Raw genomic sequence first — 246602 nt, forward strand, 5'->3', positions numbered from 1 at the left:
ACCGGTATTTTTATAACAATATTTTTTGGTTATGTTACTAGATATCGATAAAAAAAATACCGTTATCTGGCGTGTATCTGGCTACCATTATGAAAATACCGGTACGTAACGATATTTTTGCGGGTATTCGATAACGTTATGAAGCCCTGATTGAGATAGACCATAAAGTTAATATACCTTTTATGAGATAGACTCAATCAAGTCTCACCGTGACTATAAAGTGAGCACTTGTGTAATGAGTAATGACTAAAGCCACCAATCCACCGCAGTCCGCAGCGCACGGAGAGACTACAAGGCAAGCTTCGCTTTATAAGAAAATATATATTGTAACTGTGTCCACTGCAACCCACGGACACGCTACGCACGAATTGACTCACGTAGCTTGCTCGAATATGGTGCACGCGTAGCTCAACGCCGCGCTGGCCACGCTACGCATGCTGTGCACGGGATACACGGAAGCGTGTACAGTTCGACAGACGACAATGCTTTATTTGAACGTGACGAAAAAAGGAACTAAACGCTTCTATCATAGTAAAACGTCATTTTTGACATGTGTTTGACAGTTCTCCTTTACCAGCAGCGCTTCTGTCAATGTCACCCACGTTCAAATAAAGCCTCGTCGAACTGTACATAGTATTCAAAATACATGCAGCCGAACGTATTACCTCCTCCTTTTTGGAAGTCGGTCAAAAACTGTGCTGCGCTACAGTTGTACATAGTCGTGGCCGTGTGCATAGCGTGTGCTGCAGTGGAAACGTTGACACTTGACCCACCGCCCACAGCACGTTGTAAAACTAACAACTCCGTGCGCCGCGTGGCCGTGCACAGGGTACGCCGCTGTGGAATGACGGCTTAATGAGTAGTGACTAGTCACCACCATTGATGGTGACCACATGTAGTGACTAGTAGTGACTACTGACACAGAATATATATTAGTAGTACCAACTACTGACTAGTGACTAGTGACTGAGTACTTAGAAAAAAAAGTAATGTCAAAACAAATCTCAAATCTGCCGCCCGTGTGAACATTTGATTGCCGCCCAGAAAGTTATTATTTCAAAATAAATACCTACAAAAGATATAACACATAAACAAATTTCGATTAATTCAGACTTCAGAGACGTGCTAATAATTGGTATACCAAGTGTTAACAAGGTAAGCAAAGCATAAATTTCGGTAGGGATTTAAAAATATATTTATAACGATCACCTCAGTAATATTTTTAAGAAACAGTACCTAATATAATTATCCTTAAGATTTATGAAATTTCTAAGCCCCACATACTTACTTCAATTGTTTTCTACGTGTTGATGCTGAATCCCCACATTTATCTTTATTTTCTTTAATCTAACGTTATTATTAGCAAATGTAATAAAATGATGTCATGTCACCCTTCTACCTTTTCAATTGTTATCAAAAATATGTGTATAGTTGTAATATAATCAGTAATTACTTTTAACAAGTAGATCAAGATGTTGCTTGCAGCTTTGTTCATGCAGAAATTTGTTTTTTGAGTGTAAACCATATATTATATATATTTACCCGAATAACAATAATCTTATTATGTTTTTCCCAAAAGCCAACTTATTTTCATACAAAATTGCATCCATATCATTTCAGCACTTGAATCCTAGCCTATCAAAGCATTTTCTCAGCATATTGTAATTTTTCAAGGTCTTATCAAAATGGAGGCATGGGAAAATATATTAGAACACTTTCAACCTTTCTCTGACTCTAAAGAGTGTTTGCGGATATTAAAGGTTGCTGAATTCACCCTGGATAAAGATTTAGCTAGATTTGAACAAGGTAATATTATATTTAATATTTTATTACTTGCCTTATGCAGGTTCTTCTCGGTGGGTTAGTTCCCGAACTGGTGGTAGGCATAAGGCAACATGTACAATCTGAAAAATGAAAACACTCAACTGAAGCAATTATTATTATTTTGAATCGCCTTTTTTTTGCAGACTATGTTTTTAAAACTTTGTTTAAAGAACCAATCTTGCTTATTAAGCTATTAAAAGAGAAAAATTCTGATCCATCCTGGAGTAAAGTAATCTCTGATTGGTTGAAACTATTGGCTAATGTGGTTACTAAGTGTAACCTGGATGATGTGTACTTGAAAATGTTGTCTGAAGTAAGTTTTTATTATTTTAGTAGTTTAAGAAATGTTTAAATAATGTTTTGAGATAAGTAATATTAAATTGAATGTATAAAGAATTATTGAGAAAAAAAAATGTTTCTATGAAAATGTTCCTTTTGTTAATTATTTTAAAACACTATTAATGCTACGAAAAAATATTATTTTATGCTGCATAAGCAGTTGACATAAGTACATTTTGTATTGTTACTTCAAGTCAAGCAAATATCCCAAATAACATTGACTTAACATAAGCCAACCAAATAATGTAGGTTTTCATCTGCATATTAATTATTTCTTTAGCTCTGCACTCTACCATATGATGCACACACTAACCAACAGGCATTGAACTGCTTGACCTCAATAGTAAAACATTCAAACTATGGTGTGGACAATATCACTAAACACTTATATGCTCTAGAACTTGGGACGTCGTGTAAAGCGCAGCTTGCTGTACTTGTAGGTCTGTATTAGCAATATAATTAAACTAAAACTTATCTATACTACGTGATTTTGATACATATAACAAAACGGTTATCTATAAAATTTACAAGTTTAAAAAAAAATGGAAATCATTTGGCATTACCAGTTACCACTATTTTTGAAATAATTATACATGATGTTATGATTCTAGGCACAATATGTAAACATCATCCAGAAAGAGTAGCAGATAACATAAATACAATATGGAGAGTGTTCCTCAATTTGTTTGATATTGAAAAATATTCTGTGAGTATAAAGCCGATCGCACATTTGTCAGCATAGTACACGAAATGCGATGCGTACATTGCTGAAGAATTTGGGTTCTTGCATTTTAGCCTTTTTTATCATTCTGAAAAAATCTTTTAAAATTGGGTTTCAGACACCAGTTATTAAGGCAGTGCTCCAAAGCATTGAAAATATGTTGGAACATTTTGGCACTGAGCTACCTATTATAGAATTGAACATATTTTACGAAAAGCTGATTCAGTGTTTCGATATAGAACGATGTGCTGATGGTAAGTGTGTTTTATGTAATTTGATTGAAAAAATAATTCAGACAAAACATCCACAGACGCACGCACACACTATGCATGCACACGCGCTCTCACACACACATGCACTCACTCACACACGTACGCATGCAGACACACGCACGTACGTACGCACGCATACTCACACGCACGCACGCATACACACACGCACGCACACAAACACGCACGCACGCACACAAACACGCATAATTAGGTACGCACACACGCCCGCTTAAAAATACAAGCTAAATTGCTGTTTACGTTTGTAGTTTGCGTGTCGATACTGGGCAAATATGCAAGTCTGTTCCGAGAGCGACTAAACGATCACAGAGTCCACGCCCAACTGTGGTCAAGAATTGACAATTTCACGGCGTGGGACACGCTCAAAGTCGTATACCGAAATATGGAGATAAAGAAACCTGAGGTATATTATTACTAGTGTACTAGGTGTAAACTATACCCCCATGCTATTTGCCAATGCAGGAGCAATGTTCGTTTAAACTTTATCGGCCCCGAAACTACTATTAGTTTACTTAATAAAAACACTTATTAGCTTCCACACTGTTTTTTGTGTCGGTAAACGATTTCATTGAAACCAAGCCAGCTATGCAGCAACGATTTTTGTAGAGCTCAAGTCTTGCTTTACTTTTATAATCCATGCTATAACTCTGTTGGTCATTTGACCATCCGATCCGACCAATGAAGCCCACTGACGTCATTTCAGAATATATTATCTTGTCGTTCCCGAAACTTTGATAGCGCGATGCAGGATTGTCAGGCTAATAGGCATGATGACTATTTTTTTTTCTTATCGGTAATTGAAAGACACTTAAAAAATAGAAACATGACAATTCAAATATCTCATAAAAAGACCTGCCCAAAATGCTCCATACAAAGTGCTACGAAAGTATGACGTCAGTCATTCGTAGTTTGTACGCATCGGGAGACAACTTTGTACGCATCGGGAGACAACTTTGTTCGACAGGTATATTAAATATTGCGTTTATGAAAGTTGTTTCATAACAAAAGTTGCTTTTAATTGCATATGTTATCGAATTGTAAACAAATATTAAGAAATTTAATTGAAAAAAAATTCGACTTGAATATCCAACTTTGAAGGCGCATAACAAAAAAAAATACAAATGCTATCAAGCTGAACTTTTAGGAACACTTATTTTTTCCGTGTTTTTTTTATTTTATTAACAAAATTCGCTAATCTTTGACCTTGTCATCATCCCTATTGTGGGTACCGCCACACCAGCTTAAACTAATATCATACCGATGATCCATAATAAACTCATTATAGTAATCAAAAAAAATGTTATATATTTTTTTTATAAAATTCTAGGAAACAATAAAACAGGTGAAGTTTTACGCGTCATCAGACAACATGAAACAGAAGTTGACAGCGCTCTCTTTACTACAAACTCTGCAAGATCGAGAACTGCACGAAGGTCTAGAAGTAGGAGAATACTTGGACGTAGCGGTGCTCGAGTTCAGAATGCGCAATGGCACTCTTACTCACGACTGCTGTGACGCTGTAAGTATTTTGTGAACGAAGATATTCCGTTTTTGTTATGTTATATCCAATATGAAAAGTTTCACAAATGATGTAGCTACCGTACCCGTAGGTGTTAGCCTACCTCACTAAACCAAAACTATCCTATGTCTTTTCCTAGGCCGGTATAAATAGTCAGTACTTAAGATGCGACCCGGTCTCAAGACGCGGTTCGGCTCTGTGATTGGTCCAAATTTTGACAGCCAACCAATCACAGAGCCTGAACCGTGTCTTGAGACCGAGATGCATCTTGAGTACTGACTATTTATACCGGCCCTAGAACTCAAAGTATTTCCATACCTAATAAATTCCGTTTTGTATACAAGTGAAGATAAGAGGTGATAGACATACTTTTGCATTCATAATATGTAATTGTTAATATGGATAAACTTTTTAATAATTACATGTACATAATAAATTAACTCTAAAAGATGATACAAAACTAAGTAATAATACTTTAGGCTGTATATGGGTCCTTTACATAGAGTTCTCTGTGAAAGTAGCAGCGCTGAAAGAGTAACTTTACCTTCGTATAGGAAAATTCATGATACTCGGGCGCTTGCCCATACAAATCTCGAAAAAAACATTGCTCTTTCAGCGCTGCTACTAACACAGTGAACATATTGTACGGGACAGATACACACCCTTAAAGCATTATCACTAAGCCCAGGCGCGCACTAGCAGCCAGGTCGCGGCGGCATTCGAAAGTATGGTGTGGCTGCTGGCCGTCGTGCGGCCAGGTGCGCGTGGTCTATGGCGGTTTCATACTAAGGTATCTATCTCGATGGCCGTCGCGACCTGCCCCCTTAGCAGATATCTCACTCTCGAGCGTAGTGATATTGTCGATATCGATATATATCTCTTTTTCGCTAACATGCATACGTCGAGACTCGAGAGATAAATAAAAACTCGTATAGTTTAGTATATAGACAAAAATAGCACATATAAAAAAAAAAACAAAATTATCTCTAATTTTGACGACAGACGTACGAGAAAAAATGTATGTCATGTTAGGGTCAATAGGATGGAAGAGATAAACCAGTTAACATCGAGAAAACGTGTAGAGTGAGATATCTCGTTGGCGTATGCTAGCACGGCTGGCCGCTGCGCATGGGCGTGTATAAGAGGGGTGTCCTGGGGGTCCGGACCCCCCCCCCATTACTATCCATCTTACTTGTCTAATTTCGACAATAATATATTATGTACCTCGCCGATTAAAATCGGCTGCCGCCCGTGCCGCTGCGGTTTGGTAGCTAGTGCCCGCCCGGGCTAAATTTTGTTACACCTTGTATAATAGCGTAATTCGGCGAAGCCGGTGTGGGAGTTATTATTAATGTTTTGTAGATATCGTGGTGTATAGAATCGCACGCGTACCACAGCGAGCGGCTCGCGCGCGTGGCGCTGGTGACGTATGACGTCATACCTGTCGGGAGGAAGCGACAGGTTGTACAGAGCATACTTCAGTGCGCGCCGCATATGAGACAGGTAAACAGTCGCTTACGGTCAGAAATGGATTCCTAGGCAGTTGAACTATGTCGTTTGGTAGGCTTATGTCAATTCAATGTTAGCTGCGAATTGTGATCGGTTGGAGGGGTTTGAATGCGACCAAATTACTAATAGGTCCGCCATCTGCATAGGAAATAGGAATCAACTTCTCTGATAGTAAAATCTTCTACAAAATCGATAATTAAAGTAATTTTGTCGTCAGGATATCATCGAGTTTCTGCTATCGGAGACTTGTAACAACCCCGAAAAGTTCACGCCGGTTTGGGACGACATTTTGAACAAGGATGCGACTGAACTCCGTTCTAACTTTCACGTACAAGCATTTATGGTCGGTGTTGTGAAAGCCATAGGTGTGATGCTGGAGAAAATTGAAAATTGGACGGACGTAAGTGACATTTAAATAGTAAGTTTTATATACATATAATTATAGACAACGCAAAACTTTAAGGGCACATGCTCAATTGAAAGTTGATACATGCGACTTTTTGCTCAATTTTAATTGCACAATTGACAATTTATAAAACAGATTATTATGCAAATATTCGGTATTATATACTTAAGACGTTCCCGGTTTTTCTGGGAATAAAAATCTCCATTGATTTGCCCATGATTTCTTAATAATTATGGTAATAGATATATAGAAGCTATTGCATAGTTTCTATCGCGGACTTTGAGTGCGGCGAATCAATCAAGAAATCCCGTAACGAAAATAAACCTAACACGTCGTCGTCTAACGTCGTTTTCGTTTGGCAGACTTCAGTGTTGGTGTGCGTGTCTAGACGTATGCGTGTAGACAAGATGCAATAGCTTTACCGCGACAGTCCCCGAGTGCCACACTTTATTTTTAACGGGCGTTGGCCCACCACACATTCCCATCACTGTCGCCAGGCTCGACAGCGGTATCCAACCACGAAAACTCTTCGATATGATATCAGGGAGCCTGAAGGACATACTAAAACTGTCTTGGCAACGAAATTAATCAGAAGAAAGTAGGAGGATTAAGAAGAATTCCAATTGAGTGCCACGGCCACATAATAAAAACTAAGGAAGAGTAACTCCGTCAAAAAATGCAGTGACCCGAAAACATGCACATTTCATGCATGTATTCGGTACACAATTTTGTTTATTTATAGAAGTGACTATTAATGTCAACGGCTTTATTTCGTAAATTTGAATGTTATAGTTTGTACGTTCTAAGATGATATGGGTGACAGTTTTTATGTTCCTTGCTACGGTTTTTTTTTACAAGAAAACAAAAAAAATCAAAATGTAATAAATTATATTCCATCTACAAAAACAAATGTTTCCTATAATTGTAAATGAATAAAAATGAAAAGATGCTAAATGCTAACTTATTAATAAAAATTATAAATATTAACTGTGAAATAGGCTACGAATAATAAAAACTAAGGAAACGTAATTCCCATACTTCAACCGTTTTAAATTTGGCTCCTTTTCGAACACTAAAATATGACAATTCAGATTTTCGCCAAGGTCGTATCATAATATTGCGCGCAGGACGACAGCCTGCGCGGTTATTGTCATTGTCATAGTTATGAAAAATATTTGAGAATATTTGTCAAAAGCGGATAGTATTATGCAGTATACACCAAGCACATCTACTATCACGAAGAAACGAGCACATCATTATTATTTTAAAATCAAACATTTTCCTCTGATCCTTAAGACAACGATAATAATAATATACATGTAATAATTATGAACAAACCTTGTACGACTCGGGCGAATCTAAAATTGTCCGAGCATCTGGAGAAGACGTTTTCAGATTACAAAAATCTATGTGCTAAATTATTATAGAATTGAAATTAAAAACTTACGTAAATTTTGTACTTATAACTCACAATTAATATATTATAATATTTTAAAAACAGTTAGCAGTTTTTTATTTTTGTTCATTTACAATATTAAAGGAAATAAGTACTTATTTGTTTTTGTCGATTGAACGTAATTTACTACATTATGTTTTTTTTTGTTTTGTTGTAAAAAAATTCGTAGCAAGAAATATGAGAATACCCATATAATCTTATAACTCATTTAGTATAATGTCAGCCAGGCCCTAAAATTTCGTTTATGATTAAATTGTTACATCTTGCGTAACACTGTCCATGGCGACTTTGTAAAAATTTTGTAATTAAATTATTTTTGAATTATTGCACTTTTAGAATAACATGTTTAATTTAATAAGACAAACACAAAGAGACCAGCTTAATTTTACGCAAATACCGTAGCATCCAACTTAAATAAACCATCTTTTTTGGGTCGACAAAAATACAAGAAATTTAAGCATAATTTTAAACAATTCACTTACAGATGAAAGGTTATTCCTGCATTAAAAGTCGTATCTGTATGACTTCTACACCATTTCACAGGGCATTTAGGCATTTTAACAACAAAAATATTGTAAAAAGCTACGTAAAAAGTAAGTAAACAAACCTATGTAAACAAATTGTAAAATGAATTTGACAAAATTGTCATGTCAACCTGGTTGAATGTCACCTGAGTATATATACACGAATAATGTGTACCGAACACATGCATAAATATGCATGTATTCGGGTCACATTTTGTAGCCTTTTGGTGCACTTTTTTTGACGGAGTTACTATTCCTTAGTTTTTATTATTCGTAGGAAATAGGAGTATAAAATTATTGTTACGAAAACATTTGAAAAATGTCATATGCATGAAACGGAACTTATGTCAATAGAGAATGACTCTGTTGAATCGAAATCAAATCGATAAAAAAGGGCGGCCATCTTAAATCGCCGGCACCACTGAAATGTCAGAACGAAATCGATAATTTCGATTGCAATTCCTTTATGAAGTGATTCGATATTTTAAACTATCGATTAATTTTTGTTAGGTAACTTCCCTAATATTGTCAATTATAATGTGTCACGCATATCATCATAAAACGCACAAACTATAGTGTTTCGTAGCTATTGTCTTATTTTAGTGTGCACAAAGGAAACTTTAAAACGGTTGAAGTATGGGAGTCACGTTTCCTTAGATTTTATTATTCATAGTTTATAATTATATGGCTTGTTCATAGCCGCTCCCCGAGCACATCTCGCTGCTGCGTTTAACCTGGTCTGTGCTGAGGGCGGAGCCCCGGGGCGGAGGGCGGAGTTTCGGCAGGGTGCTGCGGCGCTGCGCCCGCGCACAGTGCGAGGCGGTGCCCGCGGCGCTGCTAGCTATGTACGCCGAGAGGGACCCATTAGTAGGTTTTGAACACTTTTATTGTGAATGAGGGACGGACAAACCGTAGGGTCTATCGTGTCAAACTGCTGTCATATGTCACGATATAGCTGTCATATGACTGTGAGTCCTGAGACGGCATTTGATACGAGAGACCGTCCCTCTGGTGGCAACGATATTTCGGAAACCGTCATTGCAATGTACTGTGTATGTCCTTTATAGGCATAATGTTTTTTATTGTTGTATCGGCAAATTCATGACGTTGTTGGGACATTTCTCATAGAAATATAGTGCTCGTGCGTGCGTGCTTGCGTGCGTGCGTGCGTGCGTGCGTGCGTGCGTGCGTGCGTGCGTGTGTGTGTGTGTGTGTGTGTGTGCGTGCGTGTGTGTGTGTGTGTGTGCGCGAGCTATGTATTAGTATGTTATGTTACAATTTGTATAGTGTGTAATACCATGTAATTTCTCAGGACATCAGCGTGGATCGCTTCACGAGCGATGCAGCGCTGATCAACTGCTGGATATCGCTAATGCAAGTCTGGGACATTGAAATATTTGACACGCACGATATATTAAAATATTTACAGGTGACAACTGTTTATTTTAATCTTTTCATAACTAGATTACACCCGCAACGGACGCTAAAATTCGTTTATCGTGCGGGCGAACCGTACGTTTTTCCGGATAAAAGTTTTATGCGTCCTTTCCCGGAACTCAAAGTGTCTCGATACCAAATTTCAGCAAAATCGGTTCAATGGTTTAAGCGTGAAGAGGTAACAGGACTGTATAATAGTAATGCCTCCCACACCGGTTTTGGTGACGGACACTTTGATTAAAACCTGGCCAGTTGCATGCAATTCTTAAAGTGCCTGAGTGTGTAAGTGGTACACAGAAACAAGCTCTTTATTAATTCACTCTTATAACCTAGTAGAATGGATCAAGCGCAGGTCCGACTTTTTTTACATTCAACTTTAAACATCTAAACCACTGGACTGGAGAATGTATTCTAATTTTGAATACATTCTCCTGAGTCCGGTAAAAAAATGAATATTCGTATGTTTTTCCTAAAAATTCTTTATTTGTTACAGATAATTTTAAGCCACAAAAGTGTCGACGCAGCTACTGTAAATCGGGCAATCGATTTCCTTCAGGATTTCATACTCCGTGGAAAGGAATTTATCTTAGATGAAAATATCATAGATGATGTATGTTTTTATCTTAAGTACCTATCAACGTGGGTAGTTCGTTGTTAGAAACTTGATAGTGGCATTCATCTTCATTACCGTTCGTAACCGTACGTTTTTGCGAGATAAATCAAAGTTTCATAAAGATATAGGTAATAGGTATACTTTGATTTACCTTGATAAGTTTTATATGAACAAAATATTAAAATTGATTTAGTAATATTACTAAATCAATTTTAATATTTTGTTCATACAAAACTTATCAAGGTTGTTAACTTAAGTGTTCTTGATCTGTTTCATCTTTATGCTTATATAAGCATAAAGATGAAACAGATCAACAGACACACTTTTGCATCTTTAATCTTAGTATGGACTGTAATTTTAATTTTAAATATAAAAGTGTATATTTTATATGTATCACAAAATCCTAATATCCTATTTCCTACTAATATTATAAAGGCGAAAGTTTATTTGGATGTATGGATGTGTGGATATATGTTTGTTACTCTTTCACGCAAAAACTACTGAACGGATTTTAATGAAACTTTACAATAATATAGCTTATACATCAGAATAACACATAGGCTACAATTTTACCCGACTTTCAAAATGGGGGAGGTGTTATGTTCGTTTTCTTATGTTCAACGATTACTCCGCCGTTTCTTAACCGATTTTCAAAATTTTTCTTTTGGTATGTAGGGTATCATCCCAATTTGGTATTATATTCACAAAAGTGGTGATCTGATGAAGGATCCATAAGTAATCGAGGGAACTCCTCAAAATTTATAGGGAAACATGTGGTGACTTCGGTTTCGTGAGAAGTATTCTAAGCATATGCTACCAACAAGTAAGATTTTGCACCAAGGTTTACCTACCTGGTATACCGTGGTTTTTTTTTTTATTATGAAAATAAGGGGGCAAACGAACAAACGGGTCACCTGATGGAAAGCAACTTCCGTCGCCCATGGACACTCGCAGCATCAGAAGAGCTGCAGGTGCGTTGCCGGCCTTTTAATAGAGAATAGGGTAATAGGGGAGGGTAGGGAAGGGAACGGAATAGGGGAGGGTAGGGAAAGGAATAGGATTGGGCCTCCGGTAAACTCACTCACTCGGCGAAACACAGCGCAAGCGCTGCTTCACGCCGGTTTTCTGTGAGAACGTGGTATTTCTCCGGTCGAGCCGACCCATTCGTGCCGAAGCATGGCTCTCCCACGTGGTTCGGAAGGTGCTGAGAGAACTCCTGATTCCTTATAGATACAGGTTTGGGAGTTTCGGCGTTTTTTTAAGAACGGAAAGCATATGCTACTATGCAAATTACATTCATCATCATCATCACTACCATAATATTATACCATGCATCGTCCCATGATTATGAGCCTTTTCATAGTCTTTTAGATCGAGGCTCGAGTTTGTCAAGCGATAATTAAAAAAATCTATACTTAATATTATAAACCTGAAGAGTATGTTTGCTTGAATGCGCTAATCTCAGAAACTACAGGTCCGATTTAAAAACTTATTTCAGTGTTAGATATCTCATTTGTCGATTAAGGCTATAGGCTATATTATATTATCACGCTAAGACTAATACGACCGAAGAAACTCAGGAAAATGTGGTAAAAACGGGGAAAATATTAGAAAGGGTTTATCTCACGAACTACTGGAGCAATTTTTATAGCAATATCTGGCACTTATATAGAGTAGACCACGTGAAAGGAGTATTTATAGCTATTTTTATTTTGAAAATGTACGGTTTCTGTGAAATTCCTAATTTATGCGGGCGAAGCCGCGCGGGACATCTAGTATAATATATATTTTTCAGATTTACAGAAGAATCCATACGATAGCTAGAAACAAGGTGGAGGACAAAGAGGGTAGGATTCTGCGCAAACGTGCAATCGAATTTTTAGGTAAATTTTACATTTCTAAACTTTGTATAAAACACTATTTAAATATATTATTACAAAACCTCTCACTTACAATATTTTAAATAGATTTTATACTAATACGCCCATGGTAAGCATAATAAAAAAATAATTAGTATTTTATTATATTGTAAGTCGATTTCTTTTTTCAGCAAAATATCGAAGGGTCACCGCCGACGGTATAAGTCCGGATGTGGTTTTGATGACGTCCTTGAAGGAGAGCCTTTTTATTAACGTGCCGGAAAACAATGTGCATACTAAGGTACTGTCACAGTATGCATATATTATACACATAGCTGGGCACCGTTAATCAAATAGTTAACTTCGTTAATCGTTAATCCGTTAAAAAAAATGTTAGCTTCGTTAAACGTTAAATCGTTACATTTCGGACGAATTAACGCAAGTTAACGTTAATCGTTAATCCGTTAATATGTAATATGGCCTTGTTGTAACTAATATCATTGCGTTAGTTTACATACAAAACCTGTTGGCTAAAGGTTTTGGAAGTTAAAATGTTAGGGACAAAACAAAATACTTCTAAAATTATTGTATTCTATCTAACTAAATTATACTGCACTCTTCTTTATCAACATGCAAATGATTTATAATAACAATAAACAAATCACGCCTCCGTGGTCTAGTGGTATAGAGCGCGGCTCTTGACTCGGAGGTCGTGGGTTCGATTCCCGCGTTGGAAACATGTTATTTCCAAGTTTGGTTAGGACAATGCAGGCTGATCACCTGATTGTCTGACAAGTAAGATGATCCATGCGTCGGATGGGCATGTAAAAAGTCGGTTCTGCGCCTGATCTCTCGCCGGTCGTGTCGGTCTTCCGTCCCACTGGGTTATGAGAGTAAAGGAATAGAGAGTGCCCTTGTGTACTGCGCACACACTTGGGCACTATAAAATTACTCCTGCGTAGCTGGCCTGGTTTCAATGAAACCGGCCACCGTCACCGAAACCGGTGTGGGAGCTATTATTATTAAACAAATCACTCTCTCTATAAGCACCGGCGCTGAGTAATGAAATGATAACACGAAACAAATCTCTTCACACTCGCACGCGCCTGAAAATGTATCTAGTATTGTTTTTGTTTCACTCGCTGCTGCCGTGCCACGGCGCCGCGCTGCCCGCCCGCCCGGCACTTGTCGTTTCATACTAACTGTGTGAACCTGTTTTCGCGCCGCGCCGCTGTGAGGTCCGGTAAATAGTAGGCATTGGATTAACGATTAACGGACTTCTGCATATTAACGGAAGTTAACGATTCCGTTAATATTTTTAAAAGTTAACTTAAAAGTTAATCCGTTAATCAAAATGTTAACTTCGTTAATTAACGATTAACGGATTAAAGAGTTTATGCCCAGCTATGATTATACAGTAGTGTAACCAATCCAAGCTAACTTTATAAAAACCAGCCAAGTTCTTGAAATTAAATGAAATTACTAATATACAGCACCTATACAAATGTTTTGGTAAAAAATGCTTAAGGTTGTGACATGTTCATTGTTAAACTTTTTAATCGGGACTTAACGCGACTTATTTAAGTAGTAATGCTACTACGAGTACATACTTTTTCTCGACGTTTCGGCCGTGTTGCAACGGCCGTGGTCACGAGGGGACTGCAGGAGCGCGACGTCTTCGTTTGAAGAAAAAGTATGTACTCGTAGTAGCATTACTACTCAAATAAGTCGCGTTAAGTCCCGATTAAAAAGTTTAATTATAATGCAACGCGAAAGTTTAAAAAGTTATGTTCATTGTTCATACCAATATGAGAACCAAATAGTCATTCAATAGTTCGAATGTACGAAAAATAGGTATATGTCTATCTGGATGGAAGCCGGTGATGTGCACTTACATAGTTATACTTTCCATGATTTAGTATGTGTCTAAGCAGACTAGACCGAAATTACGCGGCCGAAGTTTGGCATGATTACGCTTGCGATGCGCTACGCATACAATATAACGCGCCGTTAATTCGGCATGGTGTGTCATCAGCAATTTAAAATACATTTCAGGGGTAATTATTATGCCGAAATTCTGCCGCGTTTTTTCGGCCTAATGTGTTTAGACACTATTAAATAATTGAATGATACATGTAAATTTTTCAAATCCTATCAAACGTGATTGGTCCTTTGATAGGCATTTTGAAATATTCTAAAAAAATGAAAATTGTCATCCTATTTTAGATGGATCTCAACAAAATTCTATACAAAGCACTTGTGGACGATAACGAGAATGCTCTTAAAGTTCTTATGGATGTAATATGCCAAAACTGTGAGTATATGCTTATTGACTGTTTTTTTACATAATAAAGAATTAAATATCAATATATCATAAATAATATGAGGGCATACAAGCAAACGGGTCACCTGATGCAAAGCACCTACCGTCGCCCATGTACACTCGCAACATTAAAAGAGTTGCAGGTGCGTTGCCGGCCTTTTAATAGGGAAGGGCCTTTGATATAAAATAATTGACTTAAACTCCATACACTTTCTGTCAAACCCTTTTATAAAATTAAAGATAAGTATCCATAACAATCTGAGTGCCGCCGTCAGTGGTTGAATTATAGAAATTCCTTTTTAACACGCTTCTTTAAGCTTGGGCTCAAAGATACATGAGCACGATTTTTACCTTTCTCCAGTAGTCCAATTAATTCGAATCTTTGCATAAGTAACTATGAGCCAATGACAATGAAATAATTAAGAGCGACAAAATTTTTGGATTTTATAAAAAAAAAAAAAAAAAAAGTCACCAGCAGTATTTTCGGACCTATACGACCTGCAAACCTTCAAGAAGAGAGCGTATACCCTCTTAAGGCCGGAAACGCACCTGCAGCTTCACCTTTTGATGTTGCGAGTGTCCATGGGCGACGGTAGTTGCTTTCCATCAGCCTGCCTAGCATACGCCGACGAGATATCTCACTCTACATGATTTCTCGATGTTTGATGGTTTGTATCTAAATCTCTATTGACCCTAGCATGACAAACATTTTTTTTCGCGTAGATCGAAATAACACATTTTTATAGAGTTTGGTCTGGTAATGTCGAGATTTGGTAATGTCGAGATTATGACATTATGATTATGTATTATGAGATGCGTAGTTTTTAATTATCTCGAGAGTGAGATATCTCGTTGGCGTATGCTAGGCAGGCTAGTGATCCGTTTGCTCGTTTGCCCTCTTTTTTCATAAAAAAAAGTAATATGAAAATAAATAAAGCGTGTTTTTTAACTACTATTATTTCGTCTATAGTCTATACTGTGATTTTTATCAAGTATACAATAATTATACCTTCTTTTTTTTGACAACTTTTAGTGACGATACGCAAGGAATCGTTGCTACAGTCTGCGTTGTACAGGGTGCTATCTGCTCTTTCGAGTTTTTCTATGAATTGGGACACCTTAAAGTACTACATGTCTCATTGTGAACCAAACAGCGCCTTTGAGCTTGTAAAGGTATTACAACATCTTACTTCCCTAACTATTTTCCCCAGCGTTTCGGATTCCGGAACTTACAATAATTCTAAAAGTTTCAGTTCTAAACTCTATTGAGGCATTTCCTGTACAAACATAGAAGTCAAAATTACTTTTTTACAGTGCTGCTACTTTCACAGTGACCTCTATGTAAGGGACACATACACACCCTAAAGTATTATTAAGTTCTATAAAAATCCTGTCAATCTTCATTCGAAATTTTTCTTAGACAATAACATCTAAAAGCATTTTACCATTTCAGTACATATTACAAGAAAAGTTCCCAGACAGCAGAGAAAAGCTCCTCCATGGCCTAGAAATATTGTTGAGTGGGGATGTGGAGGAAGATGTTTTTGGAGAGTTATTGGAGCAAGTATTATTAAGTGAAACTTGTAAGTACTCTTTCGTAACTTAACATAAATTATGCCACGGCTAGATGACCCGCTGAACTATATAGTTCAGCGGGTCATCTACCTATATAGGTATCACTTCCCTCAGAATATAAACCTGCCATGGACTTACGAACATTTCAAAACTAAAATTAGCCAAATCAGTTCTGCCGTTCTCGAGTTACAGCGAGACTAACAATTTTATTTATTTAGATAGGTTTTAATTATTATATTCATACGATGAGCGTAAGTTCATACATGTTGCTACCTCGTGTGATACGTTTGAGAAAACTGTAATTATTCAAACTGTACAAAATATTCACGTAAACCTTAGAAAATCTTTATGTTGGAAGAGCTTATGATAACAGTATGATTAGCGTAATTCTGGAGCTAATATTTTATTAAGTAGGCCCTTAGATTCTATAACTGCAATAGTGTAGTACCACAGGGCAATGTTTTTGGACCCATTCTTCATGATATTTTTTTTTCAGTGAATAACATCGAAGCTGATGTTCTGATGGTAATACTCAGAGCTATAACAGACAATAATATACTAATACAAAAGTATATTATACAAGTTATCTCTAAAGCCACAAATTGTAATGATTTAACAAAGATGGCGACAGAAATATTTGTAAATAGAATCGGATTATTCGAAAAAGAAGCGATCGAAAAATTAATCGTTGATTTGTTTAAAGTGTTGCATAATTTTAAGTCCAACGACAATAATAATGCGGTGGTAGTTTTGACTTTCATTAACGTTTTAATGAAACAGATAGATTGTGATCAATTTAAGATTATAAGTTGTTTCATTGACATGGATCCACCCAACTTGCACGTGTTGTCGTGTATGAGGAGAGAATTTAATATGACCGAAGAAGATTGTGAGATTGTATACACGCAAAATAAGGATAGGATTACGAGACGCTTGTTTGAAGACGATATACTCGATGATATTAACGATAAATTGGAGTTTTTGACGGAATTCTCCGACACTTCGCTTCTAAATGACGTAAGTATGTTTTAATTAGCACAAACTCTGAAGTGTGTCCGTAGTCTAGTAGTTTAGAGATTGGCATTCGACTCGAAGGGTTCAAACTTCAAATCCCGAGTTTGAGTCACATTCTTTTTAATTTTGCTTAGGTTAATCCGGGCATCACCTGACAGATTTACTGTTAAGAAAGATGATCCATGCGTCGGATGGGCGTGTATAAACAGGGTCCTGAAGTAATCTCTCGCTGGTCGTCTCGATTTATACTAACAGGGTTATGAAAGTTTAAGTTAAATTACGAACACACTTGGGTATTATAAAAATGACTCCTACGGTACTACTAGCTGGCTTGGTTTTAATAAAACCGGCCACTGATACCTAAATCGCTTTCATATTTCTGTTTTCAGGATGCAATCGATTTTATCGTAAAAGTTATTGACAACGTTTCACAAAACTCAACAGTGAATATTCACGACAATCTAGAAAAATGCCTCAAACGTATAAAAAGTAATCTCACATCGATATCTTTAGAGACGATATCTAACAGCATAAACGGCTGGGTGAAGAAACATTTGAGTATTCTTGAAGGCATTGGAAAACGATATATAGAAAACAAAGAAAAGAAAACTATGTCCATCATGAAAGTCTTTTGTGAAGTATTTGAAGTCGAAAGTGTGTTGGAGCGAAAACAAATATTGATAGATACTTTACTCTTTATAATAAATGAACGACAGTCACTAAGTTTCTTTATGGTGGAACAAAATTTGAAGGATCACGTGGATTGCATAGACATCATGATGAAGGTCGTTGATGATGATCAGACGAAAGCGATTTTGAAAGGTAAGATCCATAATAAAATTAAAAATCCGAAAGTGTGTCTGTCTGTTACGTCTTCAAAGGTGAAAGGTGAAAATGTACGGTTCCCGCGCAATAAACGAATCTTGGCGCAACGGAGTTGCGGGCGTCATATAGTTTCCTAATAAGTCAAAGATTTTAAAATAGTAGTATAATAGTAATAGGTCGCACACAACTTTAAGATCAGTTAGCAAAAATGAAGGTTACTTTTTCGTTGCGCATCGGAAAGTATGTTAAAATAGACAAGTACAAAACAAAGTACGGTATATAATATATATAACATAATATCCATTATCCATTGTGACTATTTTTATTAGTAAGTAATTGCAACATTTAGGTCTTGTAACAGTTTTTCTAACTTAATAGAATAACGATCAGTATGGATTTTTCAACAGCATCTATGATAGTGTATAGCATAAACTCAATCCTGCAGATCATTCAAGGCAAAACAGTCCCTTAAAATGAGTTCACTGTGAAAATTGTAGCATGGTCAGTGGTCACCATAGAAACGGTTTCTTTCTACAGAAGAATAGGCAAAATGAGAATTATACAAGACAAAGTGACAGTTAGACAATGGAAATCCGCAATTTTGTCGATAAAATCTGTCAGTATGTCGATTATTTTCCATGTCAACTGTTATGTTAATTGTTAGCCCTGCTGAAAGAGTTACTAAGAATTCTATGTTTATATGAGAAATGTCCCAAGGTAATTAATTTTCCCTTTTTTTAATGTAATGAGGGGGCAAACGAGCAAGCGGGTCACCTGATGGAAAGCAACTTCCGTCGCCCATGGACACTCGCAGCATCAGAAGAGCTGCAGGTGCGTTGCCGGCCTTTTAAGAGGGAATAGGGTTATAGGGGAGGGAGGGGAATAGGGGAGGGTAGGGAAGGAAATAGGGGAGGATAGGGAAGGGAATAGAAAAAAAAAAGCGCTTAGCTTTCAGCACTGTATATCAAACTTACTTTTTGTCTCTAATTAAAAAATAAGGTTTACTTTTTACATTTCTAGGGGAAGGCTCTGATTGCCCTCTTAAAAAAGTTGGGATACAGTTCTGTAAAGATTTCATATCGTTGACGTACAGACATCTCACACGCAAGCCGTACGTATTGCTCGACCCTCAGTTGAAGGATGCCGCGACCCTGTTGATAGACATCGTCAAAGAATCCCTAAAGAATGGTGACCTAGAAAATATATTGGAATTAGTGGATGAGGTAAGTTATAATACTATTATAGTTTGTGACGGTGATGATCCCTGTCCATGTAAAGTGTGTGCTGTGGCCACACAAGACAGAACATTTATACTTAATATTATAAATGAGAAAGTGTGTCTGTCTGTTACCTCTTCACACCTAAACGGCTGAACCAATTTTGGAGAAATTTGGTATAGAGATACTTTGAGCCCGGGGAAAGGACATAGGATAGGTACTTTTTATCTCGGAAAAGTGTACGGTTTTCGCGCGATTAATTAATTTTGACTAACATAATAACTATTCTTTATTTTTAGCTCTGGCCAACCTACCTCGGAGTGTCAACGTTTGAAGACAGACACTTCATTCTTCTCCACCTGTCCCGCTCTGTCGTCCGACTGTCTCCGAAGTCCAAACCCATGCAGTGGCTGTTGCAGACCCTGGACAGTCCAGACACCAAGACACGGGAGAGGATAATGCTTATAGACGTGATTCCCGAGGGCGAGGAATATAAGTAAGTATATTTTTAAAAGTTATTTCCCGCTAGTCAGTCCCAGGTTTATAAATATGTATGCCGCGGTCTAGAAGCGGCAGCGTCCTAGGTGCCCGGCAGATTTCGTACATGGGGCGGCAGAAATAAAGTGGCCTGCACTAATAAAAAATAAAATTTCGGGACTGGGTCTAGTAGTTACCGATGCTCCATGACTATTAATCTGTTTTAATTAGTTAGAATAAAATAAATCAAATGCTATAAACATACACTGTGTATTTTTACACCATTTGATTTAAAAAAATGTCATCAAGGAAGGTTTTATACAAATTATCTCAAAACTCTTTTCAATATTTTATTCCTATAGTTTCGGATTTCACGTAACATGCCTATGCCATTTTTTATCCTATATAATTTGTATTGATCGAGTTATAGATATTAAACTTAACTTTTTTTTTCAGTTCGGCATATTTCAGCATCGCCTCCCGACTGCCCACGAGATTGGATGAAATCAAAGGAACCCTGTCTTCGTACTTCAGGGGGATCCTCGAGTCCTTTGCCAGGACTCGCAACACAAAACTACTAGAGATCATCATGAATTTTGCTTCGAGTGAGTATTGAGGTTTATCAATTTCTGAATATAGCATAGTGAAGTTATTTGATAATAAAATGAGTAAAGATAATATATTCATAAAAGATTAATCCAATAACAGTTTGACACGACACTATGAAAATTCTGCAATGAATTTTTATAGTTGCAAAAAAATTCTGCAATGAATTTTCATAGTTGCAAAAAAATTCTGCAATGAATTTTCGACCGGCACTTTCTCGTTAGATCCATATTCTAAGGCCCGTATAAATAGTCAGTACTCAAGATGCATCCCGGTCTCAAGACACGGTTTAGGCTCTGTGATTGGTTGCCTGTCAAAATTTGGACCAATCACAAAGCCGAACCGCGTCTTGAGACCGGGTCGCATCTTAAGTACTGACTATTGATACGGGCCTAATACATTGAATGTGCGTCGTAGATCGGGCGTGCGATTGAGTTGGCGAACGAAAGGACATTCGAAGCAGGGCTGAATTTATATTTTTATGAGTATAGGCTACTATCGTTTTGCCGCACCTATGTAGGAACAATGCCGCCATCCTAGGACGCTGCCGCCCAAAGGCCGTCCATACTGCATATACATAAATCCAGAGCTGACTCGAAGCATAAGAATCGAGTGTGGTCTTAATTCTAGGTGCGGACGCTCGCGGCTGGTGGGACGACGCGATGACGGTTACGGTGTACGCGCTGTCCGTCCACGAGGACATGTCCCTGTGCGAGGACATGTACAGACGCTCCGAGTGCGCGCTCGGCGGCGTCACCAGACTACTCGTGCCGCTGCTGAGGTACCATCGAATAAATTGATTCCTAGGCAGTTGACAAACCTACGTCGTTTGGTTGGCTTATGTCAATTCAATGTTAGCTGTGATCGGTCCGATGGGTTTGACTTAACGCGACCAAATTACTTAGGTCCACCATCTGCCTAGGAATCAACTTCTCTGATAGTACGTAATCTTGTTTTCGGGTTCCCTAGCCACTTGTATCTAGAATTTTTAAGTATTTTTAGACGAATACTGTTACAAGTCACAAGAATATTCAAGAATATTAGGTAACGTAGTCAATAATGGAATAGGCATGCACAGTTTGCGATTTGTGATTTGAAGCACGTAGGCAAATACGCTTTAGGTAGATTGTAATCAGACGAGTCGTTGTTGGTAAATCTCTATGTAAAAAATCCGCGAACTGCTCTAGACTTGGCTGGGGCACTATCGTGCCCTAGATCTGACTACAGTACACATGCGCCGATTACATACAGTTTAGCTGAAAGAATTTAACGTTGTTCGCAATTTATAATTAGTAATTACATTGAAAATCATCACTAGGTTCTCAAAGGCATCATTTTGCGAGGAGTTCTTCTCGTCGTGTCTCCCGCTGCTGCTACCTCTATTGGAGAAGAAACCCCGTGCTGCTTCCATGCACTATACCTACCAGAAATACGTTCAAGATACCATCAGAGCCTTCACTGTACTAGAGGTTTTGTTCCAAAAGGTATGTAGTTTCATTTTTTAACCGACTTCCAAAAAGGAGTAGGTTATACGGTCGGCTGTGGATATTTTTTTTATGTATGTTCAATGATTACTCCGCCGTTTGTGAACCGATTTTCAAAATTTTTCTTTTGTTGGTACCAACTCGGAACAATAGCCTATGTATTGTTCCGAGTTTGTACCATGTTCATAAAAGTGGTGGTCTTTTCTCATTCCTCATGGGGAACCATGAGGAATGAGGAAAGAGGGGACTCCTTGAAAATCAAATGGGAACATATGGTTATTTTTGTTTTATGTGATGTATCTTGATCAAATGCTACCAAAAAGTAAGATTTTGCACCATGGTATACCACGATTCGGCAGATGCTGAACAGAACTCCTGATTCTATGACAGAATTTAACTGCAACTTGTAGGACTGGTACCAACTTCAAAATAATGAAGATTGAGAACAGAAATACTTAGTACAGACTACAGAATAAGAATTATTGAATGCTTTTTAGTTCATTTTAGAAAATTACTATTGTTTTTACCTTGGAAGTCGGTTTTAATTTTTCGTTTGAATATGTCAATTTATGAATATGTGCCAGTAAAAGCGCTGTCCGTCTATTAAATTTTTAGATTTTGTAAAAAATCGGCAAATATGTGTGTCTGTTAAAACTTTCACATAACGTTTAACGTTAGGTGATTGTTTACGCTTAATTTAACTTCGTTCTGGATAGAGTTATGAAACTTTTAATATTTTTGTTTGCAGGTACCCCGGCAAAGTATCGAGTCGCCAAAGTCTCGTTTGTACCACAAAATCACGGACAAAGTCGGGGACTCTCCGTTTTGGATCGTGAAGACGGCTTGTAAGTTGGGACTTACGCTCAAAGCCAGCGTCAAATGTCCAACCGACGCCGATGACAAGATGAAAAATAGTTACAGGTACGCTGATATGATTTTTGAGCCATAATGCAAAAACATTAGGTCGAAAACACACTGGTTCTGACAGAAATTTTAATATTTACCTACATAAAAACTTAAAATTAAAAAGTTATTAATTGTTTGTTGCATTTTTATACTATAGTTTGTGCGTTTTATGATGATATGCGTGACACATTATAATTGACAATACCTAATAAAAATTAATCGATAATTTAAAAATATTGAATTACTTCGTAAAGGAATTGCAATCGAAATTATCGATTCCGTTATCCGTACTGATATTTCAGTGGTGCCGGCGATTTAAGATGGCCGCCCTTTTTTATCGATTTGATTTTGATTCAACAGAGTCAATCTCTATTGACATAAGTTCCGTTTCATGCATCTGACATTTTTCAAATGTTTTCGTAACAATAATTTTATACTCCTATTTCACAGTTAATATTTATAATTTATATTTAATAAGTTAGCATTTAGCAACTTTTCATTTTTATTCATTTAAGTACAATAATTATAGGAAACATTTGTTTTTGTAGGTGGAATATAATTTATTACATTTAGATTTATTTTGTTTTCTTGTAAAAAACAACCCGTAGAATATGAAAACTGTCACCCATATCATCTTAAAACGCACAAACTATAGTAGTAGTATTGTAGTTTTTATAAGTGTCAGATGATATACTAAGATACTTTTTATGATATAGTATATACTTTTTATAGAGAAGTATGAATCGTATGGGTATAAGAATTAAGAAGCCTGAATCTTCTGAATTATAATATATTCAGGAGATTCGTAAGAGATACATATATACATACATAATAGATACAGAAGAACTCATAAGAGTTTGAAATAACAACAACAAATTTTCATTTAAAACCACACAATACGATTTAATGACATATAATTTTGTAATGTGATGAATAATTATTAATAATTGTTCTATACAGGGTGTAACAAAACTTAGTGATAATACTTTAGGGTGCGTATGGATCCCATGTATAGAGTTCACTGTGAAAGTTGCGGCGCTGAAAGAGGAATTTTTTTGAACACATACACACCCCAAAGTGTTATCACTTTTGTTACGTCCTGTATGTTTTATTGATTACAGACTTTTCCACTGCGCGATCTACAACTGCGTGGTGTCGGCGCTGTGCTGCCGCGACCCGAGCATCGATGTGTACGCCACAGTGTTCGACAAGAGGACCTGGCCCGAGCTCATCGGCACGGACCATTTGAGCCTACCCATAAGATATCAATGGGTGAGTGGTTGGACAAAATGTATGCGGAAATGTGTACCATGGCTATGCTGTCTTCGAGTGGCGAGTCATATAATATGGACACGCCAATGGTTTTTTGGAAGTCGTGGTTTTTTATATTACATCATTCGTCGTCAAAGAAAACTGAAGTTTTATTAATAAAACTTGGTGCGAACAGAAAACGTTATTGTAATGGTGTAAAAGCTGTAAAGCATTTTTTTATATACGCAGAACCGCAACAGCGCGCATTACACGCCGTCACAGCGAACGCGCACGTCTGGGACGCTCACGCGTACGCTCACACGCACGCAAACGCATACGCGCACGGAACTCACAAGGGACTTTACGCATACACTATCCGAAAATCCATTGCAGTACGACCTACATGAAACTGAGGTATATATTTTTCGAAATGTGTTAAACTTATCTTTACTTTCTTCAGAAAAATGTTACTTAATTCAACTATTTTAATCTCAATAAATTCTAACTATCAATACACAAGTTATCGTCCTAGGAAAAAATATTGTTATTGTCTGCTTTCCTCGCGCACTAAAACACTAATTTTTCCATTGGTCCACTAAAACAGTGCCAATAATTTCGAGTGCGACTGAAAGAGACAAGCAGCATAAGATTTTTCAAAAGAATTTTATAGATATTGTAGTTATATCTATACTAATATTATAATTCTGCAGAGTTTGTTAGTTTGTTTGTTTGTTTGTTTGAACGCGCTAATCTCAGGAACTACTGGTCCGATTTGAAAAATTCTTTCAGTGTTAGATAGCCCATTTATCGAGGAAGGCTATAGGCTATATTTTATCACGCTAAGACTAATAGAAACGAAGAAATAGAGGAAAATGTGGAAAAAACGGGGGGAAATTATTTGAAAGGGCTTATTTGAACGCGCTAATCTCAGGAACTACTGGTCCGATTTGAAAAATTCTTTCAGTATTAGATAGCCTATTGATCGAGGAAGGCTATAGGCTATATTTTATCACGCTAAGACTATTAGGAGCGAAGAAATAGTGGAAAATGTGGAAAAAACGGGGGAAATTATATGAAAGGGCTTATTTGAACGCGCTAATTTCAGGAACTACTGGTCCGATTTGAAAAATTCTTTCAGTATTAGATAGCCTATTTATCGTGGAAGGCCATAGGCTATATTTTATTATTCTACGACTAATAGGAGCGAAGAAATAGAGGAATATGTGGAAAAAACGGGGGCAATTATATTTTTATGTTATTTGGCAAACATGAAGAATAGACCACGTTAAGGGACATAGGCTATTTTTTGCGGAAAAATGTACGGTCGCGTGAAATTCCTAAATTACGCAAGCCAAGCTGCGCGGAGCATCTATATATAATAAAAGCGTAGAAAATTCAATGCTGTACATTGAATATTTTTGTACAATAAATAATACTTGGGACGTGATCTATAACTATACTAACGCGGACGAAGTCGCGGGCAACAGCTAGTTATTCATAGTACCGTAGACGGAAATTTACGTTAACATCAATAAATAGTCGTGTAATTAGAAAATACAGTAAAAATAGTGTAAGAAATATGTTTTTATTAATGTCAGATGTAAAACTACTTAAACCAGGTTCAAGCACAAGAGGTGCCAGTTGGTGACAGTGCGTTGAACCGTCACGAGTGTTCCGCCGCCCTCATGATGGTAGTCCGGAAGGTCGCACCTCATGAACCTAACCGACCCATGCAGCTGATAGCGGCAGCTTTAGCTGATGAGCTCCACTGTAACGCCAAGTGGCTGCTAGCGCAGGTAAGCACCATGAAAGAAATTGTTTTAAAGGGGTACATAATTTAGCGGAGTCACAATAGACATAACTACCAGTAGTTCGACTGCAAAGAAACGGACAGGTTTCAATATCTGTCAAATTCGTCGGGTTTCACTAGGATTATAAACGGAATGTGCCTCGCGCTGGCTGATATAATTTATTTTTAAATAAGGTAAAAGCACTAATGGTAGACTCGGAACTAATAGATGACACTTGCGACAAAAATACCATAAAAATAAGAATTAGTCTAATTTTTTCTCAACACTATAAATTTTATAAGCTTCTCAAGCTATCTGTTGACGTGAAAAAATATATTAGGGACGCCTTCGGGAACAAAATTTTAAAATGGGATCAGTTTTCGTAAAAAATGGGACCGCGTCAACACGCGCTCGGCAGTTTCTTAGCAAATAGGTTAAGGAAGGCGAAATTTTGCACGTAAGTTTTGAATACATTTATTTGATTTTTTGTAATTTCTATTGATTTCATTGGATTAATGGTCATGTTGTATACACTAATTAATGTTTATTTATGATTTTTATCAATTTTCCCTAACAATATAAAGGGTGTCTACTATTAGTTCTTGAAAATGTAAAAAACCTAATAGATGACATGGAACTCATATCATCATTTTGCAATACATACTAAAGTTATTTTGTAGTTTATTCTACTGCAAATATCATCACTCTTTTTTTCATTCATTCTCTGAAAATATAATTCCATAAACAAACTAACAAATTAGAACTAATGTACCTAAAAATTGACATATTAGACCTTGTCTGATCTAAAAATCGATTGCTTTAGTTTTTTAGCAGTAAAAAGAAGAAAAAGGAGAGCTGAGAAAAGAAATTAAAAAAAAGAAGAGACAAGAGAAGCATGGAGACTAAAGACTGAAAATAAATTTGCTAGGAAAAAATGTATGAATAATAAAAATAAAAGGAAAGATAGTTTTAGCATGGAAGAAGAATGGATAGAATCTGGAGACAACGTGGATAATATTTCATATGCATGTAGTTACTATGATGAAGTAAATGAAATCTTTTGAAAAAACGGCAAATAAAGACCTAATAATAGGAAAAATGTTAAATGTGATGTAATGTTCTATGTCAACTATTAGTTTATATTGGTGTCTACTATTAGTGATGTTCGTTTTCTGTGGTGTCATCTATTAGTTGTTATGACTAAGTTTACAAAAATACCAATAATTTATTTTTTAATTGATTTGTCAGTGAATAATCATAATAGTTTTATTTTGTAAGAGTTACTGAAGACATGGAAGAAGTTGTCAATGCATTATTTTAATAAATATATATTTTACAACATTCAAATGTTCCCTGTTTCCTTAAAGCGTCTGCCATTAGTGCTTTTACCTTATTTAAAATAAAGATTTCAAAATTGGATTGTGACAATTTTAATCGCATGTGCCAAAACACAAACAACAATACGACCAAAGAGGAACACGTCTAGCGAATATGTCATAGTTTTAAATTCGTAGGTAACAAGTTAACAACCCTAGCGACGATTTTCGTCATAATACGTCAAATTTAAAAATTTCAACATCAGTTCTAAGTCGGCATACTCTATACAGGGTGCAATTTAACCTTCCTGCCAAATTTGGATATATTGATCCTTGTTAAAAATAAAAATACACGTATTTCTTCTTTTATAATCACTCAGTACTAAAATTTTGAGAAATAGCCTCCGAAAGTTATCCTACCAAACATCACAAAATATGGACACATGCGCGGCCCGGCCCTGCCCCGCCCTTCCATTGACATTCTTGCAGTGACGGATTGCGACTACTTGATGCCCTAAGCAATCCATGCCTGTGGGCCCCCCTATCCGTATCTCAACTAGAATCGGTCTTTGAACCTTTACTCTTCTGGTGCCCCCTCAGACGTGATGCCCTAGGCAATTGCTTAATTTGATTAAGGGCTAATCCGTCACTGCATTCTTGTTATTATCATAAGTTGCGAATTTTCCCTTCACACCACAGAATAGATAATACATACAAGTACTTCATACTTTGACGAACTTAGGACCGTCAAATGTAAAGGACGTAAACAGGTATGTTTAGAATAAAATTAATTGATACACATCAAAAGTATCGAAAATTACAACTTTTTAATTACGAAAAATAAGCACTTCAGAAATTTATAATAAATCTAAACCACATCCTTTGCATTTAGGCGTATTTAAAAATTCAATTAACTTATGTACACAGTACAACTAATTAAAAAATAAAAATCAAAACAACCCACCTCTTAATCTTATTTACTTCCATCTTGTCTACACTTAGCATAGTTTAAACGAGTTCAAACTGCAATCCGTTTTGCTCTAAGCAAAGTCTAGCGCTTTTTGCACATTGTCTTTAAAAGTTTGTTACTTTAAAAGTTTGTTAAGCACAACTTTGTCACTTTTAACCTCGTCAGAGGCATGTCTTCGAGGCTGGCTAGGCGTGTGCAGGTGTTGCGAAGTGCGAACTGTCCATAATCCGAGTCTTTGATTGTCTCGCAATTCAGATTCAGGGTACAGCTGCTGCATTCGCAAACACAATTTTTTGTCTACTTTTGCTAAGATAAAAAAAAGATATAAACACTGAAATTTTTTGAAATCTCTATTTGGGGTCCTGAAGATGATAGCGGAGCGAATTGACTCTCCACTCCTTCGCAGACTCACTGAACTACATGTCAGGGTAGCAAGATGAGCTGATGAGCTGCATTGTGATTATTTGTTTAGTTCATAATTATTTTATTATCAAAAATTATTTATAATATGGGCTTCTTTGTCTGAAAATAAATTTTATTTATTTATTTATTTATTAACAATATTATTAACTATTGTATATAGAATTTAAAAAAATATATTTCTTTGACATTATTTATTTTTTTAATATATTTTTCATCGGTCGAAAGTACCCAAATTTGAGGTTTTTCGAACCTTTAAAAATTCATATCTTTAAAAATATTAACTTTATCGTAAAAAGTCATAGGACCTTTTTTATTCGTATTTCAATAAAGAATATAACAAAAATTTGTTCGGTTGAAAAATAACAATTCCTTGCAATTGTTTAAACAATGTTTGTTTAAACAATATGGCACCGGGTTGCGCCCTGGCAACATGCATTTATATCATCAGGAGGGCAATTTGAAGAGGATCGCATAAAAAATTGAGGTGGAATAGTTTTCGGTACTCATGCGCCGACTCGTCCTAGTCTAATAATTCTGTCTACTCTGGCGGAGTTATGTCAAGCAAAGGACGTGGTGTAAACTGAGTAAGTAACGCAAGTTCGCCACCTGCCTATAAATAAATTGATGTCATAAATTATTAAATATATAACATAGAACAAATTTAAATAGAACAATTTACTGCCCTAACGTGTGGCATTATGACAATTAGTGCAAAACAACTTTGCAGGCCATCTGCAACTGTAAGCAGGAGCTAAAGTCGCACGCCAGCGTCTTGCGGCCGGCGCTGCTCGATATCACCGCTAACACAACGACCAACATGTTTAACTCCGTACATTTTGATATTGTAAGTGAACTGAGACTTGTACATCTGTGCTTGTACATAAGGCCCGTGGCGGTCGGCAAATCTTTGGCTGGCAAGGGCCCAAAATTTAATTTAAACGACTTCATTTCAATTTTTTACTCTAAAGTATAATATTTAACATTTAATACGTAAAACGTTATGTAAGTCAAAAGTAGTATTTGTTTATACGAATTTCAATTTGCAGCTTGAAACTATAATATCTTGGCATAGCGAAGAAGAACTACCTTCGTCTTGTATAGAAAACCTCAATTCCACTATAAAGCATTTGATCACTACCACCCTGGAATATAGGAGTTTTGCAGTAGTGAGGAGTCTACTAGAGAAGCTGGAGAAACTGTTAGACATGTATCCCAATGTAGTCACTATAAGCGGACAGTTCTTTGAAGACAAGATTGTTGGTGAGTTAATTTTTATCCGACAGTTCCAGACGAAGGGTTGTGTGAGAAGTTGCTGTGTATGTGTTGTATTGAATTCGTTTGGCATGTTCGAGAGCCTAAACGGCTTGGTGGATTTAAACTTAAGAAATAAAAGGTATCATTTTGAAATCACACAATGTATGACAATTGTATTGTAGGTATTGGAGAAATTAATGCTAAGCACTTCTGTATTATTGTTTGATTTACACAATGATATATTACAAAAAAAAAACTCAAAGCAGATATGTTACTACCGCGCGCGTTGTGAAGCTTCAAATACGACCCAATTGGGTTGTCTTTTATTTAGTCTGTCTCTTTTATGTAAATGGCATTTCGTATCTTTTGTTTCACTTATTTGTCAAATTTGTCAATGTTGTTCGGAAGAGATTTAAACCGGAAAATAGTATGAACGTAACAAATCTGTATAAGTAGAATATCATTGGATTTACATGTGTTGTGTGGTGACAAAATAAAAATATTCTTATTCTTATTCATTATAGTCGTCTTGGTCGTGAGAAGGCGTACGCAGTTTGGCTTTTGCTTAGAAAAAACAGTTAAAAATATTTTAGTACCCTGCTGGCAATTACTTAGGGAATAAAAAACTAGGCCTTGGCATCCGTTGTGGATGATTTATACAGTATTTTCAGAGCGAAGTAACCATTCCTCAAAAGTCAAATACTGTAGTGGGACAAGATTTAAATGTCCGTATGGTTACACAAGCACATAGGGAATAAACCTATATTAAAACTACTAAATAAAAAAAAACTATAAGTACTAACAAAATTATTCATATTCACCTTCAGATTTCCAATCAGAAACGACGAAGCGGTGTATTCAAATTTTGAAACGGATTACCAAAGCGAAAATTGACATACCAGAACTTCTACCTACTGTCATCCAAGCCATAGAAGGGAAACGGGTATCTCCAGACGTCACCGAGTTGTTCGGTCTAGCGTTAGCTATTTCCCCTAGTACGGAAGTCCAAAAGAAATTTCGATCGATGCTCGAAAAGACGAGGCGAAGTGATGTGGCCGAGTATATCAAGCTGCTATACTACACACAGAAGGGCTACCCGAAATGCTGCGATGAAGCTAATTTTAGGTAAGATATTGATTGTTATATTTAAAACAATAAGGGCCTGTTTCACCACTTCCTGATAAAGTGCCGGATAGGCTATCCACAACTTTTTTGACAGATTCTCCATTCTTTATCTGACAAGTTAAGTGGTGGATAGCCAATCCATCACTTATCAGGAATGGGTGAAACAGGCCCTAAGTATTGTTTATACCATCGAAGAAATTGATTCATAGGCAGTTGACCTACGCCATTTTATTGGTTTATGTCAATTCAATATTAGCCGGCGAATGGTGATCTGTCGGCTGGGTTTGACATGACGCGACCAATCTGCATATGAATTAACTTCTCTGACAGTACAGGCCAATTTACTAGCAGTTTTTCTCGCTTTGCCATAGTCGGGTGAAGCCATTTTAATCACATAAATATTTTAAAACTATTATGTCCAGAATAAGTATTAAAACACTAAATTACGAAAGAACAGCTTTATTGAGCTAGGTAGCAAAATACACTGAAAATATTTATGTACCCACTTATTATGTCAATAAGAAAAACAAGAATGTACCCACATCAACCAACCTACAAAGTTCATACAAAATATTAGATGTGTATTCTACAAAAACTTTGTTAAAATTTAGAAAATATTTACCTACTTTGTTCTCAGAGTGGTGTCAGATCTGTTACCAAAGATAGTTGGTCGCGAGAAAGTAAAGTGCGTTCAAATCATTGTGAAATGCATCAGCGAGGGAATAGGTAAAGTTGACAATCTGCCGCTACAAGAAGTTTTGGCTGAAGAAACTGGACTCGAATTGGTAATATTTTTATTACGTCTTCGATTATTATTACGACTGATTATTATTATTATTAGGCAAATTTAAAAGAAGAAAAAAAGGGGTATGAATTTGACACGTACGCATTTTACGTACTCGCATGCGTATATGCTAATGTGCCCGAATCAATCATGCATGTCGTGCGTACTTGTAGAATATTTATTGTCAAGCGTAAAAATATTTTGCGTGATGCGCTACATGGACGTGCTAAATATTTTAAAAATAAGTATTAACAATTATTTTGACTGCCTATTTTTTGCGCTCATATTATATTAAACTGCTTGCAGCTTACACATAGTCTGCCTCAAATTAGCGACAATGATAGAAGACAGCTAGTCCTACAAGTTGCGAATCTAAGCGATAATCCCAAACAGAAGGAAACCGTTTTCAAGGTCATCCTTAAAGCATTTCAATGTGAGTAAAATTATTTTTAAACCTAGTATAAATCGTACCTCGATTCGAATTTTTCAATTTTCTTGCGCCTAATCAAGAAACCAACAATCGCGTTGTACCTTTTGATATCCGAGGACCGAGTCGAACAGGAAATTTCAATAGCTCTTATAATATAATAACCCATTACCCAAGATTGCTTGGCAAATACGCCTGCATTTAATAGTTGATGACTTGTGATTGATGATTTTCAGGAATTTTATATACAAACTTGACTCATTAAAATACAGCAAGGCAATTTTTTTTATTTTTTTATATTTTTTTTATACATAAAATACCTGTTTAGGTATTTCATAATTATTACAATCTAGCCTAACTAAGACTAATAGGTAATTTTACGTTCACTTAATCTGCTAAGTAGAGTTAACTAAGATTGTGTCCATCAACACTTTCTTAAAGTCTCTATAAAGGAGAATACACACTATTGTTTGTGTTCGTCACAGTCACTTTAGGTCTTTTACACTGATTTTAACACTTAATACACTAACTCAAAAGGTTTTGTCCTTTTCAGTCTTCTAACTAAGTCCGTATTATCGAGGAGCTGGATGGCCTCGATATTCACGTGATGGTGAAGTCTCTTTTCGTGGGCAAATATCATACGTTATTTTATGCGGCCGTAAGTTTTCATGTAGTAATAATATTTTGTGCCTTTTTTCAGTGTTAATATCTGAACCGCCGGAACCTGCCTCCAAAAAACTAGCGGAGTCATCTAAAATATGCAGTCTGGTACGATCTGCAGATGATTATGCTGCAGCCATTTTACCGCTAGTCGGGAAAGCGTTGATGAGTGAGACGGAAGAGGTTAGAGTAGTGCAAGAATACCTGTCCACTGATTCGAACGTTAGGTAAAGTATCAAAAATCGAGTCATATTTTTACCTATCTCCTCTAAATAATTCCAAACTTTGCATATGTAATAAAAGTGACAATGCAATAATTTGTTAGAATTAAAAAATAGCGTGTTTTTTAGTTTCTATAACTTACAGTGTGTAACAAAAATAAGTGATAATACTTTAGGGTGTGTACGTGTTCCTTGTAGAGAGTTCACTGTGAAAGTAGCAGCGCTGAAAGACGAATTTTTTTTTCACTTTTGTATGGGCAAGGGCCCGAGCGTCACGAGTTTCCCCATACAAAAGTGAAAAAAATGTTGGTCTTTCAGCTCTGCTACTTTCACAGTGAACTCTCTACAAGGAACACGTACACACCCTAAAGTATTATCACTTATTTTTGTTACACGCTGTATATTATTCTGTATTTTTATCCTCTAACTAACAGTGATACGCGTACAACAATTCAAGGCCCGTCTTTGTCTATCATTTGTGACGTTCCAATATGTCATGCAAAGCAATCAGATTTTGTATAGTTATTCGCTGTGGAAATACTTTTATTAGTAAAGGGCAAAATGTTTTCATGTTAGTAGTAATGACAATAAATACTTACCTCATATCTTAATTTAAAAGAAGCCAAGAAGCTGTTAAGATTCAAAGCATACATATCGTTCAAAATCTAGGATTAAAAAACACAATACTTTTATTTTTACAGGTTCTGTGAGTGTATAGCTATAGCTGTATACTTTCCTCTCATATATGGAGGAAGTACCAACATGAGAAGAGCACTGGGCACTGCCCTGCTACTTTACTTCAATCAAGATAGACAACAGACCAAACAATCCACTATCAATGACAAAAATTCAAGGTAAAATTACATATTAATGTTATGAATTCGAAAATCTCTTTTTTGATTTACGGCTGAACCGATTTTATTGACGTTTGCGCTAACGCACGCTCATATTTTTGCGTATTTTTGCTCTAGTTGTAAGTTACACATAGTGACACTTTTGTGTCGTTACGTTACAACTTTTTCCGTCTAGCGCCTTTTCGCAACGCGCGATAAGGAACTTCGTTCCAATAATAGAAGCCATTATCAACAGAAAATATTACATTATCAAAAAATTAAAACAATTTCTGATTTTTAGATACAACATAAAGTTTTCGTCTAGTCTTTCCACAATGAACGTACGCGATGTAGAGACGCAAGGTAATTCTCCACATTATAATATATTATCATCAAATGTATTTGGTCATTTAAAACGTGTTTACAACATTTTGATTCTCGTTTTAGTCAGCAACACGCAAATACGTGAACCTAAGTCGCCGGAAGAGGTATTGGATGAACTGCTTAAGTATGCTTTGGTAAGTTACCAAGTTTTGAAAGACTTAAGTAAAAGATCATGTGACGAAATATTAATCTAGACCGACTTAAAAAAATAAGGTTTCTCAATTCGATTGGATATTATATATATTTTTTTTTATATTTGTAGGCAGATAGCTTCGTCGTTTATGCACCGATTTTGATAACGACAAGCGGCCTCATAATAAAGAAATACTGTTCGAAGACGGTTTTATTTGGTTTTAATTGATTTTACCAAATTTGTTTATACAGGAGGACCCCTCAGTCGCGGTAACAATATGTACGCAGCTGATACAGGCACATCGTGGTACGAAGCGGCCGGGGTTCGACTTCGACGACACCCTGTACGACATGCTCAGTCAGATGTTACAGCACGTCTGTGAAGTCACGCCGCATATCATGGAGATGATGATGATGCTGCGACATTGGGAGCCGAGGTAATGATATTACTGATATAATGATTAACTTTAAATAAGTGCCATGACACTCAGACTTCAGTCAGGCAGCGGGGCGGGAGCGGTGGCGGTGCGGGAGCGACGAGTTCTAATTTATATGGACCGGTTCTCCAAAACAGCGGTGCGGCGAGCGGCTCGCTGCGTACTAGAACACGCCGCCACCGCACCCGCCCCGCTGTCCGCTAATGTCGACACTGAATCCTCAGCGATCATGGCGCTTGCGATATGGTATGTCAAATCCCACAAATTTTTGACATCGCTATCGAAACTGGCAAATGCATTTAGACTAGGATACTGGGCCACCTCATCTAGTGGAGACCCTTGGACCATCTAAAGTCTTGAGGAGGTACTCACAATTAGCGCCACAGGCCTGCATCGCGCTATAGAAATTTCTGATCACGGCAAGATAATATATACAACGTCTGAAATGACGTCAGTGGGCTTCGGCTTGACAGCATGCTATCTCACTCGGTCGGAAGATCTTCCTTTTTGGCCACTACCACAGAATAGATAATAGTACAAGTACAGAAGTCTCACTGCTTTGATGTTCACAAATGCCGCCGTTTTATGTGCCTACATAAGTATTATTAACAACGGACCGCACGCGAGCAGCCGACATTGAGCTCTCTGGCGCCGCGCGATGGCCGATGGTCGACTTTATTCCACACCAATTCCACACCTTGTCAGATATTCCGAAAATAGGGTTGTCAAAATCAAATAAGTATAAATACCACGCAAGGTATATACGGAAACTGTTATACCTACCTAGTACCTATTAGGTAAATGAATACAGACACTTTTGATGTAATTAGGTAAGTAATTAGGTATGGATTATATTATTATGTGTAATGTATATGCAGCTACCACCTATTTTAAATAAGTATATTTATTATAATTATAAAACATTTGTGTGTATATTTATAATATTAAATTATTATCATAGATTTAGGTACCATGACAGTAGATATTATATAAATTTGCTATTTTATTCATTGTCCCAACAATCGGCTGCAATGCAGTATTTATTTTTGATAAATTTTGCCAATTAAAATATGATACTGCGTAAGAGGCGCGCGCGTGCGCCACGAGTCAGTTCGCGGCAACCATTGAATCGCCCCGACGTCGGGGAGTCTCGTATGTACTTGTAGCTCGGCGGCGGAACGGCGGAGTGACACCCCCCTGCCACTACGCATATTCCTAAAGGCCTAGCTACTATTGAGGCTATATTATTTGGTTAAGTAGCAGCGTGCCTTTTTTGCATAAGTAAATAGTTAATAATATAGTTATTCTGTTTCAGTCTGAAACGAACAGTCGACAAACTGAGCAAACTGACCATAGACTCGGAAGCTCAAGATCTATGTAAGCTGTTCAAAGAGGACTTTCAAATACATACGCTCGGTCCGGAGCATCTTGTTAGAGGGTAATTTCTTTGTTTTGTTTGAACGAGGGTTGCATGGCGCTATGTAGCCGTCAGGTCTAATGTGTCAAATATCGTGTCAGGCAGACATAAGATGGCTATATCGTGACATTTAGAAGCTATTTCGTGACATATGAGAGCTGTTTGACACGACAAACCTGACGGCTACATAGCGCCATACATGATACAAGTTACAACCCTCATTAGCTTTGTCCACACTGTGCCTTTTTCCTTGTACTTTGTTCATCATCATCGTACGTGAGGCATTCGATTTCTTCGATTTCTCAATAATCGAGTTGATCATCTTTAAATTATGCGTATATTAACACAAAAGACATGTTTTGTGTTTTAGGTTTCCCTACGATGGTGACGTCGCGATGTTACAAGTTGATGATGACATCTCAAGATTCTCTATAGACGGTAGGTACTTACAAAAACTTTCTTTCGTAGTGAACTACACGAACAATGGACATACGTCATTTTGTTGGGTTATGTAAATTAAATTTTATTCGTGATCTGTCTTCTGGATTTGACATAACGCGACCAAGTTACATAGGCCATTTTCTTATGAACCAACTTCTGTGCCAACTATGCTTCTATCTACTTCTTTCAGATCTCGTCTCTACATTTGAGAAGCTGTCAGATTGGGACAACATTCCGATACAAGAGAAGAACGAAGTCCGAGCCAATCTGCCACCCTTATGGACTAACGTAGCCAAGATTAAAGAGCAGTTACAATTGTTTGATGGTAAAAAAAAACTTGAGACCTTTCTGCTGAAATACCCTCTTATAACTTGCATATACGACGCATAAAAACCAGTTCTAGTATTTGCTTGTCAAAACTGTGTCTTAACTATCCGCACTCACGGCCACACTCAGAAACGTTTAAGGATGATTAAACTTCAATTTAATGAAGAGTTTGACAAATAATGTATGGAGCTTATGTCAATCTTTTTATTTAATTACAGTTAAGTAATCAAAAGTTTTTATTAGATGCCTCCGAGTATGACCATAAAGTTTAAATTACAGGTTGCGCGGACGGTCCCACGTGGTTTGACAAAATGGTGGACGTTTACAAGGGGGGAGACGTCGATTACATGTGCTTCAGGCGGTACGACGAGTGGCCGAGGAAGATGTTCGAATTGTCCTCCGTAAGCATCATACAATATACATCTCCATTATACAAGTACGCTAGATCTATGATACCCACTTTTTTTTGTGCCATTTGAAGCGGAATCAGCGCCCCCATTATTAGGGTAGAGAACTAAATTTGACATAACCATTGGTAACCATGTATGTATTTTAATTCTCTATGGCTTAATCGTTCGAATTGTTTTCGTGTTTTTAAAGTGTTTTAAAAGGTTTGATGCGATTAAGTAATATATAAATAAGTGGTGGTAGTTCATAGTTAAACTATGAAAGGGTGTATGTTATGTAAAACACGGTACAAAAAGGGATGTCGGGTTACATTTCACAAGTAAGTGATTTTAACAGCTCATTTCTACGATATTAAACTTTTATTGATAATATAGGCACTTAAAAATGTGGCACTAATCTTTTTATACCGTATTCACCACATATTTACGTTTGTTTTACCGATTTTTGATAAACAACTAAATTCAATAGTGCTGAAGTTTTCTGTCGATAAAACTTATCGATATTTATAATAATTGTATTGAAATCTCCGATAACCGATTTTTATTATCAAATACATATTATGCTCTTAAAATAATTGACAGGTTTCCGTCTGACGAAGGAAGTAGAAGGAAGAATAAGTGGCCATATTTTGTGAGCAATTTTTCCGGACCTCTTATGCAAAAAAAAAAGTCATTTTCATTATGAACCTTTAAAAAATGTTACTTAACCACCCATATCTTCAATAATTGTTAATCATTGACCAAAGTGGGTAAACATCGTCAACGCCGCCTTTTATGTCCAAAACAATATTCATACTGATATGCTGTCTCTTTTTAAATGCCCCAAAACTAGGACGATAGATCTAGGAAAGTTACTTAAAATTACATTTTTTTTCTATAACGTTTTAATTTCTTTAATTGGTCTACTTAGTTAGTTTGCAGTTTGACTGTAGTAACTACTCACTAACGCAGCCAATACCAAGTAGAATTGCCTGGATAGCATCAAAGACAAGTATATCGGTATTTTATTGACAGATGGTGGAATTATTGGATTGGGAAATACTAAGGACGAAAAGGGAATGGGAAAGAAAGTCCGAGCTGCCAGTGTTCGTCCATCCGACGGAGTGCGTCGCCAAGCAGGCCGCTAGACTGTTGATACGGTATGGAATATAAAGTTTTAAAATATTCTTATACTATCCTTAAAAAATATTTAGGCAATGAATAAATAAACGTTTATTCAGTAATCTGGTCATTACACAAAGTTCTGTACATTTAAAATTAAAAACACCACACAATACAAGTTAAACAAGTAAACAAGCACAAAAAACAACAATGCAAGAAAAAAACAATAATAATAATAATAAAACAAAACATAATAATGCATCCATGCTTATTACTTCCATACTATACTTATATACTTAATACTATAAATGCGAAACTGTGTCTGTCTGTCTGTTACCTCTTCACGCCCAAACAGCTGAACCGATTTGGCTGAAATTTGGTATAATAATAATAGCTTCCACACCGGTTTCGGTGACGGTGGCCGGTTTTATTGAAACCAGGCAAGCTACGCAGGAGTAATTTTAAAGTACCCAAGTGTGTGCCAATTCCTTTACTCTCATAACCCAGTGGGACGGAAGACTGACACGACCGGCGAGAGATCAGGCGCAGGACCGACTTTCTACATGCCCATCCGACGCATGGATCATCTTACTTGTCAGACAATCACGTAATCAGCCTGCATTGTCCTAACCAAACTTGGAAATAACATGTTTAGAACGTCAAAAGCTGCGCTCTATACCACTAGACCACAGAGGCGTTTTTTTGGCTGAAATTTGGGATGGATATACTGGAGTCCCGGGAAAGGACATAGGATATTTTTGAACCCGGAAAAATTTACGGTTCCCGCGTGATAAACGAATTTTGGCGAAACGGAGTTGCGGGCGTCATTTAGTACCATATAAAAAGTTGTGTCCTTCTCTGTTACATTAGAAAACACGCTCGATAGACGAGGACAAAACATTGTATGTCCATTGTAGAACATACAATGTTTCAAGCGTGCAGATCTATCTACAGCGTTCCGCCGCGATCGCCGCATTAGAATTATTTTTAAGTAATAAACAGTTTTATGCTTTATTCATTGTTATACGAATATCGTACACCGCGCTGCAGCAATAATTTCAGCCGCATTAATGAAAACTAGGTCTGTATTCACCTTTAAATACATTCATGGAAGAAAAAGCCATAAAAGATAAAATATTGACGACGCGACGTAGAGAGTAAAGGTAAGACCGCACTAGGCGTAACTGAACTGCAGCGGCACTGCGCGACACAACGCGTCAAAATATTCTTTGTATGAAATTATTTGAGACAACACGCACTACGCGGCAACTGAACTGCACTGCAACTGAACTGCGCGGCAAAGTTGATCAGCTGACCAAAAGTGTCGCGACTTGTCGCGACGTGTAGTTCCGTTGCCGCGCAGTGCGGTTTGACAAACTTCATTTTCATAGTCAGTCAGCTGGTTGGAAGCGCTATAATCAGTTAAAATGTCCATGGACGAGGAAAAATTAATTGTAATAGGCTACTTGACCTATATTCAATTTCATTGAACAAATACATATTTCTAGTAGAACTTGGCCTAGGAAACCGTATTTCACCCTTATCATGAAATAAAAGCTTATGATTGATAAATAAAGTCGATTTGAAAATATGATTTTATGAAAATAGGATTTGTACTGACGAAAACGTTTTTGCGTTACTTCCGATTTGGATGTGACGTCATCGTACTCGTAATTTAATATCTTTTATTTATCGCGCTCGTTGTATGTAAGTTTATTTGTACATAAATAATAAGAATAAGCCTAGAAAGATTTGTAAAATATATTTTCTTGAATAATTAAAATAAAACATCAGTTTTGTATATTATCTCCATTTATTATAGACGGGAAATGAAATGGCCAAAACCTTTCTCCAAAAATTTTTCAACATTACAAATGATATCTAATTTCTCAGATTGCTCAGAGCAGAGGTTGCCTAGATACTGAATAATTTTTTGTAGGGCCGCTGCAGCTCAAGTGCGGTATACCCAAAAATGACGCGTCGTGTCGCGCAGTTCCGCTGCAGTTCAGTTACGCCTAGTGCGGTCTTACCTTAAAGACGACAGACGTTGCTTGGACGTTGCCATGGCAACGTTACTAGCTACGTCGCGATGGCGCGCGTCTCGGTGAGTTGTGGCACTAAGAATAAATTAAGAACAGTAATAAAAATCGGAATACGCAATCCCGATGTGTTATTTCAGTTCGCTGAATGCAGGTAGCGTGGCCGAGCGGTCTAAGGCGCTGGTTTAAGGCACCAGTCTCTTCGGAGGCGTGGGTTCGAATCCCACCGCTGCCATCATATTTTTGTTTTGTACTCTACTCAAATCTTTTTTAATACTAGATGACCCGGTGAACTTTGTATCACTTCCCACCTAATTGCTTTTAACATAGCGCCATCTATTGAAAATTTACTCAATCTGTTAGAATTGTTCGACGTTTGGAGCGAACAGATTACTATCAAATATTTGATAATAATTAGCGATTTGTAATAATAATAATAATCGATGTGACTATAAATTGAGATGTAAGCTATCCTATCTTTCGAGTTGAATCAAATTGCACACGATATGTACAAAACAAATTTTAAGTCGGTTCAGTAATTTAGGAGTTTCTCGCGAACAAACAACGTGACATGTCATTTTTATACAAGGTGTAACCAAACTAAGTTATAATACTTTGTCTTGTTTATTGTATTTGTGTTATTTTCCATACTAAGGTGAAAAAAGTGACTCTTTCAGTGCTGCTACTTTCACAGCGAACTCTATATATGGGTTACTGTTTTCTTTGTTTAATTCACTCAAAACTTCGCAATTTAGCAATACACTTTTGGTATCCAACGCCATTGTTGTTGTTATGTCACAGGCAGCGCCAAGAGTATTAAGAATCGGAACTAAAAACTGTCAAACAGGCGACTATCGCTTTATTACATTTAACGAGCTTATGCCCGCGGCTTCGCTCGCGTTAAGAAGTATTATTATGTACAAACTTTCATCCCCTATTTTTAACCCCTTGGGGTTGGAATTTATCAAAATCCTTTCTTAGCGGATGCCTTCGTCATAACATCTACCTGCATGCAAAATTTCAAGCCGATCCGTCCAGTGGTTTGGGCTGTGCGTTGATAGATCACCATGTCAGTCAGTCAACTTTGAGTTTTATATATAGATGGCTAGCCGTTTTGAATAACGTATAGCGCCGAATACATTCCGGCGATTTTTCATTCAGCCGCATTCAATCTGGCTAAACAATAAATCGCCGCATTACAAAACGGCCCTGTTTTTTAAACAGCTAGCCGTAATGTAAAACGGCGTATTATACAATCCGCTGCGACATATACACAGATAATAATTATACAAGGTTTAATTGTCTTGGTCTGACACATAGGAAAAGTTACAGGACAGACAAAGACTACGCTACGTAAAAACCTGTTGTGTCGTCTTTCTTCTGTGTATATTTCATGTAAAAATTTGTGTGTGCAATAAACAGTTAAATAAAATAAATAAAGACTTTCTAATGATTATCTTCAAGACTAATGTTTTGAATAAAATAAATGTGTTTCTTCAACAGACAAGGATTCCTCAGTGAAATGAAGATGAAGGGACATAATATAAATGGGCACTTGATGGCGCTGTGTGAGGTAACCAATAGGAGCGGCTTGTTCCACGTGACTCGATCCTGTATTAAGTATGCACAGTAAGTGCCCTACAGAACACTATCCGCTGTACTCAGAGACATTTAATTATTATGGTTAACCTTGAATTTAATGAAGAATTTGACAGATAATGTATGGCGCTTATGTTATGTCAAAATTTTAAATAATAATAATAATATCTATGTACGCTTCACACCACGTCAGTCTGGCCCCGTGCTAAGTACCTGAAGGACTTGTGTTACGGGTATCAGACAACGGAAATATATTTAATACTTTATATATTTAATATTTTTATTATATGATACACATGTTTAATACACATCCATGACCCAGGAACATTGAAAACTTTTTTCCGTTGGCGGGATTCGAACCCGCGACCGCCGGCATGAGCGTTGCTAACACGCCCAACCACTGAGCCACGGAGGTCGTCAAAAAATTTAATTACATTTTATAATTAATGTTGAATTCTGAGTGCGGCAGTTAGGTTCATTTAAGGTTAGATTTATATGCGGTGGCGCAAACGCGCGGTGTGCCCACTACTACAGCTACACACTGGGATTTTAAGACTATATAATATATATATAGGCTTGATGACAATTTTTTTTCGTACTGGTAATTGAAAGACCCTTAAAAAATAGAAACATCGCTGAAAGAATGACTCTGATAGCTTAAAAATTCACCAAGATATGATAATTCAAACATCTCATAAAATAGACCTGCCCGAAACGCTCCATACAAAGTGCTACGAAAGACTGACGTCACTCGTTCGTAGTTTATACGCATCGGGAGAGAACTTTGTTCGACAGGTATATTAAATATTGCGTTTATAAAAGTGGTTTCATAACAAAAATTGCTTTAATTGCATAAAGTTATCGATTGGTATACAAATATTAAGAAATTTAATTGAAAAAAAAAATCGACTTGATCATCTAACTTTGAAGGCTATATCGAGCTGTAATTTTGGGAACACTTATTTTTCACCGTGATTTCTTTATTTAATTAACAAAATTCGCTAATCTTTGACCTTGTCATCATCCCTATTGCGCACGCTTTGAAAATGCGTGCCACGCCCTTTAGAATGAAACTGCTATTTTTAAGTAGATTGTTATGTAGGTTGGCTTCAAGTGGAAATGTGAGCAGCCAAAAATGGCTTATATTTCTATAAATCAAAAATCAAAATCAAAATTGTTTTATTTCTGAATAAATTTAAAATAAATGTTTTCAGAATTGAATATTGATTGAATATTACCTGCCATGTTGTTTTGATTTTATTTTTAGAGTTTTTAATTTTATTTTTTATATATAGGGCTTTAGCAGCTTTACAAACTTTTCTGAAGGTTTTTGAGTAGTTTTTAACATATGCTTTAAATACTTCACTATTGTTAATACGCCTTTCATCATATAAGTCATATTTATTTATTTATTTATTTATTTAAACACTTCATGCAAATATTTACATAGGCGGGCTTAATGCCTAGTGGCATTCTCTACCAGCCAACCTTAGGGTGATGATGAGAATGTTGAATAGGCGCATTCTAAAACAATATTACTTAGTTAAAATATGATGTGATAAATAGTTTTATCTCATAAATATTTATCTCATATAATCTTTTCCTACTTATTTTTATTCCTTTTGTTGCCCAATTAATAAATTTAGTTTTTTTTTACTGTTTCTAACCGTTTTAGAAGTAAATATTGAATTAAATTGAGTTCTTATCACCTTGAATAATTTATTAAAAGCTTCATCAGAGCTGTGTGTGCCGCTGCGCAGGGTATTTCAAAGAAATACATACAAAGCAGTAGTGTCGCGACGACACGTCGTCTGCGGTTGCTTCATGTCGTCCGCTGCCAACCGGCACCTTTATGCAACACGAGCTTTTGCCCGCGGCTTCGCTCGCGTTAAGAAGTATTATTATATACTAACTTTCATCCCCTATTTGAACCCCTTGGGGTTGGAATTTATCAAAATCCTTTCTTAGCGTATGCCAAATTTCAGCCCGATCCGTCCAGTGGTTTGGGCTGTGCGTTGATAGATCACTATGCCAATCAGTCAGTCACCTTTGAGTTTTATATACATATAGATATATAGATGTTGGATTATTATTTACTGCATGTGCTATTAACGCCCTCTGCTCCGACTTTTGCCTTATATCCCTTATTGTAGAGGATCTTTGAAGACGCTCGAGTTGGAAATCGAGGCTTTGAGGGGACTGGCCGAGCAGACGAATAATCGACAACTTTTAGAGGAAGCTTACATTGAACCCGGTAAGTCTGTTGTATTTTTTGTAGAAGCTGACCCGGCAACGTGTTTTACATAACATAAATTATTCTCTAGAATCGATGTCTATTAAAAATTCGCATCAAAATAAGTCCCGTAGTTTTTAAAATCTAAGCATTTATAAGGACGGCCTTTGATTTATATGTGATGGGCGGGAGTCAAAGACGTCTATTTACCATAACAGAGCCACATTATAATTAAATATGACACATAAAATACCATTAAATTGTAATATTCCTAAGTAACTTTATTTGCAGAAAATCTAACGCTCAAGTTGGAAAATGTGGAAAATCCGGACTTCATATTCAAAACACATAACATCTATTTACTAGTGAGCAGAGATTTGAAACGTGAGTTCATTTAAGAAAAATAAATTAATCAGTGTATGTGATTTATCCTTATATAAATAATAATATATATGTAAGTATATTATTATATACATAAATATCATATCATCACTACACTAACACATACATACATACAAACAGACATGACACTGTCTTGAGCGCACCGCGTCAGGGCACGAGAGTCAATAGACGAGAGTGGACGTGTGATTAGTAATAGTAAATTGCTAAGTGCGTGATCAAGCCTGTGATACACACAAACCCCGGGTCTTACAAGTGGGTAAAAAGAACTTTTATATATTTTCATCTCTCTTCCTTTATGGCGACCTTTGTGGCTCAGTTGGTGGGCTATTCGTAGCTTAAGCAGGGGGTCGCGGGTTCGAATCCCGCCGACGGAACAAAAAGTTTTTAAAGTTCCTGTGTATTAAATGTGTATTATATAATAAAAATCTTAAATATATTATGTATAGTATATTTAATATATTTGCGTTGTCTGGTACCCGTCCTTCAGGCACTTAGCACGGGGCCAGACTGACGTGGTGTGAAGCGTCCAAATATATTATTATATTATATAGAAAATCAGAGACAAGAGGCGGGAAAATATGGAGACAATCGAAATCCTGAGACAACTTTTTATTTTTTTCTTGACTCTAAAATGATGCTATGACGTGGAAACAAATAGAGGTGAAACTACAGTGTAAAAAGGTATACTAATATCGAGGACAAACCCCCGAAGTATAATTATATGGAAGTCATTAATTTTCGTAGTTATTTTCTAGCGTTTTGCACAGGGCACTAACCAAATAGGTTAGAGGCCTCAGTAGAACCGTATAATTTATATCTTTAGTTTTACTACAATAGGCAGAACGAACCGGTAGGCTGACTTGAAACAAACTGAGGAATCTGCGCGGGTACCGCTGTAAGCATGCTACGAACGGCTGACCAACGCAGTAGCCGACATGACATACTACGACAAAATCGAAAACACTTCTAAGTCAACCTGCCGGTTCGTTCTGTCTGTTGTGGTTTTACTTTAAAGGTACAAGTTGGAACCGAGCGACACACGACAACTGCAGACGACGTGTCGTCGCGACACTACTGGTCTCTATATTATATTTCTATGAAACGCCCTCCGCAGCTAACGACACTTATAGAAATACATAGAAACCAGTGGTGTCGCGACGACACGTCGTCTGCTGCCGCTTCATGTAGCCGGTTTCCTGCAACTTGTACCATTCATGAAGCCCCAAGCGGCCACATCCGGCCGCGATAACAATGGATAAGCTATTGTGTCTCTTTTTTCCGCGATCGAAAGGTTAAAGATAATTATTTCATATCAGGTCTGACTAAAGATGGTGTGGGAGCAGCGATATCCCAGTGTTTGGACATCACAACAAATAAAGAAAAAGTCAAACCAGCTTCCCAATCTTATTCCGATTTGTCGTCGATAACTACTGTAGCCGTCACATATTTTGACAGTATCTGGGATGAAACTGGTAAGTAATATCAACCTGTTGAAATTAGTACTAGGAAGGTTTCCTTAAAATTAGGTGTCTAGGCACTTATACATTCGTACTCTACAATACATGTTAGATATTATTTATAACGCGTATGTGATAATACACAACGTATAGGAATCATGATACTTTACAATGATATCATGTCCAATTATTACGCACTTTAAAAAAAGTAAAAATATACTTCATATTAACGGCTGGTGTTGATAATACTCATAATGTACTATCAGAGAAGTTGATTCCTAGGCAGATGGCGGACCTAAGTAATTTGGTCCCGTCAAACCCATCCGACCGATCACAGCTAACATTGAATTGACATAAGCCGACCAAATGACGTAGGTATGTCAACTGCCTAGGAATCAATTTCCTCGATGGTATAATGTTTTTCTAGATCCGGCAGAAAGGGATGGGCTACTGAAAACAATGTGTGACAGTCTAAACGTATACCTGAACATGAACCTAGGTGACAAGTGGAAACTTATATTAGACATGATTATATGTAGACTGGACCATTTTAGGAGCACTCCTATGAGTGAGGAAACAGCCGTGTGCTTGTTAAACCAGGTAAATAAACACAATATTATTTAGAATTATCATTAAGTATAAAGGTTTGTTAATAAAAGCGCCATTATGAGTAGGCAAACTAACGACAATCCAAACTTCCATACTAATATTATAAATGTCAAAATGTGTCTGTCTATCTATTACCTCTTCACGCCCAAACCACTGAACTGATTTTGCTGAAATTTGGTATGGATAAAATTTGAGTCCCAGGAAAGGACATAGGATACTTTTATCCTGGAAAAATGTGCGGTTCCCGCGTGATAATCGAGTTTTAGCGCAATGGAGTTGCGGGCGTCATCTAGTTCACTATAAAAAGTGCAAATAAAGGTCAAAAGAAAGTATATAAGTACTTAACATGTTTTTCTGTCTGTCTGTCACTGTTTAGTAGTGAAGAGTCACGCATAAACCTCTGGATATTTCTCTTTGATCTGGATAGTATTCTAAGGAATATTAGAATTTTAGCGCAATGAAGCTGCGACTTCTATTGTACCATCGAGATAATTGATTCCTAGGCAGTTGACGCCTGACGGTCCTACGTCGTTTGGTCGGCTTATGTCAATTCAATGTAAGCTGTGATCGGTCGGATGAGTTTGACTTAACGCGACCAAATTATTTAGGTCCGCCATCTGCATAGGAATCAACTTCTCTGATAGTACTTATCTATTCTATTTCTATATATCTAAGTGTATGTAGTGTGTACATTGCAAGACTTATCTTTGTTAGCGGGACCCCAGACAATCAATTTTATTGTGCAATATTACGTATGGTGCTGTATTATAACTACCGCCTAGGGTTGATATTGAATGCGCCCGCTTTTCAATCTTATTAGCAAATAAATTGGTCAATAATATTGTTCAATGATATTGCACAATAAAATTGATCGTCTATAGTTTGTGCGTTTTATGATGATATGCGTGACACATTATAATTGACAATAGTAGGGAAGTTAAATAACAAAAATTAATCGATAATTTAAAAATATCGAATCACTTCGTAAAGGAATTGCAATCGAAATTATCGATTTCGTACTGACATTTCAGTGGTGCCGGCGATTTAAGATGGCCGCCCTTTTTTATCGATTTGATTTCGATTCAACAGAGTCAATCTCTATTGACATAAGTTCCGTTTCATGCATCTAACTTTTTTCAAATGTTTTCGTAACAACAATTTTGTACTCCTATTTCACAGTTAATATTTATAATTTTATATTAATAAGTTAGCATTTAGCAACTTTTCATTTTTATTCATTTACAATTATATGAAACATTTGTTTTTGTAGATGAATATAATTTATTACATTTAGATTTTTTGGTTTTCTTGTAAAAAAAACCCGTAGCAAGGAATATGAAAACTGTCACCCATATCATCTTAAAACGCACAAACTATAGGGGCCCACTTAGTGTTCGTATTGTCGATCTCATCTGATACTTTCATGGTAGTTCCCGAGATGAAAACGGGATGAACTGGTTGCCAATTTCGCTGACCTTCACAACGGCAGCGTGGCCGAGTGGTCTAAGGCGCTGGTTTTAGGCACCAGTTCGAAAGAGCGTGGGTTCGAATCCCACCGCTGTCAGATTGACTTTTGCACTTTTATTAATTTTATTTTGCGTGTGATTTGAACTGCTTTTCATAATAATACCGATTTTGTAAAAAGACCTGTTATAAGAAGATAATCGTAAGGTAGTAGGTATTAGTTTCCGGCATTGTAAATGCCAACTTATGTCATAGTCTATGTATAAGAACACACTGTTCCAAATTTACTTTTTTACAAATACAGGGTGCAATTAAACGTTCCTACCAAGTTTTGATCTGTTGAAGATATGTTGATCCTTGTTAATTTTTCTTTTATAATCACTAAAATATTGAGAAATAGCTTCCGAAAGTTATCCTAAAAAACACTACAATTAATGGACATGACGCGTCGCCCGCGCGTGACGTGCCCCCGCGCGCGCGCGCCTCTCCCCGCGTCACCCCCGCTCATTCCCCTGAGACGTGAATGGCCGTTCTGCAACGATTTTAAATGGGATAAAATATTTCATTAAAAAAAAAAATAACACCTATTTTGTTTTTGGTTAAATGGACTCTCCTAAAGATACCTAAGCCCTGGAAAAAATTTGGCAGGAAGGTTTAATTGCACCCTGTATACAGTCTCATTTTCATTGATGTTATTTATATATTTCTTTCTACAGATAAAACTAGTACCGAACTTGGATGACTTTTCAAAGGATCAAATACTATCTAACATAGATGCGTTCCCATCGCATCTGCGCGGTGAGCTTTCCGAGCTACAGGGCGACAGTGAGATGATGATAAAGTTAAAGAAGTGCTTCCAACTGGTCGCTGATGTTGAGCACCTGTTGAAGGACTATTGCAGGTGGCTGGGAGACGCTTTGCGGAATAACGGTAAAGTACAATAGGCGTAGCGGGCCGCATTATGCTTTGTTCAAACCTACGCGACTAGGCGACTGCGAAGCGGGAGCGTCAAGTTGCGTCAAGCTGTCAAATGTGTGTTTTGAACCAAAACACACATTTGACAACTTGACGCTACCGCTTCGCAGTCGCCTGGTCACGTAGTTTTGAACAAAGCATTATTGTACACGGTCATAGAACATTTAAGGTAAATGCGGCACTCCGTCATAATATGCGAACCTTAATTCATAATATAATTATTTAAGGTTTTCGTATATTATAACATGCCCAATAATGCAGAAGCTTTTTAAGGGTTCCGTACCCATGTTATAAACGGTATTACTGCGACTTAATCTCTATTTAGACGACGTGATATACACTGCCTAGTTTATACTATTGTATATTATTATATGTGCTCAATAAAGAATTTGAATTTCAATTCTTGACTTCTTACAGACGAGGCGCTCTGGTGCCAAACTTTCAGTAACATGAAGGAGAAAATATTTGAGAACCCGTACGCCGGTGCCGACTACCAGGTTCTGTACAGATACAAGAAGACGCTTTATGATATGGAGAAATTTGGTAAGATTATTATAATTGGTATTATTGTTACAAAGAAAAAGTTAATGTAGAAAAATCCTTAAAAAGTTGTAGTTTAATTGGTATTGGACTTATATTTTTTTTCTACTACTTTAACTACTTTTTGTGTCATTAAGTTATTTTGTTTTAAATTATGTATAACAACATAAAATGGATAATACTTATTTTTTATAATGTGATAAAATCATGTATATTAAATACATTTTACAGATCCACAAAGCGAGGAGAATAAAACGAAGTTGTCTGCGATCGAACGCGAGCTGCGGTCAGACCGCGGCGTACTGCAGCTGCCGCAACTGTGTCCGGAGCTGTTCGCCGCGCCCGAGAGGCCGAGCGTCGCCGTACTACTGGGCCTGCGTAGAGGACTCACCGTCGTGAAGTTCGACAAGAAGGTAACTGTTGTGTGAATTTGTCTACGATCAATCGCGAGCTGCGTTTAAAAGTAGAAAAGGAGTGTGAAATTTTGTGCATTCAGCTTCGAGCACGTTCCAGCTGTATTTAACAATTATCATAGAATTAAAGTGACATAATTAAATTCTTTAATTTTTTTATCTTTCCATATAAATAGTATGAGATATTGTTGAAAACGTTAGACGTGTCAAGGATACACAATATAAAGATCGTGTGTAAACTTCTATGACATGTCTCACGGCTAATACTAAATATAAATTTTACTTACAAGCAATATTTCTAATTTTAATATCCTTCAGGTGACAATATTCCCGGGTGCAGTGCGTCGGCCGGCGTTGCTGACGGCGCGTACGCACGACGGCGGCGTGCGGCGCGTGATCGTCAAGAGCGGCGAGCGCGCGGCCGCACACGCCGCCGCCGTACGCACGCTTGCGTCTATCACCAGCTTGTATCCCACCGTTAACGTGCAGACTAACTACACGGTGAGTTTATACGAATTGTAACTTAGTATAAATAGTGTCAATAGTGCTGCTGACGGCGGCGTGCGGCTGAGAAGATTTAACACCATAGAAAAATGCTAGAGTGAGACCGAAATAAATGTAACTGCAGCGACGCGACGCGACACGTCACGATTATAATATGTAATAAGCCACACTACGCGGCATCGACGCTACGTGGCACAAAAAGTCAGTTCTAAAAAACGTGAAATATCGTGTCGCTCGGCTACAGCAAAGTGTCGCTTAGTGCTGTCTCGCCTAATACTGCTGCTGATGGCGCGTAAGCACGGTTGCTTCTCGCGATACGTACGTACGGAAATTAATAAAGCTACGGAATAATACCATAATATCTGCGAAAAAATGTAGTGTGAAACAATTATCGTATGTGTGTTTTTAACACAGAAATAAATCAAGATAGAACGGCGACGCGCGTGCGTTGCTAAGGACTCGCTCGTGTCAATTTTTGCTTTGCTTTTAGTTAAAACAAACCCGTGGCAAGAAATACCTCCTTTTGAACGATTCACTTTCGTACTTCTGTTTTTACAATTAGACACTGACAATCGAGACGTGCGCACTGACTGAATGAACTTTTCACGAATCTTGCACGACAGAGGAAGATTGAAACATGCGTACTCCACTCGCTTCGCCGTTCTATCTTGATTTATTTCTGTGGTTTTTAACCTTTAAATGTTACTTTTTAGGTAACGGCCTTGAGTGAAGACTGTGCTCTAATAGAGTATTTAGAAGACCGCGTCCGCCTTCGAGACTTGATAAAATCCATACATCCGATAGACGGTGAGTTTTTTTTTGTTTCTAATGCGGCCTCTACACGTTGAGCTATAATGGCTAATCTTCTGTCATATAAAAATCGATCCCTAAATGAGTGTGTAAGCGCTAATTTCGATTTCGCTAATTCTTTTTTGTTGTGTTTGCTTATATCAGTGAAATGTTAAGTGTAAAGTGTAAAGAGAGAAATTTAAGAAATTATCTGGAAGATTTGAAAATTTAAGAATACTTTTGACAATATAAACTTTATAGATATGACAGGATGACGTCCGTCGGGACCGCTGTTTGTTGATGCTACAGTGCGACAATGCTTTAAATGGACGTGGCCTACAGTTAAAGAGAAAACTGTAAAAAATGGCGTTTCGAAAGCGGCTTTAGTTCCTTTTTTCGTCACGTTCATTTCAAGCATTGTCATTTGTCGCACTATACGGGCAAATATGATAAAGAATAAAGAAGCATATTCGTCTATCATTGCCTATGAAATCAAATAACACAATTGAAATGGCAATAATGACATAATCTCGATATTTTGTTCATCATGGGCCATGGCCGAACGTATAGATTGACTTATATAATACTAGCTGTCCCGGCAAACGTTGCTTTGCCATAATATAAATCAAGTAGTTCGCCCATATTATTATTCTATTGAAGTGACTAAATAAACTGTATGTTACCATGACAACGTCCATCGCTATCCCGTCACACAAACAATGGTCGCCGTCAGACTCGTGTTGATAATAATTGTCAACGTCACTACTACACTTGATGCATAAACAATAATGATGACGGACAACTGTGTAGGGAGTGAGAGAAGTCTTATTGTGTGAGAGAAACGGGAGAGCGGCTTCGTTCTCATCCGTACTCCGTGCTGTTTACTGGGTCAGAAGAGACACCTGTAGAAAACTGGCGGGGATAACTAATGAAATAACGATTGATCAGTTATCGACCGGGGATGAACAATGATTAAATTACTAAAATGGCTATAAAAATAGGGGTTGCTGATAAAAAAGTTAAAATTTAGGGTTGTATGTATTTTAAATGCCACATTATAAAAAAATAAAAACAAAAAAAATCGTCCAATTAAAAAAAAAATATAGGGTGAACAACCCTTATAACTTAGGAGTATGAAAAATAGATGTTGGCCGATTCTCAGACCTACTCAATATGCTCACAAAATTTCATGAGAATCGGTTTCGGAGAGCCGTTTCGGAGGAGTACGGGAACGAACATTGTGACACGAGAATTTTATAAGATATTTGATTGACTGATGCTTCAAATCGAGTAATATTCCCTATATTACTCGATTTAAAGCATAAGTCATGTTTTTTCTTTTTTTTTCAGATATATTGCGAAACGTCCAAAGAGCTAAGAACAGTGAATTAATTCTGTCGCCACAGACTGCGCTTAATACCTACAACAAAATATGTAGTCAGATACCGCCTATGATATTAAGGTAAATTTATTAAGCCTTCTGTGCACAGGATGAAAAAAGGACATGGATAAAATGTTCTTATTTTTGCATTATATTATAGGTTTTAACTTTCAAAACTAATACGACGATAGTAGCCCATTTAAATAGAAGATAACGATATAGGGAATGGGCTTCTTTTTATGACGGTTTCCATTAAGCGGGCAACAATCTGCTTAAGTGTTATAAAATATCTCGTATATCCTACTACTGTCAAAGTGGGTACTTATATATTATCGCATAGAACTACGATCAGTTACTTTCCTACATTAATAACTTTCAACAAGTAGTAATTAGTAAAGGACTGAAATGATTTATAAGAATTTTTTGTATTTTTTGCACATGCAAAACATTATATTATCAATATGTAATGATTTTATCACTATACTCTTTGTTGTCAATCTTCCACTAGCCAAAATTAATGTTAGCTAGAGAAGGCAGCGTGGCCGAGCGGTCTAAGGCGCTGGTTTTAGGCACCAGTTCGAAAGAGCGTGGGTTCGAATCCCACCGCTGTCAAGTAGTTTTGATGTGTACAAAGTCTCTTTGCTTTTTAAAACCCAACTGTAAGCGGGCCCCTAGACGATCAATTTTTATTGTGCGTAATGTCACACAATATTAATTATTGAATAACTTATTTGACAATATTAAGATTGAAAGGCGGGCTCGTTCAATATTAACCCTAGACGGTCAATAATGTTCCACAATAGGGATGATGACAAGGTCAAAGATTAGCGAATTTTGTTAATAAAATAAAGAAATCACGGTAAAAAATAAGTGTTCCCAAAATTTCAGCTTGATAGCATTTGTATTTTTTTTGTTATGCTCCTTCAAAGTTGGATATTCAAGTCGAATTTTTTTTCAATTAAATTTCTTAATATTTGTATACAATTCGATAACTTATGCAATTAAAAGCAACTTTTGTTATGAAACCACTTTCATAAACGCAATATTTAATATACCTGTCGAACAAAGTTGTCTCCCGATGCGTACAAACTACGAAAGACTGACGTCATACTTTCGTAGCACTTTGTATGGAGCGTTTCGAGCAGGTCTTTTTTATGAGATATTTGAATTGTCATATCTTGTCATTAAAATTGATCATCTAGGGTAGCTAACAGGGTTATATTTTTGAATCTATAAACACATTTTTATTATTTAAAAAAAGTTTAGACTTTGACAACTCGTTCCATTTGAGGTCGAAAGGTCATCAAGGACAATAATAATAATTATTACGCTTCTATGATTTCAGGTGGGCAATAGAGTCTACCAGCATCAGCGTAGAAGACTTTATAATAAGAAAGAAGAATTTCTTGGAATCGGTCAGCATTATGACTATCGGAACATTTATTTTGGGTAAGTTATACAAAGTCATGTAGCCAAGTAGACTGTTTAGAAAACCTGTGCTTTTTATTGCGCGTTGGCCAGATATTAATACCACCATGATTGCGCAGCTAGACGAATATTCGCTCTCAATAAGTTGCTGTTAACGCTGTAAATACGACAGCAACTGTCGTTTTAGGATTTTATGTGAAACACCTGTTGCATTGCTGTCGCAAAATACATCTCTCTAGCGTTCTTCAACCCAGTAAACAACAATACATGTACGCGTTGCTGATTGCTAACTTCATTGTTGAAAATCTGGAATGGTACTTACTTCATCCTGGCCTTTTAAAAAAGAAATTTGTTTATCGCTTTTTATAGAATCGCCGATAAAATGTATGGAATTGACATACGCTATAATATGAAGTCGCTTTCGACTCTTCTAATAATAATATAAATGTTTTTGTAGGTGTAGGCGATCGGCACCTCGAGAACATCCTGTGGAGCGGGCGCGGGGGCGTGTGCGGCGTGGACTGGGCGGCGCTGCTGCAGTACGGCCGCGCCGAACTGCCGCCCGCCCGCCTCTCGCGCGCCGTGCTCGCCGCCGCAGACATCACAGGTACCGTCGGCGACGGCGACTCGTGCGAATACGTCGCGGATGGGCAACAGATAATAGTGATCTCTGCTTTGTAATGCGGGGTTTACACGGGTGACTATAGCCGCACGATTTACGCCGCACGGCGAAAATCGCCTGTCTAAATGGCAATTCGGCATGCGGCGTATTGCCATTTAGACAGTCGATTCTCGCCGTGCGGCTATAGTCACACGTGTAAACCCCGCATTAGGTCACGCGGTAAACACGCGATGAATAGTTTATACTCAGCCCTCTACACACTTGCCGCGTCGGGCAGCGGCGGCGGCATGACGAGTGGCAGCGCGAGGGACTATTTACATTCTCGCGCTGCCCATTTCCCTGCCTACTTTCCTGCCCACTTCCTTGCCCAATAAGGCTGAATGGAAATATAATGTTCATTATTTTTGCAGCGCTGGAGAGTCGTCTGCAGAAGCTGTTGTCGATACTCCGTGATAACTGTCAGCTGCTGCTGCCTTCCATCAGGGTCGGCTTCAATTGGCTGGGAGAGGAATTCGAGGAGAAGGTATGATAGATTTGCAATGCATTTCGAGGTATTTTACCTCTGACAAGACACGGCATTTGGGTCTCGTCTGCAGACCTTCTTATACAAGGTGTAAAAAACAATGTGATAATACCTTAGGGTGTGTCTGTGTTCCTTATACAGGGTGTAACAAAACTAAGTTATAATACTCATACATAAGTATGTGTATGAGTCGCGTGTACAGAGTTCACTGTAAAAGCAGCAGCGCTAAAAGAGCAAATTTTTTTTACGTTTCTATGGGAAAACTCGTGACGTTGAAGCTCTTGGCCATACATACAAATAAATTTTTAGTCTTTCAGCGCTGTTCACAGTGAATTCTCTATAAGGAACACATGCACACCCTAAAGTATTATTATCACTTACTTTTGTTACACCCTGTCTAGAGTTCACCGTTAAAGTACAACATAAAATTTTAAATTTTCCAGTACTCGTACATGGAGAGCCTAATACGTGGTACGGCGCTGTCCTACCACGTGACACAACAAGTCATCCAGGCGTCCGACAGACCGTACGCGGACAAGTACGTGCAGCTGCTGGACGAGGTGTTCGCTGACTTCCCGCGGAGGGAGCTGTATGGAGTCGCAGAACAGGTATGGTGACAACGCTGGCAACGATACTGCCAGTGTCATGTCCACAGAGCACAATTAGTGAAAAAAACGCATTTTTATTTACCTACTTTTTTACAGTTCTTTCAAGGAGAGATTGTCGTGAAACAGGGCATTAACCCTTTACTCATTACTGCAAAGTATTAAAATACCAGATGTAAGAAGAAGTACCGCAACTTTGTTGCGACAATATTTATTTATCGCGTGGCAGCTGTATATTTTTTCGGGACAAGAGTATCCTATATTCTTTCCCGGGACTCAAAGTGTACCAAATATCAGCAGTCGGTTCAGTGTTTTAAGCTTAAAGAGATAAGAAACAGACATACACACTTTTGCATATTGTTATACCTACTTTTTAAGTTACTTATAATTTTAGGTGAATGCTGAAATGATAAGTAAATCTTTGTCTTTTTGCAGGTGTCGAGTATTCTGCGGCAAAGCACAGATCCGCGTATACTCAGCGTGGTACGTTCGGAATGGGAGCCTTGGATTTAAACCCCGTGCCTTATGCAAGTTTATTTTATATTTTATACCTACTTGTCGTTTAACTCAAGTTGTTGTGCCATATTGTTATTATGTATATTATCATAAGGCGTGTATGCAAATTAGCTGACATTTGCGGCTGGCCGCACACACACGTTTTCCGTATTCGATTTCCTAATGTGGAATTATGATTTGGAATTCCGTGAGACTAGCGCAAAGGTTCTTTTTTTTCACGCGCGAACCCACCAGCTTGCACTTTAAAAATACGTGCGGAATTCGACGCGTTCGGAAAAAGTTCGTTTTCTACTGTACTGATTTCAATTTTCATGCATTCAGATGAAGATACGGAAAAATAATTAAGAAATAGAATACGGAAAACGTGTGTATGTAGCCTTAAACGCCGGAGTTATTTTTATTTTGACATGAAAAATGATACTTGCATGAGAACGGCAGTAACTGAAAAAGCTGTATTTAAGTAGCGTTTTAAGATATTATGACGTCATTAATTGTAATTCTGGCCGCACGCTAAAAATAATCTTGTTATCTTGTATGTAAGCAGTTGTTTTGTTTTGTATTCAAGTCTGATTTGTTTTAATCTTTTTTATAAAATGTAACTCGCACACTGTTGGTTTTATTGAGACATCCATGACATTAGATTGCAATTGTGGAGATAGGTATATTTACCATATAATATCTTAGTAACTCGGTAAAAATAATATACAGTAGATTTTTATACTAACTAGTGTTTATCAACCTGTGGGCCGCGACCCCCTGAGGAAGCTTCTGTCGCCAGATTGAAAAATATTGAGATATTAATTAGGAAAATTTTACAAAAAGATACATTCGTAAACATACATTAGTACACGATATAAGTCCATTCGCGTCTCCCAAAGTATCTCGATACCTTTGATCTAAATCGGTTCAGCCGTTCAAGGGTGAAAGTTAATAGACAGAAACACATTCGCGCCTATAATATTAGTAAGGATAGTCTTATTCAGTTCATGTACGAAATCTGCCTGCCTCTAAACCCCGCTAAACCCCCTAAACCCCCGTAGGCTGCGACCTATACGGCCTATTTACAAATCCGGGGCTAATGTTTCTCACCACATTTCTACACAAATAAAACACAATATATCCTCACAAAGTATATTCATCTCACTTCCACACGACCTCCTCTATCCACGGCACGTAGTTGGCGACGCGCGTGTAGATGCCCGGCTCGCCCTTGACGCCGCACGCGCGCCCGAACGACGTCACGCCCACCACCACGTACATGCAGTCTATCTCCTTGCTCTTGAGTTGCAGCGGCCCGCCGCTGTCGCCCTGAAAAATAGATTTTTTTAAATAAGGGGGCAAACGAAATGAGTCACCTGATGGAAAGCAACCGCCGTCGCCCAGAATCATTCAAGGACTAGTACGATGTTTTTAGGCTTCTTCGGTACGCTGTTATAATTTTTATTCTTTACTAATTTATTTTATAAGGGGACGTCGGCCCGTCATATCATCTATGAATTTTTTTAATTTAAAATTAAATTGTGTTACAAATTGAATTGACATAATATTTGCAAGACGACTCACGCAAGTGAAGTCTGTCAAATCCATACAAATTTAAAAACAAAGTTAATATACCTTTTTTTTTTTTTTTCACGCAGAGAAATGCATTAACGCATTCGACGCAGGGAATGGGGACTCCCGCTGCGGATATGTGGGGCTCGTCGCGGCGAAGATGGTATGTGCCGCGACCCTACCCACTAAAACTCTGCGACGCTCCTCTCGCCACCCAAGACGAAGCCACGGGCACGACACACCCACCGCAACTCCGTCAGTGGCCGTCCGACCTTTGTCAGACCACACTCATTTGGGGGCGCTTCTCGCCCGGCAGGCCGACAGAGGCCCCACTTGGGGCTTGCTTGGGCTCTGGTGTCACGATGCACGGAGCGTTTTGTGCATCGTGACCCACTCTGGGAAAAAAGTTAATATACCTAGCGGAATAGAGAAACAAAGGCCTGAGCAAGAGAGATGTCACTATCAGTAACACTGCGTGGTAAAAATAGACGTGTGATACATGACAGGAGCACTCTTTTTTTGACGTCCGGTCGGCACGTGCCGCACGTAGACAATTTAATCTCATAGAAATCATGTTCAATCATGCTTGTGTAAGTGTATACGTACACATATTTTTACACATATGAAACCAATTTCGGTTACGTTTGACAGCTCGAGATTGTTGGTTTATTCCGCTAGGTATTATTAACTTTATTTAAAAATGCATCTACGCGTCGCGTTGCTGTCTGAATTAACCCGCCCTCTTGCCTAGAATGCAAGAGGGCAATGCCTACTATATAAGGTTGTTGAGGAAGTGATTGAGAGGAACCCAAAATATTGCGGAACTTCCGCATTATGAGGAAGCGGAAGAGGAATCCTCAGCAACCCTACTATATCTCAAAATGGAACTCGTACCTGACAGGTGTCTTTGGATTGATCTTTGTCGCCGTAGCAGATCTGAGTGTTGGGGTCGAAGCCCTGTTTCATCAGACGGTGCGGCGGGAAGCTGATGACGCACTCCAGTGTTGAAAACTTGTTGATTATGACCTGAAAATGGCAACAAATTACATTATATACCTTGCGGTAGCACCCGAATCGGTGTTAGGCGTCACTACCGGTTGGACCTTTAACACGTTGGCTACCATGAGCATCACTGGTGGGATCACAATATTTTCTTCTCTGTGTGGCCATGAGCATCAACGGTGGGTTCAAAGGCCCATTAAATTGTATCGGCCATGGAAGCAATAACTAAAGGTGAAAGAGGGGATAATTTATAGTGCCCAAGAGCAATTATCTCTTCCTTTACACTCATAACCTTGTGGGACGGCCAACCGACACGACTGGCGATAGACAGGACCGACTTTTTAACATGCTCATCCGAGGAATGGATCATCTTACTTTTCAATCATCGTCAGACAATAAGGTGATTAGCTTGCACTGTTCTAACTAAACTTAGAAATAACATGTTTCTAACGCTAACCCAACATCTCTCCTTTATGTATAGGTACGCACTACTTTGCGTGCAAATGTACAAGTGTGCGTACACGCATGCGTTTAATATCATTACCTTCTGCAAGTGGTCAGCAGTGGAGCCCCTGTTGAGGGTGGCGCCCCAGCCCGTGGCCAGCGCCCGGCTGTAGTCGTTAGGAGTGTTCACGTCCAGACATGCTGGTAGCACCTGGTCACTCAGCGCTATTCTGAAATAGCAGTACATAGTTCTTATGAGATAACAACTAGATTAATTTTCTAACCGCACACTTTTTGACAACAGGTAGCGTACTATGCTCTTCTGTTTTTTTTCGTATTTCTCCCTTAAGAAAAAATATATTAATAAATATACAGGTTGTATCAAAACAAAGTGATAATACTTTAGAGTTTGTATGTGTTCCTTTTATATAGAGTTCACTGTGAAAGCAGCAGCTCTAAAAGAGCAATTTTTTTGTGATTTGCAGTGCGAAAAGGGACACATACACACCCTAAAGTTTAATTACTTAGGGCCTGTTCCACCACATCCTGATAAAGTGCCGAATAGGCAATCAACAACTTATTTGAGTCTATCCGGCACTTATCAGGAAGTGGTGAAACAGGCCCTTAGTTTTGTAACTTAAAAAAATCTTTCCTTTAAAAGGTTAGGTAACACGCTTTTTGTATTGCCGGATGTTATAATGTGGCCACATTTCGGCGGCTTTATCTCATAAAAATACTTGTGTTAGACAGGGACAGCTATACTCACTCTCGCTCTGTCTCGAGCAGCGCGATGTCGTGGTATCTGTTGGGGGAATTGTACTGCGGGTGTTTGATGATGTTCTTGATCTTGTACACCTTGCCCTGATCGGGATCGGAGCGTCGTAGTATGCCCACTTTGGCGTATTTCACTTCCTTCCTGTAAATAACAAATATGGCAATTGGCATCGAATTAGTTATCATTGTTTGCCACTAGAGGGCGTGCTTGCCATGCAACTTGCAACTTCTTCACAGCCCCTGTTTTCCAACTGCAGGACTAGAGCGCATTGCTCCCCGAGTAGCGGGGTGGTGTCGGGTCTGCATAATGTAGATGATCGCTGGTAGAGTTGCGATACGTTCTATCGTACCCGCAACTCTGCCTTAAGCGAGGAGTGGAACACCATGGGGGTCCCATACCCCGGCCGATATCCCCAATTTGCCGGGGATGCGTAAAGCATTTCCCCATGTTAAAAAAATTAGAGCGCATTATGCGGCATAATTCTCATCGTTATATTATGTTTCAATAGGGATGATGACAAGGTCAAAGATTAGCGAATTTTGTTAATAAAATAAAGAAATCACGGTGAAAAATCAGTGTTCCCAAAATTTTAGCTTGATAGCATTTGTATTTTTTTTATTAGGCGCCTTCAAAGTTGGATATTCAAGTCGAATTTTTTTTCAATTAAATTTCTTAATATTTGTATACAATTCGATAACTTATGCAATTAAAACAACTTTTGTTATGAAACCACTTTCATAAACGCAATATTTAATATACCTGTCAAACAAAGTTGTCTCCCGATGCGTACAAACTACGAAAGACTGACGTCATACTTTCGTAGCACTTTGTATGGAGCGTTTCGGGCAGGTCTTTTTTATGGGATATTTGAATTGTCATATCTTGGCGAATTTTTAACCTATCAGAGTCATTCTTTCAACGACGTTTCTATTTTTTAAGTGTCTTTCAATTACCGATAAGAAAAAAAATAGTCATCATGCCTATTATAGCAACGCTTCGCACAATCAAGCACTCTTAGCATCGTGCGGAACTCGGTAGCATTATGCTCTGAAGTGGGAAATATTTTAATGACTCGAGAGTCGAGAGCGTTACTTATATTATGATTTACATACACGTCAAAAAACGAATCACGATAAGCAAAGCGCATTATAGTAAACGCGACACCGGGATTATTTGCCAAAAATCTTCCCCATTGGAAAACATGGTGCAGTTTTGGCACAGAATATATATTATTTGACAAAAATCTACCAAGTTTTTGGTAGATTTTTGTCAAATAATCCCGCTAGGTGGCGACTCTCATTCAGCACTTACAAGCGACTGGCGTATGTACAGTGTCCGGCGGTGAGGATGAATTTCTCGCTGATGATGGTGCCGGCGCACAGCCACTGCGTGTCGTTTATGCTCTCACCGAAACCGAGCAGCGCCTGAAATTACAACAGAAACGTTTGTATAAAACAGGGGTTCCCAAACTTATTTTGCCTACTGCCCACCTTGAGCACAAATTATGATTTAGCGCCCCCCATTGCTTCAATTTAAAATGCATCCGGATGAAAATACAAATAACCTCCCCAAGCCTCTACACAATGCCCCCATTTTTTTCTGGGTCCCACACCGCCCCCTTTTAGACCTTCAGCGCCCACAAGGGGGCGTTATCGCCCACTTTGGGAAAGGCTGGTATAAAACACAATGTCTCCAAACGTGTTAGTAGCTCAAGGCGGGGGTCGCGGGTTCGAATCCCGCCGACGGTACCCGTAGACCGTAACAGGAGTACCAGGTACTTAGAACAGGGCCAGACTGCCGTGGTGTGAACAGACCATAGATATTATATTATTAGTAGCCGTCCCGGCAAACGCTGTTTTGCCATATAAAGTTTTTGCCCATAATATTAATTTATTGAATTAGTGACTAAATAAGTATGGCACCATGGCAACGTCCATCGCTATCCCGTTGCACAAACAATGGTCGCCGTCAGTCTCGAGTTGTAATAATTTACTATTATTTATTCAACAAATGCACTTATCAATGTAATAAGTACTTACCCAGTAGCCGATTCTCAGACCCACTGAATATGCATATAAAATTTGGTTAAAATCAGTAAAGCCGTTTCGGAGGAGTACGCGGCCTAACATTGTGACACGTGAATTTTATATATTATAAGATACTAGCTGTTGCCCGCGACTTCGTCCGCGTCAGAAAAATGTGATAAAAAAGAAAATGAAAAAGAGAGAAATTTTCCCCTTCCTTACCCAAATAGTAAAAATGGGATCTTGTTAAGTAATCGATCTGATCACTTTTCATGAACCTAAAGTTGTAGATAAAAATGCAAATATTGTATAGAAAATCTTAAGGATAACGAATAAAAGTAAAATTATTATTTTTAAACAAAAATTGAAAGCGACTTCCAAGTAATTTTCTTATATTTATATTCTGAGGTACTCAGTATTTCTCTTCTCAATCTTCATAATTTGAAGTCGGTACCAAGGTTAGCTGGTAGTTGGTACCGACTTCAAAATAATGAAGACTGAGAACAGAAATACTGTGTACAGAATATGAATTATTTAATACCTACTTTTTAGTTCATTTAATCTAGTGCTACAAAAAAGCGGTAAACTGCACATAAAAATTGCGCTAAAGTTAGCTGCTACGGAGTAAAAAATTATGAAGATTGAATACAGAAATAGTTGACGCGTCTATGTGTGTCCCAAAAAATATCCAGGAGTTCCCTCTATATCTCACGAATTTCAGTATCAGATCACCACTTTCGTAAGCATTGTACCAAATTCGGGTTATTGTACCTCTATAAACAGTAAACACTAAATAGCAACAAATGAGTTTTGAAAATCAGTCAACAAACGGTGGAACAATAATATTATAATCAAAGGCAAGATTTTTGATAATAATGTGATGATTTATGGCATAATTATAGTGATGATGATGATTAGTATTATTGACACATTGACATAATAATATGCTTTTAGTTATTGAAACAACGCCAAAATTGCCGAACATTTATCTATAAGGATTCAAGAGTTCTGTACAGCATCTTCGGAACCAGGGTGTACTTCGGCGCAAATTCTTATTTTTTGGTAGCTTGAAATCCTTCAAAAAACCGTAAAATCACTATATGTTTCCATATAAATTTTAAGGAGTCCTGTCGATTTCTCATTGATTGCATCATCAGATCATCACTTTTGTGATCATGTTACCAAATTCGGTACATCTCATACAACAACAAAAAGAATTTTGGAAATAGGTCTACAAACGACGTAATTGTCCGCGAACCAATATAAAAAAAGTTAAATTTATCCTCCTCCTTTTCGGAAGTCGGTTAAAAAGTAGCCTAAGTTATGCCTTACTACATCAACTATGTGCCAAAAAAAAGTCCCGTCAAAATCGATCAAGCCATTTCAGAGATTAGCCGGAACAAACAGACAGACAGACAGACAGACATACAGACAAAAATTGTAAAAAATGTTGTTTTGGTGTATGTACCCTACTCGTATATACATTCATATGCATCTAGTAAAAAACGGTTCTTTCAATATTACAAACAGACACTCCAATTTTATTTATATGTATAGATGTATAGATATATAAAACTCAAAGGTGACTGACTGACATGGTGATCTATCAACGCACATCCCAAACCACTGGACCGATCGGGCTGAAATTTGGCATGCAGGTAGATATTATGACGTAGCCATCCGCTAAGAAAGGATTTTGATCAATTCCACCTCCAAGGGGTTAAAATAGGGGATGAAAGTTTGTATATAATAATACTTCTTAACGCGAGCGAAGCCGCGGGCAAAAGCTGGTAAGATTATAAACTTAATTTAACTGCGAAAACGAAGACGCAGCTAAAGGCAAATAAAAGGGGGGTTATCTCGCCCAGGGCGCTGGTAGTGCTAACACCGTCCCTGGCCATGGCCTACAGGGCCGTCAGTCATGGTAGGCAGTATACTGCCTATACATAAATCCAGAGCTAGTAGCGGTACCATGTGCGGGAACTCCGCCTCCGAGGCGTCGACGCCGCCGACGACGAGGTCGTTCGCGTGGTGGTGGCACTTGTTCTTTCGGCCGTAGTCGCCCGCTAGCGACTCAGTCGGCTCGCACGGGTATATGTACTTCAGTTGGTACTCTATGCACTCTGAAATTTAAAAAATCACTCTACAATAGTCGTAATCTCATTTGAAAAGATATAAAACATCTCTTACCTTCACTGACTAGTGGCTTTATTGTTATTTAATATTTACATTTACCATGCCTTCTATGAAGAACTAGAGAAATAACATGCGATTTTCTGCCACAGTTTACAGTGAAAAACTTAAGTTTCTTAAGTATCTCATGACTCATCAAAAAACCCACTAGAGATGAAAAGCGGTAATTAATTGGACCTTAGCCAAAAAGCTAAATAACCAAGATAAGCTTTTTTTTTTATTTATTTATTTATATCAGGCTACATAGGCCCATACAATATATACCTTAATGACTAACATACATATAAATTATATACACAGCTTTATAACGATCTCCTGTGAAGCTAGGATTTTGCACAAGTTATTCTGTTTTATGCATGGACCTACCATTTAAAGAAGGAAACTCTACCAACCGTAAGAAGATATTGTGTAAGTACCTTCCTTTATAGAAGAACCAAATTCTACCGCATCATTACGCTTAAATAATGTCTAAGGGTAAGAGTTAATCTGAGACAGTTAATAGAATAAAAAGAAGCTTTATAATCATCTGCTTTTATTGTAAGTTAAGTACAATAAATACTAAAAGATACCATAAACGTCGCCTATCTACTTTAACTGCGCGTCCACCGTGTCGGAATCGGAGCGTACGGTGCGGACGGAGCGTCGTCATATACAATAATTTGTCAGGCGCAGAAATGACGTTCCAGTGCACGCAACACCATACAAATCAATACAAATCCGTCTGCTGCGTACGGTCCAATTCTGATCCGGGGGACGCGCACCTTAAAAATCACCTGCTTTTATTACACGAAGAATACACACAGTACTAAGAGATACCATAACGGTTGCTTACTGTTCCAGGACTTGCTGCTGGTTCTGGGGGGGGTGAGGTCCGCCGGCAGAGACTCGCACCCGTCCTCCTCCGTGGAAATGTCGTTGGTGTCCGACCATGGCAGGGGAGCTTGCGTTCTGAAGGCGGAAGGTATGTTTAGTTATGATTGTAAAAAATATAATATGGGCAGTGACGGATTAACGGCCGTTCCCAATATTTGATCTATCTCTGGTTTTGCCCTACTAGAGATAGTAATAGCTCACAATTGACATAAAATATATGTCTCTAATGTCTAATATGAGCTATTCCTATCTCCGCCGTTAGACTACTTGATGCCGTGAACAATCCATGCCTGTGGGCTTCCCTATCCGTATGTCAACTAGAATTAGTCTTTAAACCTTTACCGCCAAATAACATTAGTTTATTCCTAGAAGCTTTTTTTGGTGTGGTGACGTAAGCGTGAGACGTGATGAGGGATAAGGACAGATTTTTGGTGCTTCTTCTGGTACCCCCTAAGACGTGATGCCCTAGGCAATTGCTTAGGGGTTAATCCGTCACTGAATATGGAACGATGTCGGCAAGAGGTCAGACAAGTTTAGAAAGCCTTTTTTCAACCCCGACAAAAGAGGGGTGTTTTAAATTTGACGTGTCTGTCTGTCTGTGTGCGTCTGTCCGTGGTATTGTAGCATCCAAACGGGTGGGCCGATTTTGATCTAGTTAGAATCTAAACAGTGTTTTGTGACTACTGCTAACTGTATAGCAGCTCCAAAAACTATATTCGCGGTTACAAGTGAATCAGTGCTAACATTAAAGTTTATCGCTGTATTTGTTAACCAGTAGACACGGGACTTTATAATAGAGCGCACCTTCTCAAACTCAAAACTCTACAGTACCTATTTCGTTTGTATAAAAATTCTTGTGCAGTTGTTGCGTTAAAGAAAACTACATGTAGCCCGCTACTCCGTTGCGCCAAATTAGTTTATCGCGCGGGAAACGTACATTTTTCCGAGATAAAAAGTCACCTGATGGAAAGCAACTTCCGTCGCCCATGGACACTCGCAGCATCAGAAGAGCTGCAGGTGCGTTGCCGGCCTTTTAAGAGGGAATAGGGTAATAGGGGAGGGTAGGGAAGGGAATAGGGGAGGGTAGGGAAGGAAATAGGAGAAGGTAGGGAAGGGAAAAGGGTAGAGGATTGGGCCTCCGGTAAACTCACACACGGTAAAAACACAGCGCAAGCGCTGTTTCACGCCGGTTTTCTGTGAGCCCGTGGTATTTTTCCTTTCCCGGGACTCACCATATTAAATTAACGCCTCCGTGGTCTAGTGGTTAAAAGTGTGGCTCTTGACTCGGAGGTCGTGGGTTCGATTCCCGCGTTGGAAACATGTTATTTCCAAGTTTGGTTAGGACAATGCAGGCATGATCACCTGATTGTCTGACAAGTAAGATGATCCATGTGTCGGATGGTCATGTAAAAAGTCGGTCCTGCGCCTGTCTCTCGCCAGTAGTGTCGGTTTTCCGTCCTTCTGGGTTATCAGAGTAAAGGAACAGAGAGTGCTCGTGTACTGCGCACATACTTGGGCACTATACAATTACTCCTGCGTATCTGGCCTGGTTTCAATGAAACCGGTGTGGGGGGTATTATATAATATATTCATCAAAATCGGTTTCAGCGGTTTGGGCGTGAAGAGATAACAGACAGACGGACAGATAGACAGACAAACAGACACACTTCCGCATTTACAATATTAGTATTGATAATCTACGGTTAATGATGTTTGACGGAGCAGGACTGCCTGGAGCGACTGGTACTTACGTGGTAGTGGTAGTAGTGGTGGTGGTGGTGGTGGTGGGTGCCGACTGGCCCGGGATCTCGCAGCACACCACAGGGTCCGTGCCTTGATACGAACATATCTGGAATGTGTTAAGGCAACGCCTTGATAATTTGGCTGTAGCGATATCGATTTTTCTCAACAATGACTAAAGCTAAGAAATTAAAGTTCATTGTCAGTATTCATCATGTCTTTGTCTTTGAATTACCCATAGCATAACACGATTGGTCAACTTTTATATCACAGAATAATCAATCAAAAAGACCTCTGTAAAAAAGGGATTCCTATTTTATAACATATCCAACACGGTTTTTTACTTTAACGCGGCGTCACCTTAAATACTAACTAAAAGCCGAGCTTTGTGAAGGCTCGCGTCGTCACACCTTGAGTCTTGACTGACTGATGATAACACATATCTACATGTCTATACTAATATTATAAAGCGGAAGAGTTTGTTAGTTTGTTTGTTTGAACGCGCTAATCTCAGGAACTACTGGTCCGATTTGAAAAAATCTTTCAGTGTTAGATAGCCCATTTATCGAGGAAGGCTAAAGGCTATATTTTATTACGCTAAGACTAAAAGGAGCGAAGAAATAGTGGAAAATGTGGAAAAAACGGGGGAAAATTATTTGAAAGGGCTTATTTGAACGCGCTAATCTCAGGAACTACTGGTCCGATTTGAAAAATTCTTTCAGTATTAAATAGACTATTTACCGAGGAAGGCTATAAGCTATATTTTATCACGCTGAGACTAATAAGAGCGAAGAAATAGAGGAAAATGTGAAAAAAACGGGGAAAATTATTTGAAAGGGCTTATTTCAACGCGCTAATCTCAGGAACTACTGGTCCGATTTGAAAAATTATTTCAGAGTTGGATAGCCCATTTATTGAGGAGGGCTATAGGCTATATTTTATTACACTGAAACTAATATTGAGCGAATAAATAGAGGAAAATGTGGAAAAAAACGGGGGAAATTATATGAAAGGGCTTATTTGAACGCGCTAATCTCAGGAACTACTGGTCCGATTTGAAAAATTATTTCAGTGTTAGATAGCCCTTTTATTGAGGAAGGCTACAGGCTATATTTTATCACGCTAAGACTAATAGGAGCGAATAAATAGATGAAAATGTGGAAAAAACGGGGAGAAATTAATTGAAAGGGCTTATTTGAACGCGCTACTCTCAGAAACTACTGGTTCGATTTGAAAAATTCTTTCAGTGTTAGATCTGGACGTGATCTACAATGCTAACGCTGACGAAGTCGCGGGCAACAGCTAGTAAGTAAATAAAAAATTCTATGTTAAATCACAAATCAATAGTCGTGATAGTTTTTCCGTAAATTGTAGGTAGGTACTACAAAATGTACAGATTGTGGAATATACTTGGGCTCGCTTCGCTCGCCCTGATGATTACGTATTTCTAAACTGCTAATAGCCCTCAGAAACCATATAAAATATCTGTGATGAGTCCACGAAGATCAACATGAAACAAGTTAATAAAGGTGGAAAACCCGCATTTAAACAAAGTTAAATAAGTACCTACTTAATAAATAATAAGTTAAAATTGATGCCCCCAACTTTGTTGTCGTATCGTAATATCCCGAGAACCGTTTAGCTTGCGGCAAAAGAATATTATTTAGGTTGAGTTTAATCTGGGCCGGTTTTGGCACTACCAGCGCCCTGGGCGAAATTTTTTTGGCGCCCAGGGTCCTTGTTAGTGCTGAAAAAATCGGCGCTCCTTTTTATCCTGCGCCCTAGGTGGTTGCCCAGCGTAAAAAAAACGCCGCTACTGAGTTTACAACAGTCTATACGTATCCGTAATACCGGAAAATACGTCGCACGCTACCACATGGGTCATGTATAATAATTATTATTATCTGTGTTTTTCCTGTAATATCTGTCCGCTCACCGCATAGCAGGGAAACGTATAATAACATCGTTGCAATGCCAATGTTGTAAAAGGCATCCATACTTTAAGTTTAATATTATTATAAATGAGAAGTGTGACTGAACCGATTTTGCTGAAATTTTGTATAGACATAAGGACCCTGGACCAAGTAAGGCCACTCTAACGGAAAAATACTTTTTATTCGTTAACTAACTAAATAAATTCAGGAAACAAATTGTCAAGTAATGCTCTGTTTTATCTGGTATCATGATATAAATCACTTTTTAACCTAGCTTGAATGGCCATTTAATAAACTTAAGTTTTGTTAAGCTCTTTCAAATGGCCTTGCAAGGAACACAGCTCCAAACAAGGCCAATATTACACATCAGTCGTTTAACCTGAAAATAGAGTTACAAGCAGGGGCGGATCTACTTAAAGGCTTTTTGGGCTGCAGCCCAGGGCCCCGCGAATACAGAGGGCCCCCAACCGAACTGAAAAAAAAAATAAACGATATTGTCAATAATAAAAATTATCTAGAATTAAAAAAAATCCGATCTTAAGGTTGGCAATATTGGTTCCGATCAATCAACCCGTGTGCGCATGTATCAAACAGAACTTAATTATCAAAATGGCAATTAGTTGAGTAATTAGGTAGGGCCCCTAAGAAGTATTAGCCCAGGGTAACAAATTCAAGATCCGCCTCTGGTTACAAGTAATTATTTACTTATCTGCTTTTACTAAAACGATACTATAATCTCTTTCAATTACTTAAGCAACACGTGAAATGCTCAATATATTTACTTATATCATCTAAAAAAAATTAACGAACATTGCTTGAACATCATCTTATAACTAAGAATATAATAATGGAAATTCAGAGGTATAATAATGGAAGACAGCTTATAACTAATTGCCCTTTGTAATTGCCCACACGTTTTATAATGCAATCATATTTTTTTTAATCTTCATCATTTTTCTAGCTATATTCTGACGGAAATCTAGCCTGGATTCACATGACATGCCAATAAAATATTAACAAAAGAAAATTTAATTCGTATTAATGTGCTTTAAGCGGGCGGGCCCGTAGACGAGCAATTTTATTGCGAAATATCACGAATATCGCGTAATATTATTGACCGTCTAGGGTTGATTGATATAGAACATCGCGCGCCTTCAATCTAATTATTGTCAAATAAACTGTTCAAAAAAATTGAAGCGTGATATTGCACAAAAGAATAATTGATCGTCTAGGGGCCGGCTTAGACGCAGCAGGAGCTCTAGCATCGCTGCTCCCCAACCTAGGGGGCCCGAGCCTGAGCTGTCGGCGCCTGTACATGGGCGTTGTACGCTCCATGGCCATGTACGGTGCGCCGATCTGGGCCGAAAATTTTTCAGCCAGAAACAAGCTCAACCTTGGTCGGCTACAAAGAACGATGGCAACGCGAGCAGTGCGCGGGTATCGCACCATCTCCCGGGATGCTGCGTGCCTGCTCGCCGGAAGCGTCCCATGGGACCTGGACGCAAGAGCCCTCGCCGATGTGTACTGGCGTAGCGCAGAAGTCCGCGCGGGGAGCAGCAACCCCCTGCGAAAAGAACGAAGCCAGAGACAGGGTCCTGGAGTTGTGGGAGGAGCGTTTTTTGGAGCCGCGTGTAAGCGTGGACCTCATAGGGGCTATTCGCCCAGTATTCAGAGAGTGGGTGGACCGAAAGAAAGGCGCCCTCTCGTTTCGCCTCACACAGGTGCTGACCGGGCACGGCTGCTTCGGTCGGTACCTGTGCGAGATCGTCGGAAGGGAGGAGACGACGCGGTGCCACCACTGCGACGACGAAAGGGACACGGCCGCGCACACCTTAACGGCCTGTCCCTCTTGAACACGACAACGTGCGGCATTAACGGCTGCCATCGGACTTATCACTGCCAGCGTTGGTAAGTGCTATGCTGAGCAGTGAGCAAAACTGGAGTGACGTGGAGAAGTTCGCCGAAGAGGTGATCTTCAACAAAGAAGAGGCAGAGCGCGATAGAGAAAGGCGGGCGCTGGACCCTCTTCGACGAAGACGACCAAGGCGACAACGTGTTATCCGGAATGATAACTTGCCGCCGTAAATGGGGAGCTCAGGGTGGCGGTATGGGGATGCCGTCACTCATTGCACCGAGTCCCCGAGAGGGTCGCGATGCGCAGTGTACTCTTCGCGCATCGCGACGACAGAGAGAGTCGCCCATGCAAGCCCCGGAAGGGCCTCTGTTCGGTGACAGGAGCGTAGCGACAGTGCTTCAAAGAGGACGGGCCCGCCATTGACACGCGGGCGGTCGATTGTCGAGCCATGGAGTAGAGCTCACGCGTTCTCGGGACTCGGCAACGGGAAGACGAAGAGTACCGACGGGTTTTAGTGGGTAGGGCTGCGGTCACTTACCATCCTTACGGCCGCAGCGAGCCCCACATACTCGTGGGGGAGTCCCCAATTCCCTCGGGATGCGTCAATGCATTTCCCGTCGAAAAAAAAAAGGGCCGGCTTAGACAGTAGCTGCAACACGGGAGATGCCCATAAATGCCCAAAATATTCAGGTGTTCTCACCCATTTACAAAGTGTAACAAGGCAAAGTGATAAGTTAATAACACTTTAGGGTGTGTACCTATAATATGGTGTCCTGTAGCACCTCCATCGTGGGTATCGCATATTACGAGACAATTTTATTGTTAATTTAAACGAAAATGATTGTAGGTGGAAATGTCTTCAGTTCATGTGACAAAGTGACTATGCAATGTGCGGCTTAGGGGAGACTGATTAAAAGAGATGTTTTAGTCGCGACTGATCCTTAATAACTAACTTAATAATTAATTAACCTAACTTATATAGGAGAGAGGTGTGACATACACTACAACTACGCGACGCCCTCAGATACATTTAATGCGATGTATGGTTATTGGTTATATAGCTAGCTGACGGTTTTCCCATCGTCATAATACCGACTGACGGTTTTTTTTATTATTTACAAAGTAGAAACATTCACCTGTAGAAATTTTATACGGTAAAAAATGACTGATAACTGGAAAGTAACGCGACTGATGTTGAATCCCCCGTCTGCAATACGGCTGACGGTGATTTTTCGGTTATACAATGACCTCAATAATCACCCATCAAAGGCCTATGGGGGATTTTGTATGGACCCCATCCCCACCCTTCAACAGTCATGGGATGCGTCTCGATTTGTCCACTGGGACCCAGAAAAGTCTTAAGTACCAGTGTCAGTTTCAAAATGAATTGGGTTTATTAAAAAAATAAACTTTTCTCCAAAAAAAGATGTTTATTTTTTAACAAAAAAATCACTTTTTTCTACAAACAAAAAGCATATCAGGGTTCCGTAGTCAACAAGGAACCCTTACAGTTTCGGTCTGTCCGTCCGTCTGTGGGTCTGTCTATCTGTCCGCGGTTTTTCTCAGAGACTACAAAGCTGTAATTCGGCATGTATGCATATTATCTTAATGATGGCGACAAAATGGTATATAAAATCTTTTTTTTTATGGTACCTCCCCATACACATCAAGCGGGGGTGATTTTTTTCCGTGTCCATCCTATCGTGTGGGGTGTCGTTGGGTACGTTTTTAAAAAATATTATTCAGAGTATTCAAAGATCATTTTCCGATTTAGGGATCCACTTGTGAAATATGAAGTTTTAAAGTGGAAAAATCGTTCCAGTGTCCCCCCTTCCACTAGCTTAAATTGTTTTCGCTCAGGTTTCAGGCTCAGGTTTAGCTGTTTAGCTTAGGTTGCTTCTGGAAATGTGGAAAAATTTGCGAGAGTAAGAGATATTATGCTGACTTTAAAGGAAAACTATCACGGCTAAGAAAACTTCATAAATAAGTAATTGAGTAATAGTCGATCAACTAAAAAAATGTATTCGAAGAAGTATAAAGAAACTTTTCGTACAAATTCTTTTGAACGTAACTGAGATGGTATTGTTGGTAGTGAAAAACACGTTACAAATGTACATTCATTGACGATACAAAAATTATCAAAAACTAGCGGTATTACAGAGCCCTATATTGCGAGTGACCCGATACGCACTGTGCTGGTTTTTAATTTCATGTACAAACAAATGACGATTTAATTGAAGACAATAATAATAATATGATCTCCATATTTTAACACTATTTATTTGCACATTAAGGAAATACGTATGTAAAAGAGAAAAAATAAAATAAAAACAATATATTATTAAACCTAAGGACGCGTCACCATCAAACACGGTGCGGCATCGTCACCGTGCCACGATACGACGCCGCCACCGTGACACGTGACGCGTGTTCCGACTTCCGGTGCCACGAATAGTGCGCCGCCCCGTGATTTAATTGAAATCTGACAATATTTCCACTACGCGACTTTGTTTAATAAGGAATTTCACATGCCTCGTTTAAGTTTGGAATGCCGTTTTTTTCACCCTGAATAGGAGCGCACGGTGCACCGTTCGCGTCACCGGGACACTGTGCGGCGTCGCACCGTGTCACGGTGGCGGCGTCGTGTCATGGCACGATGACGACACCGCGCCAAGTTTGATGGAATTGCACTGTAACCTGTATTTGACAGATGTCGCCATAGTAAAAAAAATCATTATTCTAGTACATCTTTCGAATGACACCGGTTTCTGCTCTGTTGGTAGGTGGGGACGTTTCTTCCCATTGTCCTTTTCATACAGTATAAAATTACTTTTTGAAAAATTTTTTTCGACAACTTTGATATACTTACTCTAAATTTTTATTCCATCTTTTCTGAAGCAGCTGACGATCAAAACTGTTATGTATGGGTGGAATACTTTTATTGTTACGATTTTCGCTCGGAACCCTTCGTGCGCGAGTCCGCCTCGTACTTGGCCGATTTTTAGTATGAGTTTTGTCGCAGATTTTTGCGATGCGATGCGAATTGGCAGTTTTGTGTGGGGCCCTTACTTACCGGAGGGAAAACCTTGTACTTTTGTATGGAGAGCAGCGCGGAGGTGCAGTCCTTCATGTTCTTACACACTCCCTGCGCGCCCGTCTTGAACGTGCACCTGTCCCCTGAAAATACAAAACATATAAAATAGCCTTTATTATATATAACTTTCGCCATTATAATATTAGTAGGACTACCAATTTACATGCACTTTAAAATTTTAAAATGTAAATTGATTTTAATTTTCAACAATTTATTATCTTATACCATACTAGACGTTTCCCGCGGGTCCGCCCTCGCAAAAAAATAATTTTTTACGGGAACCGTACATTTTCCCTCGAAAAAAGCAGCCTATGTCCTTCTCCGTGGGCCTATGTCCTTCGTCTACTCTATAGAGTATAGTCTAGAATCTAGATATCTGATTTTGTGCCGAAACGCATTAAAAATAGATAGAAAATAGAAAAATAGATTTGATAATAAGCCAATAATATTTATTGAACCTCTAAGGTACAGAGTACAGACAGTTAAGTTTGCACCAGAGGCGTGGTTAAAGTTAAAGTTATGGTTATAGTTTAGACTGGGTTGCACCAGAGGCGTGGGTAAAGTTAAAGTTAAATATGGCGTCCAAACACCCCATATTGTCATACGACATCTGTCAATTTTTCCGGTTATAGTTAAGGTTAAAGTTAAAGTTAGTTGGTGCAACCCAGTCTAAGGCTAAATTTAACGCTAAATTTAACTTTAACTGTAACCTTAACTTTGACCGGAGAAATTTACAGATGACAGCTGGTTCAACAAGGATATATAAGTGAACGTGGGCGTGGGCACTGCTGGTAAAGGAGAACTGTCAAAAATGGCGTTTTTGTATGATGACAGCGTTAGTTCCTTTTTTCGCCACGTGCATTTAAAACCTTGTCGAGCTCTATGGTTATGGTTAAATATGGCGTCTTGATTGCGTCCATTTTTAACTTTAACCAAAGATTTGACATTTTGCATTGTAGTTAAAGTTACAGTTATAGTTAAAGTTACTTGGTGCAACCCAACCATAGTCTGTGAGCAATCTTACTTATTTTGACCTCGATCGTACGTGCCAGGGATTTCCCAAAGCATTATAATGTTCCGACTTGTACACGTATGACTGTGTTGTTTATACCCAGAAGTCAGAACTGATACAATAACCTGTATTTAAGTAGGTACAAATCAATTACAAAACAAGTTATTTACTGCATAATGACATTCTGGCAAAGATAATACTAAAAAATCATATTATAAAAGGCAAAAACACGAATTAATCGAAAATACCATGTGCACAAAAACAACTGAACGGATTCTGATCAAATTGACCATGGTGATAGCAAAAGCTCTAAATTAACGCAATTAACATTATGTCGAGAAAAAGTACAGAGTTTCCTGGGCGTATTATAAACAACAGTTTCGAATTTTGTCAAAACCAAATTAAAAATAAATTACAATAGGAGTAGTTATATCTTGTTTACGTGAGTTACATAGTTAAAAAGTAATAAAATAAACGAAATAATATAAAACTAACAACAGTAAATGTGCACTAGTCGTTTCTAAATTCAGTAAAACAGCATCATCATTCATCAGGTTTGTTACAAAAAAAATAAGTAGGAAATAAATCGCCTAACTCAAAAAAGCCTAAAGTTATTTTAATAAATCATATTATTATATTAAATTACTTTAAGTTGGCGATTAAAATAAGCAAAACTTAGTTATTTACTTATGTTTATATTTAGATAAGTAATGACTACTTAGATAAAACATAAAACTTAACTAAAATGTCTACGTATAATATTTAATAAAGGTAAAAACTTTTATTTAATCATGAATTCTATTTCTAAACGTACCCTCATACAGAGTCTGAGATTTCACGCCACTTAACAGTAATATAACACTAAACAAAAATAACATTTTGATTTTTCCTTGTGTATCCATGTATCTGGGTTCGCTTACAACGACGGACTGAGTACGACACTTAAAAATGTGACGTCATTTTCCCAGCCTGTTTTTCATCTTTATTATTATGATACTTGAACGATGTTCTGATCGATAAAAAAAAATCACACCGACTAATCCAGTAAACAGCTTACGTTGGGTATTAGGATTGTCGAATATTCTTCCTTCTTCTCGGAACCCAAACGGTTTTAATATTAGCTTTGAAAAGAGTGCAGCTTGGCTTGAATGTAATTTGCGTTAATTAGGACATTATAATACTAAAACCTCACCCAAGGAGAGAACAAAAATTAAACGATCAAAGGTAACTTAGGTATAATATCTTCAAAGCAAATTACTTAAAAATCGGTTCAGCGACTTATCACAAAATGACGACGATGAGAATATAGACAATATTATATCAATTTTAGTCAAAGGAAATCTAAATATCTAACATTATAATTTATAATATTTTTATACGTGGGAGAGCCATGCTTCGGCACGAATGGGCCGGCTCGACCGGAGAAATACCACGTTCTCACAGAAAACCGGCGTGAAACAGCGCTTGCGCTGTGTTTCGCCGAGTGAGTGAGTTTACCGGAGGCCCAATCCCCTACCCTATTCCCTTTCCTACCCTCCCCTATTCCCTTCCCTTCCCATCCCTACCCTCCCCTATTACCCTATTCCCTCTTCAAAGGCCGGCAACGCACCTGCAGCTCTTCTGATGCTGCGAGTGTCCATGGGCGACGGAAGTTGCTTTCCATCAGGTGACCCGTTTGCTCGTTTGCCCCCTTATATCATAAAAAAAAAAAAAACTAAGTTATCTGAGTAGACACCCTAAAGGATTAATGCACTGAAGACGTTTACGCGAAATAAAGATAGCTAGTTAATAAAAAGCGTCGGAACAAGATAGACGCGTTTTGCTTACTCATTGAAAGGTTATTTACTAAACTGTGTACCAATGATAACATAATAGTTATATTTAAGTGTAAATTGTATATATATGTAAGTAAATACATAGAAAACAATACATTTTCCTTATTATAGTATGTGTTCTCCACGGGTAATGTGTTATAGTGGTATCTCTATCTAACCCTCTGCGGATAAGCGAGAAAGAGTCTTTGCAGTTTTGTCCCAGAGTGTAAAAATAAACGTGCATAATAATCTTCAACTATTAACGTGTTTTGTGTTGGAATCCCTTAAGCTAAAAAGCCTGTAATGTTTATGTTATCTTAAATCTCTCTTTATTCTCTCCAAACGCACGACTTGTACTTTACAAAGAAACAGACATTTAAAGACAGCATAAACCAGTACAAAGTTAGGTACAATCACTTTTTACTACATGACCCGGTGAACTGCGTATCACTTCTCTCCTAATATAAACCTCCTCTGGGCTTCCCCGAATATATCTAGATTAAAATTGACCAAATCTGTTCAACTATTCTCAAGTTTTAGCGAGACAAAATTTCGAATTCTTTTTTTATTTAGATACTTGCTCCACCTATATATCTAGCCCGAGGTTCACATTTTTGGCTTTAGTCTTTACCCTAAAAAATGTTATTGCAAAAATAATTTTATCAATTGGGAAACCCATTGGAAATCCGGTAAAACATAAGAATTATTCTTTTTAATTAAATATTAAGCCATTACAGATAACTCGTTCTGAGGTCACTCGTGTTTACAAAAGATAAGGAAAAATAAAGCCAGTTTGGTCAATGCAGTTCGTCCTCAGTTGGCAAACAAGTTTTGAACTGCCAACACTATTTTTAGCATACCTTAACATAACCTTACAATTTAGTAACTAAAATATAATATCTGGGGGCACGGTAGTGCCCCCACCGAGACGAGCCAAGCGAAGCGCATGGGCACTACCTACCTTTTTCTCAAAGTGTTTCGTCGTTTTTTTGAGCCCTCATAGAGTTGGTTTCCGATGTACCCGATAGTTCATGTTCTCAGGATATGATGCCAATAATAGACTAAATAAACATACAAAGTCTCATTTGAGTAGCTCTAATACTTTAGATGTTAGTATTATACCCCAAAATAGCTTCTATATAATAATAATAATAATAACTCCCCACACCGGTTTCGGTGACGGTGGCCTGGTTTCAATGAAACCAGGCCAGTTACGCAGGAGTATTTTTTAATAGTGCTTAAGTGTTTGCGCAGTACACAAGAGGACTATCTATTCCTTTTACTCTCATAACCCAGTGGGACGGAAGACTGACACGACTGGCGAGAGATCAGGCGCAGGACCGACTTTTTACATGCCCATCCGACGCATGGATCATGTAATACTTGTCAGACAATCAGGTGATCAGCCTGCATTGTCCTAACCAAACTTGGAAATAAGTAATAACATGTTTCCAACGCGGGAATCGAACCCACGACCTCCGAGTCAAGAGCCGCGCTCTTAACCACTGGACCACGGAGGCGTTAAGCTACACCCCACTTCACCCAACACAGGTTGTTCAGGGAAGTAGCTAACGGATTACGGAGTTTTAATACAGCTGAAGCCACATGACCGGTTTGGTCGCCAGCGTCGATTCGTCTTCGGTCTTAGAGGCGGCGCGGCGGCGTAGGGCGTGGGTGGGATAAGGGTTGGTATGGGTTCCGTGTAGTGAGTGAGTTCGTTGTGATAGTAGCAGTGCTGAAAGAGAACTTTTCTTTTCACTTTTGTATGGTAAATTCATGACGCTGCACGCTGGGGCGCTTGCCAAATCACAAGAAAAATTTGCTCTTTAAGCGCTGCTACTTTTACAGTGAATTCTATATAAGGGGTACAAACACACCCTAAACTCTAAAGTATTATCAGTTTGTTTTGATACACCTTGTATACAAATTTTTAAATAGGTCTAATTTTTTCAGATGCTCCAAAATGTCACAGCAAAGCAGAATCATTTGGATGTAAGAAAAGCAACTTATATTATACTAGATGACGCCCGCAACTCCGTTGCGCCAAAACTCGTTTATCGCGCGGGAACCGTACATTTTTTCGGGATAAAAAGTATCCTATGTCCTTTCCCGGGACTCAAAATATCTCCATGCCAAATTTCAGCAAAATCGGTCCAGCGGTTTGGGCGTGAAGAGGTAACAGACAGACAGACAGACACACTTTCGCATTTATAATATTAGTATGGATTATAATACCTCTATATCTTATGCTGCGGTCGCATATGCGTAGTGCTTCGTGCTTGAGATGATACCATTGGAAGATCTGCGTGTATCGTCTAATGGTATCGTCTCACAGCACGAAGCTTCGTGACGATAGACGCATGTGCGGCCGCGGCATTACGAACGGACTTAAATTGAAGTCTACCTATAGATGATACTTCGTTGGCGCAAAAGTTAGATCACGCGGAAACGGTGCATTTTACCGGGATAAAACTCAGGGCTCATTCTAAATCGGTTCCCATAAAAAGCACCTACACACAGAATATAGACTCACATTCGCATTTATAAATGTTAAATATTAATATCCATACTAATATTATAAATGCGAAAGTGTGTCTGTCTGTCTGTTACCTCGCCCAAACTCTCTGAACTGATTTTGCTGAAAGGCATATATACAGGGTGTAACAAAAATAAGTGATAATACTTTAGGATGTGTACGTGTTCCTTGTAGAGACTCCACTGTGAAAGTAGCAGCCCTGAAAGACCAACTTTTTTTTTTCACTTTTGTATGGGGAAACTCGTGACGCTCGGGCCCTTGCCCATACAAAAGTGAAAAAAATTTTTCGTCTTTCAGCGCTGCTACTTTCACAGTGAACTCTCTACAAGGAACACGTACACACCCTAAAGTATTATCACTTATTTTTGTTACACACTGTATACCTACTTGGAGTCCCGGGAAAGGACATAGGATACTTTTTGTTCCGAAAAAATGTACGGTTCCCGCGCGATAAACGAGTTTTGGCGCAACGGAGTTGCGGGCGTCATTTAGTGCACTTGTATATTTTATAGTCTATATATAATCCTTCGAAAAACATTTTTCTTAGAGGTGATTTCGAATCGAATGAGCCATCCCTCATATCTTAGGACCTTTATCTCTATTTTTCACGTTTTTGAACTTGTCGACTCTAGTCGACAAGTTATGTATGCATAATATGCGAAATTTCTGTAATTAATAATAACTGTTTCTCGTATAGGTTTCACTGTGTTCTTAATGTAAAGAAACTATGGTGATGAATTTTAACCTCATTTTTGCAGATTCCTCATAATATCGGCGTTGGCTGCAGTGAATTGCCAGTTGGAAAAGAAGTTAGTAGAGATGTTCAACGACGACACCAGTAAGTATGGACCAGGGGATCGCAAACTTTTTTGGTGGCGGATTCCTTTTAAAAGTGACATATTTGACGGACGGACGGACGGACGGACGGACTGACCTCCATTATACAAGTGCGCTGGACTTAATATGATACCCACCTGCTTTTTGTGCCTATTTGAAGCGGAATCAGCGCCCCCAATGTGGGGCACAAAAAATCTTTTTTGTGGGGTTTAATACTATGATAGTCTTTTTCGGCCTGGATATTGTGCCAATCTCGTACTGCCTCAAAAAGTTGCAATCGTATATTATATAATCGTGTGTATCTATAATATAATAAATAGCTTACTTAATACTTGCGCTCTATCTTTCTTTTACGGCTGTTCCAGGTAACGAGGGTGACACGCCGGAGAAGAACAGGTGTCTGTCGATCCAGGCGGACATCAACGCCTGCTACAGCTGCTACCGCTGCCACGACAGCGTCATCACCAGGAGGCCCAGGGACGGGTTTGTCAAGCTCAAGTACGTGAGCTCATGCTTCGGGAGTAGCGAGGCAGCGCAGTGGGCGGCATTTTATACAATGAGTAACAAAACTAAGTGATAATACTTAAGGGTGTGTACGTGTTCCTTGTAGAGAGTTCACTGTGAAAGTAGCAGCGCTGATAGACCAAAATTTTTTGGAGTTCCTTATTTTCACTTTTGTATGGGTGAGCTCGCGACACTGGGGCGCTTGCCCATGCAAAAGTGAAAAAAAGATTTGGTCTTTCTGCGGTGCAGCTACTTTCACAGTGAACTCTCTACAAGGAACACGTACACACCCTTAGTTTTGTTACAGCCTGTATACGAGTGGATCGAGTGCGCGATGGCCAATGGGCCGATAAAACTTGTATAACAATTACGTGTGACACTCGGGGACTGCCGCGGTAAAGATATCGCATAGCATTTTTATCAACTTATGCAATAATTCGTGTCGAAGTCTGCCGAACTGAAACGGTACGGCAACGCCGCACGAGTGGAGGGTGTGAGGTTAGTTCGTTACGGAATTTCTTGATTCGGTCGCCGCATTCAAAGCCCGCGATAAAAGCTATGCAATAGCGTAAGGCATTCATTACACGCTCATGCAAGCACAGTCAATTCCGTCAATCATGAATTATTTCGTCAATCAATTTCATGCAACCGTCAGTCATGCTCTTACACGGTAGGTTATCCATCAGTTACAGCCATGACTGTGGTAAAACCGACAGCAAAACCTACCGTGTAATGGATGCCTTACAATATGCGCGCGGTTTTTCAACGTTTTAAGTGTGTTGTTGCCTATGATTTGTGAATTAACTTTTCTGATTGTACTTACAAGTTACATGTAGGTATGTATAGTAGGGGAGGTGATACTTTTTGAAAAGTAATTTCATACCGACCAAATTTTTGTCCAGCCTACCTAGCATACGCCAACGAGATATCTCACTCTACATGTTCTATTCTCGCGTAGATCTATCATCGAGATAACACATTTTTATAGAGTTTGGTCGAGATAATGTCGAGATTTTGACATTATGAGACGAGTAACTACTCGTCTCATAATGTCAAAATTTAATTATATCGAGAGACGTGAGATATCTCGTTGGCGTATGCTAGGTAGGCAGTAGTAGATTAATATTTAATCATCAATGAGCGTCAGTCGCCGCACCCGCGGTGGAATGTAAATTGAGAGTAAGTATCTCAAAGTTGTCAAAAAAAATTTGATTAAAGTAATTTTAAACCGTATGAAGATGGATGATTATTGAGGTCATGTTTAACCAAAAAATCGTCGTAAGCCGTATTGTGGACGGGGCGGGGATTCAACGTCAGTCGCGTTACTCAAATATTAAAAAAAATAATTAAATGTAAAGTCATTTTATATCGTGCAAAATTTGGTGAATGTTTCTACTTTTTAAATAATAAAGAAAACCGTCAGTCGTTATTATGACGGTGCACGGTGGGAAAACCGTCAGCTAGCGATATAACCAATAACCATACTTCGCGCTCAATGTATCTGAATTCTGAGGGCGTCACGATTTTTACTCCACCGCTACTGAAGCATCTGACGATCAAAACTCGTTAGTGGAATACTACTATTGTTACGATTTTCGCTCGGTATGAAATGACATTTCAAAATGAGCACCACCTCCCCTATACTAGTAGGGGTTGTGACTTGTGGTGCTCATTTTGAAATGTCATTTCATACCGAGCGAAATTGTATGTTTTTCCGTTCCAATCGACTCGACGCGACGCCGCGCACAGCAGCAGTATGGCTTCACTCTTACGCTGATACACTGTAGTGGAATTGACCTTGCAAAACAAATATATTATTGAAACAAATGATGGCTCTTGAATTAATTTTGTATGGGAGGCTGTGACCGAGAAATAATAAGTGGCTAAGCTGGAAGTTTTGTGTTTTGTTCGAACGAACGTAATATTTAAGAAAGACAATATTTACTAAAATATTGTCTGTTGTTTGCAGTTTGACGGACAGCAAGTGTGAATCGGAGGAGTTCTGTTGCATAGACCAGAGCTCGCAGGCCGTGAGGTACTTATATTATAATATTTATTTATTTATTTATGCCCTTTTTGCACAATGTTGGTACATGGGCGGCCCTAATGCCAGATGGCATTCTCTACCTTTAGGTGTCCAGAAACAAATTTGTGTAGGTGCGAATAGTGCGAAAGGATGAAAAAATAATCAGCCAAGTGCGAGTCGGACTCGCGCACGAAGGGTTCCGTACCGTTATAGAGGAAAAATAGGCCAAAAATTGTGATTTTGTATGGCAGCGCCCTTAAATTTTTATTATATTTAAATATTATTATTAATTATTAAATTAGACATTTAACTAAGGACTTTATAAAAATTTCAAGTGCCTAGAAGTTGCCATTATTGATTACGAGCAAAAAAGGCCAAAAAATCACGTTTGTTGTATGGAAGCTCCCTTGAATTTTTATTTTTTTTGTTTTTAAAATTTGTTGTTCTAGCGGCAACAGAAATACACACTCTGTAAAAATTTCAACTCTAGCTCTTACCATTCTTGAGTTACAGCCTGGAGACAGACAGACGGACAGATTGGCGGCATTCTCGTACGATTGTTTGAGTCTCAAAACAGTTTCTAGGTACGGCCCCTGGCAACGCCACACCGACCGGCACAGAGCACCGCTATGCCAGACGGAGTGGGCGGTATTAGGTTTATTTTCGTTAACGAATTTCTTAATTCGATCGTCGCGCTCAAAGCACGCGATAATTATTATAGAAAGCTATGCAATAGCTAAAAAAATTGCTCTTTCAGGTCTGCTACTTTCACAGTGAACCAGGGCTGTAGACAGAGTCAGATTTGAGGTAGGGTAGCATTGGTTACAGGTAGGGCGGAAGTAAAAAAAAATCATAATTGATTGATTTTCTAGGGTTTTGATATATTTAAGGCAGGGCATTGTGATTTTAAGGTAGGGCAATTCCCCCCCAATGCCCCCCTCTAGCTAAGGCCGTGCAGTAAACTCAATATAAGGTACATAATATTATACACACCCTAAACTCTAAAGTATTAAGTATCACTAAGTTTTGTTACAACCTGCATTACGTAACTCGCGTTAACATTTCAGGAGCAAGTCGAAGTGCGGCGAGTTGAACCCGGAGGGGTATCCGCGCAGCGTCCGCGACAGCCTGCGCAGCGTGCTGCCCGCCGAGTACCCATGGAGGGCCTGGCTTTACAAGTAAGACAAACCCTATCATTGGCAGCCGTCCTATTACTGGCACCAGGTTTTAGTCTGAAAATACCATGAATGCTAATAATTAGTCTGTATCTGTATAGTGAAGGATTTCCTCACGATGTTTTCCTCCACGATGATTTCACATTATGCAAAAAGGCATAAATAAATAAATAAATATTATAATATAAGTACCTCACGGCCTGCGAGCTCTGGTCTATGCAACAGAACTCCTCGGATTCACGCTTGCTGTCCGTCAAACTGCAAACAACAGACAATATTTACTAGTAGGGGAGGTGGTGCTCATTTTGAAATATCATTTCATACCGTCAATTCAGACCGCAACACGACGCATCGATGCATTTCTTTTGTACCAATAATTAACAGGCTTCAATTACGTGAGACGTCTTGCAAATCTGTCAAATCCATACAAATTCAGACGGCAACGCGACGCATATATGCGTCGCGTTGCGGTCTGAATTGACCCTAAGACTACATCGCGGCACCTGGTGGCAAATAGAATTTCAACAACCCTCATTGGGTGTTTTATCATATATATTTCAATTCCAGCTCGTCCCAGCTGCTGTGCGCGGCGACGTACATGAACGAGGACACGAAGGTGCTGGTGACGTCCGCGTCCTGCGTCAAGGACAACATGGTCGGCCCGCTCTACGTCCGCTTCACCAGGGACGGGAAACCCACTCAAGTTACGCAGAAGATAAAACGTGAGAATTGTGCTGTTTACAATAATAGCCCAGGATTTATAAATAGGCCGTATAGGCCGCGGCCTAGGGGGACGGTAGATTTCGTACAAGGCACTCATAAAAAACACAATTTCGGCACTGGATAGCTTGGCAAACGTTGTTTTATTATAACATATCCTTCCTCTTGAATCTCTCGAAGTTTCTGGCATCATATTTCTCATATTATAAACAACGTCAGACCGTAATAAAACTCGTTCGGTCGGCCCTCTGCCCTCAACTCTTAAGGGGGCGACTAAACCTAAAGCGTCGATTTTATAATTCATTTTTATACTTGAAAATAAGCCCGAATTGTTTCATTTTCTAAAATTAGATACTACATTATATTTCCGAGAATTCGATCTGAGCAAAAACACGATATCTTAAAAATTTCTCGATAGTAAAAAATCACAAAGATGCATCTAATTTTCACGAATTTTTCATTTATTGCCATAACCGTGCATTGAACTAAGTTAATATTTAACACGTTGTATAAAATTCTATCATTGAGAGATAGACCTAGCGAATTTTTAAAATGTTGTATATATTTATCGAGTTCCGCGTCGTCCTTTTTCACCTGGCATATGAAAGACGAGCGTGAGCACGGAGCTAGGGCGTGAGTGTAAAGAGAGAAGGACAATGTTTAAATTTTTGGGTTCGTCGTTCTCTTAAGCGTATTCTCACATCGTTTACCGGATGGGCTATAGTGCTATACAAAACCCAAAATACTAAATGACGCCCGCAACTCCGTTGTGCCAAAATTCGATTATCGCACGGGAACCTTACATTTTTCCGGGATGAAAAGTACCCTATGTCCTTACTCGGGAGTCGGGACTTAAAGTATCTCCATACCGAGCAAAATCGGTTCAGCGGTTTGGACTTGAAGAGGTAACAGACAGACAGACCCACTTTCTCAATTACAATGTATGGATTTATATAATCCTCGTATAAGGCTGCGTTTCCACCGGAGCTGAGCTACGCTGTGTTGCGAGGAATGTGTTTTTAAGAACCAATAGAAACGTTTCATTTGCCTGACCACGTTCAGCCCAACGATTCTATTGGTTCTTGTAAAACACATTCCTCGCAACGCATACGGTGGATACGCAGCCTAATGTGTATGAGGAAAGTTATGTGCCAAACTAGTGTAACTCCGAAGGAAGGATCTCTGGGCCTGTAGACAAGTGGCAAAGCGCTAACGCTAACGCTAGCGCTAACGCTACAAAATGTATGCTATTTGACATAAGTATTCGCTAGCGAAATTTAACGCTAACGCTAAAGCTAGCGCTACATTTTGTAGCGCTAGCGTTAGCGTTAGCGCTTTGCCACTTGTCTACGGGCCCTGTGATATGATCGCAGACCCCGAGTCGGACCTGATGATTCTGCAAGTGAGCGAGCTGCCGGGTGTGTCGTGGCTGCTACCGTGCTGCCTGCCCGACGACTCACCGCCGCTCTTCGGCACCACCTGCATCGCCATCTCTGACGATGATCACTTCGTAAGTCATCACCCCTTTGATGATGGAAGTTGCCAGAGGTGTATCATCATTTAACAAAGTGTGCCTGATAGATGGTTAGATATGTGTTAGAGGTTATATTGTAGATATGTGTGTATGTATTTAAGAACTTATTTATTTATAATTATTGTTTGCACGCTCTGAAGCCTGAACCTCCTGATGGATATTTGCTTGAGGAGTGTCGTTAGATTCGTGTTTTTATGTGACACTAGGTATGTAACGAAAAAAATGATAAAATCTTTATTTAAAAAATTGCACAAAAAGCAGTCGGGTTTTTCTTGTTTTTAGTTCATAGTTAATAGTTATACAATATACATGTATAATAACTTTTCAGATATACACAGCGATCCCTAAGCCGGAGGTGTGTGCGAGCGCGTTGAAGGGGGCGGGGGGCGGGGCCCGCGAGCTGTGTGCGGTCGCGCCCAGCACGGACTACCGCCCTGAGCCCGGCAGCGCCCTCATGTGCCCATCCCTCGTAAGATCACTCTTATTTTTAAATGTTAGACGTTTATCGAAACTATCAAAACTAGTAATGTTGAAACAAACAATAAGCTCACCGACTCCGTTGGCTGGACCACGTGGAAAAAATGAGAGGATCGCGTCGTGAAAGAGCGTATAAGGGCCGTCCAATAGGATGTCATCCTGTTAGACGCCCCTGCAGGTATCGCTGGAGAGATGCTGTTGAAGCTGACCTGCGTGACCTTTAAGTCAGTAACTGGCATAAATTTTTTTTTTTTTTATTAATTTCTATATTTTTCAGCACACCAAAACCGTGAAGTATCAGATATACGGTATAGCACTCGAGACGAACGCGGAGGGATATACTCGGTACACCAACATACACAAGGTGACGGACTGGGTGGAGGATCAAGTGGAGAACCTGCAGCCCCCGGTCAGCAACGTGTACAGACCTCCTAACCGAGGGTACAATGGATAGAACTGGCCCTTATCCAAGACAATTTACTTTACCACTTCTTTGTGGAATCGCCGATCGAAATGTATGGAATTGACATAAGCGTTCGTTAATATGACGTTGACGTTCGACTCGTCTGTCAATTCCATATATTTTGATCAGCGATTCTATAAAAAAGCGATAAAGATACGTCTAGGCTACAGGCACTGATTACCTAATATTATTATAATAATGAACAGTTTGATAGATGTATGGAATTCCGACAAAATACTCATTTAATTGAAGTCTGAGTGCGGTACCCTGCACGAACATTCCTTGCTCAAACTACAATTTAAATAACATAATAATAATGTATTTACATTTTTTCCCCTGGCAAAATATTTTATTTTTACCGCAACGAAGTAGCGCAGCTATCCGTTAATTGTGCAGGAACCATAAAATATATTACCTGTCAACTATGTCCTTTCATAGGGCTTGCATTACCTCAACTTTTATTATATTAAAATAGTTTAAACGTTAAGCGTGAAGAGAACTGACAGATAGACGAAAGATAGAGATGAATTCTGCGTGACATTCCAAGCAATAAATCTAGTAATAAATAAAAAATAAAAACACTACATAAAATTAATTATTGTTTATTTATCATTTACCTTCCTCCTCGACCGAGTCGCCGGCCTCTCCTCCAGTTTGCCCGGACTGGTGGCTCGAATCAACGCTTTCTTATCTGGTTTTGTCAACTTCTCTGATTTCGTCGCCAATTTTCCAGATTTAGTGTCTAATTTTTCTGTTTTAGTTACCGATTTAAGAGATTTAGTCGCCAATTTTTTTGATAGAGTCTCCAATTTATCTGCTTTAATCAACTCCTCGGATTTAGTCACTAACTTCTCCGGCTTGGTCGCCAACTGCTCCGACTTAGTCACCAATTTTTCTGACTTAGTCGCAGACTTCTCCGTTCTAGTCGCCAATGGTGTTTCCACCGCAGATCGTTTTCTGGCCGTCTCCCGCATGTAGTTCTGTGTCATCTGAGCTGCTTTCGGTGTTAGGAACTCACTCTCTAAATTCTTAACTATTCTCCTGGAATAAGTCTTTATGGACGTCATCGGAGTAAAGAACTGTTCGCCGGGCGTGGCCTGCGCCGGCGTATAAAATATTTGCGGCGTCTTCGGCGTCTCCTGCCCTATAGCCTGCAACTTCGGCCTCGCTTTCGGCTTCGGCGTCATGTCCTCTATCTTGATCGGCTTGGGCACCGGCACCTTGAACTCCTTCTCCGCCTCGGAATCCGACTCCTCGGCCGCGTCTAAATTCATCTTGATAACTTTGAGCCGCTTGGGCACCTCGTCCGCCTTTATTTTGAGATCGGTCTCCATTTTCTGCACCAGTTTACTTTCCGGAGTGCGGACCTCGACCGGCGGTATCGGCTCTTCGAAGTCGGCGTCGGGGTGTCTCTTTATCTTTCTATCGTTCCTCAATTTCGCCGCGGTGACCATCAGATTCGAAATTTCGTTCGCGACGTACTCGTCGGAGGCGTTTTCGGCGAGCAGCTCGTGTATTTTGACGAAATTCTCGTTCGCCCGGTCGATATTGTTCTGCGACAGCTCAAAGAACGACAGCTCTATCAGGAATTCCATTTCCATATTTCTGTACTCCTTCTCATACGAAACTCGGAGGACATCGCAGATTTCATTATTGAACTTGCCCCTGTAGTTTCTGAATATATCTTCGAGCTTCAGTTTGGCGAGTTCGAAGGTTTCGGTGGCGCCGTCGTAGTAGTTTCTGGCGATATGGAACTCCTTGGCGCGGTAGTACATGGAGGCCTCGAGCGCTTCAAACTCGCAGGTGAGGAGGGCGGGGGCGGGCGTGGCGCAGGCGGGGCAGGCGCAGGAGGCGTGGCTCAGGAACTGTTGCGTCACGTGCGCGGACACGCGGCGCGCGGGTTGCGCTGGGCTCAGGCCGCAGATGCAGAACAGCATCGTCTCGTGCTGCTGCAGCTGCGGCGTGTACTCGAACGCCGCGCCGCCCTCCGGTATCACGCTCGACGGCTGCTGACCGGCTATAAACCTCAAACGGTTGTCTATCCTAGTCTGTAAACAAAAAATGGGCTCCTGTAAAATAACAGACCAAAACTTGTCAAAAACATCACTAAATGTGGGCCCGTGATGACCGAAATAAATATTAAAAAATAACATCATAAAATAAATAATAAAAAATAAATCATAGAACTGAAAATAATAGTTATTCTAAAACAACGTCACGCGCTCAGTGTGACATCAGTTTAGTCCATCAATCTGAGACTGACGCCAGAATGATGGCTGAAAAGTACCTAATAAAGAAATGATAAGCCGTCAGTCAAACGGTTAGGTCATTCTGACCAAACGATGGACTGAACTGATGCCAAACTGACCGTGTAATCGTTGTCAAAAATCTGTGGTAAAAGAACTTTGGCATAACACTCAGCTAAATAAATTGCGATATATACGTAACGTACTTTGAACTCGTCGGGATGGACTATTGTGTCCATCTGCTAGTTACCTGGGCGGCAGAACCGTGATGTGTGTGCGTGAGAGCAGCGTGTAAGCGCGCAGCAGCTGCAGCGGGCGCGAGCGGCAGCGCGGCGGCGGCAGCAGCACGAGCGCGGCGCCACAGCTGCAGCGCCCGCGACAGTCGCACGCAGCGTGTCGCCGCGACGATGCCGCGCGACCGCACCGCGCACGTGAGAAGGTGACGCGTACTCCAACCCGCGCCTATATAATTATTATTACTGCCTTAGGTAAAAACATAAAAAATATGTTCTAAATCATACAAAGCCATAAATCCAATTTCATATCAGTTTTTTTGCTAATAAAATGTATTGGCTTTCAAAATTTAAGCAACAAATACAATTAATATTTAAATCATTTCATTTACATTATAACAAATTAATATGCAAGTATCGACGTTGGAGAGCCATGCTTCGGCACGAATGGGCCGGCTCGACCGGAGAAATACCAAGTTCTCACAGAAAACCGGCGTGAAACAGCGCTTACGCTGTGTTTCGCCGAGTGAGTGAGTTTACCGGAGGCCCAATCCCCTACCCGATTCCCTTCCCTACCCTCCCCTATTCCCTTCCCTTCCCATCCCTACCGTCCCCTATTACCCTATTCCCTCTTAAAAGGCCAGCAACGCACCTACAGCTCTTCTGAATTTGCGAGTGTAAAAATAGCTCCCACACCGGTTTCGGTGACGGTGGCCGGTTTCATTGAAACCAGGCCAGCTACGCAGGAGTAATTTTATAGTGCCCAAGTGTGTGCGCAGTAGTACACAAGAGCACTCTCTATTCCTTTACTCTCATAACCCAGTGGGACGGCAGACCGACACGACTGGCGAGAGATCAGGCGCAGGACCGACTTTTTACATGCCCATCCGACGCATGGATCATCTTACTTGTCAGACAATCAGGTGATCAGCCTGCATTGTCCTAACCAAACTTGGAAATAACATGCTTCCAACGCGGGAATCGAACCCACGACCTCCGAGTCAAGAGCCGCGCTCTGTACCACTAGACCACGGAGGCGTTCAACTCGCTGCGAGTGTCCATGGGCGACGGCAGTTGCTTTCCATCAGGTGACCCGTTTGCTCGTTTGCCTCCTTATTTCATAAAAAAAAAACTACTAAAATAAAATAATATTTTAACGTCATATTATACCATAAGCGTGAGAAGCGAGGTAGTGTCGTTGCAGCGCGGTGGCGGCGCTGAGCGCGGACGGCGCGTCGCGCGACGCACACAGCTGCGTCTGCGCCTCCATTAACCGCCCTACGGCTAGGTCCACTGAAATTTTCAATTAGCATTACATCCTTCCTAATAAAAATAAAAACATGTTAATTATGCATTAGCTATACAATATTAATTGTCCTTGTCTGTTTTTTTTTATTATTGGAAAAAGTTTTTGATATACAAGAACAAAATATTATTTTTAAGCAATAAAATTAATCCAGTAGTTTCTGAACGTCTTCCATGTAAAAAAATATTGCGTTTTGTAACTTGACTGCCATTTCTCACTTATAAATTCAAGTACTAATCTTAATATTACCCGATTTTGTTAAAAAATATACATGTGCAAAGGTACACATGTGCTGACCTTATGAAATAAAGAATATGTGCAAAATGTTTAGGGTGGGTTGCACCAAAGGCGTAGTTATAGTTAAGGTTAAGGTTATAGTCAAATATGGTGTCCATCATAAACCTATAATGCTAAAGACCAACAAAGAGTGCGAGAGAGAAGAAAATCCTTTATGGAATTATAACAAGATGAAAAGAGAGAGGCAGTCTAATGAAAATTGTAACAACTTTTATTTGACAGGTCGTCAAAAGTCGTCAATCGTTTTTATGCCCTTTCGTATTTGCAATTTATTATTTAAATCGTATGTTATTTTCAACAAATACTTTTATATATAACAATAATAACTTGTGCTGTGAGTGATTGCAGTGTAAATCATAGGAATAATCCTGAAAAATATACATTTCACCCGTAATTAATCTTCATGTCCTAATTGCTACGATGTGTTTATTTTTGCTATATTCTGGTCTTTAGTTCTCTATTTCAAATAAAATATTGTGAATCCTCCCTTTTACTTTCATATTTTGTGTAACTGAAGGTACTATTGTTCCTATATTACACAAATTTTGAAGAAAATTTTTTCATCAAAATTTTTTACATATACGCTAGTGCTTGAATCAAATTTATCGATATGCTTATAGATATTTTACAATAACATAAATCTAAAATAAAAATCATTTACCATTATATTTATCACCTTAAGCCCGGCCGCACATTATCCGAAATTTCTGATCAGAAAAATTCGGACGCCCGGCGGAACGCACTCTGTTCATACATTTTGTTGTAGACCCATCATACTAAAAGAATTTCTGACGTGTCAAAATGTATGAGCGGGGCGGGGCGTCCGAATTTTTGTGATCAGAAATTCGGAAAATGTGCGGCCGGACTAAAAAGGACATATTATCTTATTTTAACTAATATAATATAGTATAGTATAATATAGCTAATATAATATAACTACTATAATATAGAGTGACTCTAAAACTAGAGGAAGGTTTATATTTATATATCATAATCATTTGTTTTACAGATTCCCTCAAGATCCTCTAATAAGAGGAAAATGGCTGAAATTAATTGGGCGTGTTGGTTGGAATCGAAAGAAAAATTCAACAACATGTAGCAAACATTTCATTGAAAATTTTTAAAGAAAAATTAGAATAAATACTATTTTGGTTAAAGGAGCTATCCCATCTTTATTTGTGCCAGTAAGTTTGACATACTGTTGCACTTGTTACTGAAGCAATTATTAAAAATAAGCAATTATAAGCAATTAATGCTTTTTAGTTCATTTAAGATTATACTTATATGAACTAAAAAGTATTAAATAATCCTTATTCTGTACTCAATCTTCATAATTTTGAAGTCGGTACCAGTCCTAAGTATATAAGTTGCTGTTATACCTATTCTGTCAGAGAACTGGCGATTAGGTTAGCTGGTACCGATTGCAAAATAATGAAGATTGAGAACAGAATTAATACTGAGTACAGAATAATAATTATTTAATACTTTTTAGTTCATTTAAGTATAATATTACTATTATCATTACCTTGGAACTAGGTTTTAATTTTTTGTTTAAAAATAATAATTTTACTCTTTTTAGCTGTCCTTAAGGTTTTCTATACTTACAGTTGGTGTTTTAAAAAATCAAAATCAAAATTGCTTTATTTCTGAACAAATCTAAAATAAAATATATTTTCAGAATACATGGTGCCTACCACCGGTTCGGGAAATAAGCCGACGAGAAGAACCGGCGTAAGAAACTCGCACGGGGCCCACTTTTTACCAAAAAAAGTGAGAAAAAAAATAATCTTTTAAAATAAAATGTACAATGCTGTAACTAAAAATTATACAATGTAAACATAGATAGATACATAATAATTGTAAGTCATGTAGAAGTAGCCTTGCAAGCAGTCATTCAGCATTCTACTCCCAAGATGTGCCATCGTTTATGAAATCATTTTGGCTTTGGCACAAAACGTTCTTTGACTACTTTTTTAAATTTATTAATCGAAAGATTTTGAACGTTTTCTGGGACCATATGTTCCCATTTGAATATCAAGGAGTCACCTCGATTTCTCATTGTTTCCATCACCAGACCACCACTTTTGTGAACATGATACCTACTCGGAACAATACAATGTACAACAAAAGAAAAAATTTGAAAATCGGTTCATAAACGGCGGAGTAATCGTTGAACATACATAAAAAATATATCCACAGGCGAACGTCTAGACTCCTCCTGTTTGGAAGTCGGTTCAAAATAATTGTAATAAAAATATTATAATATTTTATAATATGTATTTAATTTAAGAATAAAATATAATATACTATGTGTGTTGTTTACTTTCAACGTTTACTTTCAATGTAAGGACTGATTTACCAGATAGATTTTACCTGAGTTATAAATAAGTAACTTTATATTCATATTCATATTCATATCCTTTATTTCCAAGAAATTGTCATTTACAATGATGTTCTTAGGTCTATAACGCGTTTACAATTTCTACCTCAATGAGGTGTGGAAATGTTAGATTTATGTCCCTGCTGGTAACATAAACTTAAGAAAATAAAATAATTATTTACTACATATTTAGGACTTACTACTAAAATTTAAAGTTTAAATTTAATCATTTTAACCAATCAATAATACAATTACTTAAAATAAACACTCAACATCCTTAAAATTATTATAGTCATTTAGTCAATTTACTTAATTAAATATCAATTACTAATGTCCAATTTTAATACAATATAATATGTCACTTAATTATTCATTCCATTGTTATGATTAATAAAATTATCACTCGGCTTATTGCAGATAAATTCTGTCAATTATTAGTCAATTACATTTGAAATAACAATTACAATTTTACGATAATTAATACACAAATGTCAGTAAGTATGATTAAATTTACTTTCAATGTAAGGACTGATTTACCAGATAGATTTTACCTGAGTTATAAATAAGTAACTTTATATTCATATTCATATTCATATCCTTTATTTCCAAGAAATTGTCATTTACAATGATGTTCTTAGGTCTATAACGCGTTTACAATTTCTACCTCAATGAGGTGTGGAAATGTTATTTTAACCAATCAATAATACAATTACTTAAAATAAACACTCAACATCCTTAAAATTATTATAGTCATTTAGTCAATTTACTTAATTAAATATCAATTACTAATGTCCAATTTTAATACAATATAATATGTCACTTAATTATTCATTCCATTGTTATGATTAATAAAATTATCACTCGGCTTATTGCAGATAAATTCTGTCAATTATTAGTCAATTACATTTGAAATAACAATTACAATTTTACGATAATTAATACACAAATGTCAGTAAGTATGATTAAATTTAATTCAGGTATAATTATTGACTATTTATTAGTTATTACAAAATTATTACATATTAAATTATCTAATACATTTATCTAATTATTTTAAGTTAAATTTTCTTACATTATTAAAATGTTCAAAATATTCCTTATTGCTATAGAAGCATTTGTCCAGCAACCAATCAAATAATATTTTTTTGAATTTATTTGTTACGGAGATATTTTTTATGTCTTTAGGCAATCGATTAAAAATTGTTACCGACATACAGTAGCTATTCTCACTATACAATTGTTTTTTGTGTCGAGGTATATAGTATTTATTGCAATCCCTACTTACATACTTATTTACTTTTAGATTTTTGTTTGTCTCAAATAGATGGCTGTGTTTTTTAACGAATATGCATGTATCAAGTATATATTGACAAGCTAGTGGCAGTATCTTATATTCCTTAAAAAGCGGCCTACAGGGAGCCAGGTATTCCGCTTTTGCCATCGCCCGAATACATTTTTTTTTGTGCTAGGAATGCATTATTTATATCTGGTGAGTTCCCCCATAAAACAAGACCGTACTTAAGAATAGACGCTACATATCCGTGATATGCTGTAAGTGCAGCCTCTTGTGATACAGTATGACTTATTCTCCTTAAAGCAAAGACATAGCTATTTAATTTATCACACACCTTTTTTATATGGTCTTTCCATTTTAACTTTTTATCAAGTGTGATCCCTAAGAATGACGCCGAGGGCACGCATTTGATTGAATTATAAGAATTATTATTATTTATATTATGTATGTCATCAGTATCAATTGAATTGTGAAATTTAATTATAGTAGTTTTATCAATATTAATATGTAAATAATTTTGATTGAGCCATTTAGTAATTTTGTCCAGTTCACGTTTAATTTCAAATTTGATTTTATCTTTGGTAGACTTAATTAATAAGGTTGTGTCGTCTGCAAACATATAACAACTGTGATCAGTGACATCTGGCAATTCATTTATATATAAAAGAAATAGTATTGGGCCTAAGATACTCCCTTGTGGGACGCCACCTTTATTCATTTTGTATTTAGAACGGTGTTTGACAGTCTTATGATTAATAATATTTGTTATTTCTATACATTGCGACCTGTTTTTTAGATATGACCTAAACCAGTTAAACGCGTTGCCTCTAATCCCGTATTTTTGTATTTTTTTTAAAAGCAGATCGTGATTGACAAGGTCAAAGGCTTTGCTCATATCCAAAAGCACGGCTGCTATGTGTTCATTTTTATCAAGAGCTTCTGTTATTTCCTTTACTAGGGAAAAACATGCTAAAGCTGTGGAACTACCTTTCGTAAAGCCAAATTGTTGTTTGCTTAGGATACTATTGCGGTTTAAATACGAGACTAATTTAATTTGCATGGCCCGCTCGAAAATTTTAGAAATAACAGGTATCATCGTAATGGGTCGATAGTTTGACATGTCTTTTAAGTCTCCTTTTTTATAAATGGGCTTTACAACTGACTTCTTCATCTGACTTGGGAAGTGTCCCTGCTCAAACGACAAGTTTATTATATGGGAAAGAGGTGCACTTATGTATTTTGCCGAGAGTTTTAAGCTTTTTGTGTTGATATCATCATATCCGCTTGATTTAGTATTGTTTAGAGACATTATAATTTTATAGATGTCATTAGGTACTAGTGGTGATAGATATATAGTGTTCGGAATGTCAATGTTAGTTGTATTAATATTATTAGTCATAGATACGTTAATGTCATTTTTATTATGTAAATTATTATTATTAGTATTATTGTTTTTTATTTGATTTTCAATGTCAATGTAATAATTATTGAATAATTCTACTATTTCTAGGGGATTTGTATAAAGTTTGTCTTTATTAATTATTGATTCAATGTTATGTTTATTATTTTTATTGTTAGCATTTTTATTAATAATTGTCCATGTAGCCTTGCATTTATTTTTTGATGTTCTAATAAAGTAACTGTTTTGTTTTTTTTGTGCTGTGTGTATACATTGTTTTAAGATTTTAGAGTAGTGAAGATATTTGTTTCTCAAATAATTTTTATGTAAGGCATCATGGGCATACTTAAAATATAGTGTTCTTTTTGTTGTGCATGATTTTTTGATGCCTTTAGTTAACCAACGTTTGTGTGTGGAACTTTTACAAATTTTTACATTTATTTCTGGAAAACATAAATAGTAGAATAGTTTGTATTCATCGTAGAAGGATTTAAATGCCTCTTCACAGTTTGTGCTATTATACACTTCTGTAAAGGTAAGTTTTTGAAGACAATTTAAAAATTTACGAATGTTATCCTTACTAAAGTCCCGTTTTTTTATGAAGTAGAAGTCATTTCTATTAACTCTAGTCTTCTTGTTATTATCGGCTTTAAACCTTATTGTCTGGCCCGTCTCATGGTCGGAGAGTGCCAAGTGGTGTATATCTGTTTTGTATATGTCAATGTTACTTGCTATTTGGTCTATAGAGGAAAAACCTCGAGTAGGTAAGTTAATATTTATCTTTATATTGTGGTTTAGTAGAATATTTTTTAAATTTTTGACATCATTTGTTTCCTTTAGTACATTTATGTTCCAATCACCGCATGCAATTATTTTCTTGTTAGTTTTGTTATTTAAATGTGTTAGTAGTAGGTCAAGGGAGTTAAGAAAAACTTTCGTATTAGAGTCAGGTGTTCTATAAATACAAATAATTATCACATTGTAGTCAAGTAGTTCAATACCGCAACATTCGAATTCGCGTTCTTTAGAAATTTTTTTGGTTATATCGAGTTCTTTGTAGTTTAAATAATTTCTTAAGAGAATACATGATCCACCCCTTTTTTGTGCATGGCGTGAGAAGCAAGTTGCAAGTTTATAATCATCTACCCTAAGATTGCCTTCTAATCCTTTTTTCATGAATGTTTCGGTTAGGCATATAATTTGAATATCACCAAGGTTTGGCTTAAGTGTAGTATCTAGAACTACTTGCAAGATATCCATCTTATTTAAAATTCCAGCAATATTTTGATGAAATAATGTCATATTAAAATTCTTATCATCAGTTATAAAAAATGTTTCTTGTTTATTATCGAATTATTTTTACTTGTATTATTTTTGTCATTAATGGGTTCGAAGTAATGTGTGATTTTATTTTTATTGTCTTTTATTTTAATTATTTTTTTATCAGAAATATTGTTTTCTTTTTTACATATTTTTTTAAAATAATAAGTTATTTTGTTTTTATTAGTTTCAGGTATCTCTTCTCTTTTTTTTGTTTGTTTTTTAAAATAATATAGTATTGTACCTTTAATATTACGTATAACGTTGCTGGTATTTAGCAATTTATATGGCTTACATTTTTTACCGCATATATATGTTTTTTCATAGTCCATCGCATCTATTTCAAGATTTATTTTTGTACTGATCTCTCGAAGATTGTTATGAATACTAGTATTATTTAATTTAATTATCTTAACATTGGAAAAATTACGTGCAGCTAGTTCAATTCTACTGTTAAGTTGTTTTACACTAACATACTTATTCTGTATGACAGGCAGCAAAATGACATTAGTATTACTTAGTTTATTGAGCATACTGGTAAGATTGTGTTTTAAAGAGTAGTGGTTAGTTTCATTAGCTCCTATTCCTATGATAATATAGTCTAGTTCAGTAAAACTGCTTACAACGTCCTGACTTATCTTGAGAATCTGTGTTGCTAGAGCGTGAGGTTTTATAAAACCCGTTACTTTATAAATGTCGTTCCATTTTCCTAACCTATTCGTTCTAATTATGTCACTTAGTCCTGTCCATTGTTGATCTCCATATATAGTGACTTTTTGCTGATATTTATGTTCCTTTTTCGTGTCAAATGATTTAGGCATGATTTGTTTTTCTTTCCTCGTGGTGGAATTATTTCTATTAATCCGCTTAGTATGGGTGAAAATGTCGTCTGCTTGAGTATTTTCTATTATCTTATTTTCTGTATATTCTGGTTGAGGTTCAGTAAATACAATATTCTTTTTTACAAAGTTCATATTATCTTTGTTGGTTTTGAGAGGGTCTCTTGGTGTTTTAAGTCTATTTTTTCGTTTACTTCCCATTCTAGTTGATAGAGGTGTTTGGAATTTCGTGGAAATTGGAGTCAAGTTATTTAATGATTTTTCTAGTGAAGTTTGGTTATCTTTTAGTAGGGATTTATATACTGCTAGCTGCTTAGCAGCTTGGTCTAATTTTTGTTTTAAATCATTGTTTTCCAATATTTTATTCTCTATTTCTGTATGTGCTGATTGTAATTGTATTTCTAAATATATTATTTGTCTCTTTAAATCTTCTAGGTATGTGCAGTCTTTCGATGGATTAGGCACGCTTATTCCACTAAGGTCTAGAGTGCTTGTAGACATATTTTCTTCGTCATTTATTTCACTATAGATGTTTTGCAGTGAGGTACATCTTGTTTTTTGTCTTTGGGTCACGTAACAAAAGCTATTTTCCATGATATTTATGGTTGATCAATTTATTGTTCGACTTGATACACAGTGGTCTTTGCTCCTTCGGAGTATGTATAAAATAAAAAGTAATATGTATTGTCTATGGTTGTTACCAAACGTCAATTCAAATGTCATCCGTCATTTTGTATCAATGTCACTTCAGTAGGTACCATACAATATTTTGTTTGTGTCAATTTTTGATTATAATATTCGTTTTTATTTATTTCAAATTGTAAATAATAGCTTATTTCGACGGTAACTCAAAATGCGGAATGTAATGTTTAATATAGCTATGTATATATATCTGGTGAGTTGTGTTAAGATGATGAATTATAGTCGAATTGGATGTCAAGCGATCAGGTTAGTTTCACAATTGGTTTTCTATAACTATTATTTCTATTTTGTGAAACTTTCGGTTAAGTATATTCCTGTATTATATTCATAGTAATCGCAACTGTTCTACTTACAGCTGTTTCGCCTTCCAGTGATTATTTCTTGAAGACAACAATTTATGGTAGATAATAGGTTATCAGCACTTTTCCTAATCAGAATTTGGAGTTTTTAGCACAGTTTTAATAATTTTTAATCGATTAGATCTATGAGGACTTGTTTATTGTGCACTTGACAGCTGTCAAGTGCACAATAAATTAATAATAATGTGTTAAGTGTATATTATTTACCCCTATAAGAACCTCATGTCATAACATATCCGACGATTGAAAAATCATTCCAAAAGAAAATGTGTATCTACTTTTCAATCGTCACCTTTTTTTGCCAATTAAAATTTATGATATCTAATTTGAAATACAAATCTGTCAAAGTTGCATATTATTTATTTCTTATAGAAACTCAGGTAAAATAACTCGAACGGACTAAACTATCGATAGCAAAATACTATACTATCGACAGTAAAATATACATCACTAGCACACGCACACATTGACAGATCGAAAATGGTCACGCATTTTCGAGTTGTCAGGTGGTCTATAGGACAGTATATATTAAGTCTATGGTGTCCATTATGGACTTTTACTAGGGATTTGACAGTTCATTTGACATTTTGTTATGGTTAAAGTTATAGTTAAAGTAAGTTGGTGCAACTCACCCTTATGGTACTTCTACATACAATGAATACTTACTGTCACAGTTATATTCTTTCCTTTCGACATTCTGGTAGAAGTGCAGAACTTTCGCCTGCACAGCTTGCACCATCCTGGCCGCGGAGCCAATGTTGCCACACTTGTGATTATACATCTGAGAACAAACAGTATATCACGCAAAATCTTTATGTTTAGTCTGATAGATTAGTCAAAAGACAAAGTCAAAAAATTACAGTGTATTCATTTTTTATTGCACAGTCTTTTTTAGTAAGGACTAACGGCCGTTCCCAATATTTGATCTATCTCAAGTTTTGCCCTACTAGAGATAGGAATAGCTCACATTAGATATTAGAGACATAATATATTTTTTATGTCAATTCAATGTTAGCTGCGATCGGTTGTATCATTGTATGTCAAACCAGAGATTTATTGAATATTGGGAACGGCCATTAGGTAATATCTAGAATGTAATAAGGGACAATCTTATAATCAATAAAATGTCGACTCTCGGGCATAACATGAGTTTTCATGCAGCGACAAAACGAAAAGCTAAAATATATTTGACTTACCGCAACTTCACAGATGTAGACCAGTGGGACACCAACGGTCGCGTTCGTCTTCATCAGCTCGGGTATGTACCGGATACCCGCAGCTATCAACCCATCCACGAACGGCGATCTCTTCTCCGCCTGGCTGATGATAACGCCAGCGTTGCGAAGGTAACCAGCCCTGGAAATGAGGTTATTGAAATGTCCGTCTGTCTTATACCTTTTTAAGCTTTAGGCCCAATTTCACCAACGACTGTTAAAGTTAATGCTCGAATTAGTATCATGTTACCTCTTTTGTTTTTCGTATTAATGAAAGAGAAGACATGACATTTTAACAAGGCGTTAACACTAACAGACGTTGGTGGAATTGGACCTAAACCGCTTAAATGATTTCGGTGAGGTAGAAAATACATCAGGCTTTATAGTGCATTTTCGAAAAATGGCGGTACATTGAACGGTTTCTATGCGTTTTTTCAACGGAACCAAGTTGCGAGCTACATCTAGTTAAGACCTTGTAACATAATTTTTATAGTTTACTCCACGCACAAGCTTCGAGGATTTGTAAAAATACATGCGCGTTTTTCATCAGAATAATAGTTAATTTAAGTAAGATATTGGACATTTGGTTTAGTGGCTTATTGCGAACACGAATATTAGTGAATAGTTAGTGGCGGCCCTAGGGGGTGGCGAACAGGGCAATCGCCCGGGGCCTCGCTCTTGCAGGGGCCTCGCTCTTGCAGGGGCCTCGCAAGGTATTTTTTCGTAAGACAAAGGGTCTCGCAAAGACCTGCCGCCCAGCCTAGGGCCTCGCAAAGACCTTTTTTTTTTTTTTTTTTTTTATGAAATAAGGGGGCAAACGAGCAAACGGGTCACCTGATGGAAAGCAACTTCCGTCGCCCATGGACACTCGCAGCATCAGAAGAGCTGCAGGTGCGTTGCCGGCCTTTGAAGAGGGAATAGGGTAATAGGGGAGGGTAGGGATGGGAAGGGAAGGGAATAGGGGAGGGTAGGAAAGGGAATAGGGGAGGGTAGGAAAGGGAATAGGGTAGGGGATTGGGCCTCCGGTAAACTCACTCACTCGGCGAAACACAGCGCAAGCGCTGTTTCACGCCGGTTTTCTGTGAGAACGTGGTATTTCTCCGGTCGAGCCGGCCCATTCATGCCGAAGCATGGCTCTCCCACGTATAGACCTTCCGCCCGGGGCCTCGCAATAGGCCGCCACTGTGAGTAATGTTTTAATTACCCGTAGTTGGCGATTCTGGCCATGTCGCAACAGATGTATGCGAGCTGCAGCGCGCACACGGCCCTCTCTAGGTACAGCAGCTCCTGCACGACCGCCGCACACACCTGCAGCGCCGTCGTGAAGTATCTCGACACGGTGCCTGTGGGATTACGACCAATAATTTTCTTTTTTATATTTACTACGAATAATAAAAACTAATGAAGAGTAACTGTGTCCAAAAATTTGTCCACGAGTCTACAAAATGTGACCCGAATACATGCATACTTTATGCATGTATTTTGTACACAATTTTGTGTGAGTATAGAAGTGACAATATCAACGGCTTTATTTCGTAGGGAGCGTCCGTGGCCTAATGGGTAGACCTTTAGTTCGCACTCCTAGAGGGTGCAGGTTCGATCCCGGGTGGAGGCGTGTACCAATGAGATATTTTCTGATCTCAAGTTTGTACATAATACGGACGCTCGTACGGTGAAGGAAAACATCGTGAGGAAATCCGCACATGGTTGGTCCCAGACGTATTGACTAGTTCTTTCCTCTGGACTAGGCCGACTATGTTGCGAGAATGTCGTATGTGCTTGGGCAACCATACGGACATTTAAATCTTGTCCCAGGCATTACAGTATTTAAGGAGTGGTTACTTCGCTCTGAAAATACTGTATAAATCATCCACTGCGGATGCAAATGCCTAGTTTTTTATTATTTTTTATTTCGTAAATTTGAGTGTTAGTGTTTCGTTGCTATTGCCATAATATTTTAGGGTGCTAAAAGGGACCAAATTCAAAATGGTTGAAGTAAGTATGGGAGTTACATTTCCTAGTTTTTATTATTCGTAGTATACTTAAATACAAACAGATTTCAAATGGTAAAAAGCCTTTGAAATCTGTTTTGCCGCGACTTACGCATAAAAACGCGCAAGTCGCGGTAACATCCATACTAATATTATAAATACGGAAGTGTGTCTGTCTGTCTGTTTGTTACCTCTTCACACCCAAACTACTCTACCGATTTTGCGAGAAATTTGGTACGGAGTTACTTTAAGTGCTGGGAAAGGATATAGAATACTTTTTTCCTGGAAAAAATGTACGGTTCCCGCGCGATAACCGAATTTCGGCGCAACCATAAAGTTAATATACCTAGCGGAATAGAGCTACAATCTCGAGCTGTCAAATGAAACCGAAATTGGTTTACATCTGTGTGAAAATATGTGTACTTACGTATACACACACAAGCATGATTGAACATGATTTCTATGAGATTGAATTGTCAACGTGCGGCACGTGCCGACTGGACGTCAAAAAAAGAGTGCTGCTGTCATGTATCACACGTCTCTTTTTACCACGCAGTGTTACTGATAGTGACATCCCTCTTGCTCAGGCCTTTGTTTCTCTATAGCGAGATTTTTTTTTATATTACAATCACACTTCAGACTTTTTTTTGCTAAAGTTAAGTAATTCCTAAATGTCTACGAGTACGGCCTTTCGTCTTCAACCTTAGTACTAACAAAAATAATATAGTGATTACTGGCTTTACTCACTACATTTGTTAATTTCTCCGTGTATAGCTGTCATGTATTCGACGCCTTTTATCGCGTACTCCAGCGCTTTATGTTCTAACTCCAAGGTCCGGTCTGTTTCGTCTTTATCTGGGTCTAATATTGTAACCTGGAATATCAAAATGTTGATATGGATGACACATTGCAGGTAATTGATTGATTGAATGATTGGTCAAACTCAAATGCGATTAGCAGTATAGACTCTACCGCGTCGTCAGAAAATGCACTTACATACCTACTTCTGTTGCAATTAGAATATTTATGGACTTGTTTTACGCGTACCAGACAACGGAAATATATTTAATACTTTTATACTATAATCTATATATTTAAGATTTTTATTCATATCATATGGTATTTATATCATACTTATTAAGTTATTACACATATTTTATACACATCCAGGGCCCGGGAAAATCGAAAACTTTTTGTTTCTCTTGAACCCATGACCACTGGCTTGAGTTCCCACACACTCAACCATTGAGCCACAGAGTTTGTCAAAACGTTTAAAAGTATACAAATAACAACTTGCAGCCGTTTTCGTAAACACTTACGTCGGTATTCCAGTCATGTTCTTCGGCCATAGCACTAAGGTCCATTTCCGCCTTCATAAACATCACAACCGCATTCACAAGTTTGTGGTCTATAGTGTGCGGCTGGAACAGTAATATGGATTTTAAATGTAGGCTTCTAATAGACAATAGTATCTTATGTCTATTATCTATACCTATCCATACTAATATTATAAATGCGAAAGTGTGTCTGTCTGTCTGTCTCTTAGCTCTTCGCGCAAAACAAGATAATTGAGTCCCGGAAAAGGACATAGGATACTTTTTATCCCGAAAAAATATACGGTTCTCGCGCGATAAACGGATTCTTTATTTCCGCCGACCCATATACGAAATCTGCCGCCCCCTAAGACGTCCCTCCTCCCCTAGGATGCTACCGCCCCTAGGCCACGCTCTATACGGCCTATCTATAAATCCGGTGACTTACCGGTTCCTGCTCAAATCTCTCCAGCAGCTGAACAACCACCTCTTTGAATATGTCAACATCGAAGCTCCTTATTCTAGTGGCGTCCAATATAATTTCGTACAGCGCTTCCAAGATGTACTCCCTCTTTTCTTCTGGAAATGACAAATATTTAATTAAATATAACAAATAAATTTAACTAGGTGGCGCGACCAACTAGCCGCTGTAGATAAAGAATGGCGAAACACAGCAAAGGTTACTTGTGGAAGGAAAGAGGGGAGGCCCTTTGCCCAGCAGTGGGACACAAACGGCCAGTAATAACAATTAATTTAACCAATAAAAGAAGCATGCGCGCACACACGTAATCATGTATGCACAGATAAACGTGCTGTTTCTTAGTTTTATACTACACTAAGTCACAGTCAGACCAATTTACAGCCTCATCCCCTAAGGCTGAAGCAGTGCGGCAGCAGCGCTGCAGACGCGCGACTTCTATACAAAAGAGAGTCGCGCGGCTCGCGACGTAATGTGAATACAGTCTAAAGCACTTAAAAGTTATTTTACCTGTAATCCACTTTTCTCTGTCTGCCCTTTTCTCCCGTAGTTCTAGAAGATGACATACAGATTTGCAAACGCCAGATATTGGTTTCACAGACGGCCAGTGCTGCATGTACATTCTGTGTTCGTACAGCAATAGTTGGCTAAAAAAGATGAGCACTATAACTATTAGAAATTTGGCAAAGTGCAAACCCTTACAAATGGTCGCAATAATAAGCAGCAGCGTAGACCACAGCAAAATACATAGTCTACTCTATGTTTGAGCCAAACTACATAAAAGTCGATCTAGTTTTGGTGCCTACTAAACCCACACAAACAATTAAACTTTTTCTCATCATATTGCTGGTGATTTAAAGTATGCATATTGCATACATAATAAGTACATTTTTATTCATTTATGGATACTATATAAATTCCAGTATTTAAAAGTTTCTTACCAAAACTTAACATCTTGAATAACCGGCTTCAAGTGTTCATGTCGCTCATCACTAAGGATTTCCTTACACACATCTAAGCTCGTCATACATCTCAACTTGTCAAACTTTCCTCCGTCCTCCGAACTATTCATAGACTTAATGTTATTCACTAGATCCATATACTTTTGTGCACTCAAAGATTCGGGCAAGGCGAAAATCATACTCAAGTAAGCACTTTTCATAGCTTCCTCCGGCAACTGCATATCCAGCTCACTTATTCCTTTGTTATAAAAAGCCCTGCTTATGCTCTTCCTGTCTAAACTTTCCTTTGGTCCTCTTATTTCATTTTTCAAATATATATTGAATAGTTTAATTGAAAATTCACATTGTTTCATGGGATGAAGCGAGATAGCGGTGTTGTGTATGTCCGCTTGTAATTTTTTGAAACATTTAGAATAATTTGGACAACCCATTTCTTTTAACTCCTCTAATATTTTGTACTGTTTTTCTACTATCAGATAGTAAGTGGGTAGCATAGACTCGAGATGTTCTGTGTTCACGTTTGTTATGAAAGATTTAGTTAAAAATGATACTCGGAGGGCATCATGTAAACCAGACTTAAAGATACATCCGTCACATTTCAAGAGCTGTGTTGTATCTTTTAATTTCTCTAATAAAAACAGTATAAACTCTAAACATCCTTTTACAGATGAAACATTCTGCTTAAATTTTTCACTCTCAATATAAATTCTTATCAACTGAGATAAAAATGGATAGGTCGCTTTCATTGCTTCAGTGTAGCTTTCATTTTCGCTTGATGTGCTTAAATCGATGAGATTATAAAACATAATTTCACTAACATTCGACTTTTCCTTGAATAAACAGCAGAATGAACTCAAATAGAACTTTTGAAAGCAAGCATACAAATCCTTTCTATGACCTAACACATATATACATGTCTGTACAAAATTTTCTAAATATAATTCTTTGTATTTCATTTTTGATGCATTCTCTATAACGACACAAAGACAATCACTAAACTTATAATACAAGTCTATAGTAAATTCGTTGGATAAGGTTTTAAAGTTTTCTACTTCAGTCTTGGATAAACATTGGAAAATATTTTGGTATATAACATTCAATTCTTTGGGTGAGTCAGTAAAAATTAAATACATCTTTTTAACAACATAGGAAAGGACATTCGAGCAAAACTGTGTTACTTCAAATATATTGATAATTTTTAAAATGTCTTGTGAGAGAGCCGGCAAGAGTTTGGCGACGGATAATTTTGTTTTTAATCTTTCTATGTATGTGATTCTATCGGCAACAATGTTCCAATATGTCTTAAAATATTCTTTTATCAATTTCTTCTTTTCAAATGGCATGTAAGACAACTTGAGGAGGAGTTCTGGAGGAGCATTTGAACCCTGGAACAAAAAACTTTAATGAACACTTTTATCAAACAGAAACTGGATAAGAACCACATAATTGGGAGCTACATGCCATGGACAGACACACAACCAAAGCTAAAAATTTCAACAGCAGATCACATTTGCTGCTGCTCTGAATGCGTTATGCATTAATGCCTCAAAGCCCAAGTGGTCACCGGCGATAACAATAGATATTAGCTATTGTGTCTCCTCTGCGAGGAGGAGGACTAGACACCTATACACCTTCTTCTTGACTGTCCTGCTCTACTACAGAGTAGAAACAGGCACCTTGGTCGCTATGAATACTCATCCACAGAGGAAATTCGTGGCACCAACCACATAGTTCAATTTATAAGCAGCATTGGGTTTTGGACGGAACTCTAATGCGAAGGACTCACAATAGATCCTCAAGGGTCGCAGTGACATCAGGGCTACTTGACTTGCCTTCAGCACACAAAATAAAAGTGTCTGATTTTTCCACAATTAAATAATAAATAATTGCACACCTTCCTAATGATGTGCCTGTGTATGTGGAACACATATGCCAGTGCCTTAGCTTCATCTGCACCTTCCAGCCCTCGGGCTTCTCTCACACACTCTATTGTCAACATAAGAAGTTCCTTGTCCTTCACAGTTTTGCTCCATGATGGCACCCTCTCAATGTTTCTGAAAAATGGATTAAGATTTACATTACACTGGTTCCTGAAAAAATGTGTAACCTGTCTTGTTTTCATATCTACAAAAATAAGTTACCTGCATAAAATACACAAAATATTCAAAGAAAACGGTGTCCTGTCCTTGGAAGGTAAGGTGCTAATTATATCCTTATATTGAGCGTAAACTTTCACTAAGTCAGTGTCGTCACTTTCAACTCCACGAGCTTTTAGTTTCATTAAAAGCTTATTTGCTTCCATTTTATGGTATAAATATTTTGTTTCATCACATTTTGTATTGCTTAATGCATTTGAAAAATCAAAATACCGTTGACGGTTGGAAAATGACGTTTCTTTTTTTTAAAGACGTACCGCGTAGGTACGTGACACGTGTTTGCAAAATATGTCATTTAAATTTTATAGTTATGTGCGTTTTATGATGATATGTCATATGGGTGATACTTCTCATATTCCTTGCTACGGTTTTTTTTTACAAGAAAACAAAAAAAACAAAATGTAATAAATTATATTCCATCTGCAAAAACAAAATATGTTTCCTTTAATTGTAAATGAATAAAAATGAAAAGATGCTAAATGCTAACTTATTAATAAAAATTATAAATATTAACTGTGAAATAGGAGTATAAAATTATTGTTACGAAAACATTTGAAAAATGTCATAATATGCATGAAACGGAACTTATGTCAATAGAGATTGACTCTGTTGAATCGAAATCAAATCGATAAAAAAGGGCGGCCATCTTAAATCGCCGGCACCACTGAAATGTCAGTACGAAATCGATAATTTCGATTGCAATTCCTTTACGAAGTGATTCGATATTTTTAAACTATCGATTAATTTTTGTTAGGTAACTTCCCTACTATTGTCAATTATAATGTGTCACGCATATCATCATAAAACGCACAAACTTATAAAAGCTTAACGTTTTGAAAAATAGAAAAGAAAAAATAAAATAAAACTACGATAATACTGTTCCACTGGAAAAACAAAAATAATTTGTCCAGGATACAATATACATAATCAAATTGACAAATGATTATACTATGAAATCAAATCTTTGGACTTTGGTCTTTGACTGCTTTGACATAGATATAAAAAAAAAAATGTCTTGTCAATATTTTTTTATATGTCAAAAATGCCGAATGCTGATTGCCGCCATCGAAAATATTGAAAAATACTTTGAATACTTTTATGTGCTTCTATGTGATTAAAATAAAATTTTAATGTGTTTATAGTATCTAACAGACGTAATAAACGTTACCTACGCACACTGTAATATATTCAGGAATAGGATGTTCTTAAGCTGTAAGTATAACTTGGTGTTGATTGACCAAAAGTGCAATCCTATATTTTTGTGATTAAATTATATAAAATGATGTTAAACTTCTTAGTTTTTTGTTCAATCTGTCGATCTCCGTTTCTAAACAAGTTCTTACTTTAGTTTCTCTTTACAGAAAATGAAACTATCAACAAAATACTATTTTATACTACTGTCCACTGTGGGAGTCTACTACGTGATATCCAAGATAGTTTTTGATAAAATATATGAAACTATTTTGATTGTTGTGGACGAGTTGTTCCATATTCCACAAGGCCTAACATACTGCAATGGAAACTTCAGTCACTGGGACCCCAAAATAACAACTCTTCCTGGTCTTTACCTACTCAGCGCACCGATAGGCATGTACTTAGAATGTAATTCTTACAACTTAAGATTTGTCAATTTAATTGCTTCATGTCTAAATCTTGCAATTTTTTCATCTATACTGAAATTCATTTATGGTAATAATACTGAAAGTCAATTTAAAATTGTGTTACAAGCTGTCAATCTTGCAATTTTGCCTCCTCTGTACTTCTTTTCTCATGTCTACTACACTGATACCCTGTCCTTGACGTTTTTGTTAATTTATTCACGATTATGCCTCAATAACAGAAGCAAAATCTTCATTTTTATATTTGGTCTATGTAGTGTTATCATGAGACAAACTAATATTGTGTGGGTGGGGATGGTTCTGGGGCATAAGTTATTAGATATCCTCATAAGGAGTTCCAGGGTGTATGGCAATTCATATCTCACGAGAGCCAAAGTTAGCAAAAGATCTCCTATCGCAAGAGATATAGACTCGTCAAAGTTAAAAAGATATTATGGATTATATGATGCCTTTGTAGCTTTGAAATACCATGTGACAACAAGTTTCCTCACGGTTTCAAAGTTTGTTACATATCAAGACTCATGTGTTATTATGCAGCAGTGTCTAGTATTATCGGTCTTTGCTGTTTTCATGTTTATAAATGGCTCAATTGTTGTTGGGGATAAGGAAGCACATAAACCAACTATTCATTTGCCCCAGGTACTGTACTTTTTGCTCTTTTATGGAGTGTTTGGCTTGCCGTATGTTATTGCTAAACTAATATCAACAATGAAGTTAATTTTCAGTAACAAACTTCTCGCTTTGCTGCTCGGAATTATCGTGGCGATAATTGTGCATTTCAATACCACTGTTCATCCATATTTATTAGCTGACAATCGTCACTATGTCTTTTACATATGGAATCGTTGGTTTGGAAAGTATGATTATGCTATATATGCAACAATTCCAGCTTACATATTCCTGATCTTCAGTCTGTACGATAATTTGAAAGACCAGAACTGTATATCCTTCCTTTTACCATATTCGGTTTGTGCTTCGGTGGTCTTAGGTCTTCAAAAGTTAGTGGATTTAAGATACTTTCTAGTCCCATACATAGTTTTAAGATTAAGATTTATAAGACCGTCATTTAGGATTGTTGTTTTTGAGTTTATTTTGTATGTATTATTGAACATTGTGACATTATACATATTCTTCACAAAAGAAATTATATGGACTGATTTTGTAGAAGCACAAAGAATTATTTGGTAATTTTTATTTTTGTGATGAAAAATGAAGTATTTTTAAGCAATGAAAGTACAGTTAAGTTTTTTTCTATTGTTTAAAATTTAAAATTCCCAGTAATTTTATTTATAAATTAGAATTGGCAGTGGTGGCAGTGACCGAATGGTCCGTAATTAATATTAAAGTTCTTGGCCCTTTGATTCATTTGCAAACTATAATATTTCTTCTGTATCAAAGACCTACATTGCCACCAGCTCCAATATTCCTTAATAATGTTATTATTGATATTGTAACAATTAAATTGCATTTTTTAAAAATGCTAATGCAATGCCAATGTAATAAAATAAATTGTTGATTGTAAGTCAATGTTTGATGTGTCGTAGGATATAAATGTTCAAAGACTAATTTATTAATATTTTGTATAATTTTATGTGATATGTGAATCAAATTTAATTTTTCTGTAATTGTAATATTTTTTAAATACATGAATTCAAAATAAAATATTCTTATTATTTGCATTGTGTATTTATAAATACCAAATCTTACTTGTTTTATGTTATAGTGATTGATTTTAATCGCCAATTTAGAATCAAAAACATTTAAAACTGGAACGGGATTGAAAATCATATTAAACATTCATAGTTTTTATTTCACGATTACAATAAATAGGTTACATATAAAAATATTTAAATGACCTAAAAATAAACATGGTGGCTGAAAATATTATGCATGTACTATGTAATACAGTCCAGTCCAGATCGTTCACAATAATTATTGTTTATTAACATTCCTCACAGTTTTAATGCAAATGACGGCAAAAAAATAGTGCTTGATGCAATTATATTATTAAAAATAATAATAAACTTGGTCAGATAAATCTTATGTTTATTTTAAACTTGATATAAAAAAACGAAATAAAATGTTATCAAGCAATAAAAAGATTATGACATTAATAAAGAATATTTTTTTAGGTATTAATAAATAGCATCATAAGCTTAATACTTAATACAATTTAACAATGGTAAAAAACCTTAAGCAAAATCGTTAAAAACAGGAACTTTAGAGCATGACAAGCAAATTATAAAATTTGGAATTACACAGCCAATAAGCATAAATTAAGTACAACCTAAGTATAAGTATATTATGGTAAATAACATAAAAATAAAAAACAACACGAAATCTATTTTGCCAAAATTTTAACTGCCATTTTTGAACTGTGAACACTCAATGCAAATCATAAATAATATTACCTATAATATACAGGGTGTAACAAAAATAAGTGATAATACTTAAGGGTGTGTACGTGTTCCTTGTAGAGAGTGCACTGTGAAGGTAGCAGCTCTGAAAGACGAAAAAAAAATTTCACTCTTGTATGGGCAAGGGCCTGAGCCTCACGAGTTTCCCCATACAAAAGTGAAAAAAAATTTTGGTCTTTCAGCGCTGCTACTTTCACAGTGAACTCTCTACAAGGAACACGTACACACCCTAAAGTATTATCACTTATTTTTGTTACACCCTGTATAGATTTATGTACTGCCACAAACAAGAATGTTTTGGCACGTTGACTATATTGCCATGGGAGTGTGACATGTGACTGACAAGAACAGCACTTTCACAAAATGAGACCAGTGAGTAATCGTAGTTTAGAGCTATAAGTGAGTAATAAAAGTATATATTTTAAATACGGCCAGGTGCCACATGATAGGGCCAGGCCACAAGACTGCGTTGCGACGTCGCATTGCAAAAAACTACATTGCTTTTCAATGATTGTTTTTGCGATACGACGCAGTGTTGTGGCTTGGCCCTTACTGGGACAATATTGACAATAGTTTGTGTGACAATTATATCTTACTAGATGACGCCCGCAACTCTGTTGCGCCAAAATTAGTTTATCGCGCGGAAACTACATTTTCCGGGATAAATGTACCTGTCCTTTCCCGGGACTCAAAGTATCTCTGTGCCAAATTTCAGCAAAATCGGTTCAGCGGTTTAGGCGTGATGAGGTAACATACGGACAGACAGACACACTCTCGCATTTATAATATTAGTATGGATGTGACTGAGTATGGCGTGGGCGGCGGCAGTTCTAAGTAAGGCCACGCGCCAAAACAGCCTCGTGGGACTGCATTTTGTTTCTCTAAGGCTGAATTTGTATGCGCCCGAATGCGTGGTTTGGTGGCTTTTTTTTACCCCGGCAAATTGGGGATATCGGCCGGGGTATGTGGGACTCCTACGTAGTCTACCCACTAAACCCCATGGTGCTCCACTCCTCGCTTAACCGATTCAATGCGGCGCACCTTTTTGAAGACTTTCAGTCGTGGCGGCATACAATTTTCTCGTGACACGTGAGCCGTGTCATACGCCATAGAAGTAGATGACACGGCTACCGTGTCACCCGCCATGTTGAAAAAGGTTTATTGTTTTTCTTAGTTTTTACGTCTTTATTAACTTGATTTATTTAAGGCAGAGTTGCGGGTACGATAGAACCTACCGCAACTTGGCGGCTACACGGCAAGATTACAAGCAAATGTAGATATGTAATGATTTATTTGATAGTCGCGCTGGCAGTTACATATTGCTTATTTGCTGTCGTCGCGGTGTAGCCGCCAACGCCGCAATCTATCCCGAGTACATATTCGAGTACTTACTAATAATTATAAACATGCCTTCTAACTTATAAAATTATCAGTAGATAGATAATTTAAAGCGATAGTCAACACTTTTCTTACAGTATAGGTATCTACTACGTGACATATTAATGGTTGTTTTTCCGCAGTAAAATGATCTATATCTATATCTTAGTAGTATAATATATTTGTGAAGTTTTTTTATTCAAATCATAAATAAAATGCGGCCGGGTCATAGCAGCCGCTCGTACCTATCGGCATAAAGTTACCATAATACGTCATACAAAATATTTTTTATTAAAAAAAAAATTGCATGATTCGGTAGTTATTATTTATAGGTAACTCGTTCTGCTGCAAGAGATCAACCACTAAAATGACACGTTGTATTATGTATAAGTACTTGTACCTATGTTCTATTTTATTTTACTGATAGGTAAATTGTGTTTAAAAATATGGTGTTCACAACACTTGGTTGGAAATGGTTGGAACATTTAATAATTAAGTAAGTACATTCTTACATTTAACCACAGTAAAAGGAGGGGAAGTAAGTTATCTTCATACAAAGGCACCACGCGCGGCTTCTATGTGTGAGCCATAGCATCAATGCGTGTGTGCCGTACGTGGCGACGCATTGATACTATGGCGCACACATACAAGCCGCGCGCGGTGCCTTTGTATGAAGATAACTTATTTCCCCTCCTTTTACTATGACTTAACTAAATACAGTTATATCTTCAGGAAGGAATGTAGTTTAAATAATACTTTAAAGCATTATAATATACGTCAATATAAATATACATTCTATATTTAATAATTAATAGTTACTTTAGCAACAACAATTATTATCACAAACATTCAATATTACTTATAAAAAAGGTTACACAAATATTTACGCTACACCAGGGGTTCCCAATCTTTTTCAGCCTGTGGCGCGGTTGCATGTCACAATATTTTGTCACGGCGCCCTACTTTACCTAGCTAGTAGTTAGGGAGGGGAAGTGGGGATTTCGCGACAAGCTCGAACGTGTCAGATTAAGCTTGTATAGGCTTCCGACGTGTGTATAGTCATGGTATAGAAATCAGATTTCTCACGTGGTGAGTAAAAAAAGTTATTTTCGAATATTGAAATGTCATCGGATCTGTCAGATTAAGATAGGGCCTAGGGGATGTTTACGTTTACCCCAAAGCAGCTTCCATATAAAGCACTGACGATTCAAAGGTTAGAGTCTGGCTAGCGAAAGATGAGACTGGCTTTTTATCCCAAAACTGATTATGGTAACACTGTCATTAACGTCAGTGTCACCTATAGCATCTGTTATTTATGTGTCAAAGTGAAAAATATTTCTGTGGTTTACGTGATTTTCTAATTTAAAAGTGATGAAAACTTTGAAAAGAGATTTGCGAAAACTGCTTTTAGCTATGATTAGTAAATACGAACAAAAGAAGTGAAAAGGATGCAATTTTTAAACAAAAACAAGATTGTTTACATGAAATATCCCAAGTACAGGTAAAAGATTTTGATACTTTCAATTACAATTAATTAAAATCATTATTATTTATCATGTAATTGAATTTATTGTTTTGCAGGTGACATGAATGATGCAAAGGATTCAGTTATGCAAGTTAAAATATCAAGCATAAATAAATTATGTGATATTATGTTCCAAGAAGAGTGTTTAAAGACAAAATCAGTTCCCTGATGAGATTTCTTCTTAGACCGGTAAGACCCTAACGTTACAAAAGAAATACCTGAAAGCAACCTTCTATTGAATGCTAACTTTATTTATGAACATATTTTCAGATGTCAGTATTTGTACCCTAAAAAGGATTAAAAAAGAAGGCCACATAAATAAAGGCGTGTGAATACGGGAGTTTAGCTGGGAGGTGTTAATGCATCCGCCGTATAGTCCTGACCTTGCACCTTCAGATTTCCACCTGTTTCAATCGCTGCAGGATTCCTTAGGCAGTATCAGGTTGACATCACAAGAGGACTGCCAAAACCACTTGTCGCAGTTTTTTCATCAGAAGCCCCAAAATTTTTATAGCAATGGGATCGTGTCCCTACCAACAAGATGGCAAAAAGTTGTCAAACAAAATGACACCTATTTTAGTCAATTGTAAATAAACTTTATAAAAAAAACCTGTCGAATGTTTATATAAAATGCGAAAAAAAATCCGCAACCTTTGATTTTCTGTGTTGTTTTTTCATTTCCCCTAAATCCTTGGTTTTTAATCAACTTGCAAGGGGGGGTTATTAGTTTCAGGCATGTACAAGTATGTATTAACATATTTCAGTATAATTAATACAATCTATGATGCTTGCGAGTAATAATATAATATTATAGGAAATTATTTAACATTTAAATTAAATTATATTTAAACTTAGAAACAGTAGTGACAATTTTAAGTTTAAGAAAATGAAGGTAATTGTTTGGTTAAATTATATTTTGTAATATATTTCATGATGTACGGTAAGTATTAAAGAAGAAGTTTTAATACTCCGACAAAAACATGCAAGAGTTTTCGTCAAAAACAAAACACAATGAAATGTATTGCAAAATAAAATTTAAGTAAACAACAATAAACTTATTCAGGAAATGAGTTATCCAAACTAAAATATAATATTATTGTCATAAATAATCAAGTATCAAAACTAAAATTCCGACTATAGACAAGGTTGCCATACGTAGATTTTTTGAATTTACCGCCTTTTTCCAGTCTCATCTTTCGCTAGCCAGACTCTAGGTAAGCCTGTAGGGACATTAAAAAAAAAGCTTCATATTTTCCTAACTTAGCTTCGCAGTTATTTTATGTTGCACTTAACTTAATGATTTAGTCCTTGTTGTCTAAAATCTTGTATTATAACAAGATTATATATTGTTATAATAAGCAATTTTCTGAATATTTTTTCTTTTTCATAACTTTAAAATAGCTGCCGTTTCTGAACCCACCGCTAAAATAAAAATTAACACTCTTATTTTTTTTTAATCAGTTTTACTTAATTTAAAAAACCTACTATGTCTCCATGACGCTCGAGTGACTATACGAATAGCACCCTGGGCTCCCCTACTATAGCTATTCAATAAAGATACATAAGTAAACATCTTAAACGAGATTAAGCAGATAAATGAGGTAAATAATAAAAAAACAAATATTTAATCATCTACCTGCTTTACATAAATAATATTATAATTTTATAATAATTATTGTGGTTTTGGATAGGGATGATCAACTCACGGCGCAAAGTTTGGGAACCCCTGCGCTATACAATGTTTTGTCCTTTTCTGTGAGTGGACTCTCCTTACTTATCAGACAAAGACAAATCATTGTATAGCTTAACTATTAAGTAAATATTTTTAATGGGGTATGTCCATAATAAAAATCTAAAAATATCAATAAATATAACATAAACTTACATACTAGAGTCTAGACACTAATAATTTATTAAATATTAAAAGTAGAAACAACAAAATGTTCAAAACAGTTAAAACTTAAAAGAAACGACATAATCTTTTGTTTAGAAAAATCACTGTATATCTATATTTTAATGACTGGGTTCTAATTCCTAATAAATAATATAAACGTTCATAGACATAATATAAAACACAAAACTCTGCATTATTGATTGTTATTAATTTGTAGACGGCAGAACTGTGGAAGTTTTAAGTTTTATAGGGCAACTATGCACAGTATTGCCCTGTCGGCTGTCTCACATCAAAATAGATTCAAAATGTGAAATTTTTTGAAAAACCGTTTACCTCAATAAATATTACACAGAAGTCTGTACCTGATTAGTCTTATAAAAAATGTAACTTACAACAATAACACAATAAAAAGGAACCCAAGAAACAAAGCCAAAATTAATACATCATAAATAAATTATTATCGAATTAGAGAACTAACACTTAATCCCTTACAAATAAAAAAATATCATACACTGAATAAGCTATACCTACAGTGTTTTGTCCTTGTCTAACACATTGGAAAAGCCAGTCGAAAGAGAAAGACAAAACGTTGTATAGCTTATTCACGGTGTATTTTTTATTAGTACGAAGGTTAGTCATAACATTCATTAATATAATTAAACTTGTTAATTCCTCCTAACAAAGTCTTGATCCAGTAAAAAAAAAAAATGCATAATAATTTTTTTTGGTACCAATCTAATCAGTCAAATAATAATTTTATTAAAATTCCGTTTTTTTTAATTCATACATACTTAATTAAAATTTTTCTTTGGTAGCCAATTTTGTCAGTCAAATAATAATTTTATAAAATTCGTATTTTGTATACTTATTATTTAAAAATTCTACTGGATCTGATATGTCCCACTAACCTTTAAAGCCAATTTTACAGTTCGACAAGGCTTTATTTGAATGTGGCGAGAAAAGGAACTAAACGCTTCTATCATACAAAAACGTCATTTTTGACATGTGTTTGACAGTTCTCCTTTACCGGCAGCGCTCCCGTCAATGTCACCCACGTTCAAATAAAGCCTTGTCGAACTGTAGGCTGTCTTGTGCTTCAGATTTTAGAAAATATTTAAAAATAACACTAATAGGTTAAATCCACTTATCTTCCTTTCTGCCCAGTAGCGGAGTGGCTTCGGATTTCTGGTCCTTGGTGGGACTTATGTCCGGTTTCCCGTTGAAATGCTTGGCTGTGACGTTTGACACTACGTAGGGGACACCGGCGAGTTCGGAAGACAGCGGGTTGTAGTACTGGCGGTAACAGAACACGGAGACGGATAGACCCAGGAGGGAACCCACGAGGACATCTGAAAATACATTTATTGGAAATAATATTAATTACGATAAATTAAGTACGCCAATAAGGACGAAAACTGAATTGATGAAAATATAATATTATTATTAGTTTTATAATATCGTTTTCTATACTCAATGCGCAATCACTGAGAATAATTAATGTGATGGAAAAAATTGGGGGTTATTTTAAAATAGGCATGCTCCCGCTAAAAAAAAATTCGAAGCGTAGAATTAAGAATATATTATTATAATATTATGTAGGTATAATATTTTTACTGACCTCCTTGATATACGATGATCATTGATTCATAGGCAGTTGACGGGTCTACAGGCCCTATCGCATCGCATAAAGTTAATATACCTAGCGGAATAGAGAAACATGTCACTATCGGTAACACTGCGTGGTAAAAAGAGACGTGTGATATATGACAGCAGAACCAATTTTTTTCATCTGTTTGACGTCCAGCCGGCACTTATCAGCACGTTGACGATACCATTGGACGATACACGCAGATCGTCCAATGGTATCGTTTTAAGCACGAAGCACTGCGCAGGTGCGGCCCGTGCATTAGAAAGATGCTTTTTGCAAGTGTATTGGTACGTAAACAAATTTTTACACACGGGCGTAAATTAATTCTTCAAGCCCCATAAGAGCACCGGTGATCGCGACAACAATAGAATACAATAGCATTTCCTGGAAACTGTGATCGAAGTAATAATTTCGGTTTCGTCTGACAGCTAGAGATAAATAAATAAATAAAAACATCTTTATTTAACATACAAGGGACAAAACATAGCCAGAGTTAATAACAACACAAGAATTACCAGAAAGAATTAGGTAAGTACAAGAGATTGCTGCTCTATTCCGCTAGGTATATTAACTTTATGATTATTCATCTATCTGCTGGGTTTGACAAAACGCGACCAAACTACGAAGGTTCGCCATCTGCATATGCATCAAATTCTGTGATAGTACACACCTTGCCAATGATGGTGATAGTCGCACGTGCGGGACAGCGCGATGCAGGCGGCGAGCATGGCGGGCGCGAGCACGCACAGCACGCGGAACGCCGAGCCGCGCCGCCGGGACACCACGCCCAGCCGACCGCAGATCCACACGCTGGCTATACCCAGCGAGCAGAACGATACTGGAGGATATCACTACTATTTAGTTATGAAACTTAAAGCTTCGGCCAAACCTACGCGACTACGAAGTGGGAGCGTCTGCAACGCGGGACGTTCGCATCGGCAGAGCGGGAATAATCTACTGTTCGCACCATAGTCGCGCACACCAGTTTCGCGTTGCAGACGCTCCCGTTCCGTTTCCCGTTCAGTTTGCTATAAAGCGATTCACGATTCCCGTTCGACACGGATTCGGAAACTTTACCGCGCGGTCAATGCCGTGCGCGAAGTTTCCGAATCCAAGTCGAATTGTGAATCAGGGAGAAAAAAAAAATTTAAAACACACAACACACACGCAAGAGAAACAGGTTTAGAAAGAGGTTTAACACGCAAGAGAAAGAGACGTGTAGCGTTGGCCGTATGCATTTTTACTAGGCTTATATAGTTGATACTTAGGATAAAATTACGAGATCCGCGTAGTCCTAAAAATACTCACAATGTAGCGACAGCCCTACCGCCAGGGTTGTACATCCGCTTATATAATAATCATATTTATCACGAAACAAAGGTTTTGTCGTCAACTCTAATTTCGTAGGCTTTAATTTTATATTCCGATAGGGTGTGAACAGGCCTGGTTTACAATTCATACCACCAACTTAAAAGATACAGTGCCATGCATGAGCGTCATAAGAAACAACATTATTTTATAGTAGGGGAGCCCAGAATGCTATTCGTGTAGTTACTTGAGCGTTATGGTCTATGGAGACCTAGTAGGTTTTTTTACATAAGGTAAAACTGATAAAAATATTGTTTAAATAATAAGAGCGTTTTTTTTTATTTTAGCGGTGAGTTCAGAAACTGCAGCCATTTTCAAATTATGAAAAGTAAAATATATTCAGAAAATTGGTTACTGATACTGACATAGTTTACATTGCAGATATTGCAGCTCATAGTTAGTTGACTTACTCAGTTTGGCTAAAAGGGTTACTCAGATCATATACCAACAAGAGTACAGCCCAGAAAATTCTGGCGCCCCAAGTGTCAATAAGCTTTCATTAGTTACCTTAAATGAACTTGTTTTCGCGATAAAGTGATGACTGCATTGTTTTGCTGCTTGATATTAGACTAGCATGTGCATTCAGCGAATGCCTAATTTAAGTAGTCTAGTATAAAATGTACTCTATGTTATTTACAATGTGTACAGTCATTGACAACTTACTACTGCTGTGTCCACTCGGGAATGATTTCCGCCCTTCAATGATATCAGCCAAGTCACCCGTGCAACGCTGGTCATCTATTTCTATACCGTCTGGGTAGCAACGGTAAAAGAAGTCTGGACGTGGCCGCCCTGAAAAAGAAATACATTTTTATAAAAGCTCAAAAATTTAGTTTTTAGGTCTGACCGAGCGAGATAGCATACTTAGCCAGGCAGCAATCAGCATGTCATTTTAGATATTGTATATATCTTGGCGATGTCAAAAACTTTGAAAGTGCGATGCAGGATTGTGGTGCTAGTTGTGGGTACTGCAATGTCATTTAATAAAATAATTTATATACTATACATGAACAGGATTTATTCAAACTAAAAACTTACCAACTATCAATTTAACCATGTCTGTTAGAACCCCTGTGATTCCCAGAGAAAGAGACCATGCAAGGAGGAACTAGAAGGAAAGGTTTATTATTAGTACAAAATTATAATAGTCTTGTTAGTAGGGATTACAATATGAATTAAATATAAGATAATAATAATAATAATATCTATGGACACTTAACACCATGTCAGTCTGGCCCCTGAAGGGTTTGTGTTACGGGTGCCAGACAACAGAAATATATTTAATACTGTTATACCATACATATATTTAAGATTTTTGTTATATGATACACATATTTAATACACTTCCATGACCCAGGAAGTTTGAAAACTTTTTGTTCCGTCGGCAGGATTCGAACCCGCGACCCCTGGCTTGAGCTACCAACAGCCCACCAACTGAGCCACAGATGTTGTCAAGATGTAAACTAATTTTTGAGACAAAAATTATTTGACTGTGTTAGTACCATGTCATTTGGAAATAATTTTTGGCCTGTTATCTTTTGATATGTGGAAAAACTACTGCACTCACTGTTATTGATAACAAAAGAGAATGTTTTATGTTTAACACCTCCATCGTGGGTATCAGCTACTATAGATTTTCAATTGTTATGTGGCAGCCGGCTGCCGCTTGGGGATTGATGGGTTAATGTGGTTCACTTGTTGAATACTTGCCTGTTTGCCTGTGTTCAATTTTTTATATACAAGTTATATTATTATTATTATTTAGATATTTTACACTTACCTCCAGAGCATCATTACAATCATTACACGCAGCCCAAGCTATTAGTGACAGTATACATGGAACCGACAGAACAATAGACCACAACATGCCAGCAGGCACATAGGAGTCATGTCTCGGATACTTGCAGTTCATCTCCATCTCTGATGGAGGTATTATTCGGATGAAGGGTGTCATTGTTTCCATGTAACTGTAAGAAAGTGTGTGAATAAGCCTCAAAGGAGTTTACTTATATTATGGTAACATATTTTATTCAAAAAAATAATAAGTGCGACTTGCGTACATTGAAAACCGTGGTTTTATTTTCATATTATACTTACTAGGTAATTAAAATGCTAACTATAAGAATAATTAATAGCTTTAAATGCAGTTCATCCATAATTAAGTTTCGGTTTTGGTGAGTTTGCATAAATAAATACGAAAACAGCTAAATTTTGTTTTGTTATACTTTTTTTTTTGTTTAGTAAGATGCCACGTAATGTTAACGCTGCAAAAAGCATCAGATAGGATTCTTAACTATGTGGTTATATGTATTTAGTAATGGAAGGAATGGTTATCACTTTATTTACATATAATTTATGATAGGAAACTGTTATATTTTACTAAAAGATAATGATCAAGTTAAAAACTATTAACATATGGACAGAATTTACCAAAAAGCAGACAGAAGAGCGATTCGAATAAGGATCTCGATAAATAAACTGTAACTGGCGGAACGAATTAGAGGCATTTTGTACGATTTTATGTTTTCTTCACTTTAAAATAAATTAATTTCTATTCGCACTTCTTGATATATTTTCAACAAACTGACATGTTTTCGTTCGACCTTGGCTAATCACAGATTACTAGTTTAAATACGGTAGTATATGTTGGCTAACTGTCACTACGTCACTTTGACATTGACAATTTGTAGATTTTTTTTTCTTTTTTTTTTATTCGACTGCCACTAAATAAATCATTGATAGATAAAAGGCGGGAAAAAATATTCGTGTAAAAATTACTGTATTATTAATTCAAAATCGTAAATCTAAAGTTTTAGCAAATCGTCAGCGCAGTCGATCAGTCAAGTTAGTGGATTTAGTAAAATGCTTCTCACTTCCAGACACCCTTAAAGTATTATGTAAGGGGTTCCAAGACGAACAAGCTGCTTGGCGGCAACACGTAGATTTTTGCTCGCTTCAAGCATATTGACCGTTTACAATGTTTGCTTGATGCGTGAGTCAAGTATTTACGTGCTTGCTCCGCACCTGATGTGATTTTCAGATATTCTTTGCTTGTCGAGACATTGGTTGAGATCTCAGAACAGGTTGAGATGGTCGAGACGGCCTGACGCGGCTGCGTTTTGAACTTTTGGCGGTGTTCGCGATCGTTGGTCGCTTTTTTTGAGTACATTTCGGAAAAATTGTTAGATTACAGACGTCAGATTCGGAATGAGATAAATACCACTTGCTGTGCTAGATCAAGCTGCTTTTTATTAGGGTCCCGTACCCAAAGGGTTAAAACGGGACCCTATTACTGTGCTATTACTTACTTACGTGTCTGTCCGTCTGTATCTCTCCAGGCTGTAACTCAGAAACCGCTATCGAAGCTACACTTCTGAAATTTTCACAGATTGTGTATATCTGTTGCCGCTATAACAATAAATACTAAAAACAAAATAAATTAAATATGGGGGGCTCCCATACAACAAACGTGATTTTTTGGCTATTTTTTGCTCGATATAAATAATGGCAACACATAGGCACTTGATATGATCACAAAATACTCAGCGTATTTGTACTTTAATGATTAACTAGAGATCGCCCAATGGTCGAAATTCGACCTTAGTTTCAACGACTTAGGACTACTACCTATATTTTGCAAAAAAATATTGACTTTATCATATTTTTTTTCAACTCTTGTCTCTGGGACTCAGCTGATCTCAGACTAGCCGTATAAGCATTGTCTCATAGTACCTATCTAAGATTCAATAAAAAAACTATAATCCATTTTTAATTTGTCACCTTGTTGTCAACAGACTTCAACCATAAATAAAAGAGTAATGATTCGTATGTATAGGCTTGTCACTCAAGAATCTGTCATTTTTCCTAGTGTGTGTGTTGTAGTGTGTGTAATGTTTTATTTATTAAAAAAATGTATGTTATAAGCATAATTTCAAAATAATATTAGCTCGATGCACTCCTTCACCATAATATAAACTATAACTGTGCAAAATTTCATTCACCTACGTTTCCCCATTTTTCGTCAAAAGGGATACAAAGTTTTTGATTCACGTATTAATATATAGATAATCCTATACAAAAAACACAATTTTTAGCCTGTTTTTGCTCTGTAGTGGTACGGAACCCTTCGTGCACGAGTACAACTCGCACTTGGCCGATTTTTATTCGTAGCATCTATGTTAAACATGTATAATATTTGCAAACTTGAGTTTATTACGAGAAACCACTGGCAGATAGAAAACAATATTTTTATTTAATAAAATGCGTTTTAACAGAATGTTAGTTTGTGTCTACAATTTAAGCTTAAACTATTTTCCTTACATCTAAGATCCAATATATGACTTGTTGGTAACTTTATTTTTGAGGGAAAGAAATTTCATATAAATAGCAAGTGTTTATAATATTGATACATAATATAAATAGGCACATAGTGACATTAACCTGTTGGTTATTTCAATATTATAAAATATATCCTATTTTTAATACATTTAAATGAACCTTACAGCAAGTACTTACGAGTACGTAATAAAAACCTACATAAATGGTAGAGCAAATCCTATTTTGTAGATTGTAGAAGATTGCGTAAACTGTTGAAAATCTGATAATACCTGCTTAAGGTTATATTGGAGTTATTAATTACTTATATTTATATTTTTGAGTACAATTTTTTTTACCATAAGTTAACTCAGCATGATATAACTACTTAATAATAATATTCTGAACTGAGACTGAGGCTCTGTAAAGAGCCATTGTAGGATTCATCATTAATATAATTCTAATTTATAGTATTTTAGTGTCTGAATAACTTATTTTATACAACATTTGTTACATATAGGTAGGTACCTACTTTAATTATATTATATAATAATATTAAAGATATCAATACCCATTTGCAAAATTAATAACCATATCATTTAAATAAGTACTTACTTGAAACCAAAATTAATTACTTAATTTAAACTTAATTTATTTAAAAAATACCGCAACTATCAAGGAAGGGCGTCGGAAACGGACGGACAGAAAAAAGTTAAGGGTTCCTTATAGTTCCTTAATATAAAGTTACCATGTAACCCTAAAATACCTTTTGCAAAAAAAAACTCTGACTACATTTGTGCGCTTTAAATGTTTCTATATGAAATTCATAATAAATAATAATAAAATGCTAAAAAGTATAATAAAATATAAGTATATAATTTTTCGGAAAAACATGAACACAATATTGTAACGGAACCACAAATTTCAGAAAGGAAAATGCTTTGTCGTTCAGAAATTTCAAGAATCAAGGTACTTTTTTATAATAGTATTGCCAGAGTAAAAATATCACATTTTAATGAGATTTCGTTAAATAAGTATGCCGAATTTACTGCGTGACTGGTGAAACATGTTCAATACTCGAGGACGTGATATTTGGTTATTATATTAGGTGGAAAAAAAAGTAATATTAATAATTGATCACCGAGTAAATGTAGTTTAAAGTTAAATAATTATTTACCCAACGCATGGACAACGCATATGTTTCTTTGGTGGAACACGCCGCCGCGCCAGCCGTATAGTATGCCTACTTGCCTAGCCGCGTAATTTACTAAGTGTCCATGATTCATTTATTTCGGGAAATTCGGTCAAAAATGAAGTAAGTACCTAATTTTATTACATAATTATAACGAGAATCGAGTACCGAGTACTCTCCTTAAGTATTGATCATGTCTCACCAGTCATGTTGTATAAGTGACTGTATGTCTTCTGAGAATAAATCCTTTAAACCTACCTAAATTTGTATTGTAACTTGTAAGCATATTTTAAGGCCTATGGCGCTTTAATTTTTAATTTCGAATTCGCATTTTCGGATATTACAAAAAAAATATTATGATAAAAAACGTGCAGTCTCTAAAATTTTTGTAGTAACTAGTAAGTATCACTGTAACTTCATCATTTTTGTAAAAACATTAATTGCTTATGAGTTCTGGATATGAACAGACTGGTCGACTACTTAAACATAAAACTCTAGGGAGTTTGTTCGGGCGTTTTTGTAATACTCCAAATACTCCATGGGTGCGTGTGATAGCTTCTTTACAGCCGGGTCTAGCTGCATTTGATCACCCCAGTCAGCCTAAAATATTGAAATTTAATATTTCACTTACAGCTATAAATTTTAAACACCTTATTAATAAAAATATTTTCACAACAAATAACAAGGCCTATTTCTGGCACATTTTAAAAGGCACATGACATAAAGACAGGAAAGACATCTTTATGAGGAAGGGGGTAAACATATACCAACAGGCTTATCATGGTCACCATAGAAACTGACTCTTTCTACGGAAGAATAGACAAAGTGACAGATAGATAAAGGAAATCCGCCATTTTCTCACTAAAATCTGTCAGTAAGTCCATTCTTTCCTGTTTCTAATGTTGTCATGTTAAGCCTGCAGGGTTACCTAAATGCTAGTCAAAGAAGGTGTGTTGAGTAAAGTCTAAATACTTACAAAATTCGGGAAAACGGCCCGCTTCTGTTCAAATTTAGCCTGGTTGATACAACGTAGCAGATACAGCCTCTCCACCCACGGCCATATCATGTAATCCAACATGCCCGGCGTGTCCCCACCGAAGTAATTTGTTCCTGAAAATATTTGGGATGTATTGAGTAAAAATGGCAATGACAATAAAATAATTTTACATGGCAACCCTGGTAAAGTAAACGAGAGGCACTTTGAGCAAAGGAGTTGTATTGAGTGCTTAACAATGGGAACTAGCCACTAGCCCGTTTTTGCTCCTTTTGTAAATTTTTATATTAAGATTAAAGAATTATGGAGGATTATTACCTACGAATAATAAAAACTAAGGAAAACTGTGTCAAAAAATTTGTTCCGATTCTACAAAATGTGACCCTGAATACATGCATACTTTATGCAAAAAGAGACCCAAATACATGCAAGAATTTTGTGTAATTATAGAAGTGACAATCATTGTCAACAGCTTTATTTTGTCAATTCGAATGTAGTGCTTCGTAGCTATTGCCATAATATTATATTAGTGTGCGAAGAGAACCTTGAGAACCAAATTCAAAACGATTGAAGTATGGGAATTATTTTACCTTAGTTTTTATTATTCGTAGAGATTTACCTATTTCTTCTTAGTCCTTACTAATAAAAACATTTACACAATAGATGCGCTACTGTACAAATATTATGTGTGTTATCTAAGTGATATAAGTTACAAAATTTACTAGACAAAAAATAAAATTGGCCAAGTGCGAAGGGTTCCATACAACGTTGCCCGACGTCCCGATTTCGGCGGGACGTCCCGATTTTTAAATCATATTTAAATGTCCCGCTTTTCGGGGATAATTCGAACGTACATGCAGCGTGCTGAGAAAGAAAGGTGCGTAATGAAGATGAGAGTGTGGGAGATAGAGTGGTGAATTTTCTATGGCTACTTTTGCTATCTGTTGTAACGTAATATAAAAATTCGAAAACTTTTAAGCTTAGGCCAAACCTACGCGACCAGGCGACTGCGAAGCGGAGCGTCAAGTTGTCAAATGTGTGTTTTGTATACAAAAAACACATTTGACAACTTGACGCAACTTGACGCTCCGTCACTGACGCGTAGGTTTGTTCTAAGCTTAATTGATTTTATATACGTTTTTTTACTATGTCCCGCTTTAGAAGGAAGAATTTTCACTTAAAAATTTCCAAAGTCCCGACTTGGCAAAAAAAAATCTGGCAACACTGGTTCCATACCACAATAGAGCAAAAATAGGCTAAAAATTGTGTTTTTTGTATGGGAGCCCCCTTAATTATTTCATTTATTTAAATTTTATTATAAATTATAAAAGTACAAATAAAACTGAGTATTTCGTGAATATTTCAAGTGCCTAGTATTGCCGTTATTGATATCGAGTAAAATAGCAAAAAAATAACGTTTGTTGTATGCGAGCCCCCCTTAAATATGTAATTTATTTTGTTTTTAGTATATTTTGTTGTTATAGCGGCAACAGATATACACAATCTGTGAAAATTTCAGAAGTGTTGCTATAGCGGTTCTTAAATTACAGCCTGGAGGCACACAGACAGACAGACGGACAGACACCGAAGTCTTAGTAATAGGGTCCCGTTTTTACCGTTTGGATACGGAACCCTAAAAACATTGTATAATATTTTTATTGGTTAGTGGCTAGCGCACCGATTAAAAATCCGTAAAAGTAAGTTACCCTGACTTGTTTAAATTCCACATACTGGAACATGGAAGTTGTTTAAATTCCACATACCTCTAGAGGCCAGCTCTTTCTCCAATATATCGACAGTTTGTAAAATTTGTTCACCGCCGAACGCAAAATTCGTGTCGAAGCATTCCAATGTGCCTTTGATTAGCTGAAATATAATAAATACATAATTGAAGTTTAAGATCAATTTTATTTAATTAAGTATTTAAGTATATATTTTTCTAAGAAATGAATATTTTAGTCATGTAATTGGTTCTATGTTAGTTAGGACTTAGGAGAGACAGAATGATTTTTTCTGTCTCTCCTTATATAACGTAAAAAGAGAGAGATACAGATGAAAATAAATATTATTACAAAATAATAAATTTAACTTCTAGGGAGCGTCCATAAATTACGTAAGACGCCACATGATCTAATAAGGTGATTTATTATTTATTTGGTTTTTAGGAGTAAAGATGTAAAAGGCTTTTTTTTTTATTGGAATAATTATTTAGTCCTATGAAACGATATTAATTCGTCCGTAAAAGTAAAAATTTCCTATGGCCATCAAAATGATATTAATGATATTTTGATTTAATATAATATATTTTTTAAATACTATAGAATTAGCTTTAGTTTTATTTTCATCTTCCATTAATTAGGTATGTATTGATATTAAATATTTTAACACAAGATTAGCATAACATTATTGGCAGCATTGGTGCAAATAATCTTTAAAGTGCGACCACGACCTCAATTGCTTTCGGAAGTACTTAGTATGTTGTATGAAGTAGTTCATCACTTCAATAGTCGCAGAAGACGTTTGGTGAACCAAGAGGTTGGTCAGAGAGAAGTAAAAATGTAGGTAATTACTGTGAGTCTTTTATTTCGACACAGATATTGTATTTAGTTAGTTTTCAGTAACCTTATCATCGAAAAGGCCTTTTTTTTATTGTGAATTTAAGTCGTCAATTGGCTAGCCACCGTTTTTTTATCTATTTTTATGCAATAATAATTATTGGTAGCAAATATTTTTCAAAAATTGATACGTCAAACGTAGGAGAACCATGCTTCGGCACGAATGGGCCGGCTCGACCGGAGAAATACGACGTTCTCACAGAAAACCGGCGTGAAACAGCGTTTGCGCTGTGTTTCGCCGAGTGAGTGAGTTTACCGGAGGTCCAATCCCCTACCCTATTCCCTTCCTTACCCTCCCCTATTCCCTTCCTTTCCCATCCCTATTCCCTACCCTCCCCTATTACCCTATTCCCTCTTAAAAGGCCGGCAACGCACCTGCAGCCCTTCTGATGCTGCGAGTGTCCATGGGCGACGGAAGTTGCTTTCCATCAGGTGACCCCTTTTACTCGTTTGCCCCCTTATATTTTCATAAAAAAAACCTCATATTAAGCTAGTAGTCATCGTGCATTTAACCAGATTTTTCTTAGTACCTCATTGAACCTCTCAATGAGGAGTCTGTCCTGCGCCTTGACGAAGGGGTCTCGCGAGTGCAGCGGCCTCCTCGTGTACTTCTCGTCCAGGTAGTCGCAGATCACGACGCTCTCGAACAGAAACTTGTCGCCGCTCTCCGTGGGTATCTCCAGCACGGGGATTTTCACTGGAATAAATAACAAGTAATCATTGTGTTGTTATAAATTAGTAGTAAAGTAGTTATTCTATTGTTTACTAATTTTATGGGAAGGAAATTATTGTTTATTTGGCGCCCAAAGAATTTGGAGTTTGTAGTTTTTACTGCGGAAAAATAGTTTCTGTGGGACACCGCATTTACGCAGAAAAAGCCTACAAATTCTAAAAATTGCGGTATATAATAATATTATGTTGATGTAACAATACAGATTAATAAATAAACATTGGTTGGGCTATGTCAATGTGTGCTTGGCATAACTAGTTATTCGACCTAAATATTTTCCACTTCCCATCTGTCATTAATCCATACTTCTGATAGCACTTAACCTTTGACGAATACGCAAAATGTTGCAGGTCTTAAGGCTAATACTTACATCTAGGGTTCTTAGCCTTGAACCACTCCGGCAGCCTAAGGGGATCGAGCTTGTACACTTCATACTGGACCCTCTTCGCCTCCAATATGAGCTGGACCCGGTGCCCGTAGGGGTTCATGTCCACGTGGTACAGCCTCAGCTTGTTCGATAGCGGCGGGGGCTCCATGGATCCTGGAGAAAAAACAAAAATAATTGTCAAAAAACATCGAAGTTTACAGTTTCATTCTGCAGACACTAAATAGATTTCAAATTACAATGTCCCTAAATTGAGTTTTAACGAAGAATGTGAGAACAAGCTTTCTAGAAAGAGATGCAGCGAACCTGAAGCCAGAGTAGCCATAGGAGTAGCCGTAATCCAAATGAAGACAACTTTTGGCTGCCCGTTCACGGCTTACGTTCCAGACCGTCTCTTTTTACCGACTTCCAAAAAGGAGGAGGTTATACGTTCGGCTGTATGTATCTTTTTTTTTGTATGTTCAACGATAACTCAGCCGTTTGTGATCCGATTTTCAAAATCCTTTTTGTGTTGTATAGGGTTTAACTCGAATTTGGTACCATGTTCACGAATGTGGTGATCTCATGATGGGATCCTGGAGGAATCGAGGGGACTCCTTGAAATTTGTATGGAAACTTATAGTGATTTCAATTTTTTCTGAAGCACTCGAGGTAAATGCTACCAGAAAGCAAGATTTCGCACCAGGTTATACCCTGGATCCGAAGGTACCCAACAGAACTTTTGAATCCTTATAGATACAGGTTCGGGGATTTCGGCGTTGTTTAAACAACTGAAAGCATAAGCCAACACATCAATTTATTTTATCATCATCATCAAAATCATAATTATGCCATGGGTCATCACATTATGACCCAATTATTGATGCTTTTCGTGATATTTTGCATCGAAGCAGATGTTTTTGATGATTATTTCGCTGTGTGTGGACCGATTTTCAAAATTCTTGTGTTATTGTATAGGATATAATCTTGATTTTGTATAATAATTACGAAAGTGGTGAGCTGATGATGGGATATATGAGCAATCGAGGGAAATCCTTGAAATTTATCAAAAGACTCATAGTGGTTAAAATGTTGTTTCTAGTAACTTAAACATATGTTACGAATAAGAGAAAGTTCATACGAAGGTGTCTCTTGGTCCAAAGGCACTGAACAGAACTCCTGAACCTTTAAATATAAAAGTTTTTAAATTGCAGCATCGCTTAGATAACTGCAAGCATTTACCACAATTTCGCTTACAGTAACATAATGTGAATAGTTAACATTCGTAGTGGTTATTTACGCATTAAGCCTTATCTTGTAGATAACTAAAAAGAGTGAAATTATTATTTTTAACAAAAAATTAAAACCGATTTCCAAGGTAAAAACAATAATAATATGAACTAAAACGATTAAATATAAAATAACTCTTACTCTATAATAGTGCCTTTTTCAGAATTCGTCTAAATCTCAACTATTTCTGTACATACTACAGTCTTCATTACTTTGAAGTCGGTACCAGTCCCAAAAGCTTCAGATATTCTGTCATTGACTGAACTCACGATAAAATTAGCTGGTACCGACTTCAAATAATGAAGACTGTAGTATGTACAGAAATAGTTGAGATTTAGACGAATTCTGAAAAAGGCACTATTATAGAGTAAGAGTTATTTAATACGTTTTAGTTCATATTATTATTGTCTTTACCTTGGAAGTCGGTTTTAATTTTTTGTTAATTAAATACATCGATTTAGGAATTTACTACTCCGATGCCTTTAAAAACTTCAAACTGTCGAGCACGATCTGAAGCGTGCGTTCCTGAATTTGATTAACATCAGACTGAATTTATGTGAAATACCTAACTTAAACGAGCCTAATTAAGATTTAGTTCCGTTCCTCATACATATTTATACGTGAACATTTTAAATATTATTCATTGATAACAGTTAAGCGGTTAAGCCGTGGTAACGACCTCCATTTATAAAATTCAGCCGGCACAATAGCAGCGTTTTACCCTGAAATAAAACGCTTATTAAATACTTACCTTATTTGAAGCATAATAATTGAGATAGGCACTTCTGTTTCCGCAGATTTTACCTCCTTTTCTTTCCTGAATGTTGGTAGCTCTGTCAACCTTGGCGCCATCATCGAGCAGGTAGAGGGAGAATTCCCGCTCGACTATGATCATTGAGTCGAAATTACACCAGGCAGAAATAAAGTTATGCTTCAAATAAGGTAAGTATTTAATAAGCGTTTTATTTCAGGGTAAAACGCTGCTATTAAACACTTGACCGTTATTTGAAGCATAATAATTGAGACGTGTTTGTTATCGCCTGGTGATGATGTACGCCAATGTGACAAAATAAAAGTAAGACGCCAATGTGAAAAGAAAATATAACAATATAAAATAAAAATAGTAATTCCTTGTGGGAATACTTCTAAAACTTTATAAATGAATATATAGGTGATATAAGAGTGATGGAATAGAAAATCCAGTGTTCAAACACTTTTTTACACAATTACTACAAATCATCAAAAATACAACTTGTAAAAGCTTTGATATGGACATAATGAAATCAACTAAAGGAACAAAATAATTTCTTAAATCGTTAGAATTAGATTAAAGTACTAGTTTTTTGTACCGATTTTCAATAACGGCCCCAAAAGTATTTCATGAATGGATACATTGTCTATCCAACTTTCAGCCATAGCTGAGCGGACGTTACCTGGTGGTGCAGTTGTCTCAGACAAGCAACCAGTAAACAGCAAGGTTGCTTATTACTGGGATTGCTTAAAATCTTCCAGCTAGATTGCCTAGAATCAGAACTGTTCGTTTTAGTTATGACTAAATAAATTAATCACATTAAGAATTTTAAACCACTGTTTTCTTACAGTGTGTAAGATCATGTACACGTCTGCCCGACGAAAACAAAAGCAAAATATCTGTATGTCTAAAAAATACAAATAAATGACTTGCGTCAACTGGCGTCAACAGTATAAGACTTCAATAAGTTCTTAATTTATGTTGTACAAGCTTTTTCAATGCAATATATTTTAACATGTTTTACCAAACCGTAAGAACTTAAAGGGCCAGAAATCTCTGTATCAGACATGGAAGATATCTACTTATGTAAGAAAATAGTATTATAAGAGAGCTTAATCTATTAAAAATAGATAAGCTAAGAATTTTGCAAGGACTGTGGCCGTCGGCTTGTGAGCATCATAGCATCGTGATATAAACCTGCTTGATCGGTCAAGTCGAGAGTTACGTAATTAGTCACTACATGAGCTTCGGCGGAAGCAAATAGATCGGTCACACAAGTAAGCCGCATTTTCTGATCTTCTCCGTGCAAGAAGTTAACAGATTTGGGAATGATCCAATAACTCGAAAAATCTGAATGGTTATGTCCATCAGGGCATCTGACCTGGTGCGACCTTCGTCCCAAATATAGGTTATAGCTGTTCGATTGTCGCTCTGCCAAAGAACTGTCGAGCGAGTGAGAGTCTGGTGCTGACTGCTGACCTCGGAGAAGCAGAGCGCTAGAAGCTCCTTCTGATTGTAATGCATGAAATTCTTATGCTGACCATGTCCCCGTTAAGGAAAGGTGGTCGAGTTGAGCACCCCAAGCTAGGTCCGACGCATCTGTTGCCAAGCAGTGCGATGGTTGACCCCAATGAATGGAAGTTGATAGATGATGACTTTGCAACCACCACCGAAGATCGTCGCTAAACGTAACGCTTGTCTCGGTAGAGAGCAGCGATTCGGAAATGCGGACTTATCCAAGTCTATGAGAAGAGACAAGAGAGCTCGGTAATGTAGCCTTCGGTACTATGAAACTGGCGAAGTTCAGGAGACCGAGGATGCTCTGCAAGGTCTTTAGATCTACCAGACTCTTTGTCAGGACTCAGGACTTTTTTTTTTTTTTTTTTTTTATTAAATAAGGGGGCAAACGAGCAAACGGGGCACCTGATGGTAAGCAACTACCGTCGCCCATGGACACTCGCAACATCAGAAGAGCTGCAGGTGCGTTGCCGGCCTTTTAAGAGGGTATACGCTCTTTTCTTGAAGGTTTGCAGGTCGTATCGGTCCGGAAATACTGCTGGTGACAGTTCATTCCAGAGTTTTACAGTGCGCGGCAGAAAGTTACGCGAAAAACGCACTGTGGAAGACTGCCACTCATCAAGATGATGAGGATGGTATGTTTTTCGCGTGGGACGATAGCGAAAAGTTGCAGGTGGTATGATTCCGAACAATTCCTCAGAGCACTCCCCGTGATACAACCCATAGAGGATGCAGAGTGAAGCAACATCTCGGCGTAATTCCAGGGGGTCCAAGCTGTTTGAAACACTATGGCAGTCAAAAAAGGCAGGACTGGTAAAATCTTTTGATGAATTTTAGACATTTTCTCGCCTGGAAGTAGCTTTTCGTTTTGAAACGTGTTCCAACGAACACCTAGAAATACCAGGTTTTGTTGAGGCGTAAGTAAAGCCTTTGAAGCAAAATGTGGACATGCTTCTGTAGGATGATTTTGTTTTAATAAGCAATAAGATAATCGTCCTAATAAACGATGATACGCAGAACTTGCTCTCTGAGGGTTTGTTTAACCCAATTGGTCAGGGAAGCAGGTGACCGGACAATAAGCAAGTAATTTGCAGCAACTGTCCCTTGTATACAGACGTAGGAGCCGTCAGTGCGATGGAGCGACTGCCAGGTAAAATAAGCTTGGGACAGGTATATTTTGCAAAGCCAATCGTCGGGTTGCAAAACGAAACTGTTATTAGTTGAACATTTATGAGCCCGAATGGCTGAGTCAAAACATAATCGAATAGAGTGGAAAGATTGAAAATAGGACGGCAGGACCCGTCGACCTTAGGGACCAGAAACATTGTCGAAATAAAACTTGGCAAGGGGCTGGCAACTTCTAAGACACCCTGGAATATCATTTGTCGAATTTGGAGATACATATCTTCAGACTCTGTGGTAGAAAAATGATTTTGGTTTAATATTGGAATGAACCGAGGTGGTTTCTCCATGAATGGTATGCGGTACCCTTTTAGAATCTTTATAATAATAACCTGGAGCATCTAGGCGCTACCAACGAGAAACGGTGGTAAAACTTCAAAGTTTGACCCGCTCTGAATTTTTGATTATCAGTTACGTTTTTTGGCATTCCCGAGATCCCAGAGATTCCCGAGATCCGAAAGAGAAGCGGCATATTCACGGGTACTTTTGCCGTGGAAGTTCCCTCAGTTGTCCAATCGAGCTCCTCTCGAGTGAAAGGAACTTCGTGCATTGCCAGGCATTGACCGTGGTTCAAAATTATTTCTTTGTCCCCGTGGAGTACGATTGTATGAACAGCCTTGCGCAGGCTGGTGATCATGGGAAATGTGCGAGCTAGCACAACATCCATGATACATACCCTGCGCGGGTATATAATTCTTAGTCTGCCTCTGCGGGGGTAGGCTAAGCTCTCGAGTGAAAAGAACTTCGTGCATTGCTAGGCATTGACCGTGGTTCAAAATTTATTGTTTGTCCCTGCGGGGGACGATTGTAAGAACAGCCTTGCGCAGACTGGTGAGCATGGGAAATGTGCGAGCTAGCACAACATCCATGAGACATACCCTGCGCGGGTATATAATTCTTAGTCTGCCTCTGCGGGGGTAGGCTAAGCTCTCGAGTGAAAAGAACTTCGTGCATTGCTAGGCATTGACCGTGGTTCAAAATTTATTGTTTGTCCCTGCGGGGGACGATTGTAAGAACAGCCTTGCGCAGACTGGTGAGCATGGGAAATGTGCGAGCTAGCACAACATCCATGAGACATACCCTGCGCGGATATATAACTCTTAGCCTGCCCCTGCGGGGGGCGGCGAGTCAATCTGTTGCTCTAGAACCCGCTTGCGCAGCGGCAGCAACATTGTTCTGACTATTCGCAACAAAGGTTTTGCGAGCTCCCTCAGTCTTTTCGAGTAGTGACACCAGCAACTCGGAATTAACTTAGATAAAATGATTGCCAGAACTGGGTCATGAACGAAATTGATAATTGCATTGCGTCTCATTTGAAAACCTCATAGATCTCAAAGCCCAGCTCAGACCACAAATTAATTGAAGTAACTCTGACGTTGTGATACAAATCCTTAACGGTTTCATTAAACCTTCAGGGGTCAAGCTTGAAGCGTGTGACCATTGTAACAATTTCTCAAGAGCAGATTGCTCCGCGCTGCATAAGTACGCAATATAATAATGCCGCGTATGATTTGTGCACGTGAGCTTTTTTTTTTTTTTTTTTTTTTTTTTTTTTTTTTTTTTTTAAATCTAAATATTTAAGCTCATCATTGACCTCTAAATCAACAAAAACTAGTATATGATTATAAAATTCTTGAACTTCAGAATAACGAACTTCTGACCATTCGTTATGTTGAATATTTATTTAATATAGCCAAAACCCCCGAAAGAGAAGTTTTCGTAACGGACGTTTCTTTAAGTTTTGTTTCAATTTCAAAAACAAGATTCGGTTATAAAGAATTTCTAACGGTCGTTTCATTTTCATTTGATTTGCTATACAATTCCCGACTGACATTATCGTCGATGCAATTGCATGATTTTGAAAAATAGATCGGTTTTCGTAAAAATAATTAACCTTTTTGTTAAGTTCATTAACCTCTTGAGTTAATTTAGCTAAAGGGTGGTTATAGCGCAGTCTGTATTTGCTCCCCCCCTTTTTGTGGCGGCGGCGCCTCGATTTACGTTTGCTGTGTGAAGTAGAAGTCGATGACGAGCTCGAATCATTTGTTCAACTACTACTACTAGATGACCTTGCACGAGAACAATGTGCAATTTTTTATTAACCACATTAGTGGGTAGTTTCAAATCTAACGTTAGCTGGTGTCACTACCGAATCATGAACAAATTCACATTCGTTATTCATTATTAATAGCTACCTTAACCTAGGAAAGAACACAAACACAAGAACTTAACTAGAAAATTAATATTTAAAAATTTAAATGTAGTATTTAAATTTATATTCGTTATTAAAGTAACGATACGAACGATAAAATCGTTATTAATATGAAATGTTCATCTTTTCTAAAGAAAAAATGTATAAAAATATAACTTACGTGAATTACCAAAACCTTGAAAAACGGTAAAAACACAACACTGAAATTATTTCACTTTATACTTAAATTATATAACTAGGAGTTATATAATAAGGAGGTATAATACGTAATGACTTCTGAGCACGACTGTGCGGTGCGGAAAACAAAACGCCAATGATCATAGTCGAGCGGGAATTCTCCCTCTACCTGCTCGATGATGGCGCCAAGGTTGACAGAGCTACCAACATTCAGGAAAGAAAAGGAGGTAAAATCTGCGGAAACAGAAGTGCCTATCTCAATTATTATGCTTCAAATAACGGTCAAGTGTTTAATACAATGACGTCACCTTTCACATTTATTTCTTGAATTCTAGCACAGTCACCTTGTAACCATTCAAGAAAGTTTTGTAATCGGTCTCTGGATCTTTTTATTTGATTCAACGAGTAATGCAGGTGATTAGAATAATTGCTAATAACTGTCATTTTAAAAGAACCCAATCCATATCTATATATATAAAAATGGATTTTCAAATGTGTTAGTCGCGCTGAAACTCGAAAACGGCTGAACGGATTGGGCTGATTTTAGTCTTAAAATATTCGTAGAAGTCGAGGGAAGGTTTTAAAGTGACACGAAGTTCACCGGGACAGCTAGTTAACATTATAAATGCGAAAGTGCGTCTGTCTCTCTGTTACCTCTTCACGCCCAAACCGCTAAACTGATTTTGCTGAAATTTGGTCTAGACATACTTTGAGTCCCGGGAAAGGACATATGATAATATATATCCTGGAAAAATAAACAGTTCCCGCGCGATAAACGACTCTGGCGTAACGGAGCTCGGAGTTGCGAACGTCATCAAGTCGAAAAAATAAAAGAAGTTGAGCAAAATAATTTGCCCTAGTCCCTAGGGCCCAGGCTTATACAGAATAAACTAGGCAATCTATACATACACACAGGAAAACATGCTTGATCTCGTTGGTTGAATATTATGATTAGCAATTTTTTAGCAAACCTAATAATAGGTTGATGGGGCGAGGATGTAGGTCAATAAGTCTATCGTACGAGTGCCGAATGTAAAAAAGCGTTTAGACAAATATAATTTAAAATGTCAAGTACGAAGTACTTGATAAGTACAATGGTTCCGTCATACGTTTTGATATTAAATTATTTGATGAGATTAAACTTTGGGTTCAAAGTTTTAAACAGTGTTGTTAAACAAATATACTTATTATAAACGTGTTATTGACGAAAATAATACATATTTTGCTAAATGCATTTCATAACTACCTATTACCTATTTATTAAGTCTAATATGATATAGTCTATATAGAATTGTTAACTTGGTAATCATAATTGTTGAATTTAAAATGCATAAATTGCAGTAACGTATTACAAAAAAAGTGTTAGTTAAAACTAGGCATCTTAATATTCTATGGAAGAAGGTGCTAGGTTAATTTCTGTGTGGTTGTACTTAATATGTTCGTACTTCGTATCGCAGATCCCTACAAAAACAGACGCGTTCGGCGTTACATAACTAGTAAATGTGGGTCATTGAAATAAACGATACACTGAGCAGTGGGCAAACATGTCGAAATTGCAAGAACTATGAAAATATATTTCGGCAACATGCCGGCATCGACACCGCGATAAGTAATTCCGTATCGAACAATTTTCATTCATAATTTATTTATTTACTTAATATGATTTAAAATGGACAGTAGTTACGTTTACGTAGAAACTTTAGTAATCTGTGTACAGTAGTGAGTTTTTAGGGTTCCGTAGCCAAATGGCAAAAAACGGAACCCTTATAGATTCGTCATGTCTGTCTGTCTGTCTGTCCTTCCGTATGTCACAGCCACTTTCCTCCGAAACTATAAGAGCTATACTATTGAAAATTGGTAAGTAGATGTAGTCTGTAAACCGCATTAAGATTTTGATACAAAAATGGAAAAAATATTAAAAATTTTAGGGGTCCCCATAGGTACAACTGAAACAAAAAAAATTTTTTTCATCTAACCTATACGTGTGGGGTATCTATGGATAGGTCTTCAAAAATCATATTGAGGTTTCTCATGTCATTTTTTTCTAACTTGAATAGTTTGAGAGAGAGACTCTTTCAAAGTGCTAAAATGTGTGTCCCCCCCCCCTCTAACTTATAAAGTAGGGGCATGATAAGTTTAAAAATAATATATGATGTACATTACTATAAAAACTACCAACGAAAATTGGTTTGAACGATATCTAGCAAGTAGTTTTTTTATACGTCATAAATGGTAAACCTTAAACCAATAAAAAAAATTTTTTTTCATCTAACCTATGCGTATGGGGTATCTATGGATAGGTCTTTAAAAATCATATTGAAGTTTCTTCTATAATGTTTTTGTAACCTGAATAGTTTGCGAGAGAGACTCTTCCAAAGTGGAAAAATTTGTGTCACCCCCCCTCTAACTTCTAAAGTAGGGGTATGATAAGTCTAAAAATAATATATGATGTACATTACTATAAAAACTACCAACGAAAATTGGTTTGAACGAGATCTAGCAAGTAGTTTTTTTATACGTCATAAATGGTAAACCTTAAATTAATTTTCATTACATCAACTGAAATATAAAAATAAATCAAAAACCTTTTAATTTCATTAAAATAAACCTTATTACTACTGCGGAACCCTTCATGGGCGAGTCCAACTCGCACTTGGCCGCTTTTTAAGACCATCTCGCCATAAGCAATGGCTCAAGTTAAATTAATATTATATTGACCTCTCGTGATTAATGGAAGCCCCCGTTTTGTTATCACTTAGCAGCTGGCCTGCGAAAACATTTTTTATTTGACCTGGCTATTTTTAGTAGTCCGTAATAAACCGCGAAATATAATCTTTCTTAAATATAAAATTCTCTTGCCACAATGTTAGTTACCGTACTCCTCCGAAACGGCTTTACTGATTTTTACCAAATTTTATATGCATATTCAGTAGGTCTGAGAATCGGCTACTGGCTACTTTTTATATTGATAAGTGCATAATTATTGTTGAATGAATAATAGTAAGTAAATTATTACAACCATATTACAACTCGAGACTGACGGCGACCATTGTTTGTGCGACGGGACACCGATGGACGTTGCCATGGTGACATATACTTATTTAGTCACTTCAATAAAATAATATTATAGGCGAAATACTTTCAATCATCGATGCTTTAAATGGCAAAACAACGTTTGCCGGGACAGCTAGTATATTATAAATTATAATATGTTACGCTCAAAGACCGAAAACGCTCAGTAAGCGGAAATATAGCTCACAACGCGTTGTGGTCACAGTAAAACAGCCACGACGAGAAATCCGCGTTGTGGCTCTAATGAAAACGGCCACGACACGTTCTGGCAATCTCAAAAAGACCATAATGCGAAATTCGTGTCGTGGCTGATATGCTATTCGTTTTACTTACTTGATTTTTTCTAGATTGATTAATCGTCAATAGGTACATGGAAGATTATATTTGAATTACCACGCGTACTACAAAATATTTTTTCTTTTACTAAATCACTGCATAACGTGTTTATCAATTATTATTTATAAAATATCCAAAGTTCTATACTATCCGTATTAATATTATTATTACTCTGTTTGTCTGGCGCAACTTAGTTGCGGGCATCAACTAGTAGTATTATAAATTAAAATAAATATATGTTTTTATTATTCATTGAGATCAGATTACTTTTTAAAAAACTAGCGACCCGCCCCGGCGTCGTACGGGTATAAAATATATAGCCACTGAAAAAATGATTAAAATCGATAGCCTATGATCCTTCACGCGGTCTACTTCTTATCTGTAACATAATTATTATTTTTAACAAAAAATTAAAACCGACTTCCAAAGTAAAAACAATAATAACATCCTGATAATATGAACTAAAAAGTATTAAATAATTTTTCCTATCTAATAGTGCCTTTTTCCGAATTCGGCTAAACCTCAACTATTTCTGTACTCAATCTTCATCATTTTGAAGTCGGTACCAGATAGCTGAATCTTTAGTTCTCACTTCTCTGACAGAATATTTGAAATTTTTGGAACTGGCACCGACTTCAAAATTATGAAGATTGAGTACAGAAATAGTTGAGGCTTAGCCGAATTCGGAAAAAGGCACTATTAGATAGGAAAAATTATTTAATACTTTTTAGTTCATATTATCAGGATGTTATTATTGTTTTTACCTTGGAAGTCGGTTTTAATTTTTTGTTAAAAATAATAATTTCACTCTTTTTAGTTACCTACTAACCATCGCGTAAGAAAATACTTCAACCCCTTAATATTATCTTAATCTTGGTAAATGTTTACAAACTTACCCCAATTTATTTGACAAACTACTATAAAAGAAAGTCGACGGACGGAAGTCCTATATCTGGGTGTTGTGGTCTAAGTTCCAACCTAACCTAACCTACTTTTGGACTTTCTAGATTGTGTTTGTTTTTGTTTTGGCGGGGGGCTGTGCCCCCCGAGCCCCCCCCTTCGGTATACGTAGCTGAGTAGTTAAGTAAGACCCACTCATCACAGCCTTGAGATGCCTTAAAAATACTTCGTAAACATCAGAAAACAGATGATCTTATCTGAAGATTACGAAAATCTCAAATGCGAATTTCTTCTAAACGAAGAGTTTACTGGCGGTGGAAACGGTAAGTAGGAGTTTTTCTCACCCAAAACAATCCTCCTTAACCCATGTCACCAACATTTAATTGACGTAGGTTCCTAAACCTTAGCCAAATTTTTCTAAGTATTTTCGCCATACTAACAAGGGTCACATTTCGGCCTGTCATTCGACAGGGGTTGATTTTTGAGAAAAGTTTGTCTGAGCTTTTTTGCTTCCCTTGGCGCCCCCTATCGATTGGTATAATAAAAAGAGGTGGTCATAAGGGGTTGTATTTTTGTCGTCAAATTTTTTTCTAAGTATTTTCGCCATACTAAGGAGGTTCGTATATCGGCCTGTATCTGGCCGGGGGTTGATTTTTGAGAAAAGTTTATTTGAGCTTTCTTACTCCCCTTGGCGCCGCCTATCGATTGGTGTATTCAAAAGGGGTGGTTATAAGAGGTTGAATTTTTTCGTCCAAATTTTTTTAAGTATTTTCTCCGTGCTAACGAGGGTCACATTTCGGCCTGTCTTTCGACAGGGGTTGATTTTTGAGAAAAGTTTATCTGAGCTTTTTTGCTCCCCTTGGCGCCCCCTATCGATTAGTATATTCAAAAAGGGTGGTTATAAGAGGTTAAAATTTTGACGAAAAATTTTTACAAGTATTTTTTCTATAGTGCCCCGTTTCCTTCAGTCCAACCCAAATGTGTGCCTTACGCTCTGGAGTAAAGGTTGAATTTGTTACTTAATATGTTCTATTTTGTGGTACTTGAAATATTATGTATTTTGAAACAACATTAAGTATATTTTTTTGTATTAAAATCGCTTTGAAATGTACCAAATAAATAAGGACATAACGAGATGACTGATGATATTTTATGGTGTTGTGTATATATTGTATCCATAACCATATACAACCATGTGAGTTGTGACATTGGTGACCCTGACATAGTAGTGATGATGATGATAATGATGAATGTAATTTACTTAGTAGCATATGCTTTCAGTTTTTAAAACAACGCCTAAACCCCCAAACTTGTATCTATAAGGAATCCGGAGTTCTCTTAGTACCTTCGGAACCATAGTATACCTTGGTGCAAAATCTTGCGTTTTGGTAGCATATGCTTAGGATGCTTCTCATAAAATCAAAATCACCATATGTTTCCATATAAATTTTGAGGAGTTCCCTCGATTACTCATGGATCTCATCATCAGATCACCACTTTTGTGAAAATGGGACCAAATTGGAGTGAAACCTAATATAACAAAACAAAAATTTTGAAAATCGGTTCACAAACGGCGGAGTAGTGGTCGAACATGCTCCAGTCTCTATTCTTCCATACCTATGGACGATTAATCCATCAAGAACAAATCAAGAAATGAACGAATTGCATATCAGCCACGACACGAATTTCGCGTTATGGTATTTTTGTGATTGCCAGAACGCGTCGTGGGCCGTGGCCGTTTTCATTAGAGACACAACGCGAATTTCGCGTTGTGGCTGTTTCACTGTGACCTGCAGGGGGTGTGCACTTCTGTGTCGGTGAAAGCTCACCCACACATAGATATTTTTACACTAGTTGCGCTGGTTCAAATGTTTGCCACTATTAAAAAGAATCCATTGTGGTAGTTTTATTTTTTTAATTTCATCATGTTTTCTTAGAAAATATTTGTATTTATTGATATTTCTGCAAATTGTGTTAGAAAATTTAATTGGCAAAACTTCAAAGCTGTTTAAATTATCACGAACTAAAAGCTATTTCATTCTTGAACAAAATTAGAAATAAAATATTTGTATTTTTATAGACATCTGTACTGGCAACATAAAATAGTTAGTTCGCTATCTGTGGTTACTTGGTAAGTTTATTTTCAAGTGAAATTCTGAGGTTATATTCTTAAATATTTTCTCGTATTTTGTTCATTAACAGCAAATTTACGTTAAGTTGACTATAATATTATGTCCTCCGTAAAACCCTGTGTATGTTTTTATGCCAGTTAGAAGTTGAGACACTTTAAATATTGAAAAATAGACTCCTGCCATGTTTATGTTGTTGTGTGTTTGTGTTTTGTTTATATTGAGAAATCGACTTCGAAACTGTTTTTCTTGTGCGTTAAACAAATAATTAATATAGAAATTGATCATAATCCTAATGTGTTATAGTGTTATTGAATTTCACGCAATTATGATTCATATATTTTCATATGGCTAACCGGAAGTCAATGAAAGTTTCCTTTGGAATAAATAAAAATTTTGAAAAATTGTATAAATCTGTTTTATTTCTATCTTATATCTTAAAAGGAGCAATTCTTGTATATATATATATATTTAGAAAATGTCATTTTATTCGTGTTTTATCGAATACCGAGCGAAGCTCGGTCAAATAGCTAGTTTGTTTTTATGCAATAACTGTAAGAATGGATCTGTCAGAATATATTATTCCAATTAAAATGTGGTATATTATATTCTGATAGTTCCATTCTTTCGGATTTATTAATTAAGAGTATCGCCACCCCACCCAGCTAAAAATTCAAATTTCCCGCTATAGAGAATGGTAGAATTTTAAATTTCCCGCCAGCTGACGTCATCGCCACTTCAGCGCCCTCTGGTACTTCACAGGTACTAAAGAATTTGAGGGGTACAATTTTTTCTATGAAGTTCCGCTTCTTCTCCTTGTGAGTATAGTATTCGTTGCTGTGACCACAACGCGTTATGAGCTATTTTTCCGCTCACTGAGCGTTTTCGGTCTTTGAGCGTAACATATATTATATCAATAGTCCGCGAAAACTTATGAAAAACTAAAATATAGCCGGAAATTCCATACAGTACCGAATGTATGGTACATACGGTAATAATAAAAAGTCCTATAATCTCTTTGGCAGTAACATCTACAACCTAAATCGGTTTATAATCGGAAGGCTAAACACAATTTAAATCATTTTTCGTTTAAAGTTCGTTACAATACAAAATTACAAATAATGTTCAAAGATCAATAAAATAACTATAGTAACATCTTGATTATTTTTAGGAAATCCTGGAAAGTATGAGAAAGAAACGGTATTGGCCAAAGGTATTGACCAAGTACTCATTGCAACATCCAAACGCATAAAAATTAAAAACGTCAATATTTATGGCATCACCGGGAACAGCTGATTTTTTGGGGCTATGGAATATTTTACAGATGTTTATTGTTTACAATTACATAGTGTTTTTCCTGAAATTATCGTCATTTTCACAAGTATTAATTGCAGCAGCCAGCAACTAGCAAAATACATTCAGACAATATTCAGGTTTTCTAGGCGAAATAAATAAGAAAATGTACCTATACATAATATAGGTAGTAGTAACTAGTAGGTAAGTAACTAATGTTAGTTGTTACTTGTTACTAATGATGTCGATTTTTTATTATTATTTTGCGCATAGAAATTGTAATGTAAAGATCATTTGATAAAATTCAATAAACAAATGTGTCGATACATTCTGTGTGATAAACCATTGATAAACATGTATTTACATACCGGTATTTCTATTCTGGTAGTACGACATGACTCCCAAATGTATGTACGTTCACTAAAATTTAAAAACACTGTACTATGAACTATCTTGTACCAAATCCAGCGTGAAAATAGGAAAAAAGATACGTCACATTTAAATTAAGCTGCAATGACATCACTCGCGAGTCGCGACCCGGTTGATTTAAAATACCTTCAATTTCAAATGACATAAACAATTACATTACTTCAAAGTTACTGCATACCCTCTTAATTTGGTTGGGTTATTATTTAAGGTCACGCTCACGATATGATTCATATTTCATGTACCGTACACAAGTCACAAATGCATGAACTTTATCAATTTAGCTTTACGAAAATGATGAACCATTACGTTAAATATGCATACACTTATTATTTTGAACTAGTAATTAATTTAATTTTATTTTATCCATAATCTCAAAAAGCAGGCTGTTTAATATTAATGCATGTGACTATAGTTTCTAGCTCAATAAAAAAGTAGCTAATGTAGGGTTGGCAACTGGCAAGTAATAAAATATAAGTCCATAAAGTTTCGATTTTGTTTCTCGATATCGATATTTAAATACCTATCACCATTACCATACTTAATATGTATTTTTTAGTTACTTAAACATATTCTGCCGTGGTATAACAAAAATGCCGTTAAGTGACATTTGGTCGATTTTCAGGTTTTGACTGTACATGAATAAGAAAAAAATTCTCTATCGACCTACATAAACGGTTTTTTGATATGTTGAATAGTTTCGGAAATAATATTAATGAAAATGCCGTTATATTACCCTTTTTTGCGCATGTAATACGCTTAAATGACGTTAAGTCATATTGGGAGTCAATATAGCCGCTAATGTTCATTAACTTGTATTTTTATTATACTCTTTTCTTGTGATTGTTTCACTAGATTGCCGTTATACGATATTTTGTACACTGTAAAGTGATTAAAGTACTTTAACTATTTTATTGTAACTCTTTTTTAATGCAGGATTTTAAGTTTGCTAAACAATAATGCCGTAAAGTGAAAAAAATAGACTTAAATGTGACTAACGAGTCTTAACGGCATTATAGCTTAGCATTTAGTACATTTATATTTTTACTCAATGAACGCTACGAGCCAGTAACGGCATTTATAAAGTAAAATAAAACATGTTTTAAATTAAATATTAGATTTAAGTGTCGCTATCTCACAATAATACGCTATAATGCCGTTAAATAATCTCGCCCGGTGAGATCCTAGTTTCGCGGTCAGGGGTCAGGGGTGAAATCAGTATTCAGATTTCAGTGCGTCGCAGGCGCTTACCGAATGCGCTTACGTAATTAAGAATTAAAATTCCCTATCTCAAAAAACAAACTTGCAGTATTCCTAATAATAATAATAAACTAAGTTGAACAATACCTACTAGAATAAAAAAAGTATCACTAAAATCGGACTTGTGGTTCCGGAGATATGCGTGCACAAACATAAAAACATACATACATACATACCTACATACATACATACACTTTTGAAATTTGGCACATCTGTTCAGAAGCTGTCATAGATTGATATAATATTTTATATTATACAAAAACTGGGCAGTTCTGGAAATATTACATACATGTACATTGTACGCGTCGAATTGATAACCTCCTTTTTTGAAGTCGGTTAAAAATATAATTTTATGTTAAAAATAACATTTGACTTGATTTGTATTTTGTAGTTTCATTAAGTTTTATTTTATTTAGTTGTGTTGTTTTTATTTGAGACACAAAGACTTAAAAACGGCCGTCTTAAGAGCATGCAATAATAGGCATGATGACAATTTTTTTTTCTTATCGGTAGTTGAAAGACACTTAAAAAATAGAAACATCGTTGAAAGAATGACTCTGATAGCTTAAAAATTCACCAAGATATGACAATTCAAATATTTCATAAAAAAGACCTGCCCGAAACGCTTCATACAAAGTGCTACGAAAGTATGACGTCAGTCTTTCGTAGTTTGTACGCATCGGGAGGCAACTTTGTTCGACAGGTATATTAAATATTGCGTTTATGAAAGTGATTTCATAACAAAAGTTGCTTTTAATTGCATAAGTTATCGAATTGTATACAAATATTAAGAAATTTAATTGAAAAAAGATTCGACTTGAATATCCAACTTTGAAGGCGCATAACAAAAAAAAAAATACAAATGCTATCAAGATGAAATTTTGAGAACACTTATTTTTTACCGTGATTTCTTTATTTCATTACCAAAATTCGCTAATCTTTGACCTTGTCATCATCCCTATTATAATATTATTATGTAGAAATGTTATCGTGCCTCTTACCCACCTAATTAATGTGATATTTGTATTAAGTACACTGAGCTAAACGTCCATACAAATCAGTTGTAAGTATAATCCCACCAAAACATTCAATGTAAAAAGGAGCCAAGCAAAATATTGCATAGCCATGCAATATATTTATCGTAAAAAGTTTTCAGATCACATTCAAGTCAAGCCTTCCACTTATTTTGTAATTTAAACCAACATTAAGTGAATTTATCAATAGTTTTCTTTATTTTATAATTATTATAGTGGCTCGGCAATTACGGTACAGAACCCTATGTACGCCAGTCCGACTCGCACTTGGCCAGTTTCATAATTTTTCCTTTCACTGTGGATAACGACCAACCTTGTTGCCAAATTTCAAGGTTCTAAGTCTGCAAATCTAAGTCATCAAAATTCTAAGGTACTTCTACCTTAGAATTTTGATGATCTGTCAGACAGTGTGTGACAAAATGTAGTAAATTCGATCATCCGTAACTAATTATTAAACTATTATCGAAATGTTATGTAATTTGGAGGTTAAGCTAGTTTTAATACTTGCTCCTAGTCACCGAAATTCTAAATCCCTAGCTTTGTTAACATCGAAGATAAAGAGGGTGTGAAAAAGCCGCGAACTGCTTCGAGAAAAGTATGCTACGGCCGTGCCTTTGATAAAAAGCTTGGCTGGAGCACTGCCATGCTCCCAGATATACTATAGAGCTATCTAAGATGCTCAATGGGTGGGTGGATGGGTTTTAATTTATTACAAAACTAGCTTGGTCGGCAAACGTTGTTTTGCCATATATATTCGCCCATTGCCATATAAAGTATACTACGTACTTAACACTTATATCTCAATGATTTCGCCCATATTAGTGCCTTATCACACTGGCGATTAGCGAGCGATTTGAAAGCGACACGACTGCGCAGCGTCGTCGCGGCATGGCGTGGACGCCATTTTGTACAAATCAATCAAATCAAATCAAATTTATTTCTGAATAAATTTAAAATAAATGTTTTCAGAATGTCCTACATGATGCCTACCACCGGTTTGGGAACTAACCCGGCGAGAAGAACCGGCGTAAGAAACTCGCACGGGGCCCACTTTTTTACCAAAAAAGTGAGAAAAAAATTAATCTTTTAAAATAAAGTTTACAATTTTGTAAGTAATTATTATATACAATATCCACATATTGTAAGTCCTATAATAATGAAGAAGTAGCCTTGCAAGAAGCCATCCTACTCCCAAGGTGTGCCATCGTTTATGAAATCATTGACCTTATAATAGGCTTTGGCACACAAAAGTTATTTAACTACTTATTAAATTTATTAATGGAAAGATTTTGAACGTTTTCTGGGATTTTGTTGTAAAGGCGTATACATTGACCTTTAAAAGATTTACTGACTTTACTAAGTCTGATCACCGGCATATCTAGCTTGTGCTTATTTCTAGTATTCCTAGAGTGAATGTCACTTTTAACTTTAAATTTACTTATATTTTTTCTAACATATATTACATTATCCAAAATGTATTCCGACTCGCACTTGGCCGATTAATATCTATGTGCTGCATATTCAGTAGGTCTGAGAATCGGCTACTGGCTACTTTTTATATTGATAAGTGCATTTGTTCAATAAATAATAGTAAATTATTACAACTCGCGACTGACCATTGTTTGTGCGACGGGATAGCGTTGGACGTTGCCACGGTGCCATACTTATTTAGTCACTTCAATAAAATAATATGGGCGAATTGTGAAATACTTTATAAGGCAAAACAACGTTGCCGGGACAGCTAGTTGTAAAAAGTATCCTATGTCCGTCTCCTGGTTCTAAGCTACCTATCCACCAATTTTCAGCCAAATCGGTTCATCCGTTCTTGAGTTATAAGTAGTGTAACTAACAACACTTTCTTTTATATATATAGATATGATCCCTATTTAATACTTTAACTCCGTATAGTTAAATATCACAATGCAATATTTTTCGCTTTTTGTCGCTATAACGCCGTTAACGTAAAAAGTAAATAGTGTAACGGCGTTTTAGCGGAACAATGAGTGGAGTTATTCATATACATTTTGTAGTTTACTAGACTTAAATGCGGTAAAATACCAATAACAGCACTAAAGACTAACATAAGTTACTTCTGTATTACTTGATATTAAGCTAAATCAGGGTTATGTACTATAACGACATTTTAGCTAAACATATGAGAAAATGTTTGTAGTGTTTTAATAGACAACGTTTTTATTAGGAATAGAAACACTAAAATGCCGTTAAGGTATACGTAACGGCACTTAAGTCAAATTATAGATGAAAGAAAGAAACATTAATGTTGAACTAAAACGAAAAAGAGGTTTTTTTAATTCATAAATAAATTCTAGAAGATCGCATATTAATAGATAATAAGTATCTCTTTTATGTATGTTCTGGTGCTTTTCGATCTCAAATCGGTTTTGTCATTGAGGAGTTACATAGGTTTAAAGTTTTACCGCGTTTTTTACTCATAACTCAAAAGTAGGTTTTGGTAGATAACGGCATTATAGTCATACCACGGCAGTATTAACAGATGTATTATTTTGCTCTATGGTTAAACATTTAAGCTGTATAAAAAAATGCACGGAGTTACGTCAAATTTAGATAAGACGCGGTGTTTAGTTTTAACGATATTTTCATTATAATTTATAGTTTCGGACATAGCCTATTAGTCGTGTTTAGACTCGTGTTCGTTTCGTTTTCCAATGCGCATTGCGTATGCGCAAAAATAAAAATTAGTGTCAGTCTCATGACGTGGTAAAATTTGACAAAAATTGATTATAATTTATATTATTGTACATGCGCGAAAGCTGCACGTCATGCGCAGTGAAAAATGAAACGAATAGGTATTAGTTACGACTAAATATTATTATCATACTCTTTTTTTTTCACGTTGGGAAATGCTTTATGCATCCCTGGTATTCCCGGTAGCACTGAAGAAAGGCCACCGCGTAAACCGTTTCTGGGTAAAGACGGTGCTGACTGAAAAACCCGACGACGGGCGACGTTCTTCCTTATGTTGTGCTAGACCAGGGGTTCCTAAACTGTGAGACGCGGTGCCCCGGTGCGCAGTGGAAAGACAAGAGGGGTGCTGTGAGTCGCTTCTTCATCATTATCCGAAACCACAAATATTATAAATTTAAATTTTCTATTAATGATGTAAAGCAGGTAGAATATGATTAAATATTTGTTTATTACTATTTACCTGCTTAACCTAACTATAATAGTCATTTAAAGGTATTTATTTATGTATCTTTATTCTTTTTTAATAGGTAGCCTGTAGAGTAGGGCGCCGTGACAAAACATTTTAGGTGTAACTGCACCGTAGGTTGAAAAAGATTGGGAACCCCTGTGCTAGACTGTAGATGGAGTCGTGAGCGCTTTTATGTGTCATTCTTGACTCCGCCGCGCGCTGGTGCTCGCCTGCTTACCCTTAGCAGGCCCGCGCCATTACTACTATCATAGAGTCAGTCCACATGGCGCTGCGTCATCGCAACGCAATTATTTTGACGCATAGTCGCACAGAATACAAATTACTCACGGAGGTCAACACCCCCTCCCGCTTTGTCTCGGGGGCTGCTGTCCGTCATTTATGCGTTGTGACGACGCAGCGCGCCGTGTGAACACCTTGGTTATTACTTATTACTTATTTGTATGTAAAACAACACGGCACTTGTGGACTCGCTCATATTCTGCTTATTTTTTTTTACATGTATAACATCAACATAATATAAAATCGATAAACATTTTATTAATCGACAACCCTTGAGTGTTGACAGATGACACATGACATTTCGTATGCTAAATCGACATTGTTTTGTTATCAATTTCAATTGTTAGAATTATTATTATAAAAATAGGTGAAATAAATAATAAACAAAATCATTTTCGACACTGTTTTCTACGATTATCTTTTAAGGAAACTGTAAATACATTATCGTCATCAAACACGTCAAGTTTTTGTTGTTTAAAAATTTCTGTCGCTAAGTTGTCAGACAAGTTTGGTAAGTTAATAATTATTGCTAAGTTTTTTGTAAGTATGTATTACGTTTCTGCACTCAAACATTTCGAGCAAATTACACACATACACATTTACACACATAATATATTCACATTTTACCCGCATATATATAATACTAGCTGTCCCGGTGAACTTCGTGTCACTAACCTTCCCTGGACTTCTACGAATATTTTAAGACTAAAATTAGCCCAATCCGTTCAGCCGTTTTCGAGTTTTAGCGTTACTATCACAATTGAAAATCCATTTTTATATATATTATAATACTAGCTGTCCCGGTGAACTTCGTGTCACTTTAAAACCTTCCCTGGACTTCTACGAATATTTTAAGACTAAAATTAGCCCAATCCGTTCAGCCGTTTTCGAGTTTTAGCGTTACTAACACAATTGAAAATCCATTTTTATATATATAGATGTGCAATTAAGTATCAGTTACAAACATTGTTTTATGCCTAACATTATTTGAGTTTGAGTAGTACCAAAGTGTTCACGTTGAAAAGAGTTAAAACCTTTTTGTATGGAGCGTGGCATACATAATGTTTATTTTCGTGTAAACCTATGAAACATATTATGTCAATCGACAGAAAAACTAAGGAAACGTAACTCCCATACTTCAATTTGGTTCCTTTTTGCACACTAAAATATAGCAATAGCAATGAAACACTAACACTCAAATTTACGAAATTAAGCCGTTGACATTAATTGTCTCTTCTATATGTACACAAAATTGTGTACCGAATACATGCATAAAGTATGCATGCATTCGGGTCACATTTTGTAGACTCGTGGACAATTTTTTTGACACGGTTACTCTTCCTTAATTTTTATTATATTTTGTAGTAAACAACAATTTTTTATTTGAAATATTTCAGATATATGAATAATAAAATAAAATTATTTTACATTTTCTGACTGAAATAACTCAGAAAGTATATCATTTACAACATTTTGTCGAAGAATATTTATTGCTTGTAAACATCTTCTCTATTGATTGTCATATTATGTTTCATAGGTGTACACCAAAATACAACATTTTATATGTACTTGTATAGGTCTACCAGAATCTGATGGCAAAAAGCAAAAAAATAAATTGACTAGCAATACTGGGATAGTTGGAATAAAACATTTTGATCCTTTTTTTTCCTTATAGCGGCTGATTCTGTGTGTGAAACATGCAAATATAAAAATTTATATAATCAAAATCAAGGATATTTTTTTAAAATCTGCCATCCATATTTGCTATCAGATCCAGGTAGACCTATAAGTTTAGGTAGTCCAATAAGGTTTGTTGTTCTTTTAATATTCATACAGATTCTCTTAATTCTTATCTTCTCAGAAAATGGAGGAGGAATTATCAATAAAATTGAATTCCCAACCAGTAGAGGAGGTTATCATAAAGTGCGAAGTTATAGAAATTTCTGATGAAGAGGAAATGCCAAAGAAGTAAGATATTTTTATTTTTTAAGAGGATCTATATTCTGCCTAAAAGCTGAACCCTTGTTGTCTCTAACTTCTATAACTTTCAATTTCAAGGTATGTTTAAAGTCTATAATCTATATCAGGGGTTCCCAAACTGTGCGCCGCGGCGCCCTGGTGCGCCGTGGAGAGGCAAGAGGGGCGCCGTAAGTCTAGGGTTGTCATCCGTCCGGATTTCCCCGGATTTGTCCTAGTTTGAAGGGCGTCCGGGGTGCGTCCGGCCGGTTTTTTGAAAAGCGTCCGGGTGAAATCTATACACTTTTGATGAGATAAATTTAACTTTTAAGTCATGCAGCAATTAACGAAAGATAAAAACTCGCTAAGCATACACACGCTTTCTTGCACGGACTTGAGTTAGTCAGATTTTTCCAAATTCTTGTTGGAAAAGCAAAAATCGGCAGGACGTTATCGTAAATACGAAAATAGAGAAGGGCGCCGTGACAAAATATTGACTTGTAAGTGCGCCGCAAGCTGAAAAAGATTGGGAACCTCTGATCTATATAATTTGTAAGAAATCTTAAAAATAGTTTTTAGTTTATGGTTATTTGTATGTATAAATCAATTCTAATTTGCAGAAAGAGAATACGCAAAAAGTATGTCCCCAAGCAGCAACCGTCACCATGTGACGACTGCGGAAAAGTATTTCAAACTGGATATGAGTTGAAAAAACACAAACGAACTCACAGTGGAGAGCGACCATACCAATGTACCATGTGTGGTAAAACATACACACAGCTAGGACATTTAAGTATACATGCACTATCACATCAAGGTAATTTAGCCTGCCAGCTTACCTATACATATAAATTGCAAACCTTTGTAATGTCAATGTTTGTCCTTACTCCTTGTCGTAGATATCATTTGCAATGTTTCAATGAAAACAGCTTATGTAAAAAACAATGGAATGGGAATATATTACGAAATTAGGCACTTACTAATTTAATGCTTTAATATTGCAGGCATTAAAAATTTCAATTGCACAGAATGTGGGGCGTCGTTCTACCGAAAAGCCGATCTGGACAGACATGAGAAAATACATTCGGGGATCAAACCTCACCAGTGCGAGATCTGCTCGAAAAGCTTTGTTCAAAAGAATAACTTGGTGATGCATGTCAAAACACACATCGGAGAGAAACCCCACGAGTGTGTGGTCTGCGGCAAAAGATTTTTAACTAGGAGCAAGATGAATTTGCACGCCAAGAAACATGATAAAGAGAAAAAAAAGAAGGATCTTGGACCTTTTCACGATTAGGTGTTTTTGTGGTTTTAGCTAAATTAGGTGATAATTATTATCTGTGGATAAGATAAGTAATATTTGTACAAACCACTGTGGATGGATATCTGGGATATTTGATATTTTAAAGCAATGTTGTAGCTAGACGCTAGTAATTAGCTATATTTTGCTATTTGACATTAATAAGCACAGTTGTACGCAAAATTGTGTTCAGAATATTTGTTCAGTGTAACACTCAAAAGTGGAAGTGTTGAATGTTGATTTATCCACAAATATTGGACAATTTTAATGCTGGAGTCATGTGTTGACTTATGCCGCGTCGCGTCAATCTTTTCTGATAGGGGTCAGGGCATTTATAAGAAAAATATTAAGTACTTATTGGTTTATATACAAAACTGAAGCTCGTTTTTTCAATAAATTTTTATTACTTATTAAGTAAGTACATGAATATGTATACCTATCTAATTTATTTCTATGCCAGTAAATTTTAGAGTTGTTACTTCATCGAAGCTCAATATTAGTTTTGGTTGTAAATTATTATTATTATTTTTAGCGCCGCAATTAATATTATTATATTTAGTAAGTATTATTATTTTTATGAAAACATGTTTTAAAGCTTTAAAACATTTTTTTGTCTTATTATCTAGGGGGGTATTACATTATCATTTATATTGGATCATTTCTATGATCATATATAGGATCCAATATATATGATCATTTGATCATATCTGCATATTACATTATCATATTTCATTGATCCTATTTTACGTCATATGTGGTTTCAATAGCCAATGGAGAGTGCTAACGCTGACAGGTATTGACGTCAGGGTTACTAGATCTCAGAGAATTCGATTTGTCAAAAGACATCGTCATCCATACTTAATATTATAAATGCGAAAGTATCTCTGTCTGTCTGTCTGTCTGTCTGTCTGTCTGTCTCGCTTTCACGCCAAAACTACTGAACCAATTGCAATGAAATTTTGTACACAGTTATTCTAGAGTCTGAGAAAGGACATAGGCTACATTTTGATGTGGGAAAATATCTTATTTCCATGAAAATATCGATGAAAATTAATTCGCATTGCGCGTGGGCAGCGCTCATCCCGGGGGTCCTGGGTTCGAGTCCCGCAGGCGGAACAAAAAGTTTTCAATGTTCCTGGATCTTGGATGTGTATTAAAATAATATTTCAAAAATCTTAAATGTATTAATTTATGTATAATATTATAAAAAATCCAGAAATATATCGATGCAATGAACATTTTAGTTCTAATACGATTCAACAGATGGCGTTTTATTTTTTACTTTATTGTAACATAGAACTAATCATACTTATTAGTTAGTATGTTTTTGTTTATAGTTTTTAATCTATACTAATATTATAAATGCGAAAGTATCTCTGTCTGTCTGTCTGTCTGTCTGTCTGTCTCGCTTTCACGCCAAAACTACCGAACCGATTGTAATGAAATTTTGTATACAGATAGTCTAAAGCCTGAGAAAGGACATAGGCTACTTTTTTACTGGAAAAAAGGGTTGTAAGGGGGTGAAAATACGAAAATTTGTTCAAATTAAGTTAGTTCCAAAAAATCAGACTAGATGGCGCCGTGCGTCTCTTACATTGCGCTAACGCTTGCCCATCATCTTTCTATAAGAGGTGGTATCATTATACATTCGAGTTTCGATTTTTTTCGGTTGTTATTTCTTTTTTACGTTATTAATTATAAGTCAGTACTTTATATTATATACAGTGACGTAACCTTATGCCCCAATTTCACCAACGACTGTTAAAGTTAACGCTCGAATTAGTATCACGTTACCTCTTTCATTTTTCTTATGAATGAAAGAGAAGACATGACATTTTAACAAGCTGTTAACACTAACATACGTTGGTGAAATTGGGGCTAAACCTATCAATGATAAATAGTTTATGGGTAAAGCTGTGTAATTGGCGGGCTAAATAAGCTTTAAAATTTGGCATAATATATAAAGTTTAATTTTAAAAAATGAAATATTATGTGCACACTGCACAGCTGTTTTGATATAAGGGGTACCAGGGTTTTTTTTTATAAAAGCTTTTGACACCAATTTTGTTGACATCGCGCGCTATAAACTGAAGTCCACGCGGACGAAGTCGCGGGCAACAGCTAGTTTTTAATATGGCTTGTTTTTTGTTATTTCCGCAAGATTATCCAAGTATATAATTAGAAAAATAATTACATTACATTATTTGAAACATATTAACGAACAAGAAATTAAAAACTCTTTTTTATATTAAATAACTGGCAACACCTATTTCTATGACCGTATTGGATCCAATCTCTTAGCAAATGTCAAAAATCTATGATCAAGGAAGAAATGAATCATATGTCTATATTACATTATCCAATATCATTGACTCAATGATCTCGGATCCAATATCTATACTAATATTATAATTCTGCAGAGTTTGTTTGTTTGTTTGAACGCGCTAATCTCAGGAACTACTGGTCCGATTTGAAAAATTATTTCAGTGTTAGATAGCCCATTTATCGAGGAAGGCTATAGGCTATATTTTATTACGCTAAGACTAATGGGAGCGAAGAAATACAGAAAAATGTGAAAAAAATGGGGGATATTATTTGAAAGGGCTTATTTGAACGCGCTCATCTCAGGAAATACTGGTCCGATTTGAAAAATTCTTTCAGTGTTAGATAGCCCATTGATCGAGGAAGGTTATAGGCTATATTTTATCACGCTAAGACTAATAAGAGCGAAGAAATAAAGGAAAGTGCGGAAAAAACGGGGGAAATTAAAGGGCTTATTTGAACGCGCTAATCTCAGGAACTACTGGTCCGATTTGAAAAATTCTTTCAATGTTAGATAGCCTATTTATCGAGGAAGGCCATAGGTTATATTTTATTATACGACTATTAGGAGCGAATAAATAGAGGAAAATGTGGAAAAAACGGGGGAAATTATATGAAATTGCTTATTATCTTAAGATTCTTAAGAACTACTGGAGCAATTTTTATGTTATTTGGCAAACATGAAGAATAGACCACGTTAAGGGACATAGGCTATTTTTTGCGGAAAAAGTACGGTCGCGTGAAATTCCTAAATTACGCAAGCGAAACCGCGCGGAACATCTATATATAATAAAATCGTAGGAAAGTCAATGCTGTACATTGAATATTTTTGTACAATAAATAATACTTGGGACGTGATCTACTATATTAACGCGGACGAAGTCGCGGGCAACAGCTAGTATATGATAATCTAATATCCCCCTTACGCTGACTGCACTCGCTGGCCGCCGCGCGTCGCGGGTGGCCGGTGCTGATTGATGGCTGGAGTGGTACGCCGTACGATATTCTACGTTTTTGGTTTAAGCGTACTGTGGTGTGCTGATATTTATAATACGCGTCCGACGATCAGCGAGCAGTCAGCACGTCAAATTATCTGTCTGGAATTTGGTAATTTGCCGTACCTACTGAATACTGATGCTTGTAACAAAACAAAGTGATACTTTAGGCTGTGTATAAATATTATGGAGCTTATATTAAAATACTTAAAAGTTGCTCTTTCAGCGCTGCTACTTTCACAATAAATTCTATATAAGAAACTCATACACATTACACACCCTAAAGTATTATCAGTTACTAGCTGTTGCCCGCGACTTCGTCCGCGTGGACTTCAGTTTATATGAAATGAAAAATATTTATTTCTAAGTAGGTTAACAAAGTTAATACTTATAGAACGTCGTGTCTACATGAGGCCTACCACCTTATAGCGCGCGATGTCAACAAAATTGGTGTCAAAAGCTTTTATAAAAAAAACCCTGGTACCCCTTACATCAAAATAGCTGTGCAGTGTGCACATAATAATATTTCAATATTTTAATTAAACTTTATATTTTACACCAAATTTTTAAGCTTATTTAGCCTCGCAATTACACAACTTTACCCATAAACTATTTATCATTGATAGGTTTAAGGTTATGTCACTGGCTCACTGCAAAGATAAAGTACTGATTTATTAAATAACGTAAATAAGAAATAATAATCGAAAAAAATCGAAAACTAAATGTAAAATAATACCACCTCTTATAGAAAGACTTTTGGGCAAGCGTTAGCGCGATGTAGGAGACGCACGGCGCCATCTATTATGGATTTTTGGAACTAACGTAATTTGAACAAATTTACGCATTTTCACCCCCTTACAACGCTTTTTTCCAGTAAAAAAGTAGCCTATGTCCTTTCTCAGGCTTTAGACTATCTGTATACAAAATTTCATTACAATCGGTTCGGTAGTCTTGGCGTGAAAGCGAGACAGACAGATACTTTCGCATTTATAATATTAGTATAGATAATAGCTTCCACTTACCAGGGTTTGAAAAAGTTTTTAAATTTGACACAAATTATGTTGACACCGCGCGCTATAAACTAAAGTCCACGCGGACGAAGTCGCGGGCAACAGCTAGTTATGAATAAAAACAATATATAATAAAGTAGGTATCATTAGTTCTGTTACAAATTACAATGAAGTAAAAAATTTATTGCCATCTGTTTTCATATATTAGAATTAAAATGTTGATTGCATTGATATATTTTCTGGATGGAATAATATAGGCCAACACGGTACACTCGAACTCCTTTATAGATAAGATAGATTGATTATTATTATACCAAGTGATAATATTATTAAACATAATATTCTAACGTATTAAAAACTATAAACAAAAACATAGTATGATTAGTTCTATGTTACAATGAAGTAAAAAATAAAACGCCACCTGTTGTCATATATTAGAACTAAAATGTTCATTGCATCGATATATTTCTGGATTTTTTTATAATATTATACATAAAATATATTTAAGATTTTTGAAATATTATTATGATGCATATTATATAATATTTAATACACATCCAAGACCCAGGAACATTGAAAACTTTTTGTTCCGCCTGCGGGACGCGAACCCAGGACCCCCGGGATGAGGCGCGTGAAGAACTACAGTCTACAATGCGAATAAATTTTCATCGATATTTTCATGGAAATAAGATATTTTCCCACATCAAAATGTAGCCTATGTCCTTTCTCAGGCTCTAGAATAACTGTGTACAAAATTTCATTGCAATCGGTTCAGTAGTTTTGGCGTGAAAGTGGGACAGACAGACAGACAGACAGAGATACTTTCGCATTTATAATATTAATAGTATGGATCACGTCAAATGTTGTTGCACCCTGTATACAGGGGACTCATACACACCCTAAACTCTAAAGTATTATCACTTTGTTTTGTTACACCCAGTAGCGGTGTTAGAGGGGGGGGGGGCGACGCTAGGCGACGAAACAGGGCGCCGAATGCAAACAAAACGGGGCGCCGCAGGCGCTACCAGCAGGTCCAGCACCCTGGGCGCCGAAGAAATCTCGCCCAGGGCGTTGCTAGTGCTCAAACCGGCACTGAATATACGGTATACTCTGTATAGATAAGGTAAACGCTAAGGCTGGTTTTATCGTTAAGCGTTTCGGCAGCGCCGTTGGAGTTTTGGCGCTGCCGAAACGCTTAACGATAAAACCAGCCTAAATATACACAAGGTACGGTATAATAAAAAACCGAAGTCAATTCACAAGGTATATTCAAGCGCGTCGTCTGAACTCCTCGGGCCACACGTTGCGGACGATCCAGTCGAGGTAGGGCGCGACGTTGGTGTAGACGCCGGGCGCGCCCTGCCCGCACTCCGGCCCGAACGACACCACCCCCGCCACGAAGTACGTGCAAGGCAGCGCCGAGTCTTGGACCTCCGCCATCAGGGGCCCGCCGCTGTCTCCCTGGATTAAATACACTGTTAGCACGCCGATACACCAAGAACTAGGGGCAGCCGGACCATATAGTCTAACTCTAGGAATCGTTTTCCATTGGCGGACACTTATGAGTATTGAGTGATGAGCTAGACGCTTTGGGGGTGTCTGACAGTAGAAAGCGACTGTCTGAAGTGTCCGGCAGTGGACGACTAGTTTCCTGGAGCTATCCCGAAAATAAAATCTGGCCGCCCCTGGGTCATAACTCATAACGTTGCAAACAGAGAAAAATCTTAAAGATTTCCGGTATTTTATGTTATGCGTTGTATACTTGTGTAATATTATGTTGCATCTCATTCTATAGTTAAGTATATAGTTAATGTTGACAACGGAATCTAAAGGGCACGCTCATGTAGTATTCCAGTAATACTGGCCAGTGTGATGGGACGTTAGATTCAGCCACTGCCGCTGCTACTCGCGCTGCCGATGCCGGCTATTATACTACTGGCACGTTTACACTCAGCCCTTGCCACTGCTCCTGCCGCTGTCGGAAATATTGCCTCAAATACTTCTGCGGCATTATAGAGGCGAGTGGGTGGTCACACTCAGCCCTCATACTCTTTTACGTAACGACTCGCAACGATGGCGGATATCGAAACTGTTGCGGCGACAGCATTATGTCTGCTGAGTATATATAACTATATGCATATTTTAAAAAGAAATCAAAACAGATCGAATCGAAGACGCCGTCGTCGTAGTATAAGGAAATTGTGGATGAGGGAAATTCATAGAAATAGAACACCTTAAGTACTTACCTATTAAGTACTACAAATTCTACATGTTAAGTCCATTATTTAAAGTTGGTGCATGGACCAGTCACAAAAAATTAAATTAAAAATTAACTATATGCTTCATTTCTAAAAATGACGGCACTGGCGGCAAGTGAGCGAGAGAGCTGAATGTGAACACTCACTCGCGCTCGCGCTGCCCGTCCTTTGACTTCCACCCGAAAAACCGACACTCGAGGGAGCGCCGGGCAATGTCAGCGGCATGAGCAGTGGCAGCGCGAGTCACCTATATTCTCGCGCTGCCCACTTCCCTACTCACTTTCCTGCTGGACAGGGCTGAATCCGGCCCAGACGTTTCGGGGGCGAATCAAATCTAGTCAAATTGCGCCGGTAAATTCCCTTTCAGGATGCAACGTAATTACATGACCCTTTGATTATGCCACAAATTCCAGAAGGATTTACATGCTTTCAAAACTACTTTAATATAATACGACAATAATATTTTTAATTTTATTTATTTTTAATTGTGATACTTACATTTTTTATAATTGAAGTTATATGAAGTTAACCGGTTCATCTAGTATAATAGGTAATAATAGTGTAAACATTACTCACCCTGCAAGAATCTTGCGTCTCGGACTTTCCAGAAACGCATAACATTCTTTCTGAGTTCCAACGGAAATTTTTCTGATTAAACTTCGCTATGCACAACTGTTCATCTTTTGAGACTGCTTCAATCTGCAAAATAATTTTTTTATGCAGTAGACCGTACTTAATTGAAACTTTGTGAAGGTAGTATATTTACCTATACTTAGATATAAAAATCTTAGTAGGTATTTAATATCCATATAGGTATAGCATCGATAATTCCATACTTTATATAAATGCGAAAGTGTGTCTGTCTGTCTGTCTGTCTGTTACCTCTTCACACCCAAACCGCTGAACCGATTGTGCTGAAACTTGGTATGGAGATACTTTACCGGGAAAGGACATACCTACCTATACCTCAGTAGGTAGGATACTTTTTACTCTGGAAAAATGTACGGTTCCCGTGCGATAAACGAGTTTTGGCGCAACGGAGTTGCGGGCGTCATCTAGATACTAATAAGTGTTTAAACACGCTAGGCCGAAGTTACGCGGCGTAAATTCCGCATGATTACGCCCGCAATGTATTTTATATTCCGTCGCGTTCCGTCCTTATTATGTATGCGTTTGACATTGCGGACGTAACCATGCGGAATTTACGCCGCGCAACTTCGGCCTAGTGTGTTTAGACACAACCTTATATTTTGACATAGGCGTATTTATGCGTATCTGTGACACTCCAAAATTTCAGGCTCCGACCCCGTTGCTTGTTACTCTATTTCGTAAACCTTCGGTACCTGCTCACCATCATCAAGACGTCGGAAGTTTACCTGCTTACCATCATCATGACGTCGGAAGTTTACCTGCTTACCATCATCAGGACATCGGAAGTGTTGCCCTTGTCAGTGGTTTGCCCCCACCCGGCGATGACGTAGTCCGGGTGCGTCGCGACGCCCCGCACGGGCAGACACGCGGGACGAATGAACTCTGACAGTTTCACGCTGTAATAACATGTAACATGCATAAAAGAGGGTACACCACATCCCCCCCCCCCCCTCGGTACGCCCATGCATGCGTAAATGATTCATGCCGACGCATGGGTATTTAAAAGTTGATCTGTTTTGGATCTCTCGGCAGGCGTGTCGTCCGGCCCATTGGGTTACGAGGGTAAAGGAAAAGAGAGTGCTTTTGTGTACTGCACACAATCTTGGCAACTATAAAGTCACTGCACTGCACTTATTTGAACGAAACCAGCCACCATCTCCGCAATCAGTACCGGATTTATATATTTTATTAGTAAAGGCCACTTTAATTTCGCCGCCCCATGTACGAACTGTGCCGCTATTCTTGGACACTGCCTCCTCCGTATGACGCCATAGGAAGCTGCTGCCCATGGGCCATGGCCTACATAATTCCAGGGCTGGTCCTCACCGTCGGTCCAGCTTGAGCAGCGCGATGTCGTTGGCCTTGGTGCTGGAGTCGTACGTGTCGTACGGTATTCTCTGGATGATGTTGTACAGCACCCCCTCGCGTATGTTGCGCTTGTTCAGGCTGCCCAGAAGTGCGTATTTCACGCGCTTACTAAAAATAGTGTTTAGATTAATAACGATGAAAAATACTGAAGCAGTGGTTATAAACCACGTACCATAGAATAATAGTAAATCTATATATATAAAACTCAAAGGTGACTGACTGACATGGTGATCTATCAACGCACAGCCCAAACCACTGGACGGATCGGGCTGAAATTTGGCATGCAGGTAGATGTTATGACGTAGGCATCCGCTAAGAAAGGATTTTGATAAATTCCAACCCCAAGGGGTTAAAATAGGGGATGAAAGTTTGTATATAATAACTTAACGCGAGCGAAGCCGCGGGCAAAAGCTCGTTAGAGAATAAAAAAACGCGATAAAAAACTCTTAACTACCTCTAGATAAAACCTTCCCACAGTGAGCAGCCTGAGATGAAGAAAATGGCTAAGAACAGTGCTCTCATGAAGTCAGCTTTGAAACAAAAAAAAACCCTAGATCGAAATAGGTTGGATGTTCCCGTTTGGATGCTACGATTTCACAGACAGCCACAACTCAGACAGCTTTAGGTATTTTAAAATACTCAGAGTAAGGACTTACTGGTCTAGATCGAATAACGCATGTCCTGCGGTCAGGATAAACTTGTCACTGATGAGGGCTCCGCCGCCGATCCACACGATTTCAGCGTCCGCGTTCGGAGCGCCGTTCAAGCAACCGATGACGGCCTAAAGTTAAGCAAAACTTCAGTTGGCAGCGCCTTTCTTTATATTTTGCTAAATTATTAGCCGCATAAATTTTTACAATAGCTAAATATCACCAAAATAATTAAAAACCGTAAAATTAAAATAAAAAAATAAAAAAAGACGGGTTGCACTCCGGGAGTGGCGGCAGAAGTGAAAACTTGATTATTAACGTTGTGCATTTTTTGAACCCATTTTTTATGAAAATCGATATTAAAAAAAATCGATTTTTTTAATTAATCGAAACCCTTACAATCGATTAAATTTTTAACCAATTTTTTATGAAAACCGATTTTTTAATTAATCGAAACTCTTACAATTTTTTAACCCATTTTTTATGAAAATCGATTTTTTTAATTAATCGAAACCCTTACAATCGATTAAATTTTTAACCCATTTTTTATGAAAATCGATTTTTAAAAAATCGATTTTTTTAATTAATCGAAACCCTTACAATCGAATAAAAAATATCGAGAATCGAAAAAAAAAACAATCGATTGTTCGATTAATCGATTTCGATGTTACAACACTACCTACTCTCCAACCGTCTTACGGTTTTTAGTAGGGTTGTTGAGGAAGTGATTATGAGGAAGAGGAGGAGGAAGAGGAATTTTCACGCGCAAATTTAGAGGATGCGGATGAGGAAGAGGATATTTTTTGAGGAAGAGGATGCGGATGAGGAAGCGGAAGAGGAAGCGGATGAGGAAGAGGATGATAGGAAATTATAAATACCTACTAGCGGACCGTACACATAACTAGGTACATAGGTACATTACACAAAAATTAATTAAAAGAGCATTTTCCAGTGGACCAAAATATGAATCTAAACCATTCTCAAAACACACACAATAAAGAATCATCAAAATCGGTCCAGCAATTAAGGAGTTCAGTAACTAGTCTAAGAAAATAAGTTTCAAAATCGACGATCAGACCGAATAATTCGTGTAGTTTTGAAAGTTGGTACAGTTGTTCCTAAAGGTATCCAGATGAATATACTAAAAGTCCCCGAGGGTGGGACAAGAGCCGGCGGTAAGGGGAGGGGGAAAGGTGTCTTTTTCAAGGTTTTTGCTTGTGATTCGAAAATTATTTAAAATATCTCTTTAGTGACTTCTACATTAATTATCTACATTAAATTTACTATAACTTACGTCCAAACATTTTTACTGTACGATCATTACTTTAGGAAATACAGAGTATTAAAAGGGTACGCTCGCACTGTATTTCCATTCAAACGTATTCCTCAATTTACTCCCTGGACAATGCGTTTAGACAAATAATTTTTATACAATACTATGATCTGTTAAAGCTACGTTAGATTTTTTCTAAATTTACTAATAAATAAAAAATAATATGACCCTTAAAAATTGCAAAAATATGAATGCCCCGTACCCCGCCAATCGACCGACCATAAAATAAATTTGAAAGATGTTTACGATAAAATAAAAACGTAGTGGTATAGACTCATTCTTCCTGAAGATATTTAAAAAGAATAAATTTAGATAGGATCAACTTTGAAGGAGGAATCACGGGAATACGTTACCTCGATTAACTGTACCTAGAGACAGATATAGTAAATCGGCGTAACGTAGTCCCCTGATACCTCCTTCAAAATAGTCTCTAATTTTATTTATATTTTATTATTTTCAGGAAGAGCCTTCCCCCCCTCCCCCACCGCCGGCTCTTGTCCCACCCTCGGAGACTTTTAGTATATTCATCTGGACACCTTTACGAACAACTGTACCAACTTTCAAAACTACACGAATTATTCGGTCTGAATTCCTTAATTTTCCCAGGCTAAACATACACAACAACGCACACAAAAAAAAGATGAGTGAATGATACAATTCTCTGGCTCTGGCGTGTGCGTTGCCATGATTGGATACGCGACGCGCATGCGCAGTGAAATTCCTCATAAATTCCTCTTAAATTTTGAGGAAGCGATAGCGGAAGAGGATTTTTTTATTTTTATTTATGAGGATGCGGTAACGGTTGAGGAACCCAAAATATTGCGGAACTTCCTCATTATGAGGAAGCGGAAGAGGAATCCTCAGCAACCCTAGTTTTTAGATCAGCCCCCCTATCATTAACTTTGTCAAAACCTGAGCTAATCCGTGCAGGTATGTAAACAGTTGTAAAGTGAATGGTTATGTTTCCGTATCATGTGCACTTTTACTTCTCAATGGTTTTAACCTGTAATATTTGTCTCTGAACTGGATTAAGAAATGTCAAACACGAACGTCAAATTTGACTAACGGAATTGTTTTTTTTTTTAGGAATTGAAATGGCTTAGCCATAACGACTAACGGAAAAATTGTAAATCAAGATGAAAATATAGTTTAAAAAAAGATTAATATTTTTTATTATAAAATATACTATTTTCTAATATAAAACGTGGTCAATGTAGGAATAGTTACTTTTGCACCGATTTATTGTATTTAAAGGTAATTATTATAAATGTGTAAATGGTTTTATTTATATTTTTTGGTATTTTATAAGCCCTTTATGAAAACACTGAGAAAATAACACTCCTTCATGTTTATATTATCACAAGCATGGCGATCTAGAGGAGAAAGAATTCTCTGACATTGGCAACTAACTGAGTCGGCAATTAAAAAAGAGAAGAAGAAGGAGACAAAAAAAAAAGATAATTGGATATTGTTATTAAGTTTATAGAGATTATGTTTTAAGCAAGAAATTGATAAGTTTATTATATCCTATACCTACTTGATACCTACGCTAAATAATCTACCATGAAAAAGTCTTAGAAATGCATCAAACTTGTGGATTACAATTACATGCATTACAACAGAGTTGATGTCATGAGTTGAACATAGTTTGTTGAACTTCAACTCATTCTTGAACACCTACGTTTTTTTGAGCTTTCAAATAGGTATTATTGTAACATAAACAGGCAATTTATAAGTTTAATAATCCCCTTTTTGTGCCTTGTAAGGCATTTTACATTATTAGTACTGTGTACGCTGAACCAAATATTTTTCAGGATAAAGGATGATTGCTAACACTGAGATACTATAAGTACTACATTTTATAATAAAGAATTGCAAGTGTAATGATGACGAAGTCCTAGGAAGATAATATATATTCACTCAAAAGCTTTAATTAAAAGAAATTTAATAAATACTCGTTTTTAAATGTTTTTTCATTTATTTTCTCACTTAAATATACCTACCTTAGATACATATTCATACACAGCTTTCATCAATAGGTACTACATTTGTCTTACACCTTATTATCAACCTAGTATCAGATAGGCAAGTGTTAAATCTCTTTTATATTATACTTCTAAAAATATTTATACAGCGGAAATCTTAAACAAGGTCTTGTCACTTAAAATCAAAGAAGATGAATCAAATATCCCTTGTGTAAATATTAATTTATTATTATTAAAGGAGTTCAAATACCAACTTTTGATGAAAGATAAAAACAATATTATAATTTCAGACTTTTATTTGGCAAACCAATAACAATTAGAAACTGCATTGCAAGTTGCAACTATGGGAAATTGCCTGGGATATCTCAGACAGAGAGCGGTCAAGGGTTTTGTGTTCTTTGTGTTGTATTATGTTGTAGAATGCCTCCCGTGTGAGTATCTCTATATACTCACACAGGAGGAGTTCTGAATGTGTTAGAATTGCTCCTCAGTCACACACTGACTGCTCCAACGCAAATGCTTCAACGCGTGACCACTCTGTCTGATAGGTCCCTAAAACGACCACATCTTTTTAAAATGTATAATACATGAGGACTTACTAAAGTCCTCATGTATTTTAAATTTTAATGTAATAAGTAATATAAAACTAATATTATTATTATTGAGGTACAAAAGAATTTTTGGTAATAATAATATAAGTTCCAATGAAAATATTATGTTTTATGAACAATAAGTAAGTATGTTTGTTATGCAATTTTTGTTATGTCTTTTTGGAAAAAGTACTATAAGTAATGTAGGATTATATTTTTGAGTTTTAGTGACTATTCCCATTGTATATTATATCATATTGTAGTCAAGAGAAGTTATAAATGAAAAAGTGCATATGAGAATTTAGCTAATTTGGATTTTATATTATCAATGATTTAACTTTTCTAGTAGTTTAGGTGTATGTGTGTGTGTAAATATTTATTCGTGAATATACTTGAATCTAAAGTTTCAAAGGTTGTGTTCTCAAAATTCTTGTTATTGAGAAAGTAATACCTTTGAATTTACCTCTTTGGTGCAGCGTTTATCATGCATGGTTTACAAGGAAATAGTTTGTGAAATAACACAAAGACCTACTGCAATCAAAAGATTGTACGAAATGCTCCTAAGATAGGTTCCTAAGAAGTACATAGTAAGTTTTAATTTAATATAAAACTAATACTTATTATTATTATTGAGGTAAGTACAAAAGTATTTTTGGTAATACATAATAATATATGTTCCTATGATAATATTATGTTTTATGAACAATAAGTTCCATATGTTTGTTATGCAATTCTTATTAAGTAAGTCTTTTTTGGAAAAGTACTATAATGTAGGTTTTTGTTTTTGAGTAAAATTTAGTGATTTACACTATTCCCATCATATAATACCATATTGTCGTCAAGAGAAGAAGTTATAAATGAAAAAGTGCTCATATGAGAATTTAGCTAATTGGGTTTCTAATTGGGATTGATAATATCATATCAATTATTTAACTTTTCTAGTAGTTTAGGTGTGTCAATGTTTATCCGGAGCATGTTATACATACATCTAAAGGTTAAAAGGTTGTGTTCTGAAAATTCTTGTTAAAAGTAAGTAATATTGAATTATTTACCTCTTTGGTGCAGTGTTTATCATGCATATACCAAAATACTTCAGGTTTACAAGGAAATAGTTTGTGAAATAACACAAAAACCTACAATGCAACTATAAGATTGTACCTGTAGGTTTTCGGTGAAAATTCATAGGGTCATTTCGCCTATTCGCGTCCATTTAGTGCAGTTGGCAAGTTTGATGGCGAAAATAATAATGTCCCAACATTCATTTCCATGAAAAAATTATGTTATGTGATCAATATATTAGTCTATTTTAAGATTAACTTTCAGTTTTACTCGAAGCATCTTATGTTACATTTTTAAATAGATAAACTTCAGAATAAGGCGTTTTACCCACTTTGCGTCCACAAAATCCTAATTGCGTCCACCCGTGGACCATTTAGCGTCCACCAGCTTAGAAAAGGAATATAGGGGTGATATTTTAAGAAAATAAAAAAAGATTGTATTTTAACAATTTCTTTATTTCAGAGTATTAAAAATCAACATTATTATCATAATAACGAATCTCAAAAAAATAATCAAAATCTTCTCAACATTGAACTTAAAAATATATAAGGTACCTAAGTAGTAGGACTAATAGGTAAAAAAAAACAAAAATTTTTCAAACCACTTTTGACCTGGGCGATCATCTTTAAAATTATTTTTAAACTTCCCATCTCGAATTATTTTCTGAACAGTATTCAACAATTCTTGCTTTTTCACTGGAAATCCACATTTGGAAATATCAAGAAGCCATTCAACTACTTTTTTTTCACCATCTACTCCTAGCGCTGGTTCTGGTCCAGGTTTCTTTACTCCATCTGGTCTGCGCCCACTGATTTTATCCAATATTGTGGTCTTGGGAATAGCATATTCTTTACATATTTGTCTTACCGATTTATTCTTCTCTCGAATTTCATTTAACGCTTTCTTTAAATCGTCTTCTGTGTATGTTCTCCTTTCCTTCTTCTTTCTTTTCTCCGAAGAACTCATCTTAAATAGAAAAAAAGAATAAAAGAACTCATTTTATTTAAAAATACAATTTTTAAACGTATTTTTAATAAAAAATATACAATAATATAATAATAAACAATACATTTCATAATTATTATTTTCACATGCAAGTCAACATGCAAATATTTAACGAAAATAGTGGACGCAATTTGGTTTATGTATCATCCCCTGTAGGTATAGTTTGCGTCCACAGGTGGACGCAAAGTAGAAATTTTGTGAATTCGATGTAGTAATTCGCGTCCACCTTATTTCAGTCGTTAAATATAAAAAACATAAGCAAATTCATAATAAATATTATTCCTTTTTACATTGTAATAGTCTACAAACAACTATGTAACCTAATTTTCACTTAAAACAATAAAAAACTTACCATCGAACGCGCCGCTGCACACTATTTTTTTTGTCGCGCGAGCGCGCGCAGTGCTCCCTTGTTGAACAGCCGAGGCTAACTATTTCTTCTAAACGGTTTTGGTTTGGCGCACGGACCTTTTGTCCATGTGTGCGTACCTCGTATACATTGACGTATTAGCGGGAATGACTTTTCGTTTGATTGGTGTGTTAGTTTACTTATTTTCGGGATTTTAAAAAGGAAGATCCGCAAAATGGACGCGAATTGGTCTATGGACGCGAAAGGGCGAACTTACCCTACTTGTTTTACAGTAATTATACACAACACTTGTGTTCCTTATACCTTGTATGTGTTTCTTGTGTACTAAATCAATGCAGTCTTAGCTCATCGCACAAATGCAAACCTTATTGTTGACTAGACATATAGGTATACTACACCTCACTTATGTTATTATTCTGAAACCTCACTAACACTAAATGGATTACTAAGGTCTCTACGTCTTTACTTATGTATCAGTTCGTGATTAACTTGAGAATACTTAATCGTTTTCCAAAAATTTGGACACTTCGAATGTTAAGTTTTTTGGTTTTAATAACGAATTATTTTCACTAAAATATATGCTACAGACTAAAATATAACTTATTAAGTAACTAACCAACTAAATAGCAATATAATTTAAGACTAAAAAGTATGTAATATTAATAAATAAAATTACTAAAATGTAAACTATTCAGTAAAAGCTACTCGTTGGTTGGTGTTTATTGAATTGCTGTATTTGACGTAAAAGCAAGCGAGCTTATGTCAGAAGTGTTGTCATGATACCAAATGATACGAAATTATTACTCAGTTAACAATGGAGAAGTGAGTTTTGTGTCACGTGACCACTGACTGGCTGGAAAATAGAGGTCATGGTACCAAAATGCGAGCCAGTCAGTATTCTGGCTGGCTTTAAGAGCTCATGATAGAGGCCCTGCACGAGAATCTGACGCGAGTTTCACGGTTTTTACGTAGGTTTTTACCCATCCCACAAAAGTGCTCAACGCCGCTAAAGAAGTTTTCACTTCAAAACCTCTTTGCTTCAGGAGGTCCGCAATATGCACCAACATTTAAAAAGTGGGTCATGAAACAAAGGAGTTTGGGAACCTCTGGTATAGACCGTACGTAACAAACAGACCATGTGTGGAAATTCCTTCAGCTTGGCCTCCCTGCCGCCCGAGATGCGGTCCACGTAGACGTTGCACGTGTTGGCTCTGGTGAACGAGTCGGGGTCGCCGTCAGAAGCAACGCACTTGTTCGAGTACTGTCGGTAGCTCAGGCATTCTGAAATTTTACATACTTACAAGTTACAACTATTTAGGATGGGTTGTACCAGAGGCGTGGTTATAGTTACAGTTACGGTCAAAGTTATGGTTATAGTTATGGCTAACTTTAACTTTAACCTTAACTTACAGGAGGTTCCGAGGACGACTTCCGAACACGTTGCGCCCCACGTCGCAGACAATACGTGTTTAGTGTTAGTGTTAGTTTTTAGTATAATTGTAATTTGTACTTTTTTCGCCACGTTCATTGAAAGCCTTGTCGAGCTCAAGGTTATCGTTAAATACGGCGTCCATTATTGACTTTAACCAAAGATTTGACATTTTGTATTGTAGTTAAAGTTACAGTTATAGTTAAAGTAAGTTGGTGCAACCCACCCTAACTATTTATTCGTTAAATCTGTGGGGGAGGCTTATGCCCAGGGGAAGGAGAGCATATACTCTAAAAAATCTGTGATTATTACTTACTCTCAAATGCAATGCTTTCTGCTACGCTGAGTTCAATATTAGGATTCATTTTGACGTTAGGAAATTTTGGGCAGTTGTCGGGCTCCTCTACCACTCTGCTCTCTATATTCTGTTGATCGACAGTATCTTTGCAGCACACCATCGGTAACGTTCCGTCGTACATACACGTCTGAAATAAGACAGAACGTATGTAAGTACAATATTGATAAAGTTGGCGCACTAGAGCGCGTTATGAGGCATAATAGTTAGTGTGTAAAACAAGGCGTTTTAAGCGACAACTACAGCAATGCTTCACATAATCAAGCAGTCACAAAATAATTAACTACTTAAATTAAGTTTCAATTAAGTTATCTATCACACTTTGGCATTGTGCGTCACCGAGTCGCATTATGTTCTGCCGTTAAGAAATTTCTGCTCTCATTTTAACAATAAAACAAGCCTTAGATTTTGGAAATCTTTGTTTAAAGAGGCCCATTCATTATCCTGCATTGCAGTCCGCCGTGCAGTCCGCCGGCTAATGCAGGATAGTGAATGGTGTTGCAGGCCTGCACGGCAGGCCTGCATTGCAGCCCTGCAACACCATTCACTATCCTGCATTAGCCGGCGGACTGCACGGCGGAGTGCAATGCAGGATAATGAATGGGCCTCTTTATCTAGCAAACCACAGACATAGATCAAGATAGATACCGCATGTGTATGTACTTCGCGTGCCATATCGCGTTCCCAAGCGACGAGCAATGCTCGTCTTTCGAAAGTCTGTTCTTTAGTCTGCTATCGGAATCGGACGTCAATCGGAATTTGAAAAATGCCTAAATGCCTAAAAGTGCCGTATTGAGCTGTAGAAATTCAAATAGAAACGTTGGCCTTGATAATGGACCCGTTTCTTATCATCGGCACGTCACAGTAGGTAGGAAAAAAGTGACACGCTCGTTTTCATACAAATGGTACATGCGGTATCTATCTTGATCTATGTCTGTGTAGCAAACCTTAATGGCACTCACCATGTCACGCCATCTCATAATACCGTCGTCGGTAGCCTGAAAGTATTTCCGCAATGGCCCAGTGTCTGGATACGAGTCAGTTTTGGGACAGCAAGCTATCTGAACTCTTCTTTTCCCTTCATAGCCGCAAAGCTGAAAAACGTTTTAAATTTCTCGTTGAAAGTAAATATGATTAAACAATCATCCAAACATATAATATTTTATAGTAACAACAGTCAACACTGTTAATGAAGTAGGGGTAAAACCCCTAGAGACTCATAGGGAAAGCCACAAAAATGGGATTCGATCTGCTGCCGCCGACACTGTGACTATCGGCCACGCTCAGAGAGATTTTAATTAGATTAAAATTAATGTATCTGTCGTAGGATGATTTGATAAATCGGATTATCGCGAAAATTCTAGGGACTTCGCGAAAACATGGATAATTAGACAATGGTGATTACATTTTTCAATCTTACTGACAAAAAGTCGTGTTTTCGCGAAAACGCGAGTCGCCTTAGTAAGATTGCGAAACGAATCGTTAGTTATTATCGAAAAAAATCACTGATTGGTCGGTTTAAGTGCCCCACAACAACATCTTCTCTGATTGGTTTAAGATTTGACGTTTTAAATGTCAATTCATTGTCACGCGTTGTTTATTTTTTGAGGTAGTTTTTGTAAGCGAGCTAGCGGTTTATGATATTTTAAATGTGTTTAGAATTGCAGTTGGACTTGAAAAATAGTGCGAAACGTTATTTAAAAGTGATGAAATTAGTGCTGAAAGTTAAACAGATCCAGAAACTAATTCTGAGGTTATGGTTGAGATAAGAAAAAGGTTAAATAAAAAGTAAAGTTCCTATGAAGAGGCATTGTCATTTCTTACCCTTTATAATTCTATGGTGTAATACCTCAAAGATACATATAGAAAAAGATAGTAACCAATCAGAATAAGAGTTGGCCAGTAAGCAAAAATCAAGCCAATCAGCGTTAAGAATGTGCAATGTTACTAAGGCAACTCGCGTTTTTGCAAAAAACCTAACTTTTTTTAGAAAAATTTAAAAATATAAACAGCATTATCTAATTATCCGTGTTTAAGCGAAATCCCTAGAATTTTTGCGATAGTTCGATTCATCAAATCATCCTACGACATATCTAATCATTATGTCTTTAAGTGCGGCCGTAAAATCCAAATCTTTGGTGTATGCTCGATTAAGATTACAGAAAAGAAAAATAGCAACATAATGATTTAAGCATTAACTAAGCACCTAATATAAATTAAAATAAAAGGCGTTACTTACCGTCGGTTTCATTTCGTTTACATTCACCACTAACTTGGAATACTCGCACTCGTCATAAAGTTTGCAAACACCATTTTTGCCTCCGACTGAACACACATCGCCTGAAAAACATAATGCAAAATTAAAAATATTTTGCTTACTGGACAACCACATTGTCTCATGAGCGGCAAGGGGTAGTAAGTAGCAATCAGACCAATATTAAGGCCTGGGTATTCTCTTTGATAAGTGATAAGTACAGGTACTCGTATTTAGAGAAAGAAGAGCATTTTCGCACTACGCTCAATCTGAATCCGATTCGAACCTGCGATTCGCAGATATCGGAGAGAAGGTAGATTTTAATGCTTAAGTTATCATAGAAAATACATTAGGTACTAAATGTTCCGCGCGGCTTCGTCCGCGTTATTTAGGAATTTCACGGAAATCGTATATTTTTCCGCAAAAAATACCCTATGTCCCTTCACCTGGTCTATCCTTTATGTGTGACAAATAACATAAAAATTGCTCTAGTAGTTCTTAAGATAATAAGCAATTTCCCCCTTTTTTTCCACATTTACCTCTATTTCTTCGCTCCTATTAGTCTTAGCCTAATAAAATATAGCCTATATCCTTCCTCGATAAATGGGCTATCTAAAATTAAAAGAATTTTTCAAATCAGACCAGTAGTTCCGGAGATTGGCGCGTTAAAACAAACAAACAAACTCTTCCGCTTTATCCATACTAATATTATAAATGCGAAAGTATCTCTGTCTGTCTGTCTGTCTGTCTGTCTTGCTTTCACGCCAAAACTACTGAACCGATTGCAATGAAATTTTGTATACAGTTATTCTAGAGTCTGAGAAAGGACATAGGCTACATTTTGATGTGGGAAAATATCTTATTTCCATGAAAATATCGATGAAAATGAATTCGCATTGCGCGTGGCCAGCGCTCATCCCGGGGGTCCTGGGTTCGAGTCCCGCAGGCGGAACAAAAAGTTTTCAATGTTCCTGGGTCTTGGATGTGTATTAAAATAAAATTTCAAAAATCTTAAACATATTTTATGTATAATATTATAAAAAATCCAGAAATATATCGATGGAATGAACATTTTAGTTCTAATACGATTCAACAGATGGCGTTTTATTTTTTACTTTATTGTAACATAGAACTAATCATACTTATTAGTTAGTATGTTTTTGTTTATAGTTTTTAATACGTTAGAATATTATGTTTAATAATATTATCACTTGGTATAATAATAATCAATCTATCTTATCTTATGTAGAACTCCTACTGCATTTCTAATCCATACTATCCATACTAATATTATAAATGCGAAAGTATCTCTGTCTGTCTGTCTGTCTGTCTGTCTGTCTTGCTTTCACGCCAAAACTACTGAACCGATTGCAATGAAATTTTGTATACAGTTATTCTAGAGTCTGAGAAAGGACATAGGCTACATTTTGATGTGGGAAAATATCTTATTTCCATGAAAATATCGATGAAAATGAATTCGCATTGCGCGTGGCCAGCGCTCATCCCGGGGGTCCTGGGTTCGAGTCCCGCAGGCGGAACAAAAAGTGTTCAATGTTCCTGGGTCTTGGATGTGTATTAAAATAAAATTTCAAAAATCTTAAACATATTTTATGTATAATATTATAAAAAATCCAGAAATATATCGATGGAATGAACATTTTAGTTCTAATACGATTCAACAGATGGCGTTTTATTTTTTACTTTATTGTAACATAGAACTAATCATACTTATTAGTTAGTATGTTTTTGTTTATAGTTTTTAATACGTTAGAATATTATGTTTAATAATATTATCACTTGGTATAATAATAATCAATCTATCTTATCTTATGTAGAACTCCTACTGCATTTCTAATCCATACTATCCATACTAATCCATACTAATATTATAAATGCGAAAGTATCTCTGTCTGTCTGTCTGTCTGTCTTGCTTTCACGCCAAAACTACTGAACCGATTGCAATGAAATTTTGTATACAGTTATTCTAGAGTCTGAGAAAGGACATAGGCTACATTTTGATGTGGGAATATATCTTATTTCCATGAAAATTTCGATGAAAATGAATTCGCATTGCGCGTGGCCAGCGCTCATCCCGGGGGTCCTGGGTTCGAGTCCCGCAGGCGGAACAAAAAGTTTTCAATGTTCCTGGGTCTTGGATGTGTATTAAAATAAAATTTCAAAAATCTTAAACATATTTTATGTATAATACTAGCTGTTGCCCGCGACTTCGTCCGCGTGGACTTTAGTTTATAGCGCGCGGTGTCAACAAAATTTGTGTCAAATTTAAAAACTTTTTAAAACCCTGGTAAGTGCTTCCGGTGTAGCGCGGCCCTTAATTAATCAAAATACCCAAAAACAGCTATGCAGTGTGCACATAATCTATACTAATATTATAAATGCGAAAGTATCTCTGTCTGTCTGTCTGTCTGTCAGTCTCGCTTTCACGCCAAACGCCAAAAGTATCTCTGTCTGTCTGTCTGTCTGTCTGTCTGTCAGTCTCGCTTTCACGCCAAACGCCAAAACTTCCGAACCGATTGTAATGAAATTTTGTATACAGATAGTCTAAAGCCTGAGAAAGGACATAGGCTACTTTTTTACTGGAAAAAAGGGTTGTAAGGGGGTGAAAATGCGTAAATTTGTTCAAATTAAGTTAGTTCCAACAATTCATAATAGATGGCGCCGTGCGTCTTCTACATCGCGCTGACGCTTGCTCAAAAGTCTTTCTATAAGACGTGGTATCATCTTTTTAAGTTTCGATTTTTTTCGATTGTTATATCTATTCTACGGTATTAAATAACTCAGTACTTTATCTGTGCAGTGACGTAACCTTAAATCTATCAATGATAAATAGTTTATGGGTAAAGTTGTGTAATTGGAGGGCTAAATAAGCTTTAAAATTTGGCATAAAATATAAAGTTTAATATAAAAAAATGAAATACTTATTGTGTGCACACTGCACAGCTGTATTGATTTAAGGGGTACCAGGGTTTTTTTATAAAAGCTTTTGACACCAATTTTGTTGACATCGCGCGCTATAAACTGAAGTCCACGCGGACGAAGTCGCGGGCAACAGCTAGTAATATTATAAAGTAAGAGTATAGACTTACACGTCTACTCGGGACCGTAGTTTCACAGGTTCGGATCGAACGTAGTGCGAAACCGTTCTTAGGAAGGAGGACCCGATCTAGCTATTTAGCCGCTCCGGGCAAAGATCATTTTCGCCGCCCTTTACATACAGAAAACCTTAATATATAAGTCATGGGTTGATTTTGTTGGGAGATAATTATAGGGGGAAATATTGAAGTAATACCATGAACTAAGGAAAATACTCAGTTCCGTTCAAAGGAATTTGAGCGATAAGTTCCTTTAAACTTCGACGCATACATTTTTTAGTTGATCGACTATAACTCAATTAGCCGTGATAGTTTTCCTTTTAAATTCAGCATATTTCCTACTCCAGTAAAGTTTTTCACATTTCTGGAAACCACCGCTTAGCTGGTAAGTAGAAGGGGGGGGGGGGGGGGGGGGGGACACTGGACTCTAACGATTTTTCCACTTTAAAACTTCATATTTCACAAATGGATCCCTAAATCGGAGAAGGATCTTTGAATACTCATTTAACATAATATTTAAAAAAAAACCTATCCAAAGTGGGGTGTCCACACGAAAATCATCCCTGCTATCAAGCAGGGATGATCCACTACACATCAGTGTAGGGGAGGTACCATAATTTTTTTTAAAGATTTTATGTACCATTTTATCGGCATCATTAATATTACATATGTGCATTACAGCTTTGTAGGTCCTATAGTCAGTAGTCTCTGAGCTAAACCGCGGAAAGACGGAGAGACGGACAGACATACAGACAGATAGACGGACAGACGGACGGACAGACCGAAACTATAAGGGTTCCTTGTTGACTACGGAACCCTAAAAACGTAAATATTTCCACGATCCAATCTGAAGTAGGTTGGAAGGTAAAATTTTCAAAGTTGGGTGGTGGATGGCTGCAAATGGCTAGGTTGGAAGATAGGAATAAGTCAATTTTGCCGCCCCTCATTTTTGCCGCTCTTGGCAAATGCCCGGCTCGCTCCCCTTAAAACGGGCCCTAATCTTAGGGAAGGGGATCATATTATTATTGTCTTCAAAGTCGAGCGCTCTTTAGATCCTTATAGTAAAACGTTTTCGGGCCTCACTTTTCGTTTACCAAGGTTCTGTATTCACTATTTTATTCGATATTTCGGATATAATATAGCGAAGCCACTATCAGAAGATGGGATATCGTCTTAACTCTCAAACAGATCAAGGTTACGAGTTTATAAATAAACAAACCGGTTTAAACACAAACCAAACATTCTTACATTATCCTGTATAATCTCTATCCACTAATCTTCTTTATTTATAATATTATTGTAGTATTTACCTCTTTTCAAAGATGTTCCACTGCACACTAAACACAAGACAATGATATAAAATAGCATATTGTAAGCGAGCGGCGTCCGGCCGATGCACATCCAACGATAGTAGTGTCAGAGTTGAGAACTTGATTACGCCCTGGTCCTTGACTTTAACATGCCACTGTGTTATTACCAATGTTAGGGCTCTCGCGCAGACAGTCAATATCTGACCAAAATGTGACATGTAACATCTTTCGTATTTAAAATAATAATAGCTATTTGACCGAGCTTTGATCGGTATTCGATAGTTTTTATTATTCGTAGGATAAAACACGAATAAAATGACATTTTCTAAAAATGATTCCTAGCTAGATCGATTTATAGTCCCCGAAACCCCCTATATACTAAATTTCATGAAAATCGTTGGAGCCGATTCCGAGATTCCAATTATATACATATAAGTACAAGAATTGCTCGATTGAAATATAAGGTAAGTATGACGACCTCTGTGGCGCAGTTGGTGGGCTGTTGGTAGCTCAAACCGGGGGTCGCGGGTTCGAATCCCGCCGACGGAACAAAAAGTTTTCAAACTTCCTGGGTCATGGGTGTGTATTAAATATGTGTATCATATAATAAAATTTTCAAATATATGTATAGTAAGTATAAAAGTATTAATATATTTCCGTTGTCTGGTACCCGTAACACAAGTCCTTCAGGTACTTACCACGGGGCCAGACTGATGTGGTGTGAAGCGTCCATAGATATATTTATAATTATGGATATAAATGTATGGATATATCCTGTTTACATTTCTATTTTCCAGCGGTGAAGACTTGGTAGAGACATAGAGAAATCATACATATTATATAATATTACCTGTGATATTACGTATAATTGGACGAATTATACTAATTAGTGATGTAACGGATATTCGCATTCGCATTCGCATTCGGGAATATCCGCGTATTTTTCAATATTCGCATTCGCATTCGCATTCGCAAAAATTATGCGAATATTTAGCGCATGTTTTAATAATCAAAAAGGAAATTATTATATGCATGCATTTGAAATAATATAATAATACAATAGATAACACTTTTAGATATTTTTATTAAATCATACTTCTACATTCTAAATTAAAGCCTCATTAGTCATTTATGAAAAAAGAACTTCAGAGATCTTATCAAATCTAACATTAATCAGCCTTGTTACAACTATGTAAGGTTTGCATTCATTTAGTAGTATATTATTACTTTACTATAGTTTTTAAATAAAGTTTACAATTTCTATTTACTAAAAAACTAAACAATTACTTGAAACATAAAACATAAAGCTAACCTTAAAACAAAACAAAACTTTTAGAATGAACTTTCTGTGACTAAATTCATTAAATTATAGTCTGTCACGAAAGTGAAGAAATTAAAAAGTGGCAACATCGTAGTAACATCCCTTTCAAATCAATCTAAGAAAAAAGGGATGACACTACGATGTTGCCACTTTTTTAATTTCTTCACTTTCTTGACAGACTATAAGCAATATCGGTTCGGCTATGTTCAATTTAAACATGGCTGACACGAAACGTCAAACCTGTCGAACACTTTACGCGCGCTTTTTTTGAAATTTTAAAATATTCGCATTCGCATTCGCATTCGCGAATGTTGAAGATAAATATTCGCAATCGCATTCGCGTTCGCGAATGTGAAAAATCCAGCATTCGTTACATCACTAATACTAATTATATACTATAATGGCAAAGATAATTTTTTGGTCATTTGATTTTTTTAATTTGCAACTTTCTGTGTCCACTAAGGTATAAACTATAAAGTTATCAGCTTAACCTTGGTGTCATCGCGTTAGTTTATTTCCCCCGCGTTCCAGATGACGTTAGAAACGCTCACGCTCAAGACCATAGTTTTTCCCGTTCCACTAGCATGTGAGCGTCAGTGATACAAACCCAAGTGGAACGGATTATGGATCGTTTTGAGCGTTTTGAGAAAAGTTTAAAAAAAGAACTATTTTTTTTATACATAGGTACATTGAACCGAACTTGGATATTACGATCCTTTTCTTCAAGTCGTAAATAAAATTAATTTTATTGTTTATAGTTACATTTATTTTACAAATAAAATACATAATACTATATTTGTTTCGTTTTTAGTATTACATTTTTTTTACTTAAGTAATCATATTTTAATATACTTAGTTAAACTTTTGTTATATTTGAGTTTTCACATTGAATCATATTTTAATAACAAAACCACATACTTTGAATATTGACTATTGTCACAATATACATATAAACGTTAGGTAACAGTACCGCTTAATGCTTAGTCAAGTACGAGTTAGTCAACAGGTATAGGAGAGATGAAAATTAATATTAATTATTATATTTTATAAGAAATCATTTGACCTTTCATTTAAAACAATTTATTTGCCAATCAAAATATTTCATTAAGTGTTATTTAATTTATTTAATTAAAATATTTATTTGTAATGAAATAATATTATAAAGTTTTTTTGTCTCTACTGTCTCCTGAAAACTCTCCGAACATGGCTTTCGCGATATAGTTACGATAAAATAAAAAAAAAAACTAGAACGCCCACTTTGACCCATCTTCGTCAAGGGTCGTTTTGAGCGAAAATGATGACGTCATGAGTGACGTCATAGCCGCGATCAAAACGACCCCGGTCGCCAAAGGGAACGGCAGAAGGGGACGTTTTGAGCGTTTTGGTCAAAATTAACGTCATCTGGAACGCAGCCTTCATATATTTTCCTGTTTTGTCATACACTAAAAAGTCTCAAAGGTTAGTCTCCACATATTAGGGTCATCGACCACATATAATATTACCTCACACAAAATTTTGATTTTTTGGCAGGATCACGGTTGTTACTTGTTTATTCCACGTTTCCTGGGGCTCTGCCAGAACTCAGAAGCGGAGAAGCTGGAATACCGTTGGGTTTTTACTTTTTAGAACGCTTTTATTATTGGGCTGTATGTATGTAACGGAATCTTTGAGCACGATTTTTATCTATCTCCAGTAGTCTAATTAACTTAAAACTTTGCATACGTTTTAGGAGCAAATCACAATGCGATACTTTGTTAAAACATTTGTTTTTTTTTTAAAAAAAGCGTGTTTTTTTAGTGTTTTAAACTATTATTTATTAGTGTCTATGCACGGGCGCGGCTTCTACCACCATATTCCTGAAAGTCCAACAATTAGGACATCGAAACCCGGACCCAATTTTCAAAACCCGGGTTTTCGGGTTTTTTTAAACGAAAACCCGGGTACCCGGGTATTTCGGTTTTTTTCGGGTTTTCTTAACATTCAAAGATTAACGAAGCGAAAATACTTTAAATATGATCAGCGATTGCCAACACCTTTCCAGTAAAATACTATTTAAATAGTTTGCGGTCATATACTTTTAAAAAAGCGACTTTTTGTCTCTCCTATTATATATATAATATATTGGATCTTATCAAAGCTAGGGATTAAGATTTTCGGGCGAAGATTAAGTATTACAACAAGCTTCACCTCCAAATTACATAATTACGTGTATCATAAAATGTATTTGTATTTTATGAAATATATAAAAATCTATCAAGAATTTTTGAAGACAGTAAATGGAAGAATAACCTTAAATATAAAACGTATACCAACAAATCTTTATTTAATCTTTTGCATTTTTATTGCTGATTGTCACGTTATTAATAATTATTTGGTCCTAATTGATGATATATTTGTAATTAAATTTTTGTGCCTAGTTTTTACATGAAATTGCCTTTTGTCTGCCTTGCTACGGTATGAAGCCGAATATTCTTTGCAATTTAAGGTAACTTTACTGTTATCCAACAAACTGGAAAATCTTACATTACTGAAAAATCTTACATGACTTGATAAAATATTATAATAATTATTAACAATCATGTACGTGCAACGTTACAACACTACAACTCAAAGCTTTTTGTAGTCATTAGTTCTAGTCGCAATAGGCAAAATTCATGTCAGATTACCATATAATTGATCAGACCAGACCATAATATTATGGCAAATGCGGAATGTTCATCATCATCATCAGCCTATTGCCGTCCACTGCTGAACGTAGGCCTCCCCCAATGAGCGGAATGTTGCTTGTAATGAATTTGGAAGATTACCCATGGTGGCATGCTGTTACACACAAGAAATTGTCTCTGGCGCTGGTGCTGATAAAAAACTCTGCTTGTTATATTATTTCATCTCAATTCACTAAAATCACGTGTTTTAATAATTCCGCAGTGAGTATGACATCCACGGCCGGCTAAAGAAAGACGGCCACCATTCGTCCTATTATGTGTTACCAACATCAGTCTCTCAATCAATAAAAAGCAATCTGCCACATTTGTCAGACCGCAATACAAAAATAAAATAAAATAAAAATAATAAAAATAAAAATAAAAAAAGCCTTTATTTCATAGACGATTATTACACTAAGAATAAAAAACTAAATATGTAGGAATTAAACTAATTATTAATCATCCAGAACCCCTCCGCGGGTGAAGGCCTCCTCCAGAGATGCCCACTTTTCTCTATCTTGGGCTATGTTTGTCCATCGTGGCCCGGCTATAGATTTTATATCGTCTGCCCATCTTTTAAGCGGTCTGCCTCTGTTACGCTTACCGAGCGGGCCATTCCATCGTGTCACTCTTATGGTCCAACGTTCATCCGACAATCTGGCTACATGGCCGGCCCACTTCCATTTTAATTTATGAGCGTAGCACAAAGCATCCGTTGCTTTTGTTTCCTCTCTTATTTTTGTATGTCAAATTTTTTCAATTCTTCTTATCTTTAACATGCTTCTTTCCATGCCTCGTTGGTATGTAATAATTTTTCTCTTTACTTTAGCTGTGTATTTCCATGTCTGGCAACCGTAAGTTAGACACGGTAGCAGGCAGCTCGTCATGGTTTTTGTTTTAATGCTAACTGGTAAGTTACTTTTGAAAATCTCTTTGAGACTCCAGTATTTATTCCAGGTCAGTTGAATACGTCGCTCTATTTCTGAATAGTTGCTGTCTTTTCCGAAACTCATCTGTTTTCCTAAGTAAACATATTTATTTGTGTACTTGAGTGCTTCGTTGTCTATTTTTATTATTTTCTCCAAGCTATTAGTCATGATCATTGTTTTGGATAAATTCATCTCTAAGCCCACCTCTCTACCCACTACATTAAGAGATTCTATCATGCCCTGTAGTTCAGATACTGACTCAGATAGAAGAGCCAAGTCGTCGGCAAAGCGAAGGTGGCTTAGGTATTTTCCGTCTATATAGAGTCCTGCAGTTTTCCAATCCAATTTTCTTATGATCGATTCTAGGATGGATATGAACAATTTAGGAGAGATCGGATCGCCTTGTCTTACGCCGCGCTTTATGGGGAAGTTCTGACCGACTCTGTCCAGTTTTACTCTGCCAATGTTGTTGTCATATAAACTTTTTATAACATTTATGTATCCTACCTCTACTCCTTGCTCTATCAGCGCTTTCCAGATACTTCTATGTGAAACTGTGTCAAAAGCTTTTTTGTAGTCAATAAAAGCTACATATAGAGTTCTCTGTCTCTCTTGGTATTTTTCAATTATTTGCTCCAGGGTGTGTATGTGGTCGATAGTAGAAAAACTCTTTCTAAAACCTGCCTGTTCCACCGGTTGTTCACTTTCAAGGGTAGCGCTTATTCTTTGGTTGAGTAGAGAAGAGAACAGCTTGTATAAGCAAGGGAGTAGGCTTATAGGTCGATAGTTTGCTATGTCGTAGGGGTCTCCTTTTTTATAGATAAGAATTATATTTGATACCGACCATTGTGATGGAATTTGAGAACTCTCCAAAATTCTGTTGAAAAGGTTAGTGAGGGGTAGAGCAAGTACCGATTTGGCCGTTTTTATTGCTATGTTGGTTATATTATCCGAGCCTGGGCATTTGTCCGATTTTAATTTCTCTATCGCTTGAACAGTCTCTGTTATATGAAATGGTGTGATTTCTTTAGAATACGCGCTAGACCAGTCAATGTCGTCCGCATCGTAGATAACGCGTTCTTGGGCGCTGTAGAGTTCTTTGTAGAAGTCTGTTGCAATTTTAATAACATCTCTGCGACTGTTTAGCACTCTACCCCGCTTTTCAGTCCGTCTATCCAATTTTTACTAGTTTTCAGCTCTTTAAAGGCTTTCCTAGAGCTTCCTGTCTGGGAGAGGTGTTTCTTGATATTTTCCAGTCTGTACTTTGTGTAGTCGTATTTAATTCGTTTGCTAACTAGTTTGTATAGTGCTGTAAGCTCATTTTTCATTGATCTTGTCTTATGTTTAGTATTTTGAAGTATGTGCCTTCTTTCCATGAGCGCTAGAGTATTATCTGATAGTATTTTGTGTATTTTATGTTTATTTTCTTAGCGGACTGGAGGCTTTGAGTGATAGCATTTTGTATGAGGTCATAACACGTTTGAATAGGGATATTTTCTTGTTGATCTAGTGAGTTTTTTAAGTAGGTTTTAATACACTCTTTGTATTCTGTTATCCCCTGCAAGGTATTTAATGTAGAGTTCTGAGTGTTATTAAAACTAGAGCGGCTCTTTTTTTGTTGAGATAGAATTATGGTTGCTCTAACAGGCCTGTGATCCGATGAATAATTTAGGTTTAGTACTTCAGAGTTTTGAACGATGCTAGGTTTGTTTGTCAGGATATAATCGATTTCGTTTTTATATTTTCCGTCTGGTGAGCGCCATGTCCACCTCTGTTTTGGTTTTTTTATAAAATATGTATTGATAATTGCCATTTTGTTCTCGAGAGCAAAGTTTACCAGTCTTTGGCCTCTTGGATTTCTTTCTCCGTAACCATTTGGCTTCATTATTAAATATTCGTCGACTCTAAGTTTACCTATTTTTGCGTTAAAGTCGCCCATGATTATTAAAGTGTTATATGAGATTTCCATACCAATACAAAAATATGGATTCAAAATATACTTGATGGAAACTCCTTGGCATGGTTTTGTCAGTCTCTAGGGGCTTATTGCTCTCCTGGAACCTATTTACTGATTGCATTGTCCTAATATTGTCGCTTTTTGTTATGTTGTAACGACAAACAAAAACCTTTAAGTGTTTTTAGTAAGTTAGACTGAAAATAATGACTTTAAATTGCACAGAAGACTGGGTGTCATACCGCAGCAGGACACAATAAATATTTTTTTGTGAAAATACTGTATGCAGCCAAACATCGATCAGTATAAATTATTACTATTAATTTGACAATCAGCAATAAAAATATCTCATTCGAATAATTTTTTTAGTTTATGAAACGAAATAAAGATTTGTGGACTTATCATTGATTTTTTGTGACTGTAGATACCTGTGTGGCGGTACCCACAATTCGCCTAACATTCCTGCATCGCACTATCGAAGTTTTCTAAGCGCGTCGGTATATATACGACAGCTGAAATGTGTCACGTGGGCTTCGACCTGACCGAACATACCACCTCGCTCGGTCGGAAGATCTTCCTTTGTGGCCTCCACGCACATATTCCACATTGGTGACCCTCGACAGAACACGCCTCCTTCATCATCATCACTCCCTGCCCCTCCGCATCGCGCCAGCCAGCATCGCCTCATCGGGTACATCGTCCACTAGCCGCAATGTACCGCGGCCTGGGCGACTCCGCATCGGCATCAACGGGCTTCCTCACTACACCGACCGGTCAGCAAGCAGAGCACATCTCTCCTGGTCAGCACGTAGCATCGGCCCCGCACGGCAGCTTATCCGACTCACTGGATCCCGTGCAGCAGCTTACAGTTCTGACTCACTGGGACTCACTGCAACAGTTCCGACTCACTGGAACTCACCGGCACTGGCGACTCAGGTGACAAGACTTCAAGATTCGACCTCCGGTCTTCGGGGGGGAGTGATGTGGCGGTACCCACAATTCGCCTAACATTCCGGTCGGTATATATACGACAGCTGAAATGTATTACGTGGGCTTCGGCCTGACCGAACATACCACCTCGCTCGGTCGGAAGATCTTCCTTTGTGGCTTCCACGCACATATTCCACACCTGTGATTGTTTTATAAACGATTAAATTCGGAAAAGTGTTTTAATAATATGTTTTATTAAATATTAAAAAATAAACTATCATTGTTCCATACACTGTCTTCAAAAATTCCTGACAGGTTTTTAGATATTCCAAAAATACAAATATCCCGAAGACTTTGTTGATGGGTGTATTTTATCACCAACGGTCCATACTTAAGTTTCAACGTTTTGTCACCTAGTGGCTGACTTGCCCATCATCAAAAGTCTACAGTACTTTCAGCAGACTTAGAAGTTAGAACCCTTTGAAGCTGTGTTTATTTTGTAAGCCTTTGATCACTTAATAAACAAAACTGTAGTCAATCACTGAATGTTGATTGAAAACCATTAAATAAGTTTAACAAGACTTGGCTTCTATGAAATTTTAAAACTTTTTGCGAAGGATAGATTGTTCGAAGAGACTTGGCTTTTTTACATTGAATAGGTTTTTTAAAATATCTTTATTGTCTTTAATGCTCCTAAAACGAAACTTTTCCTTAAAAATATTATATTTTGTTTAATTATGACCAATATAAATAATTAAACCTATACAATATGTTATAAAAATAAATAATTTGTATGTTAGTTTGTTATAAATACCATTAAATCAGGTCTGGCCTTTAATAATTATCAAAAAAACGAAAAACCCGAAAAGCTCGAAAAACCCGGGTTCCATTTTTGAAACCCGGGTTTTTTCATGATCCCCAAAACCCGGGTTTTCATGGGTTTTCGGGTTTCGGGAAAACCCGGTCTCGATGCCCTACCAACAATACCTCAGTAGCCACCCCAGGCATCCTGAGGATGCGTACCTAAGTGCATTTCCCTTATAAAAAAAATAAAAAAGTATTAAGATTGCGCCTATATCAGTATCTACTGTCCACTCTCAAATCTCGTGACCTAAAGAGGCTGACCGCCTTTGAGGAGGACCGCGCTTAGTATGAGGTATCATAATACGACCAAATCACGTAGATCCGCCGCGCCTAGCCTGCCTATGAATCAGTTCCTCCGATAATACAGAACCCTTGTCGATAGCTAATAGCGTACACGATAATGTTTTAAAAAACAAAATGGTTTCACCTACACGGGTGCTCGTGAGGAACCCAACGAGTTGTTTTTAATAGAAGATAGGTGATATCACTTAACTTTTCAAACATCGATCGAGTTAGTAAAGTTTTCTAATAAAAATGCTAAACTGGAAGCGCCCCACGTTTCGCGGCAACTTGAAACTGTTAATAATTTTACAAAATATGTAAGTATTAAAATGTATTGATCAGTATTAGAAAATAGTAGTAGGATCAGTAGTAGAGTCCTCTACGGACTTTTTACTCTTAGTTTCGCTAAAACTGTTTTAAAAAAAATCTAATATACCTACTTACTAGCACTTTTTATCGACCAAACGTTAACTAATAAAAAACCCTGTTGTAGACAAGTATAGACCTCCAATCGAATAGGTACTTATATAATAGTTAATATACAAACTTAACAATATTTTTACCAAATAATACATTCATAATAATATTATGTAAACCAACCAACCAACCCAAAACGCAACGTTTATCTACGTCTATAAAAACGTAATAGTCATGTTATAGCATATTCTATTTTTGAAACGGGCTTAATATTTTTATTTATAAAATCTTTATCACTAGGAATATGTACCATGAGCACTAGAGAAACAGCGGATTCCGGATTATTTGATCGGGTTATGTATAGGTCAAGTCAATGGTAACCGTGCGTGCGCTGCAGCGCTGCACTTAGCCCATAAAGTTAATAGGTAAGTATATTATTATTAACTTTATGACTTATCCCGACCAAATTGAGTAGTCTATTTATCTTAATTTCCTGGTAGGTAGGTACCTGTATAATTTTGAAAATGTCTTGTTTGAAATAGTGAAAGTTAATTATCAAAAAATAGCTCTTTTGAAAATACCTTGCTTTCGGAAACAAAAATATATTTAAAATTAATTTTTTTTAACCAGCTTTCAAAAAAGGAGTAGGTTCTTGTGGGATATACAGCATACTCGATCTGCATAGTATTTGCATAGATTTAACGACAATTTTAAATGTTGCATTTAAACAATGCATGTTGACTTTTCCACAAGATAATACAATATAATTATCATGTATCATGTGCCATTGCTCGTAACAGTCGAAGTCCTATATCTTCTCGAGTGCCTCTATAGTTAGTCAATAAGAAGGATATGCAAATAAATAATACTGAGTGCTGAAAGTGGTAAAGTAACACCGCTAAATAAATATTTTAAACGCGTCGTCACCCACGCCAGCGGGTAAACTTTGGTTTTATATAAAAGGGGTTGATACTCCTCCACCATCATTCCCGCCTCGGCCGCCATCTTGCAACTGTCAAAAGCGTTTTGTTGTTGCACTGAAAATGTTAAAAATCACCGCAATCGTATCCCTCATGCTTATTGGTAAGTATTTAAAAAATATATAAAAATAGGTGCTACCTTTATCAATAAAATTAAAATCAAAGAAAAGAGTTTGAATGATTTTATTAGAAAGGGGGGGTGGGGTGCTTTTGTCAAAAGAGTTGTTTAGAAGTAAATTATTTATTAAATATTGTCACCGTCTATAATTTTAAGCTCACATTTCGAAATATACCGAATGCCTTAAAAGCATTCGGTATATTTATAGGTTCGGTACATTCGGTAGGCAAAATTTGCCTTTTACTTACATATTATCCCTCATACTAATAAAGGTATTTCCGCAGCGTGCCTGGGTCTGATGTCTTTTTCTGTCATGTGAATATTCCGATTTGCCAGACAGAGATAAGCAGACCTTGTTTATTTGCTGTGTAAATATTTTAATGCGTGTGGGAACTGAGCAACGTTATGAGGTGTAATGTAACTTATTACACAGCGAGCATTCGTGTAGTTAGTACCCGAAACACGGCGTAACACGAAGCACTCCTGTGTAATAAGTTACATTACACCTCGTAACGTTGGTCAGTACCCACCTTAAGAGGGTATGTTTATTTCTTTTGTGCTAGCGACATGGTCGCAGGCCGAGTCTAGGCGGAGTAAAAAAGATGCAGTCCCAAGAGATGATTTTGATCCAGGTACTAATTTTTTTGTAGGAGTTGGTTGGACATCACGCATGATTTTTCTCTATATTACTACAGTTAAAATACATTAATTATTCCTTACCATTTCTCTATCTCGCAATCTTTTCAAAAATATCTACGGGGACGGACAGGCGTGGTTTAACAGTGATCTAAATTCTAACCCTAAAATTTTTGATGATGATAATTTTAGGCACGTATAATAAAAACCTGCAATCATTGCCTACATTTTGATGGGACTTTGGACCGTGCCTGTCTAAGGGCTCCCACACACAACTGCGAATTCATATCGCATCGCAAATATCTGCGACAAAATTCATAATAAAAATTACATTACGATGCGACGCGAATTCGCAGTTTTGTGCGGGAGCCCTTAATAGTAAATTTTAGACCATACTATCTCTTGACATGCTATTAAAATGTACAATTTCCAGGAAGCACCATGTGGGCGGCGAGTCTGTCGTGCGACTCGTGCGGCAGCGAGTGTGCGTCGGCGTGCGGCACGCGCCACTTCCGATCCTGCTGCTTCAACTACCTGAGGAAGAAACGAGGCCCAGACAACATCAAGGTAGGGTAAAGCCGGTCGCTGAAACCTCCACACCACGTGACAGATATATGGAGTGAGGAGTTCTTAATTAATAAAATGTTTTTATATATAAAGTGGTGTAACAGAAAGCTAAAAGATTACTTTATGGTGCGTATGAGACCCTTATAAAATATAGAGTTCACTGTAAAGGTAGCAGCACTGAAAGAGGTAGTAGTACGGGTTCCCTAGAACAATTTCTATTTGTAGGACAATGTTACTCTTAAATTATATAACTCTATCAATATACAAATAATCGGCTAAGTGCGAATCAAACTCGCGCACGAAGGGTTCCACCATCAAATCGAAATATTAAATCCTTTCTATCTCTGTTAGCTACACTTTCGAGATTTTTCGCAGAGGAAATTTTTGTTCGTCTTCTCAAAATGAATTTATTCACGAAAAATTAGCTTGATAGTAATAAAAAAATAATTCTATGAAACCTGTGCTGTAGTTTTTTTTTTAATTATTGTTGTATTAGATTTTAAAAAATGTATGATGACTAGTCCAATAAAAACACGTTTGTTAAAACTTAGAAGTTAGAAGTAATGTTTTTTGCAGCCTTGGCATCAAAACCCCTACGAGCTCAGATCGGAGGGCTATCAGCGACCGCGCCCTGCGTTCTCGATCGAGGACGTGAACGACTGGAACAACGTACCCAACGACTACAAAATGTACCCGTTTGAGGACACGGTGGAAAACAGACTTCAAGCCATGTATGATATGTAAATAGTTTAATATTTAAAGGCTGCAATACCGTATATGTAAATAGTTTAATATTTAAAGGCTGCAATACCGTATGCATATAAGTAGATAATATGCGTATATTGTTAACACATGCCCCTACTAACAAGAAATATACGTGGGAGAGCCATGCTTCGGCATGAATGGGCCGACTCGACCGGAGAAATACCACGTTCTCACAGAAAACCAGCGTGTGTGTTTCGCCGAGTGAGTGAGTTTACCGGAGGCCCAATCCCCTACCCTTTTCCCTTCCCTACCCTCCCCTATTCCCTTCCCTTCCCATCCCTACCCTCCCCTATTAACCTATTCCCTCTTAAAAGGCCGGCAACGCATCTGCAGCTCTTCTGATGCTGCGAGTGTCCATGGGCGACGGAAGTTGCTTTGAAGAAATTGAAGAATACATTTTGTTTCATGTGACTGTCAATTATTTTTCCATTGTGGCGTCATTTTGAAAATTGCGTGTCTTCATTTGCCATGGATTTAACGCGTGAACATTTTCGTGCAATGATTTACTACGATTTTCGGCGTGGGCTAAATCAACAACAGTGCTTTATTCAACTCACCGCAACTTTTGGAGATGAAGCACCATCAAAAACCACTGTTTATCACTGGTACAGTGAGTTTAATCGTGGGCGGTCTATGCTCACGGATGAAAATAAGGAAGGTCGCCCAAAAACAGCTGTTGTCCCACAAAATATAGATGCTGTGCGGGAACTAATAATGCGTGATCGTCATGTTACATATCGCGAGATAGAGGCGTCCTTAGGCATAAGTATGACGAGCATACATAAGATATTACACGAACATTTGGCTGTAAAAAAAATATGTTCGCGTTGGATTCCGCACAACTTGACAATCGATCAAAAACGGGCTCGTGTCGATTGGTGCAAAAAAATGATAAAAAAATACAACCGTGGTACGTCAAAAGCCGTTTATAATATCTACACAGGTGATGAATCTTGGATCTATGCATATGACCCCGAAACTAAACAACAGTCAACGGTGTGGGTGTTCCAAGATGAGCCGAAACCAACAAAAGTTACTCGTGCAAAAAGTACTTTGAAGAATGGTCGCCTGTTTTTTTGGAATTAATGGACATGTGGCTACAGTGCCATTAGAGAATCGTAAAACGGTTAATTCTGAATGGTATACGACCATTTGTTTACCAGAAGTCTTTGAAGAAATAAGAAAGGACAACCGACAACGCAGAATCATATTACATCACGACAATGCTAGCTGTCACACCTCAGCTGAAACAACTCAGTTTTTGGAGGGTCAAAAGATCGAATTGACTGGTCATCCGCCGTACAGCCCTGATTTGGCACCTAACGATTTCTTTTTATTTCCATACGCGAAGAACAAATTACGTGGTCAACGTTTTTCGAGCCGCGAAGAGGCTGTTGATGCGTTCAAAATGCACGTTTTGGAGATACCTCAATCAGAATGGAAAAAGTGCTATGAAAATTGGTTCCAGCGTATGCAAAAGTGTGTCGATCATCAACGCGAATATTTTGAAAAGCAATAAAACCATATTAAATGATATATGTTTGTTTCTTTTTTTAATTCCGGATACATAAATAGCAGCCCTCGTACCACCTTATAGCGCGCGATGTCAACAAAATTGATGTCAAAAGCTTTTATAAAAAAAACCCTGGTACCCCTTACATCAAAATAGCTGTGCAGTGTGCACATAATAATATTTCAATTTTTTTAATTAAACTTTATATTTTACACCAAATTTTTAAGCTTATTTAGCCTCGCAATTACACAACTTTACCCATAAACTATTTATCATTGATAGATTTAAGGTTATGTCACTGGCTCACTGCATAGATAAAGTACTGATTTATTAAATAACGTAAATAAGAAATAATAATCGAAAAAAATCAAAAACTAAATGTAAGATAATACCACCTCTTATAGAAAGACTTTCGGGCAAGCGTTAGCGCGATGTAGGAGACGCATGGCGCCATCTATTATGGATTTTTGGAACTAACGTAATTTGAACAAATTTACGCATTTCACCCCCTTACAACGCTTTTTTCCAGTAAAAAAGTAGCCTATGTCCTTTCTCAGGCTTTAGACTATCTGTATACAAAATTTCATTACAATCGCTTCGGTAGTCTTGGCGTGAAAGCGAGACAGACAGATACTTTCGCATTTATAATATTAGTATAGATAATAGCTTCCACTTACCAGGGTTTTAAAAAGTTTTTAAATTTGACACAAATTATGTTGACACCGCGCGCTAAAAACTAAAGTCCACGCGGACGAAGTCGCGGGCAACAGCTAGTTATGAATAAAAACAATATATAATAAAGTAGGTATGATTAGTTCTGTTACAAATTACAATGAAGTAAAAAATTAATCGCCATCTGTTTTCATATATTAGAATTAAAATGTTGATTGCATTGATATATTTTCTGGATGGAATAATATAGGCCAACACGGTACACTCGAACTCCTTTATTCTAGAGCGCCTTCTGTTGTCAACTTGTCACATATATTAGAAATGCAGTAGGAGTTCTATAAGATAAGATAGATTGATTATTATTATACCAAGTGATAATATTATTAAACATAATATTCTAACGTATTAAAAACTATAAACAAAAACATAGTATGATTAGTTCTATGTTACAATGAAGTAAAAAATAAAACGCCACCTGTTGTCATATATTAGAACTAAAATGTTCATTGCATCGATATATTTATGGATTTTTTATAATATTATACATAAAATATATTTAAGATTTTTGAAATATTATTATGATACATATTATATAATATTTAATACACATCCAAGACCCAGGAACATTGAAAACTTTTTGTTCCGCCTGCGGGACGCGAACCCAGGACCCCCGGGATGAGGCGCGTGAAGAACTACAGTCTACAATGCGAATTAATTTTCATCGATATTTTCATGGAAATAAGATATTTTCCCACATCAAAATGTAGCCTATGTCCTTTCTCAGGCTCTAGAATAACTGTGTACAAAATTTCATTGCAATCGGTTCAGTAGTTTTGACGTGAAAGCGAGACAGACAGACAGACAGACAGAGATACTTTCGCATTTATAATATTAGTATGGATCACGTCAAATGTTGTTGCACCCTGTATACAGGGGACTCATACACACCCTAAACTCTAAAGTATTATCACTTTGTTTTGTTACACCCAGTAGCGGTGTTAGAGGGGGGGCTAGGCGACGAAACAGGGCGCCGAATGCAAACAAAACGGGGCGCCGCAGGCGCTACCAGCAGGTCCAGCACCCTGGGCGCCGAAGAAATCTCGCCCAGGGCGTTGCTAGTGCTCAAACCGGCACTGGTTATACGGTATACTCTGTATAGATAAGGTAAACGCTAAGGCTGGTTTTATCGTTAAGCGTTTCGGCAGCGCCGTTGGAGTTTTGGCGCTGCCGAAACGCTTAACGATAAAACCAGCCTAAATATACACAAGGTACGGTATAATAAAAAACCGAAGTCAATTCACAAGGTATATTCAAGCGCGTCGTCTGAACTCCTCGGGCCACACGTTGCGTACGATCCAGTCGAGGTAGGGCGCGACGTTGGTGTAGACGCCGAGCGCGCCCTGCCCGCACTGCGGTCCGAACGACACCACCCCCGCCACGAAGTACGTGCAAGGCAGCGCCGAGTCTTGGACCTCCGCCATCAGGGGCCCGCCGCTGTCTCCCTGGATTAAATACACTGTTAGCACGCCGATACACCAAGAACTAGGGGCAGCCGGACCATATAGTCTAACTCTAGGAATCGTTTTCCCTTGGCGGACACTTATGAGTATTGAGTGATGAGCTAGACGCTTTGGGGGTGTCTGACAGTAGAAAGCGACTGTCTGAAGTGTCCGGCAGTGGACGACTAGTTTCCTGGAGCTATACCGAAAATAAAATCTGGCCGCCCCAGGGTCATAACTCATAACGTTGCAAACAGAGAAAAATCTTAAAGATTTCCGGTATTTTATGTTATGCGTTGTATACTTGTGTAATATTATGTTGCATCTCATTCTATAGTTAAGTATATAGTTAATGTTGACAACGGAATCTAAAGGGCACGCTCATGTAGTATTCCAGTAATACTGGCCAGTGTGATGGGACGTTAGATTCAGCCACTGCCGCTGCTACTCGCGCTGCCGATGCCGGCTATTATACTACTGGCACGTTTACACTCAGCCCTTGCCACTGCTCCTGCCGCTGCACAGTGGCGAAAATACCGAAAAACATGGCAAAAACTAAAAATCTAAAAGTAATCCGAAACCAGTTTCTTTTTTTGTGCGACTCAAGACAATAGACCGGGCTATCTATCTGCGTCGGAGTCGACCAACATCCCTGCCCCTAGCTTGTTAAAACTCAGTCCAAAGTTTGACTAGTCGAAGGGCGGATGCGTTTTGTGTTTTTTCAACATGAAGTAAAATTAATTTTTTGTGGTATTTTCCTACAAATCCTGTTAATATTTGCTGTGGATTCCATTCCTGGAGGGAAGATATATAATTAAGTTTGCCTAGAAAGTATGATTTATGACACATATTTTTTTTTAGGGTTGCAAATGTCGTAGTGTCTAATTTACTATTAAATATTACGTTCATTGTATAATAATAATAATAATAATAATTTATCTTTATTTCAGACCAAATAGCCCATAATGTAGCCTAACAGTTACACTTACAAAACAAAAAAATAAAAAATAACAACAGATGTGTTAGTAGCTTGGTTAGTATACAATAATAATAATTAAGAGTTAGTATTTGTTAGTAAATTACTTTAACCTATTTCTTATTACTACTGAGGTGTACACTTGTCCAGTATTTTTGAAACGGGCTGTCAATTTTTCCAGCCAACGTTCTGAGGATACTGTTGGTACTATTTCTAAGTCTTACCATTGTAGATGATGTTCTTTTACAAAGAAATCATCAATTCTAGCCTGTGCAAACATCGTGGATGCGCTACAATCCCGTGGCTTTCCCAGCAGTATCCTCAGCGCGTCATTGTACTGGATTCGGAGAGCGTTGTAAGCCCGCCGCGTAAACCTGATCCATAGACTGCACGTGTAAAACGATTGGCAGAAGCTTTTAAACAGGAGCAATTTTATGTCATTTGTACAGCGTGCAAATCTACGGGCCAGCATATTGCAGCGGACTGCCAACGCTCTCCTTTCCCTCTCCAAATCTTCATCATCCCGCAGTTCGTCCGTCAGTATGTGACCGAGGTATTTAAACTTATACACTCTCTTAAGTGTTACCCCACACAGACTGACGGACGGAATGCTTGCAGGGGTTTTAGTACCGGCTTTACACAGCATGACGACACTTTTAGTGGCATTATACTTTAGTCCATAAGTCAGCGTATAGAAGTATGATTTCTTGCCATATCCATTGTTGGAAATGGTCATAATAAAAGCGTTATACATCTGTTCGCTAAACCAAGGTAATTTTTAATGCGACCAAACGATACACTAGAACAAAATAATCTATACTAATGTTATAAAGCGGAAGAGTTTGTTAGTTAGTTAGTTTGTTTGTTTGTTTGAACGCGCAAATCTCAGGAACTACTGGTCCGATTTGAATTTTTTTTTCAGTGTTAGATAGTCCATTTATCGAGGAAAGCTATAGGCTATATTTTATCACGCTAAGACTAATAGGAGCGAAGAAATAGAGGAAAATGTGGAAAAAACGGGGGGGAAATCATTTGAAAGGGTTTATTTGAACGCGCTAATCTCAGGAACTACTGGTCTGATTTGAAAAATTCTTTCAGTGTTAGATAGCCCAGTTATTGAGAAAGGCTATAGGCTATATTTTATTACGCTAAAACTAATAGGAGCGAAGAAATAGAGGAAAATGTGGGGAAAACGGGGAAAATTATTTGAAAGGGCTTATTTATCTCAGGAACTACTGGTCCGATTTGATAAATTCTTTTAGTGTTAGATAGCCCAGTTATAGAAAAAGGCTATAGGCCATATTTAAAAAAAAAGTTTTTTTTTTGTTTTTTTTTTTTGTTAACAGACGTGCAAATTTAAACATTTTGACAAAAGCGTGGCTTTTGATCATTTACATAACAGAAAATAGCCATGGCCTAAAAAAATTTGTCATTTAGACTATTGAAATACTTAATTCATCACGTTTTTAGGGTTCCGTACCTCAAAAGGAAAAAACGGAACCCTTATAGGATCACTTTGTTGTCCGTCTGTCCGTCCGTCCGTCTGTCAAGACCCTTTTTCTCAGGAACGCGTGGAGGTATGAAGCTGAAATTTATATCAATTACTCAAGTCTACTGTCCCTTGAAGCTGTGAAAAAATCAAACTTCTAAGCCAACGCAATCAAAAGATACAGCCGTTTATGCCGCAAATTTTCGACACTTGCAAGGGAATCAAAACCTACAGGGTGCTTCCCGTGAACTCAGAATCTTGAAATTTGGTACGAAGCAACGTCTTATAGCATAGATAAAGGAAAAATTACGAAAACCATAAATTTTTAGTTACATCACATAATATATTTTTTTTTAATAATTTTAAACTTACTACCCATTTCCTCATAAACGCGTAGAGGTATTAAATTGAAATTCATACCAAATACTCAGGTCTATAATACCTTTAAGCTGTAACAAAATCAAACTTCTATGTCAACGCAATCAAAAGAAACAGCAATTTAAGCTGCATATTTTGAAACTCGCAAGTACTCGCAAGGGAATCAAAACCTAAAGGGTACTTCCAGTCGACCTAGAATCTTGAAATTTGGCATGAAGCAACGTTTTATAGCACACATAAAGGAAAAATTCCGAAAACCTTAAATTTTTAGTTACATTACAAAATATATATTTTTTAATAAATATAAACTTATTACTTTTTTCCTCATGAACGCGTAGAGCTATCAAGTTGAAATTCATATCAAATACTTAGATCTAATTGCCTTTAACCCGTGAAAAAAAAAAATTCTAAGTCAACGCAAAAACGCAAAACGCAAAAGTACAACCATTGATACCGCATATTTTGAAACATAAAGGATTACTTAAACGATAAAGAGATCTTTGTCTTAAATTTATGCTCCTCCATCTTTCCCCATTGTAGTGTTATGAATTTCATTTTGCAATAAAAATACCATAGTTATGACTCGATTGTCGTAATGAACGAACTTTGTAAACCTTGCAGGTTTGTACGGAACCCTCGGTGCGCGAGTCCGACTCGCACTTGGCCGGTTTTTTTTAATATTATTTGAATAATCGACAGCCTTGCCCAGAAAACTGATCACGTTGAGCTATAAACTATTTATTCTTATTACTTTTTTTATTTTATTTTTTTATGAAAGAAAAATGGGGCAAACGAGCAAACGGGTCACCTGATGGAAAGCAACTTCCGTCGCCCATGGACACTCGCAGCACCAGAAGAGCTGCAGGTGCGTTGCCGGCCTTTTAAGAGGGAATAGGGTAATAGGGGAGGGTAGGGATGGGAAGGGAATAGGGGAGGATAGGGAAGGGAATTGGGCCTCCGGTAAACTCACTCACTCGGCGAAACACAGCGCAAGCGCTGTTTCACGCCGGTTTTCTGTGAGAACGTGGTATTTCTCCGGTCGAGCCGGCCCATTCGTGCCGAAGCATGGCTCTCCCACGTATATATATTAGTTTAAACGTTCTCATAACAAATTAATAGAATTTAGGTTTTTGCCATGTTTCTCGGTATTTTCGCCACTGTGCGCTGTCGGAAATATTGCCTCAAATACTTCTGCGGCATTATAGAGGCGAGTGGGTGGTCACACTCAGCCCTCATACTCTTTTACGTAACGACTCGCAACGATGGCGGATATCGAAACTGTTGCGGCGACAGCATTATGTCTGCTGAGTATATATAACTATATGCATATTTTAAAAAGAAATCAAAACAGATCGAATCGAAGACGCCGTCGTCGTAGTAAAAGGAAATTGTGGATGAGGGAAATTCTTAGAATTAGAACACCTTAAGTACTTACCTATTAAGTACCTACTACAAATTCTACATGTTAAGTCCATTATTTAAAGTTGGTGCATGGACCAGTCACAAAAAATTAAATTAAAAATTAACTATGCTTCATTTCTAAAAATGACGGCACTGGCGGCAAGTGAGCGAGAGAGCTGAATGTGAACACTCACTCGCGCTCGCGCTGCCCGTCCTTTGACTTCCGCCCGAAAAACCGCATGAGCAGTGGCAGCGCGAGTCACCTATATTCTCGCGCTGCCCACTTCCCTGCTCACTTTCCTGCTGGACAGGGCTGAATCCGGCCCAGACGTTTCGGGGGCGAATCAAATCTAGTCAAATTGCGCCGGTAAATTCCCTTTCAGGATGCAACGTGATTACATGACCCTTTGATTATGCCACAAATTCCAGAAGGATTTACATGCTTTCAAAACTACTTTAATAGGTATAATACGACAATAATATTTTTAATTTTATTTATTTTTAATTGTGATACTTACATTTTTTATAATTGAAGTTATATGAAGTTAACCGGTTCATCTAGTATAATAGGTAATAATAGTGTAAACATTACTCACCCTGCAAGAATCTTGCGTCTCGGACTTTCCAGAAACGCATAACATTCTTTCTGAGTTCCAACGGAAATTTTTCTGATTAAACTTCGCTATGCACAACTGTTCATCTTTTGAGACTGCTTCAATCTGCAAAATATTTTTTTATGCAGTAGACCGTACTTAATTGAAACTTTGTGAAGGTAGTATATTTACCTATACTTAGATATAAAAATCTTAGTATTTAATATCCATATAGGTATAGCATCGATAATTCCATACTTTATATAAATGCGAAAGTGTGTCTGTCTGTCTGTCTGTTACCTCTTCACACCCAAACCGCTGAACCGATTGTGCTGAAACTTGGTATGGAGATACTTTACCGGGAAAGGACATACCTACCTATACCTCAGTAGGTAGGATACTTTTTACTCTGGAAAAATGTACGGTTCCCGTGCGATAAACGAGTTTTGGCGCAACGGAGTTGCGGGCGTCATCTAAATACTAATAAGTGTTTAAACACGCTAGGCCGAAGTTACGCGGCGTAAATTCCGCATGATTACGCCCGCAATGTATTTTATATTCCGTCGTGTATGCGTTTGACATTGCGGACGTAATCATGCGGAATTTACGCCGCGTAACTTCGGCCTAGTGTGTTTAGACACAACCTTATATTTTGACATAGGCGTATTTATGCGTATCTGTGACACTCCAAAATTTCAGGCTCCGACCCCGTTGCTTGTTTCTCTATTTCGTAAACCTTCGGTACCTGCTCACCATCATCAAGAAGTCGGAAGTTTACCTGCTTACCATCATCATGACGTCGGAAGTTTACCTGCTTACCATCATCAGGACATCGGAAGTGTTGCCCTTGTCAGTGGTTTGCCCCCACCCGGCGATGACGTAGTCCAGGTGCGTCGCGACGCCCCGCACGGGCAGACACGCGGGACGAATGAACTCTGACAGTTTCACGCTGTAATAACATGTAATGGCGGCTCTCGACATAGGCGAACGCGTTGGCCAACGCGTCTGCAGACGCGTTGGCCAACGCGTTCGCCTATGTCGAGAGCCGCCATAACATGCATAAAAGAGGGTACACCCCCCCCCCCTCGGTACGCCCATGCATGCGTAAATGATTCATGTCGACGCATGGGTATTAAAAAGTTGATCTGTGTTGGATCTCTCGGCAGGCGTGTCGTCCGGCCCATTGGGTTACGAGGGTAAAGGAAAAGAGAGTGCTTTTGTGTACTGCACACAATCTTGGCAACTATAAAGTCACTGCACTGCACTTATTTGAACGAAACCAGCCACCATCTCCGCAATCAGTACCGGATTTATATATTTTATTAGTAAAGGCCACTTTAATTTCGCCGCCCCATGTACGAACTGTGCCGCTATCCTTGGACACTGCCTCCTCCGTATGACGCCATAGGAAGCTGCTGCCCATGGGCCATGGCCTACATAATTCCAGGGCTGGTCCTCACCGTCGGTCCAGCTTGAGCAGCGCGATGTCGTTGGCATTGGTGCTGGAGTCGTACGTGTCGTACGCTATTCTCTGGATGATGTTGTACAGCACCCCCTCGCGTATGTTGCGCTTGTTCAGGCTGCCCAGAAGTGCGTATTTCACGCGCTTACTAAAAATAGTGTTTAGATTAATAACGATGAAAAATACTGAAGCAGTGGTTATAAACCACGTACCATAGAATAATAGTAAATCTATATATATAAAACTCAAAGGTGACTGACTGACATGGTGATCTATCAACGCACAGCCCAAACCACTGGACGGATCGGGCTGAAATTTGGCATGCAGGTAGATGTTATGACGTAGGCATCCGCTAAGAAAGGATTTTGATAAATTCCAACCCCAAGGGGTTAAAATAGGGGATGAAAGTTTGTATATAATAACTTAACGCGAGCGAAGCCGCGGGCAAAAGCTCGTTAGAGAATAAAAAAACGCGATAAGAAACTCTTAACTACCTCTAGATAAAACCTTCCCACAGTGAGCAGCCTGAGATGAAGAAAATGGCTAAGAACAGTGCTCTCATGAAGTCAGCTTTGAAACAAAAAAAAAACCCTAGATCGAAATAGGTTGGATGTTCCCGTTTGGATGCTACGATTTCACAGACAGCCACAACTCAGACACACAGACATACAGACAGCTTTAGGTATTTTAAAATACTCAGAGTAAGGACTTACTGGTCTAGATCGAATAACGCATGTCCTGCGGTCAGGATAAACTTGTCACTGATGAGGGCTCCGCCGCCGATCCACACGATTTCAGCGTCCGCGTTCGGAGCGCCGTTCAAGCAACCGATGACGGCCTAAAGTTAAGCAAAACTTCAGTTAGCAGCGCCTTTCTTTATATTTTGCTAAATTATTAGCCGCATAAATTTTTACAATAGCTAAATATCACCAAAATAATTAAAAACCGTAAAATTAAAATGAAAAAATTAAAAAAGACGGGTTGCACTCCGGGAGTGGCGGCAGAAGTGAAAACTTGAATATTAACGTTGTGCATTTTTTTTAACCCATTTTTTATGAAAATCGATATTTAAAAAAATCTATTTTTTTAATTAATCGAAACTCTTACAATTTTTTAACCCATTTTTTATGAAAATCGATTTTTTTAATTAATCGAAACCCTTACAATCGATTAAATTTTTAACCCATTTTTTATGAAAATCGATTTTTTTAATTAATCGAAACCCTTACAATCGATTAAATTTTTAACCCATTTTTTATGAAAATCGATTTTTAAAAAATCGATTTTTTTAATTAATCGAAACCCTTACAATCGAATAAAAAATATCGAGAATCGAAAAAAAAACGATCGATTGTTCGATTAATCGATTTCGATGTTAAAACACTACTCTCCAACCGTCTTACGGTTTTTCGATCAGCACGAGAAACTGACGCGAGTTTCACGGTTTTTACGTAGGTTTTTACCCATCCCAGTGCTCAACGCCGATAAAGAAGTTTTCACTTCAAAACCTCTTGTAAACACGGATCTAACGACACCTCGCAACTGACAGACAGACAGTCAAGCCGTTCAGGAAGGCTGCAGAGCATGCCAAACAAATGTATCCAGAAGGTGTAACCAACTAAGTGATAAAGTTTAGAGTTCACTGTGAAAGCAGCGCTGAAAGAGTAACTTTTTTTATGTTTGTATGGAAAAATTCATAACACGGCCATATAATTCACAAAAAAAAATATATCTTTCAGCGCTGCTACTTTCACAGTAAATTCTATTTATGGTACACATACACACCCTAAAGTATTATCACGTACTTTTGGTACACCTAGTATAATACAATATATTTAGTATACATGATACTCTCGAAAAACATAATACTTCAAGCTTTTTCTGGCGCAGTCGTGTCGTACAAAAAAGTGAGCGCAAGAGTGGCAGTGGAAGTATGAAGTATAGAGTCTTACACTAGAAAAGTAGGTATAGACCAGTGATTCCCAAAGTGGTCCAGGTGGACCCCCAGGGGTTTAGACGGGCTAGTCTCACGTAGCCCCCAGGTCCAACGTAGACCCCCGGGTCTACGTTGGCCCTGACAAAAAATGGGGGTCCACAATAATTGTAAGCGGGGGTCCATGTAAATAAATTAGGTTAGCAGTGAAGAACTTTTATGAAGGTTTGATTTTTTTATTAGAAAGCATAGCCCAGGGATGGCGAAACCTGCCGTATCAACGTGCCATAAAATAATATTTTTCTTTGTAATTCTGACGTGTATATCTAAAAATATAACGCCTAGCGGTTTTGTAGAATAACTTATTCAAGATAGTAATTTTGTCAGGGCTCAAAATCAGGGGGGGGTTTGCTTCAGGAGGTCCGCAATATGCACCAACATTTAAAAAGTGGGTCATGAAACAAAGGAGTTTGGGAACCTCTGGTATAGACCGTACGTAACAAACAGACCATGTGTGGAAATTCCTTCAGCTTGGCCTCCCTGCCGCCCGAGATGCGGTCCACGTAGACGTTGCACGTGTTGGCTCTGGTGAACGAGTCGGGGTCGCCGTCAGAAGCAACGCACTTGTTCGAGTACTGTCGGTAGCTCAGGCATTCTGAAATTTTACATACTTACAAGTTACAACTATTTAGGATGGGTTGTACCAGAGGCGTGGTTATAGTTACAGTTACGGTCAAAGTTATGGTTATAGTTATGGCTAACTTTAACTTTAACCTTAACTTACAGGAGGTTCCGAGGACGACTTCCGAACACGTTGCGCCCCACGTCGCACACAATACGTGTTTAGTGTTAGTGTTAGTTTTTAGTATAATTGTATGTATGTTAGTCTATAAGGTATTTATAATATGGGCCAAGATGCCTGAATTAAATAAATAAATAAAAAATAAATTAACTTTGACCACAGAATTTCACAGATGACAGCTGGTCCAACAAGGCTTTAAATAAACTTCGGCGGGGGCGCTGCTGGTAAAGGAGAACTGTCATAAATGGCGTTTTTGTATGATGACAGCGTTAGGTCTTTTTTTCGCCACGTTCATTGAAAACCTTGTCGAGCTTAAGGTTATCGTTAAATACGGCGTCCATTATTGACTTTGACCAAGGATTTGACATTTTGCATTGTAGTTAAAGTTACAGTTATAGTTAAAGTAAGTTGGTGCAACCCACCCTAACTATTTATTCGTTAAATCTGTGGGGGAGGCTTATGCCCAGGGGAAGGAGAGCATATACTCTAAAAAATCTGTGATTATTACTTACTCTCAAATGCAATGCTTTCTGCTGCGCTGAGTTCAATATTAGGATTCATTTTGACGTTAGGAAATTTTGGGCAGTTGTCGGGCTCCTCTACGACTCTGCTCTCTATATTATGTTGATCGACAGTGTCTTTGCAGCACACCATCGGTAACGTTCCGTCGTACATACACCTCTGAAATAAGACAGAACGTATGTAAGTACAATATTGATAAAGTTGGCGCACTAGAGCGCGCTATGAGGCATAATGCTCAAAGTTAAATGAACTACAGCAATGCTTCACATAATCAAGCAGTCACAAAATACTACTTAAATTACGTTTCAATTAAGTACTTATCTATCACACTTTGGCATTGTACGTCACCGAGTCGCATTACGTTCTGCCGTTAAGAAATTTCTGCTCTCATTTTAACATTAAAACAAGCCTTAGTTTTTTTTAATCTTCGTTAAATCTAGCAAACCACAGACATAGATCAAGATAGATACCGCATGTGTATGTACTTCGCGTGCCATATCGCGTTCCCAAACGACGAGCAATGCTCGTCTTTCGAAGGTCTGTTCTTTAGTCTGCTGTTGGAATCGGACGTCAATCAGAATTTGGAAAATGCCTAAATGCGTAAAAGTGCCGTATTGAGCTGTAGAAATTCAAATAGAAACGTTGGCCTTGATAATGGACACGTTTCTTATCATCGGTACGTCACAGTAGGTAGGAAAAAAGTGACACGCTCGTTTTCATACAAATGGTACATGCGGTATCTATCTTGATCTATGTCTGTGTAGCAAACTTTAATGGCACTCACCATGTCACGCCATCTCATAATACCGTCGTCGGTAGCCTGAAAGTATTTCCGCAATGGCCCAGTGTCTGGATACGAGTCAGTTTTGGGACAGCAAGCTATCTGAACTCTTCTTTTCCCTTCATAGCCGCAAAGCTGAAAAACGTTTTAAATTTCTTGTTGAAAGTAAATATGATTAAACAATCATCCAAACATATAATATTTTATAGTAACAACAGTCAACACTGTTAATGAAGTAGGGGTAAAACCCCTCATAGGGAAAGCCACAAAAATGGGATTCGATCTGCTGCCGCCGACACTGTGACTATCGGCCACGCTCAGAGAGATTTTAATTAGATTAAAATTAATGTATCTGTCGTAGGATGATTTCATAAATCGGATTATCGTGAAAATTCTAGGGACTTCGCGAAAACACGGATAATTAGACAATGGTGATTACATTTTTCAATCTTACTGACAAAAAGTCGTGTTTTCGCGAAAACGCGAGTCGCCTTAGTAAGATTGCGAAACGAATCGTTAGTTATTATCGAAAAAAATCACTGATTGGTCGGTTTGAGTGCCCCACAACAACATCTTCTCTGATTGGTTGAAGATTTGACGTTTTAAATGTCAATTCATTGTCACGCGTTGTTTATTTTTTGTGGTAGTTTTTGTAAGCGAGCTAGCGGTTTATGATATTTTAAATGTGTTTAGAATTGCAGTTGGACTTGAAAAATAGTGCGAAACGTTATTTAAAAGTGATGAAATTAGTGCTGAAAGTTCAACAGATCCAGAAACTTTTTTTTTTTTTTTTATGAAAGAAGGGGGCAAACGAGCAAACGGGTCACCTGATGGAAAGCAACTTCCGTCGCCCATGGACACTCGCAGCATCAGAAGAGCTGCAGGTGCGTTGCCGGCCTTTTAAGAGGGAATAGGGTAATAGGGGAGGGTAGGGATGGGAAGGAAAGGGAATAGGGGAGGATAGGGAAGGGAATTGGGCCTCCGGTAAACTCACTCACTCGGCGAAACACAGCGCAAGGGCTGTTTCACGCCAGTTTTCTGTGAGAACGTGGTATTTCTCCGGTCGAGCCGGCCCATTCGTGCCGAAGCATGGCTCTCCCACGTATAAACTAATTCTGAGGTTATGGTTGAGATAAGAAAAAGGTTAAATAAAAAGTAAAGTTCCTATGAAGAGGCATTGTCATTTCTTACCCTTTATAATTCTATGGTGTAATACCTCAAAGATACATATAGAAAAAGATAGTAACCAATCAGAATAAGAGTTGGCCAGTAAGCAAAAATCAAGCCAATCAGCGTTAAGAATGTGCAATGATACTAAGGCAACTCGCGTTTTTGCAAAAAACCTAACTTTTTTTAGAAAAATATAAACAGCATTATCTAGTTATCCATGTTTAAGCGAAATCCCTAGAATTTTCGCGATAGTTCGATTCATCAAATCATCCTACTACGACATATCTAATCATTATGTCTTTAAGTGCGGCCGTAAAATCCAAATCTTTGGTGTATGCTCGATTAAGATTACAGAAAAGAAAAATAGCAACATAATGATTTAAGCATTAACTAAGCACCTAATATAAATTAAAATAAAAGGCGTTACTTACCGTCGGTTTCATTTCGTTTACATTCACCACTAACTTGGAATACTCGCACTCGTCATAAAGTTTGCAAACACCATTTTTGCCTCCGACTGAACACACATCGCCTGAAAAACATAATGCAAAATTAAAAATATTTTGCTTACTGGACAACCACATTGTCTCATGAGCGGTAAGGGGTAGTAAGTAGCAATCAGACCAATATTAAGGCCAATATTCTCTTTGATAAGTGATAAGTACAGGTATTTAAAGAAAGAAGAGCATTTTCGCACTACGCTCAATCTGAATCCGATTCGAACCTGCGATTCGCAGATATCGGAGAGAAGGTAGACTTAATGCTTAAGTTATCATAGAAAATACATTACGTACTACTAGATGTTCCGCGCGGCTTCGTCCGCGTTATTTAGGAATTTCACGGAAATCGTACATTTTTCCGCAAAAAATACCCTATGTCCCTTCACCTGGTCTATCCTTTATGTGTGACAAATAACATAAAAATTGCTCTACTAGTTCTTAAGATAATAAGCAATTTCCCCCTTTTTTTCCACATTTACCTCTATTTCTTCTCTCCTATTAGTCTTAGCCTAATAAAACATAGCCTATAGCCTTCCTCAATAAATGGGCTATCTAAAATTAAAAGAATTTTTCAAATCAGACCAGTAGTTCCGGAGTTTAGCGCGTTAAAACAAAGAGACATACTCTTCCGCTTTATAATATTATAAAGTAAGAGTATAGACTTACACGTCTACTCCGGACCGTAGTTTCACAGGTTCGGATCGAACGTAGTGCGAAACCGTTCTTAGGAAGGAGGACCCGATCTAGCTATTTAGAGGCTCCGGGCAAAGATCATTTTCGCCGCCCTTTACATACAGAAAACCTTAATATATAAGTCATGGGTTGGTTTTGTTGGGAGATAATTATAGGGGGAAATATTTAAGTAATACCATGAACTAAGGAAAATACTCAGTTCCGTTCAAAGGAATTTGAGCGATAAGTTCCTTTAAACTTCGACGCATACATTTTTTAGTTGATCGACTATAACTCAATTAGCCGTGATAGTTTTCCTTTTAAATTCAGCATATTTCCTACTCCAGTAAAGATTTTCACATTTCTGGAAACAACCGCTTAGCTGGTAAGTAGAAGGGGGGGATACTGGACTCTAACGATTTTTTCCACTTTAAAACTTCATATTTCACAAATGGATCCCTAAATCGGAGAAGGATCTTTGAATACTCATATAACATAATATTTAAAAAAAAACCTATCCAAAGTGGGGTGTCCACACGAAAATCATCCCTGCTATCAAGCAGGGATGATCCACTACACATCAGTGTAGGGGAGGTACCATAATTTTTTTTAAAGATTTTATGTACCATTTTATCGGCATCATTAATATTACATATGTGCATTACAGCTTTGTAGGTCCTATAGTCAGTAGTCTCTGAGCTAAACCGCGGAAAGACGGAGAGACGGACAGACATACAGACAGATAGACGGACAGACGGACGGACAGACCGAAACTATAAGGGTTCCTTGTTGACTACGGAACCCTAAAAACGTAAATATTTCCACGATCCAATCTGAAGTAGGTTGGAAGGTAAAATTTTCAAAGTTGGGTGGTGGATGGCTGCAAATGGCTAGGTTGGAAGATAGGAATAAGTCAATTTTGCCGCCCCTCATTTTTGCCGCTCTTGGCAAATGCCCGGCTCGCTCCCCTTAAAACGGGCCATAATCTTAGGGAAGGGGATCATAATATTATTATTGTCTTCAAAGTCGAGCGCTCTTTAGATCCTTATAGTAAAACGTTTTCGGGCCTCACTTTTCGTTTACCAAAGTTCTGTATTCACTATTTTATTCGATATTTCGGATATAATATAGCGAAGCCACTATCAGAAGATGGGATATCGTCTTAACTCTCAAACAGATCAAGGTTACGAGTTTATAAATAAACAAACTGGTTTAAACACAAACCAAACATTCTTACATTATCCTGTATAATCTCTATCCACTAATCTTCTTTATTTATAATATTATTGTAGTATTTACCTCTTTTCAAAGATGTTCCACTGCACACTAAACACAAGACAATGATATAAAATAGCATATTGTAAGCGAGCGGCGTCCGGCCGATGCACATCCAACGATAGTAGTGTCAGAGTTGAGAACTTGATTACGCCTGCCCCCCTACCATGAGCTCTTAAAGCAGTATTACTTTAATATTACTTTCAGATTTGGCACAAACAAAAACCATACTTATGTTTATATAAATAGAGACCATGTTTGCTTATACGAAATCCAAAAGTAATATTAAAGTAATACTGCTATAAGAGCTCATGGTAGGGGGCCTGGTCCTTGACTTTAACATGCCACTGTGTTATTACCAATGTTAGGGCTCTCGCGCAGACAGTCAATATCTGACCAAAATGTGACATGTAACATCTTTCGTATTTAAAATAATAATAGCTATTTGACCGAGCTTTGATCGGTATTCGATAGTTTTTATTATTCGTAGGATAAAACACGAATAAAATGACATTTTCTAAAAATGATTCCTAGCTAGATCGATTTATAGTCCCCGAAACCCCCTATATACTAAATTTCATGAAAATCGGCAACAAGAATTGCTCGATTGAAATATAAGGTAAGTATGACGACCTCTGTGGCGCAGTTGGTGGGCTGTTGGTAGCTCAAACCGGGGGTCGCGGGTTCGAATCCCGCCGACGGAACAAAAAGTTTTCAAAGTTCCTGGGTCATGGGTGTGTATTAAATATGTGTATCATATAATAAAATTTTCAAATATATGTATAGTAAGTATAAAAGTATTAATATATTTCCGTTGTCTGGTACCCGTAACACAAGTCCTTCAGGTACTTACCACGGGGCCAGACTGATGTGGTGTGAAGCGTCCATAGATATATTTATAATTATGGATATAAATGTATGGATATATCCTGTTTACATTTCTATTTTCCAGCGGTGAAGACTTGGTAGAGACATAGAGAAATCATACATATTATATAATATTACCTGTGATATTACGTATAATTGGACGAATTATACTAATTAGTGATGTAACGGATATTCGCATTCGCATTCGCATTCGGGAATATCCGCGTATTTTTCAATATTCGCATTCGCATTCGCATTCGCAAAAATTATGCGAATATTTAGCGAATGTTTTAATAATCAAAAAGGAAATTATTATATGCATGCATTTGAAATAATATAATAATACAATAGATAACACTTAGATATTTTTATTGAATCATACTTCTACATTCTAAATTAATTAAAGCCTCATTAGTCATTTATGAAAAAAGAACTTCAGAGATCTTATCAAATCTAACATTAATCAGCCTTGTTACAACTATGTAAGGTTTGCATTCATTTAGTAGTATATTATTACTTTACTATAATTTTTAAATAAAGTTTACAATTTCTATTTACTAAAAAACTAAACAATTACTTGAAACATAAAACATAAAGCTAACCTTAAAACAAAACAAAACTTTTAGAATGAACTTTCTGTGACTAAATTCATTCAATTATAGTCTGTCAAGAAAGTGAAGAAATTAAAAAGTGGCAACATCGTAGTATCAACCCTTTCAAATCAATCTAAGAAAAAAGGGATGACACTACGATGTTGCCACTTTTTAATTTCTTCACTTTCTTGACAGACTATAAGCAATATCGGTTCGGCTATGTTCAATTTAAACATGGCCGACACGAAACGTCAAACCTGTCGAACATTTTACGCGCGCTTTTTTTGAAATTTTAAAATATTCGCATTCGCATTCGCGAATGTTGAAGATAAATATTCGCAATCGCATTCGCATTCGCGAATGTGAAAAATCCAACATTCGTTACATCACTAATACTAATTATACTATAATGGCAAAAATTTTTTTGGTCATTTGATTTTTTTAATTTGCAACTTTCTGTGTCCACTAAGGTATAAACTATAAAGTTATCAACTTAACCTTGGTGTCATCGCGTTAGTTTATTTCATATATTTTCCTGTTTTGTCATACACTAAAAAGTCTCAAAGGTTAGTCTCCACATATTAGTCATCGACCACATATAATATTACCTCACACAAAATTTTGATTTTTTGGCAGGATCACGGTTGTTACTTGTTTATTCCACGTTTCCTGGGGCTCTGCCAGAACTCAGAAGCGGAGAAGCTGGAATACCGTTGGGTTTTTACTTTTTAGAACGCTTTTATTATTGGGCTGTATGTATGTAACGAAATCTTTGAGCACGATTTTTATCTATCTCCAGTAGTCTAATTAACTTAAAACTTTGCATACGTTTTAGGAGCAAATCACAATGCGATACTTTGTTAAAACATTTGTTTTTTTTTAAAAAGCGTGTTTAATTTTAAGTAGGTAGTTAAATGTTGTATGCGTCATGTCAATTTACTTGAATTCCTTGTTTTATTGTTATTTAACTCTGGCTGTGTTCTGTCCCTTTCACATGTTTAATAAAGTTATTTTTATTTTATTTTTTATTTTATTTTTTTAGTGTTTTAAACTATTATTTATTAGTGTGTAATGTGTATGCACGGTCGCGGCTTCTACCACCATATTCCTGAAAGTCCAACAATTAGGGCATCGAAACCCGGACCCAATTTTCAAAACCCGGGTTTTCGGGTTTTTTTAAACGAAAACCCGGGTACCCGGGTTTTTCGAGTTTTCTTCAAACATTCAAAGATTAACGAAGCTAAAATACTTTAAATATGATTTTCAGCGATTGCCAACACCTTTCCAGTAAAATACTATTTAAATAGTGTGCGGCCATATACTTTTAAAAAAGCGACTTTTTTTCTCTCCTATTATATATATAATATATAGGATCTTATCAAAGCTAGGGATTAAGATTTTCGGGCCAAGATTAAGTATTACAACAAGCTTCACCCCCAAATTACATAATGACGTGTATCATAAAATGTATTTGTATTTTATGAAATATATAAAAATCTATCAAGAATTTTTGAAGACAGTAAATGGAAGAATAACCTTAAATATAAAACGTATGCCAACAAATCTTTATTTAATCTTTTGCATTTTTATTGCTGATTGTCACGTTATTAATAATTATTTGGTCCTAATTGATGATATATTTGTAATTAAATTTTTGTACCTAGTTTTTACATGAAATTGGCTTTTGTCTGCCTTGCTACGGTATGAAGCCGAATATTCTTTGCAATTTAAGGTAACTTTTCTGTTATCCAACAAACTGGAAAATCTTACATTACTGAAAAATCTTACATGACTTGATAAAATATTATAATAATTATTAACAATCATGTACGTGCAACGTTACAACACTACAACTCAAAGCTTTTCGTAGTCATTAGTTCTAGTCGCAATAGGCAAAATTCATGTCAGATTACCATATAATTGATCAGACCAGACCATAATATTATAGCAAATGCGGAATGTTCATCATCATCATCATCATCAGCCTATTGCCGTCCACTGCTGAACGTAGGCCTCCCCCAATGAGAGGAATGTTGCTTGTAATGAATTTGGAAGATTACCCATGGTGGCATGCTGTTACACACAAGAAATTGTCTCTGGCGCTGGTGCTGATAAAAACTCTGCTTGTTATATTATTTCATCTCAATTCACTAAAATCACGTGTTTTAATAATTCCGCAGTGAGTATGACATCCACGGCCGGCTAAAGAAAGCCACCATTCGTCCTATTATGTGTTACCAACATCAGTCTCTCAACCAATAAAAAGCAATCTGCCACATTTGTCAGACCGCAATACAAAAATATGGATTCAAAATATACTTGATGGAAACTCCTCGGCATGGTTTTGTCAGTCTCTAGGGGCTTATTGCAGTCCTGGAACCTATTTACTGATTGCATTGTCCTAATATTGTCGCTTTTTGTTATGTTGTAACGACAAACAAAAACCTTTAAGTGTTTTTAGTAAGTTAGACTGAAAAAAATGACTTTAAATTGCACAGAAGACTGGGTGTCATACCGCAGCAGGACACAATAAATATTTTTTTGTAAAAATACTGTATGCAGCCAAACATCGATCAGTATAAATTATTACTATTAATTTGACAATCAGCAATAAAAATATCTCATTCGAATATTTTTTTTAGTTTATGAAACGAAATAAAGATTTGTTGACTTATCATTGATTTTTTGTGACTGTAGATACCTGTGTGGCGGTACCCACAATTCGCCTAACATTCCTGCATCGCACTATCGAAGTTTTCTAAGCGCGTCGGTATATATACGACAGCTGAAATGTGTCACGTGGGCTTCGACCTGACCGAACATACCACCTCGCTCGGTCGGAAGATCTTCCTTTGTGGCCTCCACGCACATATTCCACATTGGTGACCCTCGACAGAACACGCCTCCTTCATCATCATCGCTCTGCCCCTCCGCATCGCGCCAGCCAGCATCGCCTCATCGGGTACATCATCCACTAGCCGCAATGTACCGCGGCCTGGGCGACTCCGCATCGGCATCAACGGGCTTCCTCACTACACCGACCAGTCAGCAAGCAGAGCACATCTCTCCTGGTCAGCACGTAGCATCGGCCCCGCACGGCAGCTTATCCGACTCACTGGATCCCGTGCAGCAGCTTACAGTTCTGACTCACTGGGACTCACTGCAACAGTTCCGACTCACTGGAACTCACTGGCACTGGCGACTCAGGCGACAAGACTTCAAGATTCGACCTCCGGTCTTCGGGGGGGAGGGGAGTGATGTGGCGGTACCCACAATTCGCCTAACATTCCGGTCGGTATTTATACGACAGCTGAAATGTATCACGTGGGCTTCGGCCTGACCGAACATACCACGTCGCTCGGTCGGAAGATCTTCCTTTGTGGCCTCCACGCACATATTCCACACCTGTGATTGTTTTATAAACGATTAAATTCGGAAAAGTGTTTTAATAATATGTTTTATTAAATATTAAAAAATAAACTATCATTGTTCCATACACTGTCTTCAAAAATTCCTGACAGGTTTTTAGATATTCCAAAAATACAAATATCCCGAAGACTTTGTTGATGGGTGTATTTTATCACCAACGGTCCATACTTAAGTTTCAACGTTTTGTCACCTAGTGGCTGACTTGCCCATCATCAAAAGTCTACAGTACTTTCAGCAGACTTAGAAGTTAGAACCCTTTGAAGCTGTCCACTTTATTTTGTAAGCCTTTGATCACTTAATAAACAAACTGTAGTCAATCACTGAATGTTGATTGAAAACTATAAAATAAGTTTAACAAGACTTGGCTTCTATGAAATTTTAAAACTTTTTGCGAAGGATAGATTGTTCGAAGAGACTTGGCTTTTTTACATTGAATAGTTTTGGTAGGTTTTTTAAAATATCTTTATTGTCTTTAATGCTCCTAAAACGAAACTTTTCCTTAAAAATATTATATTTTGTTTAATTATGACCAATATAAATAATTAAACCTATACAATATGTTATAAAAATAAATAATTTGTATGTTAGTTTGTTATAAATACCATTAAATCAGGTCTGGCCTTTAATAATTATCAAAAAAACGAAAAACCCGAAAAGCTCAAAAACCCGGGTTCCATTTTTGAAACCCGGGTTTTTTCATGATCCCCAAAACCCGGGTTTTCACGGGTTTTCGGGTTTCGGGAAAACCCGGTCTCGATGCCCTACCAACAATACCTCAGTAGCCACCTCAGGCATCCTGAGGATGCGTACCTAAGTGCATTTCCCTTATAAAAAAAATAAAAAAGTATTAAGATTGCGCCTATATCAGTATCTACTGTCCACTCTCAAATCTCGTGACCTAAAGAGGCTGACCGCCTTTGAGGAGGACCGCACTTAGTATGAGGTATCATAATACGACCAAATCACGTAGATCCGCCGCGCCTAGCCTGCCTATGAATCAGTTCCTCCGATAATACAGAACCCTTGTCGATAGCTAATAGCGTACACGATAATGTTTTAAAAAACAAAATGGTTTCACCTACACGGGTGCTCGTGAGGAACCCAACGAGTTGTTTTTAATAGAAGATAGGTGATATCACTTAAATTTTCAAACCGATCGAGTTAGTAAAGTTTTCTAATAAAAATGCTAAACTGGAAGCGCCCCACGTTTCGCGGCAACTTGAAACTGTTAATAATTTTACAAAATATGTATTAAAATGTATTGATCAGTATTAGAAAATAGGGTTCTCACTTCTCCGTAGACTCCTCTACGGACTTTTTACTCTTAGTTTCGCTAAAACTGTTTTAAAAAAATCTAATATACCTACTTACTAGCACTTTTTATCGACCAAACGTTAACTAATAAAAAACCCTGTTGTAGACAAGTATAGTCCTCCAATCGAATAGGTATATAATAGTTAATATACAAACTTAACAATATTTTTACCAAATAATACATTCTTAATAATATTATGTAAACCAACCAACCAACCCAAAACGCAACGTTTATCTACGTCTTTAAAAACGTAATAGTCATGTTATAGCATAATATTCTATTTTTGAAACGGGCTTAATATTTTTATTTATAAAATCTTTATCACTAGGAATATGTACCATGAGCACTAGAGAAACAGCGGATTCCGGATTATTTGATCGGGTTATGTATAGGTCAAGTCAATGGTAACCGTGCGTGCGCTGCAGCGCTGCACTTAGCCCATAAAGTTAATAGGTAAGTATATTATTATTAACTTTATGACTTATCCCGACCAAATTGAGTAGTCTATTTATCTTAATTTCCTGGTAGTAGGTACCTGTATAATTTTGAAAATGTCTTGTTTTAAATAGCTCTTTTCAGAATACCTTGCTTTCGGAAACAAAAATATATTTAAAATTAATTTTTTAACCAACTTTCAAAAAAGGAGTAGGTTCTTGTGGGATATACAGCATACTCGATCTGCATAGTATTTGCATAGATTTAACGACAATTTTAAATGTTGCATTTAAACAATGCATGTTGACTTTTCCACAAGATAATACAATATAATTATCATGTATCATGTGCCATTGCTCGTAACAGTCGAAGTCCTATATCTTCTCGAGTGCCTCTATAGTTAGTCAATAAGAAGGATATGCAAATAAATAATACTGAGTGCTGAAAGTGGTAAAGTAACACCGCTAAATAAATATTTTAAACGCGTCGTCACCCACGCCAGCGGGTAAACTTTGGTTTTATATAAAAGGGGTTGATACTCCTCCACCATCATTCCCGCCTCGGCCGCCATCTTGCAACTGTCAAAAGCGTTTTGTTGTTGCACTGAAAATGTTAAAAATCACCGCAATCGTATCCCTCATGCTTATTGGTAAGTATTTAAAAAATATATAAAAATAGGTGCTACCTTTATCAATAAAATTAAAATCAAAGAAAAGGGTTTGAATGATTTTATTAGAAAGGGGGTTGTGGGTGCTTTTGTCAAAAGAGTTGTTTAGAAGTAAATTATTTATTAAATATTGTCACCGTCTATAATTTTAAGCTTACATTTCGAAATATACCGTAAGCTTTAAAAGCATTCGGTATATTTATAGGTTCGGTACATTCGGTAGGCAAAATTTGCCTTTTACTTACATATTATCCCTCATACTAATAAAGGTATTTCCGCAGCGAGCCTGGGTCTGATGTCTTTTTCTGTCATGTGAATATTCCGATTTGCCAGACAGAGATAAGCAGACCTTGTTTATTTGCTGTGTAAATATTTTAATGCGTGTGGGAACTGACCAACGTTATGAGGTGTAATGTAACTTATTACACAGCGAGCATTCGTGTAGTTAGTACCTGAAACACGGCGTAACACGAAGCACTCCTGTGTAATAAGTTACATTACACCTCGTAACGTTGGTCAGTACCCACCTTAAGAGGGTATGTTTATTTCTTTTGTGCTAGCGACATGGTCGCAGGCCGAGTCTAGGCGGAGTAAAAAAGATGCAGCCCCAAGAGATGATTTTGATCCAGGTACTAATTTTTTTATAGGAGTTGGTTGGACATCACGCATGATTTTTCTCTATATTACTACAGTTAAAATACATTAATTATTCCTTACCATTTCTCTATCTCCTGCTATCTTTTCAAAAATATCTACGGGGACGGACAGGCGTGGTTTAACAGTGATCTAAATTCTAACCCTAAAATTTTTGACGATGATAATTTTAGGCGCGTAGAATAAAAACCTGCAATCATTGCCTACATTTTGAGGGGACTTTGGACCGTGCCTGTCTAAGGGCTCCCACACACAACTGCGAATTCGGATCGCATCGCAAATATTTGCGACAAAATTCATAATAAAAATGATATTACGATGCGACGCGAATTCGCAGTTTTGTGCGGGAGCCCTTAATAGTAAATTTTAGACCATACTATCTCTTGACATGCTATTAAAATGTACAATCTCCAGGAAGCACCATGTGGGCGGCGAGTCTGTCGTGCGACTCGTGCGGCAGCGAGTGTGCGTCGGCGTGCGGCACGCGCCACTTCCGATCCTGCTGCTTCAACTACCTGAGGAAGAAACGAGGCCCAGACAACATCAAGGTAGGGTAAAGCCGGTCGCTGAAACCTCCACACCACGTGACAGATATATGGAGTGAGGAGTTCTTAATTAATAAAATGTTTTTATATATAAAGTGGTGTAACAGAAAGCTAAAAGATTACTTTATGGTGCGTATGAGACCCTTATAAAATATAGAGTTCACTGTAAAGGTAGCAGCACTGAAAGAGGTAGTAGTACGGGTTCCCTAGAACAATTTCTATTTGTAGGACAATGTTACTCTTAAATTATATAACTCTATCAATATACAAATAATCGGCTAAGTGCGAATCAAACTCGCGCACGAAGGGTTCCACCATCAAATCGAAATATTAAATCCTTTCTATCTCTGTTAGCTACACTTTCGAGATTTTTCGCAGAGGAAATTTTTGTTCGTCTTCTCAAAATGAATTTATTCACGAAAAATTAGCTTGATAGTAATAAAAAAATAATTCTATGAAACCTGTGCTGTAGTTTTTTTTTTAATTATTGTTGTATTAGATTTTAAAAAATGTATGATGACTAGTCCAATAAAAACACGTTTGTTAAAACTTAGAAGTTAGAAGTAATGTTTTTTGCAGCCTTGGCATCAAAACCCCTACGAGCTCAGATCGGAGGGCTATCAGCGACCGCGCCCTGCGTTCTCGATCGAGGACGTGAACGACTGGAACAACGTACCCAACGACTACAAAATGTACCCGTTTGAGGACACGGTGGAAAACAGACTTCAAGCCATGTATGATATGTAAATAGTTTAATATTTAAAGGCTGCAATACCGTATATGTAAATAGTTTAATATTTAAAGGCTGCAATACCGTATGCATATAAGTAGATAATATGCGTATATTGTTAACACATGCCCCTACTAACAATAAATATACGTGGGAGAGCCATGCTTCGGCATGAATGGGCCGACTCGACCGGAGAAATACCACGTTCTCACAGAAAACCAGCGTGTGTGTTTCGCCGAGTGAGTGAGTTTACCGGAGGCCCAATCCCCTACCCTTTTCCCTTCCCTACCCTCCCCTATTCCCTTCCCTTCCCATCCCTACCCTCCCCTATTAACCTATTCCCTCTTAAAAGGCCGGCAACGCATCTGCAGCTCTTCTGATGCTGCGAGTGTCCATGGGCGACGGAAGTTGCTTTCCATCAGGTGACCCGTTTGTTCGTTTGCCCCCTTATTTCATAAAAAAAAAAGAAATAGTTCCACAGTGGATACACTTTACAATGATTTGTCCTATTCTATCTAGCGCCTTTTCCAATGTGTGTGAAAAGGACAAAATGTTGCAAAGCTTAATAATTCTTTGTGTACATATTAATGTGGGGATGAATGTTAAAAAATCTATAAAAAATACTTTTTCGGAATGTTTACCAGATGTTTTTGACTATTTACAAAAATATATCGATGTAAGTAATTTATTTAAATTAAATTACAATTCTTCCACAGGCTGGGGAAGATTTGTAACTAACGAGAACTCATAATATCCAAATATAACTTGTACCTACCTCTATAATCTTACTAGAAGGATTTTGTGTGTAATACAATAGTTTAGGGTCAGTTCTACTGATATTACGATTTACGAACGTAAAGATGAATATATAATACTTAACGATAAAAAATGAAATGTCTACATCAAGTTATTTGATCTTTAATTTTGTATTTCTTTTATGTTTCGTCAGATATGACTGACCCTTACTTTAAGTGTTACATGGTATAGGAACAAATAAAAATATTATTTATCGAAGCATTTGCTTTATTTTTTTATCGCACACAAAAGTTCCTTACACTATCATCCTCTTACAATCAATGACTTCAAACAAATATTTATAATAAAATATATGAATCGCTCCTAACACATTTTAATATTTTACCTTAAAAATAAGTAATAGAAAATAATTAAAGATTTAATTTAATTATTACTTCACCTTCCAGAGTCCTACTCGAGTTAGATTAAATAGATTCATAGCTGTTTAAAGTTTTGTTGCGCCATCTTTGGTCGCCATCTGGCGTTTAGATATAGGGTGAGTTCCGAAATATGACCCAGTATACTTGCTTATGGCGTCAAGAATCGACGCTATACAATGAATTCGTTCCAAAAATCAAAATATTCTGGGCTCTGGCCTGTACATTGACGTATAATCTTGGGATTTAATTATTATTTAAAATATTAAACAGACCAGTAAATACGAAAGACTTTTCACAATAGTACTTTAAGGCGTCAGAATTTTGATACATGGAGCCTTGAGCCTTAGCTGGGTTTAATTTCGGAACTTACGCATAATGTTAATTGGATTAGTTGTTATAAGCTTCCTTCTGCTTCCGCCTGGCGAGTTCTGCGCCGGCCTCCTGTATAGCTTCCCACAGCTTGGCCTCGGAGAAGATCTGTCGGGACAGCTCGTCGATGGCGTTCTCCGATTCCAGCAGCGATTCGATCGAGTCCTCATCCACCAACTGGAATATTTATTTTTTTGAATTCCTTTATTCAAAGCATTACAATATACAAGAAAAACATAACATAGTTTCCCATACAAAAACCTAAAAGGTTTATCGGTTTTGGGAATAACATACTAGTATTATAATAATTGTGAAAGTGTATAGTTAAGTGAAGTTTTAGGATATTAGATGACACCTACAACTGCGTTGCGCCCTTGCGCCAAAATTCGTTTACAGCGAGGGAACCGTGCATTTTTCCAGGGTGAAAAGTATTCTATATCCTTTTCAAAGTATCTCCATACCAAATTTCAAATCAATCGGTTCGGCGGTTTGGGCGTGAATAGGTGACAGACTGACAGTTAGACGGACAGACAGACGGGTTAGATAGACAGACACACTTTAGAATTTAAAATAATAGAACAGGAGATTTTCATTGGCGGTATTGATTCGCTATGGTCAAAAAATTAACCAATCGAAAATGCACGCATGCAATACACGGTGTAATAAAACTAAACTGTGTTAATAACATAAAGTTAATATACCTAGCGGAATAGAGCAACAATCTCGAGCTGTCAAACGTAACCGAAATTGGTTTACATATGTGTGTAAAAATATGTGTACGTACGTACACTTACACAAGCATGATTGAACATGATTTCTATGAGATTAAATTGTCAACGTGCGGCACGTGCCGACTGGACGTCAAAAAAAGAGTGCTGTTGTCATGTATCACACGTCTCTTTTTACCACGCAGTGTTACTGATAGTGACATCTCTCTTGCTCAGGCCTTTGTTTCCCTATTCCGCTAGGTATATTAACTTTATGGTTATTAATTTTAGGGTGTTTTTGAGTTCACTGTGTAAGTAGCAGTGCTGAAAGAGCAAACTTTTTTTGTGATTTGTACGAGCAAATTCATGATGCTGGGGCCTAAAGTATTATTACTTAGTTTTGTTACAAAACTATAAATGTCTCAGATACTAGCAGGGCCGTATTTAAATTTTTTATGAGTTTAGGCCACTTTAATTTTGCCGCCCCATGTACGAACTCTGCCGCCATCCTAGGACGCTGCCGCCCATAGGCCATGGCCTATACCAGGGGTCACCAAATGGCGGACCGCGGTTCGCATCCGGACCGCCGACCCATTGTGTGCGGACCGAGCATTTTCGAAGGTGAACTTCGTTAAAAATAAATTTCAGTCTCGACTTACTGATGAACATCTCCAGGATTTAATACCAATAGCTTGCACCAGTTTAACTTTAAACATCAGATCTTTGTAATTTCCGTAATTAAGTACCTTACTTTTCTTAAATATATTTTTTATAAAATGTGCGGACCGCGAAGGTCAGGTTCATTCCTGAAAATGGACCCCGAGCGAAACTAATTGGTGACCCCTGGCCTATACTGCCTATACATCTATTCATAAATCCAGAGCTGGAAACTAGGCACTAGTAATAGCTTAAATATTCACCTGTCGCTGCTTCACCAGTTCTTGTGGTGGCATTCCGGGTGATAGAGACCTCTTGCGTCCACATCCTGAAAAACAATAAGATTTTGGATAACCTCTTGTTTTGTGTCACAGCAAGCGACTTGATAATATTGAATTGTATTAGCTAAAAAGTAATATTATAGAATGCAATTTTTTTCTCTCAAGTCACTTTAAGACCGTATCAGAGAAAGACATAACATTGTATTAAATGAGATGACAATTATAATGACATCGTAGGTGTACCTGTGAACGCGTTGCAGAATGGCCGCTTCTTCGGCGCCATCATCATGTCATCAGACAATCTGGACTCGAAGTTTCTTGGAATCTGAAATTAAATAATTATTAATTAATTATTACTCAATATTAGCTTTGCTATAAAGTATAAAGACGCGTAAAACAGTGTACCTATAAGTTATTTAGCAGCAATAATCTATACTAATATAATAAATGCGAAAGTGTGTCTGTCTGTCTGCTACCTCTTCACGCTCAAACTCCTGAACCGATTTTTCTGAATAAGTATCTCCATACCAAATATGGAGATACTTTGAGTCCCGGGAAAGGTCATAGGATACTTTCTAAAATTCAAATAAAAAGATCCGAGATAAAATAAAAGGCTTTTATCCCGGAAAATGAAAGGTTCCCGCGCGATTAACGGATACTGACGCAACGGAGTTGCGGGCAACATCTAGTTTGATATACCTAAATCACAAAATACGCCCAATTCCTAGGAGCTTGCATGCGAAGTATTGTTTACGTCAAGGGTGGCCAACCTTTTCGACACTTGGGCCAAAATTCGGAAATAGAATATTACCCCGGGCCACACTACCAAATTTTATGTATACTCGTCTGCGCACAGTCAAAGTCGGATACAAATTTTTCCTATTAGAACTTAGTTAGAGCTTAGAACAAAAAAATGTGCAGTAATAAACAAAGAAAACACCCCTCAGTCACGCGCTTAGTTCGTTATTTTTTAAAGCTAGCCCCACTTTATGTAGATAAAGCATTAAGCATGTGTTAATTTTAAAAGTAAAAGAAAATAAGTGTTTAGTTTGCTTGTTATAGAAGGTATGATAAGGTAATTTTAGTATTAACTTAAAAAAAATGTGCTCGGCTCCGCGGGCCACAAGGTAACAGACGGCGGGCCGCGTGTTGGCCACCCTTGGTCTACATCGTGAGGCCGAAGACGCAAGAAAGTGCTAGTCCTTACTACTACTATTATAATTACTACTATTATTATTATTATTATTATTATTTGAAAACAATAATTATTGAATTTTGAGTATTACTTACGGAGGCCGTGTGACAACAGTTGAAGAACATCAGCGCGACCAGAAGCAACAACAACACGCAGCTGACGTTAGACATGGCGCCGGCGGGAAAGTCCGTTTGGTAATGTTGGCTAATCTGAAACAGATGAATTTGAGTTACTCGGGGTTTCGAGACCAATGAGGTTAGATTATAAATCTTCTAAAATATAAAATTCTCGTGTCACAATGTTAGGCCGCGCACTCCTCCGAAACGGCTTTACTGATTTTAACCAAATTTTATATTATGCATATTCAGTGGGTCTGAAAATCGGCTACTGATTACTTTTTATATTGACAAGTGCATTTGTTTAATAAATAATAGTAAATTATTACAACTCGAGACTGACGGCGACCATTGTTTGTGCGACGGGATAGCGATGGACGTTGCCATGGTGACATTGTTATTATAGTATTTAGTCACTTCAATAAAATAATACGAGCGAAATACTTTATATGGCAAAGAAACGTTTGCCGGGACAGCTGGTGTCTTTATAAGAGGTCAATTTTATTCTTAAGTATTCTAAATACAGTGCGAGCATTTTTCATGTAGCTCCTAGACTAAAAAGGTCAATAACCCTCGTTTCGCCGAGTACATTATAGTCTTATTTCTTACCAATACTGTAAATACGAAAGTCTGTCTGTCTGTCTGTTACTTCTTCACGCTTAAACGGCTCAACCGATTTGGATAAAATTTGGTATCTATATATATATGGAGGTAGATGTTTTGAGTTCTGAGACAGAACATAAGGATAACTTTTTATTCCGGAAAAATGTACAGTTCCCGCGCGATAAATGACAGAATAGAAAAAAGAATAGAATTTATTTATCGCGCGGGAACCGTGCCGGGATAAAAGTATCCTATGTCCTTTCTCGGGACTCAAAGTGCTCCTTACCAAACTTCATCAATATCGGTTCGGCGGTTAGGAGTAAGAAGAAGAGGTGACAGACAGACTGACAAACTTTCGCATTAATGAATGCGAAAATTTGTGCATTGTTTGGATAATCCATAGTGATATCACAAAATATAATGCTTTTACCACAATAGACATAACTACGTTTGAATTATGCAAACAATGTTAACGAGAGTACGGCTATCGTGATAGAACAGGGGTCACCAAATGGCGGACCGCTTTCCGCATCCGGACCGCCGACCCATTGTGTGCGGACCAAGCATTTTCAAAGATTATAATTTCGTTTAAAATAAATTTCGGTCTCGATGAACATCTCCAGGATTGAATTCCAATAGCTTACACCAATTTCACACCTAACATCAGAGAGATAATTAGGTACAAAAATTGACACTTTCTTCATTGATTTGTAAACTTTGCATACTAATTTTTTTACTGTGTGGACAGCGAAGGTCATTTTATTTCCTAAAATGGACCCCGAGCGAAACTAATTGGTGACCCCTGTGGGCTGTGATAGAATAATAATCATAAAACCATAAACCACACCTGATTTTACGGTGACATCATAAAGTTTCGTCACTAATTAAATTATACTAGATGTGTGGTTTAGTTCCTAGAGCAGCCATTGTATAAGTGTGGTCCGCGCAGTCTTGGGACTCCGCAAAGTACGCATGCACACTAGAAATAATGAGAAAAATACACTTCTGCTATCAATCATTGTTCTTATTCCGATTTTTATAAATTCGCCTTAGATCGCGTTAGATATAACTACGTAAAATTAACTATAAAATTAAAGAACACGCATAACTTTTTCTTTGACAATTTGATATGACCTCAGATACATTCAGATAAGAATTTTAATTACTTAACGACTACTTAACTGTAATAAAACGATTTTTTTTACATAAGCCGTACATTGTCTGTTAAGCTCTTCATTAAATTTAAGTTCAAAGAATAATCGTCAAACGTCCCCGACTGCGGCCGTTTGCGTTAGTATTAAAAAAGTAAAAACAAATAAAAACTATGGTTTATCTTTAGTTACTTAAGTCAATTGTGTTTACGGTTCGTTAGTTCTGATCCTGTGTCAACTTCCCTTGATTGAGTTAAAAATTAACAGACACTAACACTGGCCGCAGATTTTGTTCTTTTGGGGCCTACTTTAGTTAGTAGAAAATATCGACAGCGAATCATATAAGGTGGAACCTCTTTCATTTTTGGAAGTTGGTTAAAATAACGATTTGCCGATAATACTTCTTGCTATTACTCTGCTAGTAATAACGCACCATTCGTTGTTATAGTATGAGTTATGCCAATAATATTATATCTAAATACAGTACACTTAACAGTTAACACTGAATGTTAACGTGTCCATAATATTATATGGTGCGTGATATTGCTGTGCTATGAGATAATTATATAGCTTGCATAGTCGATAATTGGAATCTTGGAATCGGCTCCAACGATTTTCATGAAATTTAGTATATAGGGGTTCGGGGGCGATAAATCGATCTAGCTAGGAATAATTTTTAGAAAATGTCATTTTATTCGTGTTTTATCGAATACCGAGCAAAGCTCGGTCAAATAGCTAGTGATACATAAATCTTTAACAGCGTCCATATTATAATATGACATATTCCGGAACTTCTGGAAGCAACTTCATCCATTAGACTAATCTCATTATTAAATTAAAAATAATTTAGCAAAGCTTTTCTTTTCGCTAGGTTGTATATTTATTGAAACGAATCAATTGAAAGTAAAATCGTATTTCACGATACATCGCACGTTGGTGCGTTTAATTTTATTTCTATTGGGGCATGCTCAGAATTTTACGACTTACAATATGTTATACTCAGAAAAATGGAATAATCTAACATGTTATGTATCATTTGATTTCGTCTTCACTAGTTTCTGCTCGCGAATACTTCCGTAGGCCATAAAAGAAGAAACTGTACAACTTTTCAATGCCTTACTGCGAAATAGCTTTAAGGAGCCATGGTCTTTGATATAGGTAATAGGTATGGATTGTTTTTCAATAAAAAACAAATTTATATTATGTCATCGAGAACCATTAGCAAATTGGGGCTTCGTCTATTTAAATTTCTAAGTGATTTGGAGCGGTTTCCAGATTCATTTTCAGATATAAATTGTAATTTATAATCCGACTATATCCACCAAAATTAAACATTCATTAACTCGAAAACGGCAATATGAGAGACAAACTTTGGACAGAATAAGCCCGCTGCAGAAATGTAGAAGACGATCAAACTACTTTTTCAAGTTAACCAACATCCCACCAAAAACATAAATGTAAAAATGAAGATTATGAGGGGGTCAAAAGTAGCTGCAAATGGTTCGTGTAATATAACACACGGTGCTGCTCGCCAGTTCAGCCCCCGTAGACAAGTGGCAAAACGCTTACGCTAACGTTAACGCTAGCGCTACAAAATGTATGGATTTGACATTAGTATTCGCTAGCGAAGCGATGACTTATGTCAAATCGCATACATTTTGTAGCGCTAGCGTTAGCGCTTTGCCACTTGTCTACAGGCCCTGTTATGCTGAAACTTGGCTTGTCACGCTACCGCGTGTCTAGATTTAAGCTATTTCTAGACTCTAGAAGTAGCTTAAATAATATGTCGTAGTAGTATTATTTCTAGAATCTAGATGTACCACTGCTACTATTACTACTAGTACAACGTGTTTAGTGTAACTCGACCAACGACCCCGCCCCGGTTGATCCCCGCGGCGCGGCGTAACATCTAAAGCTTTTTAATTCAAGATGATATAACAAAGACTTCAACTGCAGTCCATATTTATTTTACCTTCGAGTGCTTATACATGACTTTTATGTCAATGACACAAGGATTACTTTCACGAATTGAAAATCACACGGGAACATTTCGCCGTTATAAAAAGTTGTCTATATCCTTACTGCCTATTCTAATACTTATGAATGTAACTACCGTTAAATTGGTGTAACAACATCTATTTAAAACAATTCTTTCTGTAATATTACTATGCTGGTATCTGAAACAATATTGCTTATGTATTGAATAATGCTCACGATCGATTCGGTTTGATCTAAATGAAATAAAAATACTCGTTGTTGCCATTGTATTTCTGTTAACACGGGTAAAACGTAACTAAATTGACAGCATTATAATATAGAAGCCACTTGTAATGAGCTTGGTTTATAGTTTAAACTTAGATAAAAAATATTTTATTTTACAGAGTAGGTATGTGTGAAAAGTGCGTGTTGAAATTTCTATAGAACTGTCACCGTGATCGAGATACAAGAGTAATTGATACCGCGATCGGGGTCAGCACTTAGCGAAGGTGTTTACAACGCATAAATAGTGTTTTTAACACATAAATATCTTTTTAACACAAAACATGAGGCACTGCATTTTAACCCCCATTGTAAAAAGGGGTAATATACGTTTGACCTGTCTGTATGTGTGTTTGTCTGAGGTATAATAGCAACCAAACGGGTTGTCCGATTTTGATCTAGTTTTATTGAAAGCTGACATGATTAAAAGTTCTTAGCCACAGATGATCGCTAACTAACTGCTGGAAAATGTTCAGATTTTTATTAATTCCTTAATATTAGTTGCGAGTAAGAAAGAAAGTAGATGCCAATATTAACAAACCTAATTCACTTTCCTGATAATGTCATTCCCGCAATTTTCTCTGCACTGCTTTTCCAAAATACAGATTGAACGTCACCGAGACGCAGCGTTGAATTTCAAAAATACCGTTCCAAAATTGTACTTTATGCACTACACTATAAGTTAAGTATTCCCGTGGGTTTTTAAAGTGATACTCTCGATATTGTAATCGTTTCCTTCACTTCGCCGGCTGATCAGATTATGGTTCATCAAATATGTACCCGCACTCACGACCCTCGTATAATTTTAAGACTAGGCGGATACGTGGGCATACTTTTATCTCTTAACTTCAGATTTTTGTGCGGTAGGTTAATCAAGAAAGAGCTTTTTATATAAAATCGTCGAGTTGAAGTTTAACATCGTTTAGAAGTTACGCGGGTTTCTTTTGCGTAAGTGCATAAGCGTTTATGACGACTTGCTCACTAGCCAATATTTTATTAATTTAATTTTATTGGTAAAACTTACAGCATTTAAAAACAACAGTAACATTTTAAACAGCCATATGCTAGTAATTATTAAGTTTTTGCTGTAAGAAAATTTTCAATAATTCCACTATGCCGATAGACTTAAACTAGATTAAGTAAAACTTGTAAAGTATTTCTTGGTATAAATCTTATATATAAAATTCTCGTGTCACAATGTTCGTTCCCGTACTCTTCCGAAACGGCTTGACCGATTCTCATGAAATTTTGTGAGCATATTGAGTAAGTCTGATAATCGGCCAACATCTATTTTTCATACCCCTAAGTAATAAGGGTTGTTCACCCTTAAATATTTTTTTTAGTTTTTGGAATTATTTATATGGCAAAACAACGTTTGCGGGGTCGGCTAGTAATTTTATAAAAGAGACATAAAACATGAGCGAAAGTCCATAGATGATATCACTCTTCTCTTTCTCTTTGTGTTACTTATATATATATAATAAATAATCCAGCAAGTTTTTCAACTAAACTAAACAAGACAAACGCTTATTCAAGTGAAGTAGAGTTATGGCTTAATATACGCGGTTATACGAACATTATGAAGATTTAGTATACACTTTGGCAGTGCCTTGATTGATACGATTAATAAAAAGTAAACTTCATCTTATATAATGCCGTTAGTACACCGACGCGACGTTGAGAACACGAAAAATCTGTCAACAAACGAAATGAAAAATAACGCATACGCAGCATGCAGAAGAGTGACTATTGGCGACTAATATTGAATTGACATAATGCGACCAGATGACGTAGATGTGGGAGAGCCATGCTTCGGCACGAATGGGCCGGCTCGACCGTAGAAATACCACGTTCTCACAGAAAACCGGCGTGAAACAGCGCTTGCGCTGTGTTTCGCCGAGTGAGTGAGCTTACCGGAGGCCCAATCCCTTACCCTATTCCCTTCCCTTCCCATCCCAGGGGTGGGAATCCCATCCCATCAATAGGGTAATAGGGGAGGGCCGCTATTACCCTATTCCCTCTTAAAAGGCCGGCAACGCACCTGCAGATCTTCTGATGATGCGAGTGTCCATGGGCGATGGAAGTTGCTTTCCATCAGGTGACCCGTTTGCTCGTTTACCCCCTTATTATCATTTTAAAAAAAACTTTATTTTATATAATGCCGTTAGTACACCGACCGAAAAATCTGTCAACAAACGAGATGAAAAATAACGTACACAGCATGCAGAAGAGTGACTATTGGCGAATATTGAATTGACATAATGCGACCAAATGACGTAGGTCCGTCGACTGCCTATGAATCAATTTCTTCGATGGTACAAACAGCGGGGCTAAAATGACCGCTTTGAAGAATCATGATATGAATCATGATATGATTCATTTTTATAAAATCGCAAAATGCAACTCTGCTTGCAATACATTTCTGTATTTTTGTACTGATTTGACATTTGTCAGTTTGACAGTTTTGACAATTCATTTGCTGAATTGATTGAGAGGAATTGCTAAATGTGACCATTTTATCCCCGCTGAAAGCACCACGGCAAATATAAAGCAACATCTGCTATCAACAGCCTTTTGCTTACCTGTCGCAAAATACGTAAGAACCGTGCCGTTTGACGCGCGACAGTACATTTTTCAGCCGCTTTTGCGGTTTGCAGCGTCAGTGCACTAACGGCGTCACACCTAGATGCTCCCGCGGCTCAGTACACGCAAAATAGAATTCTACAGAAACTATAATAATAGCTCCCACACCGGTTTCGGTGACGGTGGCCGGTTTCATTGAAACCAGGCCAGCTACGCAGGAGTAATTTTATAGTGCCCAAGTGTGTGCGCAGTACACAAGAGCACTCTCTATTCCTTTACTCTCATAACCCAGTGGGACGGCAGACCGACACGACCGGCGAGAGATCAGGCGCAGGACCGACTTTTACATGCCCATCCGACGCATGGATCATCTTACTTGTCAGACAATCAGGTGATCAGCCTACATTATCCTAACCAAACTTGGAAATAACATGTTTCCAACGCGGGAATCGAACCCACGACCTCCGAGTCAAGAGCCAAGCTCTGAACCACTGGACCACGGAGGCGTTACAGAAACCATACTATACTTGAAACAAGTGAAAATATTTACGGAACTTTTCTGACGTGTCAAAGACTATCAGACAGTATAGTTAATCGCTGTGTTAATCTGTTTTAGTAAGGTATTAACATAAATTGTATCAGTAACTAATTTTATCAAAAAAATTAAAAAAAAGCTACAGCTTCTTAGCTTGATAGGCCGTTTTGACTTGGAGACTTCGAGACTTCATAGTCCCGTAGCCCGTAGCTATACGTGTAGGTATTGAGACCGCGACGCGTGGATGCATTTCTAAATTAATATGGAATTGACAGATTCGCAAGACGTCTCACGCAATTGAAATCTGTCAAGTCCATACAAATGTATGCCGCGCCGCGCCTCGTCTCGCCTCGTCGCGTTGCGGTCTGAATTGACCCTAGCACTACACGGTACGTAGCGTCGTAGCCCGTTGTTCTACGTACGTAGCCCGAGTTCTACGTACGTAGCGCCGTAGCCCGTTGTTCTACGTACGTAGCCCGAGTTCTACGTACGTAGCGCCGTAGCCCGTTGTTCTACGTACGTAGCCCGAGTTCTACGTACGTAGCGCCGTAGCCCGTTGTTCTACGTACGTAGCCCGAGTTCTACGTACGTAGCGCCGTAGCCCGTTGTTCTACGTACGTAGCCCGAGTTCTACGTACGTAGCGCCGTAGCCCGTTGTTCTACGTACGTAGCCCGAGTTCTACGTACGTAGCGCCGTAGCCCGTTGTTCTACGGTCCTTCGAAATATATTGCCTTTTTCTTATATTATGTGGTCTATTTTTAAGGTTCCGTTCCCAAAAGGTAAAAACGGGACCCTATTACTGAGACTTCGATGTCTGTCCGTCTGTCAGTCCGTCTGTCTGTGTGTCTGTCTCCAGGCTGTATCTCAAGAACCGCTATATATATTTCTGGTGCCGCTATAACAACAAAATAAAATTCATATTTAAGGGGGTCTCCCATATAAGAAACGTGATTTTTTGGCCTTTTTCGCTTGTAATCCATCATTTTTACTTCTCCTATTTTTTTATTTGTCTATACTTATATTTTATTTATTTCGTTTCTCTCATTATTATTACGGTTTATTAAAAAAAATAAGTTATTATATATATTACTAGCTATCCCGGCAAACGTTGTTTTGCCATATATAAAATATTTCGCCCATATTATTTTATTGAAGTGACTAAATAAGTATGTTACCAATTACCATGGCAACGTCCATCGCTATCCCGTTGCACAAACAATGGTCGCCGTCAGTCTCGAGTTGTAATAATTTACTATTATTTATTCAACAAATGCACTTATCAATATAAAAAGTACCCAGTAGCCGATTCTCAGACCCACCGAATATGCATATAAAATTTTGTTAAAATCAGTAAAGCCGTTTAATTATTAATTAGCCGTAGCTTAGTTGTACTGGGTATATACGTTTGTTAGTTTAGTAGTTGTAGTAATATTAGAGGTATTATGTAATTATGTTTATATGCAGCAATGTCGGTAACTCACGTAACTATACATTTACTGTATACTAAATAATAATAGTTAATCATTCTTTTTTACAAAAGGAAAGTTTTGAAAAGAATTTCAATACTTAAATTGTAGCTACCCACAATTAAAGAAATTAGCCCAGGACCGGAAGAAATTCAACCAGCTGACCGCCGAACTTCAATAAGAAGAGACGCACTAAATGATGATGATCCTTGTTTACTACAGTAAATCAAATTTTAAAATCATAATACTTTTATTATTAAGTAACGGTAAAATATTATTGTAAATAATTACGAAAAACTTTTTTTAAATATTTATAATCTTTCCGATTACACAATTCACAAATATATATTTGGTTTTAAAAAATAACAAAATAGTTTTTACTTTTGTCGTACGCGTATGAAAAGTAAGACAATGATATTTGTCGTATTCTATATAAGTAATATGTATAGTAAGTATAAAGAAGGTAGTAAGTTAGTGGTGCTTACCCGGTTGAGGCTCGATTGCTGGTGCAGCCGCCCGCCCAACGCTTATATACAACGCTCCAAGGCGGGCGGATTGAGGCGCACCAGGAAATCTGTGGAGTCGCATTGTTTTTTTTTTTTTTATAATGAACTATCCTTCTATTTATTATTATACTAAATGACACCCGCGACAGCGTTATGCTTAAATTCTTTTTTTCGATAAGTAAAGATACTTAGGTATCTTACGTCCCGGAAAAGAACATATCCTTTCCCGGGACCAGTTTGTCTATGCCGGGAGTTAAGATATAACCAAATTTCAGAAAAATCGATTTAACGGTTTGGGCGTGAAGAAGTCAACAAAAAGAAACAGACAGACACACAGACTCGCTTTCGCATTTATATTCGTATGGATAAACTGCCCTTTATCGTTATCAACTGGTCAATATTGTTTGATTTCATTTTACATGAGTCGTTGCCCGAACCTTCGTCGTTAATCGCACAGGATTTACTTCTTTTCAAGACTAAGAATATCCTATGTGCATTTTTTCTTAAAATAATACACTATACAAAATTTTCATTCAAATTAATGCAGTGATTTGAGCGTAAAGAGCCAAAAGATAGACAGTTTTAAATCTGTTCGTCTATGTTCTGCCCAAGTTATAAGCTGCATAATTAAATTAAAAAGAAAACTCAATAATTTCGTCATATTTATATCAAAATACCCTTTTCTCATATAATTATTAATTGAAGTGACACCAAAAAATATATTGCAAAGCCGATGTCGACTCCATACCGTCGGCGTCCCACTGTTTCGCCATCGGCTGTATGAAGTGTTGGCGAAGAGTGGCGCATTAACGCCCAAAACGACCACCAAATGGTCACCATCACTTAGTTTAACGGTAACTGTTCATCGGCCAGCATTTTTGGATATGGCCATATGGTAATGAGGCATCATCAGCATCAACATTCATGTCTGTTTGTTCTACTTCGTAATCTTTCAAATAATTGTATATACGTGGGAGAGCCATGCTTCGGCACGAATGGGCCGGCTCGACCGGAGAAATACCACGTTCTCACAGAAAACCGGCGTGAAACAGCGCTTGCGCTGTGTTTCGCCGAGTGAGTGAGTTTACCGGAGGCCCAATCCCCTATTCCCTTTCCCTCCCATCCCTATCCTCCCTTATTACCCTATTCCCTCTTAAAAGGCCGGCAACGCACCTGCAGCTCTTCTGATCCTGCGAGTGTCTATGGGCGACGGAAGTTGCTTTCCATCAGGTGACCCGTTTGCTCGTTTGCCCCCTTATTTCATAAAAAAAATGGTGAAAGTATGTTTTTCTGTTACCTCTTCACGCTTAGGGTGAAGCCAATTGATCGTAATTTTGTGAGTGGTGAGTCGCAGAATTTCGGTCGCGTAAATATTTTGTCATACAAATCATGACTCACAAAATTACGCTCGTGTGGGTGTGTAGGAATTTTCTATGAAAATGAATGCAGCAGAATTTCTGCCAACCGAAATTCTGCGACTCACGACTCACAAATTACGCTCGTTCGGCCTCACCCTTAAGCCGCTGAACCGATTTAGATGAAAGTTTATGAAGATTTTTCAGGCTTTGGAAAATATATACCTATATACACGGTGTAAAAAAACTGAGTGATAATTCTTTACGGTATGTTCCTTCTGTGTCTTCACTGAGGAATAAGTACCGCTGAAAGAGTTTTTTTTTTTTGGGAATGACGATGGGGTACTTGCCCTTGCCTTGTCACATCACACTAAAATAATTACTCTTTCAGCGCTGCTTCTTTCACAATCAACTCTATACAGGCTGTAACAAAACAGTGATTAAACTTTAGGATGTGTATGAGTCCCCAGCCTATACAGGGTGTAACAAAAATAAGTGATAATACTTTAGGGTGTGTACGTGTTCCTTGTAGAGAGTTCACTGTGAAAGTAGCAGCGCTGAAAGACCAAAATTTTTTTTCACTTTTGTATGGGGAAACTCGTGACGCTCGGGCCCTTGCCCATACAAAAGTGAAAAAAAAAATTCGTCTTTCAGCGCTGCTACTTTTACAGTGAACTCTCTACAAGGAACACATACACACCCTAAAGTATTATCACTTATTTTTGTTACACACTGTATAGAGTTCGCTGTGACAGTAGCAGTACTGAAAGATAGTTTTTTAAACTTTTGTATGGAAAAATTCATGACGCGTGGGCGCTTGCCTATACAAATCACATAAAATAATTATCTTTCAGCGCTGCTACTTTCACAGTGATTTCTCCACCCTGATGTATTAATAATTATTAGTTATATAGTATTATCAGACAAACGCACACCCTTAATTATTATCACTTTGTCTTAATAGACAATGTATAACTACGTGTATAATTAATATTTTTAACGCGGAAAATATATGGTTCCCGAGCGATAAGCGGAGTTCTGTACAACGGAATTCGAAGTTACCACTTCACGCGGGCCACTGATTAAAAGTCCCGGCGGGCCGCAGGTTGAGTATAGCCGCTAAATAGACAGAGATGCTATCCGGATTTCGGCGATATTGTCAATTTGACGGATCATTACAACGTGATATATTTTCTTCTGTAGTGGAACTTACAGACGAACCGCGGCGGCACGCGTCGGCGGCAGTCGACGGCAGGCGACGGCGCGTGTCGGCGGCAGTCGACGGTACGTGTCGACGGCAGCCGTCGACAGTTTATCACGCTTGCAGTTGTGACGTACCGCGTAAAGGTAAGCGTCCACAGATCTGTATCGTACGCAACGGACGTCTCGCATCAAACGGATAATTTTTTTACAGTACGTCCACTGTATCGGCAGCGTACGGATTACCGACTAGACAGTATACTTTATCTTCAAATTTGTCCAAACAAAGTTTTTAATTCAAAATTTCTGCTTTCGACTATTCCATCCACACCCCCTTTTAGACTCTTTTAGAGCATTCATTTACTAGGCTAGTCGGTAATCCGTACGCTGCCAATACAGTGGACGTGGACATCTGTTTGATGCGAGACGTCCGTTGCGTACGATACCGACCTGTGGCCGCTTACCTTTAGGCGGTACGTCACAACTGGGGGCCTACCACCACCTCTACTAAGCGACACCGTTTGACAGATGAGTAATATTACTTTTACGTCAAGCTAGCGATCTTAAAAAAGTTGATATTTCACAACGGATTTAACAATGTTTTGCATTTTTGTACTGTTTTTTAGTAACATTATATTTGAAAAGTGAGTACGGTAACAAATGTTATTGTAATCTTACAACAAAGTGTTCTGGGATCATGATAGTTTTAGGAAAGGTCGTGGTAGGCGGTAGGCCCCTGCAGCAGAGTAGACAGAATATACCTGCAGCTGCCTGCAGGCTGCAAGCGTCGTAAACTGTCACGTTGACACACTGATTGATAGCAGAAGTGTATTTTCTAACTATTCCTATACTGTACTTGGCTATATGGCGGTAGCGGTCATTGACTCCCTGTCAAAAACTTGTCATCTAATATATAAAAAATAAAAATAAGTCGGGTTTTCCTTCCTGACGCTATAACTCCTGAACGCACGAACCGATTTCCACGGTTTTGCATTCGTTGGAAAGGTCTATTTCTCTATAGGTTGGAATAATATTGTCGATGAGCCCCTACAAAGCCTACTAGGGCTTCCCTAGGGCTCCACGTAGCACTTTAAGACAGTCACAATATCCCACACATAGAAGCCACTTAAAACATGAAGATTGGGTATCAATAATCTTGGGAAAATTCAATTTTGTACGAAAACAAGAATTATGTTACTGCGGAGTCCGATTTCGCTTCACAACTTATTAATTTTTAAATTATCTTTTGTTTTTGTTTACGGCGAATATAAACTGTACATCTAGTATTGGAAGACCCACAGGGATACGCCTACTCATCGAAATAAAAATAATTAAGTATTTGTTACTAGTTGATGCTCCGTTGCCCAGTAATTTTTCCTATCCTATGTCCTGTCCAATTCTTATATATAAAAATTGATTTTCAAATGTGTTAGTCGCGCTAAAACTCGAAAACGGCTGAACGGATTGGGCTGATTTTAGTCTTCAAATGCATAGCTGGGCACCGTCAATCAATTAGTTAACTTCGTTAATCGTTAATCGGTGAAAAAAAATGTTAGCTTCGTTAAACGTTAAAGCGTTACATTGCGGACGAATTAACGCAAGTTAACGTTAATCGTTAATCCGTTAATATGTGTAATATGGCCTTGTTGTAACTTATATCATTGCGTTAGTGTACACACAAAACCTGTTGGTTTAAGGTTTTGGAAGTTAACAGGTTAGGAACAAAACAAAATACTTCTATAATTATTGTATTCTAGGTAGAAATTAGAATACAATAATTATTATAGAAGTATTTTGTTATTATAAATCATTTGCATGTTGATAAAGAAGAGTGCAGTATAATTTAGTTAGGTAACTAAATTATACTGCACTCTTCTTTATCAACATGCAAATGATTTATAATAACAATAAACAAATCACTCTCTCTATAAGCATCGGCGCTGAGTAATGAAATAATAAAACGAAACAAATCTCTTCTCACTCGCATGCGCCTGAAAATGTATATCTAGTATTGTTTTTGTTTCGTCTGAACCTGTTTTCGGCCAGCGCCGCGGTGCCGTGCGGTAAGTAGTAGGCATTGGATTAACGATTAACGGACTTCTGCATATTAACGGAAGTTAACCAGTCCGTTAATATTTTTAAAAGTTAACTTAAAAGTTAATCAAAATGTTAATTAACGATTAACGGATTAACGAGTTAATGCCCAGCTATGTTCAAATGTTCGTAGAAGTCCAGGGAAGGTTTTAAAGTGACATCAAGTTCACCGGGACAGCTAGTAATTATTATAAGTGCGAAAGTGTGTGAAACCTCTTTACGCCCAAACCGCTAAACCGATTTTGCTGAAATTTGGTATGGAGATACATTGAGTCCCGAGAAAGGACATGGGATACTTTTTGTCCCAAAAAAGTACAGGTCCCACGCGAATTTTGGCGCAACGGAGTTGCGGGCGTCAACTCTAAGAAACAAATATTTATTTAACTTTCACATTATAAAATTCGATTAAGTTAGGATTAAACTAAGTTTTATAAATTGTATTAGAATTAAAATAGCTTGTGCTTTTTATATTGGCGGTTAAACTGAAGTGACGTGAAAATAATAGGTTTCAACATTATATTAAGTCTATGGGTTTCAACGTTCCATTTATGAAAGAAATTGTATTTTAAAACTTTCTACATTTTTAGGGTTCCGTAGTTATAGTAGGTAGGCCTACCTAGGCCTACGAGAAACAACGCCTACCTAGGCGTTGTTTCTCGTGAGTCGTGACTCGTGACCAGGACCCGATCTAGCCATTTAGCCGCTCTAGGCACATATTTGTTGGGGGAAAATGGGAGGAATATTTAAGTAAAATACTCAAATATTTCCACTAGCAAACTTAAGGTAGGTTAGCTGGTAAAATTCTCAAACTTAAGTGGTGGATGGCTAGGTCGGAAGATAGGAATAAGTCAATTTCGCCGCCCCTCATTTTTTGCCGCTCTGGGCAAATGCCCGGCTCGCCCCCCCTTAGATCGGGCTCTGGTCGTGACTCGTGACGTCTCAATACAACTCAAAGCGAAATGATATTTTATGGCCAGTTTACATTATTCCAATCCAGTAAACCAATCCAGCGCTGGATAGCTCCGGAATAATGTAAACGAATACTGGAATGCACTGTAATGGACTGAATTGCAATCCAGTGCTTACAGCTGTGGCAGTTTATATTATTCTACTGCAATGGTGCTTACTTTGATGTCCAAATTAACTGATTTTGATTGTTATAATACCTGGATTAAGTAGGTATGTATTTATTTACTAGGTACAAACATACGGGTTCCCTTTTTTTTAAATCGAAACCGAAACCCTCAAATTAAGGTGCAACGAAGTGCCAGGCAATATAATTATTTATATCGAAGTAGCTACTATATTATAGCTAAATTAAGAAACATAACTTTATTATATGTTCGAGGGAGTAAAATACAATCCATTTTCCTAATAGCGACATAATGCACAGTTTGTGTATTCATTGAAAAAGCATTTGATCATTAAATAAAAACTAACGATACAGGCGTTAAAGCCTTGGCCGTAAAGGTGGATTTCCGATCCGTGCCAGAAGCGACTGCGACCGACAAAAGTTCAAACAAAATGCCACTTTATGACCTGGGCTACAGGTTTCATTATGCTCTACGCAGTGACGGATGACTACTTGATGCCCTAAGCGATGCATGCCTGTGGGTTTCATGCATGCATTATGTCAACTAGAATTATTGGTCTTGAACCTTGAACCTTTACCGCCTAAAAACATTAGGTTTTTTTTTCTAAAAACTTTTTGGTGACGTGAGAGTGAGACGTGATGCCCTAAGGACGGATTTTTTGTATTTTTTCTGGTGCCCCCTCAGACGTGATGCCCTAGGCAATTGCTTAATTTGATTAAGGGTTAATCCGTCACTGGCTCTACGCCACTACAAAGCAGCGGCATGAATCGCTAAACCAATGTCGGTAGAAAATAAAACCTAGCCTGTCATAAAGTGGCATTTAATTTCAATCTTTATCGGTTGCGATCGCTTGCGACAAGGATCGGAAAGTCACCTTAAGCGTACTGTTGTCGGTTCGCAATTATATTACCCCAGCCTCTGTAAGTGATCCTTATGTGGTTCAAATAAGAGACCCATCAGCGGAAAACTGGACGGTATATAGCCGCTCATTTGATATGAGAATAATTGATAAATCGACGTTGCTTGGGTATTTTAGATTTAGTTATAAAATTAAAGTTTTTTTTTTAGTTTATTTGAGTCAACAAACAGTAACCAAAGTATATATTACCAAAAAGAGTTACATACAGATTAATCTTAATAACTATGGTACCAACTACGTTAACTACATTATTACTAGATTTAATAATGAAACAATACATTCAGTAAAGTATGTTAATACGTAAACGAGATATTTTTACAATAATAGATAGATACTTTAGCTTGGTAGAAAAGAAGAATTAAATATAACTTATAGCCACAATAATTAACAGTAGGTGTAATGTAAATATTCAATTATTACATAGTTTTAGAAAAAAGAAAGAAAATAAAATTATTAAATTTAAATGTTACCATCGAAACTCAGGAGAGTCTTGGGTGTATTTTGGCAAAAGTTTAAGGATCTCTTTTTTATATTTCGATACCTTGTCGTTAAAGATGTCTACGGAGACAAAGTTTTTATTAAACGTATCAACCAGTCTATAAAATGATGAGCGCTTACCAATATTGGTGCGACAAACTGCAGAAAAGAATATCTGATGAGGCCTACGAGAATGAGTTGTAAGGGGTGTCCTATTTGTGTCCTATAACATATTTTGTTATTTAAAGAAATGCAATCATAACGATTATGACATAGATCAAATAAGAGCATCGTTTCTAATTGGATTCGCCTAGATGTTAGTGGGAGAAGATTGCGTGTCTTTAGCAAAGTATTGTAAGATTCACGGGAACGACATCTATATTGCACCGTGCGCAAATATTGCTTTTGAACCATTTCAAGTGCTTTTAATCTTTAGCTCTAATAAGAACATAAAGTTATTATACCTAGCGGAATAGAGAAACAAAGGCCTGAGCAAGAGAGATGTCACTATCAGTAACACTGCGTGGTAAAAAGAGACGTGTGATACATGACAGCAGCGCTCTTTTTTTGACGTCCAGTCGGCACGTGCCGTACGTTGACAATCTCATAGATTAATTCATGTTCAATCATGCTAGTGTACTTACCTACACGTAGTGTATATTTTTCACACAGATGAAAACCAATTTCGGTTTCGTTTGACAACTCGAGATTGTTTCTCTGTTCCGTTAGGTAGGTATATTAACTTTATGAATAAGAAGAAAGTTTGTAGCGGTACAACTAGCGCCGAGCGCCACAATCCTGCATCTCGCTATCAAAGTTACTTACTCGTATGACGGCAACGTCAGTGGGCTTCGGCCAGTCCGAGCTTCCCACCTCGCTCGGGTCTTCCTTTGGACTCGCCACATATTCCCACATTTTAACTTGTAAGAAGTGGGAAAGAATTTCTTTGAGCGCTATAGCACGACCGCGTAATGAAGCTACAGATTACGTGTCCACAAATTACGTGAGGTGTTTAAAGGGGGGAGGGGGTTAAGTCAAATCTCATCTACTTAATCTTACGTTAGAGAGAGGGGGGGGGAGGTCTCGGCAAATCTCACGTTTTTTTTCTCATTGTTATGTAAGTATATGTTACAAATAAGAATTATATTTTGGTCCATTTCATCCAGCGTAATCGTAATTTACGTTATACGATTAAGATCATTCTCTAATTGGTTCGAAAGAAAATAATTTTATTCATATTTATGCTACTGACTGGCAAAGTAAAATCCGTTTTACGTAAGAAACCAGTAAGAAACCCACATTTAAAAAAATCTCACGTGAGATTGGGGGGTGGGGGATGGGGTTGAATAAAATCTCACCAGGGGGGAGGGTCAGAAAATGAAAAAAACACCTCACGTAATTTAGGCGGTTTTATGAAACCAAGATAGTTTTTGTCAGACAGTCAGGTGATTAGACTCTGCATTGTCCCAACCAAACTTCAATATCGTACAATATTTTCCAACGCGGGAATCGAACCAACGACATCCGTCCAAACATCCGTACCATCAAGGAAATTGATTCCTAGACAGTTGACAGACCAACGTCAGGTCAGTTCATGTCAATTCAATGTTAATTGTGATTTCTATTGATTGTTCATTTGAAGTTTGACTTATCTGTTTGTATGTGTGTCTCTGTCTTTCGTATCGGAACAGCAAAGTGACGAGGTCGTTTTGATGTTGTTATTAACAAACTGCTGACTAATTCAAGTGTTCTTGGGGTCACCGCAGATATACAATTTCAAGTTGGCACAACTAAATTGCATAGTTTCATTAAAATATAGGCGAGATCGCACTGAAGCGGCACGACAAAACGCGACACTTCACGTTCCATGAAACGTTTGTATTCGGAGCGTGTGAAGTGGGTGGAGGGGGCAAAGAAAGCGATCGCCGCGCTTGCCGCGCCAAAAATATGAAACAAAAGGGGCCATTAGTCCGTAGTCAAACAATCTTGTCAATCTTGTTTTAGTTTAGTAGAAATTTGTCCTAATTATTTTTGTATCGTGGACTGCAAAAATAAGAGGAGAAATAGGTAGTCAGTAGATATTTAGTGTTGATGGATCACCATGGTCTCCAAAACCTGACGACAAAACTTGCAGTGATAGATTCATAGATTATTTCATTTAAATCCAAAGTATCAGGTGGAAGAAACAGTGACTCACAAATGACGATAAACCAGATATTACATCTGGTTTTAACTGATCTTTTAGAAGCTGGAGATAGAGTTTTGAATGAAAAAGGTTTTTCAATTAAGCAAGCTTTAGATGAAAGGGGTAAAAAAGTTAAAATTACAAGGTATGCCCCCATTTTGACCAAAACAAAACGAGTACTCTCAAGAAGAAACCGAAAGGGCTTATGATATTGCTCGAGTAAGAATCCATAATATTGAAAGTATATTAATACATAGAGTAAAGAATCAGAAACATGAAGAATGTTTGCAGTGTTTTAGTAAATTTAAAGACTCCAATCTTCTTCAAGAGTATTAATGTTGTAAAAAATAAATAAAAACAAGAATTTTAAAAACATTCCTTTTTATTTTCTTCAACTAAAAAGTATTGCACGTATTTTTGTTAATATTTTTAATGAAACATTTAAATATTAGAGCAGCTGTTTGCACTTGCCACTCTGGTTATAAGTTACGCAGCTCAGCATTTTACTCCAGTTGCAACAACCCGAGCATTATCTACCTGTAAGAATGAATAAAAATGTTTAGACTTGCTTTATCTAAATTTTAGTCACGTTTTTTGGTTGGTTCAGTACTTACGTTTGCACTGGTTTTATAGCGTGCTAAAGTCACCGATGTTTGGCGAATTATATTGGCTCATATTAAATAACTATTGCCTTTAAGTTCTTAGCTCTTCTATATCCCTTACATGTCCTGCTAAGACCAATTTATTTCCTTTTAGCATAGATAGGGCCTTGAAACTTATTGAGTGTTTTACACTCTCAAAACAAGTTTTTATGGATATATTAATTTTTCCACAAGTAGTTTTTAACTAAATTTAATCGAAATACCATTAATTATTGTTCTAAATATATTTTATTTGCTTTAATCTTTACAAAATAAACAAACTCTTGTTGTTTATTTTTTGACACATGCTCCTTAAACTTCTTTTGAAATATGTCACTACTGACGTGCACGTTCCGAATAACGTCAGTTCTATGCCGCATGGAACGTGCAGTATCGCGTTGCGGCTTGTGTCGCTGCCGCGTAGTTCGGTATCATCAATCACCATCTTACTTACGAAGTAACTATTCAGTAATCTGTGATAACTGATAGCTAATGATACAAAAAAATACAAAGGCCCCTGTATACTTTGATAATAAAAGACAAAGTATCATAAATAATTTTATTTTCATACAACATCTACATAATTAGCTGTGGTTAAACTGGTGGTAATAATACTTATGACAACATCAGACCTTTACATACACTCGACAGGGAAGTGAATTATACTTTTTTATGCCCAGTTTCGGCCATTTTTGACATAAATGTACCCATTCTCTACCGATTTTAACTAACGTCAAAAAATCACCCAATCAATAGCTCTGTTGAATGTATAAAAGCCAAGACCGCACTAAAACGATACGACACGACGCAACACTTCACGTTCCTTAAATCTGCGGACCTAAAACGGTTACATATTTTTGCAATACCTCTCAAATCAATTCAGAAAATGAATTATCAAAACTGTCAAACTGAATAATGTTAAATTAAGTACGAACTAGACATATTCCCCCTTACTAATAAACGTTGTATAAGCTTTGAATAGTTATACAGTGTTTTGTTCCTGTGAAAATGTCACACAAGTGACATTTTTAATTGGATTGAAGAAGACAAAACACTGTATAACTATTCAAAGCTTATACAGCGTTTATTAGTAAGAGGGATTATGAATTGCAAGCAAAGTGACCATTTTTAAAATGATATTGTGATTCATAATAGCCCCGCTGACGTTTGTTATATTATGTCAGTTTCATGTTTGTAAAACGTCAGTTCAATGGAAAGTGAAGTGTCGTGTTGTGTCGTGTCGCTTAGTGCGTTTTATTATTACTCAGCTACTATTACCTATTACTCAGTGCCGAATTTATATTTTCTATGAGTGTAGGCGCTGACGCTGCCGCCCGTATGCCGCGGCTTATACGGCTTATTTATAAAACTGGGCCTGCCTATACTTCAAATCTACATTTAGATACATCAAAAAGCTATAGAAACAAGGCTATAAAAACATATTAAACTTTTTCGCCGGTACGAGGGTGAGGTTGAGCGGAATACATACATAAAAGTCGACCAAGTGCGAGTCAGACTCGCGCACGAAGGGTTCCGTACCGTTATAGAGAAAAAATAGGCCAAAAGTTGTGTTTTGTATACGAGCCCCCTTAAATTTTAATTATATTATTAAATATTAAAGTACACATATTATAATTAAGGATTCTGTGAAAATTTCAACTGCCTGCCTGTTGTGATTATTGATATCGAGCAAAAAAGGGCAAAAAAATCATGTTTGTTGTATGGGAGCCCCCCTTAAATATACTTTTCTTTGTTTTCAGTATTTGTTGTTTAGCGGCAACAGGTATACACAATCTGTGAAAATTTCAGAACTCTAGCTATAACGGTTCTTAAGATACAGCCTGGAGACAGACAGACAGACAACAAAGTCTTAGTAATCCCGTTTTTACCCTTTGGGTACGGAACCCTAAAAAGTATTCATTATTTTTGCTGATTTTATAACCCTTGTACGATTCAATTCTTATATCTGTGCCAAATGTCAAAACATTACAATAATAATAATAATAATATGTACTCGATCTTCCTAAAGTCTAAATATTATAATGTAGCTACACCTTAAAATAATTGTTCGAATAAAAATTTTTCGGTCGGATGACATCTGACAGCAAGCACGTAGTTCCATGAATAATTAAATTTTAAATATTTAAAAAACTCCTAAAATCAGTTTTAATTATTTAAAAACATACATTGTAGCATAATATAGTGAAATTAATTTAAAAAAAAGTAAAATCTTGTGAGCAAAAGTGGAAAAAAGTGGATTGACGGACGCGATCCTGCACAATCAGCTGTTTCACAACTACCGACGGTAACAAAGTACTACATAAGTTACGGAGAAAATAATAACCATAAAAATATAAAAACATACCTCAGAATGCCTAATTTTAAGTGTTCACATTGTAAAAAATTCCTGTGTGTAGCTGATGGGGTCAAATGCAATAAGTGCACGGAAGTGTTCCACCCTATATGCGCAAAAAAAATGGAATTTGACCCAAAATCTGCTTTAAAATGGTCTTGCCGTTCATGCAGAGCTGCTCCCACAACACCAGCCTCTGAAGGCTTAATAACATCACCACCAGACACTTTCGCCGACGCGACTTTTTCACCTAACCCCCTGGCGGACGAAATAAGGCTCCTGAGGGAAGTTATTATGTCTGTACGGCACGAAATGCAAACCTTCGGTCAGGAGATTTCTAAACTTAACACGACTATGGCAGAGATCAATAATCGTTTGGATGGGCTCGAGAAACGAATGACCGCAGCAGAGAAGCGAATCGATGCGCACGCGCGCACCCCCGGCCCGGACCCGGCGGTAACTAACGCGATAAATAAATTAGAATATCAACTGAATCAACGGGAACAAGATTACCTACGTAATGACATACAAGTCACAGGCGTACATGAATGCACCGGTGAAAACGTACAGCATCTTGTCAACTTAGTTGCGAAAAAAGTCGGCGTTGAGCTAGATGAGCGAGATATTGTTAGTGCCGAGCGGAGGGGTCCGAGGCGATCTGGAGCCGAAGGAGACCAGCGCCAGTACTCGCGGCCTATTATTGTTCGCTTTTCCCGTAGGATCGTGCGGGACAATATACTCAAAGCGGCTCGAGTTCGCCGTGGCGTCGATACCACTGGTATCACAGAAGGCCGAGCGACTCGTATCTACATCAATGAGTATCTTACCAAGCTCAATCGCGCGCTGTTTTATAAAGCTCGCGAGGAAGGTCGCCGCAATAATTGGCGATATGTATGGACTCGCGGTGGACTTATCTTCGCTCGTCGTCATCCCGACTCCCCTGTGCAGCGTATCACTTCAGATAGTGATCTCTCACGCATTTTTTGTACTGCTTAAGTTGGTTCATCTTCATTAATATTCATTTTAACTTTAAAAGTTACTTTATGTGCAGAACATTGCGAGTTTCTATTTTATTCTGTTATAATTGTCGTGTGTTACTGTTATGTTATATTATATTTATTCTGATTGTTAGTTTTATTGTTATTTTATATTACTTATATAATTGTTTTATACCTTTTAATTTTATTACACAATATCATTATTACATATAAAACCCTGTGTACGTTTAAAATAATTTTGTTCTCGACAGGCTGTGCGATACCTAAATTATGTTTTCCAAAATTATACATTGTTTATATTTTATTTAAAACCAACTTATTTTATACCGACGATACATCTTTAAATCGGCCTCATTTTACTAAGATATTACTTAAACATGTAGACGGCTGTGTAATACCTAAGTCAATAATACCTACATTACTTACAGAAAAGTACGCAAAGAAAATGTTAAACATAATAATATTACCTATATATTTTTTATACAATTGTGTGTTCATTATGCAACAAACAAACTATATTATATATTTTTCAATTTTTTACAACCTTATATTTATTTATTATACTATCTCATATCAGGAATATAATAGTAATGATAATTGTTATTACACATACTTACAGAAAACTGTTTAAATTATTCAGTAAAGATTTATAAGGTCAATATACATAATATTATTATATTTTTATATTGCTGTTTCTTTTATTATTTTGTATATATTTTTATGGTATTTATAAAATGCATCAAGTAAGATTGTATATCTCTGTATATGTATTTCTCACTAGTTTAATATTTTAGAATGTATTCATTATTTTTCACACTATATTATGTCTACATCTTATTATATTATATGATGTTATAATTCTGCTTTCGTCTGCTTGTCATCTGCCCGAAAATAAAGGGGTCCACGGAAGATCAGGGACGACAGTACCGGTCGTCTTAACCTGAGTGGTCTCCGTTTCTGCACACTTGGGTGTTACACTGCCGTTCTATTGTCATAATATCAATTAATTTATGTTTTAGCTGTAGATTAGGGTAAATATGCTTTTATTATTATTGTGCTTGTTAACATCAGTTTTGTATATGACCTACATATGTGTAACACTTAATGGTGGCAGAATAAACGTTTATTTATTTATTTAAAAAAAAAACTTTGCATCTGCAAAATAAAACATCTTACTACAAAAGATTTAAACATCTGTTGAACAGTTGATTAAAGAAAAAATCAGTACAAAATGGTCTCAAAACAACTGTTCAACAGATGTTTAGTTTTTTGTAGTAAGACCGTTAATTTTTATTGGCGTACTATTGCTATTGTTACAAAAGCATTTGTTCGAGGTCATAAGTATGAAAAGTTAGAAGTGGCAAAATTCGTTAATTTTTAGTCTGTACAATATTTACTTACGAATCAAAAAGCAGTTAATATCATGTTTCCAAATAATTATTTTCAAAATTACGCATTTTTTAAATCGTGCTTACCGTAATAATTACGTAATATTTGACTGTTCAGGTTGAATAAACATACACCGTGTAATTATCCTATAGGAAGCACATACAACGTCGATATCAAAACAAAACTATCATGTTTTGAACCATGTAATATAAATTAGAGAATAGAGCCAATAAAAGCCCAAATTAATAATGCGCATAGAAATATTCGTAATCACGAAAACACCCGAATCTATTGCATTTTGCACCTTGTTCAAAGGAAATAGAAGTAAATATCATAAAGCCGGTGGCTGTCCGCTGTCGCCGGTCACCGGGAAGCCATCGCGGCGTTACCATGGTAACGTCCAAGCAACATCAGGCGCCTCTACGTCGCTGCAAAGCGCTGTTTTTCTTAAAGTTAAGTTTAAAACAGCGCTTGCAGCGACGTCTTCCGACGCTTGGGAAATACGACCGTCGCCGAAAAATTACGAAAATTTCTATGGGCATTATCACTTTGGGAGCACTGTAAGTACGTGTACCTAATGTCGTAGGTAATAAATAATAATATATTCAATCCTTAGTACTTTTTAAGTAGATTTATGCGCTTAAGTCCAAATTGGGAACCGAGACACAAAAGTTCATATTGATGTCAAAATTTTTAAGATATTCTCGTTATTTTTATTATAGTTACTATTGT

General features: G+C 37.1%; 13 protein-coding genes and 3 non-coding genes across 22 annotated transcripts; 9 read left to right on the forward strand and 7 right to left on the reverse strand.

Moving 5' to 3' along the window:
• Positions 1 to 1034: 1034 nt before the first annotated feature.
• LOC121725568 lies at positions 1035 to 57282 on the forward strand. 2 transcript variants are annotated; one of them, XM_042112582.1, is made up of 60 exons: positions 1035 to 1155; positions 1675 to 1806; positions 1968 to 2137; positions 2444 to 2603; positions 2775 to 2869; positions 3003 to 3138; positions 3423 to 3577; positions 4502 to 4693; positions 6056 to 6196; positions 6420 to 6602; positions 9288 to 9455; positions 9901 to 10017; positions 10519 to 10635; positions 12434 to 12521; positions 12689 to 12798; positions 14724 to 14811; positions 15854 to 15993; positions 16274 to 16403; positions 16892 to 17412; positions 17799 to 18231; positions 19255 to 19457; positions 19751 to 19947; positions 20385 to 20533; positions 21165 to 21315; positions 21853 to 22018; positions 22767 to 22939; positions 24046 to 24196; positions 24425 to 24589; positions 25795 to 25971; positions 29402 to 29518; positions 29721 to 29934; positions 30756 to 31053; positions 31691 to 31838; positions 32144 to 32270; positions 32965 to 33151; positions 33847 to 33999; positions 34280 to 34341; positions 34426 to 34496; positions 34747 to 34931; positions 36247 to 36369; positions 36719 to 36786; positions 36980 to 37114; positions 37396 to 37517; positions 38538 to 38662; positions 42167 to 42292; positions 44416 to 44516; positions 44787 to 44879; positions 46214 to 46369; positions 46782 to 46954; positions 49144 to 49357; positions 49820 to 49945; positions 50174 to 50355; positions 50674 to 50856; positions 51573 to 51666; positions 52999 to 53110; positions 54375 to 54478; positions 54915 to 55064; positions 55490 to 55602; positions 56046 to 56210; positions 56643 to 57282. In XM_042112582.1, exons 2-60 carry the CDS (start codon positions 1686 to 1688, stop codon positions 56718 to 56720), a joined length of 9102 nt encoding a protein of 3033 aa, XP_041968516.1. In that variant the 5' UTR covers positions 1035 to 1155; positions 1675 to 1685; the 3' UTR covers positions 56721 to 57282. The 2 variants fall into 2 exon arrangements, with proteins under 2 accessions (XP_041968516.1, XP_041968517.1); XM_042112583.1 differs by lacking the exon at positions 1035 to 1155 and having other exon boundaries at positions 1650 to 1806.
• Positions 40817 to 40898, forward strand: Trnal-aag. The gene has a single exon. It is a non-coding gene; the product is annotated as a tRNA-Leu (tRNA).
• On the forward strand, positions 48448 to 48527 carry Trnal-uag. Its single transcript has one exon. It is a non-coding gene; the product is annotated as a tRNA-Leu (tRNA).
• Trnal-uag lies at positions 53562 to 53641 on the forward strand. Its single transcript has one exon. It is a non-coding gene; the product is annotated as a tRNA-Leu (tRNA).
• A 558-nt stretch (positions 57283 to 57840) lies between the features above and the next one.
• On the reverse strand, positions 57841 to 76165 carry LOC121725580 (clotting factor B-like). 2 transcript variants are annotated; one of them, XM_042112603.1, is made up of 10 exons: positions 76038 to 76165; positions 74188 to 74294; positions 67337 to 67434; positions 65545 to 65660; positions 64491 to 64642; positions 61807 to 61919; positions 60487 to 60636; positions 59821 to 59950; positions 59169 to 59300; positions 57841 to 58031 (listed from the first exon to the last, which is right to left on the reverse strand). In XM_042112603.1, exons 1-10 carry the CDS (start codon positions 76120 to 76122, stop codon positions 57864 to 57866), a joined length of 1251 nt encoding a protein of 416 aa, XP_041968537.1. In that variant the 5' UTR covers positions 76123 to 76165; the 3' UTR covers positions 57841 to 57863. The 2 variants fall into 2 exon arrangements, with proteins under 2 accessions (XP_041968537.1, XP_041968536.1); XM_042112602.1 differs by having other exon boundaries at positions 74188 to 74291; positions 76035 to 76165.
• A 1202-nt stretch (positions 76166 to 77367) lies between these two features.
• Positions 77368 to 87403, forward strand: LOC121725586. Its single transcript, XM_042112610.1, has 10 exons — positions 77368 to 77441; positions 78988 to 79026; positions 80329 to 80408; positions 80773 to 80905; positions 82881 to 82946; positions 84005 to 84115; positions 84680 to 84834; positions 86206 to 86342; positions 86695 to 86835; positions 87121 to 87403. The coding sequence occupies exons 2-10, from the start codon at positions 78998 to 79000 to the stop codon at positions 87295 to 87297; spliced, it is 1029 nt and encodes a 342-aa protein (XP_041968544.1). The 5' UTR covers positions 77368 to 77441; positions 78988 to 78997; the 3' UTR covers positions 87298 to 87403.
• Positions 87404 to 87892: 489 nt separating this feature from the next.
• On the reverse strand, positions 87893 to 108041 carry LOC121725571. The gene is made up of 13 exons (XM_042112586.1): positions 107781 to 108041; positions 107534 to 107693; positions 105619 to 107024; positions 105188 to 105324; positions 104648 to 104778; positions 104206 to 104307; positions 103634 to 103760; positions 102100 to 102238; positions 100878 to 101037; positions 100348 to 100462; positions 90956 to 91078; positions 89803 to 90014; positions 87893 to 89354 (listed from the first exon to the last, which is right to left on the reverse strand). The coding sequence occupies exons 1-13, from the start codon at positions 107939 to 107941 to the stop codon at positions 87909 to 87911; spliced, it is 4419 nt and encodes a 1472-aa protein (XP_041968520.1). The 5' UTR covers positions 107942 to 108041; the 3' UTR covers positions 87893 to 87908.
• An 805-nt stretch (positions 108042 to 108846) lies between these two features.
• LOC121725576 (putative Dol-P-Glc:Glc(2)Man(9)GlcNAc(2)-PP-Dol alpha-1,2-glucosyltransferase) lies at positions 108847 to 111016 on the forward strand. 2 transcript variants are annotated; one of them, XM_042112596.1, is made up of 2 exons: positions 108847 to 109007; positions 109157 to 111016. In XM_042112596.1, the coding sequence occupies exon 2, from the start codon at positions 109160 to 109162 to the stop codon at positions 110600 to 110602; it is 1443 nt and encodes a 480-aa protein (XP_041968530.1). In that variant the 5' UTR covers positions 108847 to 109007; positions 109157 to 109159; the 3' UTR covers positions 110603 to 111016. The 2 variants fall into 2 exon arrangements, with proteins under 2 accessions (XP_041968530.1, XP_041968531.1); XM_042112597.1 differs by having other exon boundaries at positions 108847 to 108996.
• A 6713-nt stretch (positions 111017 to 117729) lies between these two features.
• Positions 117730 to 122230, reverse strand: LOC121725582 (phospholipid phosphatase 5). The gene is made up of 6 exons (XM_042112605.1): positions 122074 to 122230; positions 121424 to 121610; positions 120682 to 120751; positions 120307 to 120435; positions 118946 to 119113; positions 117730 to 117976 (listed from the first exon to the last, which is right to left on the reverse strand). Exons 1-6 carry the CDS (start codon positions 122148 to 122150, stop codon positions 117762 to 117764), a joined length of 846 nt encoding a protein of 281 aa, XP_041968539.1. The 5' UTR covers positions 122151 to 122230; the 3' UTR covers positions 117730 to 117761.
• Positions 122231 to 125472: 3242 nt separating this feature from the next.
• Positions 125473 to 145249, reverse strand: LOC121725584 (pyrimidodiazepine synthase-like). The gene is made up of 6 exons (XM_042112606.1): positions 145081 to 145249; positions 129859 to 130029; positions 129289 to 129455; positions 127907 to 128009; positions 126126 to 126259; positions 125473 to 125749 (listed from the first exon to the last, which is right to left on the reverse strand). The coding sequence occupies exons 1-6, from the start codon at positions 145106 to 145108 to the stop codon at positions 125630 to 125632; spliced, it is 723 nt and encodes a 240-aa protein (XP_041968540.1). The 5' UTR covers positions 145109 to 145249; the 3' UTR covers positions 125473 to 125629.
• A 6010-nt stretch (positions 145250 to 151259) lies between these two features.
• Positions 151260 to 154541, forward strand: LOC121725585 (gastrula zinc finger protein XlCGF49.1-like). Of its 2 annotated transcripts, none has more exons than XM_042112607.1 (4): positions 151260 to 151418; positions 152769 to 152875; positions 153484 to 153680; positions 153868 to 154541. In XM_042112607.1, the coding sequence occupies exons 2-4, from the start codon at positions 152772 to 152774 to the stop codon at positions 154158 to 154160; spliced, it is 594 nt and encodes a 197-aa protein (XP_041968541.1). In that variant the 5' UTR covers positions 151260 to 151418; positions 152769 to 152771; the 3' UTR covers positions 154161 to 154541. The 2 variants fall into 2 exon arrangements, with proteins under 2 accessions (XP_041968541.1, XP_041968542.1); XM_042112608.1 differs by lacking the exon at positions 151260 to 151418 and adding an exon at positions 151420 to 151447.
• Positions 154542 to 159741: 5200 nt separating this feature from the next.
• LOC121725577 (venom protease-like) lies at positions 159742 to 178338 on the reverse strand. Of its 2 annotated transcripts, XM_042112598.1 has the most exons (10): positions 178221 to 178338; positions 173783 to 173883; positions 172506 to 172637; positions 171505 to 171673; positions 170895 to 171040; positions 163424 to 163548; positions 162726 to 162875; positions 162166 to 162295; positions 161325 to 161447; positions 159742 to 159951 (listed from the first exon to the last, which is right to left on the reverse strand). In XM_042112598.1, the coding sequence occupies exons 1-10, from the start codon at positions 178309 to 178311 to the stop codon at positions 159760 to 159762; spliced, it is 1359 nt and encodes a 452-aa protein (XP_041968532.1). In that variant the 5' UTR covers positions 178312 to 178338; the 3' UTR covers positions 159742 to 159759. The 2 variants fall into 2 exon arrangements, with proteins under 2 accessions (XP_041968532.1, XP_041968534.1); XM_042112600.1 differs by lacking the exon at positions 172506 to 172637.
• Positions 178339 to 188626: 10288 nt separating this feature from the next.
• Positions 188627 to 190688, forward strand: LOC121725588. Of its 2 annotated transcripts, XM_042112612.1 has the most exons (4): positions 188627 to 188705; positions 189284 to 189352; positions 189790 to 189923; positions 190500 to 190688. In XM_042112612.1, the coding sequence occupies exons 1-4, from the start codon at positions 188666 to 188668 to the stop codon at positions 190665 to 190667; spliced, it is 411 nt and encodes a 136-aa protein (XP_041968546.1). In that variant the 5' UTR covers positions 188627 to 188665; the 3' UTR covers positions 190668 to 190688. The 2 variants fall into 2 exon arrangements, with proteins under 2 accessions (XP_041968546.1, XP_041968547.1); XM_042112613.1 differs by lacking the exon at positions 189284 to 189352.
• A 3483-nt stretch (positions 190689 to 194171) lies between these two features.
• Positions 194172 to 208468, reverse strand: LOC121725579 (CLIP domain-containing serine protease B15-like). Its single transcript, XM_042112601.1, has 10 exons — positions 208351 to 208468; positions 206311 to 206411; positions 204713 to 204844; positions 203919 to 204087; positions 203114 to 203259; positions 201385 to 201509; positions 200670 to 200819; positions 200029 to 200158; positions 199213 to 199335; positions 194172 to 194375 (listed from the first exon to the last, which is right to left on the reverse strand). The coding sequence occupies exons 1-10, from the start codon at positions 208439 to 208441 to the stop codon at positions 194184 to 194186; spliced, it is 1359 nt and encodes a 452-aa protein (XP_041968535.1). The 5' UTR covers positions 208442 to 208468; the 3' UTR covers positions 194172 to 194183.
• A 7067-nt stretch (positions 208469 to 215535) lies between these two features.
• On the forward strand, positions 215536 to 217599 carry LOC121725587. Its single transcript, XM_042112611.1, has 4 exons — positions 215536 to 215614; positions 216193 to 216261; positions 216701 to 216834; positions 217411 to 217599. Exons 1-4 carry the CDS (start codon positions 215575 to 215577, stop codon positions 217576 to 217578), a joined length of 411 nt encoding a protein of 136 aa, XP_041968545.1. The 5' UTR covers positions 215536 to 215574; the 3' UTR covers positions 217579 to 217599.
• Positions 217600 to 218717: 1118 nt separating this feature from the next.
• On the reverse strand, positions 218718 to 231272 carry LOC121725589 (cardioactive peptide). The gene is made up of 5 exons (XM_042112614.1): positions 231145 to 231272; positions 222041 to 222154; positions 220994 to 221075; positions 220733 to 220797; positions 218718 to 219282 (listed from the first exon to the last, which is right to left on the reverse strand). The coding sequence occupies exons 2-5, from the start codon at positions 222113 to 222115 to the stop codon at positions 219124 to 219126; spliced, it is 381 nt and encodes a 126-aa protein (XP_041968548.1). The 5' UTR covers positions 222116 to 222154; positions 231145 to 231272; the 3' UTR covers positions 218718 to 219123.
• Between the last annotated feature and the right edge of the window lie 15330 nt (positions 231273 to 246602).

Source organism: Aricia agestis, chromosome 3 (genome assembly GCF_905147365.1).
Source record: "Aricia agestis chromosome 3, ilAriAges1.1, whole genome shotgun sequence".
Taxonomy (NCBI): domain Eukaryota; kingdom Metazoa; phylum Arthropoda; class Insecta; order Lepidoptera; family Lycaenidae; genus Aricia; species Aricia agestis.

Excerpts from the sequence above, each read along its gene's own strand:
- LOC121725588 (XM_042112612.1), top strand. The coding sequence starts at position 188,666 with ATGTTAAAAATCACCGCAATCGTATCCCTCATGCTTATTG. Across the intron at positions 188,706-189,283 it reads CGTATCCCTCATGCTTATTG|CGACATGGTCGCAGGCCGAG; the intron begins GTAAGTATTTAA and ends CTTTTGTGCTAG. Across the intron at positions 189,353-189,789 it reads AAGAGATGATTTTGATCCAG|GAAGCACCATGTGGGCGGCG; the intron begins GTACTAATTTTT and ends TACAATTTCCAG.
- LOC121725579 (XM_042112601.1), bottom strand. The coding sequence starts at position 208,441 with ATGTGCATCGGCCGGACGCCGCTCGCTTACAATATGCTATTTTATATC. Across the intron at positions 201,510-203,113 it reads TGAAGGAATTTCCACACATG|GCCGTCATCGGTTGCTTGAA; the intron begins GTCTGTTTGTTA and ends GCTTAACTTTAG. Across the intron at positions 194,376-199,212 it reads AGACGCAAGATTCTTGCAGG|GGAGACAGCGGCGGGCCCCT; the intron begins GTGAGTAATGTT and ends TATTTAATCCAG.
- LOC121725580 (XM_042112603.1), bottom strand. The coding sequence starts at position 76,122 with ATGGATACACAAGGAAAAATCAAAATGTTATTTTTGTTTAGTGTTATA. Across the intron at positions 59,301-59,820 it reads CTGCTGACCACTTGCAGAAG|GTCATAATCAACAAGTTTTC; the intron begins GTAATGATATTA and ends TGCCATTTTCAG. Across the intron at positions 58,032-59,168 it reads AATCCAAAGACACCTGTCAG|GGCGACAGCGGCGGGCCGCT; the intron begins GTACGAGTTCCA and ends TCTATTTTTCAG.
- LOC121725586 (XM_042112610.1), top strand. The coding sequence starts at position 78,998 with ATGTCACAGCAAAGCAGAATCATTTGGAT. Across the intron at positions 86,343-86,694 it reads TCTCTGACGATGATCACTTC|ATATACACAGCGATCCCTAA; the intron begins GTAAGTCATCAC and ends ATAACTTTTCAG. Across the intron at positions 86,836-87,120 it reads CCCTCATGTGCCCATCCCTC|CACACCAAAACCGTGAAGTA; the intron begins GTAAGATCACTC and ends TATATTTTTCAG.
- LOC121725587 (XM_042112611.1), top strand. The coding sequence starts at position 215,575 with ATGTTAAAAATCACCGCAATCGTATCCCTCATGCTTATTG. Across the intron at positions 215,615-216,192 it reads CGTATCCCTCATGCTTATTG|CGACATGGTCGCAGGCCGAG; the intron begins GTAAGTATTTAA and ends CTTTTGTGCTAG. Across the intron at positions 216,835-217,410 it reads GAGGCCCAGACAACATCAAG|CCTTGGCATCAAAACCCCTA; the intron begins GTAGGGTAAAGC and ends TGTTTTTTGCAG.
- LOC121725577 (XM_042112598.1), bottom strand. The coding sequence starts at position 178,311 with ATGTGCATCGGCCGGACGCCGCTCGCTTACAATATGCTATTTTATATC. Across the intron at positions 171,041-171,504 it reads AGAAAGCATTGCATTTGAGA|AATGCCTGAGCTACCGACAG; the intron begins GTAAGTAATAAT and ends GTAAAATTTCAG. Across the intron at positions 163,549-170,894 it reads TGAAGGAATTTCCACACATG|GCCGTCATCGGTTGCTTGAA; the intron begins GTCTGTTTGTTA and ends GCTTAACTTTAG.
- LOC121725585 (XM_042112607.1), top strand. The coding sequence starts at position 152,772 with ATGGAGGAGGAATTATCAATAAAATTGAATTCCCAACCAGTAGAGGAG. Across the intron at positions 152,876-153,483 it reads GAAGAGGAAATGCCAAAGAA|AAAGAGAATACGCAAAAAGT; the intron begins GTAAGATATTTT and ends TCTAATTTGCAG. Across the intron at positions 153,681-153,867 it reads ACATGCACTATCACATCAAG|GCATTAAAAATTTCAATTGC; the intron begins GTAATTTAGCCT and ends TTAATATTGCAG.
- LOC121725568 (XM_042112582.1), top strand. The coding sequence starts at position 1,686 with ATGGAGGCATGGGAAAATATATTAGAACACTTTCAACCTTTCTCTGAC. Across the intron at positions 10,018-10,518 it reads ATATATTAAAATATTTACAG|ATAATTTTAAGCCACAAAAG; the intron begins GTGACAACTGTT and ends TATTTGTTACAG. Across the intron at positions 29,519-29,720 it reads ACTCCGTACATTTTGATATT|CTTGAAACTATAATATCTTG; the intron begins GTAAGTGAACTG and ends TTCAATTTGCAG.
- LOC121725571 (XM_042112586.1), bottom strand. The coding sequence starts at position 107,941 with ATGGAAGCAAATAAGCTTTTAATGAAACTAAAAGCTCGTGGAGTTGAA. Across the intron at positions 105,325-105,618 it reads ATTCAAGATGTTAAGTTTTG|CCAACTATTGCTGTACGAAC; the intron begins GTAAGAAACTTT and ends CATCTTTTTTAG. Across the intron at positions 104,779-105,187 it reads CAGAGAAAAGTGGATTACAG|AAGAAAAGAGGGAGTACATC; the intron begins GTAAAATAACTT and ends TGTCATTTCCAG.
- LOC121725584 (XM_042112606.1), bottom strand. The coding sequence starts at position 145,108 with ATGTCGTACTACCAGAATAGAAATACCG. Across the intron at positions 129,456-129,858 it reads CAAGGCTAAGAACCCTAGAT|TGAAAATCCCCGTGCTGGAG; the intron begins GTAAGTATTAGC and ends TATTTATTCCAG. Across the intron at positions 126,260-127,906 it reads GAAAGAGCTGGCCTCTAGAG|GAACAAATTACTTCGGTGGG; the intron begins GTATGTGGAATT and ends AAATATTTTCAG.
- LOC121725576 (XM_042112596.1), top strand. The coding sequence starts at position 109,160 with ATGAAACTATCAACAAAATACTATTTTATACTACTGTCCACTGTGGGA.
- LOC121725589 (XM_042112614.1), bottom strand. The coding sequence starts at position 222,115 with ATGTCTAACGTCAGCTGCGTGTTGTTGTTGCTTCTGGTCGCGCTGATG. Across the intron at positions 221,076-222,040 it reads ACTGTTGTCACACGGCCTCC|ATTCCAAGAAACTTCGAGTC; the intron begins GTAAGTAATACT and ends ATTTAATTTCAG. Across the intron at positions 219,283-220,732 it reads AACTGGTGAAGCAGCGACAG|TTGGTGGATGAGGACTCGAT; the intron begins GTGAATATTTAA and ends TAAATATTCCAG.
- LOC121725582 (XM_042112605.1), bottom strand. The coding sequence starts at position 122,150 with ATGCCTCTAATTCGTTCCGCCAGTTACAGTTTATTTATCGAGATCCTT. Across the intron at positions 120,752-121,423 it reads ATTGTAATGATGCTCTGGAG|TTCCTCCTTGCATGGTCTCT; the intron begins GTAAGTGTAAAA and ends CTTTCCTTCTAG. Across the intron at positions 117,977-118,945 it reads CTATCACCATCATTGGCAAG|ATGTCCTCGTGGGTTCCCTC; the intron begins GTGTGTACTATC and ends ATGTATTTTCAG.